The 229,190-nt window shown below is 39.5% G+C and overlaps 1 protein-coding gene across 9 annotated transcripts; it reads right to left on the reverse strand.

Annotated features, from left to right (window-relative positions):
* Nucleotides 1-2,914: 2,914 nt before the first annotated feature.
* LOC150086730 (endothelial transcription factor GATA-2-like) lies at nt 2,915-133,225 on the reverse strand. Of its 9 annotated transcripts, none has more exons than XM_090372722.1 (8): nt 133,128-133,200; nt 112,361-112,455; nt 89,224-89,602; nt 61,805-61,873; nt 57,863-58,543; nt 46,987-47,192; nt 24,951-25,076; nt 2,915-3,631 (listed from the first exon to the last, which is right to left on the reverse strand). In XM_090372722.1, the coding sequence occupies exons 3-8, from the start codon at nt 89,459-89,461 to the stop codon at nt 3,257-3,259; spliced, it is 1,695 nt and encodes a 564-aa protein (XP_090228848.1). In that variant the 5' UTR covers nt 89,462-89,602; nt 112,361-112,455; nt 133,128-133,200; the 3' UTR covers nt 2,915-3,256. The 9 variants fall into 9 exon arrangements, with proteins under 9 accessions (XP_090228848.1, XP_090228849.1, XP_090228850.1 ...); XM_090372723.1 differs by lacking the exon at nt 133,128-133,200 and adding an exon at nt 132,269-132,343; XM_090372724.1 differs by lacking the exon at nt 112,361-112,455 and having other exon boundaries at nt 133,128-133,225.
* Between the last annotated feature and the right edge of the window lie 95,965 nt (nt 133,226-229,190).

The raw sequence follows: 229,190 nt of genomic DNA on the forward strand, positions 1-229,190 counted from the left end.
TATTTAGAAATTCAAGATGGTTTTATTTTGTGGTTTTTACACGAAGAAGTATTTTGCCAGTAATGGCGTCGTGGGGTCAGTTGTAACTCATATTGAAGTTGAATTCAACATCTGTGCTTATACAGGCAGATGTGTTCATAGATTTTTAATCTTAATTTGAATCGTGAAGATTTGCACGAAAACTTCAAAAGATTTTAGAAACATGTTCTTTTAAAATCAAAGGGACATTGAATTGAGACCAGATTGTTCCTCGCTGTCAGAAGATGATTAATAGCTTTGCAGAACTTCATATCATCAGAGTACAGTTGCTACTCAACGTTGGTGGATTTAAACAGGGACTGTAGATCGTTTAGATGTAGTGTAGACAGTTGAAGGTCTAAAGGAACTGATGGATCCCTCCCCTTTTTTTGTAAGATGGAATTAGCCTGCTTTTAGAAGTGGAAGAATTACAACCACTACGAAGCCAGCAGTTGACCAAAATTGTTAGAATAGCAACGAGAGAGATTCTTTCCCACTTTACTGTTACAATTAACTCTGGTTGATGTAACAATTGACCCACACAAGGGACAGCAATGAACAGAAACAAGAGAGAGACTATCTCCCCTCAGTTTGCGCCTGTTACAATTGACCCTGGCAGATGTTACAACTTACCTCCACGCAAGGGGAGAAATGAATAGGAAAAAGAGAGAGATCCTTTCCATATAAAAGGATCTCTTTCTTTCCCTCAAAGGTAAATGAAATTATTCTGATCTCAACTATTCTGCGAATATAATTGAATACCTCATTATTACTTCTGAATATATGAACTACCCTCCAAAAAGTATTCGGACACATCAGTTTCTCAATGACACTACCACTCACTTCAACAGTATAGTGGTCTGTTTGGCCGCTGTGTTTCACTCCATCTTCTTGTGTATAGTCCACCAGAACAGTGACCAGTGAGCCACCGAAGTGGAATGTGTTGGTCTGGCCCTCACTGACGCTCCAATCCATCCCATAGGTGTTCTATAGAGCTCAAATCGGAATTCTGCGCTAGCAGTTCCAACCTTTGTACATTCATGGCAACAAATATCATTCAGGCATCTTCCACACCATCCCGTCTCATCAGAAGAGGGTGTAGCAAGATCCACCACACCCCATGCAAAGCAAGACCACTGATTGCGGATGGTGATATCTTAAACTTCCGGTTGATAGTTTTCAGGGATCTGTGACGAGATTGTTGGGTCCTAACCTTCCGAATATCCACTGCTTGAGTGTTGTGTGTTTACATTTAATGTTGACATCACCGATGGTCGATTTTTGGATGGGGTAGGATGTAAGCAACAGCACGAATCGACAAGCCAGCAATGTAATATCGCAATAACATCCACTTTGAAATCAGTCAGCTTAGCCCTAAGTACCATGACCTATCAATGGACTATGAAAACATTTGTGTCCGTAAACTTTTTGAAGGATAGTGTAGAAGCTCTATTAGAGTTTGCTATTGCTGGTTTACGAGTATAAAGAGAAAATCGATGCCTCTCCATCTGTGTCTGTTTGATTTTGTCACACAACCACACGTTAGATTTATGGCGTCTTAGGGAGGGTGATAAGAATCTTAAGACGTAAATGTCTTTATTAGTGAAGGTCTTTATTAAAAGAATTAGTGTGTAGAACTGTGTTCATCATCTGCTCGATATCCAGCCAAGTTCTTCTTGGATTTGATTTACCACTAATCTCAGTATTCTCCTTCACTCCAGCGAATCAGAGAAATTGTGTTGACCTGAAATTTTCAAAAATGTTCACGTGACAAACGTGAGCCTGCGTGCGCTACAAACATGAAACAGGTAACACATGAAAACTTACTCACTAAAGAAATCGCCATAGTAACAATTTCTGATAGATAAATAATGTAAAATAAATTATCTCATTTTGTAATAATTCTTTATTTTTAAATATATTTTAATAAACAAATTCCCAGTGTATGCAGGAAATAATAAGGAAATTTATGCAATGGCAAATATCGGGAATAAATGTATATACAGAATATTGGCAGGTATTTACAGCTTTGTATCCCAAAATGAGATAATTTCATGTATTTTCAAGAATGATTTTTTTTATTTTTTAACATCCACCACTGGGGATCAAAAATATTGTCCATCATCCCCTTAAACTTATTCCCCTCCCCCCAAATGTCAATTACATTTTATAGTTTTTAAAATGGAAGCATTTTTAATTGGACAATATTTTTTTTCTCGCCAGACTTACAAAATTCATGTGATGAGATGTAGGGGGTAGGAGTCGTGTTAAAAGAGAGGGTGCACACTTGAGAAAGGACAAAAACCACGATATCACCATTTATTGGTGCAATGTGAGTGATTATTTACATGTCATGTTGATCAAGAAAGGAACTTTCTCTATATATATTAATGAACACACACAAAATACGAAACGTTAAAACATGCATTGATTCTAATGAAGGAGTTCTATACCAACGCACATCTTGTCTACTTGAATGGGGGCGGCTTGAGTTGGAGGTGAAGGAGGGGGGGTTGGGAAAGGTAGGTGGGGTTTTGGAAAGATGGAGCGAGCAAGAGTACGAAGAGAGAATGAACGGCTACGTGCAAAGTTGGCCGAAGTGACGGATGAAACACAGACTATGTACACAGGACCTCCGATCTAACAGGACACTGGATCATCACCAATAGTTCGTGTTGCGGATGCGCAATGCGCCCAGCCAGTAACAGTACATTGTACTGTTTTTACTTGATTTTTTTTTTCATTATTATACCAGTAGGGTGTGATGTAGCGTCTCTTCACTCCTTTAGGAGATTGGCACGTGGAAGGTGGCAGTCCTCATTTGAACGCCATGACACAGAAAAAAAAAAAAAAAAAAAAAAGCATTATTGCTACAAGGTAAACTCGAGTCCACCCACTTTGGCAATATATATATATTTCTTTTTTGTATTCCCCTTTTCCCTTCCCTTAGAGGCACGGCCTCAGAGGATAAAATATTGCATCGTATCCCTCCACAATTAGTGCAAAATAGGAGTCAGTCCATCAACTGATGTCACTATGTTTTTCGTACATTTATCCACAGGTAGTATGCGGCGAATTTCCCACATACTTGTGTCGAATCAGGAACAAAGGCCACACGCAAATAGCGGGCCAAGGAGGGACTCTCGGTGTATCGGAGGATAGCCCGGAGCTCCTAGCTGTTAAGCAGGGCCCGCGAGAACCACATGCAGGACATTGGGGAGCCTGCAGCAGCTTTTGGTCAAGCCATAGCGCCAACCATACTGTTAGATGTGGCGAGCCCAAGACCCCCGGTACCGAGGGGAAGAGGAGCACTAGAAGGCAAATTCAAACTGGGCAACCCAGGAGTTGTGTTCATATGCATTGGTGGGGTGGTTACGAATGAACCTGCCATGGATATGGGCATGTTTCCTTGATGCATATAGTGGTTCATAGTCACAGACATTGACGTCATTGATCCCAACTGTCCAGCGGGACCGAAACTAGAAAATGGCTTATCCAGGGGCTTCAGACACTCGGGGATAGCGATACAACCTTTCTTTTTCTTGCTTTTGGACGACAGCTTCCTGTTTCTTGTCTGAATGCCTTCTTTTTTCATTGTTAGTGGACGATTCACCTGAAATAGATAGAAAGAAATAATCACTTAAAATGATTAAGATCGGATCAAATTATTAATTTCTAAAATCAAATTATAACTTTTAACCCTCCCCACTAACCCACCACCAAATGCCAGCCTTATATAAATTGAAGAAATCCTAAGTTAAGATAAAAATTTTCTTAACATTTATGCAAATTAAGTGAAAACTACGTAATATCAAAATTTATTTAAAATTTTACAAAAAAACCCCACAGTAATCCACCTTATAAATGATTAACCCCTTTAAATACCACTCAGAAAGTCTCAAGTTAAGTAACTGCACCAAAACGATAGAAACAAATAATAAATAGATGAAATTATGTTTAAGCGCGTAAGAACACATTGGCGGATGGATACATAGTTTCAGTAATCCAGTGATGGAAATCGTAGAATAAATATTGCTTATTTAATAGTGAATACACAGAATTATTATTTTTAAATTCCATAAAACATATTTATAGCAGTTATAGTTAGTACAATATATTATTTATTAGTACTATAATTATTTATAGTTTTAATGGTATACATTTAACAATATATACCATTAAAAAAAAAAAAAGGAAAAAAAAAAAAGTAAATCATACACGTGGCGCCATCTCTCGACTATATATATAATCATTACTAAATAAAAAAAATACGATTTTAGGGAAAGTTCATCTCGAAGGATGAACAGATAGATAGTTATAGAGAGAGAGAGAATTCCAGCCAATAATGAGATCTTTGCCTAAGTTAATATAATGGCGTATTTATCTGCAAAAGGTGTTATAATTTCAGATCTGCGACACAATTTGCCTTTAGCGCTTCGATAATGACAATATTTGATGCGTTCTAGGGGTCAGTAATCCCTATAATTTTAGTCCCTACTTTGGCTAACGACTTTTAAGTGATTATATTCATTAAAAAGCGCTTCTCGTTATGATATTTTCGAAATGGTTTCGCAAATAGCAGATCCCAGTGTGATAATTACTACCTTCAAAGCTCTAACTATCCAATCTGATTTGGTATCGGTTTTCCTCAACTGTCAACAGGATCTATTAATGAAGTTGCGTAAGAGAACGTCTCTCAATGGGATCACACGAATAACTTGCATTTTCGCTTCAATCTCTAAGCTATATTTATCGATAAAAGATGGCGCTGAAGTTCTTTTGATATTTTAACGGCAAGAACTAAAAGCAAGGCTGCTAAGGCCGCGAGGCATCGCTGTGCTTTCCCTAGTGGTCTCTAATTGCGCCATCTAATGATATTTAAGATTTATTTCGCTTCCAGTTTAATCTATCGCTGCTCTGCACTTCATATACGCTACTGTATAAAAAGTTACGGGACACTTGTAGGCTAAGTGTTGCTTAAATGTCTCGTCTGGAAGAAGGCTCTGCTTATTAGGAAATCTGGTAAGCCCCCTATAATCTCTTTCTCTCACAGGATCTCTTTTCACCAGCTCAATATGGTTTTTCTCAGGCAGGTCCTTTGTAGACTTCGAGGGTGCGTTTGACTGCCTGTGGTGGGATAGCGCCCCTGGAACGTCATCGTTCAGCAGGCTGTTCTCTTGAATTCTGTGTTTTCCAAAGTTATTTCTCTGAGAGGTCAGTTCTTCTTAAGTCCAAATTCCATTCCATTTCAAGAACGGTTGCTCGTGGTTGCCCCCAGAGATCTGTGTTGAGTCCACTAATCTGGAATATTGTTCTCCAGGATTGGCTTAAGCGTGCTTTTCCTGGATCCAAAAGCATAGATTTTTGTCGATGATCTGACGATAATTGTTTCTGGAGGGGTCACGAGAGGCATTGGAGTTGGCTAATTCCATTTTGTCTAATCTTGTTGACTGGGCTTCAAATAATAAGCTCTCTATTAGTCCAATATGATGCTATTTAGGTCCAAACTAGATTACTATAGATCTCCTACTGTTCGGCTCAATGGAGCACAAATCTCTTATGGTTAATGAACGAAAATATCTTGGCGTTCTCATTGATTCCAGGCTCAGTTTCTTTCCACTAAAGTAAGATTTTCTTCTTCCATCATCGGGATTATAAATATATAGTGTACAGTTCTCATGGGCGATGAATCATCGCTATGTACATAGTCAGAACCAACTTCGGATCTCCCCCTCCTTCTGAAGTGGGCTCCCCCAGAGGAATCTGGAAACATCTGGTGAGTCAGAGTCTCGAAATTGAGACAGTACGAGCTCTGCTGGAACTGACCAATCCTCCCGTGGTGTGGAGGAGTACCCAGAATCATCTCATCCCTTACAAAAACACGTGTCCAGATAATTGTGTCCGATACGTGGTGCTTGAGTAGGACTTGACAGACGATAAACGGAGGGAAGTCCTAATACTGATGGTAGGGCAGTGTATATATTTTACTTTGCCTTGTAGAATATTGTACAAAACCAAAGAGTCATCCCAACATTGTTCCAGCAAATCTACACCAGTAGCGTGAAGTTTAACCCAAAAGAGAAAGATCCAGACTGTAGGAAGTACGTTTTAGCACCTCCCAACGAAGGTGTAACCTTTCTAACTCTCACTATAGGGGGCAGAACATATTGTTGCGCAGTGCATACGAGGTTTGACAATAAAACAACCGAAAACAGTTCTGTAGAAAATAATTTTCTATCACGTCTGGACATGTCAGAACAAGTCCAAACGATTCAAATAATGTTTTCTATTCATCGATTAACCACTCCACTCGATACAGGAAGTCCATTTAAATTACTTCGCGACGATTCCGTCTACTAGTTCCAAGTATAATTAAGAGATTTAATTAAGGGAAGGATTATGATTACAGCAGCGCCATCTGTTGCGCCTTAAATCAGAACGTGCCATCTTTCTTTCCAACGCTCAACTTCATTATGAAAGCAAGATGGCAAAGTCACCCGTTAGCCAGTTAATAGCCGAAATTTCGCAAATGCTGTTTACGGTTATGGAGATCTACACCCTCTGTTGATACGGGGGACTAGAAAAGTAGAGGGATCGAGAGAGAGACGCTCGCCCATAAAAAAAAACAACCTTTTCCGCTCTGCCGCAGTTTTACCGCATACATAATTTGTTTCTATGAAATTAGCGAAGGAAATTGCGAACTTCTAAGCCGACTCGGCGACGCAGTAGACTGTTACGGGATCGTCTGCCCTACAAAAGTCATCTCCGACACGTACGGAGAGAGAGAGAGAGAGAGAGAGAAGGTGTTATCTTTAAGGGACGGGGGTGCTCCACTTTATGTATACACGTTAGTCCTTTGCTGCAGCAGAATTAAGATAATGTGGATACCGAGAAGGTGATACGTTGGATATATCTACACGTAGGGCTATTTATTGGCACGCGCTGACAGTGAAACCCGATAGTGGCTTCACTTATGAGCAGTACTTTTCGTAGAAAAGGCAAATTTCACAAAGGGGGGAAGTTGGTGGGCTGGGGGGGAAGAGAGAACAGCGTGTTTTCACGTTGGTATTTAGTAGAACTTAGTACAAGAAAATTTTTAATTTTCTTGATGGTGGTTTTGAACTATACAGTGGCAAACGTTGTCCATGATTTTTTTTTTTTTTTTTTGTGGGGGGTGGGGAAGAGGAAGGAGTGTGTTTTCCCTAAAATTTAATCGATTCCGTCAGGATCGAATTGCTTTTGAACTGGCGTCAAGGCAACTCAGGCCACGAGGCTTCGGTACGTCGTGTCCATACAACTCCTCTATGCTTGCCTGCTTTTCCAGCTAAAAAAACTAACTCCAACAAAGTTCTTCTACTCTAGATGGCATTCGATTTACCATAATTTTCATCCCAGTTAATGCCTTCGAACCGTAGCCGAGTGGTCAAACGCAAGGGTAGATAAGTACACGTGCTTTTGAGTGACCGCGGTTCAAACCCGTGACTGCTAAATGCGGTGCTGTTTCTTGTATTTTTTCGATCTTATGAACTTCTCTGACCGTGTGGTCGTCCCGGAGTATAAAGAGAAAATTTATTTGAAATTTTTCCAAGCTCTCCTCCTCGGCCACACTTGCAGGCAACTTATTACAACGTTCAACAACACGTTACCAGAAGGCAAACTTCGCAAAATCAGTTCTAAATAAATTTTCTGTTTATACTTCGGGACGTCCACACGGTCAGGTCAGAGGAGTTCACAAGATCGAAGAATACAAGAAACAGCACCGTATTTAGCAGTCACGGGCTTGAACCGCGGTCACTCAAAGCACTCGTACTTATGCACCTTTTCGTTTGACCACTCGGCCACAGTTGCTCCAAAGATTTCACATTTGTGTTCTCCGGTTCTAGTTTCACTTACTAGCGAGGGTATTCCAATGCGGTTTCTCAACATGGATATAAAGTTCCGAGTGCGGTGTCAGTATCGTTTTATAGAGAGTAATAATGACCTCTTCTCTATTTGCAAAGTTTCAATAATAATAAAAAAAGCGAAATTTTGGCATTTTGTATCATAATCTCAAAGTCTTTCTCATCTTAGGCGTCCCTTAATTCATCTCCACCTCCTCCAGAGCACTTGAACTGTATCAGGGGCTATTAATCAAATTGGTCAACCAGGCCGATATTCATCCTCTATACTTTATCCCGAAATAGTCTATATAACACAATTAAAAAAATAGATATTCAATAGCTGCGATAATAATACAACTATTTTTGAAATAAAAACATCTTTGATAGCACATACTAAATTTTTTGGACTGAAGAAAAACCGGTTGGTAACGAAAATGCGACACGGAAATGACGCAGATGACGTCACTTCAAAAATAACGACAATGCAGTGAAAACATCTTTGCGGTGGCACCTACTACATTTTCGGACTGAAACAAAACCAATCGGTAACGGATATGTCAGACGGAAATGACGCAAATGACGTCACATCCTAAATGATGCTAATGCAGTCACAAACGTTGATTTCGCTGAGTAAGTAGTGGGCTCACGCCCGATACTTACTGGCTACTTACTCTACTGAATTTATCACGAAAATATGAAACGGAAATGACTCTAATTACGCCACTTCCTAAATAACGCTAATGCAGTCACTAACGTTGATTGGGAAGAGTAAGTAGTGGGCGTGAGCCCTCTACTTACTCATTTCCGTCATTTTCGTTTCACATTTTCTTGAAAGATTCTGTATAAATTCGTGACTGATTAGTGACAAATTCGTTACAGATTATTGACAAATTACTTACTCTACCGAATCAACTTTAGTGATTGCATTAGCTTCATTTAGGAAGTGACGTAATTTGTGTAATTTCCGTTTCACATTTTTTGTCAAAAATGTGAAACGGAAATTACACAAATTACGTCACTTCCTCTATCAAAGACGTTTTCACATAAAACATCTTTCGTGCGTACAAGGGTACACACGCCCTTTTTTTCGCCTTAATTTGCCTTAAAACATTGTTTTCAAATCATTCAAAGCATCTCTCGGAAATATTTCTCCTCCTAAGGTCCACAAATCCTAGATTGCCAAATATAAAATAAAACTTGAGTAAAAACAAAATAATATAAAAAAAAAAAAAAAAAGTTATCTCAAAAGTTTTGTTTAATCTTAGACTGTGCCTTAATATGACAAGGTAATGTGTTATCGGGGGACTGATGCCCGCTTTTGTAGCCTTTAGAAAACCGAGAAAGACAAGATCGTGAAGAGCAAATATATATACGTTTTAAAGTAGATTATAGGACAACAGAGATAGCCTGGAGAAACTGTAAAATAAAAAGGTGGATATCATTGCGCCATGTATTTTGTTCAGCAGAGAGAAGCCAAAGATGATTTACAATTCTCTATTAGATTACACGGCCAGAGAAAGTCACAAACATTCGCTACAAAACGACCTTATAAAATTGTTCTTTACAACTGCTGAAGAAAACAGTTATAGCCCAAAACTGTATGCCATACTTTCACGGATCAGAGACCGGATGTTATAAATGGAGTGCTAAATGCGATAAGAAATGATAGAACGCAGGTGTGTTCCAAGAAGTTTTTATTTGATTCTTTCCTGACCATCAGAGTAAAAGGACTCTATAAACTTAGCGATACATTCTCGGCAAAAGATCCTCGTGTATGTATAAATCTCCCATCACCCCAAATTTGATTCTGTCTTGGAAAATAAAACGAAAAAAAAAAAAAAATTTATTTTTTTTTTCTTCTCTTTAAAGAACTTTGCGAATAAATCGCATTGTACTAACACAGCGTCTTCGAAGAGATGTTTTATGCGCATACTAGCGATAAGTGAGATCTTAAAAAGTTTCTTCCTCTTTCGTAATCTTAAACATCTGGACCAGCAGCAGCAGCGGTAGGTGGTCTCTCGAGGATGGATGATGTAAGTTGTAAGTTTACGGTACACTTGGGATGCTATTTGTGAAGTTCTTTCCCCCCACCACCCCTAGTTCTGTTATTTTACCGTTTCGCCAGTTTTGGAGCTCATCAGGAGGTGATAATAGACTCTAGGCGGTAATATATATTCTGGTAGTTTTAAGATGGCGAAGATATGAAGAAAATAAACCTTTTCGTATAGTTTGCGAAGTTCCCTCTCCCTCAGTTGCTCATCAGGACTCTGTTGATGGACCACCAGTCCATTATCAGAGTCAGAGTCCAGATAATGCGACTGCTGCTATAGTTTTAAGATGGCGAATATACTGTAAAAGACAAAACTTTTTGTATAGGTTCGATCGTTACTGTTTCGCACAGTTTGAAGCCCATCAGAAGAACGATGATGAACTATACGCGCAATTGGTGGATAATGTGTATTAAGATGGCCAAGAAGTGAAAAAAAAAAATAATAATAAATAAACCTTTTTTTGATGCTATTTGGGATTTTTCCTCCCCACAGTTCTGTTATTTTGCACTTTCACTAGTTTAAAGCTCATCAGGAAAGTGATAATGGACTAATGGCTCAATATTGGCGGATGATATACGGTATATTTCGATAGTTTTAATATGGCGAATTAAATCTTTTTGTCTAGTTTCAGTTTACGGTACAGTTGGGATTCTATTTGGGAAGTCCCCACCCCCAGTTTCGTTACTTTACTGTTTCGCCGGTTTGGAGCTCATCAGGATTCTGATAATGGACTATATGCATATTCTGGTAGTTTTGAGATGACGAAGACAGTGAAAAAGTTAAAGCTTTTTTGTACGGTTTCGATCGTTACTGTTTCGCAAAGTTTGGAGCTCATCAGGCAAGTGATAATGGACTATAGGCTTAATTGATGGATAATATATATTCCGGTCATTTTAAGATGACGAAGAAGCTATAGTTTCAGTTTGGGACGCTATTTGTGAAGTTCCCTCCCCCACAGTTCTGTTACTTTACGGTTTCGCCATTTCTGAGCTCATCAGGTGAGTGATAGTGGACTGTAGGCGTAATTGGCGGATAATATGTATTCTGGTGTTTTAAGATACTCAAAAAAGATAAACTTTTTTGTATAGTTTCGATCGTTACTATTTCGCAAAGTTTGGAGCTCATCAGAAGAATGTTTTTGACGTAAATTGGTGGATATTGTACATTTCGGTAGTTTGGAGATAATGAAAAAGAGTTTTTTTTTTTTTTTTTTTTTTCTCTTCGAGATAAGTTCGCTTCGTTATCCGGATCTGCGGTGACAGACGCTGGAACTTTCCCAGTTTTTCCGATGGATCGTGTGACGTGTGACATTCCAGCGTTGCAGATATACGCGCAAAAACGCCACCCTTTAGTGGAAGCGCGAGAAGAATTAGTCCGAGGGAGAAATAACAAGCAGACACGAAGCACTATCGGGTTCCGAGAGTAAAAAGAGCGAAGAGAAAAAGAAAACTTATAATCGGGGTGGATGCGACGTCTCTGTTCGTGGTAACGTCTGGCTGCGGGCCAAAATGCGATGTCATTTGGGGTATAATTGAGCGACAGCACTGCGCGGATTCAGTTTCTTCTTCTGCTGCTCGCTCTCAATAGTCGCTCTGTACATTTCGCTAAATGGTGCACAAAGATATTCCTTTGTCGTCCTTTGTAGTCACGCCGCCAGGGGACGTTTCGTCCGAGACAACACACGCGCAACAATACTGCCGCATAACTACCAGAGAAGGGCCCTTTTGTGGCCACAAAAGTTGTCCATTGTGGCTCGTGGAGTATCACGTTTGCACCACGTTTGTTCTTGGGTAGTCTGAATAATGAACGGGGGGGGCACGAGACAGGTTACCTGAGAGAGAAAGAAAGTGGGAGTCAAAGAGAGACTGAGAGAGTAAAGATGGGAAGGAAAGAAAATGGTGAGAGAGAGAGAGAGAGAGAGAGAGAAAAGAAAAGACAGAGAGAGAGGTAGAAAGAGAGAGAAATAGTGAGAGTCAAAGAAGAGAGATAGAGAGTTGAAACAATGGAAATAACGAAGGATTCAAAATGGAGAAAGAAAGAGAGAAAGAGAAGACAGAGAGAGAGAGAAGTAAAGACAGAAAGAAAGAGAAAAGTGAAGACAGAGAAAGAGAGAGAAAACAGAAGGCAGAGCGTGTGTGTGTGAGAGAGAGAGAGAGAGAGAGAAGTAAAGACAGAAAGAAAGAGAAAAGTGAAGACAGAGAAAGAGAGAGAAAACAGAAGGCAGAGCGTGTGTGTGTGTGAGAGAGAGAGAGAGAGAGAAAAAGAGAGAGAGAGAAAGAGAGAGAGAGTGAAAAAGAGAAAAGTGAAAAGAGAGTGAGAGAGAGAGAGAGAGAGTGAGAAAGAGAAAAGTGAAGACAGAGAAAGAGAGAGAAAACAGAAGGCAGAGCGTGTGTGTGTGTGAGAGAGAGAGAGAAAAAGAGAGAGAGAGTGAAAAAGAGAAAAGTGAAAAGAGAGAGAGAGAGAGAGAGAGTGAGAAAGAGAAAAGTGAAGAGAGAGAGAGAGAGAGAGAGAGAGAGGGAAAAGAGAAGATATAGAGAGTTGACAAAGAGAAAAAGCGATATTGAAAGAGAGAATGAGAAAGTAAAAATTCAAGTAAGAAGGAAAGAAAATATGGAAAGAGAGAGAGACAAAAAGAAAAGATGGAAAGAGAGAGAGAGAGAGACAGAAAGAAAAGATGGAAAGAGAGAAAGACTGAAAGAAAAGAGTAGGCAGAGTGAGTACGTGAGACACATGAAGACAGAGTAAAGAGAGAGAGAGAGAGAGAGAGAGAGAGAGAGAGAGAGAGAGAGAGAGAGAGAGAGAGAGAGAGATAGAATGCAGTCAGAAGGAAAGAAGAAAGGAATGAAAATAGACAGAGAGAGAAAAAGTGACAGTGAAAGAGAGATAGAGAACAGAAAATATGGAAAGAAAGCAGTATGGAAATGTAAAGAGAGAGAGAGAGAGACAGAAGAGAAGACAGAAAGAAAGGGAAGAGAGAACAGAGAGATAAGAGAAGAGAAGGGAAAACAGGGAGAGAAGAAAAGAAAGAAAGAAAAAGAGAGACAGATAGAGAAAAAAAGAGTGATGACAATCAAAGAAAGACTGAGATGGAAACAGAGAGGGGCAGAGTGTGTGTGTGCGTGGGAGAGATAAAATATGTCAAAAACGGAGGTGTAGTAGGGAGGGAGAGAAAAGAGAAGACAGAAGAGGTACAAAAAGAGAAAAAGTGACAGTTAAAAAAAGATAGAAAGTGAAAAAGGAAAGGGAGAGAGAGAAAAGAGAACACAGAAAGAGAGAGAAGAACGGCTTCCGTAGCCTTTCTTTTCAGGCGCCAGAGTACATAAGTGCACGTGCTTTGAGTGACAGGGGTGCAAGCCTGTGATGCTAAATACGGTGCTGTTCCTCGTATTCTTTCGATCTTGTGAACTCCTCTGATCATGTGGTCGTCCCAGAGTATAAACAGAAAATTAATTTATTTTTTTAAAAGAGAAGACACAGAGAAGAGATATAAAGAGATAAAGAGAGAGAGAGAGAGAAAGTGAAAGAAAGACTGAAAGCAAAAATCGAAAGAAAGAAGAAACGAAATGGAGAGAGAGAGAGAGAGAATCTTTAATATAACTCTCCTAACAATTAACGTAAAATCTGTCACCGTTAATCACTTTCAAGTGGAACTTAGCGAGCGATAGTCGTGACAATAAACAGTTCCAGCGAATCCCAGTCACTGTGGCCTATTCCCACAAATCTGAACCGAATTTGTTATTTCTACATAAAAGCTGTTTACGGGCCACCCCCTCGTCGGCTGTTTACCCCTTCGTCTAGCATCACGCCCGCAAATAAGTGACGCCGAATTTATCAAAATCAATTGCCGTTGATTTAATCACCCCTAACTAACCACGACCCCCCTGAACAAACTTGGCAACAAAAACAGCCGCAGAACACGTTGTACGAAGAGGACTTCTCAGACGCTGTTTATTTGCGAAACGTCACGCTGTCGTGTCATCGGCGTTTGCTTACACTGTCGCCCGCCGCCGACCAAGTGGGCAGTAAGTAAGGGCGCTTGTCCGCGCTTACAAGAACGGCTCATTCAGGTCTTTTGCATCCACATGACACATGCGACGATTTGCGCCGTAAGATGACTCGGCGTCATAACAGTGATTAGAGCGAGGGGGGGGGGCGGCAATGTCGAGCATTACGGCGCCCGTCATTCCTCGCTGACCCCTTCCGATTCTCGGTCTCCCCCCACCCACAAAGAAAGAAAAACTCGGCCCAAATATTCTGTCTGTTTTCATCGGGATCCGAGTCCCAAATAAGCGTCGTTATAAATCACTTCTTATATTTTAAGAAAACAGGGTGGATGATTATAGGAGGCGCTGTTGCTCTTTTCATCGCAACTCTAAATTTGACTACGGGGTGATGTTACATTCTGTCATTCGTGTCTTCAAAAGTGCCCGATAAGGTTTCAGCTCTTTTTTGCGTGCTAAGGTCATTTGTTTTTAAGTGCTACATTCGAAGAAAAATACGTTTAAGATGTTGTTTGGCTTATTGGGCGCCGGGTGATTGCGATGCGGGTATTGCCATCTGGTGGCCATCGTGTGATGATCCTAAAACTATCCTAAGGGCGACGAATTCCTCGTTCCTCACGTAGCTATAACCACAAACAGAAGTTTTCGCACAAAAGTATACGAATTGTAAAATAGATCAAAACGAATTGCCTCACTCTTAAATTTCGAATAAACAGCACTTTCATTTTTGATATTTATTCTTAGCTGCACGACCTATTCGGGGTCGTTATAAAGGGGATTGTAATACCCATTTCATCCTCAGTGACTCTTGGGATTATTGCGCAGTAAGAAAACCGGATTCAACTCTTAGGGAAAGGCTGGACATTCCTTGACTGTCTAGCCTTTCCCTAAAGAAATTGAAGAATCCCTCAGAAAGGAAGGATTCTTCAATTCTCCCACCCCTGTCTCATCATCGCTGTCGAACTGAGTTGAGTTTTTCCCCATTTAACCACCAAATTGTTGATACATCGCCGGGAAGCCAAAACATCTCCAGTTTATGATCTGTTAACTGTCGATTTACAGCCAAATTTATGGGCTGAAGAAAGGCGACCTCTTGTGAAAGGTCAGAGCACCGGGCTTATCCAAACTGCTACCCCGATTACTCCTAATACAGGTGACGCCTTGGCTGAAGGAATTCTGAAGGCGCCAAATATGCAACACATCTTGGAATAAACGAATTCATATGAACTTTGGATGGCTCCCTTAAGGTACCAAGATGATTTCCAACATCTGCTCTGGAGGCCTAAGTCTTCAGATCTGAATCAAATTGGGAACGTCTGGGATATGTTGGAAAGGATAGTTCGCATGCACATCTATACGAATAAATTACTACCATACAGTGAGTTCTGACCTCCATATCTCTACAAAAAAAGTTCCATAAAGAATATTACACTCACTAACCAAAAATTAGAAACCTTTACTCAATATCTAGTAGGGCCACATTTTGTCTGAATTAACTTTTTAGTGCTAGGAATGCATCCCACACTGTGCCATGGATTCCACTAGGTGCAGGACTAAGTCTTATCTCCAGATTTGCCTTCTTCTATCAGGATATTTGTTAGCTACTGTATTGTGATCAGATCTGAAGATGTAGGCTGCCAGAGTAGATGTTGGAAATCATCTTGGGAATGATTCTAAGAACCATTGAGTTACAATTTTGGCATGGTGGTTAGTTGCGTGGACCACTCCTATCTCAGGATACGACATTCCTGTCCGATACGACAGAAATATATCAACAGATCATATTGCATACCACGATACCACTTCCAGCCGCTTGAGTGGTGGGCACGAGACAGTTTTGATGCATGCATGACTTCATGAGGTTCACATAAAACTTTCGCTTTACCACTGGTGCAAAAAGGTGTAAATAGAGATTCGTCAGACTTTAACTTTTTCCACTGTCCCACAGTTCAGTTTTGGCGTTGGCGGCACCACTCCAGTCGAATCTTTTGATTTTTTTGAAGAAAGAAGTGGCTCCTGTATAAGCACACGACCAAAAAATCCCAGCTTTTTCAACTCCGGCCTCATAGTTCGATTGGAAACTGGTCTTTCTTTGCCTAAGTTGAATTTTTCAGTCATTTGATGCACACTGGGATCTTCCTTCTGTTTTGAAGCACAATTCGTTTTAAATTTCGGTGATCTCGTTCATCGAGTGTCATTTTCTGTCGCATTTCTTCATTTTATAGTTGCATATTCCTTTCTTCTTCCACTCACTGTATACTTTTGAGATGGTTTCTTTCCATACATTAATGAGTTCTGTTGTTTTCTCAATTATGGCTCTTGCTTAAACGTGCTCCAACAATAACACCTTTCTGAAAACAGAAAAGATCACCAGTCTTCCCTATGCCCGCATAGAATAAGAAGTCCCAGGACAGCGTACAATTTTCATTGCCCTACTGTACTGCAGTCATCCTATAATCCATTGCGATCTTACCTGTTACAGCTTATACTTTGGCGCTTAATTACACCAAAAACGTTCAATATCGAACTAGAACTTAGCAGGGATCCTCTTTCTTTCTTTTATCAGAAATAGAACTTGCATAGTTCATATCTTGAAATTCAACTGGACTAGTTGACGATTTTTAGGAAATTTACAATAGTTGCTTTCCATACAAACATTGCTCCAACTGTTTCCTGGTGAGATGTTTAATTTTGTCCATAACGGGATCTTAGCTGATAATTCTTATCGTCTGTGTTCCCAATCCAGGAAACAATGACATCAACATGCATTCCAGTAGATTGTCTTATGATCCAATATTCGCACTTACAAGATTTTACGCATTGATTCATTACGTGCCAAATATAATCAATCAACATAAAGTCTTCTCCAAAGGAAATTTGGTTGTAAATTGAAAAGATGAAAGAGGATTGTAGTGGACTGTGGTATTTCCTAGCCCTTGTCAACTGCAGAAATGCAGCTGGATACATAATCAATCATGCACGGCCGATTGATATAGGTGGATGGCTGTCACCATTGTCGAGTTCCTTCAGCTTTCATCGCAAAAGCTCTGTCTGTAACTAGGATTTAAATCACGCTCAAGATCGGTTAATTCGCTTTGACTTATAAGACGAGACTTCTTTGGGTCTGAGTATTTCTATTCTGGTTCAAAACTCGTGCCCTGGTGGGTAGCGCAGTTGGTAGAATCGCTGTCCTCCCCCACAGGGTGAAAAAGACCTGAGTTCTAGTTTCGTCGAAGACGCGAGGAATTTTTATGGGCCTTTTTCAAACGTGGCAGTGTTAGTTGGTCTGAGGTGAAGGTAGCATGGTTTTTCCTCCCGAAACCCGGGATTTTCGTCCAACAAACAGAAAATCGACTAAAACCTTACTGTTTTCCTCTTCTGGAGGAACAGGAGCAAGTAGTTCGTCATTGTGGCTGACTGATCCAATGACGATCCAAAAATTCCTCGCGTCTTCGACGAAACTAGAACTCAGGTCTTTTTCACCCGGTCGGGGAGGACAGCTATTCTACCTACTGTGCTACCCACCAGGGCGCAGTCTAGAGACATAATATATGCATCGCAGTATGGTGTACATCGCTGATGCGTCTAAAACGCTAAAACAAAAACAACAAATCTGGCAAATTAACGAACTCACGTGATCTTTTAAAAGCATGCCCAACTGCAGTTGAAACAAGTTTACTAATATGTAACAACCCATATAACTCCGACTGATTGACCTGCCCTGGCAGTTTCCCTTATACATCCTTATAACAGCAGATAGTAGGTGGAGATAGAATAGACAAGAAACATCTGGAAACTGACCATTGCAACAAGATCTAAACCTTTCGTTCCAGAACTTCTCAATCAGCAAATCAACTGTTATTCAATGAAAGTTTCTGAACAGCATCATAGACAATGTGTTTGAATTTTGTGGTGGACATGGACGTATATTCGGTTGTCACACTGATGGGCCATCTGGATAAGACTGAAATCCTAAAGAGATAGCATCATGGGTCATTCAAGGGTGGTGTTGGGTTTTAGGTTCATCAGCGACTTAGACCATATGCGTTATACATAGATATATACTGTCTATAAATTGGTGTGTTCTGTTGTGGAGTTAGCTGTTTGCAGGATAAAAAAAATCATGCTTCTAGGATAGAAACCATTCTACTCCGCCTGAGACCGACTAACTCGGCCACGTTGTGAAAAGCCCCATAATAATTCCTCACGTCATCGACGGGACTCGAACGCGGTCTTGTCCACTCGGTATGAGGAGGACGATGATTGTACGAACTGCCCTACCCACGAGGGTTTTTCAAGTGGAGATCTTGACTGACCCAATATGGTTAACTACTTTAACATTAAACGTTAGTAAAGTTTTTGGCAATGCGATTTCATATTAGAGATTATTGTATAAACATTTCAAGGGACAGAGGATAGTTATGAATGGACATACTTCAAAGAACATCAGTATAGTAAGTAGTTATGGTGGTCTACGCTAAAGGAGCCCTCTTGTTTCTAATCTTCCTTAATGGTTGGCAAGGATATACATGTACAGGCAGAGACTGTAAGTCTGCTGATGAACTGAAGACTGAAAGGGTAGCTAATGACCAGAAGTAGGCTATATTCTTCAAAATGCCTTGATCACTTGCAGATATGGTCTGAAAGGGTGCAGGTCAATTCGTTGCAAGACAATTCGTTGTGTTGTTATTGTTATTGTTATTGTAGTAGAGTTTTAGGAGCATCAGCGACTAAGGCCATAAGGCCATATTGCTCCGTGTATATTGGCTGTAAATTGCGTGTGTTCTTGATGGATTTTGTGTTTGCTGGATGAAAAACCCAAGTTTTCGGGAGAAAAAAAACCATGGTACCATCGCGTGAGATCGCATAAGTCAGCCACATTATGAAAAAGGCCCCTAAAAATTCCTCAGTTCACCGACCGGATTCAAACTTAGGTCTTTCTACCTGGTGTGAGGAGGATGGCGATTCCACCAACTGTGCTGCCCACGAGGGCAATATATCGATTCTTCTCATAGGCAGGTTGGAAAGCGAGTCCATGCCTATTTCATCCGTATTGTAAAGCCTTTTAGTGTAAAATCCAGATAAGATTCTTTATTAATTTTTTGAACGAACCTTTCCATTTTGGTCTCTGGACAACAACTCCATTCGCCCCCCACCCATGCGTATTTATTTAAAAATAATTCAACTTACAGAAGTGAAAGTAAAGCGCGAATTAGGTTCTCGCCTTCGTGGGTTGAACAGTTGGTAGAATCGCCTACCCACATCGAATTGAAAAGACCTGATTCGAATCCTGTCGATGACTTGAAGAATTTTTACGTGGCTCAGTTAGTCGGCCTCAGGGTATGGAAGCATGGTTTTTACTCCCGGAAACTCAGTTCATCCAGAAAAACAGCAAATCGACTACAGAACACATGCAATTTACAGACAACATACGCCGCAATATGGCCTAAGTTGTTGATGTCCCTGGAACTCTACAACATAAACACTGTGCTGCCACTTTATTACATACACCTACCTAGTAGCGTGTTGAGCCTTTAAAACAGCCTGAATTCGTCTAGGAATGGATTGAACGAGATGCTCAAAACGTTGTGCAGGAATGGAGTACCTTGCAGACATGAGTGTGTCACGCAGTTCCTTGAGATTCGACGGAGGTGTAGGCCTGCAGTGAACAGCCGTTTCCAGCTCATCCCAAAGATGTTCAATAGGATCGAGATCCAGGAACTGAGCGGGCCACTGCAGCAAAGAAAAGTCATTGTCATGTTCCTGTAACCATTCTGTAGTAATTCGGGCTTTGTGCACCGGCGCATTATCCTGCTGGAAGTAACCATCTGACTGAGGATAAACTGTCAACATGAACGGATGCACTTGGTCAGCAACAATGTTTAGGTACGATGTGGCATTCAGACGTGAATCTATGGACCCAACGTGTACCAAGAAAACATTCCCCACTCCATAACACTTCCCCCAGCACCTTGCACAGTAGTCGTCAGACATGACGGGTCCATGGATTCATGTTGTTTTCGCCAAATTCTGGGCCTTCCATCAACATGATGCACCAGGAACTTCGACTCGTCAGACCAAGCAACTGTTTTCCAATCCTCGATAGTCCAGTGCTGGTGTTGCTGTGCCCACAGAAGGAGTGCTCTCTTGTTCTTCATTGATAACAAAGGTACGCGATGTGGCCGTCATCTGTTGTAGCCCATTGGCGACAAAGTGCGACTAGTGGTCCTTTGCGATATTTTGTTCTGCGTTCCCAGGTTGCATTCTGACGTGATGTGCGACATTGTGGCCCGCCTGTTTGCTTGCATTATTCTAGCCATCCTCCTCTGATCTCTCTCATCAACAAGCGATTTTCTTCCACAGGAGTGCCGTTGAGAGGATGTTTTCTGTTCGTTGCACCATTCTCGATACACCCTTGAAACTGTGGTGCGTGAAAAGTTCAGGAGAACTGCCGTTTCAGAGATGCTTTGTCCAGCACGTCTTGCACCTACAACCATGCCACTGATACTAGAAAGGTTGTTCTGTTGCATTTATATCCACAACTGTGGTCATGTGACTTGCAACGTTGTGGGACAAATCATATGTGCACAGCAAGGGTGTACCTAATAAAGTGGCATCACCCTGGCCAAAAATGATCTCATCCAGACTATCAACGGTCTCCACAACAAAGTTACTATGGGCGTCGACGTCCTCCCCTATTATTGTCAAAATGTGCAGCCCTAATGATTGGTGTATTTCTTCAAGCATATAACGACATCCTGCAAACCGCCAATGTACCTCTAACGTGGATACTTTTCTTGAGAAGTATTTCGGTATCCACTGCATGTCATCGTTCTGCAAACCCCCATTCAATACTGAAGGAGATATCTACCACCATCAACTTTCTTGATATCTTTGACCGACGTGCTGAACAGTGGAGATCAAATTGATGAAATTTTATTGGATACTGCATTCGACCTTCGAAATGGCCGAGGCGGAGAGTTTGGTAAAGTTCAAAGCGCAATTGGATAGATGGTCACTTTTTAGCGACGGGGAAATTTTAAATTTTTATTTTTCTGGATGATGCAATGTTCGCTTTCTGCCATCCTGACAGTGCTCTTTGGTGTTTCCCATATTGTGGAAAGTTATTGCAATTGGGTGATGAGCTCTTACACTGAGGGTAATGAAGGGACAATAATCCCTGAAATGGTACGTCTGGATAATGGCGCTCACTGAGAATAAACAGCGCTATGTTTCTTATTGCGAGGAAGTGTTGTTTTAAACGCGAGGTGTGAGTTTGGGTTTGTCTTTGCAATATCAGATGCTGTTACGCACTGGTTTAAGGGTGCTGATGTACAGAATGATGAATTTAGATAAGGTATGGTACAAGAATTTTTTTATTCTAGTGTATAAAAGTAAATGGCATACACAGTTTATGTAGTCTTATGCGCTTGGATTTTATTCCAAAGAATTTTGTTCGTTTAGTGGAAATGGTGGAGAAAGAATGCACTGGGAATTATTATGGAAAGCACATTTCATTATGCACAAATTGACAAGATTGGGGGAAAGACAGAGAATGATTTTCAGAATCAGAGAGATCGACGAGATGGAAAGAGAGTAAGAGAGAGAGAGAGAGAGAGAGAGAGAGAGAGAGAGAAATAAAAAACGAGAAAGAGGTAAAAAGAAAGAGAAAAGAAAGATAGAATGAGAGATAGAGAGGGAGGACATTATAGCGAGAGAGAGAAATAGAAAAGGAGAGAGAGAAAACAGTGAGAGAGATAAAAAAAAGGAAAGAAAGACAAAATGAGAGATATAAAGCGAGATGGAGAGAAATATAAAGAGAATAAGAGAGAGAGAGAAAAACAGAAACGGAATGAAAGAAAGAAGAGACAGATAGAGACGGAATAAGAGAAGGAAAAAGAAAGACAGATAAAAAGAAAGAAGAATGAGATAGAGAGAGAGATGGAATGAGACAAAGAGAAAAATATAGAGAAGGAATCGGAGAAAGAATAAGACAGAGAGGTAGCGGACTGAAAGAGAGAGAAAGATAGAAACAGGATGAGGAAGTGAGAGAGAGAAACAGAATGACAGAGAGAAAGACAGAAACAGAATGAGAGAGGGGGAGAGAGAGAAAGACAGAAACAGAGAGAAACAGAATGAGAGAGAGAAGCAGAATGACAGAGAGAAAGACAGAAACAGAATGAGTGAGCGAGAGACAAAGAAACAGAATGAGGGAGTGAGAGAGAGAAACAGAATGAGAGACGGGGAGAGAGAGAGAAAGACAAAAACAGAATGAGAGAGAGAGAGAGAGAGAGAGAGAGAGAGAGAGAGAGAGAAAGACAGAAACAGAATGTGTGTGAGAGAGAGAGAGAGAGAGAGAGAGAGAGAGAGAGAGAGAGAAGCAGAATGACAGAAAGACAGAAACAGAATGAGTGAGTGGGAGAGAGAGAAACAGAATGAGAGAGAGAGAAAAACAGAATGACAGAGAGAGAGAAAGACAGAAACAGAATGAGAGAAAGATAGAAACAGAATGAGAGAGAGAGAGAGAGAGAGAGAGAGAGAGAGAGAGAGAGAGATATGGGACGAAAGAAAGAGAGAGAAAGAGATGTATCGACAAAAAGAGAGAAAGCAGCGGCGGTTCGTGAGAAAATGAGCCTTGCTGTGGGTGCCCCACGTGACACGCCATTTGATGACTTCAAAAGAGCTGTTAACTTAATTGGCGGGAGGACATTATCGTAGCGAGGCCTCCCCCAACATGTTTCTACAAATAGCCCCCCACATCTCTGCAGGGCTGCCTGCATTTCGGACTGCTGCTTCGTATGTCCGCCGCGGGTGTCTTGCGCTCTTTTGGCACGGGTGACCAAACCTGCAGTGGCCCATTGACAGAGGTTAACGGCACGGTTTGCTTACGGATGACCTTCCCCCCATTTCTGTCTCGCGGACCCCTCATCTAATTGATTCCGTGGCGCCTAACTACTGTAACCTGACCCAGGTACGAGATGGCCAAGGACAAAATGCCTCTTTCTCGGACTGCTCAAGAAAAACATTAAAAGAATCGCGCGCGGCCCCAGCACACTTTAATACCCGCAAATATCGGAGAGATGGAAACGGCACCGCCAGATGTTGCAAAACAGAACGCAGAAAAAAGCAACAAAAGACGGGTTACGTCGCGTTAGGCTTAGCAACACCATTAAGCCTAATTTGGAAACGCTCCGATTTAAAATGTCGTTTGAAAAGAGCAAAAACACCGGCAAAGGGGCCCGTTCGAAACATCCTCGCTCGCTACGGATATGCTAATTACTCAGAGCGTCTGCGTCTGTCGTCTGCCGCGTCGCCAGAACGGCATCTATAGATGTTAATTTTTCTAGGTACGGCAGCGAGCAATCCCGGAACCGTATCTCTTCCCGCTAACGCCTAGTGAACAGTGACGGACACAGCGATCGTCTGACGTTCGAGAAGTCGGCAACGAGAGAGAGAGAGAGTTGTACGGTGGTGGTAGGGTCTTAAATTACAGGCATTAAGGCGCCAGTCTTTCTTAAAGGCTACTCTGCAGACGATTTCAAATAAACGGACTTTTCAGTTGGTGTTTCGAGAAATGCGGCAAAGGAGTGGTAAAACAAGATGGCCGCGATGTGTGGCGCAAGAAGAGACTTCGTGATGGTGACCTTTCGAAGTCAATAGCATTAACGGAATGTTGCAGAAGAAACAAACAATGTGCAACAGACAAACAAGTGCTCGCATTGTCTTCCTGTTTTTTCCAGAGAGGTGGGAGGCAAACGGACAAGAATGAACGTGTTAATCCTCCCCAGCATTACTGCCATCTATTTGTAGTAAGATACGCGTACTATGGGTAAACGCAAAAACCTGTATAAATTGTCACGTGATTTTAAGAATTTCGAAATTACTTTTATCGCGGTAGTTGTGCGTTGGGAATGGGGAGACCAGGCGCGCGTGATATGCCAGGAACGCGGGGAAGTCTGCCAGCTAGAAGGGCGATTTTGGCTTAATCGAGAGAGAGAGATTGCGCCGAAGGATACATTGTAAATAGCGTGTTATTAAATCCGTTAATGGCAAGGCAAATGTAGCAGGCAATGACTTCGGGAGGATTTAACAGGTTTCTAAAATGGGTGGTTAAATCCCTTTAATGGGGTAACAGTGCCGATTGCAGCAGACGAGGGATGTAGTTGAACTGAAAACTGAACATCGGTTGGAGCAGTGAAGTCTGCAAATAGAATGATCGATGTGGGGTCTGGATTCGCATTGCTAGTGGCGTGTTTACATGCACGTAAAGGTTAAGAACCAACGAAACATCCGGTTGAATACACATAATCACCAGGAATGTGCACTGCAGTCCAAAAGCTCCTTCTAAGATCTTAAAATAAATTCGTCATATTTAGTAGATACGATTTAACATCTGTACCTCTTCCGAGAGCATCCTAGGCATACTCATTTGAGCAATGACTTCTTTCTAAAATCCCCCTTTAAGCACTTTAGATTCGAAAAATACCTCTGTGAAGTACATTGCAAAGTTCCCGTGCAGAATGACCTTTATGACGTACAACTATGGCCGTCCTATGATGAAGTTACCTTAGAACGGCTTTCAATAAGTCATTGACTTATTCTGTTTAGAATTTGCCTGCGCATACGTTTTTCTGTATGTGCTCTGAATTTTATTTCCTGTTCATACACTGCGAGGTAAAAATATTAGGACGTCAAGAGAGCTGACCACGTTGATTTATTCCATGATTTATTACTAGTGTTGCGCACTCTCAATGCAAATTGGGCAGAGGTTCTAATACTTTGGCTGGGTAGTGTAAGAATCATAATGAAACGATTTCTTGCTAAGATTCGGCATCGGTGAAATCCCTTCGGTTGTGATTGATCGATATTAAAGAGATTTTGCTAATCCCCTAATTAAAGCTAATTAATTTCGATTGAAGCGCCATCTGCCAACGATTATACTTTATATTCGGAAATAATGTTTTACAATACATACACGAAAGAAAAGAAAAGTAACTTACATTATGCAGTTTGAAGTACAGGCCGCAGGCATTACATACGGGTTCTCCGTTCTGATTCCGTCTCCACAAGGTAGTGGTAGTTGTTTTACAGTTTGCACAACTTGTGCCCGCACGGCGAGCGGCAGACTGTGGAAGATAAAAACATTGCAACCTTTAGAAATCGAAATATCGGCTGTTTCAAGCATTAACCTAAAAACAAAAATTTAATAATCGATTTTGTTCGTTAAAATTTATTACAATTCTCTAAACTTTAACTACAATACCAAAAGATTAATCAGATATTCTTAAAATTAAAAAAAAACCTGCAATAAATATTCAATATTTATGAAATCTGCACATTGCGCGTAACGTATGACGCAACAATGACAACAAGCTGTTTGCGCGCGCACACTTGTATTGGTATTTCATAAAAATCTAATTGTTTAGAAATATGCAACAGCAAAAGACGTCATCGGTTTCTCTAATATGTTGCAAAAATGACAAGCAGTTGGCGAACGCACACTTGGATTTGCCATTTCATAAAGATCTAATTGTTTAGAAATATATAACCGAAAAAGACATCAGTTTCTCTGATATGACGCAACAATGACAACTAGCTGTTGGCGCGCGCGCAAAAATCTAATCATAAAAATCTAATCGTTTAGAAATAGGCAACAGAAAAAGACAATTTTCTCTCTAACGTAGACGCAACAATGGCAACAAACAGTTGGCGCGTGCACACTTGGTTTTGCCATTTCATAAAAATCTAATTGTTTAGAAATAAACAGAAAAAGACATGTTTCTCTGATATGACGCAACAATGACAACAAACAGTTGGCGCGCGCGCGCACACTTGGATTTGAATTAAAAATCTAATTGTTTAGAAATTACAACAGAAAAAGACATCTTTCTCTAACGTATGACGCAATGACAACAAGCAGTTGGCGCGCGCACATTTGGATTTGCCATTTCATAAAAATCTGTTTAGAAATATACATCAGAAAAAGACATCGGTTGCTCTAATATGACGCAACAATGACAACAAACAGTTGGCGCGCGCGCAAAATTTGATTTGAATTAAAAATCTAATTGTTTAGAAATTACAACAGAAAAAGACATCTTTCTCTAACATATGACGCAATGACAATAAGCAGTTGGCGCGCGCACATTTGGATTTGCCATTTCATAAAAATCTGTTTAGAAATATACATCAGAAAAAGACATCGGTTGCTCTAATATGACGCAACAATGACAACAAACAGTTGGCGCGCGCGCAAAATTTGATTTGAATTAAAAATCTAATTGTTTAGAAATTACAACAGAAAAAGACATCTTTCTCTAACATATGACGCAATGACAATAAGCAGTTGGCGCGCGCACATTTGGACTTGGCATTTCATAAAAATCTAATTGTTCAGAAAAAGACATCGGTTTCTCTAATATGACGCAACAATGACAACAAACAGTTGGCGCGCGCGCAAACTTGGATTTGAATTAAAAATCTAATTGTTTAGAAATTACGACAGAAAAAGACATATTTCTCTAAGATATGACGCAATGACAATAAGCAGTTGGCGCGCGCACATTTGGACTTGGCATTTCATAAAAATCTAATTGTTCAGAAAAAGACATCGGTTTCTCTAATATGACGCAACAATGACAACAAGCTGTTTGCGCGCGCACGCTTCTATTTCCATTATCATAAAAATCTAATTGTTTGCAAATATACAACAGAAAAATTCATCAGTTTGTCTAATATGACGCAACAATGACAACAAACAGTTGGCTCGCGCACACTTGGATTTGGCATTTGATAAAAATCTAATTGCTTGGAAATATACAACAGAAAGAGACAATTTTCTCTAACGTACGACGCAACAATTACAACAAGCAGTTGGCGCGCGCACACTTGGATTTGCATTAAAAATCTAATTGTTTAGAAATATACAACTGAAGACATCAGTTTCTCTAACGCACGACGCAACAATGACAATAAGTAGTTGGCGCGTGCACACTTGGATTTGCCATTTCATAGAAATTGTTTAGAAATATACAACACTAAAAGACATCAGTTTCTCTATTATGACGCAACAATGACAACGAGCAGTTGGCGCGCGCACACTTAGATTTGCCATTTCATAAAAATCTAATTGTTTAGAAATATACAACAGAAAAAGACGTCATCAGTTGTTTCTCTAACGTAGTAAAAAAAAGCTTTTTATTCGCTAAAAAATTACGTATAAAATGCAATTTTTTTTTATCCTCGTCTAACGTCCATTGTTAAAATGTTAAAAATATATTTCCACTGCCTTCTGCTAACCTAACACCTCCATATTTTAAAACGCACTTTATTGTGTGAAAATACAATTGCTTTAATTCTCCAGAGGAGAGAAAAAGAAACAACAAAATAAGGTTAGTTGCAAAGTATTCGCCAGATAAAGCCTGCCTTCTCGCGAAATCTGGAGAATATCAAAACTTCATGATGACCCGACAACAATGCTACTAATGTGAAAGGGAGGGGCATAGAAGGAAGTCATTACATTATTGAAACTCCATAGAGCGGTTTTCCATTTCGAAGGATCTACCTCGCTGCCAAAACGCAACAAGATCGCATTAGCACGAGAACCGATGAGCGTTACCGCGCAAGTATGGAGGTCAGGATCTAAATAAACTTAAAATTAAGTCGACGAGGGAGGAAGAGATTATATAAAGTAAATAATAGACGCTCCAGCTCGCCGTCTGCTCTGCCGAAGAGGTGTGGTTCTATTCTTTAATACTCTCCGAACGAAAGTAATTTCTAAGACGACTTGCTTAAGGTATTTAAAAGCTAGTGTAGGAAACACAGATGTACGTTCGTTAGCAGGGATTTAGATTTACGATAAAGTGTGAAGCAGAAGACAATGCTTATCTGTTCTTACTGATTTATAATACATCGTTCGCGCGCGAATTATTGTTTAGATGTAGTTGCCCGGATATTTCCGTGTGTCTGTTATTAACAATCTTGTCTGCTGCCGGTTTTGCTGCTGAATCTGCAAGTCTGCATTAACTTTTGATATTTGCAACAATGCCTGTTTATCCGAAGTTAGGTCCATTGTTCGAATTGTAATTGTTGAAGCTATGACGTAACTTCGATTGTTGGTTTTTAGTAATGGTGGAGATTTGAAGTGTCAAAGAGATATCCTAATCCTATTGAGGCATTGAGGTTAATTATGACGGCATCATTGGACTCGGGAGACGTTCCTTTGGATTGGAGAAGTGCCAACTTATCGCTAACGCATAAAGGCGGTTCCAAGAGCGAAATCGGTAACTATAGACCGGTTAGTCTGACTTCGGTAATAGGGAAAATCTTTGATTAACATTACCAGCGCAATTCAGAGATGTTGAGATAGGAATGGCATTCTGAAGGACACAACATGATTTTGTAAGGCAAATATCATGTTTAACCAAACTGGGAAGCCATTTTGACGGAGTCATTCATGAGCTGAATATAGGGAACAATTTTGTCATCGTTTACATGGATTTCAGCAAAGTATTGGACTCAGTTTTACATGAGGTTACTGTATAAGCCGGAACATGTTGGAACCACAGGAAAAATCCTTACATGGATTGTAGGATGGCTGTATGACAGGCAAAGGGTTGTGATTAATGGTTATTCTTCAGATTAAGCCAATATAAGATTGGGGTCCCAAAAAGATCGGTAGTCGGACCACTGCTATTCTTGAGTTTCCTAAATGACATTGGTGAAGAGACATAAGGTGTGATGCCCAAATTTGCAATGATGTGAAGACTGTGAGTGCTGATATTCTTGTTTCCAATAAACGATGGCGTGTTCCAAGATGATAATGCTCAAATACATACAGCCAGATGTGTTCAATCCTGGTTTGGCTAAGGCATCTCCTATGGCCTGCACAATAACCGGACTTAAACGTTGTTGAGCCACTGTTTGTATTATTTGGAGAGGAGAATGAGAGGCAGATTTCCTTCACCTTCACCACTGAAGAGCTTGAAACGTTCCTCCATGAAGAATGGTACCATATGCCTCTTAAGGCAGTTCAAGATTTATTTGAATCTATTCCACGTCGAATGCAAGCTGTTTTAAAAGCAAAGGGTGGCCTAACACCATATTAGTGCATACCTTTATCTCTCATCTAGAGGAAGAAAGGTATACGGGTAGATACGAAATTTCCATGTTCCAATGACACTGGTACTGAAATCAGTTTCGGGATATCCAAATATCCATGAATCTTTGAGAGCCTTGATTCATTATTCATCGTGGTATCGATTCTACAAGGAGTATAAGGAATTCTAGCTGTAGATTTGACCATTCTTCCATCAGGATCTTTGTCAGCTGCTGCACTGGTCGGGAACTGAGGAACCAAACCGCCCTTCCCAACTTATCCCAGACATTCTAAATGGGATTCAGATCTGAAGAATAAGGCAGCCAATGAAGAGGTTGAAAATCTTGGGAATGTTTCTCGAACCATTAGGATACTTTTTATACGGTACATATAATTATCTGTTTGCGCCAATTTTCAAAGGTTTCTAATTTTTTGGCCTGTGAGTGTACATGTGGTGAAATTTTATTCATTTGTTTGCTATTTTTTTTTTTTTTTTTAAGTGAATATTGTAGTCCGGGTTCAAGATTATAGCTGGCATCGCCAACAATGATCCCGAGATAAAAAAAAAAAAAAAAAAAAAAACAGGGCCGGACTAGATCTGCCGTATCATTAAGAAACTTATTGAATATCTCGATCATATAATTAGAAATAGAAAATGGAAAGCGAAAGAAAAAAAAAGACGTCGAAAAACACGTGCCTAATGAAGTTGTCGGTTGGAAATAGTAAGAAGAAAAAAAAAAAAAAAGAGGCGAATATTGAAGGATCCCAGTACTTCGAAGTAAAAGCCCCCCCCTCCTCTCTGCGCGCCCCTGAGCTTTGGTTTTGACATTCTTCATTGTTGACGACAGAGGCAGAGCCTAATAGAAATCGCTCGTCTGTCCCTGCATCCAGCGAGAGCAAAGCTTTGTGGACACCTAACTAGTTTGCACAGAATACATCTGCTTAACCAATCACCTCTGTGACAGGACAATGGCTGCCGTCCTGACACCATCCATGTTTTACAAATGCGCTTCTTCTAATCTGGCACAGAATGGGAGTACCGAGAGATCTAGCTTCTGACATGGCTGGCTGGGGGGTTGGCGAGGGGGGGAGGGGGGAAATACACTCAGACCGATCGGCGGCAGACCTAGCAGCGGGGAGTAGTTAAAGCATTGTAAAGACGCTGCGCATTTCCTGCGGAAAAATCCTTACAAATCCCACAGTGGACGAGGAGTCAAAATCATTATGACTCCGGATTACAGCTGGGCCGTCTCAGACTTTAACGGGTGCTGTGGGAAGGAACGAAGGGGAAAGGGAAAAAGTCCGCGATTATACGAGAGATGCTTTCGCTTTTTAAGAGACCGCGGCGCCGAGATAGTACGATTACGATCCGGGAGTTTTGTTTCTCGTCTTAGCGGACTTCTTGTCCGCATGGTTTGCATTACGGCTATGACGACGACCTCAGACGAAACCGTATCTGTATCAGTCCGATCGGGGTGTTTACGGCACTACAAAGGGGGGCTTCGCCACTGGAAATTCGTTCGAGGTGAATATTTAGCGCGTTTCTCTTTTATATACGCCACCCCGAGGTCTGCAGAACTGTTTCTGAGTGGGATTTTCAAAGGTTGGTAAGAAGCATACCTTCAAAAAGGGCCCGAAAATACAGGTGGAAGCACGAGTGAGGTCATTTTAATAATATATTTGATGCAAACCATCAGATAACTAAATTTCAGCACCTGCTATCTTCATTAAGTCTGTCCGTCCGCATGTGACAACTCGCGACTCCCCATCGGTGGTAACTACTTCTTGAATATAATACAATATAATTTAAACTGCTTAGTTATTAGTGAAGTGGAAGCATAATTGTCACAGCACTGTACTATTTCAAAAATAAGACATCCCCCGAAGGAGGACATTACCAAAAGGTGACTGTCCCAATTTCTCCAACTTTGACGAAACAAATGTTTGAAAGTAGTACAATACCATGGTAACTCGTTGTGAAGGCAGAGTTGGGTCTTATTAGTATTAACATTATTTCATTAACTACGATGGTTAAATGCAGCTGATCGCAAAAAAGATATTGTAGGATGGGATAGTCCTACTAGCTCCATCTAGTTTCAGTAAAGCCAAATAGCATTAACTATTTTATTATCATACGATCATGCCCATCACAACAAAAAAAGAAGAAACAGCTCTGAAAGCTGTTTCAGTGACTTTGTTAATTCCATCAGATAGCGGACTACACTGATTTTTCATCAAAATATCCTCCACGAGATTTTATCACTGCCTTTGACTTCATGGACTTGACGGTCTAGATGATTCCATAAAAGTCTCTCCATAGCTTTGAGTTGTGCTTCGGGTCATTGTTGAAATTTAAAATTTCTTCCACAAAGTCCAAGTCAAGAGGATATTGTATTATGTTTTTTGGCCTTCTTTTCTTAAAATTCCTTCAATTCTGAAGATGTCATAAACTCCAGAAAAACAGAAGCAACCCCAGATCGTGATGGAACTACAACCGTGCTTGACTCGCACTAAACAATGTGGCACCATTTTTGATTCAGTTGATCTTCTCAGATAAACTCCACGCTTGGATACAAAAATTTCGAATTTGGATTCACCCGTCCACAGTACGTTTTTCCACCCTTCAATAGTCCCATGTTGTTGGCTCTTATCCCAAGCAGACCGATATCCCGGTTTTAATAAGGGTTTTCGGACTGATACACGACCATGAAGTCCCACTTCTTTAAGACGAAGTTTCACAGCGGATGCACACATGAGTTTCTCCGTTCCTATTGAACTCACCTCGCATTTCAGGTTCAGTAAGTCGTCGACTGCGTCTAGAAATCAGTGATACGGTCTCATCTTTTGCTTCTGTTGTTATGCGCGGTCGTCCTGGTCTTGGTTTGTCCTTCAAACTGCCGATCTCCTTGAATCGTCGAATGGTAGTTTGTACTCCTTTAAAGCATCCAATATTAGCATCTAAGGCTATAATCCTTTAAAGCATCCAATATTAGCATCTAAGGCTATAATGCGCCAAGTCAACTCAATTATTATTATTATTATTTATTATTATTATTTATTCATTTTATTACATATGCTTCACCCCTGAACAGACTTCAGCTAGGAGGGTGCCTATATACATTTATACATTATAAGTTAGAGAGCAAACATAGAAATCGTACATCTAAAGTGAGCAAATAAAGCAGATATAAATATATACAATGACACAAGCAAAAGATAGAGACATATAAAAACATACGCGTCCTAATATATGCATTTACAGCTAATACATATACATACAAAACACATAATGATTTAAAACAAATTAATTCATCAGTAAAGTAGAGTTCATGGGAGATTCCATCCTGAAGGAGATAATAAGGAAACTTCTACAGTTGTATGTGGTGGTACATGCCTGTATCTTCTCAGATCTGTACGCTTTCTCATCACAGAACTTGTGGGGATCAATCTTCAGGGTGTTGTACGTTTCGAGGATGTTTGACGGAAAACATCGTCTAAGCATAGTTAAATTCTGTAATGAGCTTCTTAGGGGATTCCAAGCACTATTGCAAAGGGCGCGGGAAAGCCTAGGGCCTGCAACAAGATTATGGACATTTGGACCATCAAAGCGATCGGTGAGGAGTTGGCAGAGATTACGCAGATTTCCTGTGATGAGAAACTGATTCCAAGGGGTGCAACCAGGTTAGCATACATGACTGATCTCGAGATGGTGAAAGGGTGGCCATTAACACGGTTCAACCACCTTAAAATCCAGTACTCGATACCCATGAATTTTTTGATGTTAGTGAGGGAAGCAGAGGACCAATTGATGTTGCAGCATATTTGTGCCAATTTGGGCTAGGTCTCAATCCAGCCAAATCAGCCCAAATGACTTTCTCTCGCAAACCACTGTTCGTGATTCCATTGCTACACAGTGCCACTAAGATCCCTAATGTGCCCACACACACTGATCTTGGAGTATATTCACTGGAGGATCCCACTCTGTACTCTTCGGGCGAATCCTACCCTAACCAACAGTAGAAACTAGTTGCTCATGGCTGATAGAATCCTCCCTGGCCAAATTCTTAAGTTGCACAGCCACTAGATGTGAACCTTTTTAAATTCGCTACCAACAGGTTATAAATTACAGCTCTTACTCCTCAATTTATATTATTTCCAAACACTCTGGGGCCATCTACAATCTTCTATAATATTGAAACAACAATTCCACTTTCTAGAAGATTCTAGAACCATCTACAACGTTCTACCACAATGTTCTGTCACATTCAGGAGTCTTCTATACCTTTTTGGTATATTCTCGAGTAGTCTAGAAATTTCTTAAGTATTATTTAAGTTTCTTTTTATTTCATACATAATAGAAAATATTTTAATAAAAATTGGTAAAAAAAGTTGGTCCTAAAAATAATGGGACACTGAATATGAAGGTAGTATACAGGGCGTGTATACTACTCCCAAAAAGTATCGGGGACACCCTTCATAGTCCCTTGGACTTTTTTGGCCTGTTCATTCATCGTACACCATCAAAGTCGACTGTCGGTGATGCCAACATAAAATGGAATCGTGACGGCACACCACCAGCGTTTATCGAGGCACAAGAAGATCATGGAAGCTAACTTCACATGACCAGAGGGTACTCGGAAGGGTAATAAGGCAATTCTCGTCAGATATCCTGCAAAACTAGGGTTTCCAGACGTTCCCGGATTTCATCGCCTTCCCCCGGAAATTATTTGTACTCGGAATGGAGATGGAAATCATCACATGTTCTTGAGGCTGCTTTTTTTCAGGTCAATATTCTACACATCTGTTATTAACTATTAATATTGTTACTTAATGATTTATATCCCTGGAAATATATATTCTTTAGATGGAGGCCATTTTGTTCCTGGATTTGATGAGAGAAAATGGCAAGGAATTAAACAGGAGTATAAGACATCAACGGGAGTGTGGTCTGTACGAGTGCAATACGTATGGAACACCACAACCTTGAACTTCATTAGAGAACGGCGGCGCATAAGCTGAAAATTACCGACCACAATTAGCGGTCTCCTTTTGCATGGTGCAAAAATCACCGAAATTGGACCAGAAAGAAATGGAAATCAGTTGTACGGAGTAATGAAACTCACTACACCATATACCGATGAGTGTGCCACCAATGACGATCGGAAGAAGTAGGGGTTGCTTCTCATGAATGTGCGGGCAACGATGAAGGGTCAACGGTTCTTTTACCTTTTTGGATAATGCTGTGGTCCCGACGATGGAACAGTTCTTTGGTTGAGTAGGATAATGCATTTATTGAAAGAAATGAAGACCGTCTGGGGCATCTTTGGCCATAATGACTGTTTAAAATGTTATGGAAGGTCCTATTTTCTGGTAGAAAAGAGGAGAAAGTCTTCCATACTGTGCCTCCCCATTAAAAAAGATTCTTAAGCTCCATCAAGGAAGAAAAAAGTCTTGGCCGTGCCTAATTCTCCATTCCAATTCATCTGGAAGATCTTCAACTGGGTTCATTTCGTTATCTGTGCTGGCCACGGCAATGCTCCGATGGTATTCGCTTAAAACTACAAGTTCCTAATACTTGTTGTGTAACATGGAGGGTGTGAAGATTGCTTCCATAAAACTCCCACATCATACAGCACTTAAAATTATCTAGAACATCAGTGTCGGGTCTAAAATTTATGATTTTATGTACTACGACCAGTGAACTTTGTCGATGCTGTAGAAACACCCAGACCATGATCCCCACCCCAAATATTTGCATACTTCACAGCCATACACAATTTCCTTCAGAGGAGTAGTCCATTACTTTTGGCAATACAGTGCATGTCTAAAGCTGAAAGAAGCATAAGATGCCTGAAAGACAATTTTATCACGATTTGAAGTTAGGAGTTGAATCCTCCGGATTCAACTCCTAACTAGAACAACCATTCTTTTAATCCATGTTCCGTCACGATATTGGTTGCTTGTAAACCTAAATCATGCCAGCCCACGCACTTCCCCATTATATCCACCGCAGGCAGAAAGGTATACGTGACTTGCCACACCCATTCAAATTCCATCTGGAATCTCTTTTTCTCTTCTTTCAATTCCGATCATCCATATAATTTGTTCTATCTGGGCAAGCCATAATCCCCATTAATTCAGTAGGTATTCCTTTTAGTGAGCATACTCCAGATTTTCTTCAATACTACCAAATTTGCTGGCAGCTTTTCCGCTACTACTTGTAGTGCTCATTGGATACGATCTGCCATGGGGAAGGAACGTCAATCTTTCATCTAAAATAACTCCGAGATACTTTATAGAGGGGGAGTATATCCGAAGGACACAGCGAGAGAACGCACTACTTGAACTCACATTACCTTTGAAAATTACTATATATGATTTGGCAGTCGACAACTGTAATTTGTTCTCTTATGCCCACTGACATATTCTAACTATCACTCTCCACCTGTTGTTCTACTTCCTTCCTTCAGTCGCCTTTCACCAAACTGCCAAATTATCCGCATATGCGTGAAGCTCTGGACCTCCTCAATCCTCATTAAAGAGCTCATCCATAGTATAGTTCCCATATAAAAGCACCATAATGGATTCCTGTGGTGATCCTATCCATACTTCCTCTCCTATTTGTTCATACTGAGTTCCCACCTTCACTCTACGCTCATCTACGTAGCTTCTCATCATCTCATAGCGTTCCTGTGACAATTTAGCCACTCAATATACGCTCCGACCAGATCTTATCAAAAGCTCCATTGAAATCTGAGAAAAATGTCCATAACATACTTCTGCAAGGAGTACCAAGTATCCTCTACCAAGGCTTTCATGGTATCCTCAGCCGACTTGCCCCTCCTAAAAGCCAAACTACCTGCTTGAGAAGAGTCCTTTCTGCTGATACCAATACTGCTGACTCGTGGGTTCATCACCGTACATTCTCCTTAACATCTCCAACATTTCTGCACCATTTTTACCCAGTTTCACTAAAAATTTAATAATTCTTTGCTTTAAATTACGAACCCCCCTCCCCCCTCTTCCGACGAAGGGTTAAAACACTGATTCACTTAAAGATGCACAGTTCAATCAAAACTTAACCGATTGCATCGAAACAACAACTGATCTGTAGAAGAAAAAAACAAGCTACAGCAGGATATGAATGTTGTTGACATGCGCAGATGAGCAACGATTCCGGTTTCATTTTAACCACACTTTGCATATACCTCCAATATCAGATTCTGCCACTTCTTGGCAAAATGCTTTACCATACCTGCTTCTATTAGATCTATCCCAGGAGCCTTCTCACTCTTTATACTCTTGGTTGCCTCTTGCAGCTCATCCATCGTGAAAGGACATTTATCCGATCCTCAAATGTATTCTTCATTTAAGTGGTGTACGCATGACGTGTTCATGAGTACATTTTACAATTATTGAAATTATCAACTTTCAAAAAGGACTGATTCTTATGAAAGATTTTTCAGAACTGAATGACTACAAAATATCGTCCATTTTGACGTATATTGAAAATTCAGAACTTTTTTATGTTCAATTTTATTTCTGTTGTTTTTGCATTGTGATATATCCTCATTCAGAAATCTGCTTGGTTGCACGTCCTAACTACTGCTTTTTATACGTCCTAACTAATGCTGTCCGCACGCCTAAGTCGTTCTTTACATACGTCATAACTTCTATTCAAAACGTCATGATAAATACAGCACGTCATGATTTAGCGAAAAATTTTGTTTATATTTAACTGTTTCTTATAAGTATTTTTTGCCGAATCCAACGGTGCCATTGGTTTTTCTAGAAGATGTGGACGCCTCATTTCTACTGGGGTAGTTGCAGGCAACATTGGAAGGATGGTTTCGTGGTAATCATAAGTGTGTGCCTTCTGCTATATCTCGAATATGGAGAGAGTTCACAAACTATAATGACGAATGTTACTTGAAAAAGTCGACGGATTGAAAAGCTGAAGTGTGTCCCAACGTACCATTCTTCAAATGTACGTTAAGGATTAATACTTACGTTGTTAATACTTGAATCTGGGCAACTATCGACGCTACCCGAAAACTAAGGTCAGGTTCGAAATGAGCATGCGCAAATCCACGAAGACGCACTAAGAAATACAAATAAACGGAACAGTTTTGAAATATTTGTTACGCAGTTTAATTTAATAGGGCCAGGTGATAATGCGTCATAACTATTTCTTTCTACACGTCATAACTACTGTTTACCACACATGTCATAACTGACCTTTTATGTACTTGGGTGATAACGCGTTATGACTATTCTTTTCCATACACGTCATAACTACTCTTTTCCACCCACGTCATAACTAACCTTTTACGTACTTCAAAAGTTGCATGCAAATTGGCGTATTTCAATTGTTGTTTCCTGATAACGTGGCCTTTCACACACGTCATAACTACTCTTTTCCATACACGTCATAACTAACCTTTTGCGTATTTCAAAGGTGATAAGTTGCATGTATATTGGCGTATTTGATTTGTTGTTTTCTGACAATAAGTTATTGTGGCCTACGATTCGAGATTGCAATTGCACGGAGTAAAAAAAAGATTTCTGGGCTCGTCTCTAAGGCAAATTTCCCAGACAGTTGGAGAAATGCGTCTGAAGACAAACAGAAGGTTGCAGTGAATATAGAAAGAGGACATCACGTGGAACAAAAAATCTGTCAATAGAAAATAAACGATGTTGAAGAGACCCACACACCTTTCACACGATGGGCTGTCAAGTTTCCCAACTGTGCACTGCGCATCGCACGACCCTCCAAGAAAAATGAGGCGGTGTGAAAGCAGTACCTTGGAACCATATTTATTGTGCTATTGGTAGTTAGCAGGGAACTGGGTAAGTCAAGATAAGGCGCACATAATAGCGGTGGAAAAACATAAGTTGCCTCAAGGGCCCCTTTTATTTCTTTAATCTCTCCGTCTACTCTCCCTACCTAATTACCATACGGAGGTCGTGAGCTTTCTACTCTAGGGCACGGCCCACATCTCGCGCACCAGGTGAGTCTTCCAACTTCGGGGGATGTAATTAGAGGAGTCTACCACCGAGAAAAATTAAGAAAATTAAATGTTTTTTACTTAAAACAAAACTACACGCTCGGATAACGTTTCTCCATCTTTCTTTTCATTCTGATCTACTCTTACAGCCTCGCACCGCTTATTTTGGGAAGAGTTGAGAAAAATGAACGAAGGGGGGGGAGGGTTGCACTACGGTTGGAGATGCTGGTGGGCAAGGAAACAGACGAGATCACAGATAGATAGAAAGATATAGGAAGCGGGTGGGCAGAAAGATAGATATATAGATAGGGCGAGAGAGAGAGAAGATTGGAGAGAAAGAAGACACAAAAAGAGAAAGATAAGTTGGAGAAAGAGAGAGAGAGAGATGAACAATTATAGGAAGAGAATAACAATGACAAGAAGAAAAAGACGAGTGGAGAGAGAGAGAAAGAGAAAGAGGAACAGAGCGAAAGAAGAGCGACGGGAAGAGATAGACAGATAGAGGGAGAGAGGAACAGAGAGAAAAGGAAGGGTGATTGGAAGAGACAGACAGATAGATGGAGAGAGAGACAATAAGAGGGACTGGAACAAATAGATAGTTGGAGAGAGAGAGAGAGAGAGAGAGAGAGAGAGAGAGAGAGAGAGAGAGAGAGAGAGAGAGAGAGAGAGAAACAAAGAGAAAGAAGAGCGATTGCAGAAGAAAATGACAAATACAGAGAAAGAGAAAAAACAGTTGGTGAGTGAGAGAGAGAGAGAGAGCGAGAGAAACAAAGAGAAAGAAGAGCGATTGCAGAAGAAAATGACAAATACAGAGAAAGAGAAAAAACAGTTGGTGAGTGAGAGAGAGAGAGAAAAGCAATTGGAAGAGAAGAGTAAAGATAATGAAAATTAGAAAGACAAAGAGAGAAAGAAGAGCAACTGGAAGAGAGAGGGAAGAGCAATTGGAAGACAGAAAGAGAGGAAGACAAAGAGAGAGAGACAGACAGACAGAGGAATAGAGAAAATATGAGCAATTGAAAGAGAAAGGGAAAGAGAAAAAAGAAATCGAGAGACTGAAAGAGAGAAGGAAAGAGAAAAAAAGGAGGAATGAGAGAGAAAAAAGGGAAGGAAAAAGATGAAGATAAAAGAGAAGGAAAGAGATGAGGAGAAAATAGAAGTAATGATAATGAGAATTGTGTGAAAGAGAAATAGTAAAAGAGACGGAAAGGGGAAGAGAAAAGCGAGAAAGAGAGAGAGAGAAAGACAAAGACAGAGAGAGACAGAGAGAAAGAAAGAAAGAGAAAGACGAAGACAGAGAGAATGAGAAAGATAAAAAGAAGACAAAGAAAAAGTAGAAAAAGAGACAAAGAGAAAGAAAATGGATAGAGATAGAGAGAAAAAAAGGTTGTCGAACGAAGGTATGAGAGAAAGAGATTTGGTCTGTGAGAGAGAGAGAGAGAGAGAGAGAGAGAGAGAGAGAGAGAGAGAGAGAGAGAGAGAGATAGTTATTGTGTGTAGTAGACAGGGGAAGAGAAGAAGAGTAAGTTAAATGGACAGAAAAGGAGATTATAATTGATGAATTAATGTGAGAATGTAAAGGGAATTTTACACTACCACTTTCACTGTTTTGTCTCGTAATTTCCTGCTGTTGCTGGAAGGGAACAGGTCCGAGCTCACACACCCACACGAATCCTTTTATTCGCTGCGACCGAGTTCTGCGAAAGAATGCCGTGTGACAATTTACACCAGTTACGGTTTCATCCCCAACTGCGAGTGTGCACACCCTCCCTCGCAGACCACCTATCAGGCTTCAACCTGTTATTCCGCATCCACGTGACACAAGGAGGTGATACAGCTCGTGCTACCGACAGGTGATAAGTAACTCATCAGCCCGAAAAAAAAAAAAAAAAAAAAAAGAAAAATGAGCGCCAGTAATCTGTATATCATAAATTACGCGCCAGTTAAAAGTTGTATGTAATCAGGCGTCAGACGTGATGCGAACCATCCCATCATTCCTCGGGGTTAGCGTGGATTTACGAGTAAGCCCTTAATTTATGTACACACTTCGGTTCGTTGCCAACCGCAACAACAAAACAACCTAATAAAACGCTATTCTTTAACCTCGCACACACGCACAACTGCCTTCTGTGTAGACCCACGTGCCAATTCCACAACCTATAATTCACACTTTTCCTCCAAAGCCATTTCGGCTGCCTCGCTAAATTTCTTTTATTCCTAATAATTTTGTAAACCCGGTAATAATGCACCAGCATCCTAAAACATTGTTACAGTGACTCTCGCATAGTGACGTCACAATGAGACGGTTATGTATTGTTGGAGAATTTCTTTCCGTCGTTGCTTTATTACATCAGCTTTTCATTAACCAATAGAACAACGTTTTGCATTCATTTGCACGTAACGTAGAAACCATAAAGAAGATTTTTATTGGCTGATCCAAACCACGTGACTGAGATATTGAATATCGCGTAGTAGACAAGCGATAAGCCGAGCTCCATAAAAGTTTAAGTATGTACAAGTTGTAGGCGTCAGGAAAATGTGGAAGTGTGTGTGTGCAGACGCCAGGGTTGCAGGACACCGGAAGTGTATATGGGGTCGTTTAAAATATCCCTCTTTTACCCAGCCGGAAGTGACTTCCGCAAGCCAAGTTGATAACCAACTGTTAGACACTTTCAGTTTGTAACTTTGTTATCTGCTTGCGTAATTAGGAGAGTTAACATAATGAAGGTTTAGTGGGGGTGTGCACGTCGACGGAAGGCGTTTAAACCCCTTAAAAGATGCACACCGAGTGGGGAAGGAACACGCTATCGATTTAAGATTACTCGTTTCCTTCTGCATTAACCACAATCCACTCGTACATATAGTTTCTTAAACAGTTGGCAAAGATTTACATTTTTGCGCTAGTTTACTAAATTCCCGCATGGGGCGCCACAGTCGCGATTACAATATTATTTATATAAGGATTATTTCTGGAGCTGAAATCGATCGAAAGGACTGTAAAAGAGAATCTGCGCATGGTCCTGTTGTGTAGAATAATTTTTTCGAAAGTGTAGAATGAGAAATGTACACTGGGTGTCCAAAAGTTTTGTTACACCAATTTTTGTTTGGAGTTGTTTGGTCCGATTGAAGCCAGGTGTTGTTTAAGTTGAAATTGAAAGAATACTTGCGGATACTTGATGAAACTGAGCTCATGAAGGAAATTACGATTTAACCTTCAAGACCCGTTGTATGTTTATGGCTAAACTTTTATAACTTATCAATCAGACTGCTCATCTACAAGATATCCCGAAATCCATTGGGCATTTGCGAGATATTCCTCTTCAAATATGAAACTGTTGTTGTCTTTTAAGATAAAGGCAGGTTTCACATATTATTGTTTGAATAAATGCACATATTCACAATTGTACACTGCTCGACAAAATTAAAAGAACACGTAGAAAACGTGGTGTAATTCGTGCAGCTTGCGATGAAGAGGGACAAGGTTTGGTATGGTGGTGTACCCTACAACGATGAAACGAGGAGACAGCGAGAAACTTCGGACAGGTATAAGGGACATTTATAGGGATTCTATAAGAATTACCAAAAAAAGGTCACAGAAGTCGATGCTCAAAATATGGTCATATGACATAAGTAAGGCATATGATCCTCTCCAACGGCTAAACAGGCCTAGCAGCGGCGAACCATGCTGGATATATGGGTGTCTATAAGATTCTGTGGCAACAAATCCCATTCTTCCACCAGCGCAGCCGTTTGCTCACCAAGTGACCCAGGAGTTGGCTGTCGGCGTGCAATGCAATGTCCAAGGGCGTCATATACATGTTCGATCGGATTTAAGTTAAGTGAAGACTGGCCACAGCAGTCGTTTGGTATCTTCAGTTTCAAGATATTCCTCCACCACTTAAGCTCTATGTGCAGTGGCCTTGTCGTGCATGAAAAGAAAATCTGGACCAATGCACCCCTAAAATGTCGCACATAGGGTTCCATGATCCTCGGCACCTCTGAGCAGTTACGGTACCCCTATCAAAACATGAAAGGGGGTGTTGCCGTTGATCATCATTCCGCCACACACAAGAACACAGCCTCCACCGTAAGTGTCCTTTTCTCTGATGTTGGAGGGATGGTACTGCATTCCACGTTGTCTCCAGATGAAATGACATCTAGAATCAGTTTGTAGGCTAAAACGGGACTCATCAGAGAACAGAACTGTGCCCCATTTGCCAGGGCTCGAAATTCATGGCACCAGTTTCGATGAGCTCTGTGGTAGTTTGGGGTTATTGGGATAGAAATCAGTGGCTTGACTGCGTAGAGTCCATCTGAATTGAGCCTTCTTAACACAGTTCGGTTGAAAATATTTTCACCTGTGGTCGCAGCAACCTCAAGAGACAATTGATGATAGGACATTTTAGGGTTCCATCTTGCTGTTAGAGCCAGCTAGCGGTTTTTTCTGGTTGATATATCCCTCGGGCGACATTGGCCAGATCTTCTTTTAATGGTTTCTGTCTCCTGAAACTGCTTCCATAGTGCCGAGACAACACTGCCTGACACATTAAGCCAACGTGACCGCCTGCGACTGTCCATATTCAAGTCGTCCAACGGCCTGCCATCGGAAAGAATCATCTAAACAACGATGATTACCATCCCGAGTACTGGACATGTGGATGTCCCACTGAGCAAGCCAAAAATCGGGAATGAAGTGATGTCGCAACTCGTGTTTTTATAGGCATGAATAATTTGCATAATGTGCGGCTCTGTAAGGTGGTAGATCGATTTCTATTGGACACTTGGAATTTGTATTCCAAGATGTTTTGTCCAGCAGTGTATTAGTAAAGGCAAAGGTTCAAAAACCTGCAACGTTGCATTCTTTAAGCGGTGGATTGAAATCCCTTTTAATATGAAAATTAAATACCATTTCATTCAATCTGAATAAAGAGATTTTTCTAATACTCCTCAGAGCCATCCGGTATGTTGACATCCCTCAACTATTATTTTCCATTCACTGCAAATCCTTTCACACCATACTGACTCAATAAATGTATTGATATGATTCAGGGAACGTTCTTTCTATTTACTGTGCTACCCACGTAGACTCCATCTTCAGGATAGAATGAAAGTTTCAATGATCATTCCAGAATGGTATTAGTATCAGCAGTGGCAAACTTCAGCCACCTTTTTTTTTTATGTCCATCATCTTCAACAATTTCTCTTCTACTTTCTTCTCAGTTATCACAAAATTATTCAGCTCCCTGCTAGAATTTGCCACACTTCTGGCATCTCCATCCCTAAAGATTCCTCACGTGTGAATGTAGATACAAAATACCCATTCAGTTTGTCCACAACCTGAGCAGGACCATCAACAGTTAATTCATTCATATCTCGTGGACCAATATGATTCCATCCTTCATTCTACAATAATAAAGATGTCGTTCTGCTCTTCTTGCATTCTTAGCGAAAGACTTCTTGTAATTTCCCTTAACCAGCTTAACACCCTCAGTGGCTTGGTTGCGGACTACTTTATGAACGTTTATGTGAGAGCTTTTTCCAAAAATCTGGAAGACGGCTCTTCTAAAGTCAATTAGAAAACTTGATAAACCAACTCGTGGTTTATCAAGATGAACTGAACCCAGTTCGTGTTGATCTATTGCTTTCTTAGCAAATCTTGGGAAAATTGTTGAAACAGTTAATGCAAATACAGTCCTTGTAGATCCTTCTGAGTGGTCCTCATCAGGTCAGGATAAACAATACTCGACTTCCGTTGGTTACTGAATATAAGTGTTATGGTAGCTAGCCAACCAAGACGTGTGCAATGTCAGAGTGGGGTCTCGCCTGAAATACTATGCTTATTACAACGCCGTCCTTCTCCCTATGGGGGCCTGTTGCCCTGGCGTTTGGTTCCATAAGGCAGGCACTGCATAATTTCGTACCAGATTTGTTACCATCCAACGGACCATTCTTACACAAGCGCATTCTATCGCTGTAGAAACACCCCCTGCTGCAAACAAGTACAGGCCACGCTGAGAAAAATTCTACCTCATGAGCCTTGCGCAGTCTCAACCTGTACTCCCTCCAATCGTGTTTGTAGTAACTTAGCGTAAAATGTGGTAACTTTCCGATGCTCAAGCTGCTTTCCTCAGCCAGACTCTCAGAAGTATTTCAAGAGGAAAGAAAATGAAAGCTAGTTTAGAATGAATCCTAATACCTTCATTTCTTTTAATATTTTTAACTTGTCTATTTTATTATACGTATATGTATGGCTTCTAACCACCGCCGATGTTTATTTATTTATTAGGCAAGTGTGCCTAATAAATTGGCCACTCAGTGTATAAATCGCTCCCATAGTGATTTATGTAGAGTGCAGATGGTTGTATAACGTGGGTGAAATGGAGAGTAAGGAAGGTAAACGCTTTTTAAGATGAAATACCTCCGGAAAATGAACAGAACAGAATGACAGGAAAGAAAGCCGGATGAAAAACGAAGATAAGAACGCTATATAGGATGGTGGATAAAATCAGCTATAGACAATGACAAGAGTATGGACAGGGATGAGACTGAATTGCGAAATACTTCATGACTAGGGTAAAAAGGCGAAGAGGAAAAAAACGAAGATTTTACTATTTTATTAGGGATAAGAGCTAAAGGTGGAAATTGGCACAAATTTTAAATTAATTAATTTGTACAAAGCAAAGGGGAAGTCGGTTGATTCGTTTTGCGGGATGAAAAACATTCGCTGGAAAACTGTGCGCGAAAATTACTCAATTATAAAATATTTGACACACCCAGAGCTCGTTGCAACAACAAACAAACCTATTGCAACAAGCGAACTGTCACGTGATCAAATGATTTTCAATTCCAGAAGTGAGAAACCCGGATGTTTCCAGTTCGTTAATAAAATGGGCATTTAAAACAAAGGGAAATTTGTGGTTTCCTCCTTCTAGGAATCCAGGAAACTGCATTCTTAGGGAACAGGAAACACCGGATGTAGAAATGCCACGTTCTACTGGCCGCTCTCTATTCTCCATCTTGTCATTCCTAAAATTTATCCACTTTTTTTTTTTTTTTAGTTCTTATTACGCGACTAGTTATTAACTTCGTGAAAAGCGTGCCTATCACGCGCACAAAATGAAGCACTTCCTCAACAAACCCGGTGCCAAAAAGACGTATGGCTGCTCTAAAAGAACCTTCGCTCTCCACCCAATTCTTCAGCTAGATTTATTACCTTCAGACACCTTTTCGACTGATTAAAAACCCTTTTCTTGCAGCTTCGAAAAACAAGCTAATCAGATGCGGATTACGTGACCAAATCACCCCCCTTTTTTCCACTGCTGGATCTTCTGGGACATGCGTGCGTTCTCAACTCGCTCTTGGGGGGGTGTAAGGCAAGTGGGGGGAGTCGGCCTGTAACCTCTAGTTACCCCTGCTTGTTTACCCCAAGTAACTTAACTGTAAAATTAATCTAACGATACGTAAAGGTGCGAAATCAACTCTTTCTCCACCCCCCTCTTCCTATGGCCACCTATTTACGTCACTCTTCTGAAATGCACTTCCTGTAAAGACGCAGAGTCTGCTTCCTGACTTACTTCCGGTGTATATGACAGTATAAATGCACAAGCTTTTAGTTTTGTCGCGTACAAACCAATACTCGAGGCCTGAACTGCAATCACGTGACATCAGTAGCATCCCGAGCAAGAATATTGCGAGCTACTCGTAGAAACGCAAGCGCATGCGCGTTGATTTATAAAGTAAAGTACGCAGAAACGTTAAAAGGCTAATTAGCGTAATTATTATACAATTTTGCTAACGATTATACCTTGTTTGAAGTCTTATCGTTTTATGTTGGTATTCGGCTATTTAAAGTGGTAACTTTGAGTAGCTGAAATAAAAAATGGGGTAATTTTCTTGGGGTGGTTATTACTGTGATTAATTTTGACAATCACTCTTTGCATGTTGATCCTAAAATAGCTGCAGCCGATTATCCGAGTCGCAGCACCCCCCCAAGTCCACAACACCACTTCAAAAATCGACAAACTTGCCAAAGACTTATCCATCATCGTCAAAAGGTGATACATCAAAACATCTCGTGCAGTCGGACGGGGTTTCTCGGCTGCTACGGATGTCACAGCGCCTCCAGTGACCTCTGCGCACATCCAATAATTAAGTTTAAGTAATTTAATTTTTTGTCTTACCATCCCCTCTCAGCAAGCAGCATTTGGGCAACCCTCACTACCCACTTAGTATTTTTAACGTCCGGACGACGTCGAGAGCGTCCCTTTTTTACACCCAGGCCACGAGGTACCCATTACAGGTCAAACAGCTCGCCATTACTGATGTATTTGTTCCCTCCCTAATTTTCGCTTCCCCCCCTCCTTCTCTTAGTATGCGTCGCCAGAGGCATTTCACCACCTAACTTCTTTCCTCAACTAGTAATTAGGATGCAAGATTGTTCCTTAACAGGGTCTCTAACAGCTCGCGAGAACGAAGTCTCCATGATAGCGTGAGATCAGGGCTGGGTGGATGCCGAGAGAAAAAAAAAAAAAGAAAAAAAGAAAGAAAAAAAAAGAAAAACCCGGATCGGATATTCAGAAAAATGGGCGTATGTAAACATAAAATGGAGAAAGATAGATAGACAGGGGGAGAATGAAAGAGAGAGAATAAACTACAAAATTGTCTGGAGAAATTGGTGACTACACGCGCTTGAGAACATAAATTTTTCCCATAGTTCATTTCGGGTATCAAATTCCTCACTTTTTCTTTATCTCTCTTTTTTTTGAAGGAGTTCATCTTCCACGCGCATCTTGCATACACTTTAAACTGGCCACATCGATTAATTGGCCAGTTAATTATAATAAAAAAAGAAATTTCATCCCAATACAATATTTATGACCAAAAAAAACACTGTAAACAATTGATAAAGATGAATAAAAAGAGAAATTAACTTACCAGTCGTCGCTTAGGCTTAATGAGGGGCCTGTTCTGACCGTTCATCTTATGGTACAACCCACAGGCGTTGCACAGGTAATGACCTGTCCCATCTCTGCGCCATAGCGGCGTTGATGTTGCTCCGCAGTTGACACACTCTCGACCCTCTGTTGGACAGTAAGAAACAGGAATCCATGAGCCAGAACAGTTAGGCAAGCATCCATAACCTTAAAAGTCAAACAGGGGGGATATAAATACCGCGACAGAGGAGTTTACTTTACTTTAGCACTTTTTTTTGGTTAAACTTCATCAGTAAGAAATCATGTACTTAGTATACGTAAATAATCAACGTCCAGGATCGTCTGATGCACTAGCAGTAGTTCGTCCTAACCTCATAACGCGCTACCCCTTTTGAACACCGAAATGGAAAAGGTACAACGTTCCCAGAACTCCACCACATTCGTTTTCAAGTACGTCCTTCCCTAAAACCGCTGATAACACCTAAACAAGGACTTGTGATCGATTAAGCCTAATAGTTGGATCGTTAGCGATCTTGTAGCGTGTGATTATCTTAGGGTGGGGGGAGGACAGGGTCTCTTAGATGAATATTGAGTAATATACCTCCTTCTGCGACACATATAAGCTCGATTAAAAGAAATTGTAAAATTTTCGAAAATTTGCTCTTTGTTAATTTCCGATCTATCGTTCCCCGGTTGTACGATTTCCTCTAAAATCATTGAAAACAAAAACTACTTTATCCGGATTTTCCGTCCTCTTGAAATCTCATCTGGGTTCGCTCCGTTAAGGTTATATTTACCAATCAACAGTGGCGTAGTCAGAAACTGCGAAAGCGATCATGTGATCAAACAACAGCTGTTTACATTCTCTTCTATGACAGCTGAGCTCTTCCCAGACACCAAATACTCAAGTAATGCAAATAGCAAAACCACTCCCATGGCGGTCGACACCCGGCAATAAAACGGATAGAGAAAAGAAGGGGTTAAAAGAGCTGGCAGCACGCCAGCGGAGGTCTTAACAAAAGCCATTTAACGGATGACCTTAATGAAGGTCATTTGAAGAGGTAATATGCTTTTCGCTTTCCTCAAAAAGATTTCATAGTTTCAAAGCGTGTATTTTGTTCTAACAACGCCAGCTATTTAGAACCGGAATGTATCCCATCTCTCGCATTTTATCACTGTGAGTAATCCCAGCTCTTAAAAAAAAGAAAGAAAAAAAAAAAAAAGAAAAAATCTATTTCGTTAGACTGATGTTAGTGGTCAAAGCTACTGTGAACACACTGGGCCAGTAGCTGCTGCGTAATTAGCAATGTTTAGCATTTTATATGTCTTGTAAATTTCTTTTTTTTTTTTTTTTCTGATAATTAGGAATATTGTTCATTGGCTAAAGGTTGCCATGGTTACCTCGAGCAGACGACAATGTTTTATTCTTCAAAACAAACGTAAAAGTCAAAAAAAAAAAAAAAAAAAGCGCGAACAATTTGTTCATTGTTGAGGTCTCTGAGTGGAGTCTGCTAGGCTCGAGTGACGTAACAAAATCCATTATTCGTATGCGTACAGAATTGCTTGTTATTAATGTGAAGTACTTTTTGCCCCCATAGATGTAGGGTCCCATCCTAAGTGATTTTTTGTATATACGGTTTAGAAACAAATATTTTGAGGAGCCAGTAATTTCCCCTCCCCATCACCAAAAGAATAGAAGGTTTGTTATAAGGCAATGTCCAGTTTCTGAAGAGATGTTTTGCAGATTTTTATTTTTATACCTAATTAGGTTAACTTTAGGCGGCGAAATATTGATCACGGATAAAGTCTGCTTAACCTACATTTAATCACAAAACTGCCTAGTAACAGTTTCTAAGGAAAAAAAAACGGACAACAATAAAAAGAGAAGTTTAGCAATACTAGTTTGTAAAAAAAAACAAAAAAAGAAACCGCGTTGTTAATTTCCAGCAAATTCTATGGTTAGTCGTCTGCTTGCTAATGTTCATTTCGCTCAAACGCTGAATTGAACAGTATAAAACAATAGTAATTTATTAAAAACAAAGTATTAAAAAAAAAAGAAACCTGATTGTTTACTTTCAGCAGTTTATACAACTAGTCGTCTGCTCGCTAATGTTCATTTCACAAACAATGAACTGGACAACAATGAAAACAAAACTAGTTTATGAAAAACAAGAAAGAAATCTCATTGTTAACTTCCAGCAGTTTCTATGGCTAGTCGTCTGCTCATTAATGTTCATTTCACTCAGTGAACTGGACAACAATAGAAGCAATATCAGTTTATTAAAAAAAAAACGGGGAGAAACCTCATTAACTTCCAGCAGTTTCTACGGCTTGTCGTCTGCTGGCTGTTTCATTTCACTCAAACAATGAAATGGACAACAATAAAAACAATTCTGGTTTATTAAAAAAAAGAAACTTCATTGTTAACTTCCAGAAGCTAGTCATCTGCTCTCTAATGTTCATTTCACTCAAACAATGAACTGAACAACAATAGAAACAATACTAATTTGTTAAAAAATAATCTCGTTAACTTCGAGCAGTTTCTATGACTAGTCGTCTGCTCACTAAAGTTCATTTCACTGAAACAATGAAGTGGACAACAATAAAAAAAATACTAGTTTATTAAAAAAAAGAAGAAACCTCATTGTTAACTTCCAGTGGTTTCTACGGCTTGTCGTCTGCTCACTAATGTTTTATTTCACTCAAGCAATGAACTGAACAACAACAGAAACAATACTTATTAAAACAACAATAGCTTATTAAAAAAAAGAAGAAAAACCTCGTTAACTTCCAGCAGTTTCTATGGCTACTCGTCTGCTCGCTAATGTTCATTTCACTCAAATAATGAACTGGACAACAATAAAAGGATTACTAGTTTAAGCTTTGCTTTAATTATTTTATCAATGATTACTAGTTTATTAAAAAAAAAAAAAAAAGAAAGAAACCGCGTTGTTAACTTCGAGCAGTTTCTACCGCTAGTTGTCTGCTCACTAATGTTCATTTCACTAAAACAAGGAACTGGACAACAATAAAAAGAATAGTAGCTTATTAAAAAAGGGAAGAAACTTCATTGTTAACTTCCAGCAGTTTCTATGGCTTGTCGTCTACTGGCTAATGTCCATTTCGCTCAAACAATGAACTGGACAACAGTAAAAAAAGGAAGAAAGAAACCTCATTGTTAACTTCCAGCGGTTTATACAGCTAGTCGTCTGCTCGCTAATGTTCATTTCACTGAAACAATGAACTAAACAACAATCAGTCTTTTGAGATTTTTAATTATTGCGATACTAAGAATCACGGAAAAGCCATTTTAGAGCAAACAGGGAATTAAAAACAATAATTAATTTTTATTTTTCATTCCCCATTTTCGTTCTTATTATACAACGTAATACGAACTCGAAACTGCGATCAAATACCTGTCGTCGACTTCGATCACCTGCGGAAACATCCATTAGGAAGAGCGCGTCGGTAATCGTAAACACGGAGCGGCCAGAATTCCATCCGTATATTCTTCCCTCTTCAAACTTAAGCTCTTATAACTATATTCTTTCCGTATCCCGGACGTCACTCTCGTCTGTCAATTTGTCCGTCAGCGGACCTCGGACTAGCGGAGCGATGCCAACGTCGGAAGCCACTCTCGGAGCGCGGGACCGTATAACAAGGAGGCAGTGCCTAACATCTCCGGCTACCAGCTAAGGTGAGACATTAAAATGGCCCTCAGGTATACTTCTCTCTCTCTCTCTCTCTTTTTCTTCGGAAGCATTTCCTCATCAGACGAACTACCCAGTTTGACGGTGGTCCCTCAGCGGGAGGTGCGACAGGGCACGTAAGGACCACGAAGCCCACCCACCGACGCCGGCGATGGTGATAGTTGCTATTTCCGCTTTTTCTATTATGCATCTAAAGAGAGAAGTTTTCTGGCGTCACTGATTCTTTTAAATAGGGGCCCCCAGTTGGCCGAATGCGTAGTCACAGAGCGTGGCAAGAAACGGAAGGCAAAAAAAAAGAAAAATAACTTTTATGGTCGAGTTTAGAATAACTTGCAGGCAGAGAGTATGAGCGCATTCCTACAGCTGCTCTAGGTTACAACTAAATTAGTCCGCAGCAGTCCGGGCGCCCCGGTCGTAATTTGTACGTACAGTTTCTTGTTTTGTACATTTCAGTTCGATTTCTTTTTTTTTTTTTTTTTTTTATTACCAGTCGTTTGGTATAGTGTAGCATCGAACAAAAGAAAATATTTAGCGTCACGCGTTCTTTATTGTTTGAAAACAGAACGTGTTTTAGAGCAGACGATAGCTTCCATTGTTGAATTTTTATTGTTGTGAGTAGGGCTGTGTTCATTTCGGGCGTGTCAAAATAGACAGTACGTTAGATGCATGTCAAACAGAATGGAATGCCTAAGCAACTGCGGTGTATACGCGACTGGGTGGGAAGCGTGTCTTCCGAAGTAGGCGGTCGCGAAAAACTCTTTTTTTTTTTTTTTCTCCCTCCAAATTCTAAAAAAAAAATATAAGAGATCAGATAGATGGTACCAGCAATTCCGATAGTTGCATTGGCAACTCGCTCTTTCTGTTTTTGTCATGAACAATCACACCATTTCCTAGGATGCTGAGGTCACTTCCTGTTTAATGATGTCCGGGTAGACATAAGCGATTTCCGTTTGGTTTTTAGCAGCGAATTCAACATGATTAGAGCACAATGATTGATACAAACTCTAAATCTTAAATATTTGAAATTCCAGGCACGTTCTTCTTCTTTTTTTTTCTATAAACGATCTTCTAACCTTGCTATTTTTTCCCCTATTCATTGTCCACCCCCTCTCTTGTGCTACAGGCTTTAACAATCGTTTAACGGACCCGACTTTTCCCCTTCCTACATGACCCTAGTCGGGAGGTAGCAGCTATTCCAAGAATGTGGAAGGAGCAGCTTGCTGTCTGAGCTGGTCTTAACAGGAACCACAGGATGAGAGACTGTTCTCGCTAAACGCCAAATTAAAATGTAGATTCATTGAAAGCTTTCCCTTACTGTTTATTGTAGTGTAGACTAAGACAATTCCCCCATAGTGGTTCGTCTGTTACTAATAACCCCCTCGGATAAATGATCATTCCCCTAAAAGGTGGACAAATCTATCATCTGACATTAGGACTCTTCATTACCCCTATCAATTGTCCATTTCGTTTTATTTTTGTTATAGAAACATCGTTTGCAGCTGACGTCATTCGTTGATTGTGACGTCACAATACAAATATTAAAACATAGGGGGGAAAAGCTAAACAATACTTATATAATAAATAATAATCCAGACAGTGATATCTGTTAAAATACGTGGTGTAAAATTAGTAATCTTACATTTTAGTATATAAGGGCATTAAAGGGGAGGGCAATCTGAATTCGTCGCCCCTATCCTACTGTGCACAACTGGTTTCGAATGTCAGGAATAAACAATGCATTAGAAATGATTGAAATGCAATCAAAAGTGGGATAAAACATCTGCGGGAGTACTGCTTGCAGCTGGCCTCGATATCCGAGTGATTTGTTGCGATTTAAATTTTCCTGCCAATTAAGAGCACGTGAAAGAGAGATTGAAAAAGCGAGGTGAGCCTTAGCACACCTTAGAAGTCGGGCTAGAACTAGGTCTGTGTGTATCAAATTATAGGTTGTCAATAGCCGAATGGTTGGTGTGCCGGGAGAGAAATCCGTACATCGCCTGTTCGATCCTACACGGCGTTACTAAATATCGGTACTATTCTTTGCAGTGATCGCTATAGTTGTAAACTTCTCTGGCCTTATATGACCCACAAGATATAAATAGAAAAAAAAAAATCTAAATTTGTGTATAAAAAAATATTCTTTCCTTTGCTTGTATAGCAATTCATGATTATACTTACACTATCCTACCAAAAGTTATGGGACTCTCGAGCATATGAACAAACGCGTATTTGTTCAAAGAAATTAGCTTTTTGGACAAACTTTGGTCGCAATGAGTACTTTGGGATGTTGTTGAAATTTTTCTACTAATTTATGGACCAATAACGAAGAGGGAAATCTTGTCCTCCCCCTGATTTTGTGTTCTGGTTAATTCTAAAGGTGATCAGCTGTCTATAAGAAAGACAGACAGCATAGAACCAGATTACGACTACCGGGTGCAAAATCTGACAATGCGAATCTATGTTTGAGGGATTGGAGTAGGGGCATGCAAAATTCATGGCATGCAGCTCTCAATGAGCTCTGGAAATACTATGAGGTTGGCCTGGAACCCTTCACGTCTACCAGCTTATATTCTCTACGAGCGGATGAGGAGATGGGGTAATCAGGCCGTCCTAAGACTCCTGCCACTCAGTATTTTACCCTTCATGAACGCTTCTCGGGGGTGGGAGTATTTCCCACCCTTGGATTCCTATTTCTTCATCACATTGCCAGTATCGACTCGGATTTGTTTAATTCCTAAGAAATAGTGCGCAACTGTATTTTCTCTAATGACAATCCACCGGTCTTCAGAGATTTTGGTGTTTCCAAAATGATTGGTGGTTCTGGGTCTACTTTTAGCTCTAATTCCAAAGAATTGATACACATTCCATGTATACGTGATTGCTTACTAGTTCCTTTGTAGTTGACAAGCATAGTCGTGTCCGTACATGTTTAGACATGTAGATATCTGCAAGTCATGTCGAGCCATTCCAATAGTATGGAGGGAACCTCGATATTTTGGTTAATGGCCGCTACTTTTGCTCCATAAATGTGGTGGTTTATGATGCGAAGAATAAGCAAGGCATTTTAACGACATTGCAAAGCGAACTCGACAATCTCGTGAGAGATTTAAATCTAACCAAAGGATCTGCAGAGCTGTTAGGGTGAAGACTAAAATCCAAGAACCTACTGGCCGCAGGGACGGTCTTTTCGGGTATAGACTCCGTTAAAAATAATTGGTTCTCCATATTTCTGAAGAAGACTGAATGGTACACACACACGGTCCACAAAACTATGAATCTTTATTCAGTATCGAATCCTGCCTCCTTTGTTTCGAATAACAGCAAGTGTGCTGCTCGGCATGGATTCTATAAGGTGTTTAGTGCGTTTTGGTCTAATTGTGACCATTCTTCCAGCTAAATATCGAGTGGCTGTGACAAAGTTGAAGGAAGAGGACTTCGTTGCCAAATAGCACTCTCCATCATATCCTACACGCTCTCAATAGGACTGAAATCGGGTGAATGTGGGAGCCAAGGAAGATGGTGGGAATCCGGGCCGCATTCTCCGAACCATTTGCACGATTCTGGCACGATGAGCTGTTGTATTAAGATCCATAAAGTGACCATCACCTTCGGGGTAAAAGTGTAACATTGCAAGGTGCAGTAGATCTGATACAAAATTCAGATAATTCCTGGATGACATTCGACTTTCCACCGGTATTAACAGACACAGTCCAAGCCAACAAAACAATCCTCATACGATGATACCAACTCCAAGTTCTTGGGTTGTCTTAACAAGGCAAACAGAGTCCATCGCTTCCTGAGGTTCTGGCCACACTCTCTGCCTACCATCAGTGCGAAACAAAGTGGATCATGATTCGTCTGACCACACGACTTTCTTCTCTCTTTCATTGTCCAATCACGACGTACTACAAGCGAATTTTTCCGTTTTTCCTCTGAAATAAGTGGCTTCTGAACTTCAGGCTGCTGCCAATATTCCATTTCTTCAATTCCCTGCGCATGGTACGTGTTGAAAAAGGAGTTCTGGATGTTCTATTTTTCTGAACAGTCCCCCTGAGAGTACCATGGCTTTGCGCTTGACGTATTGTTTTTCTGCCTTTGCGATGTGGAAGAACCGCTTGCTTTCCACTCATTAAAAACCTTTGAGATGGATGCCTTTGAGAGGCGAGTTATGTCTTTCGTTTCTTGAATCGTGGCTCCTACTAAACGTACACCCACGATAAGACCTTTCCAAAGTCTGATGGACAACGAGTTTCATTTCTTCTATCTTAATACAAAGATTCATATATTTTTGGCCACTGCGCTTGTGTATTTGGAACAGCATTCCTGAAGTCATGAACTGTTTTGAAAATTTCCACCAACCAATAGAGTGGAGGCTGTTTATTGGCTCATCAAAGCAAGGCCTCAAAGGAGTTCTCCTTCGCAATGGAAACAAGAATTCGTTCCTTTCTGTAACCCATTCAGCGCATAAAACAAAACCACGATTAAGTTCATTTTGGAATGGCTTCAGTTCAAGATTCATGGTTGGCTAACGTGCATTCGAAATGTAAAATTATGAATAAAAATGGCGTGTTGGTCACAGTTTAAAATACTTGTTGAAACCTGATTAGGATGACACGTAGAAAAGGCTGCGATGTATGGGGAACGTACTGCCAGTGAAGCAGCTCTGGTCTTGATATTTGACATATTCTAAGTGATAATTAAATGAACATTTTTAACAGGATACGAGTAAAGTTAATAAAACAATCAAAAGTTTTCATTTTTTTTTTTTTTCTTTTAAACTAATATTAACATCCTCATTTTATCTTAACTGGGCTTAAAACAAGGTCAATATTTCGCAACAAATATTCTATAAAATTTCATTTATTGCTAACTGAAGGAAGTTTTACTCGAAGATTTGTCTATTAAGAGGAGGGAGGTTTCGTTTCAGTGAGCAATAGGAAAACAAGCAAACATTTAATTAGAAAAATAACAGTGGCAGATAAATTGGAGAACATGAGAGACAACTCAGTCAATTAGAAAGCACAGTTTATGATCTGATTTTGTTTCATTTCGAATTTATCGCTATCTAGAGTTGATCTGTTGCTTACAATCTGTTGTTAACGCTGATACTTCTTCCCTGACTATTGTTCGCGATCTATTTTATACACTGCTGTATCTGCCACTCGCGATTTATTGTTGTATACTGCTGTCTACTCCATGACTATTGTTCAAGGTCTATTGTTGTATACTGGTGTCTGCTCTAAGACTATTGTTTGCGATCTATTGCTGGGTACTAGTGTCTATTCCATGAGTATTGTTCGCGATCTGTCGTTATATATCGCTATATCGTTGTATATTGGTTTCTATTCCATGACTGCTGTTGGTGATTTATTGTTGTACATTGCTCAGTCTTCTCTGAATGTTGATGTCTATTTCATGACTATTGTTCGCAGTCTGTTGCGAATAATAGAATACTTTTCATGATCTATTGTTGTACATTGCTGTATCATTCCTGACTATTGTTATTTATAGCGGTCTTGTTGTACGTTAGTGTCTATTTCATTACTGTTATTCGCCATCTATTGTTATATATTGTTGCCTTGTATATTGGTGTCTATTTCTCGACTACTGTTCGCGATCTGTTGTTGTATATTGCTGTATCTTCCCTGAATATTGTTCGAGGTCTTTTGTTGTGCATTGGTGTCTCTTCTCTGACTGTTGTCTGCTATCTAATATTGTCATATACTGGTGTCAATTCCATGACTATTGATCTGTTATATATCGCTGTCTTGTTGTAAATTAGTGTCTACTCCATGACTATTGTTCGTGATTTCTTGTTGTGCATTGCTCTATCTTCTCTGACTGTTGTTCGCGACCTGCTGTCATGTAATATTTTGCAGTCTATTTCATGACTATTGTTCGCGATCTGTTGCGAATAATAGACTACTTTTCATGACTACTGTTCGCATCTATTGTTATATATTGTTGTCTAGTTTTATATCGGTTTTCTTCCGCGACTATTTTTCGTGATTTATTGTTGTGTATTGGGTCACTTCCCTGACTGTTGTCTGCTCTCTATTTTTGTATATTTGTGCCTATTCCATGACTATTGTTCTCGATCTACTATGATATATCGCTGTCTTGTTTTGTATTATTATCTATTACATGACTATTGTTCGCGATCTCTTGTTGTATAGTTGCGTCGCTCTATTGTTCGAGATACATTGTGATATTTCGCTGTATTGTTGTATGCTGGTGTCTATTCCATGACTATTGTTCGCAATTTGTTGTACATTGTTGTATATTCTCTCACTATTGTTCGGGATCTGTTATGTATTGGTGTCTCTTCCATGACTGTCGTCTGTTACGATTGTTATCTATTTTCTGATTGTTGTTCGCGATTTATTGTTGTATACTGCTGTATTGTCACTAACTATTGTTTGCTATATATTGTTATATGGTCGGCTGGTGCCTTTCTTCTCTGATTATTGTTAGCTATCTATAGTTATAGATGGTGTTTCTTAACAAGTATCATCCATTGCTGGTGTCATCATCCAGTGAAGACACCAGCAATGGATGAGTCTTAATGTCTGGGCAAGGATTCTGCCTAATGGATCCTTTCATTTTGGCTAGAAAATTAATCGTAGAATCATATTCTGATTTTTAAAGGAATGATGTACCAGATGAAGTTCCTCTCGCTGAGGATCTTGAGATTCGTTATTGTCAACTTAAGCGCGAACCCTATTTCAGTTGTTGTTTTTAAGGGACGTCGCTTTCTAAGGATTGAGTTGTCCTCGTTCAAGTTCAATAAAACATTCACTCATACACAAATCAGCTGGAAAAAAAAAAGTAAAGATCCTTTTAAATCCTAGGGATGAGAGTGCATTAGTGATGTTAGTATGGCTGAATGATCACACACACGCACACAAAATATACAAACGACCAGTGTCAGTCTGAAAGGCACAGACGCCCGACTTGTACCAAGCGACGGGAGATGGCAGCAGACGGACACTGGACGCCAAATATAAAATTTCAAATATTTTAAAAATAAAAGCATGAAACAGAGGGTAGGTAGGAGGTATTAGGGGTTGTCAGAGGGAGGAGGGAGAAACAAAGGAAAGGACTCGCACGGCAAGTGCTGGCGTTTTTCCCCCTTTCTTTCGTGGCAGGGGGAAATGGCCGTCTTACCAGCGCTGGACCGGCCCTTGCTTCTTGGCTTCGAGGTAGCGGATGCCGAGCTCTGCGTCTTTGCACTTAGCAGCGAACTAGCGGCATGGTAAGAGTAAGAGGCCCCCGACAGGTCAGCCGACGGTGGTGGAGCGGCCGTAGGAGGTCCAGAGACATAAGGGGAGTAGGTGGACATGGGATGAGGGGTGTGGTGATGATGGTGGTGGTGATGATGGTGGACGGGACTCAGGGAGGAGGAGAAGGTACCTTCTCGTGGCTTGCTACTGGAACAGTTTGTTAGTGCCGAGCCGAGGGTGGTTATCATGCTGGGAGTCGGTCCCTTGTCGTCCCCGGTTGAAACCAGACTGGATCCAACGCCGTAGTCGGCGCCGCTGCTGGAGCTTGCGCCGGTGACGGTGTCCGGGGTCGCATCCTTGGGAGGCGTGGGAGGAAAGCTGAACAGATGGGGACTAGAGTGAGGGGGCAGGGTGCTGGCGATGGAACTGGGTGCCGGGTGAGGTGGCGGATGGACCCCTAGAGGTCCCCCTGGAGGGCTAGGATGGTGGGGAGGTTTGCTGGAGAAAGGAGAGCACCAAGCGGACCCATGGGCGGGGTGGGGCACCATTGGTTTGGTGTCCGAGATCCAGGGGTGAAGAGGCGTGTGGAAGTGAGGACGACACATCTGACTGCTTGACATCCGTGCTGCAAGAGAAGAAAAAAGAAAACGACACGTAAAGGTCAGGCAGAGGTCACATGGTAATTCTGATAAACTACAATGTTATACATTACACAGTTAGGCTTAATGCGATATCCAACATAAAACTAAACTAAATAATCGCCGAAGTGACCAATTATATTATATTAGACCCACAGTAATACGACTCTTCTATAATCATTGATTGCTCGCGCACTCATTTGCATACAGGAGGAAACCATCCTGAGAGCCAACGCACATGGATTCGCATCTCGTACATACTGTTAGTTGCTTCCCAAATTCGAAACATGTGTCATACACTAGAATTAGATAAGTATATTTCTTGATGTAATGCACACTTTTTAACAAGTAGTTCGTTCGGTTAGCATTTTTTTTTTTTTTTAACGTGTTTGAAACATAACATCAGAACTTCGAAATCAGATCCTTATGAAGAGTTTTGATTATCTTTTTGATTTAGCGTGCGTTCGGGGATTTGTAAGGTTAGAAAACAGGTGGGGAAAAAAAGTTCAAATTCCACAACTAATGCACACACCTCGTACTTGATCTAAAGAATCGATTTTTCGTTCATAAAATGTGTTGTTTACTAGGAATGGACCCTAAAGTTTCCCACGTACATCTTGAATAATAATAAACGATAAAAATATCAATAGATAGTCTTATTTTTTTTCTCTCTCTCTCTAATTAGACCGTCCCTTTTAAGTGCAATACTTTGAGGCGCTGCTGAGGAGTCTTCAGGACTTAGCAATTACGAAGACTGGCTGATTAGCGAAGATGGAGATAAGGAGATGTTATCTGTGGTGAAAGGCGGGAGGCTGCGCGAGGAATTTCAGAGCCATGTCGCTGGCGATAATGTTCCCGCTCGTGTGACGGACAGGGCACCTCTACTGCGAATGAAAAATCGCAAAATAAATGCCATAAACGAACTAATATTGAGTGAACACTCAAAAAAACTATTAATATTGGCCAAAAAAACAATCAACACCGATTAACAGCCGATAAAGAAGTCAGTGTTGATTGCACAATAGTGTACGCGAAAACGCCCGTTAATACTATTGTTTGCTGTTGAAACAATCAACAGCACTGAAGGAAGAAAACAATCATCCAGTATTATTGATCGCTACATATTGAACAATAGTACAGAGGAAAGCAGCGCACAATCAATATTTCTCATAGAAAAGTGTACATCAATCAATAGTGTTATTTGAAACACACGAAGAAATCAACAGTACTGGTTGAAACACAATCTGAACGGGTACTTTTAACGTTGTGTTTCAACCAGCCATTAGAAAACAATCATCCACTATAATGCTGGATGATTGCAATGCATTAAACAACAGCGCACAATAAACATTTCTAACAGAAAATGTACATCGATCAATAGTATTACTTGAAACACATGAAACAATCAGCAGTATTGGTTGAAACACAATCTGAACTTTCACATTATGTGTTTCAGCCAGACATTAGGGTACATAAATGTACCCGAATGTTTCAACTAGGCAAGGACCTGCAACAATTGTTGAAGGGTCCTTCCCTAGTTGAAACAGCATTGGTTGAAACACGTGATGGAATCAACAATATTGACAGAAATCCGAAAAAAAAAAAAATAAAATAAAAAAACCTATGAATGTGAATTGAAACCACCTGGTTAATCCTTATCCCTCCCCCCCTCCCGCAATGACCCCTGAATGTCATCTAAAAACATATTAGATAAATAGATGTGCGCATGCGTGCAAGTGGAACGTATTTGCAGTCTAATTTTAAAGTCGGTAGCGAGAGAGGCAATCGGGGCAGATAGAGGGAATCAATGTTGCATGTTCATCGACCCCCCCCCTGGGTTTTCTTCTCAGTGTGATGCCCACAGACAGGAAGAAAAGCATGGAGCGCGATACTATCTAAATTTTAATTACTAAATACCAACTGCAGATATAACAAGGCCTATTTAGTCAGCAAAATTGACAGCCATCTGCCAAAACTGTCCCGTGACAATCCATATTTTTGATGAAGTACGGATTACAGACGTCATTACCGTGTACGGCTTTTGTTGGCCGGTGTCATCATGCTTAACAACAGATATGCTTGACTGATACGTTTTGTTTCCTGTGCTTCTCCTCAACCCAGTTCCTGTCTGCTGCGTGTTATTTAATTAAGCAGGAAAGAACCCAGTGTGGCCCGTCTTCTAGTGTCATCCTCAATTAAACTGCTGGGTGGGATCTGGAGTCCTCCAATCGGGCGAGTTTCCAAGTCCGATTTTTCTACCTGTAACAAGAAATGCAAAACATGTCGTCTGCCAATAGCTCGACTTATAAAAGAAGGCGTTTGGTTGTTAAGGTAGACCCCCCCCATCTCGCGTCTATTGGACGAAGCGCCTTCACGTGACCACTTTTAAGGGACGCAATTTTTGTATCGAGATGTGTGCCCCTGTCCGAAAACATTCACATCAAAAGATTGTTTCCACCAGAGGGAGCCCACATCAACCAGATTCTACTTTACAACTTAAATATCTCTATTAATTTTCCTGTGTCTCTCCCAATTTGGTAAAATTATTGAAATTATCCAGGATTTTATTCCTTCGCTGAAAGAAGGACAATTTTTTCCCCCTCTTCGTTCGATATTATGGATTCAATTTTCAATAAACTGAATACGAAAGAGTCCATTGAGCTGAGAAGTTATTATGATTGTTTGGGGACCATTGAAAAGCGCTGAACTGCCACACGCTCCTTTCCTTTATTTTTAGATTATTTTTTCTTTAAGTTGAGCTAATCGTAATCACAGACAGAAACATATCCATCTTTAGCGAAGTTCCATTAGAGAATTGGCCCTTGAAGAAAAGTGTGTTTATATCATCAAGTACAAAACTTTGTATGATCCAGCTCTTCATCTCTATGTACAGTAGGTACCAAAAATGATATTCATGATCAAATGCTCTCGACATACGATCAAGATAACTCACTGTACGTCTGCATCTTCGCTGCAGACGTACAATGAGTTGTCTTGATCATGCGCAATTCGTTTATTTTTCAATCGGTGTATATAAAAGTTGAATACATGGCTATAATTAATGTTAGACTTTCCTAAATTAAAATCAGAGCTGTAAATAGGTTATTTAAGCACACAAGGGGGAATTTCACACTCAGTTAGATAATTTCTATAGACTATTTCTGTAGTGGTTAATTAGATCCCTTTTTTTTTTTTTGGTTATAACTACATTACAGGGGATGGGATAAAAACTACAGAAATGTTCTTACTTGGGCTATAGCTATAATTTCTCTCCTGAATTCTCGCAAAATGCCTTCGATTTAGAAGATAATGAGGATCTAGAGCGAAAAGAACAAGAAAAAATAAAGGAAAACAGTCAAAGCTCTGAAAGCAAAACAGCTTAATAAATTCAATTCTTTTAAAAACAAACCTCTAAGCCAGTGCTTCTCAAAATGTGGGTGGAATTTCCTCCTAATGCACTCCACCCTGAGGACAAAGTATTTTCCGTGTGCGGGGAGTGGATAGAACCCAGGAGACATTGGAGTAGAATGATGATCCCTTTTATTAGCCTGGTAGGTATCTAGCATTTCTCTTGGTGTGATCAGATCGAATATGGCGGCATGAAATAGTTTGAGAAGCACTGGTCTATACTAAAGAACCTCATGCAAAAAGAGGCATAATTTTTGGAGGAATTAAGGGGTAAATCAACTCTTTGAGAAATGTCCTATTAGCTGGAATGTGTCGTACAATTCGAAGAACAGATCAACACATACAGAAGTAAGAAATCTATAGACATTCTATGGTTGTAAACCTGAGAGAAGCTACAGTTTTCGATGCAAATCTTACTGATGTCTCGTGTAAATGGATACTTCTATGTGTCCAATTCCTAACCCACGAATTAAATGATAAACCAATATATATCAGTATAAAGTCATCTCTTTCTAACCCTAAGTACATGTCTTTAATTCAAGATTAGGATTTTATCGTCTGCGTTCAAGCCGGCCCTAATTCAGGCAGGGTGCGTCAAAGGTCGGCTTATACGCTGGAATATACTATGACCTTTTTCTTCCGTTCTTCGTTGACCAATGTATTCACTGCCAATTGATAAAAACTTGCCTTTAAGTATCATTGGCATGTCGATCACAAAACCCTCCTTTCTACAAGCCACCCCGACTTCATCCAGACAGGTCTAATTCTATTCGTTACACATCCATTAGTTCTACCACCCGGTTGCACAACTTGACCTAAGTATCCGAATTTCTCATCTCATTTCATTTAAATGGTATTCAAAAAACTAATACTTCCCTTTCTGATTCACCCATCTCAATGTCCAGTACTCCATGGGAACGATCTTTGTTATACATATCTTGACGCTGGTAACCATATCCTTGGCAAATTATCTTTCTAACCTTAATGCCCGTATTTCCTGAAGAAGCCTACTCCACCCTGTGGCAAGTCGCTTTCAACAACGGGAGATATTGAATCTTAGGTTGGTAGAAGGTCAGCATCTTAAAAACTGAAGAATTTTTGAAATTATATAATTGGGGACTCATGATATCATTGAAGTAGATTTCTTACCATAAAAAATAACATTAATTGCACTGTCGTGGCATTACAAGATACGAAATGTTATGATCCGCGACATGACTGGATTACTGTTTGATACCAATAACGCAGGGTTTGAGCATACATTTGAGATCAAAATTCCATTGAATGCTCAGACCCTGCGTCATTGATGATGTCTCCAGCGTGCAGGACAAGAAGACTGAGAATCATTTTTGTGTCTAAATGGCAGATAGATTGGACCTCTGCTAATGCCGGTGGGTGGTGTGACTCGTGAGTTTCTCCTCACATTTAAGGAGATTGTTAAAAAGGATTTACTCTGGTTTTCCTGAGCCTTCAAGCTACCGTTCTTTTAACCGGACATGGTAGTCTCAACAGTAAACTGTTTAACTTGGGCCTTTCAACAACAACCTTGTGTCTTTGTGGTTCTCACTTCTCTCTTCCTATAGTTCGATGAGAACTTTAGGAAGACATTGAAAATTCTCTGCAAGCCGACGCTACGGTCTCTGCTGCCCTCCCTGCTATGAGGACCAACTGGAACGGAATTAGTTATAAGTCTCGATTCCATCCAAGGTATCTTATTAGTTATATACATCTGCAAGTGGATTTGTTGTCTTGTGCTCTTGGAACATCTCCTCTTCCTCTTGACGAACTTTCATCCTGGAAGACGTTAGAAGAAACTTATTACTTGTGCACATATTTTCGGCGAGTTCTAAATCTGAGTGATTCCTTCACATTGGAAGATATTCGCAGATGCCTCTTCCTTTTAAATGAACTTTCACAGTCTTGAAGACGTTTGAAGTGTACTCAGTGTCATCTCGGCGTGATGGTTTGCTGATGGAATCTTCAGAATAGTTTTTTATATATTCTGTGTTGAAATGTGATTGTGTTAATAGTCTCTTCAGAGCGTAAATATCTGTTAGCAGTAAAGATGCTGCATTGTTCACCTTGGATCTAAATTGTCCTTCTGGATGAAATCTTCATCGAGGAACTTTTCTTAATGGATCCTAACGATTTAGGACATTATTATAAAGCTATATGTTGGAGAAGCAAGAAGCACTATCCTCTTCTTTCCTTTGGTCTTGCTTTAGCTCTTTTCTCTTCATTTTTACTGTCGCATCCTTTCACCTGATCCTCCTCATTTTCAATCTCTTTCCATCCCACTTCCAGTTCCCATACTCTTCCTTCTACTCTAAATAATTTCAATATTCACCTTTAATCGCGCTCTTCTGGGACTTTGTCCTAGGTTGGCCCAGAATGACGATGGTAGATCCTAGTTGCCTCCTCGTGGTGGGGATGGGGAGTGGGTGGGACATGGTGATCAGGTGTTGCGCTTCCCGCCTGCTGAGAGCCAGGTACCGGTCGACAACACTACAACGGAACGTATCATTACATTTATACACCCAACATACAAATGGTCAGTTCTGGCATAAGCTTCAGCACAAGATGTACAATAGCGGCTAATGGGGAAAACCCTGGGGTCTGCAACAATGAACCCATGAATACATGAACGCGCAGACCTCGTCAGTAAAACTATCCTTATAAGATTTGTATTCCAATTAATGTGTTAAGACTCTTTAAGGTTAAAATATAGCATATTGCGGTTCAGCCAATTGCGATATGTGACATTCTAAGCTTGATCTCCAGATCCAAATATCCAAGTTCATTTTCTGCCTGCACTAAAATGCTCAGCAATTGAAAAACAAACTCGATTAGAGTTTTGCTTTTCTTCTAACTCTTGGATCAGTGTTCATAGTAATCCAAATCCTGACATTTGCAATACATTCCTCTCAATTATCCTGTGGTCTTGCGACAGAAGGACATTAGAAGAAGTGTGAACGATTTTTATGTCAAAAAAAGGACAGGCAGTCTTGATGGCATTCCTTAACTTGTTCTGAAAACCTATGCTCTTGAACTCTGCTCCTTTCTATGTCGCCTTTTTACACTTTCCTGTTCCACAGACGTTTTCCTTCTGCTTAGAAATTTGCTGAAATCCAGCCAGTTCCTAAAAAGGGTGACAAATCCCTCCCACCCAATTGCCGTTCCATTTCTCTTACTTCTACTCTTTCCAATGTAATGGAGAAATCCATCAATCGGCAACTTTTAAACTACATAGAAACCTTCCATTTGATTAAGAATCGCCAGTATGGATTCCATCAGTGTCTATCCACTGGCGTTACTGCTCTTTGAACAAATTGGACGGGAGGGTTTAGTGAAGCTTAAGCAGTTGCTTTTGACATTTCTAAGGCATATATATTCTTAATTTACTACAGTGGTGTGCAAAATTTAATTTAAGGACCAGTCAGGTTTCACCTATAGCTTCTCATAGGAGTGGCCTGGATATGGTAAAAGCATACCAAAGGAACCTCGTGAGGTACAGAAGTGATGAAGGAAACAAAACGGTACAGAGGGACTTTATTCAAAAATGGCAACACAGCACTGGTTGCCATGATACAGATGCATCACTGCCAAAGATGGAACAAAGGGAAGAGGTGGTCTTCAGTAGGAGATATGGCCACCCCTAATGTCGATGCAGGCTCTGCACCGCCTGTCCATACTTAGAACAATGTTGTTGACAAAAAAAAAAAAAAAAAAGTTCTTGCGGTAACATCGTCCATTCCTCTGTCAGCGCCATCTTCAGCTGGTGAACATTTTCTGGTGGGTGCGGACGTGCCGATAGGCGTCTCCCAAGAGCGTCCCATATGTGTTCGATGGGATTTAAAACGGCAGGGGAACGGGCAGGCCAATCCATACGAACAATGTCCTCACTTTCCAAAAGCATATCAACAGCTGCGATGGGGTTTGGCGTTATCATCCTTAAACACGAACTCGGAGTCTATGGCACCTCGGAACAGACGCATTGGTTTGGGATTACCTCAGTAGAAGAAGAAGAACTCTTTATTGCATACAGAACGCACATGCCGTACACAATACCCTTCACGGCTACAAGCCAGGGGTTTAGTACAGTAGCGTGCACCGGTTACAGTACCGCCTTCCAGTATCTGAAGTTATGTACGTCCATCCAAGATAACGCCACCCCAGACGAGACCACCTGGACCGCCATATCGATCCCTTTCAGTGATGTTAGGCGGGTGATACCGTGTGCCAACCTCTCGCCATATTAACTGACGTTCAGAATCGCTGCCGAAACTGAATTTACTCTCATCAGTAAAGAGTACCTTAAGTGAAGATTTTTTGGTTGTAACCTTTAGAAATAATGTTGGTCCTTAAGTTTTGCACACCAGTGTATTTTTTTTATTTTTTATTTTACGGCCACCCGAAAACCAACTCATCTGTCCATCAACTGTAGGTGTTCTACAGCCGATTTTCCTGTTTTGCTAGTCGTAAAACTGAAGTCTTCTGGGGGTGCGGGATAGAAACCTTGCTATCGACGCCTGAGACCGGCTAACTCAGCAATGGAGCGAGAAAAGTTCCTCCTGTCATCGACGGGACTCGAAGCTGGGCCTTTATCGAATTCTTTCCTCCTTATGGATTTATTTTTTTTGTAATTGAGTATCCAGTTTTCTCTCTTATCCCTCACTGTGGATGATAGTAGACGAGTCTCTCGTTTTACTTCTCCACAAATGCTGATGTTTTTCTCCTACTTTTTTCCTCTTGTATATTAATGACCTTCTTCCATTGACTGGAAATCCTATCCATAGTTTTGCCGATGATAGCACATTGCATTCAACTTTCCATTTTGAGAAACCTTGTCCTGCTCAATCAGCTTCAACTTCTCGAAAATCTGCTACCAATTCCTTAAATGCCGATCTTCAGGTAATTCTCCAGTGGGGCAAAGACAACCTAGTTGATTTCAACCCTTCTAAAACTCAATCTTTTCTTATATCTCGCAAAAAGGATTCTTCTGCTCCTATGCTTATCTTTAGTGACACTTCGATTTCCAAGCAAGTTGATATATCTCTTTTGGGGATTACTCTGACTTCTAATCTCTCTTGGCTCAAGCACATTACAAATATTGCTTCCTCTGCATCTAAAAAACTTGGTTTTCTCTTTCGCTCTTGGCGTTACTTTTCTTCCAAACAGCTGCTCACTCTGTATAAATCCGCCCTGCCATGGAATATTGTTCCCACATCTGGGGTGGTGCCCCCAAAACCTCTCTCAGGCTTCTTGATTCCATTCAGAAGAGGGCAGTTAGGTTAATTAATGATTCGTCTCTCCACTCGCTCTTATAGACATTCTGTTTCTGCTGCATGCCTCTTCTACAGATACTTCCATGGGCACTGTTCTTCTGAATTGGCTTCCTCTCGCCCTTCCAAACCAGTCTGAACACGTGCCGCAACCACAGTATCCTTTTTTTGTCCAACTTTTCTTCTTCCTAAACTATTCCTTCAACTTCCGTTTTTTGGAACCACCCACCTTCACACGTAAATTCCAAACTGCAGAAATTGAAGTGTTATGTCCCAAGTATCTTCTGACTTTTCTACCTTTAATCCGTGCATGGAGTATTCAAAAACAAAAATTCGTTTTCCTTTTAACGTTTGGTGTCGTATGTTCTTGGGGATAATTTTATTTGGTTCTTATTATTTTTTTTTAACCAACAAAACTTTCAGAAAGGACACGCTTATAATTTTTGAGGGATCTATTGGAAGACAAACCTCTTGAAAATAAGCGCAAAACATGCTCTTTATTCATGTGGGTGCACGAACCCGTCTTTCCCATGATGTTTCTGACTTCGGTTTCGAATTCTGAATGGATAGAATAATTTTTATGGCTTTTCCACATCATGGAAGACAGAATATACACCAAAGCTTCATGGGCTTACCATCCTTGTCGATTATTCTAAATAATCACGCGTATCTGCTGAGAGGCTTTGACTCAATTTTATTTTCTGGTTAACCGCGAGGAATTTGTTTCAACTTTTATGTTTACCCACAAACCCGCACCCACCAGGAGAAGGGGGGGAAAAAAACTCCAATGATTTTTAACTTTCCCAGAATTCCCGAGTGCTGGAATAGCAGAAATGGAGAAATTATATCCCAAGAGTACACTTTAGTAGGTTTGATAAAGCCACTGAGGGATGGGTGGGTGTAGAGGAGGGGGGATGGCTTGGCCGCTTGCGTTGTGAGCGTTAGTAAGCTCCGTGCATGCTTAAATTGAATCAACCTGCTTATTGATTGAATGACACTTACACTCCCAAAGGTACTTAGTCAAAGGCAGGAGAGTAGCGGACTACTGGCGCTTTTGGTAACAGGATTACGGGCTCCAGCTATTGTTATCTCTCTCTCCCCCTACATGTCGGCCATAAATTATGGATCGTTGAATAAGAGAGCGGCAGCAACCCCACCTGCAGTAACCCCACTACTTTCACACTCTTTAACAGGCTATTACAGCTTCAAGTTAATCCAGAAGCCATCTAATGGAAAACACACCACTTCGATGTGATCCACAGACGCTATTAAAAAATGGATTTCTTTCTCTTTTTTTTGTTCGCGTATTCTTTTAGAGGCATCGGATAACCCTGGCAGCGATTGTTAGAGGATCTGTTTGTGTTGCCACAGCAACCAGGTAGCCGAGAACATTTGTTATCCAGGTGGTCCATTAATTTTGCCGGCATTTTGATGTGTCAGAAGAGAGGAATGTAAGGAAAGATGACACGAATTACTTACGATGAATGTGGCACGTCTACAGTTGTTCGGGTTGAGGGGTTGAAACGAGGAAGGGAAATCTCCACATTCGTGTGGAGGAATTAGAGTTAATGGACGTTGCGTCAGCGATCTTCGTCTGATATCATTTGAGGAAAGATAGAATGGAAAAGAATTTGGTACGAGGTCGTATCAGACTCTAAGAAGACAGCCTTGGATTTCTCTTCTCAAAATTGCCTCTATGGCTTCGGTGCCTTCTTTGGTTTCGAAGCGACGTCCACGTAGTATTGTCTTCATTGTTGGAAACAAAAAGAAGTCACACAGAGCAACGTTAGAACTTTATAGAGATGAATCTTCAAGAGAATCCAATTTATCATTCAAATAATAATCCTTAGGTCTTGGTTGAACAGTTTGTTGCTAAAGTAATCCTAATATTAGGACTGATAGTAAAGCAACAATAATGATTGGGAAGCAATAGTAATGGAAGCAGACTCTTTCTGTGATAGGCTATCAGTCTCAAAAGTCACATCCAAATAACGCACAACACTACGATTAAAAAAACAGTTGTTTTTTTATGTAAACCCCAAACACGAGAGGTATTAGAACCTCCAGTACTTAGAACCGTGCTTGGGTTGGAGGTTGAGAAGACGAAAGAAGATATTTGTTGATATTGGACTTGAACTTCTGTAGATTGTAATTTTCAGGAAATACGTATGAAGGAAGGTTGTTCCAGAAAACGGCAGTTGAATGAATAAATGAGGAAGATGAAAAGTTGGTTCTGTGGGTTTGAGGTTGGACAGTAAATGGATGTTGGCTGGTGGCGGCACGTGTTCGGACTGTTTTGAAAGAGAGAGAGGGAATTATAGAAGCCAATTCAGAAGAACAGTGCCCGTGGAAGTATCTGTTGAAGAGGCATGCAGCAGAAACAGTGCGTCTATGAGAAAGCGAGTGGGGAGACTGTGTGAAAGATGAGTCATTAATTAACCTAACTGCCCTCTTCTGAATGGAATCAAGAAGGCTGAGAGAGGTTTTAGGGGCACCACCACCACAGATGTGGGAACAATATTCCATGGCAGGGCGGATTTGCGATTTATACAGAGTGAGCAGCTGTTTGGAAGAAAAGTAATGTCCAAAACAGAAAGAGAAACCCAAGTTTTTTAGATGCAGAGAAAGCAATATTTGTAATGTGTTTGTGCCAAGAGAGATTAGAAGTCAGGGTAATCCCCAAAAGAGATATATCATTTTGCCTAGAAATCGGAGTGTCACTAAAGATAAGCATAGGAGCAGAAGAATCCTTTTTGCGAGATATAAGACAAGACTGAGTTTTAGAAGGGTTCAAATCAACTAAGTTGTCTTTTTCCCACTGGAGAATTACCTGAAGATCGGCATTTAAGAAATTATTAGCAGATTTTCGAGAAGTTGAAGCTGATTGAGCAGGACAAGGTTTCTCAAAATGGAAAGTGGAATGCAATGTGCTATCATCGGCAAAACTATGGATAGGATTTCCAGTCAATGGAAGAAGGTCATTAATATACAAGAGGAAAAGAGTGGGGGAAAGAACTGAACCTTGGGAGACATCGGCATTAGTGGAGAAGTTAGAAGACAGAGAGCCATCTACCATCACCCTCAGTGAGCGATCAGAGAGAAAACTGGATAACCAATTACTAAAAACAGTTGGCAAACCATAAGATGGAAGCTTGTTTAGAAGACCTTTATGCCAAACACGATCAAAAGCCTTTGAGATGTCAAGAGCAACTGCTTGTGTTTCACCGAACATTTCCATTGAAGTAGTCCGTAAATGGGTAACATAAGCAAGAATATCACCAGTGGATCGACACTAACAGAATCCATCAGACGGAAGGTTTCTAGGTAGTTTAAGAGTTGGCGGTTAATTGATTTCTCCATTACTTTAGAAAGAGTAGAAGTAATTTCAATGGGACGATAATTGGATGGGAGGGATTTGTCACCGTTTTTAAGAACTGGTTGGATATGAGCAAATTTCCAAGCAGAAGGAAAAACACCTTTGGAATAAGAAAGTGAAAAAAGGCGGCAAAGAATAGGAGTAAGTTCAGGAGCACAGGTTTTGAGAACAACTGGAGAAATACCATCGGGACCTGGAGCTTTCTTAGCATCAAGATTCTTCAAAATCCTTCTGATATCCTTTTGACGGAAGACCACAGGAGGCATTGAATGGAGCGTGTTGGGAATGGTGGGAGGCGTTTTGCCAAGATCATTAATACATGAGTTGGAAGAAAAATAGGATGCTAGCAGGTCAGCTTTATCCTTGGCTGAAGTGACAATAGAACCATCTGGTTTGGACAGAGATGGGAGCAGAGATGGGCAAAAGTTGCGGCCAATAGCTTTGGCAAGAGACCAGAATGCTCGTCTACCATTGGGGCAAGAAGCAAGTTTTCTACTCTTAGCCTGTTCAAACTCTAGTTTGGACTGATTAATAACTGCTTTACAATTGTTGCGAGCTTTGGTGTAGGCAGAAAATGAAACTGAAGAATTAGAAACAAGCCAATTACGATATACAACATTCTTCTCTTGGACAGCCTTAGCACATTTATTGGGAAACCAAGGTTTAGATAAAGGACGAGATTTTAAAGTGGAGTGTGGGATAATGGATTCTATTCTTACAAGAATAATTTCACTGACACGATCTGAGCAAACATTAATCCGACCAAGGAAAAGAAGAAAAGAAATCTCGCAGGTCATCCCATTTTGCATTTTTGTAATGCCAAACAACACGAGGTTGGGAATAGCCATGAGATAAAGGCTCCATTGGAGAAGAGACAATCACCAAGTTGTGATCTGAGGTGCCTAAGTAATGATAATAATAGGCTAATAGTAACGATAATCAGGCAATAGACAGGGTATCAGTTTTTAAAGATCCTTTTAGAGTTTCAGAAGACATCAACAGTCGTAGGAGAGTGTGACGTCACATCCGGGTGAGGTATAACGCCACGATTAAAACTGAATATCTGCAGTCATCCGAATGTACTGATTTATTATGAAGAAGAAGAACGAAGGAGATCTCAGCCGATTACGAGTACTATTGAAGGAGCACGTAGGATATAATTCTAACAAAAAGAAGAGAAAATTCTCAACCCGGGAACTTAATATGGGGTCAGTCATCCTGGTAGCGCGCAGCTGTTATAATCGCCTATAAACCATCCTTTCAGTTTAGAGCGATAAGGGGGTCTCTCACACGGAAAACATTGGTGTATCTTCGAAAATATCTCAAGACATTCCGCACTCTTAAAGATCGTGTTCATGAACTAATGCGCTGTTCCCTAAAAGGGTATAAGGGCCGGTTTGAAAAGTAACACGTGAATAAAAAAAAAGAAGGAAAAAAAAAAAGAGGATATCTATATGTGCCCCCTCATAAATTCCGTTGTTGAAGGTGACCACTGAGGGTCCGAAAACTTCAGCCACTAAAGAACCAGTTCTGCAGTCCTCTGGTTTGAAAGCCATCAAGATGACTGATGATAAAAGTTAGAAACTTACTTCCCTGATTTAACCACAGTCTACGCTTTAGTCCCACAAAAAAAAAAAAAAGAGTAAACTCGTTTAGCCTGGATTACACCTTATTAAATCCGGGTATTTGACCATTTTGTTTTTATGTATCGTTTTGTGGATTATAAACGTGGTACACCCCTGTCCTTTACAGAAAACAATAGTTGCTTAAGAAATAAACAAAATGGGATGGGGGGAGTCTGTTTTTTTTTTTGTAGTATCTGGGGGTATTTCGCACTCCCGAAATGCCCGTCATTAGGGTGAGACCTGTTGCAAATAGTCGACATCTTTTGGGGAAAACCCAGACGTGTTTTTCACTTGATGGTACGTTAAAGAGGGATAATGGCTGTTTAGAACCATTACTGCGTATTATAAGGGTAAACAGAGCTTCATTAAGGCAATTCCAAGAGCTTTATTAATAGTTAATATCTCCCTCGGCATGCGAAGGCCAGTAGTAATAATATCGGACTACTACTAATCGTGGAATTAAACCTTGACACACTCTTTAAGGTTTTAAAGCACACTTTCATAAAAATGTGTTTTTTAAATAGTTTCCCCTTTGTTAAACATATTTTATGTTCTTTTCTATAGCTCAGGGATATTTTTATTATCTTCTGTTGTTTGCGTATAATATAAAACAATAGAACGATTATTATTTTTTTATTATCCTCTGTTGTTTTATGTATAATACAAAACAACAGAATGGAAGGTCTTCCCATTGTCCCTTGTTGTTTTCTGTATATATAAAACAACAGAATGGAAGGTCTTCCCATTGTCCCTTGTTTTTTTCTGTGTAATATAAGACAATAGAACGCAATTACCTTCTGTTGTTTTATGTATAATATAAAACAATAGAACGCAATGTCTATTCTTTACCCCTGTTGTTTTGTGTATAACATAAATAACAGAACGCAATGTCCTTTCATGGCCCTCCTGTTGTTTTGTGTATAACATAAATAACAGAACGCAATGTCCTTTCATGACCCTCCTGTTGTTTTGTGTATAATGAAAAACAATAGAACGCAACGACATTTCAATTCCTCTGTTGTTTTGTGTATAACGTAAACCAATAGTACGCAACGACTTTCATTTCATCTATTGTTTCTTGTATAATATAGAACAATAGAACGCAATGATTTTATTGGCTCCTGTTGTTTTATGTACGCTATAAAACGACAGAACTGAATATGTTTTCATTATCCCCTGTTGTGTTATGTATAACATAAAACAATAGGATGCAATTTTTTTATTACTTCCTGTTGTTTTGTTTATAGCATAAATCAACAGAACGCGATGTTTATTCTTTACCCCCTGTTGTTTTGTGTTTAACATAAATAGCAGAACGCAATGTATTTTCATGACCTCCTGTTGATTTGTGTATAATAAAAAACAATGGAACGCAAAGACATTTCAATTCCTCTGTTCTTTTGTGTATAACATAAACCAATAGTACGCAACGACTTTCATTTCCTCTGTTGTTTTGTGTATAATGTAGAACAATAGAACGCAATGATTTTATTGGATCCTGTTGTTTTGTGTATGCTATAAATCAACAGAACTCAATATGGTTTCATTACCTCCTGTTGTTTTATGCATAATATTAAACAACAGAACCCAATGTTCATTCTTTACCTCCTGTTGTTTTGTATGAAAAAAAAAAAAAGCAATAGAACGCAATGTGTATTCATTGCGTCCTGTTGTGTTGTTTATAATATAAAACCTTATTCGGGGATTGCGATAAAATCAGTTTTGTCCCAATCCCCAAGTACGTAGGTTTCAGGGTTTTTATGGAATAACTGTAGCGCAAAGCATTGAGAATATTCACGTATAGAAGTAAGGGCCTTCTACCCATGCTTAAAACAATACGCAATACCGACACACGATCCTACGGATAGATCAACTACAACAAACCTTCTAGATATCCTCCTTCGAGTTCGAAAAATCTCAACTCAGAACTCAGTTGGATATTGTATTCCAATATTGGACACAGTTTTTTATCATCATCAAGTTAAATATTTTTCCTGTATTTGACTGGAAGAATCTTCTTAGGCTACCAAGATTGCTGAGGATTGGACTAAGTGGGAGATTTACTCCTCCACAATGTCTAGCAGTGGCACGCGGTTTGGCTAGAATGTTATCCAGGACTGGCGCGTCCAATCTGCCTGTGAGCATTTGTGCGAGAGTGTGTACAGTCCTGTTGACTGTCCGCTGCATCCAGGGTGTGATGTTAAGGTTTGAATAGAGAATGGCCCTTGAGATAGTAAAAGGATGACCAGAAACTCTGTTAAGCCATCTCAAGAGCCATTACTCGATCCCAAGACGGACTTATAACGCGAATCAGGAGCTGAGGACCAAAATTGAGAGGCATTTATTTGAATCGGAAGGACACGTTTTAAAATATGCTTTGTTGCTAGATGAGAGTCCCTAATTCCTACAAGTTCCTGTCTAGTAGCCCATAAAGCAGCGTATATTTTTGTCTTCTTGCGAGCAAATGTGAGTCTGTCATCCCAGTTAAGACTGAGGTCCAGGTGAGATGGCACTTTTGCCACTTTAGACCGATTCTCAAAGATCGAGATGCCATTTTTCTTCTGCTTGTAGTTATGGTCATTTGGGCAGATTTCTGTGCCTTAATACCGAGCCGAATGCAATCCAGATAGCTCTCGAATTCTCGGATTGTGCTATTCGCCATCTGGCGAATCCTTCTGTCGATTCGTGGTCTTTGGACATGATGAAGAATTTCATATCGTCAGCATACATTATAAAGTTGCAGTTCCGAGCAAGAAACGGCTCAAGGGCGGCCGAAAAAAGGGTAGGCGAAAGAACTCTTCCCTTTGGCACTCCTCGAGAGATGATAAAGCACACGAAAAAGGGTTTCCAGTAAGTTTATTATTGTCGATCTCCTTGAAATGGCTAAGTGCAGATGTGGCGGTCTAATGCTGAAGCGGTGTTGGTTGATGGTAGGAAGCAATGCTTTTTCAAATATCTCTTGAAGGGTACAACTAACAGAAATTGGTCTGTAGTCCTTAGATAATTTTGGGTTTTTAATCTTTGGTATTCGGGTTACAACGCAATTTTTCCAAGCTTGCGGGAATTTCTAGATATGGAGTCTGCTGCACCTACACAGCTTGTTTGAACAGTTTAGTAAATTGTTACAGGATGAGACACAGTTTCATTACTTTTATGGTTTCTCTGAATTTACTATTCTGGTACAGTTGGTCTGTTTCTCTTTGGCCGAAAAAGAAGACAACGCATACAAATTTGAAATTTATGTCGTTTATAAACAATGGAAAACATGCATCCACCTCTTTTGTGTAATATAAAACAACAGAAAGCAATAATATGTTCGAACACAATCGTATGGTGCTTGAGGCTGTCACAAACACTCTCAGATATGACAACCTGGAGTTGTTACCTAGGTGGCTAAAACGCTGATGGAAGTGATATTCAGGTGACACTCAAATCAAGTGGACCGAATTCCGCTCCTCTATGTTACTGGGCAATACTAGGTGCTAGATGACTCTCATCAACTGGTGCAATTCCACCACTTTGCTTATTGGAGGCTTGAAGTGATGGAACCCATGTTTAGTCTCCAAAGAAAAGCGCCGGCAAATCCCCCATTCTCTTCCATCCTGAAGTATGATTGAAGCCTTTTGAGGTTATGATGAACATCATGGCGAGATCCAGTATTCCTTACATTTCGAGGGTACAGATCTAAAACGGTGTTCGCAGGCCGGCCTCTAGTTACTTCACCAGACCGAACCTATTGGTAACTCTCTAGGAGGCTTCCGAATCAGCTAGTGTATAATCTTGCTACCTCTACTCTGCCAGATAGTGACTGGAGGGAGTCCGAGTAATGTGTATGTGGGGGGGGGGCATTGTCGACGCCACGTTATGTCAAGGATCTGGTTATATCTTACCAAGTGAACGCCATATCCAAAAATTTCATTACTTCATACAGCATGTCCCACCCACTTTTTCTTACTATTGAATACACCATGAATTGTCAAACTAATAGAGCAAGCTTATCTGCGAAAAGATCTAAACCTCCCAAGGACTTCCTAATGCATTTCACAAATATACGTGGTCTCAATTCTAATCTCAACGATGTCCATTTCCCCTTGCAGTCTGTCAAACCCCATGTACTTTTTCTGACAGAATCTCAGTTATCGGCCGATTCAACTACTGCTCATCTCAGATGTCCAAATTATTCGCTGTATGATTCCTTTCGCCTCAAAGGTGGTACTTGTGCATATGTCCATTCTGATATCCCCTGTCAGAGACTTGGCAATTTGGAATCTCCTCTCTTTGATCTTCTCTGGCTTAAAATCTCTCTACCTCATTGTGTAAAATTCATCTGTTGGCTCTACTGTTCTCCCAATTCTACTAATCACTTGGGGCTCTTCGACTTCCTCTCTTTGCAACTTGACTTTCTCCAGCTGGCTTCCGTTTTAACTTTAATGGACCGAGATGCTGAGGCCTTTGCAATTACTAATGACCTTGCACAGATTGTTCATTTACCTACAAGAATACCGGACAATCCTAACCATGCAGCCAACACGCTTGATCTTTTTCTCACAAACAACCCTTCTAAGTACACGGTCGAAGTGAGAGCTCCTTTAGGCACTTCAGATCACAACTTGGTGATTGTCTCTTCTCCAATGGAACCTTTATCTCATGGTATTCCAACCTCGTATTGTTTGGCATTACAAGAATGCAAAATGGGATGACCTGCGAGACTTCTTTTCTTCTTTTCCTTGGTCGGATTACTGTTTCAAAACTTCTGATGTCAACGTTTGCTCAGATCGTGTCAATGAAATTATTCTTGTCGGATGGAATCCTTTATCCCACACTACTTTAAAATCTCGTCCTTTATCTAAACCTTGGTTTTCCAATAAATGTGCTAAGGCTGTTCAAGAGAAGAATGTTGCATATTACCTTTTGTTATATTTTTCCATCTTTCTTTCCAACTCGCACATGCACTGTGTTAAAAGGATTGACCCTCCTGCTGAATACGGCCTGCCACTCTTTTTCATCACTCAAAAAGGCGTTTTCCCAAAAAGATATCCCTTCATATGTCTACAGGAGCCAAGTCCAGTTTATATATGCAGGATGAGGCGAAACTCTCCACCCTAGGCCTGCAATTTTCATCAGAGCCATATGGGCAGTGTGTGTGATTTGGTGTCTTGTTGGAGCCTTCCTTTTTTCTTTTTATAGCCCTATTACGTTTGTCAAATGCTTGTCAATATCTTTCCTTATTCATAGTCCCACCTTCCTGTAAAAATCAATCAATAAAAATCGGGCCTTATCTGTCCCAAAACACCTTGGACACAATTTTTTGTGATGATCTGGAATTCGAGGGTTTTTTCGGAGATAACAGATTTGTCCACTCCACAGATTGGCTTTTAGAATAAGGGTTATAATGAAAGATACGGGTCTCACCACCTGTTATCAGCCCTAAAGAATCTTCTTGAAAGTTATTGGACTCCTGTAAGATACCTTGGCGTGTATTCTGCCTGGAGAATTTCATTTATCTTGTTACCAGCTTTGGTACCCATTTGCAGAATATTTTAAAATGGTTAATACACTTCTCTTTGAACATTCCAATGCTCGTATTATTGGTAATGTGGTTATTGCCCAATCTTTTTGAATTATTTCATCCAAAATCTTAGGGTTTCTTCAACGCACTTTGATCTTCACAATCTATCAACGGTGTGTTGTTGATACTGTTTCCTTCCATGGTAAATATTGGAGCTAGATTGATTGTGGATACAAAATGAGACCTCCAGAGGGACACACCCCACGGAGTTTCCCTCAGAAACTCCTTAGCCTTTCCACCGACACCTGGGTGGAAACGGAGCAAAGTTTCTCCCTTCTACAGAGGATTATAATTTTCATAATTGGCCGGGCTGGCAGTTCCGAGGTTCGGATCGACCCCTCAGCTGCGATTCTGATTCAAACCATTACCAAAAGCCAATTAGCTGGAGGAAGTTTAACAACCTCCAGCGGGGTCTTTTTTTTTTTTTTTTTTCCTTTTCAAAGACAGGCAGGAAAAGTGGGTTAAAACGAATTATTATTTATCGCACAGACGAGAAAAGTACAAGGGGGTCCTCCCTTACCATCTCCCCTCGTGATGCGAATAGAGCGAATATTTTAACACACGTGGGAAACATCTACGTTCACTCAGAGTGAAATTTTGTGCCTGATACTAAGCAGAAGACATTTTTTTAAAAATAATTTATGTAGATTAAACCGAATCTGTCGTCTGCGAAAGGCAATAATGGAAACTTGTTTGTTTCGATCTGTTGTAGATAAATGACATCATAAACGCGTGATAAGCTTCTGTTGTTACGCAATAATAGTCGAGCCAGTAATTTATAAATAGAAATTCGATTGTCTGAGAACAAGGAAAGGCTAACTGTCTTATTGCAAAGGGTCACTGAGTGCAGGCTCATTACAAGTGTTAAAAATAAAAATAAAAAAACACGGATGAGTTTTGCGAAAGTCAAAACAGGAAATATTAGCTATATGTTGTCTTCTTTGCTACTTAAAAAAAAAGTGCCCTTCTGCCCAAACGATAAATATCCCTGCGCAACAGTCACATGATCTATGAGTAAACAAGCGCGGATAAATAAAAAAGAGATAGTTTGCTCTGACGTCATAAAAAACCAGAAAAAAATGATAGGAGATAACTGACCTCAAGCCAGTTATTTAGGATGCACAAGACAGAGAGGATACTAAAACATCATCACACAAGCTATCTTGTGCCCTCCCTTTAAAATCACTATTACTTATAGCTATTTTCACTTTTGTTTATGCGTCTGCCACTGTATATACGTCTGCCATTTCATATTCTTTATACGTCTGCCATTCCATATTCTTTATACGTCTGCCATTTCATATTGTTTATGGTTATATTGTTTCTCTATGCTTTCTATTGTTTATAACTGTAGCTCGTGATCACACAAATCTTCCTGAAAGAAAAGTATCCTCCTTACAAGTCAAGCGATTCACGTTTCTGTCATGTCGAGTGTGGCCTACATATGGCAGAATAGTCTTCGCTAGCTGCTCGTGAGCATGTGTATATCACTTACCTCTCTCTCTCTCTCTCGTGCATTATGAATAGCCTCGCTGTTAATTAGAGATATTTCAAGTTCGTAACGTTTCTGGCAGGCTCCTGGAAGAGTCCTTAAAATGCTTTTGCACCACCGAGGCGTAACTGAGAGAGTGTCATTTTCCACCTTGCTGAATACACAGCAGACGTTGTACCACACGGTCTCTCATCCCAGTCCATCAATGACGCATAACAGATTTACGTAATTGGAGCTTGGAGACGAGACACCATGGATATGACTCGCCACCATCCAAACCTGAGAATTAGCAACTTAATTACAAACGCTATACATTTGTCAGACTAACTACAGTCTGTTTATAGTGACCGGCCCTTCGACAGTCGCTGTACTCGCTACGATTGGTGATTCGACCCGAGCTGGTGTTTCAACTTAGCCAGGAGATCCTTCTTTCCCTGAATGACACAACTGAGGGTGTTGGCAGTACCCTAAAGATAAAAACGAGCTTAGACTGTCCCCAATTAGCCGCTCTGGGTCTTCATCTAATTAGTCTGTCGCACGTAACTGCTAAATACGGCGATGTTCCTGTATTCTCCCTGTATATCTCGCACACTCCCGTTGATCCTATTAATAAGACTTATGGTAGACGATTAATATTATAAACTTACAGGTTCAGATTCTGTTAAATGAGGTTTTTGGACAGATTATTCAAAAGAAACGCTAGTTTTTATTTCTTCTGATACGGTATGCGCATGTGGGGAATTCGCCAACGGGTCTCGACAAGGTCAGAGGACATCACTTGTCTGAGAGACTTATGAGCGGTATTTTCTCAAGGCAAACATACCACGCAAAAGAAAGTTGTCTTCGGTGCCAATTGGATGCACGTAATAGAGAATACTAAATATACTTTGGACAAAAGCCTCGTTTGTACTGTAAAAAAAAAAAAAAAAAAAAGGAAGTCATATTAAGGCGACCGGAGAGTGATTCCATCTGCCCATGTGTATTATATTTGTTGCTGTGATTTAAGAGCATCAAGCCCTTGTTGCGTCATATATGTCTTCAGAGGTCGATTCGCTGGATGAAAAACCCGAAATTCCAGGAGAAAAAACGTCTGAAACCAACTAACTGAGGCCCCTAGTTTTAATATTCTTTATAACAATGAAAATTCAGCCTTCTTTCATTTTACTGTCCTCTTAAAGGTCCTTATAAACCTCAAAAAGGTCCTCTCTAAGGCGCTTGGTTGCCAAGCTCTGCAGCGCATATAATCAAAGTCTTACCTCGTATGTTTATTGTTTTTCATTCTCAGCATGTAATTTGCCCCTCTTTGGACCCTTGAAAGGGTCCAAAGAGGGGCAACCCTTAGATTACTCTAAAGAATCACTTGAAATCCATTTGTTCAACGCGTTTTGCCACGCAAGAGGAACAAAATGGAGTTCGCTTTGAAGAGCTACTTCAATCAACGACTGGCTAAAGGACAGGAGACTTCTTAACAGGTCCATAATGGACCTGTTAAGAAGTAGATGAATTTGCTGGTGTTTCAGATGGATCATTAATAAGATTAGGGAATGGTGTGAGTCAAAATCAACCAGAAATCAGCCTCAGAACTATGGTTGAAAGTCGGTATTAAGTAATCGGGGTAGGGGACGAAGACCGCGTCTAGTGAAGGGAAAATGGTTTGAAACAAGGCAAGAACTGCTGCAAACAGTTAACCAAAGAACTCACCAGCCGATTTCTGAGAGAATACTATGAAAAGAATTGTATGTCTGGAGTTTGATTTGATTTGATTGATTTGGTAGTTGTTGGCGCATCGGCTTCTGTGGCCATATTGCACCTCCCAAGGTTTTTGCAGTACTTTGATCCAAGCCCGAGGCGGGAATCGAACCCGCGACCTTTGGGTTGCCGGGCAGGTACTTTACCCACTCGGCGTCTGGAGTAGGATCCAACAGTTGGCCATAAACATCGTCGCTAATATGGGATGAGAAGCTTAAAATCTGGACTGTTCATCGGAAAGCTGGAATGTGGACCGAGGAATCCGAACATTGCTCATAATTGAAGGATTCCACGGACCAAGTTCGGAGGAAAATCTGAGGTTTTTCACCCAGATTGCGTGCAAGTGGATCAGTGATGCTCCGGGGATGTCTTAACTATTAGGAGCTGTCTCCTACTTGATATACCAACCAGGGTCAATCAGGCTGTCCATACAGATATTTTGGATGGCAAGGTTGCGCATTTTGCTGAATATTTGAGGAACATTTCGATATTTCTGTATTCCAGGATGATACTCGTCCGGTTTGTAGGCCCTCTACTGTTTTTAACTGACACGAGGAGCACGAGAAAATGGTAGGGCAATTAAATTGGTCAGCCAACTCATTAGATTTAAGTCCTGTAGATAACTGGGCTATCTGCAAGATAAAAACAAACCAGCGTCCACGAAACCGGGCTCCATTGTTTTCCGAACGAATGACCTGAGAGTGAAATAAACAATTTCAGGGGTCGAAGTGAATCCCTACCAACCAGAATTCATGAAGTGTTTAGTGTAAAGTAGGGATATTATTAAGTGAGAAATGGCACGGGTGACTATTTTTTTTTCCCAGTGTGTATATTATTTTCCCTGGAAGAAGAGAGAAAAATCAGAGGACAGAAATACAAATTTTGGGCAATAACTGAAGGCTCATGAAGTTGGGCAGCGTGTTGAGGAGGTTCGGACAAACTGAGAGCAACGGTAGAGGCAGAGAGTTTGGTAAAGATCAATGAGGAATTTGACGACGGAGACAGGTTTGTGTCATAGAAAATTCTTATATTTTTATTTTTTTTTTGGCAGGGGCAGAAAAATTTTGCTTCTTTGCATCATTAACCACTATATTATATGATTACGTTGTCGCAAATGGAGACACTCCAGTCTGTCTCTTTCAACCATTAAATATTTTTGCCTTCCTTTGTCACAAGGTGGCTGTGCATTATACAAAGAATGGCATATTTTTGTATATTTGGCGCCATAGGTGCCAGAATTCGTTACGCGTCTGGCAACTGCATACCATTGTTATGCTGACATTCATTTAATTTACTAGAATTCATTGTTAGACTGCTGCTAGTATATGATTTGTCGGTTGATTTCATTGTTTCCACATTGTTGATAGAATAGCGATCTTGTTTATTTCAGTTATTACATTTCATTGTTATACTGGTGCTCATAATTCTTCTGTTGATTTCATTGTTAAAATGGTGCTCGTAATTCTTCTGTTGATTTCATTGTTAAAATGGTGCTCGTAATTCTTCTGTTGATTTCATTGTTTCGCAATTGTTGGCATAAGCTCGCGATCATGATTATTTAATTTATTACATTTCATTGTTAAACTGGCGCTGATAATTTCATTGTTTACAAGACCGCCGTAGCTGGGTGGTCAGGCGAGAGGGTACATAAGACCCGTGTTTTGAGTGCCCGGTGTTCAAACCCGTGACTGCTAAATACAGTGCTATTTATTGTATTCTTTCCATTTTGTGGACTGCTGTGGCCGTCCCCGATATGAACAGAGAATTTATTTAATTGTTGACATAGGTTCGCGATCGTGTTTATTTCAGTTATTATATTTCATTGTTAGAGTGGTGAAAACTTTTTCTGTTGATTTCATTATCTCCCCATTGTTGGTAGACTCTCGATCATGTTTATTTCAGTTATTACATTTCATTCTTACAGTGGTTCTCAATTATTTTCTGTTGATTTCATTGTTTCCCCATTGTTGGAAGACTCTCGATCGTGTTTATTTTAGTTATCACATTTCATTGTTAGAGTGGGCGAGTGGTTAAGGCGCCAGACCCTGCCAAGATAGATGATGGCCTTAAGGGATAATAATCATACGAACGCTATATGATAATATAAAGTTGACAGAGTTAAAATGTTTAATGACAGAGTGGTGCTCATAATTTTTCTGTTGATATCATTGTTTCTCAATTGTTGGCATAGCCTCATGATCATGTTTTAGTTATTACATTTCATTGTTAAACTGGTGCTCATAATTTTTCTGTTGATTTCATTGTTCCTCAATTGTTGGCATATGCTCACGATGTTTATTTCAGTTGTTAGATTTCACTGCTAGACTGGTGATCATAATTTTTTCTGTTGATTTATCATCCCATTGTTGATAGACTATCGATTATATTTATTTCAGTTGTTAGATTTCATTCTTAGAGTTGTGCTCATAATTTCTGTTGATTTAATTGTTTCCCGATTGTATAGGGTCGCGATCATCTTTATTTCAGTTATTACATTCCATTGTTAAACTGGTGCTCAGTTTTTTCTGTTGATTTCATTGTTTCTCAATTGTTGGCATACGCTCGCGATTATGTTTATTTCAGTTGTTAGATTTCATTGTTAGATTGGTGATCATAAATTCATATTTTTTTCTGTTGATTTCATTCTTTCCCAATTGTTGGCATAGGCTCGCGATCATATTTTAGTTATTACATATCATTGTTAGAGTGGTGCTTATAATTTTTCTGTTGATATCATTGTTTCCCAATTGTTGGCATACGCTCACGATCATGTCTATTTCAGTTATTACATTTCATTGTTAAACTGGGGCTCATAAGTTTTTCTGTTGATTTCATTGTTTCTCAATTGTTGACATTCGATTGCTCGCGATTATGTTTATTTCAGTTGTTAGGTTTTATTGTTAGACTGGTGATCATAATTTCATAATTTTTTCTGTTGATTTCATTCTTTCCCAATTGTTGACATAGACTCGCGATTATATTTCATTGCTAGCCTGGTATTCATAATTTTTTCTGTTGTTTTTTTTCTCCCCATTGTTGATAGACTATCGATCATGTTTATTTCAGTTATTTGATTTCGTTGTTAGAATGGTGCTTATAATTTTCTGTTGATTTCATTGTTGGCATACGCTCACGATCATGTCTATTTCAGTTATTACATTTCATTGTTAGAGTGGCGCTCATAAATTTTTCTGTTGATTTCATTGTTGGCATACGCTCACGATCATGTCTATTTCAGTTATTACATTTCATTGTTAGAGTGGCGCTCATAAATTTTTCTGTTGATTTCATTGTTTCCCCATTGTTGGAAGGTTTACGATCATGTTTATTTCATTGACATCAACGCAGAAGTTCATTCTCAATTTTTCAAAGTCCTTCTAAGGAGTTTACGCAACAAGAGTGGGAAGGAAGAATGGCATTTATTTTTGTACTTATTATTCCAAACATTCTCAAAGCTAACTGCAGCCTATTAAGTTAAGTATCGCTGATTTATCATGCTGTTATTATTTTCCGTTAGATCAAGCAGGTAACACGACACTGTCAATCGACTGCCGAATGGGGGGGGGGGGGAACATCTGAAGGTCACGAAGACTCGAAAATACGCCTTGTTTGTGCAGAGTACACCGATGTATCATTCGCTTATTGTGTGCGCGCGTCTTAATGGGCCTGACAATCGCCAGTGTTTGCGTATCACCTGTTATGATAAACAAGACGGATGTCACGTGTTCGGCAAAAAAATCCCGCCCTGCGATTAAAACCCATTCATTGACCATTAACAACGCCGGCCCTAATGGGGGTAGTCCAAACACACAACGGAAACGATAAATCTAACAGAAAACACAATACGGTAGTCGCAAAGGGTTTTGAGAACTCTACCCCCCCTTCTCCCCCCAAGAAAGCCACTCCTATTCACCACAAAACGCAGATCATGAATACAGCAGCAGCGACAGATACGGGTCTATTAACGAGGTTAGGCCTATCGCTAGGCAACCGGCAGAAGCGACTATAAATTATGTCGCGCATCATGACCGCCCCTTAATGGCAAGACATTAGAACTCAAGCAACGGGCTATGATTATCTACAACACACAAACGAACAGATTTAATAGAGACGACGATGGGTTCCGATAATCACCCGTCTTCTCCCCAGCCAGCCGACGGACGGACCGGACCGACCGAGTACGGAGCCGGGGCTCCCAAGCAGTATTATCGGTCACCCGACCGATAATACCCACTTAACATCTGTTATGATTACCTTCCCCCCTCACTTTGGCCGGCCCTTTCCTTCTGTGTGGTGGAGGATAGCCGCAGATTTAATTGTGAGCACATGGAAACTTTGTAACCCCCGAGCGGTGGTGGGGGACGCAATAGGGGAGGCGAAAAAGGTGGAGGGGGTTTTGGATGTACAAATAAATGAGCAGTAACCGTCCGATTTTGCTCGCCTCCGCCTCTTCGGCGTAGACGCCTAGCTTTCGCACCAGGCAGCGGAGTTTGCTGCCGCCCCGGGGACAGGCTGTCAGGTCAAACGTGGCCTGTAATGGGCCTCTGAAATGTAATAGGTTTTGGCAGATTGGAAATAAACCATTCTTGCAGACATGTTTAATTAGCCCCGCAATATTTTAGACACGTGAATCGAAAATTTCTCTGTGTGTGTGGCTTCTGCACCAATCGCCAAATGGACTTTGTTAATTAGGAGACGCAGCAATGGTTTTCGTTTGGCTCCACTTGAATTTTAAAACGGACTCAGACGACAAATAATCCAAAAGAAAAGCTAAATCATAGAAATTGCTAACCAAAAGTCTTTTAATTCGCTGTTAGCTTTCCATTCCATTGTTATTTCATTGTTAGTTTTCTAATGTCGTCTGCTTTAGTTAATTTTTAGTTTTTTTTATGTCGTCTGCTTCAGTTCATTGTTGTTTTTTTATATCGTCTGCTTCAGTTCATTGTTGGGTTTTTTATGTCGTCTGCTTCAGTTCATTGTCAGTTTCATCCATTGGGACTGAAATTCTAATTGTTATTGTTGGTAGCAGCGTTTCTCTGGCGCGCATTTTGTTGTCAATTTCATCTGACTGTTAATCATATCCGGGACTTTTATTTTGATTTCAACATCATGTTTTACATCTGTTTCAGGAATTTTCGCAAGTTTTTGGTTCAGTTTTCATTTTCTGTTTCTGTTTTGGCATTCATTGCCTTTATTTTAAGATTGGTGCTTGCTGTACATCTTTAAGTCCTTGACAAAAAAAAAAAAAAAGAAAAGAAAACAACTCATAATGACTCATGAGTTATTCAAGCACCAGACACTGAAGTCTATAAGCAGCCGAGTGTTTATTAAATACCAGCAATAGTTATTATTTAAAGCTGAAGCAAAATACAATATTTTTCAAAATAAAAAATAATTGAAAATAAAATAAAAAAAGGGGGAAAAAAGCGCGAAGATATCCCAACCTTAATTAAACCATATATTCGAAGAAGAATATAATTTTGAATTTCAAATATCCCTTTTTGAATTGATTTGGACAGTTAAGTTTTAACAGATTCCAGTCAAAATCTTCAAAAATAAATAGTTGCGGATAAAACCTCCCACAAGTAAATCACAAGCGACGTGTAGGGAACCAGTAGTAGAAGACACAAACCCGGAACTCCCTTCCCCCCAATGGTACCTCCAGGATTGTTATACAGTTAAGCAAATATTGAAAATAAGATTCCTAACAAACAAACGATTGTACACTTCTATTCCTAAGCACTCAACCTCGGGTATCAACCTGGAGTCAGTCTGCATTCATCTATCACTAAGGGGCTATTTACTTAAGGTGATAGAAGGGGGAGGGAACCCCCTAAACGAACGCATTTGTTGTACAAACAATCTGCGAAAAAATTCATAACTTCTTCGGGCTATCAACAATAGTAATTCTTCGAAGTCTCCATAATTCAGTTGACCCGCGCGCAATTGGCTTCTCGGAGCGTTCGTACGGACGGCGCGCGGGCTCCCTCTTTCCGTGGTGGTGGCCTTGCTGTACGTTTAAGGGACTGTTGTTTATATAGCATTAGTTACGGACATCAAGACGGCTCTTGCCACTTTGATGAAAGGTTTCCAAGGGGGGGGGGGTCAAATGCCGTCCGCCGCGCTAAATAGATGTGCTTTCGGAAGGCGCGCAAGCAAATCCCACCGCTCGAAGACTCGCCACACCGACTGTGAATGGATTCCAGACAATTACCGACTTCATCTCGGTTAATATCGAGATTGTAAACATACCTGGGCTGCCTAAGCACGAAAAATCGCGTTTAGCAACGCTTCTGCTTTTTCTGAGCACCCTCGTTAGCGCCGTTTGAGACCTAGAAGGGGTTGTGTAAACAGAGATTGTGGATGGGTGGGTTAAAAACAGAGGAGAGTTTGCAATTCGATGATGAAGTGAAGGAACTGTATATTTCTGGTTTTATCCAATTGGATTCTTTATATTTTGGCTGTCATCTTCACCCGTATCAAGCAGCTAGGGCTCTTCTACTCTGCTTCCTAAGAAAATGGTATTTGGAAGACTTTGAAGACGTACTTGGAAGTTTTGCGAAATATTCTTACAAATAAAGGTTTTATTCTTCAACTACTGAACCAGTAAATGATTTTTATAGCGCAATATCAAGGCAACTCGTCGATGAGTTGTCTTTTGATGTTGCACTATATCACAGTGTGTTCTTAAGGTACTAATTAACCATTAACTTAATTCATCGAATTAAATTCTAGCACTAACTTAGTTTGGTGCTAAGATAATCTGGAGTTGAGTAGTATCTCTTTCTTCCATCTGTATTGTATCCAACCACATAAATCTTACTTTATGCTTTGATATTGGAAGGATAAAAGGGACTGGGTTGACCCACAATTTGAATTTCTTTTTATTATAACTTCCCTCAGTTAAAAATTACTCTAATGTGACAAAAACTCGATAATTAGCTTAAAAACAAGTAGTTAGGCTTACATTTTTCGTTTCAAACTTTAGGTATTGAATACTGTTTTGAAAACAACATTTTAAGAACGCGCTCATTGTTGAAATTTTTTGATTGTCGACTTTCTATTAGAATAGCTTAACAATTGACATTGTTGAACAATGTAATCATTATTGAAAGTCAACTATTCGGAATTGTTTTCAATTGTTTACTCCAATTTGGAATCATCAAAGGAATGTCATTGTTGAAAGTCATCAGAATATGATCATTATTAAAAGTCAAGAGAATGTAATCATTATTGAAAGTCAACAATTTGGAATTGTTTTCAATTGTTTACTCCCATTTGGAATCACCAAACGATTGCCATTGTTGGAATTTTATGATTGTTGACTTTCTATTAGAGTAGCTTATATGACATTGTTGCAGAATGCAATCATTGTTAAAAGTTAACAGAACGTAATCGTTATTGAAAGTCGACAATTGTTTACTTCCATTTGGAATCATCAAACGATTGCCATTGTTGGAATTTTCTGATTGTTGACTTTCTATTAGAATAGCTTAACTGACATTGTTGCAGAATGCCATCATTGTTAAAAGTTAACAGAACGTAATCGTTATTGAAAATCAACAAATTGTTTACTTCCATTTGGAATCAATCAACGATTGCCATTGTTGGAATTTTCTGATTGTTGACTTCCATTTGGAATCACCAAACGATTTCCATTGTTGGACGTTTCTGATTGTTTCTATTAGAATAGCTTAATTGACATTGTTGCATAATACAATCATTGTTGTAAGTTAACAGAATGTAATCGTTATTGAAAGTCAACAATTCGGCATTGTTTTCAATTGTTTACTTCTATTTGGAATTACCAAATGACTGTCATTGTTACAGAACGTAATACTTGTTGAAATTTCAAATTGTTGCCATAGTAACACCAATACAATTATAGAGATGGAAATATACAACTACTATAACTGCTATCGTCCAGTTAAAAATAATCAGCAGATTTATAACTGGTAAAATTCTAGTGTTTTTTCTGCTTGGAAAAAATGGCCCCCAAAAAAAGCGCGGGAGCACTGAGAACTCTAGAATTATAAAGATTAAATTACAGGGGGGGGGGGATGAGAAGGGTATACTTTAGACAGCCGAAAGTAAGAGGGTTAAAAAAAAAAAAAAAAGAAAGAAAGAGAAACATGCCAATTGACCAGACAAGCAAATTCCACTTACCATGTGCGGGTCGGTAACTGTGAACGGCCCTGGCTGCCGCCGGGCTGGCGTAGTAGCTGGCGGGGTTGACGGGATTGCCATTACTGTCTAGGGAGTGGAAAAAGACGTCGACATCATCGGAGGCTAGTAGATTACCGGAGCTGTCCAGTCCTGACCCCATGCGGGGGCTGTCGTAAGGCCAACGATGGGAGGCATGCGCTCCGGCTGTTTGGTTTTGGTCTGCCGAGGTAACGTCCATGGTTCCAAATAAACCACCACCTGCTTGAAGCGAACGATTGGTTACATATAAGCGCGTGAACTCCGAGGCCGTCGTCGACGATGCGAAGCGGGAACGAGGGCGTGCAGGGGATGGATCGAGTTAGTTCTTCGTCGTGTAGGTCTGCAAAAATGAGACTCGGAGTTAAAAAACAACAGAATATGGTTTGTTTTTTTTTTTCAAAATTTTTGCTCAGGTCAAGGGTCATAGGACAACAAAAGGGTCAAAGGTCATTTTTTTTTTTTTTTTTTAATGATTAAAAGTCACGTAGGGTTAATATGATAAGCAATAGGGGTTATCTGTCGGCCGGGCTTCTCTTGGCTCGATCTAATCTCGAACCGCGATCTGCGGCTGACAAAGTTAATCTCAAACAGATGCGACACTAAACCAATTAAGCAAACGCTAACATCGCTAAAGAATATTGGCAATTCGCACGCAAGTTTCTCTCTAAGAAAAAGATTAAGAAAAAAAAAAAAGGAAACACCCACCATTTCTGTTTCCGACGACGGAGTAGACCACGATCCTTGGACAGGCACGAGCGACGTTGGGGTGCACTCGATTATAACACTATAAGAATCCCAGGGGTTGTTCACGGGAGCACATGTCATGGCTTCTACACAGCGTCTCATAGCCCGTGCTGGTTCCTCGGTGTCCGAACTAAATCCATATCTTCGGCCGTCTCTTCGTTTTCTTCGTAAGCGGCGGCGGCGACGGTTGGGGGGCGGAGGGGGGTTAACAAAGTGGGAGTTGTTGCGATTTTCTTTTTTTTTTCTCGTTTGTTTAGCAATTAATATTTCCCTGCCGGCCGCTGTGTTTTTTTTATTAACCCCGTCGTCGATACGTTAAAAAAGCGGATGTCGGTCGCTCCGAACTGTGGCCGTGCACACTTTCGCTCACTGTCTGAGTTGGGGTTAGTTTGGCTTCGCTTCGGGCTGTCTCTGCCTGCGTCACACTCGGAGGGAGGGGACAAGCGCTAACCGCCCTCGCTTATCGGCTTGAACTGGTCCGTGGGATCGTGGCGCCATTGTGTCAAGTCGCACGGGAGACCCACTGAGCGCGTCACGTTAATGGCCAATCAGGAACCTCGGAGCTGTTGACATTGACGGAGAGATGCGAACGCGGCTCGCGATTGGACGATCGCTGGTCTGTGCGTGTTGCCTTAGTCTACTCCGCGGGGATGTCGAGTGTGCCGCCGAAGGGTAGCGAGACATATCGGAACCGAGGATTAGTAAGGAGATGAAGGTCTTTGGATTGAGCGAGTCTAACAGGTCAAATAAGCGTGGCGGGACAAATCTCGCGCGGGAAGACAACCCTACACTCGAATAATCGGGGTTTTTATATGCGTCGATTACCATATCAACTGCAGTCCGGTTATCTGGGGGTTAGCGAGGGGGGTTGCGGGTAATGCAGTAGGCGGAGTTAACCAATCGCAGACATAACTACCCAATCTTAATACGCTTTTTTCCTTTTCTTTCTTTTCAATTCGGGACGCCCTCTTGTTTCAGCCTCTTCTCGACACGGTGCGCTCGGACGGGGGATTTGCAGTCGCATTATCTTAATGACCCCCAGGAACGTGATGAGAATGGGGTGCATTTCGTCGAAGGACATCAATCCAGTGTCGGAGTGGTGGTTCCAGGGGAGGCAGCATTCCGGTGGTGATTTGTATCGTGGGGTTCTTCATCCGGGCCTGCTGTGGTGGCCTGTCGAGTGGTTCGTACCATCCAACTTTCATTGCTCTTCTCGCACAGGGACAGAGAAGCGCCCTCTCTTCCACCCCCTTCATTCTCTCATATTCATTCCCATCTCTTTCCGTTTCTTCTCTTCTTTTTCTCTTTAACTCATGTCCGTCCACTCTTTTTCATTTTCTGATTTTCTTACTCATTTCCTTTCACTCGTGCTCCTTTTTCTCTCTCTCTCGCTCTTTCCTTTTCTCTTTCTGTATCTTGCTCTGTACTTTTCTCATTCTCTCTCTTCCTTGCTGTCTTCCCCTATTTTTATTTTCGCCTCTGTATATCTTTATCTCTTTCTCTCTCTGTCTTTTTCTCTTTTCTCATCCTCTCTGTCATTCATTCCCATCTGTTTTCGTTTCCATTTTAAATTTTTCTCTTTATAACTCATGCTCTTCGACGCTTTCTTTCTTTTTCATTTTCTTATTTTCTTCTCTCCCTCTTTCTCCTCCTCATGCTACCTTTTCTCTTTCTGTCTCTCATTCTCTTTTTATGCATTACTTTTTATCTCTCTTTCTCCCCTCTCTGTGTTTTTCATAATTTCTTCCTTCTCCTCTCTCTTCTTCGTCTTTTCCCTCTCTTTCTCTCTCTCTCTTCGCGCTTCTTCTCTTCTTAATTCTCTCTCTCTCTCTCTCTCTCTCTCTCTCTCTCTCTCTCTCTTCGCGCTTCTTCTCTTCTTAATTCGCTGTTTCTCTCCCTTTCCTCTTTCTTTCTGTTTCTCATTGCTTTTATCTCTCTTTCTCCCCTCTGCGTTTTTTTTTTCATTTCCTTTCTCCTCTCCCCTATTTTGTCTTCCTCTTTTTAAATTTCCCTCTCTGCTTTTCTTCTCAATCCGCTCTCTCTTCACACTGCTCTTCTTCATAATTCTTTATTTCTCTCTCTCTTTCCTCCTCACGCTACTTTTTTCTTTCTATTTCTCTTTGCTTTTGTCTCTCTTTCTTCCCTCTGTTTTTTTTCATTCTTGCTTTCTCCTCTTCCCTATTCTGTATTCCTCTTTTCTCTCTCTCTCTCTCTCTGTCTTTCACCCTCATTCTGCTTCTTTCTTTCTATTTCTCATCACTTTTATCTCTCTTTCTCCCCTCTAGTTTTTTCATTCTTTCTTTCTCCTCTTCTTTCTTCCTTTTTCCCCTTTCCCTCTCTTTCACTCTCTGCTTTTCTTCTCAATCCTCTCTTCACACTGCTTTTCATCTTAATTCTTTCTTTCTCTCTCTTTCCTCCCATGCTACTTTTGTTTTTTCATTGTTTTTATCTCTCTCTCTTTTCTCTCCCTCTCTGCTCTTCTGATTCTTAGAAAAATATTCATTATTAAATAAATAATTGCAATTTTGCCCTTTAAACCACTCGAATTAAGCTGGATTAACCGATTTCCATAATTCGGCGCTTGGCTGTGACGTAACAATGAGGTTAGCGCTCATTGTCAGTATCGGTACAAAGGCCAATAATTGATTTTGAAACAATACTGGAATCGGTTGTCATGGCAACCGCGACCTTCTGAAATGGACACTGAAATATTGCGTTTCTCGGGTATTCCATCATCGCAATTGGTGTCAGTTATCTTACCCAATGACGTAACAATAGACTTGAGATTTCTTTCCAGATACAAACGCTACTTTTTTTTCCTTTTGATAAAAGGCAAGTGCTCTATATGAGAGAGAGAAAGAAAAAAAACTTTTAAACTTTCCATTCTTTTAGATACACCTGCAAGGTAACAAATTCACCCTTTAAAATATGGTTTCGTGTTTTGTTTTTTTATTTCTTCCTTCTCCCTTCCAAGCGATGTTATTCCAACAGATCGATAAAAGTGTTGGAGCTTGTAGAAACAGAATCGGTTTCTACCCCCCCTCCCCCCAAAAAAAAGGCAGTAGTAACGAAAATTTTATTGTTTTGGTCAGTTTTCTAACACAGGAGACAAAAGAGAGAGATCTGGAGCAAAGTGCTTTGCTCAAGTAATGGGAAAAGTGGCCGAGAAATCTAAGGAAACTTATAGGTGCAACTTGTTTTTACTTGTGCGCCAACAATGAGTGACACTGACATCAGTTTTATCTGTTGACTAGTAAAGCACGCGCCCATTGTTGCGAATTACAATCGAAAAATCAAACGATTGTTCTTTTGTTCAAAATGCAAAAAATAAAAAAATAATAAAAAAGCGCCTGTTTATTTTAACCGAAATTTAATGTTAAATAAAATTCTGTATTAAATGTTGACCCAATTAAAATTACTTCACAGTTAACTGCTTTAAACTTTCAATGTAATCGATAATCAAAACACGTTTGGCGAATATAAAATATCCCAGTTGTTTACACTAACGCCAAAAAAGTGTAATTACAGCCTTCATCAAACAAGGCTTAGCGTTCCATACACTGATACCTAAATCAACAGAAGTTATCGGACATTTATCAACACATCCACTAACACCTGCCAGTGTGTAGTTAGCGATCAACAATTCTCCCTCCACCTGGACCATGAAGGTGATCACTACAGCAACCGTTTTATACGAAAACATACCAAACAGCGCCTGCTCGCGCTACTTAAGTCACCCTGGTGTTAATTGGCCGTACCTGAGATACTTATCGCCACTTCGCTCGCCACAAGGTGCCTTTAACCACCCCTCCCATTCTATGGACAACATCTGTTAGTAGGAGGGTTGGTCCCGCATCGCCAGGAAAGGAGATTATGAAAACGTACCCCCTCCCCCCTTTTTGCTTTTGTTCTTTATTTTCGTACGTAGACACTCCCCATGTTTTACGGAATACAAATCATCCGGACACGCCTTTTTGATGGCGATTGCTTATTACAAGTACGACTTCTGACAACTGCCTGTTCCGGCCCTTAGCCCCAAACGTAATTATGTTGATTTTTAAAATCAGGTTTTTGCTGACTTTTTTTAATTTTTTTTTATGGATTTCATTTTAATATTATAATTATCTGGAGTGACGCAAAGTAGGCATTCATTGCTAAGCATTTGATGGAGAATTGCATTGTCGTCTGCTCGTTCAATAACGAGTATTGTGACGTCATTCTGCAATGTATAAATAAAAAAATATATATATATTAGTGGCGTTAACTCATTTCAACAAACAAAACTGCGTTTTGTATACCTTTCGCTAATCCGGAGACTCGTTAATCCGAACATTATTTTATATCGAATCCGAGTTTGAAAGCATTCTTTGCGGTTATTGCGTGTATGGTGGTATTAAGTTTTTACAAGAGGTCTGTTTATTATTTAATGGATTATTATTTTACTTTCAGCAGTTCTTTATTCATTTATAGTCTTGTCCCCTTCCACCCTAAAAACTTATCGCATAAATAACAGCCATTTAGCGAAAATTTAAGTACAAAGATAACGCCGATGAATTATTCATTTTTGAAAGGTTTAATGTTAAGGAAAGGGTTGTAGGTGTGACCAAGGGGGCAGACAACGAGGTCGTGAACTGCATTGGGTTCGTATCTCAATAATACACACAATTAGGGCTAACAGCCTATTGTTTTCTCGGCAATTTTCTTTAATATACACTTCACACTGCGCGTTATCGTAAACGTTATCCTCGTCACCGGCCAACAGTTGAGTCCAGCACTCCTGTACCAAGCCTTGATTCGTGTTTATCTCCTCCAGGAGCACCTTGTGGGAGCTGACCTCCAGTAGAGCTACTGACGTCTTCCAGTAGCGCCTTCTTTTGAACGAGCAGTGGACAGAACACGATACTTTCCCCGTCTTGTTCTGTTTGTTTATCTCTGTCATGTCAGGTGACCTCAAGGGTGGAGACGCTATCTCTGGTGAACAGCAACGCTGAGCTTGGCGGGTGACTGGCTGTTTGTTTTAGGCATAACAATCTGATTACCGCGTTTAACAGGTTCTGGAAGTGCGAGATAGAAACCGAAGAAGTGTCATCTTATCTCGGGTCTCAGCCATTGTCCAAGATGTTGGCTGCGTTTCTGGTGTCCTGTCTTTCCTTGATTACAAAAGGAATCCGGGATGTCTTGTCTTTTCTTGTGCATAAGAAGTTAACTGCGTCATTAGAATTTTGAATGTCGAAGGTTCTGTGGTTGGCGCGTATAAAGATGTATCGGTTCCCCCGTGAAGATTGCTTCCCCGCGAGAAAATAAATTTCGTTTATGCTCGACAGAGCATTTTCAGTGGAAGGGTTTACTCGGACATCAGCATTATCTTTGACGATATTATGTAGGTTAATTGGTGTTTGGTAGGAAGAGGAAGGGACGTTGGTGAACTGATAATCCCGCACTTCGACACAAAAAGGTCAACATGAGACAGCGGTGGCAGGACACGCGTTCCAGCTCCGTATTCTTTGGAGTTACTCTTAGGACACCGTTCGGAGCGCCAGGTTTACCTCGTTAAAGATGTGTAATGGGCTAATATCCAATGGGGTTCATTTGGTGCAGGGTAACAGATATGTAGTCACGTGATCTTTCATTAGATAGTTCGCAAACGACTTCACCGACAGCATCGTTCTCCAACCTTAATTTCCGGTCTGTGAAAGTTTACAGTGAGAAAGAGGGAGAGAGAGACCATCGCCAGTCGCCAGCCAGAGGGGATTTCTCTTGTTAGTAATTTATTATCCCTCTCTCTTTCTCTCTCTCTTTCTCTTGCTTTCTTTTCTTTCGCTCATTCTCCCTTTCTTTTTTCCTTTTCTCGTTCATTCTCTCTATCTCTCTCTCTCTCTATTTTTCTTTGTCTTTCTTTCTCTCTCTAGCCTGTTCTTTCATTTTCTCTCTCGCTCTCTCCTTCGGTTATTTTCTCTTTCTTTCGCTTATTCTTCTTTTCTTTCGCTCATTGTCTCTTTCTTTTTCTCACTCATTTTCTCTCTCTCTCTTTCTTTCTCTCCGGTTATTTTCCCTTTCTTCTCACTCATTCTCTCTCGCTTTCTTTTCCTTTCTCTCTTTCTTTCGCTGTTTCTTTCTTTTTCTCACTATTTTTCTGTTTCTTTTTCTCTGCTCATTTTCTCTTTTTTCTTACTAATTTTCTCTCTCTCTCTCTCTCTCTCTCTCTCTCTCTCTCCCATCCTCTTTTGCTACTTGTTTCTTTCTCTCTCTCTATCTACAACTTTACTGATCTTTCTGTTCCCCTGTGATTGCATTTGTCTAATCATTTCAGCCATCTCATTTACATCGACTTTCTTTCATCTTTCTCTCATTCACTCACTCTTTCTTTCTTCAGTGCCCTGCAATTGTTTGATTCGAAGCTACAAACGCTCCCTGATTTACATAATGTAACTGAAAGAGGCAATTTTTCTCTCATCGATGGAAATTGGGTCTTAATCGAAAATCGCGGAGAAATCTGTATCGGATCCAGAACCACCAAGACTGAATAGCGTTGCTTCTGGGTCTGAACCGGGCTTTAAACTATGGCTGGGTTGAACAAGCTGTTTCCATCCACGAAGGCTGAATGAGTGTGGTGGCCACGATTAATGAAATCGAAAATACATCGGGCAAATACGTCATGGGGTTCCCAGGGGCATGAACCGGCGTGTGACAACTGCGGTGACCTGGGGTTATTCGTCGTCTTACGACTGCCGAAAGTTCGCTATACATTTTTAATACGTTGTTTTTCCGATAATTGTTGCGAAACAGAATGAGTGCGACCGAGGGATGTCTGCAGGGTTCATTACTGGACTTTGACAAATTCCGCGATCAGGAAATTGAAAGTTGTAAGTTATTGCGCATGTGCAGATGGCTTATTTCTTCTCGTCAATGCTGTTCTGGCCAGGTTGCGCGAGGCCGAATAGTTCATCTTCTAAATCTAACGTTGGGTTGTTGAGTAATAGCAGAAATCCAGAGGGTGGGGAGGGGGAGGGTGGAAACCCTCCGAAATAATCGGAACTAAACGTCAATATTATCATAAGATATTGGTTTTGTTTTTAGCTTGAATTCCTATAAAAATTCTAAATTATTTGGTTTTGTTTTCGAATGTAAAATGATTTTTAAAAATAGTATTCTGCATCTCGTTCCCACGAGATGTTGAATACTATTCATCATTCTCTCTTTCTTTTGCCTTTTCCCTCTATCTATCTTCTATTTCTTCCCCTCTCTTTCCTTTGTCTCTTTCTCTTTCTTTTATCTCTTTGTCTGTCGCTTTTTCTTCTTCCATCTCTCTTCCACTCTTCTAGTTGTCTCTCTCTCTTCATCTCTCTCCTTGTCTCTCTCTTTCTTTTATTTTATCTCTTAGTCGCTCTCTTTCTCTTCTTCCATCTCTCTTTCACTTTCCTAGTTCTCTTTCTCTTTCTTCGTCTCTTTATTTCCTTTCTACCTCTCTCTGTCTCTTTAATTTTTCTTATATTTTCGCTGTCTGTCTACCTCTCTTCTCTTTCTCCACCTTTCCCTCCTTTTCTTTTATTATATCTGTTTTTCTCTCTCTCTGTTCTTCCATTTCTCTATCCATCTCTTTCCCTTTCTTTTCTTCTGTCTTTTTCTCGCTTTTTTCATCGCCCACTGTTTTACTCTTTCGCTTTCTTTCTCTTCTTTTTTGTCTGCTATTTCTTTTACCATTTCTAGAAGAGGGTACATAACTCTTCAACCTCCTCGATGCCTTTCCAAACCTAATTACCTCATCAGTTAAAATACTCACAACTTCTGTAAGAATACAAGAATCTGCACCAATGAACCGTGCAATGGATACAAAACACGATGCACCAAACAAACAACCCACGCTGCAAAACAACAAAACTATCGTGATCACAGCAATCCATTGTTTATTAACAATCACATAACATCCATTGTTGCAAATGTCTCACTGTTTAACAGTCACATCACATTCACTGTTGCAAATGTCTCACTGCTTAACAATCATATAACATTCATTGTTGCAAATGCCTCTCTAACAATTATATAACATTCATTGTTGCAAATGTCTCTCTAACAATCACATAACATTCATTGTTACAAATGCCTCTCTGTTTAGCAATTACATAACATTCATTATTGCAAATGACTAACAATCACATAACATTCACAGTTGCAAATGACTCTCTAACAATCACATAATATTCATTGTTGCAAATTCCTCACTGTTTATTAAAAGAATCGTTCGTAACACTTAAAAACCTACATAAAAATCCTATTTCCATCACCTATAAGGAACCAGAGGTCCAAAATCACTTCAGAAATCAATCCAAAGAGGTGCTGTCAACAGTTATCTTCAAGAAAGCATATCGATTGGCATAACTGTAGTCTCTAGCTATCGGCAGACGAAACAGACAGCATCAGATAGATACGAACTTGCCGATGCTATCTCATTGGACTCGTTGGAAGTAACTTGTAATTAGAATAGAATTCTCCCAATGGTTTAACACTGTTCGTGCATCCCGGGAAGGAGGGGGAGGACAGATGAGGGCTTCGAAGAAAACCAGACAGGATTGGTTCATCGGGGAGAGTGGAAGGGTAAGAAACAAATAAACATTTGCATATTGCCACCTTAAAACCCCCCTCCCCTCGAAGCCCCCCTTGTTGCAAATTACTTTATCGCCCTCGTCTTGTTCTCACAATGGCCGTGTGCTCGAGCGAATTTGTTGCCTGTCAAGAACCCATTGCAGACGCCTGTTCGGCCGAACATTTTCGCACAAACTCTTACCTGAAGTGGTTCTTTACGAGGACCCCCTGAACAATCTTTGTTCCCGCAGCTCCGAATGTCAGATTGCATGCAGGTTGGCTACCCTTGGTCTCGGCACCATCTATTGTTCCCGGCACGTTCGGCGACAGTCGATAGCGGGCGACGGAAGTGCTGATGATGCACATAAGAGCCCAAAGAGGGAACGCCTGGCGCTCGCCCGTGTACATACAAACGCACGCACAACGCGCGCGCACACACACACACACGCGTACATATAAGCACTCGTTTTGTATTGGGCTCTTTTGCTAGCCAGTTTTCTGCCCGCGCCTTTTACAAGAAGAGAAGATTTTGCGATCCGCCATTATTGTGGAAACGCGCCCGTAGTTCGAGGCTGTTTCCATTTTAAAAAAATGATAATAATAAAAGGGGGCAGCTACTGACTCGCTGATTGGACTTTTCAAAAATCTTCTTCAGCGCTGTTGCTGCTGCTTCCATCTCTCTTTTTTTTTTAACTTTGTGAACGACGCCATCCAGATGATCTGTCGATATTCGGTCTTTGTGAACGACGTCATCTACGTGATTTGTCGATATCCATTCTCGTACTTTGTGATCGACGCCACCTAGTTAGTTTGTCAACATTCGCTGTTTTATTTTGTGATCGGCGCCAGCTCGTCGTTATATTTTTCGTTTCGTTTGGCTGTTTTATTCTGAGAGGAGTTATGAGAAATAACAGTTTCCTTTTCCCCGTTGATGTTAGGCTGTCGAACCTGTGATCTAGAAGATTGTAACTGTTATTCGAGAATAAATCGATTTTGAGTGATCGCTTTTCTGAGAATGGAACTGTGAAAGTTGGCTTGGTGTGTGTGGCAAAGAGTCCTTCGATTAATGGAAGAATCCGATGAGTGGCAACCAGGAAACCATCTCACCGCTAAGCTTATTTATCACGGCGCCGTGTAATCCGGTGTACAACACCCATTCTATAGTCAAAGACGGGGGTGGACTGGGTGGGGGACGCGTGTTTACTTCACTCCCACTGAACCCAATCCCACAAAAGAACGAGCAGTGTCTAAAAGTGTCCAGCACGTTCACTACGACATTACTGCTCACTAAAGTCTTACATCGAGCAAGACAAACAGCGCCACGGAGGTCGGCTAGCACTCAGCGGTCCGCCATTGTACGCTCCCCAAACGGAGAGCAGAAAGTTAAGCCCGTAACAAGGGGCCGGAGTTAGTTCTCAGCTGGATGTAATTGTGGCCGCGAATTGGGCAGGAGGGGCTTGGTCCGCCCGCCGTCACCGGCGACACGAGACATACGGACTGGCGACGCGAATACCCTTTCCCATTGTAGGGGGATTCACCCCCGCCACCCCCCTGATCCCTCCCGCGGCTCCCTTTTTGTCCTCTCCAGAAAAACTGTCGCCTTTCCAATTCCTTCTTCTTCACACCCACTAAGACGTCTTATCGGGGGGCATCTCGGCAGATAGGGCAGGCCCGGTCATGCACTATCTGCACCTCATCTTAAGACCTTTTGCCGAGAGGGTAATGCTCGGTCCGCAGCGGGGCCCTTGCCCGACAGCCTGCCGCAGCAGCAGCACCCACGGCACCAGGATGGCGGTAAACTGACACGATGTGTTCGCCGGCCGTATTCTGACCCAAGCTGACGACCCCTTTCTTCGGAAGCAGCCAAGTGGCGAGCGTCCGACTGCCGTCGTCGCCGTGTCTCGAAGCGGCAAATGCGACGACACAATTCCTATCTTTGTGAGGTGAAAGTGCGGGGAGGGAGAGGGCGGAATGGCATTTTCGCACAGGGGGAGGGGGACTCCGCCTACGGGCAAAAGTGACCACAAGAAAGTGGTTTGTTGGTCGCTTCCCGTGTGGGTGAAGGAGTTCTTGAAAACCAGCGGTCTTTATGGCTGTCGTGTGACGTCATATCTATTCGGGGAGCCTTACTGGCAAGTAGACCCTCCCCCCCCTTACGTTTTCCGCGAAAATTAAAACTTGTGGAAAGAAAGTAATAATGTGTTTGGGCAACAAATCCCAGTTGAATATAAAAATATAAATATTTTCTTGGTTGGTGGACGAGCCTGTTTTTTTGTTGACCTAGTGTACACAACACTAGAATGTTAATGATGCGTTTTCACAGAGGCGACAAAAGTTTCTTATCAGACAGTTGTGGACACGAATTCTCGTTGGGCGACTATTTCAAAACGTTGGAGGGGGGGGCAAAATTTCGTGCGCGCGCGTGTGCTTCTCTATAGAATCCTCTCGGTTTCCATAGAAACCGCACCAACTCATCTATTCAGTATTTATGGAGTGCGCAGGCCGGCGAGTGCTCCTCTATCTTCCAGCAATTAGAGGAAGAAGATGGAAGAGATTTTCGATCGTCTGGCACAGAAATGGACGTGTTTTAAATCAAACTTTTCAATTGTTAATTTCAACGGTGAAGACCCGGATGGGGTAGAAGTAGGGGGAAAGTATTAGGGGGAATAGCTACTGGTAGGTAGACCCTCACGACAGCTCAGAGAATTTCGTTTGAATCAGTTAGCGGATAGTTCATAGAAGTGCCTCTAGAGGGCGCTGAGATACAGGGGAGCCAAGTGGCAATCGTTGATAAACATGCATTGCTTCTGAGGTTCATTATTGGGTCACAACTTAGGCTGTAAGCGATTAGTTGGTGTAATTAAGTTCACCATCTCACCGCTAAAACGTTTTGGCGCTGATGGCAATCTGTTCCATGAATATTACCTAATTTTAGACATTTTTTTATTAATAGACTATTTAATGAATAAAATATCTAAAAGTAGGTGAAGGTTCCTTATCAGGGGCTCAAAGAACCACAATAATTCATTTGTCCAATAAAAATACGATCTTTAATTTACCAAAAGTTAAAACTTAATAAAAACTACTTAGAAATCCGCCTGGGGACAAGGGTAGATGCCCGTATTAAGAAATATATATTTTTTTTCCCTTAATACCAAGTTAAAGTGCGAAGACACGCCTTCCGTGTATCTTCTCTGTCTTCGGTCGAAACAGGCTCCATTAAGTAGCTTCCCCCCACACCACCATCATCTCCCCCCCCCAAAAAAGCCATTTTTTTTTTATTTGTATTAACGCGAAATCTTCAGCCAACAATAAATTTTCCTAACACATGTTGACTCAGCTAACTACCTCTAGCTTTGTTCCCAAGTCATTTCTGACTTGATATATGGTCCCTCAGCCCGGAGCGCAATTGGAGGTCGATCTCCCCCCGTGGGTTCAGTGTGCGAATTAACAAGTGTTGCGAATACTTCGTCACATGTAAAACAATCTTTGCGTTCTTTCTTTTGTGAGTCTAAGGAGATTCGTCGAAGGGGCAGCCTCGCCAAAATCAACCTACTCACCAGAGGGCGACACAACCCTGACCTTCTGTCATTCATCACGTCACTAATCACCACCAAACCCCAGGCGTGAGTCCGGTTAATTGCAAACGTGTTGGAGTGCATGAGCTAGAGGTGTGAGCTGTATGTATAACCTCGGTGTTCCCGCCAGGGGTCGTCACGAAGGCCGAAGTACCAGGGATGTCCACTATCTACGGCGCTTCTCCGGGAGAGAAACGCCAGCGTACACTCTTGACTGCCAACCCCGCCCAACCATGATAGATTTCACAGGATAGCCGATCCATCTTTCGCTCTTTACCTGAGCTTCACACCCCTCACGGATCTACGACATGACGACGCGTACTTGATGAGGGCCGGTACGCCTTCGCCATTTCTTCGAGGGTAAACGCTCCGGCTCTTATTTTCTCGCTACCAAAGCTGTGAAACAGTTAATTAATGGTGGAGTATTACCACCTGATGTGTGCAAAATGAAAGGTTTAACAGTTAAAAAGTCTCGCAACAATGAGTGATGAAAGCTGCAACAATCGCCGCGGACAACAATGTTAGTATTCTGTTCACATCTCCGTGGCGCCATCTATCGGCCACGCTGGGAGACTGCATAACAAAAGAGTATTTGAATTTTGAGAACGATAGCAAAATATCGTTAGCGATAAATCAACTTTATATATCCCCTGTAATGATCCTTTTCCCGCGCGAGAATTTACTCTCCATTTATCTCAAATTGTTAATACACCTAATAAGATCTTCAGTTTCTTAAGTATTATTTTTATTGGAAATTTTAGAAATAAAATTCTACCTTTTTTAGATTTAAAGAATGTCTTGCAAACTTTTTTTTGGTTTTAATCGAAAATTATTGCAAATTTGTTTTCAAATAACAATATTTCTACGAAATTCAGTTGTTGCCTGCTCAATTATATAAAATTCAGATGCAATTTCATTTAACTGTTACGTTTCCAACAATACACATAACTGTTATGTTTGCAATAATGCACTTAACTGTAACGTTTACAATAATGCACTTAACTGTAACGTTTACAATAATGCACTTAACTGCTACGTTTGCAACAATACATTGTCACTTTTGCAACAATACATTGTCACTTTTGCAACAAAAATTTAACTATTAGGTTTGCAACAATACATTTCGCTGTTAGGTTTGCAACAATACATTGTTACTTTTGCAACAATACACTTGACTATTTGGTTGCAACAATACATTTGACTATTTGGTTTGCAACGATACACTAAATGTAACGTTTGCAACAATACACTTAACTGTTAGGTTTCCAACAATACACATAACTGTTATGTTTGCAATAATGCACTTAACTGTAACGTTTACAATAATGCACTTAACTGCTACGTTTGCAACAATACATTTAACTGTTACGTTTGCAACAATACATTTAACTATTTGGTTTGCAACAATACACTAAATGTAACGTTTGCAACAATACACTTATCTGTCACGTTTGGAATAATACCCTTAATTGTTATGTTTATTTACAACAATACACATAATTGTTACATTTGCAGCAATACACTTAACTGTAATGTTTGTAACAATATACTTAACTGTTACGTTTGCAGATTTACACTTAACTGTAACGTATGTAACAATACCCTTAACGTTTGCAATAATACACTTAACTGCTACGTTTGCAATAATACACTTAACTGCTACGTTTGTAATAATACTCTTAACTGCTACGTTTGTAATAATACACTTAACTGCTACGTTTGTAATAATACACTTAACTGCTACCTTCGCAACAATACATTTAACCGTTACGTTTGCAACAATACACTTAACCGCTAAGTTTGCAACAATACACTGTCACTTTTGAAACAGTACACTTAAATGTAACGTTTGTAACAATACACTTAACTGTTACGTTTATTTACAACAATACATGCAATTGTTATGTTTACAGAAATACACTTAACTGTAACATTTGTAATAATACACTTAACTGTTACGTTTGCAACAATACACTTAAATGTAACGTTCAATAATACACTTAAATGTTACGTTTATTTACAACAATACACTTAATTGTAACGTTTGCAATAATACACTTAACTGTTACGTTTGCAACAATAGATTTAACTTTTACAACAATATACTTCAGATTTTCATTTACTCTTACAAGTATTGTTGCAAAATTATAAACAAAAAGAATAAAGAATGTTGATTTCAATCTGTATTAGATTTTTAACTTTAGCTGTTACATTGTTACGAAAGCGCAAACTAAAGATAATAAATGTCGATTTCAACTTAAAAGTGGCACGCGACTTACTCTAATTCTGTTACGTAACAATAGTCGAAAAGGAGGAAGAAAACATCTATTTCTATAGCGTATTACGTGCTATTTGCACAGATAAAAATTGTTTTAATGTATAGAATAAACTTCCTCGATTTTACCACCATCAGTATTATTTGCAGAGCCTTAATAGGAGCTTAAGGGAGCTTATTTAAAAGATTAGTCAATGTCAAAGCTTTGGAGGAGAAAAAAAATCACTTTATTGCGCACAAAAGACGAATATTCGCTTAAAGGCGTAGAAAAATGCGACATATTGTTATTTTCCATAAAAGGATCAGCGTATATCTGAACACACACACTCTTTAAGATAAGAAACGAAGAACCATCTTTCTAATTTCATATTCAGTGATTCTTTTTAACGACACTCTCTTAAAGCAGTCGTTTCTGTAGGAGCAAGGCTATAGTGAGCACGGATTGGCAATGTTTATCTTTTCCATTGCATCCTGGTGAGCTTTTTTTCCTTCTTTGTACGAAACAGGCGAGGACAATGAATCCAATAAACACAACCAGACATTAAAAGTCAATAAATTTTCCATTGAGTCCGCAATTGAGGGGCAAAGAGAGGTGAAATAGCCCCATTAAAAAGATATTGGTTATTCTTTACTGATCGGAAATGCTAAACCTGTGAGTAATGACAAGCCCAGTTGAAACTTCGTGCCCCGATTCGAAATATCTGCAAAGAATGACTGATGATCGCGAAACATTCAATTCTGTAATCAAAATCGAAGAGCTTAACAGTAACACGAGCGGTGGGATTACTCTGGAGAAATATACGCAATTCAAAACACCAATTGGATACAAATAACTCGTTTTTACTTCTACAATAACATCGGGAGGACCTTTATCGTCCAAAAACCCCCTAATGGAAACGGTGAATAATCTCATAGAACCTTTGAAAGGTAGAGCTAAGTGAATCCGTTAATAAGGTTGTGTAAATTCCATTTTTTTTTGGTTGGCACTTTATTTTGCCAACGACTGTACTTTTAAAAAATATTTCGTAGTAATTAGCGTATTGTTACAGCTCCTTTTTCAGGCGTTGAAATGTCGAAGTATTAATCACGATACCCTTTCATATACACCTTTAGGGATCGCGTCTACTACTGTGGCGTATATCAGGATAAATTACTTCCACCATTCATCTAAGACGTTGTAATTACTCGAGCTAAACCTCGACAACCCTATAAATGTCTTATAAATTTGTCACGGGTGAAAGATGCCGCCAGCGAGAAACTGAAGACGCCAAAACCAGCAGTTGGCGTGATAGCACGAGACCTCCGTCCCTCACCACCACCATCGACGCGAGCTACCCTCAGGATAGTCGAGTTTGATGTATATTAAGATGGCAACGTTGGGATTTGTTAGGTTGTCACAGTCTTATAATGGCGATCGCGTGGAGTTTAAAATTAAGGGTAGCGATTTTTAGGGGGGGTGGGATGAGCGATGGAGAATTTAAAAGAGAACTTCGGTCCAACGGAAATGTTCTTGTAATTGTGTACCATCTTCCCATCCATTTCTTTGTTCATCAAGAGAATCGCGTCCCAATGATGGACCATCCATTACAAAAGGATTTTCATTTCGTTTGGTAATCTGAAACCGGGCTTCCGGCTTCCAACACACGTGATCCACAGTTATTTTCATTACGTGTCGGCTTATGCTGGGTGAGGTTATGAATTTTATTTGTTTTGATTCGCTATCTGCTAGCGAACAATGGATTGGATAAAAACCGAACCCAAGTTTTCTCTCCTCCCCTCCCCCCCGCGAAAAAGGAAATCGAGTTCGCTTTCATTTTTACTTTTGCAAGCGTAGCAAGGCCCCGTTTGTGTGCAACCATTTATCATTTCCGTATCTCGATGTTCTCTGTGAAAGATTAACACCTACATCCGCTTCCGCTCTGAATTAACCATCGGGGGAAAGAGAGAAAGAGAGAGAGAGAGAGAGAAAGAGAGAGAGCTTTTGCTTTGGAGAGTTTAAAACCGCTGCCAGCACTCTACCGAATGGATATTGTACGCGTGACAAAGAAACCCCAAATTACATTTTCTTTGCTTTTTCCATTTGTTTATGCTACTCAGCCTGCGTAGATGACCGCTAGACGGCGTTGATTTATTTAGATCACTCGTGACAAAGGTGTTGCTGATGGCGATAGGGTCAGGCGAGAATATATATGGTAGGAGATAGCAGCTAAGCCTAATTGGTGTTGTGAGTTAATGGGATTTTTGAGGGGAGGTTTAAAAGTTTTTTTTTTGGGGGGGGGGGCGGTAATTGGAGTTGAAATTTCACCAGATGTATCCCTAATACCTATTGATGATATAAAGGTTGATTCGTAGGTGGGGGGAGGTTTAAAATTTCTTGTGGTTGGTATCTTTGGACTCTTATTTGCTCATTGCGCCCTCTGTCGCGATTTTTTGGAAACTCTTAATTGCTCTTTGCGCCCTCTGTCGCGATTTTTTGGAAACTGTGCAGTTGAAGGTGGAAATATTAAAGGGTGATCGTGATAAAATCAAATATTCCGTGTTTAGATGCAAAATAAATTGGTGTACTCAGTTAATGGGGTTTTTGAGGGGGTTCAAGTTTTTTTTTGGGGGGAGGGGCCGGTAATGGAGTTTAATTTTCACCAGACGTATCCCCATTGATGGTATAATCTTAGAATTGGGATGGGGAAATTTAAAAATCTCTTGTAGTTGGTATCGTCACTCTTTTTTGCTGTTTGCGCCCTCTGTTGGGATTTTTTGGAACTTTGCCGTTGAAGGTGGAAAAATTAAAGGGTGAAAGGGGGTTTTATTTACCACGTGTCTTGTTTTGATAGCGATTCAATCAAATATTCTATTTTTAGATGGAAAAATAAATATAGAAAACCATTTAGGGATGTTCCGCAGTATATTTTAGCGTCTTTCAGCTACGGGGGGGTACCCTGAACTCCGCTCAGGTTACGCAATAGTCGAACAAGCTCTCTTGTCGAGATTCTGAGCGGAAAACTTAAACATGGCGGAGCAGCCTCCTCGCGAACAACGCTATCAATACAACCGTCGCAAAACTTGACGGCATTCCTGTCGCCTTCCGCCAGCCGTCACTAGAGGTTGTCACCGATATCTCCTCCTCCCCCCCCTCTTAGGAATGGGAAAACATCGTAACCAACTCCCCCTCCTCCGCACATTCATTCCCTCGAACCTTATCGTGACATTTCTCTCACACTAAGCTAACTGTTAGCCTCCATAGACATTCCTCCAATAGAAATGGAGCTTTCGCTGCATCAGCCACGTATTCAGATAACAGCGTCTGCTAGAAAGACCAGACCGTAGAAGCATCTTTAAGTAGCCGCAGAGGTCTGCAGTTCAGTTTTAAAAGGTTATTTTCAGTTGGAAGGTTTCGACGTTTCGGCTGTAGTTGTAATTGATCGTCATCAGGGGATAATTAGTAACAAGAGTTGTTCGAGCGCTTTCGTTTTATATGTTGGGGTATTAAGTTACTTAGAGGAGTGGTGTTGGGATGGTTTCGGGGTAGGGATAGACGAATAAGATGTTAAATTCTCCCTCCCTCCCCCGATATTCACGTATTTTGGCAGCAACACCCTGGCTTTTTGGAGTTTTATATTAGCGCCGATAAGTGGACAGCAGCAGCAGACGATAACTTTCACACTACTCGAGTCACGTGTCAAGAAATATAGACCTTTAACGAAGAACTTTAGAAGTGTCACGCCAGCTGTTAAATGCTCCGACATATATCCTATTTCCCCTCGAGATGCAACCGAAGTTCACAGATACGACACAGTTTAATGTTCGCTCCGTAGATTGAAAGAACGAATAAAACTCCACCTTAACGACTTTTTTCCCTTCCACTATCAACAACAGAGAACGACTTCCTACAGTCTGACTGAGGTTAACTGCACCTTCTCCATTTGTGAACACGTTTGCCCCTATAGGCGAGCTTCACTGTGAAGCAGTAATGCACTCCAGTAAAGTGTGACTTATACGTTGTCATTGCGTTGAATGATTGTTGCCGTGTTTATCCCCCCCCACCGTTTTCGTGCCCCACCCCCCTCCCTCCTGGCTGGCTGGCGTGCAGTTTCACAATAAGGATCTTATGTGACATTATAAACAACGCCGGAGAGACACGAGCCAGCCTTTTTCTTCGTTGGGGGCGTGTTGATAGGCGCTAGGGAGTGGGTGGAGAGTTTTGAATAAAACATGAGAAGCGTTGTCCCGCCCATCCCCAGTGGAATGGAGGTCGTTAACATAATGTGGCTCGTTCAATAACAAGCCTGCCAAGAGAGAGAGAGAGAGAGAGAGAGAGAGAGAGAGAGAGTGTGCTTCACGGTTTCGGTCTTTGATATCTGATCTGATTTTTAGAGAGCTCGCGCTTTTGGCTGGCTGGCTGGCGTATGGACTTGGAAGGAGTCAGTGATGGTTAGCCGAGTTTATGGTTCCAGGAAAGACTGCGAGAGATATTAAGTCGATTCCAGTGGGGGTTGTAGAAGACGTCACTTTGTGGGCCACATCCGGCGTGTCTATTTATAATGCACCGCCGAAAGAGTCGTTTGGAGAGAGAGAGAGAGAGAGAGAGAGAGAGGGTGCTTAAAATTCTTGGCCTCAAACGCGTCGATTATACGCGAATTCCAATGTTTCCTCTCACTCAAAACAACAAGATTTTTTCTGCGATTTTTCCAAACATCAGACACAATCTTACATCCGGAAAGAGACAGATATAGATAGATAGATAGAAAGGTAGAGGCAGAGAGGGAGAGAGAGAGGGAGAGAGAGAGGGAGAGGGGGAGACAGAAAGAGATATAAACGATGTGATAGGGAGAAAGAGTGAAAGGAAAACACGGAGAAAAAGAGAGACAAACAGCGAGAGAAGAAAGAAAGAGAAAGAGAGAGAGAAATAGTGGGAGAGATGGGAGAAAAAGAGACAAACAGTGGGGGAGAGAGGGAAAGAAACAGGGAGAGACAGAAAAAGAACCGGTGTGTGCGTGAGAGAGAGAGAGAAAGAGAGAGACAGAAAAACAGAAAGAGTGAAAGAAAGACATGAAGATGGAGAGAGAGAGAGAGAGAGAGAGAGAGAGAGAGAGAGACAGAAAAACAGAAAGAGTGAAAGAAAGACATGAAGATGGAGAGAGAGAGAGAGAGAGAGAGAGAGAGAGAGAGAGAGAGAAAGATAAACGATGTGATAGGGAGGAGTGAAAGGAAGACACGAAGAAAAAAAGAGACAAACAGCGAGAGAGTAAAGAAACAGAGAGAGAGAGAGAATGAAGGGGTAAGAGACAGAGAGAAGAGAAAAACAAAGCGAATACCAGAGAGAGAGAAATAGTGGGAGAGATGGGAGAAAAAGAGACAAACAGAGAGAGACAGAAAAAGAACCGGTGTGTGCGTGAGAGAGAGAGAAAGAGAGAGACAGAAAAACAGAAAGAGTGAAAGATTGTTTGTTTGTGTTTTATTGGCGCATCAGCAACTGAGGCTATAATGCGCAAGAGTGAAAGAAAGACATGAAGATGGAGAGAGAGAGAGAGAGAGAGAGAGAGAAAGATAAACGATGTGATAGGGAGGAGTGAAAGGAAGACACGAAGAAAAAAAGAGACAAACAGCGAGAGAGGAAAGAAACAGAGAGAGAGAGAGAGAGAGAGAGAGAGAGAGAGAGAGAATGAAGGGGTAAGAGACAGAGAGAAGAGAAAAACAAAGCGAATACCAGAGAGAGAGAAATAGTGGGAGAGATTGGAGAAAAAGAGACAAACAGTGGGAGAGAGAGGGAAAGAAAGAGGGAGAGACAGAAAAAGAACCAGTGTGTGTGAGAGAGAGACAGTAAAACAGAAAGAGTGAAAGAAAGACATGAATATGGAGAGAGAGAGCGCGCGAAACAGTGAAAGAAAAACACGGAGATAGAGAGAGAGAGAGACAAACAGTGAGAGAGAGAGGAAAGAAAGACAGAGAAACAGTGAGAGAGATAGGGGAGAAAGATAGAAACAATAGGAGAGAGAAAGAGACACAGAAAAACAGTGAAAGAGAGAGAGAGAGAGAAGGAAAGAATCAATCAGGGAGAGACAAAAAGTGAGAGAAACGGTGTGAGAAAGAGAAGGAGCGAAGAGAACGACAGAAAAAGGGAAAGAATGAAAGAAAGACATGGAGAGAGAAAGAGAGAGAAAGAGTGGGGAAAAAAGACGCGGAGAGAAAGAGTGAGAGAGATAGGAGAGGAAGAGATTCACAGAAAAACAGTGAGAGAGAGAGAGAGAGAGCGAGAAAAAAGAGGAGAGAAAGAGAACGACAGAAACACAGAAAGACACGGAGATAGAAAGAGAGTGAAAAACATTGAAAGAAAGACACGGAGAGAAACAGAGAGAGAGAGAGAGAGAAAGAGAGAGAGAGAGAGAGAAACAATGAGAGGGCGATTGAAGAAAAAGAGAGGGACTCAGAGAGAGAAAGAGACACATATACACAAACAGTGTGTCTGTGTGGGAGAGAGAGAGAGAGAGAGAGAGAGAAAGAGAGAGAGAAAAAACGAGAAAAGAAAAAAAAAAAGGATAAGACAGCGAGAGATTGAAACGGAGACCATGAGAGAAAGATAGAGAGACAATTAGAAAGAGGTATCAAGTGAGAGATCGGAAAGGAGCCAGCTGTAGAGATTGAAATGGAGATCACGTGACAGAGAGAGAAACAGGGGAAGATAGACACAGAGAGAAAGAGAGAAGGCAGAGGAGCGAGAGGGAGAGAGAGAGGAAGAAAGAATGAAGAGTAGGAGAAAGAGAGAGAGATAGAATAGGAAAGGAGATCACGAGAGAGAGAGAAAGAAAGAAAGATAGAAAGAAGGATAGTAAGAAAGAAGGAAAAAGAGCGAGAGGGAGAAAGATAGAAAGAGTGAGCAATTGCCACATAGAAAACGAGACAAAAATAGAGAGAGAGAGAGAGAGAGAAAATGAGGAAAGGGAAAATACAGTGAGAGATTGAAAAAGAGCCCACGAGACGTATAGATCCGAGACTGAGGGATGAAATAGAAAGAGAGAGAGGAAAAGAGACCATGAGAAAAAGATGGATAGAAAGAAAATTAGAAAGAAAGACGGAAAGAAGTAGCTAGTGCGAGACAGAAAAGGAGAGGGCATCAGAGATTGAAAAGAAGACCCCGTGAAAAAGAGAGAGAGGGAAGACACACGTCTACCACCTCAAACGACCAGGATTCGGTTCCAAGGTCGAAAACAGAAACTGATCCTCATATAATTCCTGCCATGTCTTCTTCAGTTACGTGCAAAGCTCAAGTAAGAGTACAACGCAACGCAACACTTCCCCCTTCTTCTCTTCCAAACACACTGAGATAAGAAGAGGGCAATGAATCGCGTTACCCTTTCACCGCATAATTTTCCATAGTTTTTAAATTGAAATTAGTTCACTAGGTGGCGCTCATCTCCTATTTTTTCCCACACTCTTTTGTGCAGAATTAAAACGTGTTCGCGAATATTTTTCTGCATGCTGCAGATGCCATAACACAAACTAGGACATTTTTTTTGGAAACTACTGTACATATTACATTTCTATTCGTCAATCAACATACAACTGCCATTGAACACGAACATATTTGACATTTGTTGTTACAAATTAAAAAAAAAAAAAAAAACTTAGTGCGTGGTAGTGTACGTGTGCGTAGGTTTTGGCACTACATTTGCGCTCGGAAGGAAAAAAAGCGGTAAGTGGGCGAAGTACACTTACAGTTGACAAAGGACTTTTTATGTCACGCGAAGAAAACAAGGGAAGTATTATCGTGGTCCAAACAACATTCCTATTAACAAGAACTTAATCCGAACACAATAAAACTATAGACTTAATAATATGTACACGGCTTGCCAAAAAAAAAAAGACAACAAAACCCTTACGAAAAGGAATTTTACTTTACGATAGACACGTTTGAACTTTGACCTACCGTTCGGGTGCAGTGGCAGTCCTTTCGCCGATGTCCTCTCTTCACCACATCGTCCCACACACTGGGAGAGACCCCTCGCAGACGAACCGCTACTGCTGAAAGAGAGAAGAGGGGATACGTTCTGTAAATGACGTAACCATGGTAATTGACACAGAAAGTACCCATCTCATAAAAGAGGAATAGCTAATAGACCCCCGATGTTGTCTGTCTCATAACAACCCACCCACACCACTTCTGTCCTATCTTTGAGTAATAAATACACTGCGTTGCTAAAAGTATCGGGGAAGTAGATTTCAGTCTGAGTTCGATTTTTATAGTGATATAAGTCGAAAATAATCCAGTTCCCCCCCCCCCCCAGTCTGGAAGGGAACGTTTATTTCCCCCCTCTGGTCGAGCTTATCAAAAGAAGTAAACCATCTCTTCCCCCCCTCCCCCATTACTTCGGGTTTTTCATCCCGAAACTGGCAAATCCAACACAGACATTAAAATCTTCGAAAATACATTTTGTAAATAAGTGTAGGATTATCGTGTGATGGATGGATAGAAAATGAGATATTTATCCCAAAAGGGTGGTTACAAGAAAATTATACCGTTAAGACGTCTTCTGTTTCTACGAGAAGCGTTGTCTGCAAGCAAACACAGATCCAAATTTCGTTTTGGCTTAATATAGAACGTCTCCGGTGCACTTCAAAAACCCCTCTATCTCAATCTTGATCGGCATCTATTTTCTACCCGGAGTCGTTGCTCGATAAGAGATTTGGCAAACATCCCACACTTTCTAAATGGTGGTGGAGTAATCAGGAGAGATTCCAGCAGTCTGACAATAAACGCGTTGCCTCTGCACATTTACGATCATTGGGGATTAAGCGGAAACTCTTTGCCCTATCTGTTGGCTTATTTCACTTAACAAATCCGTTCTTTTGATCGAGTACAATTTTCAGGTTCAGTCGCTCGCTCACACACCCACGAAGTCCCTCTCTCTTTCTTTCTTTCTTTCTCTCTCTCTCTCTCCACACATGAATATTTTATGTACTTTTAATATATTTTAACCGATGTATAGTTAGTTAATAATTAAATAAATGCAACTGGATGCTAATTATCTGAACATCGGTCATCCGAAACGTCGATTATCCGATCCCAAGAGGTACTGGTAGTGTACCTCTTGGGATCGGATGTAATAATCTGTATTTCCAAAGAATCTCCATTTTGGCAATTTCTTCAATTTTAGAACAGCATTTCATGGAAACGTCCAAAGAATCCTTAAAGCCATCCATCCTTCAACAGCGGTGCATTTTTATTCCAATATCGAAATTAGGTGAAATATGAAAAGAATGATCCGACGTGTAGGCATGCTCTCTTGTCTGCTCTTGACAGCCGCATAGTTATCCAGTAATACTAAGTTTCATATATAATGGAATGTTCAAGAACTGTTTATGGGTGTAATAAACATGAAACCCATGGTCCCTACTCGTTTTGCATGCATCTACCACACGCTTGTTCTACTGTTCTACTAAAAAAAGTTATTTTCAATAGATTATTCGGTCATCAGATGGATTAACAATGATTCTTAGGCAATAGTTCGAGTTCCTTTCAAAAAAATCCATAAAAGTAGACGGAAGGAACTTTTATGGGCTTCTTTGAATACCATGGTAAAATTCTCAGTGTATGACAATGGTTGTATAATTATTAATCAGAGGAAACTCTGGATTTTTATCCAGCAAACGAAGCCAAAGAATGCACGCAATTTATTAACCAATATATTGAATCCTCGTGGTCTAAGTTCCCTTGGCGTAAAATCGAACGGCAAAAGCATCATGCTTGCTTGTTTCCTGAAAACTTGGAAATATTTTTGTTTCTTTCTCTCCCTTAGGTTCTTTCTACCTCCTGAAACTTCATAATTCCTGCTCGTGACTGCTTGTACACGGCAATATTTCCACTACTTTTTGAACAACCCTCGTATATTAATTCACAGAACAGGCTTAACCAAGGAGAGTTGTGAAAGGCGACCAACGTCTGATTTTGCTGTCAAAACAACATGGTTTACCAACATGGAATTCTTCCACAAACACCCTACGATTGTAATACTCAATCTCAATTGTTTATTATTAAGTACACTACCCTACCTAAGTATCAGGACAAAGTTAGGTTAAGGCATTGTTAAAGATTACAATCGGATGATTTTATCAGCAAATTGTCAGATTTTATGGAGGATAAAAAGAGGATTATTATTCATGTGAGGACTAACGCTATTGAACGAACACGATCTGACCATTTGTTGGATAAATAGAGGACCATGATGAAAAAAAATCTCGAGAGTTGGATCAGAATGTGTATGTGCTGCAAGTCTGCCCAGACACGATAGGTGGAATTAAATTCTGAAAGCCTTTTGGATTAACTCAAGATGTGAAGGACTCGGCAAGGCTTTTGGGAGGAAATTTTGGCTCTCACTTTGAGATAGAAAGAATCTTTTTTAGAAGAGACGGTATTCATTGGAACAAAGGTGGAGCCAGGGTTTTTGTCAGTATCATTGGGGATACCTTAATGGTTCAAGGGAAGAAGAGTAATATAGATCGTGGTTATCTGATTACATGGGTCAAAGTAATGCTTGCGTACATCTCAAGAATTCTTGTTGGTTTCCGGAACAGTAGAATTTGGAAGGATGTTCTGGAAGGATGTTTGGAAGGTTAGCAACTTTTCAATTGAGCGGAAGATAAAGGTAGGGAAACAAGCCTAAATCACTTCAAGGTAGCTGTTGTAGTCCGGAAAACTACAAGCTGATCTGTAATGGTACCACAGATAAGGTTTGGGAGGCCAAGGCTGAATATGAGAAGGCACTGGATAAGAGAGCAAAGAGTGAGGAACACAGTTTTTCACTGATGTCTAACGTCAGAAGTGGAGTCTACCAAAGATCGGTTCTTGGACCACTGTTGATTCTCATTTTCATAAACGACATCGATGAAGGGATAAACAGCGTGATGTCATAATTTGCAGATGACGTAAAGATTGGAAGAGTCATTAATGACTGGTACCACCAAGCAGCGCTTCTTCATTATGACTTGAACAGGCTTTAAGAATGGAGAGAAAAGTGGCAGCTATATTTTAATGCAGCAAAATACAAGGTCTTACACTTGGGGAACAGCAACCCCAAAATAAGTCATAGATTTGGTAGGGTGGAATTAAAAGAACAGAGGAAGAAAGGGATCTGGGAGTTACGATACGGAAGAAAGGGATCTGGGAGTTAGATATCAAGTTTTCTAAACAGCGTAAAGGAGAGCTGGAAAGACGAAAAAACCTTGTTATCTTCGTCTGAGACCGACTAACTCAGCCACGAATTGAAAAGAGCCCATTAAAGTTCCCCGCGTTATCGACGGGATTCGAACTAGGGCCTTCTCCATCCGGTGTGGGGAGGACTATGACGATACCACCGTGCTATCCGCGTAAACTAAGAAACTCCTAGAATCCAGGACCCTATGCATCAGAAATCAGAACCATCATCACCAAATTCTCAGCTCTAAAGGGCTGCCCCAAGGGGTTGTTCTCTATAATACCAAAATCTATTCTGGTCACCAATCTTAATAATCCTCTTTGGAGGTATCACGTCATCTCTAGGAACCTTGTTACCTTCTCTCAGCTTCTATCCGGAAAACTGAACTCACCTGATATCTGGGATATCATCGCCAGACCGTCAGATCGAAATAGATGCCAGACCAACGCACCCCCCATAGAGATCTAAGCTGCGTAGCATGTCTTCCCTGTACAACATGTTTCCACTTAACTCCATCGAAATATTGAATAGATTATCCATAGAGGTTGAGAAGCTGTGCAAGGGCATCCACTCTTCCAGATGTGTATGCCCTCTTCAAGCTGTAGATGGGTCTCCTGAAGATGCTGCTCTATCCACGCTTTTTTGTATCTTTATCTTTATGTACCAGAGGCTCTTAAGGCCATGTATTGTATCTGGACCCTGTGCACAAACTGCATTTGTCTGCTATTATTTATCCAATTTCTTTATGTAACTCGTGTCCTCTAGCTGCATAGTTGTAAAGGAACATAAGGAGAAGACTGTAAGACACCATTTGGGCCTGTGTCCAAGTATGGAGACTTCACCTAAAAAAAAAAGACATCGAGCTTCTTGAAAGGGCCTACAAATCGCTTGATGAGATTGGCAGAGGAGTGCCCGTATCCGGAACGACTTCGATTATGTGGGATACAGCTTCAGAAAGGATGTCTAAGGTGCTGAGGCTCTGAGGGGGTCTGTAAAATAAATGATAGCGGATTTATGTGAGGGGTTAAGCCCTTTTTGGCCAGTGCAGCAAAAGCTCATGGCTTCCTCGCTAAAGAGATTATGTTCCATATATGGGGATTATAGAACCGATGAGCGATTTTATTCAATTAGGATGGAATCCTTTCTATCAAGCAAAGATTGCATTCCCTTAATAAGGGATCCTGCCTCAATAGTAAGTCCATTTCAGGGATTCTTTCTCAAGAAGGAATTTCTTCTGTTTTGCCAGAACAAGGATTCTGTTGCTAGGATATTAAAGCAGAGGAGGGACTAGGGGGGTGGGGGAAAGGAGTAATAAAGGGACAAGTCACAAGGACTACAAGAGGAAAACAAAGGCTGATTCCGTGTCCTCTCTATTTGCCCGGCTTCAGAGTGCGGCTGGATCATCCAGCCCTCCACCACCCTCTCATCGAGATGACGATTTGATAACAACCCCCCTGCGACAGCCCCTGACGACAACTGTAAACAGGTGGCCCGGCCTTCAATAGAGGGATATTTTTCAGCTCCGTGTCAGCACCCCTTAACCTCCACCGCAATCTGTGCTCGTGTAACCTCCCCGTTTATTGCCGAAAATCGCCGTCAGACAGAGACCTCACGTGGCGTCGGCCCATCCCGAACGTTCGTCACCTCGGTCGGCGGACCTGCCGCCCCGCTCTCATCCCCGGCACTTAGTATGCAAACATCGCCATAAGTCACCCGACACTTGCTACCGCCTGTCACGGAACCGCTGAAGCGAGGTGATTGTCAGTTCGGGAGTTAACATCTGGGACGTCATTTCGCAGACGGGTCAAGCCTGCCGGACGCATCTCTGTCACACGCTCCGTAAAACTCCATAATTCACGTGCCATCCCTGGTCCACCGCCATCTGTATACGATACGCTGCTCGCTGCTAAAATCCTGCGCGAATGAACAAAAGCAGTTAAGAAATAGACAGATAAATAGATAGAGATAGAGGAGGGGGGTATTTTTTAACCCCCCAAACGGAAACGGATGATTTTTACAGAGACGAAAGTGTTGATACCTCACGACCTGAGTTTCCTTGGCCTTGATGCAAATTGAAAGTGATTTTTAAATTATGGGTGAAATTTATAGATGGAATTTTGTATTTTAATGCGGCTGCGCATTCAAGCGCCTAAAAGGACAAAATTAATTTTACACAAAGTCACGTTATTGATTACCAATAGCGTTTTGTCGATAAGTAGAACGTGCAAATGAATTAGCAGAACTTTCATCAGCTGTTAATTAATGTATTCGTTAAGATAAATCGCGTCAGAGATCAATTCGAGCATTAACAACAAGAAATGGGAATACCCGGATCAAAATAAGCCGTCTTTAGCTTTCTCATTATTTCTGACCGAATGTATGTTTCTCAGCGAATCCTTTTTTTATAACGATCTGAGGGTTGAATAATTTCATTTATTCAGGATTGTATTTCGTAGCATGCACTCGTAGGTAGCTAAGGCGACGAGGTGTTACTATTTTCGATTATAAATTTGACCCTACGCAAGGTCAAAGTACAAACCGTACGTTATCATTTAATGAACTCTTAAGGTTGGTGGATATCGCTTTGATTTCGAAACACAATTTTAATGGTGACCTTGCGTGATACAAAAAAAAAACTAGTGCTGCCACCTACATATATTGCAAGTTCATATCCGGCTTATTTAAGATAATAGTTGCGTTCGTGACGAATGTTGAGGTCTTTAAGGATGTTTATCAGTATTTGCATCTTAGATAGAAATTAAACCATGAAATGTGGGAGTGGGTGTATGCAAGGTCAAAGTACACCCCCCTAAAAGTGTGATAAATAGGATACGGTACATTTTAAAAACGAAGGCCAACTTTGTAAAGGCGTTTTTCTACTTGCGCCTGTAAAGGCCCTTTAGATATCACATTAATTAAAAAATATATCAACAAGAAGGAATCTATTTGAGCTCTGTCAGCCATTTTGGTATTATCATCAGTTATACTTTTCCTGCTTCCAAACATCCATAGGCGCTCTTTCGATCTCCTAAGCCACTCCTCCTAGATGCTTCTAGAGGCTATTCTCAGCCTTAAAATCGATTTCTACATCCCTCCTTCTCTCGATTGTAGCCTGTCACACTCCATGGAGACTCAGCCCTCTACATTATGTCAAGGGGGATGTTATTCCCCACAGAATCATCTCTTTAAAATGGAATTTTCTGATCAGTTGGCATCAGACAGTGATGGAGGTGAAGTTTAATAAAGATCTTAAAATTGGATTCGGCCTATTAGGGGGGAGGAGGAGGGAAGGTTACTATTCCCCCCTCTACAAATCCGTAGAGCCCTTCTGCATCAAATATCATAAAGAAAACAAATCAAGATTTAACACCAGATGGTAGCAAAGGTGAACCATAAAACGTCCAGGAGTGCAAAGCTCCTTCATTTGACTACACGTACTCCCTGATGAGATCCGAGCCGAGTTCTCTGGCCCTTATTATCTCCACGGATCAGTCCCGTTCCCTTGTTAAACCCCCTAAACAGCCCTTTGGTGTACCGCTAATGTACACAACATGCTCATACAACTAGTGACTCACTTAAATGAGTTTATTTAACTTTCTAACTTTCTTTCCATCCTATTAAGGGTATTCCTCGACAGAACGACTTTCGCCCTCCCCCTCCCCTCCAACGCAACCCCCCACACTTGCAGCTGATGGAGGAAATTGTATCTTCACACATAAAAGCTTATCAGCAAAAGTTTGATGATCGCTGGCTGATTCGACTTGTGGGGCGACTATTTTAATACCTGGTTAGGTGGCGAGAGTTTTATCATAATTTAGGATGACGTCGTCTTCTGCACGCGCTAATAAAGTTTATATCTTCTTTTGGTATCTCAAGGAAGTAGCGAATTTAACAACTCGTCATTACGGTGGGAAAGCGGACGCCATATCATCTCTTTACAGCAAACTGTAAACATTGGACCAAGTTTTACGTTGTGGAAATGCGCGCAGAAATATTCCACCCACCCTCCTCCATTCATCCCACCCTCTTTCTCTCTGTTCCTCCTTCCCTTTGGTACGTCTTAGATATTTTCTCAACACGCTATAAAACGCCAGTTGTCTTAGAGAGTTGTTAAGTTTAGTAAAATGGGTGAATGCCATTTTGATTTAAAATATAAAATCCAGTTGGAAGCTTTGGTACGAAAAACAAACAAACCGAGAATGTTTTTTTGTGATTTGCCCCTAATAAGAAAGTCTAAATTGGCCACTAAGGTCATCTCGTCTTGGAAGGATATAGATGTCTTCTTAATTAAAGTATTAATTACATGTTGCTTCATCATATTCGCAAAATTAATAAGGCAAAAGGAAGCTGCTCTCGTTGGTACGACCGCGTTCCTCCGCACAGTGGATGAAAAAGCCTTGAGTTCGAGTTCCGTCCAAAATAGGAAGAAATTTCATGGGCCTTTTCATAATGCGGTTGAGTTAGTCGGTCTCAGGCGCCGGTAACTTGGTTTTACTCCCGGAAAGTTGGGTTTTTCATCCAGCAAGCAGAAAATCTACCTCAGGACTCAAGCAATTTAGAGCCAAACACAGAGCACTATGGCCTTAGTCGCTGACGCTCCTAAGGCCTTACTACAACAACAAAAGAAGCATTTCGATGTAGTGTACCTGGTTGCCAACCCAAGGATAGCCCCCCTTTCTTTGGAGCAACAATTTCTTTGGATAACGTCTCCTGAATCTCTCTGTCTATGTTATTGTTGTTGAAAATAGTTGATCATAATTATTCTCTACCACTTAACATCTATAAATATTACCATTTTACACCCACCCAAAAAATTAGAAACCTTTTGCAATTGGCGTTGTTGTAGCAGGATTTTATGACCATCAGCGACTTAGGCCTTATTGCGCCGTATATATGTCTGTAATTTGTATGTCTTATGAGGTCGATTTGCTGTTTGCTTGATCAAAAAACAATGCTGCCCTCGCCTGAGACCGACTAACTCGGACACGTTTTGAAAACGGTCCATTAAAATTCCTCACGTCATCGACGCGACTCGAACTCAAGTCTTTTCCACCCCGAGAATGGAGATTCTACCCACGAGGGCGCAATTGGTGTCAACAGATGATTAAACGTATGGTATGCAAATATGTTGTCACATAGTATGATCACGAATTCCATGGTATCAAATAAATACTGTAAGCTTTCGTGGGTAGAACCGGTTATGGAAAAGAAAAGTGATTTTTCCGATTTTCAGAAAGGTGTTATTGGTTATAAGAAAGATGGAACAGGTTTAGCAAGAACCATAAACGGAACCGTCTCAAAAGTAAACGATGAGTGGAAGACAAAAGGAAAAGGAACGAGACCATAGGAAGTTAAAGCGAATGTGTGTCAGCATAGCAGGTCCAGTTGCAGCAAATGGAAATTTCAGCTTAGGCAAAGAAAGACCCATTTCCAACCGAATGGAAATTGAAGAACCAGGGACTTGATAGTCATGTGCCTTTTCGAAAGCAACTTCTTTGTTTAAAAAATCGAAAGATTCGACTGGAGTGGTGCTGCCAACGCAAAGACTGGAAAAAGATAATGTGGTCTGACGAATTTCGAATGAAGCAAGCATCCAGACTGTCTCATCTCCACTACTCGAGCTGCTGGAGGTAGTATTACGATATGGGGACTGTTCTGTTGGCACGGACTGGTTCTGCTCATACCGTTAGAAGATCGTTTTACCTCCAATGAATACCATTCTGTCGTATCAGACTAACTTCACTCTGCAATCCTTCATTATTACCAGGATTGCGATGGATTCTTTCAATTCGACAACGCAACTATCAACCGTGCAAAAATTGTGTCTGAATGGTTCGAGCAACATTCCCAAGATTTGCAATATCTACCCTGGCCGTCTAATTCTCCAGGTCTGAATCCATTCGACAATTCCTAGGATATAGCAAATGTCCTGATGTAAAAACAGTTAAATCTGGATCTAGACTCCCTCGGGCGTCTAATTGAATCCATACTATAACGTGTATGGGCTGTTACTCGGGGAAAAGGCGTCCCTATTGAATAAAAGTTTCTAATTTTTTGGCCAATGAGTGTATAAAAGAGAAAATGTGCTGGAAAGTTTATATTATCAAGATTGTTTTGTTAACATCAGAATTTTCATAAAGATTTTCATCTAAAGGCAAACAGGTTATCAGCAGTTGACATACAACCTTTGGGCTTTTCATGATTGTTTGTAATGACAGGTGTTAGTAAAGGATGCACGTATGAAAGCAAAATTACAAGCTTTTCTACTTAGCCATGAGACTGGTTATCTCGCTAGAAACGACCTATTTTCCACTGAAGTCTTCCCTGAGGTGGAAGGCTAATGTATTCGAGGCTAATATAGTCATTCAGTCAACTAAGGTCAACATGCCCTTTAAATGATTAGCAAATTACATCTGTTTCCTGACAATTTTCTAAACACTCAGCAGATGTTTGAATACAAAATAAGCTGAGGGCTAGTACAGCATGGGCAAGTTCACGTCACTCTTATCTCGCGCAACAAAAAAGGATCTACTGCGTTTATCTAATCTTCATTAAAATCTAAATTTCTAGACATGAACAAGTTCGTTTACTTGGATTAGCCTTAACTCCTAATCTTTATTGAGACGAATATACACCAATATAAATTTTCCTTCATCCACAAATGATTATATCCACTGCGCTAGCCGCGAGGACCGTGATGTTAACGTAAATGCTGAAAAATGCTGAAAAGTGTATTGTGCAACTTCTTCGCTAGTTTAACTGTAGAAGAGCAGCGTACAGGTCATCTCCTGATCCAGATTTACAGTTCATCCTATTTAAGGCGTTCGGTTGAATTCGGGTTTTTACTGAGGGCCTTCGCATGAGTACTGTGGATATAATCACGGTCCTTCCCATACTGAGTAGAAAAGGTCCAAGTTCCATCTCTGTGAATGACATGAAAAATTCATATGTGCTTTTTTCACAAGGTGGCCAAGTTAATCGGTCTCAGGAGTTGGTCGAATTTTATTTTCCCTAAATCTGAATTTTCATCCAGAAAACAGCAAACCTGCCGAATAATACATGGAATTACAGACATAATACACCTGCTCCTCTTAGCTTAGTTGCTTTGACCCTTAATACATGCCTAACTAAACCTAATATGGAATATGGATCGTCCAGGCCAGTTGCGGGACTTTGATTTCCTCAAATAAAGTATTGACACTCTGTTATGATGAGGCATTATCGTTCTGGAATATAGCAGACCATTTCCATAGAAAGACCATTGTGTAGGTCACTATGGAATTGTCCAAGATATCAGGGTACGATTCGGCATTGTTCGTTTTTCGGCATTACACCCAATAGTCTGAGTTCGAACCAAAAGAAGATACTGTGGTTTGGAACTCGAACCTATACTACCATCCCTCCTCTTCTGTACTTCATTTTGCCCGCAATATATTGCGGTACGTATTGGGTAAAAAAGAACCGAGTTCGAATCCCGTCGATGATGTGAGAAAGTTTTATGGGTCATTTTCGCAACGTGGTTCAGTTAGTCGGTTTCAGGCGAGTGTAGCATGGTTTTCTCCCCCAAAAACTCGGGTTGCTCGTCCAGAAAACAGGCAAATAATCCATGGAACACGCAATTTACAGACATGATATACGGCACAATATGACCTAAGTAGCTAAAGCGCATGAAACCCTACAACAAACAAACAATTCTGTGGTCCAAGAACTAACTGAAAACGACTGAAAACATTTCCAAGGACTTCTGTCTGCTCATTTTCATTGGGAGGTGTGTCCGAATACTTTTTGGTAGGATAGCGTATTCTCAAGAGTACGAAAAGTTATGTGACAGTTGTATTTCAAAGGAACGCAGCCAAAAAATCACAGACTTTGAAAAAGACAGAGAATTTTGCGATGAAACTAAAAGGCCAAGGCAAGTCATGGTCCTCTTAAGATATTAACTAAAAGCAAGAGAGTATCCAGTTTGAGAGCGTGATGAACCATTCTATTTCAGGACTCAAAATGAACGATGTACCTAATAAAATGGCCACTCAATGTATATTTAAGACGTGATGACAGTTTTTTGATGAGGCTGGACCAGAAGGATTATTGTTAGTGACTGTCAATGATAAATAAACAAATTATGTGGGATTCTGTAAGACGATTTTCATCCCACAAAACTGTGAATGACGAGTAAAAGAACGTTGCGTGATACACAAAATTATTCCAGGAAATTTGCACGATATCAGCAAAGCCTTAAATTTTGGGGAACAGCTAGATGTTGGTGGGCGTTTGTAAACTCCCTCCTCCAAGCCCGTTAATTCCCATTCTAATCCACCCCACCCGCAAACTGAGATCAAAATCGGTAATGATTATGATAATCAAGCTTAACAGTATGATAAGGGTCAATAATCGTAATCGGTCTATAGCTTCCGATTAAGGTGGGCAACGTAATACGAAACGGGCACGTGCCACATGACCGGAACTATGTGATCAGGGAGGACTCGTCCTCTGTTCATCGTCACATAGGAAGAGGGCGTTGATATTCATTACCTTTATCGGCACTGAGGATAAAAGTGCTCTTCAATTTTTTTTTAAAAGCCTTTCTCTATCCTACGATGAACGTAAAATGGTCTAAAAATAGGGGGCCAATCAGGGAAAATGACGTTGCCACGCCCACTTCGATTAGCGCCTGTCATGGACTGATTTAATTTTCTTTCGATAGGACTTTAATTCGGGAAGTGCGAACATCTAATGCCAAAGGCTGGTACTTTAAGCATAGTGCAAGGCCAAGGCCCCCATTATTAACAAGAACTGGTTCAATTCGAAACCTGAAGGATAGAGATGCCCCTTCAAGGCGAAGGGAATGTTCAACTTTTATTATTATAATTTTAAAAACGTATAAGATAAGAAATTAAAGATGCTGTTGTTTATCTCTCTGGATTACGTCAAGGTTTTAAATTTAATGCATAAAGTCAACTTACAAATGGCAAATTGAATCCTTTCAGATCCTAGGTGACGTAACGAATCATTCCACGAGGATAATACCAATTGCTAAAACATAGGGGAACTGTTCCTGGTCGTCAAAACAATAGAGTGCGTTTAAGAACAGAATGGCAGAATGCACCAAGTCTATTTCAAAGGTCATGCGGTATTACCCAGTTGGTGGAAGGAACTCTGTCCTTCTAGCCTATGAACTGATATTGTGGAGACTGCTGATACGCTCCTTCTACTGTTTTTGTCAGTTTAGGGGGTGCGGAAGGCGAAGTTAATAAAACAAAGAATTAGGACACTAAGGTCGAAGTAAGCTGACGCTAGCTTAAAGAAGAAGAAATTTTAGCTTTGTTTTTACATTTAGTGTCCCAATAAATGTTGGAGAATGGTGTATATATTTGCTATAATCGGTCATTGATTGTGGTTGCTTTTTATTTCCTACTTTTAATGGTACTGCCATCTATTCTACACTGTAAAATCGAAAATAAGTTTTCGGGGGTGGGGAGAGACCGATTAATTCAGCCATTTTATGAACAAAAGTGCATAACCATATTATTCATTCTCAGCATAGTCCCTATCAGTCATTTGGCTGACTTATGAGTTACTAGTTTTGGATATAAGAATATTTTCTGACGGAGTCCCTAGGGTCTCCCTCTTAGGACCATTTTAATATTTTATTTAATCAACAATCTTCTGCGCTTTTTTCCAGAAAATGTCTCATTCCTCATTATTAGTAGTGTGTTTAATAACCCTGGTTTCCTTTGAAAATCTTCTTCAAGGAACTATAAAAGCTTCATGTGGAAAGAAAGTGTTTATAACTACTTTGATATCCCCGAAGGTAAATGGAAAAAGTTGTGTAAGGTCATTGATAATACTGGGTCACTTATAATGATGGTCATTGTTAATGCAAATAGAAAATGGAAGCTACCTGGACTGGGAATATTCAAATTAATCGCTCTTAGGGAAGTTAAACTGGAAAATGTCGAGTTTGAAAGAGAGAAAGAGAAAAATTCATTGAGAGGTCTGTCGAGAAGGGTGCCTGATAGAAACTGCAAATGAATTTGAAAGCATGAATTGGCAATTTCGAACTTAAGAAATCAAAAAGGAGATTGGGGATTAGGAAGTCTTTGGCATGGAGTATCAGAGCCACATATGCATAAATACCACCTTTAAGAGGAAGGGAAAATAGGGCGGTTGAGATAAAGAGACTATATTTAACTGAGATCTGTCAGAAAAAGTAAGGGCTTGGCAGATTGAAGACAGAAATGGACATCGTTGAGATTAGAATCTAGGGATAAGATCCCGTATTTCTTAAGAGGGCTGAGACTGGACAAGTGCCAACGTCTTCTTAATCCACAAGGAAGAGGCTAAAGCAGTGGTGGGCATTTCTGTGGTTGGTAAGATTATGGAGTGAACAGTTAAAAACGAATACAGTTATGAGGCGGTCAGATGGTGGAAACAAATTTGACATTATATATGTGGATTTTATCAAAGCTTTTTATACAGTTGGATATGAGAGATTATGGTATAAATTAGAGCAAATCGGGATATCAGGGAAGATCCGGCAGTGGATTAGTGGTTGGTTGAAGGCACGAGGTCATGGTCCCTATCGATCGGTATTCGGATTTCCCTTTTGTCTTATCTTCCTAAATGATATTGCCTAGGAGATACAGGGCTCTTAAAGGTTGGGAGAGTGATTAATAATCATATCCAGGCTGCGTTGCTTTTAAAGGATTTGGACCCATGCAAATATGGTGTGAAAATGGGCAGTTAAAAGTTTAACATTACCAAATTCAAGGTATTGAACTTGGGAACAGGAACCCAAGAGTAATTTATAGATTAGGGGGAGAGGAATTAAAGGGTGTACTGGATGAGGAAGACTTACAACACAAAAGGACATTACGTTCAACATGAAGTCCAAGGAAGCAGCAAAATATGCATGGTGTTCTATGATTTGCTGGAATTTTGCAAGTAGAAAGAAGGAAATCATTATCCCTTTGTAAAATGATGGTGAGACCACACTTGGAATGTTTTATTCGGGTCTGTAGACTGCATCTGAAGACAGATATGGAAATTCTGAAGAAGATTCAAAGAAAGGCGAATAGATTGGTGAAGAATACTCAGCAGTGTTCCTCTATGGAGCTGGCGGCTTGGAAGGTGTGGTATGCAAAGTTTAGCAATGAACAAATAATTATCTTCGGGCAGCGTGTTATGGAGTGTTGGAATAAGTTGTCTGCAATGTGGCCAAGACGGAGAGTTTGGCAGAGTTTTTTTCACGATGAGAATAATATGAAAGAAGTTTTTATTTCATTTATTTATTTGGCAGACTCAGAATAAGTTTGCTTCATTCCATCATCATGCTATTTTAATACTAATAGTAATGCTAACTGAATAATTTTGGAGAGTGCAGACACAGCTCTGGGTTCCTATATGACCCTCTCCAGTCCTTAAATTTCATATAATCCTAGAAAGGAAGGAGTGTGTGGCGCTCCTTCGGGCTCACAACTTGAAGACATAAGAACTGAGGGTACCGAGTTTCCTACACCAAAGTACCATGGATTCTTTTGATTTACAAGTGCCTGCTGCCTTCTGAGTTCTCAATTGTGCACGGTTGAAGGCTGAGAAGGCAGAAGATACTTGTTGACACTTGACTTGAATTTCTATAGATTGTGGTTGTTGTTGTAGTAGGGTTCAAGCGTACCGGCAACTTAAGCCATATTCTATGATTGGTTTTTTTGTTTGTTGGATGAAAAACCCAAGTTTTTTGTGGAAAAAAGCCATACCACCCTCGTCTGAGATCGACTAACTCGGCCACATTGCGAAAGAGATCCATAAAAGTTCCTTGCGTCATTGTCGGGATTCAAACTCAGGTCTTTTCCACCCGGTGCTTGGAAGAGGATGATTATATCAACTCTGCTACCCACGAGAGCAACGTGTTCGAACCAGTTTGGAAGAGAGTGGGAGAATTACAGATGACAGTGCCCATGGAAGTATCTAGAGAAAAGGCACGCACAGAAACTGAACGTCTATGAGACAGGAGTGGAGAGACTTGTAAGAGACGTGTCATTAATTAACTTGACCATCCTCTTTTGAACGGAGTCCAGAAACCTGAAAGAGGGTATGGGGGCATCACCCGAAATGTGGGAACAATATTCAATGGTAGGGCAGATTTGAGATTTGTACAGAGTGTGTAGCTGTTTAGAAGAAAGGTAACGCTGAGGGCGAGAGAGAAATTTTCAGTTTTTAGATGCAGAGGAAACAATATTTGAATTTGTTCATAAATGGGTAACATAAGAACATCACCAGTCAATCGGCATTAACTGATATTGGGGATCATTGAAGAGATGGAAGATTTCGAGTTAGTGTAAGGGTTGGCGGTTGGTGGATTCTTCTCATTTCTTTATAAAGAGTAAAGATAAGTTCAATGGGGCGATAATTGTAGGGGAGTGGTTTATCGCTCTTTTGAGGATGATGGAATATGAGAAACTTTCCAAACAGAAGGAAAAATACCAGGGGAATAAACAATATAAATAGGAGACACAGAACAAGAGCATAGGTTTTGAGAGGAAATGGAGAAATGCCGCCAGAACCAGGAGCTTTCTTGGCATCTTGATTGTTCAGAAATTTTCTAAAGTCCTTCTGTCGGAAGACCACAGGAGGCATTGAATTGAGTGTACTAGGAACGGCAGGAATCAGTTTACCGAAATCATCAATAGAAAAGTTAGAAGAAAAATATGATGCTAGTAGGCTGGATTTATCTTTATCTGAGGATGCAATAGAACTATTAGGTTGAAATAGAGTTGTAAATACAGATGGACAGAAGCCGCGGCCAATAAGTATAGAAAGAGATCGGATTTTTTCGAGTGCCATTTGGACGAGAAACAAGTTTTTCACTCTTTGCCTGTTCAAAATGTTTGGATGGATTAATTTGCAACTGTGGTGAGCAGATAAGTGGGACTGTACATTTGGTGACACACGACGAATACCACAGAAATATACAAAGCTGTTCAAAAGCCCTTGTCCTCAAATATTTTTAAAATTGATTCATGGAACATGGATATAGCTGAATGATTTGTATAATTCCTATTCATTTTGAATCTAGAAACTTTTATCCAGGAAATTGACAATTGCAATGTTAATGAATTCACAGAACTGGAGTTATCTGTGTTGTATGCTTGTAATTAAAAGAAGAAATCTCTTAAAATCATTAACATTAATAATCAATACTATAAGAAGATACTAGATCCTGTCAGACTGAGATTAAATTCGTGTCGTGTCGGCACGAGTCAGATTAATATTCGAATCGAATGAATCTCATTTCAAGGTCCTATCAGTTCACGTTTTCATCAGTTTGTTTTTATTCGAAGAGTGAGGCACAAATTGAGACTTGATCAGAAGACAAGAGTCTTGGTTGGGTGTTTTGAGAAGCGCCAAAGCAAAACCAAAGTGGAAAAGCAGATCTGGGTGGAAAAACCATGCTACCTTCCGCTGAGATCGACTAACCCAGCCACGTTATGAAAAAGCCCATTATTACGTGCATCATTCCATCCTACCCATGAGGGAATGGGATGAAAAGCTTACGTTTCCTTCATTATTAACAAATTCTCTCGCAACCTTTCAGACCAGCCAAAATTTCTTGATCTAAGTAGAATCTGATTTCCACGAACTTGGGTAACAAAAACACAATAACATGCGCTGAATTTCCCACCAGTAATTAATAATAAACTAATCCAATGCATGAATATTGCTCATGTATGATGAAACATGTACGAGCATGCTTCGCAGTCAACATGGTAAATTATTCTGCAGAAATCATATATAGACTTGGGTACGCTTCCTGCAAAGATAATGGATAAAACTTCACAAAAGGTCATGCCATGTTTATCCCTAAACCCAACAAGAAAAGTGGAAGCGAGAAACCAAGAGATAACTCAAATAAACCTCGATGTATTAGGTGATATCAACCAGCATGTGACACGAAAAACAAATACTAATAGTGAGGATTTTCAACTGGATCTTAACGCTGTAAACAACCACCAAAATCTGTTTGAGTCTACAGATTATTAATCAGCTTTCAATCCTGGTTTCTTAACTGTAGACCAAAAATTTGTCATGGTTCAAAGGGCAGTTGATGACTTGGGCGCAGATAGAAACAATCAAATGCATGTCCAGGAACGAAGTGGTTTTGAGATGGTAATAAACGGAAAGCAATTTCAAAATCTCCAGTTTTTTTGTTTTCAAAACGTTTACTTACTCCTAAAATTTCGAATACAATTTTATATATATATGAATATAATACCAGACTATATTTAAATAAAATTCCACCAATATGATTTAGAAATTACTCAATGAAAATATTTTCCATCTTAAGACTAAAATTTACCGATTGAAAATCAGAATAATCAATTTCTGGATCCTGGAGGGAAGCCTGGATCCAGAAATATTCCAAAAATAGGTGTATCCAGTCTCAAACAACCGTTCTGCTCACCAATAATTTCTCTCTTTTCCTGATGATCCATCGCTTTTAGTTCTAAATACAAACAAGGACAATCCTCCTAAATATGCGACTACTTTGATGAGCTTAACTTTAAAAACCGACAGTACATTTATATCCCAAATGAGGAACTGCTAACTTTACCTCCAAAAACCTTGTTAAGAAATACGGAGAAGCAATATGGAACGCATTTATCTCTGACATCGTGAAGGATGATAAGGATCCTGGATCCTTGCCGAAGTGGATTCCAAATTTAATATCAAATCTGCTGCCAAATCCGAGCAGATAATAATGACTTTGGAAATTTAGATTTACAGATGCGTATCGGACTCGTTAGCTGATTAAGGTTAGCCGATTTAAGTCTAATGAACGCCTTTAAGAAGAAGAAAAAAATTCTTGCTCAAGTATCGCTTACTGAAATAAGGATTTTAACCTTTTATAGATAAAAAAAAAAACACGTTGATTGCTGCTGAGTTGTGTGTTCAGAAAGATCGCTTTATTTTAATATCGCATTTCTCAAGAGAACGCGGATTCGCCACTTGCTAGACCCGATTGCCATCATCTGTTACTAAGATCAGTTTATTCACCCCTAAATTTTAAAATAAACACACAAAAAATAAGGCTCCGTCTTGGTACAACCCGATCGCCTGGTGTCGCCAGTACGGAAAAGAGCGGATCATTATTTAGAAATGTGAAAAAACAGCCCGCATTGTCCGCATCAAGTTAATAGAACTCATTCAACAGGTATGGAGCATCATACAAAGAACAATGTTCCCCTGATATAATATACTTAACACTTTGCTCAGAGGTGTAATTTATGGCACAAGCGACTACACACAGGACACATTCTCATTTCATCGTTTGGCAAGCTTCCTGATTGTCCGTCTGTCTGCTTTTTTGCATCTCTATCGTGGTGTATCTGCTGCTTCAGCAATGATGATAGTCTGGATGGTATCCCGATATCTCAGGAGATAAAAACAGTTTCTTTTTAAAACACAGAAATGGTTGTGCAGTGCAGAAGAAGCTAAAATTCCCCCCTTTTTTTATTTATTTAGATAACACTCCACAGAAACGGTAGCTTGTTATTTAACGTCGTTTTATTTGAATTAGAAAACATCTGAGGTATGTGAAACTTCCTACAAATGGTATTGATAGAGAGAAGATTGTTTCTCTCTAGTTGGGTAAGCGCTGTGGGTGTTTAGACAACTGTGTTTGCGATTCTCTGATTATCTATAGATTTATCAATGAGCTATTAGGTTTCCTTGTCAACGAACTTTGACCAGGATTAGAATTTTCCTCTATAAAAGTAAATAATTGATATAAAAATAATAGGAATAGCTAACGCGGTATTTGAAATGCGGTATTTGAACCTATTTTCTGTTCTATTTTAATTACCTATAAATTAGAATATTGGGAGATCAGTTGCTTAGAGACATGTTAGTGTATTATTAATTTTCTATCCAAACTAATACCAAAATAGATAATGAGTATTATTTAAATATATTCTGTCTCCTTTTAAACAATCGCTTATCCATTTTGTATTAGTTTGTAGTGTACATTGGATTTGTTCTAACTGATGTGTCCAAGTGATCGACTTTCTATTATTTTGGAAGGTACATTAGTTTTTTCTAACTGATCTGTTAGTTTTAAACATAGATTAGTTTTTCCCTCTCTAACCGATCTATTCTACTTTGAAATGTACAGCTTTTTCTATCTGATGTCGCGATATGTTGTCTGTCACGTGCATCATTCAATTGTTACTTTATATTAGTCTGAAATGTACACTTTTTATAGCTGAACTCGCGCTATCACGTGCATCATTTCATTGTTACTTTTTATTAGTGTGAAATGTACATTTTCTTTTTCTAGCTGAACTCGCGCTATCACGTGCATCATTCCATTGTTTCTTTTTATTAGTCTGAAATGTACATTTTTTTAAACTGAACTCGCGATATCACATGCATCATTCTATTGTTGCGTTGCAGTTCGCGCGAAATTGTACATTTCTCGTTATTTAACAATAAAAATCGCGTTTTATTTGATTTCAGCGCGCGAATTTAAAATTATCAAAGCGAGATTTTTATAACTAGAATCATACAAATGTTGCGATATGATTTGACTAGCTGATTAAGAAACTGAACTAAGAAAAGAGAAAGGAAGAAGGTAGAGCTCTTACCTTAAGTGATTGGGAGGATAGTAAACCCATCTTTTTTCCTTTGATAGTCGGTATACATCCCTGATCAAGATTACCAAGTTGGACTGCGGTTAAGCGTGTCTGATTCGAACCGTTTTCTTCCACACACTTCTTTTTTTTCTCCACTAAGTATCCCTTACGCCAAAGTGAACCAATAAATGCCACCTTCTCACCGAGAAGCGATAATGGTGCACCACTATCCCCGTAGGAAACCGACACCGACTACTTGTAGCAGCAAGTGCACATCCGTGGATACTACTGCGAGCTTCGGAAAGTGCAGTAGAGGTCATGGTACGAGGGAAGGAGGTAATGCAATCCGGCTGCCGAGAGTGCCGGTCAAAAGGTGCTTGCTTGCTTGTCGCCCGTTTGTCAGGTTAGTAAAGTTGCAATGAAGGAGGAGGAGGGGGGGAACAAGATGTCGGCAGCGACTGCGTCTCCGGATTCTCGGCGCGCACACACACTTACGGCCAAATAAGAATGGAGTATTGAAATAAAAAAAAAGAAATAAAAAAAAAAGAAAAAAAAAACAGTCGGTTAAATAAACGCTGTTTAATTCGACGGATTGTGACGGTCCGTATGTGTCAAGCGAACGCGTCGGCTCACGCACTGGTGAATGTGTGGACAAGTTGCTGATAAGGTGTTTATTTGTTGGGCGAGCAATTTCTAATGAGTACTTTCTAATCAATGGTTCTGAAGAACGCGCCGCTGCCGCGAGTCGATGGCGGGCCCTAATCAGTTCTTGACACCAGTCTACCAAAGCGCTCGCGACCGCGTGCAGTAAGATAGATAGCAAAAGAGCCATTCGTAATAAATCTAGCGCGATACGGCAGGCTAATCTTACCTTGATATTGGAGAAGGCCTTCTTCGGGGTTCCTTATCAGTGAGCTGGCGGGCGGCAGCCTCGGTGAGCAGTAAATCTTGGCTAGAGAATGGGCGGCGAGATACGACCAGTACGTTTTATACGCCACTGGCAAATATAATATGTTTATCACAATATTTTAATGGGATGATCGATTGGAAAGGCTCATATCACTGATGCACATCTTGAGAATAATGCCATTCCTGACGCACAGTTTCTCCGCCGAATACATGGCCATGACGACGACACCACGACACATCAGTGCTGGGGATAGGGCGGTGCTATGAGCGCCCCCGTCCAATAGCGCGGACTATTATCTGACGTCATTGTCTCCACTTTCCCTCCTCTCGAATGGTAAAATAAAGCGAATGCATACAACAGAATCGGAGAAAGGGCCGGCGAAAAAACACTCCGACGATGGGGTTATGGCTGGTTGTTGCTTAATCTGGCCTTAACATCTGACATCCGTGTGTCGGATGACTCGGACAGCGTTTCTACAAACGCTAACCATAGGGGGTTATCGTTTGTACGTTTTAATCGCCGCGATCGTGTTATTATCTGACTCGCCCGGGTCTTTTGTTGACAAGGGTAGTACTGGACGTGTTCGGTTATCTGGAGTATCAAGACCACCTGTGATTCTGGGAAGGGGAAGATGATTTTCTTGGTTAATTGAGGGCGTCTTTACGAGTGGGAGGTACTCGAAAGACCGAAAAATACGCAAAATAAAATAAAACAAAATATCTGGCAGAGATTGCCCTTATCAGGGCTCACCATCTGCCACGAGCGATACTCTGTATTCTCCAAGAAATGGGCGAAATGGCAAATAGTCTTGCACACTACTGACCAAAGCTACCATTTCATCTACTGGTTAACCTTTCTTTCTATTTTTGGCATATTCTAACTTGCGCGTAATGATTTTATACTTGAGCAGACTGCAACTGGTGTTCTACTTTATTTGGGATCGAAATAGTAATTGCGCAACCGGAAGGTTGTTTAAGAACTTTTGTTTTATACTTCTGTCCGGTCAAAAGTACCAAGCATGTTTCTTCTTTTTTATTTCTTCTTTCTTTCTCTTCATTCTTAATTCTTGATCGTTTCATTATTACATTTTTTTAGTTATCTTTTGATATGTTATAGTAATGTCATTTCAGCCCACTCCCTCTCTGTCTCTCTTTCTTAATTTTTCTTTCTCTCTCTCTCTCTCTCTCTCTCTCTCTCTCTAGCTTTTCATTCTTTCTCTGGCCTTTCCCTCCTGATTTTATCTCTCTCTTGACCTTATCTTTGCCTCTTCTTTTTTTACTTTTCTCTGTCTTTATCTCTCTATCTGTCTGTTTTTTTTTTTTTTGTCATTGACGCAGACACATATCCATCTTTTTTATCTGTCTTTCTGTTCTTTCTCTAACGCCCTCTAATTCTCGCTATTTATTTTGTGTCTTCTCGCCTTTCTTTCTCTGTCTTTCTCTTTCCCTCTTTCTATTTATTCTTTGTTTGCTCGCTTTCTTTGTCTTTCTATTGCTCTCTGTCACTCTTCTGTCTCTCATTCTCTCTTTTCATTCTACGTTCCTGATACATGTCTTCTCTCTCTCTTTCACATACAAATCTCTTTTTTTCTTCTTCTATTTTTATGTCTATTATCTCTTTCTCTTTCTCTCTCTCTCTCTTTGCTTTGTTTCTTTCTTATTGGTTATCTTTTTCAAGGTTGTTATTGTTTCGTGTTTCGCTTTTGTGTTAAGGTAATTGAGGTCATGGGGCGTCTGTGTATTCTGTCTGAAGGTTGCATATATTCTACGATCAGTTTGTGGGATGAAAAACTGCATTTTCGTAAGAAAAAAGTCGTTTGGCCTCGCCCATGACCGACTAATTTGGCCACAGTGGAGAAAATAATTCCTAAAAGGATGCTTTCATCTTTATGGGATTTGAATGCAAGCTTTTTCTGCAGACTGCAATGGAGATCATGACGATTGCATTAGCCACGAGAATATTTTACAGAGTTGTTTGTATTGTACATGACCCGGACCTCCTAATAACACCCAGTGGTTCCAGCCCACTTTTCCAACTGAAAGCTTCATCCTGCTTTACAAAAGATTCTCATGGAATGCCCCAAAAGATCATCGTTTTAAGTAAATGCCCATTGCTGAAAAATGTGTTTTAAAGATCCTCACTGTGTGCAAATGTTTCAAAAAATAACTTATAAATGCCACATAAAAAGGGAAAAAAAATAAGGAAAGAACATAATGAAAAGAATGAGAGAACTGAATCATAAAGAAAAATAAATGAAAATCCTTTTGATACGAAAATGAACTACAACTATGATTCATCCGTTGTCTCTGTTCATTCGTTCTCTCTCCTTCTCTTCCTCTCTTCTCCCGTTCTCATTCTTTCTCTTTCTTTACCTTTAGCTTTTTCTCATTCTCTCCTTCTCCTGTTCCATTTCATTCTCTTTCTCTCTTCTCCTATTCTATTTCTTTCTCTTTCTCTCTTCTATTTATTTTTTATTCTCTTTCTCTCTCTCTCTCCCCCTCTCTCTCTCTCTCTCTGCCTTCCTCTGTCTATCCATCTACCTGTCCATCTATTCTACCCACAGTTTTTAGCCTTTGTCTTTCACTTCCTATTCTTAATTTTCTCTTTATTTTTACTTCTCATTCTATTCGTTCTCTTCTCTTTTCCACTTACGTCCCCTTTCCCTCTATCTGGCCCCCATCATTGCTCTTTCGCTCTATTTCTACACTCAATGAGCAATGTTTTCGTTCTTGATATGGGAATGATGTCACTGCAAAACCCTTTTAAAATTCTAATCCCTTAAAGAATCGTTCTGAAGTGATGGAGTTGGGGGCAGGAGTATGTTTATATTTCGTAAATAAAAAAGGGTAGGATTTCCCCAACAGTAATCCTACCACGGTCGTCCCTGGGAACCAGTTTCCTCCCCCTCCCCCCTTTGTTTTGTATCGGTGCACTGCAGAAGGGGGTGAGTGAAATAGAACGAAAGGGCCTCAAAGTGTTAGTTCTTTTTTCAACAGTATACTATACCAGCAAGTGGCACGTGACCACGCAGGTGGATCACGTTTTCTGAATGCGTTTCACTGCGATTGAAACTGTTCAAAGGTAATGTAAACATCAAATTCAATGATCCTGTAGGTTATCGTATGCCTCTGCCTGGAAGAAGAGGATGTTAATGTGAAATTTAAGGGCCTTTGTCGGGGGATAAATCAATACTGGCTGAGTAAACATACACGCACGTATTCATTACAAGATTTACTAGATAAGAATACGCTCTTTTAAAATAAGAAATATTCTCATTATTACTGCGAACAGAAACCTACGAGGGTGGAGGAGATATTAAACCTGCTCTTGAGGGAAATCGTTTATTTAATCCGTTTTAAACGCGCACTTGTAGATCTGTTAATATAGGTTTTGTGCAAGAAATGGTGGAATACAAAATAGGCTTTTAAACATGTCTAGTTTTTGTTTTATTCAAATAAAACAGAATTTTTAATATTTAATTTTACATTCATATTCGGAATACCCAATCGAAATCGAGCTAGTTGTATTCATACTTTGGCAATGCTCTTCAGTAATGAGTCTCAGCTCCATTCCTGACATCCTCTGATATGGAGAAGAAGGTACCGATATCAAGAAAAGCTGCCTTCTCTTTCTCCGATATTGGATAATTATGTGGCAAAAACCATCAACGGTGATACGCAGAATGGAGTGGCCAGAGTGGTTACCGGACCTAAATGCCATCGAATGTATAGAGATGATATTCTAGAGAGGCGATCTCAAGCCGCTAACTGCCTTCAAAGACTCAATTAAGATTAATTCTCTGATTGGGACTTTTTTTTTTACTTTTCTAATTGATGAAAATCTCAGAGCGAACATAGTTTACTTCCATGATGACTTCCTTTAACCATTTCTTTTGATATGCGCAATTTTTCGTTTCATGAATAAACATAAATCGTTTATTGCAGGTAAAACTTCGTCATTCTCTACAAATTTCCATTCATATACCATTTTTATTTATAAAGAATAAAATACATAGGCCTATTTATATAAAATAGTCCCATGTAAGCTAAAAGATATAGGCCTATTGTCTGCAATAGCCAATATTATATACACCTACTTCAGTCAAAACAGACTTATATAATTGTAAAGTACACGTATGTTAAATATAAAAATATAGGCCTATTTGTATAAAACAGGCCTATTTGTGTAAAACAGGTCTACTTTTAAACCTTAATATATATGTGCCTATTCGCATAACCTGTGTAGCCTATAAAATGTATTGGATTATTCCCATAACCTCTGTAAACTACAGAATTCATTGACCTATTCGCCTAACCTTTGTAAACTATAAAATACATAGGCCTATTTATATAAAATAGGCCCATGTAAGCTATAACATAGACCTCAATAATTGTAAAATGTACATGTAGGTATAAAAATATAGGCCTGTTTCCATAAAATAGGTCTAAATAAACTATAACACATATAGGGTTATTCACATAAAATAGCTTCTGTAAACTACAGAAGGCATAGGCCTATCTATAGAAAATAGACACGTGTAAGCTATAAAAATGTCCCTATAATAGCAAAATATACATATAATAACTATACAAATACAAGCCTTTTCCATAAACATAAGGCTAGGGCTATGTATAAAACAAGCTTATTCAAACAATAAAATATATAGGCCTATTCATGTAAAATAGGCCTCATAAAATATAGGCCTATTTCAAAATAGGCTTATTATTTTTACGAGTATGTAGATCTATCAGTGGCATTTTTCTCTTCCTACCAATACGATCTGACCACATTTAATCCTGAAGAATTTCTTCCTAAATCCTAGTTGTTTTTGACTAAGACCGGACCTTGGACCTCGGGTAAACACAGCTACACTTGAATGTTTTATAAGCAAACTATTATGAACTCAACTTGTCAATAGAGAAAACATTCAAGGATAGAGGTATGATGACCAAGTTTGGCTCGTGTGTATAACGAATTCAAGTCTGCAACTCTACTAATCAATTTTATAAATCCGCAAAGTCAGCTATAAATAAGCAGACGCGTGCGATTTTTTTAAAGCGCAGTAAACACACACAACGGAAGGGTTCGGCTCTGTTTAGGTCAATTTAATACGGCTTGCTTTCACACATCCATCAAGCTTGATATCTGCGCAGTGGGTGGTGGGCTAATAATTTATGATTTTCCCTCGCTCACTGACCCGCTATGAATTATTTAGTGTGCGGACAGTATCTGGTACTCTTTCTTCGGCCAAGTTGCCACTCGTTGTTCTTCTGGCAACAAGATTAAATGGAACTATATTTTATCGGCTGACAACAAAGATATACCGAGTTTAGAATAGTCGGTTCTTAACGCGTCTGGCTGTAGCAATCAGACGAATCCTATACAGGTGATCATTGATCTTGACTATTGAGGAGTTTCAATTGTGTTCACACACTCTGTCAAGTGTCGTCTGCTGCCATGTCATCAATAACTTTTCTCCGCTGTTTCTTTTCTTTGATAATGTTTCGGCGAAAATCTTCTGTTTTAGTAGTCAATAGAAGTTGTCAATTTCGGCGCTTTTAGTGTCGCGATATTTAATTGTGACGTCAGCTGAATTTTCGCAACAATGCGAACTATTATATTGTTAGAAGAGAAGATTTTAGAGAAAGTGATATTTTTTTGGGTCTTCTGCTGCGTCTACTTTTATGCTATTTCGAATCTCTCAAAGTGGTAGGGTTTTTTCCTTTAAAAAGGCGCTCCCTCTGCCAGAAGTTTCGTACTCAGATGTAGTTCTGAGGCCTTCAGCGCCATCATATTCCACGAGTGCGACTCCTAGCGTGTTACATTAAACATCAGTCTCTCTCTCTCTCCATCACACCCTATCTGCTCCCAAGCGATGTGTTGTATAAGTGCGGATTTATCAACTTCACAGCGGAATAGTGAGGGGTAAGTAGTTTAGTTGCGTGGCCACTTTGATCGAATTGCGAGCGTTTAGGACAGCCTAATTTGGAAAATACGTCGCGTGTAGTTTAGAAATTCCTTCAAATCGCATCTCTGTCCAGATTTTACTTGCATAGTTCCTTCCTATTCTCAATCTGTTATTTTTTCATGCAACCCCCTCATCATTCACATTTGGTTCTTTATCTATCTTCTTTATCTCTCTCTCTCTCTCTCTCTCTCTCTCTCTCTCTCTCTCTCTCTCTCTCACCGTCTTTTCATATCTCTGTCTCACTTTTCTTAAACATCTCTTTTTCTAAAAATCTCCTTCCCTCTCTCTCTACATATATATCTCTTTTTCCCCCCTGTCTTTCGTTCCCTCTCTGTCCCTCTCTCTCTCTCTCTCTCTGTCTCCTATCTCTCCATCTATTTTTTCATGTATGTTTCTCTCTTGTCTCTCTTTTTCTCTCTGTCGCTATTTCTCTTTTCCCTTTTCCTCTGTGTGCCTCTCTCTCTGTCGCTATTTCTCTTTTCCCTTTTCCTCTGTGTGCCTCTCTCTCTGTCTATTTCTCTTTTCATGTCTCTTTCTCCCTCTGTCTCTCTTTCCCTCTGCCTCTTTCTCTCTCTTCTCTTTTCAATCTCCATCCTTTTTCTATATTTCTTTCTGTCGCCCTGTTTGTCTGAATTTTATTTAACACAAGAGTTATTCCTTCATCTCTCTCTCTCTCTCTCTCTCTCTCTCTTCATTTGTTCATTTTATATTGTGAACTCGATTACTCAGTCACAGTCGTTCAGTTTTTCTCTCTTTCTCGCTTTATTCTGTATTTTATATGCAATTACTCAATCTCTTTCTCTCTTTCCTGCATATCTTCCTCTTTCTTTTGTTCATTCTGTTTCTCTCTTTTTCTCTCTCTTTTTTCCCTATCTTCCTCTTTCTTTCGTTCATTCGCTCTGTCTCACTCGTACCTTTTTCTTTAGTTCGTTCATTCTCCCTCTTTTATCTCTCTCTTTCCTCCTTATATTACACTTTCTTTCATTCATTTTCTCTCTTTTCTCCTTATATTCTTCTTTCTTTCATGCATTCTCTCTTTCGTTCATTCTATGCTTCCTCCATATCTTCTTCTTTCGTCTATTCTCTCTCACTTTTTCCTCCGTATCTTCCTCTTTCTTTCTTTCGTTCATTCTTCCTTAGCGATTATATATATATATATATATATATATATATATATATATATATATATATATATACATAATCGATTATATATATATACATATAATCGCTAAGTCTCTCTTTCTCTCAGTCGTTCTTTTCCTTAGCATATATCCTTTATTTTTCTTCATCCATCTTTCCCCTTTCTTTTGGTCTTGTCTTAATTTTCAACCTCTCTCTCTCATTCATTCTGCTATGTTTCTGTATTCGAACCCACATCAGAACCCAGTTCGGTTCGGATACATTCCTTCTGTCTCTCACGTTAGACTTTGTACAGCGAGTCTCGGACCAACGCTAGAATTGCGCAGCGGTGACTCAAGAAGACCCTAATTGACCTTCTGGGCGGGAAGTGGAGGGGACAGAAACACAAGATGGAGTATCACACGCAGATCTACTCCTTCCATCTATTTCTCAAGAACTGTCATTAATTAAGCGAATGTTTTTGTGTTTCCATAACAACACAAGCTCTGTACGACTGTTTTAATTGTAGGCTTATGTGAAGGAATCTCGGTTTTCAGGGACCCTTCACTCCACAACACTTCTTTATGCCATTGGATGAAGGGTGTAGGCGTTTTTCTGTGCGTTCCGTAGACAGTTGTTGTATCATCCATTCCCGTTGCTTGGGGAAATGAGAAGTTGGGGAAGGAGGGGGGGTTGGTCACGGGGACTGAGGTATACGAGCGCTCATGCCGTGTATTTTCAGAGCCGTAACAACATTCCGTCGCCCTAATCTTATCACAGAAGCAGGAGATGCTTATGTAAGTTTCTTCTAATCCCACAAAGACATCAGCAAACTGAACCAAATGCAGAAAAAAAAAAAAGCAAGCTTAGAGCGTTTCCAAATAAGAAAAAAAAAAAAAAATCGTAGATTGACATTACCGCCTGTGATGTCTCCTCTTCCACGGAAACTAGCCGACGCGCCGAAAATCTTTGCGGCGCCTTCCTCGCAGGAAAACCGGCGTCCGCCGTCGCCAGCGGCAGGGTCCTGTCCGTCGCGGATGGTTGCTCTTTCCACCCGATGCGTTTGGTTGATAGTCGCTCGCTCAACTCGCTAGGCCTTCGACCGTCCGAGAGAAGATCCCGTCCGCACAAAGAAAGCCGGCAACCCCCCTCTCATTTGCGGTTGACAGTGGTCATCGAAGCAAAGGAAGTGGAGACCCATCTAGTTCACACAGACCTTCGCCTCCTTGATCCGCCACATCAACAGATATCTTCCGCTAATAGCCAATGACAGTTAATGTTTATTCAGCTTCGGTTAGTCGTTTGGTGATAGTAGCCTGCGATTCTTATTCGCAGTGTGCTAAATATCCTAACGAACGCTTCTTGCGTTCTTTTAATAGAGTAGCGTTCTTAAAATCCGTTTGGAGTTGCTGCAGCATCCTCTAGTTAGGTTGTATTAATCTCAAACTGCGTGGTTATGTGGTATAAAGAGTCTAAATTATATGCATATCCCAGAAAGTATAAGCACACTACGCCGATGCTAGCGCCATTTTTTATCTTTAAAGCCATTTCTACGCCATTTTTATCTTTAAAGAAAATAACTAACATAGTTAACGCGCGAAATTACAACTTTAGTTCAAATTCATCATCACAATTCATTGTTATCAAAAGTTCAATTCAGAAATGAACATTCACGAGACATCATTTCGACTGTTAATAGAAGTTTGAAATCAGAAATTAACATTCACGAGACTTCAAGTCTATTGTTAGCAGAAGTTCAATCAGAAATTAACATTCACGAGACTTCATGTCTATTCTTAACAGAAGTTCAAATCAGAAATTAACATTCACGAGACTGCATGTCTATTATTAGCAGAAGTTCAATCAGAAATTAACATTCACGAGACTTCATGTCTATTCTTAACAGAAGTTCAAACAGAAATTAACATTCACAAGACATCATTTCTATTGTTAACAGAAATTGAGATGAGCATTCGCGAGGCATCATGTATATTGTTAAAAATGAAATAAACAATTCCCTGTCTATCATTTCTATTGCTAAAGGAAGCTGATATGAAACTTAACTTTTTATGATTGAATATAAATAATGTAAAAGTTCATAAAGTTCACTTTGTACGTACATTTTATTGATCAATATCATTTGGCTTTGCAATATGGAATTTGAATAGAAAAAAAGGCAGAAATTAACATTCACGAGACAACATTTCTATTGTGAACAGAAGTTGAAATAAACATTCGCGAGACATCACTCCTATTGTTAATCGAAACTGAATTGAACATTCACGAGACATCATGTCTATTGTTAACAGAAATTCAAATCAGAAATTAACATTCACCAGACAACATTTCTATTGTTAACAGAAGTTGAAATGAATATTCGCGAGACATCATTTCTATTGTTAAAGGAAGCTGATATGAAAATAACTTTTTATGATTGAATATAAATAATGTAAAAGTTCACTTTCTACGTATATTTTATTGTTTAAAGAAAGTTTTATTATCTTTAAAGAAAATAACTAAAGTTCTTTCATAGTTAACGCGCGAAATTACAACTTTAGTTCAAATTCATCATCATAACTCATTGTTATCAAAAAGTTCAATTCAGAAATGAACATTCACGAGACGTCAAGTCTATTGTTAATCGAAGCTGAAATGAACATTCGCGAGACATCATATCTATTGTTAAAATTGAAATAAACAATTTCAAGGCATCATTTATTATATTGTTAAAGGAAGTTGATATGAAAATAACTTTTTTATGATTGAATATAAATAATGTAAAAGTTCATAAAGTTCACATTCTACAATGTGCAATTTGAATAGATAAAAAGGCCTCATTGCCTAAAATTATACATTTTTAAGGTTCTAAATTATTGCAAAAAACACTAGATTTAAAAGCACAAATAATTATTAGTTCTAATAGTTTATTTTCCAACTGCACTTTTGCCATTAAGCCACATTATAATCCAACTAAGCGCCTGCAACATACGAGCATGGTCTAGCATGATTTTGGCCATATATTTATTGGAAAAAAAGACATTTAAGATTAAAGAAACAAAACATATAATCATGAAATGCATGATTCAGTATAAAATCCACCAAAGAGCACTAATTACAAGAAATCGCTGTTATAAACAGTCGGATATTTACACCAGTCATTCTCAAAATGCTGAGATCTTTGGAGAGGAACAGAAAAGTGTTTTACAGAAGGAGGTCACAGAGGTCGACTAGAAAGTATTCTACGTAGGTCTTAAATGATGCTCTCTCTCTCTTAAAATGCTGTTAAATAATAAATTCTACAATTAAGTAATTTGAAATAATTATAAAGATAATATTATTTATTACTGGGGATAGGAGATTATGTTGGTGTGGTTAACGCGAGATTTGACCAAAGCGGATATCCTATTCTGAGAAATACTGGTTTGCAAAACAATCAACAACATTTCATCAACTTCCTTTTCCCCGTTTTAAATTATAAATACAATTTCAATGTAAAATACGTTCAAACGAGAAGCATCCTTTACAGGGGTTGCAAGATTTGGTATTGAAAATTAACTGGACCGTATTCATTTACATAATTCGGTTTCCACTATCGAATAATGCAAACTACACCGCGCGCTTAATCAAATATTATTCTAGAGCAATCAATTCATCCGAAATACTAACTCAGTTCCTATCCGCCTTTAAACTTTCCAAAGCAACCAATGACACACAAGTACACCGACATTAGTGGCTGAACAGGAAAACTATACTTACTGCGAAGTCCACCAGGTGAACTGATGGTCAATTTAACACATCATCTGTCTTTCCCTGGTTTCTCCAGAGCCTGTACACGCCTGTAAGGTGTAGCCTACTAGTATGGTGCGCACGAAGCCCCAGATACTGCTTGTTCCGCTGACTGGAGGAGAAGAGGGGGGCCTTGCATGAAGAGGGGGTGGGGAGGTTTGACTACAGTCATTTCCGTCAGTGCAGAAATCGATCAACACCCGCCAGCATCTGAAAATCTCCAAATGAGTGTAACAGCTTTCATGATACCTGGGGTGTAGCCGTGTCTCCGTAGGAGAAGCGGTTGCTGCTAGCGGAAGGCATTTTCGAAACACACACACTGGATTTGTGGGCCGCTACAGCGTTTCATGAAAAGGACGAATACTCGCACACTTAAATTGTAATAAGAACTTCGTCCGTGTCTGGCTGGCTTTCTCTGAGCGTAGCTACCTCTTTTGTACCATAATTGGAGATTCGAATCTATTCATAAGGGAATTCCAATTGGGCACACATTTAGCAAACTTACTCGGCAGTTATGCAATGAATAATAAAATCTGCTATTACCGATTTCTTCTGTTAAGTGAGTTAAAAAGAATTGAATCGTTCAGAATATTGCATCTAATTTGAGTTACGATTGAAACCGTTAAGACTAAATTTGAGTTTATGGGGTCTGTTGAAGCAAAGACGAGTGGAACTTGGTCAAAGTATGGAGAGGTATCTAGAAATTGCAATAATCATACTTTTTGATTTATTTCAAGAATGTGGTGGATACAAAATGGATTCATCTTACTTTGTATTCAATAGCAATTATTGTTATTAGGTTGTCTTATTCCTGGAAAGTAATTCTACAAGTTACCACGTAGGGTGGCAGTACCAGTTAAGAGTAGAATATAAAAAGCGCGCGCAAACAGTTGGATGAGAAGATGGCACTCTCATCTAGAACAACAAAAGGAGGTGGATCCTCCTAACTAGAGGCGTGATGGTGGATTATCATAATAGGATATGGGAATATCTCAAACCAAAGGAATATCAGGAGAAACATCACAAACCAAAGTTTGGTTTTGACTCAGTTGTGACGACGCATGAATGCTGGGTACATCACCATGACCCAAAAACAAAATAGATGAGCAAAAAATGGAAGCATGCATCTTCATCAACTCCCAAAAAAACTCACTTGTTCAAAAGCACAACTAAAAAGTTCAGTTGGACTCTAAAACGCCTTCTTGGACTCTAAAACGTGTCGCCCTTCCAGAATCATCCTGGGAAAGTTAAAAGAGGCTATCAAGTTAAAGAGACGTGGGAAGCTATCCAAAGCTGCCTGGCCCCTAGCCGACAATGGACAATGCTCCTGCTCACAAGACTGCTTTCACAGTGGAATTTACAATCAACTGTGGCTTTGAAAATGTGTAGTACCCACCTTATTCTCCCGATCTCTTACCTTCAGACTTCTTCCACCTCTCTAAAATGAAGAAACCATTACGGGTCGCACATTTAAGACTGATGAGGGAGTAATTAATGAAGTGGAAAGCCGGTTTTCTGTTCAAAGTGAGGAATTCTATTCAAGAGACCTAAATGAATCCACTGATGGGAAAAATGTGTAGCTCTAGAATGTAGTTATATAGAAAAGGATAAAATTGCCAGCCAAGTTTCAAATTTCTAACTCAAATATTTTTAGGTGAGGGTGGTGTCGATCCTTGACCATCTTGAAATAATTAAAGATATACATAAAAATCTCAATAATTCGAACTTTCCCAATAATCCGAATCTTCTTAATAATCGGAGTCTGTTTAATAATCTAAAATTTCTTAACGTTTAGTATTTCCTGAATAATTTTAAGGTTCTTTTCGAAGTGTTTTATTCGACATCATTGAAGGATCGATATCGCATTTAAATTCACAAGCGCCTCTAGTTTTCAATTTATTTCATTAAAGAGAAGATAATTTATGCAAAAGTTGTTAAAGTCTTCCTACGAATTACAGACTACGTTGATCAAAATAAATCACTTTCCATCTTCCAGTTAGTAATGGAAAAAGACATTTTTTTTTTAACTTCTAATTTTAATAAAAATTCTCCATCCTCTCTGCGCACCCCGATGCAAATGTACTTGTGTGAAAATGAAAATTAAATCATACCTTGAGGTTTAATAATTACTCCAAGAAGTAGAAAAAAAAAAGGAAAAAAAAAAGTCCAAGAAAGAAACTGGTGGAGGTGAACGCTAGCAATTACCTAAGTATAACAAGAGATGTGCTAACCCTTTTTGCATGATAGAACGCCTCACTTATTCTAAAAGAAAGAAGCCAAGGTATTAACGGAGTTTGCAATCATTCTGCACCAAATAGTGTGATGTGTAATTAACGATTAATCTTTCTCTTCTGATCTTAGTCTTAAATGACTAGTAATCTGAAAGAGCGAAGAAAAAAGAACGCGTATAAAAAAAAAAATGAAAAATTCTACCCTGTCATTAAGAGTAAAATCTGCTCAGTGAAGTGAGAGGGAAAGCTAAAGTCATTGACACTACACTGGTGAAGGATGGTTTGTTCTTTGGGCGAGAAAGAAGAGAGAGAGAGGGAAAAAAAGAACAGAAAATGTACTTATTTTGAAATAGAAGTTAATATGTTCTGCCTGGAAACAAAAGAAATGGGTTTCCATTGCTGTCATTTAGTTAATCAATACTCCATCTATCTTTTTACTCCCCATTAATGAAGATGAAAGATTATGGCAATAAATATTTGCCGATAGCTACACATACAAGGTATTTGGTGATTGATTCTTAATGTTTCGGTTGGCAAAACAGAGTTTTGCCATTTCCGGTGTAAATATTAGAGCGGAAATAGAATTAGTAAAAATTATGTGGCGCCTTCTGCACTTGGGTGGTGTTTCTAAAGATTAAAATGTTGATATTTTTGATGGTTTTGGCGATTTGTTGTTATTGGTGTACTCTAGTTCTAGCAAAGTTATTTTTGGAGTGAGATAGATTATTATTTATTAGATTGGGTTGCTTAGAATGTTCGTAGAAACAACAAAGGCCATAGTAAATATACTTGTTTTTATCGGATAAAAAATACGCAACCTTTGTCTGAGACCGACTAAGATGGCCAAGACAAGATTTCAACAGCAGGGAATCTGGTTTTGTACGAGAATTGAACGAAAGAGGTGCTACCTGTCGTACATGTGATAATGGTGAGATGAATGTGCTCATAAAAGATAAAGAATTATTATTTTTTGCTCGATTTGGCAACATACCAAATCATGATAAAATATCCACAACTATAATGGGAATGATTATTTATTATAGAACTTCAATTAACTTATATTGGTCTTCTTTACAAAATGTAATCTTCTATAGTTTTAAGGACATGTAGTTCCCACTACGATTATTGAAGGGCGTTGCTGGTTGCGTGCCACCGAGGTCTCAAAGTTTCGTCATTCCAACATACAAAAGGGGAAATCAGAGTTTGGTGTAACTGGCTTTTACTAAAAATTATTTTATCTAACTTTATAGATCTATGAGTCTAAGTTAATCCACATTTTAACCTATTAACCCATTACCCATATTTTTAAGATGTCAACAACTATTTCGATTTCCGATATTTCCATTAATTGATATAGTCTTAGCGCCTTGCGAGGGCTGCTGATGTTTCAAAACGAATGCTGACATTACCCTTTGGTATCTCCTTTACCACACTTTGATACTCGACCAAAAAGATTATTACTGCAGTATATATTAAAGCAGCACACCCTTTCATGTAGTAGACACCGTTGTTATTTTCAGAACGTGCCGTTTTTAGGATAAGAAACTCGAGTTGCTAGAAAAATCGGGTTTTTCATCCCGAAAAGAGACTCCACTGGGGAATTTCGACTTTTTCTTAGACAATGCGCAATAGATGGAAAGATATATTTATTCTATTGTATAAAGCAATGGTTGGAGACCAAAATATGAATTTTGTATACATATCCGTTGAATATATTTCAGGAAAGATGCGAAAGGGTACTCCAACTTAACTTTGTGAAGGAAATTTTTGTTAATATAAAAGACTGAACGAATATTTTGATAACATAAATAACAGAAGACTGGTACATGATGTACCATTATGTAGGTATAAAAATAATGTATCAAGAGGGTGATTCTATAAAAGATTTTGTACTCTTGCTTTATTTTGCAATAAAAGTAATTGGACTTCGTAAATATAGACAAAAATGAAATATCAGTCCATATTTTGGCCAAGATCGATTTAATAAATAAATAGTTAAAGAGAAAGAGAGAGAGAGAGAGCAATCAGTCAACGTCCGACACACATTACAGAGATAATCCGAGAAAGATAAAGACAGTCTGTATCAATCATCAAATATCTAGCAAGAAAGATTTGTGTGGATGTGTTAAGATGCCGCCGCCTATAACGACATCTGGAGAAGCGCCAACTAGCAGCTGTTCCGTATAATATGGGACTAAGATGTACAGCTATTAATAGTCACAAAATCGTGCAGACGGATCTGACACGCAACATCAGATAGTCGATAAATGTGAAAGGGAATATTTAGTGTGTTGATAACTGATGGCAGCGAGGCGTTCTTGCAGAAGGTTCAACATCTGGAGCGAGGGTGTAAGTTTTCAAAGCTTACCCTTTGAAAACGTGTACCGACGTGTGCTGGATTGGATGTTTGTTCAATTACCTGCTTCATATACTCGCTTATATTATTATCTTTGGAGATCACTTCCGGTATTTCTTTTCGACACTTGAAGAGCGCTCAAAGTCCCTGTTATGAACCAGATTACAAAACACGACAGGGGATTTGTGTATCTTACACGAGGTTTAGTTTACCATTGAGGGCGCTGAGATAAAAAGCAGTGATCGTTAAAGATAAAACACTTCCTGATTATCCGTTATACGATATTGTATATTTTTAAAACTGGACTTCTCTGGTACTTATTGGTGTTGAGGGGTGACCGATTCTACCGTGGATAAATAGAATGTTCTAAAATTCTAATTGTTCCAGTAATTCATTCAGCAGTAAAACGACTAAGTGACTTACTCACGCGGGTAGCAGATCGGGTAAGCGCATTCACGCTGTGTGTAAAAGGATTCGAATCCATTTCAAAAGAGAGCGAAATTTTATCGAGTCTTTCTTCACCATTAACGAATTAGTCAATCTTTGAAGAGAGTAGGCAAACAGACCATACACCGAGTGTGAATTTATTAGGTGCTCCTACATTCTTTGGTTGTTTTTCATGTTTGCACATTGAGATGTCCGTATATCGTGACTGTAAACTCATTGGATTCTACATTCGATGGCCGTTTTATTATGCTCACCTACCTAGCAGCGAGTAGTTCCGATTTAGTTCTCTGAAGATCGTGGATTCGCCATAGCAGGGGACTAAAACATGTTGGAAGCGTGCAACTGGGAACACTGGTCCATGTTGCCTCAATTGTTTGCCACTGTTGTTTCAAACTGGATGTTTGTGGAACTCTACTCCGAAGAACTTGTGCCACCTCATTCCACAGGTGCTGAATCCGATTAAGATCTAGTGACTGAAAAGGCCACCAAAGCAGGCTGAAATCACTGTCGTGTTCCATGGCACATTATCCTGTTGAAAAAACCCATTAGCGGATGGACACATTGCAGGTATGAATGGATACCCTGGTCCGATATAATTTCCAGATAGCCTGTGGCGTCCAAATGTCGCTCCACTGGTATAAAGTGGCACAATGTGCATCACAAAAATACTGCCCATACCATTACGTTACTACCACCAACATGTAGGTAGTACGTCAATGGACTCATGCTGTATTAGCTATATTCCGATTCTCCTATCAGTGTGAAACATTAAGAACCGAGACTTGTCACACTGACCAACATATTTCTAATACTTTTCACTCTTCTGTCCAATGTTGGTGTTTCTGACCCCACTGTAATGGTACCTTTTTTGTTTTTTGCGGCTGCTACAACCCATTGGGTAATGAATGACGGGTACTTGGTTCGAACATATGCACAAATTTCACCTACCTTCTTTGGCCTTTTCATCAACCAGCTGTTTCCGATCACAGGATTCTCATTAACTGGACATTACTATTATTAGTAGTATTAGTAGAGACAAATGATGGAAAAAAAGCAAGCTTATACAAAATCAGATAAAGAAAAAAAGAAAATTAGCCATATTATTGCCCATTCCCTTTAATAATTTATCTAATACTTCCTTAAATTATCACATTTATCCCGCAACCGTCCTTCCTCGATGTCAATTTATGTCCCCTCACGTGCGTAGTACGGGCAAGAGGAAAAATTCCACCAGCATTGAGCTTACTTAGTCCATTCAAATCTTAAACACCTCGATCAGATTTTCTCGCAGGTGCCTACTCTCCAGATGTTGCAATTTGCAGAAATGAATCCTTTCCTGTTAAGACTACTTTTTTCGCTTGTCAATCTCGTTGTCCTCAGCTGCACCGGTTAAAACAAATCCATGTCCTTCCTGAAATGAAGCTTCCAGACCTGTATGCAGTACTCAAGATGCTGCCTAACCATTGCCACATAAACAGGCTTCCATAGCTGAGTGGTCAGGAGCGGATTGCTATATACAATGGGATAATCATCTCCTTGTCCATGTTCCAAAATTCCAGTATATCATTGAAAGAACTCCATAAGCTATTCTGGCAACTCGTCTGCACTTCTCAGGAAACTTCATATCGGAACAGTTACCCCTTCACTACCCCTCAGTGTTGACCACGCAGTTAGCTTGTTATTCTGGGATTGCTACTACCCATACGCGGTATCTTGCATTTATCAATATTCAGCCCCAATTGCCACTTCTCAGTGCATCTACTTAATCTGTCTAGATCTTGTCGAAGTAGCTTACCTTAATTACCGTCATTAACCACCCTGCCGACCTTTGCATCATTTGTAAACTTAGGCATTAAACCTGATGGTAGTTACATCTTTAAGTAAATCCCACTTCAGCACACTGTGATCACTGCCACCTAGTGGTTCCTTTATCTGCAAATTCTTGATGCAAGAATAATCACTGCTGATAATAAGATCGAGAGTATTACTTTCTCTGGTTTCCTGTCGAACCTGGTGCATGGTTCTCTTATTATTAAGAGCAAATACTGCCCATAATTTTGCATGTTCCATAACGAATCTCAGTAGGCCTTGTAATCTGTAAATTCCCACTCTGTCCCACACAGAATGGGAATGGTTAACCGTTACTATGTTTATCCCCCTCCCCCACAAATGTTATTTGGCTATTGGACCAGCACACCCACGACATAGTCGCAAGTGAAACCTCAGCAGGGTTCCATTTTCTGAGATTCTCATACTGGCGCTTCTGGTGCCGGTTGTCACCACATTCAAGGTCATGAAATGGGAGCTCGAATTAAAACTGAAACTACACACGTACACTTGAACAGGTGTATTTTTCAAGCAAATCAGAATGTCTTGCTGTGGAGGACTTTAATTTTCAAGACATTGATGGAATTTTGTGGTTTCTTACTCACCCGGTGGCCGGAAAATTCCAGATTTGCTACACGACTGGTGTCTACAATGACCTGACAGAGATGACACAACGGAAAGAAATATTCTCGATCTTGTTATCGGTAAGGATTCACGAGATATTAACAACCTCTGAATAAAGGAACCACTAGTAAACGGTGATGACAATGGAATCTGTTAATGTTAGCATTAGTAGAGGCATATGATGCAAAAAAGTAGGATTATACAGCATCAGCCAAAAAATAAAAAAACCCATTTCACACATCCATTTGCCCTAAAAGTTTATCCAGTTCTTCCTTGAATTTATTTAAGCTCTCAACTTCCACAACGACAGAAGGAAGTTTGTTCTGGCAATCAACTACCCGCTGGCTAAAGGCAAATTCCCGTACATCTATTCTAAACTGCCTTTCCTGAATTTGAAACTATGCCCCATCAGGTACGTAATCTGAGCAACAAGAAGAATCCCATCACCATGGAGCTTACTCGAACCATCTTATACACCTCAATCAGATCAACTCGCAGGTGCCTAGTCTCCAGATGCTGCAATTTGCAGAACTTAAGCCTCTATTGGTAAGAGGATCCCTTCGTTCCCTTCACCAATCTTGTTGCCCTTCTGTGTACTCGTTCTAACAATTCTACATAGTTCCTGAAATGAGGACTCGAGACCTGTACGCAGTACTCAAGGCGTGGCCTGACCCTTGCCTTATACAAAGCGATAATCACCTTCTTTTCCCTACTAGAAAAATTCATTCCTGTATATCATTGACAAGACACCATGAGCTACCCTTGCAGCCTGTCTGCACTGGTCACAAAACTTCATATCTGACTGCACAATTACCCACAGGCCCTTTTCATTTTCTACCACCCTAATTGTAGTACCACACAGTTGGTACATTTGTCTGGAATTACAAATCCCTGCATCCAGTTCCTTTGTGACTACATCATAGTATCCAATCAAATTGGTCAGACAAGACTTCCCCTTAACAAACCCATGCTGTATCTGAACTATAACTAGAGTCTTGAGATTAATTCCTTGAATGCTTCCAATTCAAATTTTGCTACTAAATTTTAAATCCATTTAAAGAAATAACCACTCTCAAAAGAAAGGGGAAGGGTTTTAATTTTCCCAGGAGAACAGTACAGTGCTCTTAAATATCTTTTAAAGTTCTTTTCAGTAATAATAAATGGGATTTTTAGCAGATTCAAATTCAAAATGGCAAATGTTCAAGAAAGATACTCCAGAAGATTTAATAAATCTGTGAGGCATATTTGAGTTCTCAATTGAGAGTGCAGAAAGTAGTAGTAAGGAATTGTTTGATAATATGTTAGATATAAAAGTGAAATAATCGACCATAGTTGTTCTCTTGATATCTATGACAACATTGGTAGTTGGCGATCACATTCCTGGTGACTTTCAATTAGAATCTATAGCAAACAGGAGTAAGGTCAAATCCCTGGCAGTCGAAACACAGTAACTAAATAGAAGTTTCGAAATCTGTCGACCATTCACTCGACAAAAAGACGCTGAACTTCTAAGGCTATGAGGCGTCAGTATATTATGTCTATAAATTGTACATAATCTGTAGTCCATTTGACTGTAGGACGAAAAACCCGAGTTCCAAGAGAAATACGCATGCATTGTGAAAAATGCCAATAAACATCCCTCCCGTTATTGACGGAATTCGAACCAGGACTCTTTCTACTCAGCGTAGGGAGAACGGTGATTATACCAGCAGTGCTATCCGCGAGGGTTCATTTCGATGGTTTAAAGAACAGAAATCGCAATCCCATTTTTGTATTAAATTCTTTCTGCGATAAGTCCAATTTAATAATATTTTTATTGTAGATATCGTTATTTAACCCTTCACATTGTAGATGACTATTTTCTCTCAACGAGGTTGGGCGTATCCATTTTTAGTTCCCAATATCTGTTCTCTTCCCTACAATTTCCTGGTCTGCAAGACTTTTAAACCCAATGATTTCACTTTTCTGGGAATCTCCAGCAAGCTTTATATTTTCAATGTTTCGCGGACCTAGGTAGCTTCTCAACCAAAGCATTCTTCACATTTATACTATCCTCCATAATCCTTCCTTGCCTGTCCAGATATCATACAAAGATTCCTTGTATATTCGCTCCTTAGCAACTCATGTAAATGGAATGCACTGACAGCAGAAGGGCTCTCATCCTTTGTGGTCTGGCCCTATTTGGAACATGAACAAGGTTATGATTAATTTTGAATGCTGATGTCATGATGAATTGGAAGATCAAGAGAAAGGTCATCAGTAGGAAACAGTGAATCAAGTGAACAGGGAATAATCCCACTGACCGTGTTAAGGAGTATGTTTGGAGGATTTTAATTTACTAGCTTGCTGAACATAAGTAGCCATGATCAATAGCTTGCTGTTGAACATAAGTAGTCATGATCAGTCATGCTATTCAAGAAGTTGAACCGAAAAATCACAATTAATAGCCCTTTGAAAGTTTTGACAATTTACGAGAAAAATTCATTAAAGTCGTATGAGGGGAAATTATAAGTTTAAAGTTCAAATCTTTTTAATTTGTATGATGACCATTCATATTCGAAAGAGCAAGGATGCAATTAAATAAAAAATTTTAGTTCGGTTTTGTGCTGAATTTTAAAGAAGCTTCCTTTATCAAGTTCCTCTCTGGAGACATTGAGATCCTTCGAATTTTTGTAATACAGATCATCTAAAAGTTTCTTCTTAGTCTCCTTGTCCAGGTCAAAAATTAATACGTTAAGGTCAAACATTTCAGGAGATTCAAACAGTATTTCCTCGTTAGAAAGGGCAGTAGAAGAGACAGTTTTTACAATATCTCCACGAGAACCAGTTTCAAGAAGACCTTTGTTTTCAGTTGACCTAACCGATTTAATTTTATCCTCTTTGAAAATAATTTTTGGGACTTAATGTCTTCCAAAGTAATTTTCATTAAAGTTGGAAATGTCAGAACTTGCTTTCTGTTAAAGTCGGAATTCCAGCTGTTCTTAAAATAATCAAAATGTGTATGCATTGAGGACTTGTCTAGAAAATCTTTTAATTGGACAATCGATATTTAATCTCCATTGATGAGCCATCGTACATCTTTCCAGTTCATCCCATTGTGATTATTTTGGACTCAGATCGAGGATCGAGCCCAAAAGATGGACTGGTGCACTCAGATCGAGAATCTAAGCGCGTCAGTCCATCTACATCATATTTATTCTCTTCAAAACCAAACCATCATATTACAACGTTGTGAAGACTTAAAAAGAAATAAAAGGCTTCTTTCTTTTACTCCAGGTTGGCTGATAACGCCACAGGAGTTTACAAGATTGGAATTACAAGAATACAACGGTATATTGAGGCTCAACGTGGTATCTAAAACAGTACAGATTTACAGTTTCCATTTGTTTAAGTTTCCATTCGTATTTATTTTTTATTTTGTTGAATGTGCGGGTGGAAGAAGGAAAATATTAACCACATAAGCAACACCGATCTCGAAATGCAAATGAGCGCGCACAAAAGTTGGACCTAGCATCATCCATAGTGAGCAGAGACGGGTGCGAGGCTCCTTGATAATTATCACATTACAGCCCCCTCCCATTCTTGAAACTCAGTATCAGTGAGATTCACCTGAACTCATTCTTCCTTCAACGACATCTTTTGTTTACTGGTCGATAAAGATGTTTATCTACAAGCAGAAGGCTACCTCATATATCTTATAGTGACATAACAGCTTCCATAAGTCTCTGTCACCAGTCTTGCGAGGAAGATTAATTGAACTAAAATGGGCGGTTTTTCTTTTATTAACAATCCGTGTTTGTTTTGGTAGAAATAAGCCAGCAATACGCACTCCTCATTTCTTCACACATGATCCTGATACAGTGCACCTTCATAGTCGATAATCATGCTTCCTTGCCTCCCCCGCTAACGGGAGTGCGAATTAATGCACCGTCGACTTCTTAATGGTCCCTGGTGGTTATGAATGTAATGTCGAGAATAGAAGGATCTCGTTCTTTTTCTTAACCATTAAAGTTTTCCATTGCTGTTTCAGACTGTTTTGTTCCTTGTTTTAAGAGTCCATTTGTAAATGGAATTGCGCATTTCATTTGTATTTTCATCACTATGGACTTAGATCTCATATTTCATTATTAAAAGTTTAAATTTCTTTTGGTTCTGTTGTTTAAATCTCTATTGTAGCTCGACCGTTCTCAGTAGATGAGATTTTTTTTAATTGTTGTAGGTTTGTGAGTGTTTTTCAATTGTTGTAAGTTTGTCAGTGTTTTTTAATTATTGTAAGTTTGTGAGTGTTTTTAATTGTTGTAAGTTTGTCAGTGTTTTTCAATTGTTGTAAGTTTGTCAGTGTTTTTTAATTGTTGTAAGTTTGTCAGTGTTTTTCAATTGTTGTAAGTTTGTCAGTGTTTTTTAATTATTGTAAGTTTGTCAGTGTTTTTAATTGTTGTAAGTTTGTGAGCGTTTTTTATTGTTGTAATTTTCTGCCGGTTTTTTAATCTTTGTAAGTTTGGGAGTGTTTTTAATTGTAAGTTTTTGAGTGTTTCTCTTAACTGTTGTGAGTTTGTATTTGTAGATTTCAACAATGCTTTTAATTTGGCTTATATTTGATATTTCATTATTAAAAGTTTAAGTTTATTTTGGTTCTATTGTTTAAATCTCTATTATACAGTATAAAGAAGACGAGAGATTTTTTAACTGTTGAAAGTTTCATTTTTTTCGTAATTGTAAGTTTGGTTTTTTTTTAATTGTGATAGATTGGTGCGTTTCAATTGTTGTACATCTGTGAGAGTTTTTTTTGCAAGCTTGTGTTTTTTAATTGTTGTAAGTTTGTGTTTTTTAATTGTAAGTTTGTGAGTGATTTTTATTTTTGTAAGTTTGTGAGTGTTCTTTCAATTGTAATAAGATTGTGAGTGTTTTTTTAATTGTAATAAGTTTGTGAGTGTGTTAAAATTGGTGTTTGTGAGTGGTTGTTATTGTAAGTTATTGTTATTGTGAGTGTTCTTAATTCTTGTAAGTTTGTGAGCGTTTATCATTGTTGTTTTTGTTGTAAGTTTGTCAGTGGTTTTTCGTTGTTTGTTATAAGTCTGTGAGTGTTTTTTTATTGTTGTAAGTTTGTGTTTTTTTTAAGTATGTTTGTAAGTTTGTGTTTACCAGTGTTTTTTAATTGTAAGTTTGTGAGTGTTTTTAATTGTTGTAAATTTGTGAGTGTTTCTTTCAACTGTTGAGGGTTCCTGTTTGTTTTTCAGTTGTAGATTTCAACATTTAATTCGAACTTATCTTTGATATTTCATTATTAAAAGTTTAAACTTCTTTTGGTTCTGTTGCTTAAATCTCTATTGTACTTCTACAGTATGCAGTAGAGGAGAGTTTTAATTGTTGCAGGTTTGAGTATTTTTTGTATTTGGTTTGTGAGTGTTTTTTAATTGTTGAAAGTTTGAACATGTTTCAATTGAAAGTTTGTGAGCGTTTTTTTTAATTGTGTCTGTCAGTGTTTTTTTAATTGTATATCTATGAGTGTTTTTTTAATCGTTATAATTTTGTGTTTTTTTTTTAATTGTAAGTTTGTGAGTGTTCTTAATTCTTGTACGTTTGTGAGCGTTTCTCATTGTTGTTTGTTGTAAGTTTGTAGGTTTTTCGTTGTTGTTTGTTGTAAGTTTGTAGGTTTTTCGTTGTTGTTTGTTATAAGTCTGTGAGTGTTTTTTATTGTTGTAAGTCTGTGTTTTTTAATCGTTGTAAGTTTCTGAGTGTAAGTCTGTGATTGTTTTTAATTGTTGTGAGTTTCTGAGTGTAAGTCTGTGATTGTTTTTAATTGTTGTAAGTTTCTGAGTGTAAGTCTGTGATTGTTTTTAATTGTCGTAAGTTTCTGAGTGTGTCTGTGTTTTTAATCGTTGTATTGTGAGTGCTTTTTAATCGTTGTATGTGAGTTCTTTTTAATCGTTGTAAATTTGTGTTTTTTAAATTGTAAATTTTTGAGTGTTTTTAATTGTAAGTTTGCGAGTGTTATTTTTATTGGAAGTTGTGAGTGTTTGTTGTTTCTATTTGTTTTTCAGTTGCAGATTTCAACGATGCTTTTTAATTTGAGCTTCATTTGATAGTGTGTTGTTATAAATTAAAGCCTCTGTTCGTTTCTATTTTTGGTTATTCCGGAGTCTAGAGTTACTTCCAGTGTTATTTTTTCTTTTTGTCGTGAGTGTGCAATGATTTTTTCTGTTTCTGTGAGTTTCATTTGCGATTTCATAGTTTGAATATTGCTTTTGATGTTATAAATTCTTATTCGCTTTGATGATATTGTAAAAACTTGCTGTTCCGCGAAGCAGAAAGTTCACTCCTTACAACCAAACAAGAACAGTTTACAATTTTTATTTTATTATGGTCAATTCTCTTTTTATTTAGCGGTAAAAAATAGGCTTTTAAAGAAGCTAAAACAATTTATAAAAGATAATCGGATACTTTTCGGTAGGATATCCCACGCCATCTTTAAAATGACAAAAGTAATATTTCAACTGGAATTAACTTTAAAAAATATATTTTAAGTTGCTTCCCAATAAAATTTTTGCTTTTGTCTTCTGAGAAGGTAAGTAAAAATGATGTTGCGTCTTTTGATGTTTTTACTTGCCTTTTCAGTAGTTATTTTTACTTATTTTCAAAACACTAAGTTTATAGCGAAATAAATGAAAGCGTGAGAGGATAGCTGAAGCCAGTGCTGTCCTTACTGTAAATGCGAAACACGAAAAGCATGATCATTGGCAAGTGCATGATGTTTTCACATTTCCACTGGATTTAATGCAGCATCATTCACTAACTTGTGGGTCATTATCTCGTGGCGATGTTTGTAACTGTGAATATTGATTTTATGGTTTCCGTGATATGTTTCCATAATTATCATGCCTCAGGTTTAAATGGGAAGCCCCTTTTCTTTTATAATCACCACACTTGAGGTTTATCTCGCCCTATCTATTTGACACTCGAACTACATCAGAGAGTAAATACGCATCATCGCTCCACCTGTCTCTTTCAACTGCCTGACAGCCATGCTCCTTTCTCTCCCTCTCTCTCTCTCTCTCTCTCTCTCTCCTATCTTCAACACAGTTATGTTTACATCAAGATGCCGCAAGGATTATAATAAAATTTATTCCACTTCAGGAGAAAGAAAAGAACTGATTATCACAGGAATTTGTCGGAATTATAAAAAAAATAAATGTCGAATTTAAACACTCAATGGAGTAAAACATCAGAGAAATTGCTGGCCAAATTTCAGTTCGAACCATGAAGTTTAATTTACTAATAATTGATGATCCAATTGTTTATTTTCATTGTTAGTCAACATATAATCATACGGTGATTTAATTCTTGATTCCACGGCTCAATTGTTGACATTTCATTGTTAGCCATTATGATTTTTACTTTAATTGTTGATTTCATTGTTAGCCATCATGATTTTTATTTTAATTGTTGATTTCATTGTTAGCCATCATGATTTTTTACTTTAATTGTTGATTTCATTGTTAGCCATCATGATTTTTACTTTAATTTTATGTTTCCCTAATAGATTTTAGCTACACAATATTATATGCTGGTTTTATATAAAAGGATTACTTATATAGGATAATACTGCAACTTATAGAATTTAAATTAATTATGTAGCATAATAGGCTATCATATATTATGGAATTTTTATGTGGGGTTATTAGACTACTAATAGAATACAGGACTAATTGTATACAGTTATTAAGCTATTCGCAGAATATATTACTTATGGCTATTATCGATATTAATGGGATGTTGGATTATTAGGATATTTTTACAGAATATTGACAAGATGCTCAATTTTTTTGTTAAATGGGGTCTGCTGAATTTCCAATCAATAACATTTATTGAACTTTAGCCACCATGTTTCAAATATATGCACACTGATATCATCGGATGTATCTTTTGTTGAGTTTAAATCCTGTAAGAAAGATCGATGCGTTTCTTTTTCGTTCATTGTTTTGCTTTTGCTTTCTGTACTTTTATTTTCGTCAGCCTCAACATTCTGCGCTTTTTCTTCTCAGTTTACCGAGTTCCTGATACATCCTGCAGAACTTGTTATCCCAGTTCTTGTTTGTCGCAAGCTTAGCTAGAGATGAAATGTTCATTAGTCTGTGGTGTATTGTGATGCTCAATTCCTAGCTATTGTTTCTTCTTAATATTCACCAGGAATGAACTGATTCAAGGATGCATCAACATGTTGTTCATTCTTCATTTAGACTTCCCACAAATGTAACTTCTGGAATGCAGTCTGAGTTGAGGCGTATATGGAAATATTCCGTTGGTTTGGAAAGCAGACGTTGCATTATCCTCCAAATTGCCTGGTAATTTTACTTCCTTTGCTAGCCAAAAAGTTTAAGAAATACAAAGAGATGGGCATCTTTGCCCATTTAGGATTTTTAATCCTATAGGATTATTACAATGTTCATAGAATAGAGGATCAAGGGAATATAGGATTTTTTGGATATTGGTATAATTCTAAAGAGTCTTCTCAGGTGGTGTTTCTCGGTTATAATTAATTCTACAGGATTAGTCACATAGGATTATCAGACAGTTCACAGAATATAGGATTGATTACAATGGATTTATTAGAATACCGGTATAATTCGAAGGATCTTCTCATTAGGGGCTTCTGTTCATAGAGTATAGGATTATTAGAATATCGCATAATTCTAAGGACTTTTTCAGGAGGTGTTTTCCCATGTAATTAATTTCAAAGGACTATTAGGCAGTTCATAGAATATAGGATTGATTATATCGGTTATCAGAATATCTGTATAATTCTAAGGAGCCTTCTCAAGAGACTTTTATATCATATAATTAATTCTATAACATTATACCATACATTTATATGCTTTTATACCATATACTATTAACCATATAGGATTAATCATGTAGGATGTTTATGTAGGATTATCAGACAGTTCATAGAACACTGATTACAAAGAATTATTAGAATACCGGTATAATTATAAGGATCTTCTCATCAGGGGCTTCTAATGCTGTAGGATTCGACCGTTCATAATGTATAGGATTATTAAAATATCGTATAATTCTAAGGAGCCTTTTATATCATATAATTAATCCTCTAGAATTATACAGATATCCTAACAATTGATCAATTATGTAGGATTATCAGGCAGTTCATAGAATACATGATTGATTATAAAGATATAAATCTAATGAGTCTTCCCATCAGGGGCTTCTAATTCTATAGGATTATTCTACTGTTCACAGATATAGGATTATTGGGATTTTGGAATAATCCTACATGATTAATCCTATAGAATTAATCATGGAGGATTAGCAGACAGTTAGTATAATCTAGGACTGCTTATACAGGATTATTAGGATATCGGAATAATTCCAAGGAGTCTTTTCAGGAGGTGTTTCTCCCATGAAATTAATCCTATGGGATTACCAGACAGTTCATGGAATATAGGATATCTAAATAATTCTAAGGAGTATTCGCGGGAGGCTTTCATCCCACGTCATTAATCCTATAGGATTAGACAGTTCGTAGGATAAGGGGTTGATTACATAGGATGATCAGGATATTGGCATATTCTAAGGAGCCTTCTCGGGAGGTTTTTTTGTAAACCTTTCAGGAGTCTCCTATGGAGAACTTGATTAAGTGTATTCCTATTCTATAGAGCGCGGACAATTACAAAACGCGCCCTCCCTCCGTCCCTTCCCCATCGCGAGATGATACGAGGCAATGTTGGCAAAATGTAGCAGCTCACTAAAAGAAATCAGACCACCAGTCAAAGTGTGCTTATATTTCAGTGCCAGATAGTGGGGAGATACCGCGTACAAATGTTCTATTCTGAGAAATATATATTGTGAGGTCTTTTCTTACATTTTCTCGGCGCTATCCAGCGAAATGAATTTCAGTGACCCTGCAGGAGGCTATTTCCTGACAGAACAGTGTTTATGTCCTCGCAGAATGTATTTCTGCTTGCCGCTGAATGCTATTTACTCCTCCCTGGTGTTGTGCCTTATCAAACACGAACACTTGCTATAACCTTTCCTATTTCTACCATCAACCGTCCTGGCGCTGATAGCCCGAGCATGGAGATCACGCTGATTGTCAACTGGTATCGTCCTCTGCCTCCTATCTCCGGGTAATGAACGGAAGGAATGATCTTCGCTGGCGAGCTCCAGAGAGGGGAAGTATTTCTGAACGTCAGAGATAGGGCCGATATCATAGAGGGACTGCATGAGACCGCCTCTATCACCCGCTATCATAAAATCGTGATAGGGAGACGTATAACTCGCATCTAGCGACGGTTCATATTTCCCTGTCTTCCACAGGAAGTCAGTGCTGGACGCTGTTGTGTGTTGCCCCTCCACTATCGTGCGGCACGCGCCACGCGTTTCCAAGGCGTCGACACAACGACTAGACAACTAGACAGTGGAACTCTGGCCGGGTGCGATAAGGGAAAGTTTCCCCGACGCGGTCCTTGAATAGAGGCGATTTCCCTCCCTCCCTTAGCCTCCCCCTATCCATCGTAGACCCCCCTCCTCTTTCTCCTCTCGCTCTCCCCCCCCCCCTTAAGCCTCCGTTTGACGGTGGAGCTGATCACATTAAACAAGTGATTATTTATAGGCCGATGAACAGTGTAAACCTCAGTGCACTGCCAGCAGGAGTAACAAATGGAAAGTGTCAACTGTAGGATACACGGATGTCGGCTGCCACGAGAAAAGTGCTGCCATATTGGCCGACGTATGAATGTAATACGATATTTAATAAATATATAGCCCGGTGTTTATGCACCCCTTTTTACTGAGGAGAAACTGGAGATTGGTGGGGAAATGCTGAGGGTGATAAACTGTCTTTTCCACGAAAGAAAATGGATCCTTAGGCAGAGGCAGCAGCTTTGGAGTATTTTGTTGATAAAAACTAAAATCTTGGACGAGTTTTTCTTGTTTTTAAGTCCCTATTAGGTTTCCCAGGTAACGTGGATGGATTGGAAATATATAGTGAAGTCTGTGACTTAGATAAATGAAGTATGCTTGGTCCAGTGACACCTGTTGGAGGAATACGTTGTGATCCGATGATGAAATATTTCAGGGAATAAGTCTGGAAGTTCGTCCCCTCTTCCCCTAAAGAGAAGAGTGCAGATTCAAAAATCTTCGGTTTATATTTAACTCACAAGTTCACGCTCATATATTTTAAAAATATATAAGTTGGAAAGTTAATTATCAATTCCTTAAAAGATGCTTAAATGATTGGACCAATTTAAAAGAATGTTGTGTACCAAAGAGGGAGTTTTATCTCTCCATCAGCGAGATAGATCCCACATCCCCAAAAAAATGCCAGTTTTCTGTTGGTTAATATTCCTCAAACTTAATTATAGATAAATAGTTATTAAATAGTTAATCATTTTCTATTGATTAGACTTATGACGCTGTGGTAGGATGATTGTTTGTAGACTAACCAGGAATATAAGCCTCAATAATCCGCTTTATAGATAAACAAATGGAACTGGTAAACTATTAGGATGCACGGATGTGTATTCTACCATTAAATCTTTTCCTATTTATATTTTTAAAATTCTCTCATTCAAAGTTGTAATTAACTGATTGCTAAAGAGAAATTGGACGACTCCATAATAGATTATTTATCGATAATAAATAGGTGGAAATGACTAACTAATAATAAGGGGGGCCGACAGCAAATTCTAGTTCCATCTAAGCCTAGTTGCATATGTGTGCACGCTCCTAGAAACTGAGTATACGTATATACTTGCTGGTATATTAACCCTGACTTTAACCATGAGTTGTGGACAATAGCATCAAGGATTTAGTAAACGTCCACGTGTTAGACTGCTTAATTGTCCCAAAACAGCTGTCATTAGCGAGCCAGATACAGCGTTTCATATTCATAACAGCACCACAGTCTCCCATCATGGTCGGTTAGCCACCAGCGCTTCTGCTCAGCTAGGCACTAACAAAAGAGGTGGTTAGTGGTAGCCTAGTAGAGAAAAGACAGAAGATGACAGTCCGGCCAACATTATCAACGAGCTATTCATTGTCTGAGTGACATTGTAGCTGTCTCGTGTCTCATATTGGACTCCCTGACGTAACTAAATATGCTTGCCCACACCAACGAACCAAGAGAAACAGCTTACCCGGAAGTGGCAGCTTTGAGAAGCAACTGGATGCCCGCCAGGTCACGTGCATACAGTCATACCAAGTGTGGTGTGATTCTCATAAACCGCTGTGAAATGGCGAATGTCACTGTGGGCGTCATCCTATAACAACTGAGGTATCAGTAGGGGATCGTGTACACCCCGGGTAGCACAGTTTCCTATGATCATCTTTCAAGTGAGTGATAATTGACAAAGCGACTGTCATGCCAATCTCCAATACGCAGAGCTAAACTCTGATACCTATCCTGCTTCTGCATGCTCTATAGTTGGTGTGAAAATAACGTTTAATGTTTTCTCTTCAATGGAGAATGATGATTGCATCCCCTGTATAGGATGCTTTCCCGTAATACACAACTATTGTCTTGTCCATCAGTTAGAATAGATTTTAGAATTTTAAATGCTCATCTAGTGCAAGGATTTCTGTAATAATCAGCATCCGCTATAATCATTTGATTTACTTTACATGATCTCTTCAATGGAGAATTCATCCCCTGTATAGGATGCTCTCCCGTAGTACACAATTATCATGCTGTGTCCATCAGTTAGAAGAGAGTTTAGAATTTTAAGTGCTCATCCACTGCACAGATTTCTGTAATAATCAGCATCCGCTATAATCATTTGATTTACTTTACATGATCTCTTCAATGGAGAATGCATCCCCTGTATAGGATGCTTTCCCGTAATACACAACTATTGTCTTGTCCATCAGTTAGAATAGATTTTAGAATTTTAAATGCTCATCCAGTTCAAGGATTTCTGTTATAATCAGCATCCGCTATAATCATTTGATTTACTTTACATGATCTCTTCAATGGAGAATGCATCCCCTGTATAGGATGCTCTCCCGTAGTACACAATTATTATGCTGTGTCCATCAGTTAGAAGAGAGTTTAGAATTTTAAGTGCTCATCCACTGCACAGATTTCTGTAATAATCAGCATCCGCTATAATCATTTGATTTACTCATGATTTACTTTCATTTTGCATGATCTCTTCAATGGAGAATGCATCCCTGTATAGGATGCTATCACGGAGTACACAACTATTGTGCTGTGTACATCATTTAGAACAGGGTTTAGAATTTTAAGTGCTCATCCACTGCACAGATTTCTGTAATAATCAGCATCCGCTATAATCATTTGATTCACTCATGATTTACTTTCATTTCGCATGATCTCTTCAATGGAGAATGCATCCCCTGTATAGGATGCTATCCTGCAGTACATAACTATTGTGCTATGTCCATCAGTTAAAATAGATTTTAGAATTTTCAATACTCATCCAGTGGATGGTGTTCGAATCAGCATTCACTATAATAATTTTATCTACGCATGATTTATTTAAATTTTAAATGATTTGCTAATTTGATTTATGAATACACAGGGGGATATTAGAAACACAAATATGCTTGAAATAGCTAACGTTCTAAATGCTGAAGAAGATTGTCACTTAAAGGAAAATGGTTTATTAAAATTGTGCGCGTACTACATAATATGTACACTTAGACTATATTATAGTATTGGTTTATAAATTATTACCATTATTTTAAAATTTAAAAAATCAATTAAAATTTTAAACACTGTTAAACATTTTTAAAGATAAAATTAATTTTTTTTATAATACTATATTTGAATTTGAACCCTTCTAATTAAAAATATTGTTAATTACCTACGAGAGAAAATCCTACAAAGCATACCGTATTTACTGGCACAATTCTCAAACTTTCATATACAATTTTGTTCCTACAAACACAAATGAAAAAAAATATATAAGGACGTGTGGATACATTAGCTTGCGCAAGAAAATGCAGAAATTGTGAAAAATTGCTATTAAATATTGGATTAAAAAAACAAAAATGGGTAGCTACTTGTATAAAACTTTTCCTGCGCGGGTGTGCTGTTAAAAACAAACTAAAGGAGAAAGAAAATATTCCTCTTTGTACTTAGATATCCTGATTTCATAAGATTTCAATTGTTGGTATAGGAGCACGCAGATTAATCCAATGGGAAAATTTCGCGAGCCAATACGGTAAAATGAAAATAGCCAATCTTTGATTTAGCAATTTGTCTCCTTTGCGTTACCAGAACCATTTACATTTCTCCATCCCTTTAAATGCTTCTGTCAGAATTCCAGCAGCCAAGTGAGCAGATAAACACAATAGTTTTCCGTGCTTGTTAATCACGATTCTGTACAGACACTTCGAAATAATTATTGTTTTTCCCTTTAGAAGGTCACTAGATTAGGAAGAAGCGAACGTTAGTCTTGTCTTTAATGTCTCGTGCAACGATTGATTCGCCTGATGAGCGTGCTTAGGCATACGTATCATGGAGTAATTATCCAGAGAAACGACATTAGGAGTTCTTATAGCGAAGGAACTCGCTTTTTGTGTTTACTGGCAAACAGCTAGAAATTAGAACACTGTAATATCATCATTGGGGTAATATTCTCCTCTGCTCTCCTGCACGCGAGCTCCTGGTCTTTACAGACTTATCGCAGTGTGCGTTTTTTTTATTTGTTTTTTTTTTTTGGAGTCCACGCTCTCTCTCTCCAGCTACTTAACTAAAGAAAAAGTTTTTTTTTGTTTTTTTTTGTTTAATAAAAAAAAAAACAAAAACTGAAATTTGTTTAAAGAGGATTTTTGGAATGAGTTTCTACGTTGATTCAACTAAGATGATACCTTCTTTCTATTTAGTAGTACCGTGTTTTGAGGAAGATATATGAAACATGGCTGATGTTTTTTTTTTTTTTTTTTTTTTAATTAAAAGGTGGTGTGAGGAAATGTATATCGGTTGTACTAAACATAGGGAAGTGAAGCAAACATGACACTAGAGGGCGCTTCTGAACGTTTTGTATATTGTCTGTAAATTGCGTGTTCTGTGGTCGATTTTCTGTTTGCTGGATGAAAAACCCGAATTTCCAGGAGAAAATAATCATGTAATGCTCGCCTGAGACCGATTAACTTGGCCACGTTATGAAAAAGCCTCGTTAAAATTAGTCACGTCATCGACGAGACTCGAACTCAGGTCTTTTCCACTCGGTGTGCGGGGGGGGGGTACGACGATTATACCCACGCGGGTATGTAGGGAGGAGTAATCCTAGATAACATACCAAATGGGTGGTACGGCACTCAGGACTGGAGAATGAAAAACATCTGGGGGAATTGTGCAATTAGGCATGAAGTTCTCTGAGCAGTGCAGACAGGCTGCCGGGATAGCTCATGGGTATTTGTCAATGATATGCAGGAATTTTGCTAGTAGAGACAACGGAGGGATTAGCCCGTTGTATAAAGCAATGTGAAAACTGCATAGAGGTCTGGAGGCTGCATCTTAGGATGGATGTGGATCTGCTGGAAAGGGTGTAGCGAAGTGCAACAAGATTAATGTGGAGCAAAAGAGTATTCTTACAAACAGAGACTTCATTAAACAATCTTAATAGGAGAGATTGATTCTACAGGGACGGGATACACTTAAATAGAAAGGGTGGAAGAATATTTGCTGATGCTATCGAGGAAATGTTAGGTGGGTCGGAAAACTGCTAGCTTGGGGGGGATTCACAGACTAAAAGATTAACAGTAGCCACTGGCAGAGGTGGAAATGACTCTTGCACTGCTTCTGTTGTAATGCAATAGAGCAGCAGCTTGGAAAGCAAGGCAATGGGAAATTCCAGGAATGCTGGGAGTCATAGTGGAACAAGAAAATACATGGGCTGAGTTAGGGTAACGAAGAGTAGAAACAGGAGTAGAGTTAATAAATTCGATGAACTTGAAGTGCTAGTCAAGACATCAAAGGCAAATATTGTTGGGATATCAGAGACGTGGTGTCACACAGACATAAGCAGAGCAGAATTGCAATTTCGGGAGTACAATGTGTACAGAAAGGGTACACAGGATAGGAAAGGAGGAGGGGTTATGCTGTTAGTTAAGAAACACATAAAATTTAAGGAAGTACATCCAATTGCTGTGTTGGTGAACAATGCAATGTTGAGTCTGTTTGGTGTGACATAAGCACTGGGACAAGGGCAGCCTCCGTAGCCGAGTGGTCAGGAGCGGGAGTGCAGTGGCAAACGCTCCTTGAGTAGACCTGGGTTCAAGCCCCTGACTGCTGAATACGGTCGATCTGCCAACCCGCACTGGGCCAGCGTGGCAGATTATGGTCCATTTTCCCTCAGCATGAATTGTTGAGGAAGCTTCCATCCTGCTGTGGGTTGATAATGGCTGCAATTTACTTTTTTTTTTTTTTACTTTAAGCACTGGGAAAGGAAAAATGAGAGTCGGTGTGTGTTATAGGCCCAATGAAGGGTTAACATAGATGGGTTGACTGTTGATGATCATGCTCAGGTAGCTGATAAACTGAATGAGTATTTTGAATCTACATTCACACATGAGGAGTTATTCAATGAGGGGAGTGCCAGAAGTTTGTCAAACTCTGACAGGGAGCTAAGTGATTTTGTAATAACTGAGAACAAAGTGGAGGAGAAATTGTTGAAGTTAAACATAAGAAAAGCACCTGGGGTGGATGGGATCTATCCAGTTATATTAAAGGAGGCAGCAAAGGAAGTAAGCAAACCCTTAGCCATAATTATGAGAGCTGCTTTGGACTCAGGGTAGGTACCCATGGACTGGAGATGTGTAAATGTGACCCCAATTCACAAAGGAGGATCAAAGGCTGACGCAAGTAATTATAGACCTGTTAGTTTAACTTCTGTTCCTGGTAAAACAATGGAGTCACCGGTTAAAGATGCGCAGGATCATCTAGACAAGACTTCAGTAATAGTCAAGACACAGCATGGGTTTGTTAAAGGGAGGGCTTGTCTGACCAATTTGATTGGATACTATGATATGGTCACAATGGAACTGGATGCAGGGAATAACTTTGATATCATATACTTGGATTTTAGGAAAGCTTTTGATTCAGTTGCAAATTGAAGACTGCTGAACAAATTGGAGCAGTGTGGCATTGGAGGCAAATTGCTGCTATGGATAAAGGGGTGGTTGAGGGGGAGAAGACAGAGAGTGGTAATCAATGGACACTGCTCTTCGTGGACTAATGTTATTAGTAGAGTCCACCAAGGTTCACTGTTAGGTTCATTGTTGTTTTCTCTGTTTATTAATGATATTGATGATGGTATATCAAGCTTAATGTCCAAGTTTGCAGACGAAACGAAGGACGACAGGTTTGTTAAGGACACTAATGACAGTACGCTGCTGCAACAGGATCTAGAAAAGTTGAACAGATAGGCTGAGAGGTGGCAACTGAAGTTTAACATTGACAATTGCAAAATACTGCCTATGGGTATTTTGCATTTGTGTGTGGAACTCTGTGGTACTAAACTGACAGTGGTAGAGAACGAAAAGGACCTGGGGGTAATTGTGCAGGCAGATATGAAATTTTCTGAGCAGTGCAGACGGTCTGCAAGAGTAGCTCATGGTGTCTTGTCAATGATATACAGGAATTTTTCTAGCAGGGATAAGGAGGTGATTATTCCCTTGTATAAGGCAATAGTCAGGCCACACCTTGAGTACTGTATACAGGTCTGGAGGCCTAATTTCAATAAGGATGTAGAGCTGCTGGAACGAGTACAGAGAAGGGCAACAAGATTAGTGAATGGAACAAAGGATTGCTCTTACGAAGAAAGGCTTAAGTTTTGCAAATTACAGTGTCTGGAGACTAGGCACCAGCGAGGTGATCTAATTGAGGTGTATAAAGCCTTGTATGGTTTGAGCATGCTCAATGCTGATGGGATTCTTCCTGTTGCTCAGAATAATCGCCCGAGAGGGCATAAATTCAAATTGAGGAAAGACGGTTGTAGGATAGATGTGCGGAAATTTGCCTTTAGCCAGCGGGTGGTTGGTTGGTGGAACAGACTTCCATCTGTTGTTGTAGAAGTTGACAGCTTAAATAGATTCAAGGCAGAACTAGACAAACATTTGGAGCGAGTGGATGGGTGAAATGAGAAGGGTTTTTTTTTGGGTGATGCTATATGAGCTTTCTTTCTTGCATCACGTGCCCTTGCTAATGCTAATGCTATTTTTTTTAAAATTAAACTAAACACATTCATGGAGATTTGACAGAGGTGTTTAAGACTTTGAATGGATTGTGTAGGCTCAATGCTAATGGAATCCTACCTCTTGCTCAGACTACACACGCATGAAGGCAAATAAACTTAAATTGAGGAAGGATGGTTGCATGGTCCTTGCGCATCCATTTGCCTTCAGCCAACGGGTAGTTGATGTTGAAAGAGACTTCCATTGGTGAAGGGTAGTTCAGAGATATTCAAGGAAGAATTAGACAAATTATTAGAGGGATCAAACAGATGTGTGGGAAGGGATGGGAAGGGAAACATCATCAAACAGATGATGTTTTTTTGGGTGATGCTAGAAGTTTGCTTCCTTGCGTTTTTTTGCCACTTATTAATACTAACATTAATACTTCAAGAAAAGTTTTAGCTTAGGAACTTTCAATAATTTCTGCCTTCGTGAGACCTTACTCCCGGTGACTTCTACTCGTTCAAACTAAGGGGTACCTTAGTGGACGAATATTATCTGGTGATCAAGGAGTAATGTTGTTGGGTTTTAGGAACATCAGCGACTAATGCCATATTGCTATGCGTATATTGTTTGTAAATTGCGTGTGTTCTCTGGTCGAATTTATGTGCTGGATGAAAAACCCGAGTTTCCGGGAGAAGAAACCATATAACTCAGAATAACTGAGAAAGGTTGTGAAAAGAGCCCATAAAAATTCCTCACGTCATCAACAGGACTCGAACTCAGGTTTTTTCCACCCTGTGTGGGGAGGATAGCAATCCTACCAACCGTACTACCCAAGAGGGTGACCAAGGAGTCATCCACTGGATTATTAATATACATCTCACTGGATTATCAATATACATCTCAGGATTCATGTAATGTTCATTACCCTAATTATCACTTAGAGAGCATTAATGATCTTTATTATATGTACTGCTGATCAACTTTCGCAGCCGACTTAAGAGTTTGGGAGAGTGGTTATCTCAGTTGACAAAATAATGGGTCAATTTTCTCTATTGCTGAAGACGTCATGACTCGTTGATTCTAATTTTCCCAAAGATAACTAAGGTTATGAGGCGTAAGTATATCCATTGTGTATGTTTTCCCGATGTTTTGATCGGTTTGCCTGTTTGGCTGGATGAAAAACTTGTTTTTGCCTAGTAGGGAAAGATCATTCAACTCTTTCCCTACTTCATATTAGTTGATCTCGTCCGAGATCAACTAATATGAAGAAATTACGAATTATAACTCCTGGACAATATTATTAACAATAATATTCCAATGGTAGTTTGGATACAGAGCAATGGTAGATCTCTCTCTCTCATAATAAAGTCCGTTTAAATACTTATCCCTCAGAAGCTGTATGGAACTGATATCTGGACAAGTTGCTAAGCCAAGAGAGAGAGAGAGAGAGAGAAGGACAGAGTCTATTTTGCACGATATATCTGTAAACACCTGGTTTGGAAGTGGAACAGGAACATTGAACATTATAGTGGATTTTCAACGATGTTCAGATTTCGTGATTCAAATGGAACGTCAGCCCAGCACAATTATTTCCAGTTATCAATTGTCCAATCGCCATGTTCTGGTTCTAGAGTTTCTGGAAGAAAACACGCTACCCGCGCCTGAGACCGAGTAATTCACCCACGTTGTGAAAAAGACCCATGAAAATTCCTCGTGTCATTGACCGAATTCAAACTCAGGTCTTTTCCACCCAGTGTGGGTAGGACAGTGATTATACCAACTGTGCTGCTCACGAGGGCAATTTTGAAAAGAATAGATGTGTCGAATAAAGTGGTAACTCAATACCGAGAGCATAATCAGTTCCAAAGGTCAGATAAAACTTTTCGTTGATCGTTCTGGTTTTCCCACAGAAATAACAAGATCAATTACAATAGGTTAAGGAAACATATACACCTGAATCTTTAAAGTTTAATAAACTTCTCATTATATGAAATTTAATTTCGTATCTCTTTGTGCTAAGTAATATACACACTTTTAATTGTGTTGCCGTTGACAAATAGTAGCCAAATACGCGACCGGATATTTTTTTCTCAAGTAGTTCGTTCGGTTAGCTTCCCCTTTTGTAATTATATAATCAAAATTTGCAGTATTACCAACTAGATGTTCCCCCAAAATGTACTTACAATAGCATTACCTGCTACTGGCAAAGTTCATACATATCACTGACAAAATACCATACACAGGCCCTCGTGGGAGGAACAGTTGGTAGAATCCGAGTTGGTAAAAAAAAAATGAAGAAATTTCCGTATGCATTTTTTCCAGCACTGAACCCTGGAGAACTCCACTAAGAAGATTAGCCCAAGAAGACTAGTGACCGTTGATAACCACTCCATCTTCTCCCACTCAACCATCCTTTTATCCATTGTAGCAACTTGCCCATAATGCCACATTCCTCCAATTTTACAGTAGTCTTCCATGTGCAACAGTATCAACATCCCTCCTGAAATCCCAGTACTGTATATATCAAAACTATTTTTTTGCAACCATTTCCTTTGGGACACGAAGGAAATGGATACAATGGATTTTCAGCATCTGAAACTGCCATCTCACACAGATTTGCCCGAATCTACCAACTTAGAGAGTCATCTGAAGACTGGTGACAGGACAGTTACAGCGACAACTTGAGACAAGACTTGGTGTACCACGAAATCTATCTAGCTACTTTGCAACAGCGGTGGAGAGGCATGGATGTCAAACAAGCCCTTCTGAGATCACAAGACAAGAAGATATGTTCTTCACAGACGAGTCCAAGCCTGAAGTCAAATTCTTGTCGAATCCTAGTGTGAAGTGAAGGAGCAACTTGAAACAACCCTGTGTAGTTCGTCCTGATGGACAACACTCATCCCCATAAGGCACAACTTGCCAACAATACTGGAAGATGATGGTATCATCTGTATAGATTGGCCTGCCTGATCTTCGGACCTAATCCCTTTGAGCAAGTCTGGGACGTTGTAAGAAGACGTATATCATTTCGTCCGGACTCTTCACTGACTCTTGATCAACTGGAAATAGCACTTACATGTCTGTCGGTTGTTGGGGGCTATACACCCAGCTAAAGTCGTTGGTCGTGCGCATGCGTCCACAATTTCCTCAAAAGCGATTCCTACAAACTTACAGTGCTTTGCTTCTGATGTGTTATGTTCCAACAAAGACGCACTCACTCTGGACATTTATTACCAGAGAAGAAGTCAGATTTTTGCTTCTGCACCCCTTGCAGTGTCCCTCCGAAACTGAAACATAGCTATAACGATAGAACGGCAATTCTGATCTTTTCAAATTTCATGACTTATTTAGAACATGGAATACCGTATCCAGAAGTAACTTTTATGGAGGCTTTCACACGGTGGCTAAGTTAGTCAGTCTCAGTTGTGGTTTTTATTGTTTTTCCTTTTTAAAAGTCGGGATTTTCACCCTGCAAAACAGACAAAATACGACTTGTAGAGCGCACGCTATTTATAGACACGACACGCAGGCGCCTCGCGTCCTAATTTGCCTTGACGCAAAATAGAAAATGAACAATTAAAATAAAGAGATAAAGGTTTGTCTGTATTTCGAAGGATACTCTCTTTTTGATTTCCCCTTTCATAGGGGTGGGGGGAGTCAGCCTATCAACAAACTGATTATTACTGCAGCTATTCTCTCCTGTAAATCACGAAGATTATTTTTCCCATGGTGCAGCTCATAAGTGTTTTCCATTAACCGTGTTTCGCATCAATCATCAGCCATATTTTAGCAGTCCGTCTTCTGCGTCGGCTTCCAAATACACACATACGGGAGAGGAACCAAAAGATCTCATTGACAGCCTCACCCGCTTATATGCATACGATAAAACCTATAGAAAACCCGCCAAACGTTAAGGTCGGCAGAGGAGGGGGGGCACAACAAACGGCACGCGTCCTTGCGGCGAATGCGTGACCAAAAGCGGGAAACGCGCGCCCCGCGTTCTCACGGCCTCAGTCGTTTCGCCACCCCCTTTACAAGTGGAACGCGCAACGCCTATCCCTTTTTTAAACTAGCCAAATGTCGTTTGTTACAGCGAATTATCTTTCTATATGGCTGTCAATGCTTAGTTTACGTTTCTATCCTGGGGCGTCTGCAGCAAGTCACATTTGTGATGCTTAGCCGCGTGCGACTTGCCACTGTACGGCGATACGGACTTGTGCCACACACGTGTCGGCAGTGGTCTTGGGTGCCTGGAGGCAGTTGGTCATTGTTCCGACCCCCCTAAACTCGTCACAAGTCTTGTGCCCTAAGATTTACAGTTGAATATGAAATGACAGCCGAGCGCTGCTACCAAAAGACTAGTTCTGGCCGACTTTTCCATTGTTTAACCGCTGCTGTAGGCTTAGATTGTCTTTTGGCTACTTTGATCGACAATTCAAATATTTGACGATCAGCTTTTGAAGGCGTAGTCATGGAAAATTCAGTGGGATCTCACAAAAAAAAAAAAAAAAAAAAGGGCGGATATTAGGGAGGAGAAAGGGAAGTCGTTGGTACCGATGAACACCCCGTGAGAACGCACCTAATAATTTAACGTAAATATTTTTTAATTAATTCTGAATTACTTTAGCATTCAGATAGATTTTTATTGTCAACGTTAAGCCTAATATGATTACTAGGTAGAAAGGGCTTGCAATTTTTTATTCCTTTTATTTTTGTCTATCAATTTCTTGTGGGAATTTCGAGCGCTGTACTTCTCCCCCCCCACCCCACCCCTTCCTTACCGTATGCCCTTGATGGCAATAATATCTTTATGTGTTGATAATTCTATCGGACACTTGCGCTGGTTTTGAAACGTATACGTTTCGAAAGTACAAATACTTTTCTTTTTCAGGGTATAAACTTTAAAACTACAAATACGTTTCTTTTTCATCTACGGGACCCTGAGCTGTAAATTTCAGTGTTTAGACTGTTTTAGATTATATCCCCGAGGCAGCCAAGGCCACGAGGTATGTTCGTTTATGCAAATCGGATCTCTTCTACAGTCAATTAGCCTGATCTGGGATTAAAAATCCCGAGTTTCTAGAAGAAAACCCATGTGGCCCTCATCGAAGACCGACTAACTTGGCCATGATGAGAAAAAAAACCGATAAAAGTTAAGGTCTAAATAAACTACAAATCATTGTATGATTTGAAAATATTAAAATTCAAATACTTGGTATACTGTTCCCGTTTTTTTTTTTTTGTTTTTTTTTCAGCACCGATGTATCATTTTTGAAATAGACAATTTTTCCGAACTTTATTCGTGTTGCCATGGTTACTTCTGAAATAGACAACTTTGCGTATTCGAGTTTCCATGGATACTTCTGAAATAGAGAACTTTGCGTATTCGAGTTTCCATGGATACTTCTGAAATAGACAACTTTGCGTATTCGAGTTTCCATGGATACTTCTGAAATAGACGATTTTGCGTATGCCTGTTTCCATGGTTACTTCCGAAATAGACGATTTTGCGTATTCTTGTTTCCATGGTTACTTCTGAAATAGACCATTTTCTATATTCGTGTTTCCATGGTTACTTCCTTATTGGAATGCAAAAATTTCTGTTAGTATGGAGGAACAGCCATAACAGAGCAAGAGTCCAACACTGGAATAATCTCGAGGGGAAATGATTGATTTAAACAATGAAAGCGATTAAACAATCATTTTTTTTTTTTTTTCCCGCAACAATAGTAGAGGTACAAGGTGACAGAAATGCAACAATGGTAACGGTATGGTGTTACGTCAATTGGTCTTTTGGAATGAGAAAATCTGAGTATATGATTGTATTTCGGGTTAATTTATTCAATTTTTTTAACAATTTTTTTTGATTTTACGCTATTTTTACGGATTTTTCAGACCGTAATCGTACATTAAAAGCTTAGATTTGTCTTTAAATACGTATCATCGAACATCAATAGCGATTTGTCGCGTAGAGCAATTCTCAACATTACCGTATCTGCTCCGAGGTTCATTCATGTTTACGCGGTTAACGGTCTTATTCAGGTCCCGATTCGCATCTGTGCACAGGAAACCGAACCTATTCACACAAAAATCTGATTCAGCTAAGCTTTGAAACAGAGATTAGCCACGTATTTCGTGTCGCGGTACTTCAACCTTATCGGCAGCTCCCTTTCGCTAAGTTATGATAGTGGTATCGTAGCAACGCCCCATCCGTGTACGCGAACCTTTCATTGGCCGCCGCAAAGAAAGCCCAACGAGGTGGGCGGTCTTACGGCTCTCTCCCACCCAACTTTATAGATGGCGGTGTCACTTGTCGGGGTGTGAGAAGAAAGGATGTTCGCGAGTAAGATATTAAAATTATAATATCATTAATCTGCGCGCTGCTAATGAAAATCTAAGCGAAATTAAAGGAACCCGTGGAAATTAGAAAGGAAATCTTAGACGTTAATGAACGTTAAAGCATCTCGCGGCAATCTTAAGATTGTGCGTGTGTGTGTATGTGTGTGCGTGCGTGTGTGCGCGCGCGCGCGATGGAACGACCACCGAGGTACACGGAATGCTGGGTTTGGGAAACACAATGGCTTAAGGCAGTGGGTCTGCTGCTTCTGAATGGTACAAGTTAAGAAATTCTGTTATTTCAGATTTCTAAGACGTCGGCGTCTGTTTCCTCCCCCCCCTCCCTTTTCTTTCAATCTTCGCTCTTTCCATTTTCCACTTTGCTCGTACATTTTGTTCTTTCGATGAAACTCTTTTCTTCTACGTCTCTCTCTCTCTCTCTCTCTCTCTCTCTCTCTCTCTCTCTATTTGCGTCCTTCTTTCTTTCAAACGCCTCTTTGATGATGCAATTCCAATGCGTAGCCTTTTATGCATTGGAATGGCGACAGGGATTTGTAAAGTGATATTTTTGAAGTTTAGAGTTGCGCTTGTAATGGGAATTGCCCAATGTGGGGTCAGTTTTTGAATTTATGGGACCGGGTGCAAAATAATTAAGCGAGGCTGGTGAATAATATTTGGGAAGCGTTAGGTCATCGAAATATAAAAGAAAAAGTGCGCCTCAGGCAGGCAGTCCTAGAGTAGGTCCTCACCTAATGGGTACATTGAAAGGTTTGAGTTACCCAAATATGGTTTTCATCGGCTTCAGTGAACAGAAGAGTTCTGTGTGAAATGCTTACAGGTTTCAGGATGCGTTTGGACTATTTAACGAATAATATTGATTGGTACGTTTTATATTTCTTAGTGCAGTTTAGTTTTGGAAATTAGCAAAGTTAATTTCCTTCTTTCTTTCATTCTTTGTCTCTGTCTCTTTTCGGTCTCCTCCCTTTCGCTCTCTTTTTACTCTCTCTCTCTCTCTCTCTTTTTCATTCTTTCTTTTTTAGTATCCTCTCTTTCTCTCTGTCTGTCTCTCTTCGCTCTCTCTCATTCTTTCTTTCTCTCCGTCTGTTTTCGCTCTATTCCGTCTCTCTCTTTTCGGTCTCTTTCTATTTTTCGATTATTCTTTCTCTGTGTCTCTTTTCGCCTTTCTCTCTGTCTCTCTCTTTCTTTCTCCCTTTCTCGTTTTCCTCATTATTTCTCTCTCTTTCGCTTTGGTCTCTCTCCCTCCATCTTTCTTTTTCTTCTCTTTCCCTTTTCCTTTATACTTTTCTCGTTCCTTCCCTCTCTTGCTATCATTCTTTCTGCCTGTCGATTTTTGCTCTTTTCTCTCTCTCTGTCTATTTCATTCTTCGTTCCTGTCTCTTTTCGGTCGCCTCTCTCTCTCTCTTTCTCCGTCTCTGTTTTCGCTTTCTCTTTCTTTCTACCATTCTTGCTCTTTGTCGCTTTTCTCTCTCTCTCTCTCTCTCTTCCTCCCAACCTCCCTTTCTTTCTCTCTATCTCTTTTCGCTCTCTTGTCTTCTTTTAATTTCGTTCATTCTTTCTTTCTGCCTCTTTCACTCTCTTCTCCCCGTTTTGTTTCTTTATCTTTTTCTCATTCTCTCTGTCTCTTTTGCTCTCGTCTCTCTTTCTCTCACTCCTTCTCTCTGTCGCTCTTTCTGTCTTTTTTCAGTCGCCTCTCTGTCTCTCTATGTGTTTTCGCTATCTCTTTCTTTCTATCATCATTGCTCTCTCTTTTTGCTCTTCTGTCTCCCTCCCTCATTATCCTTCTTTTTTTTATCCCTTATCTGTCTTTTTTTACTCTCCTCTCTATTTCTTTATCTCATTATTTCTCTGCCTCTTACGCTCTCTTCTCCCTTTCTATCATTCTTTCTTCCTATCTCTTTTCGGTCGTTCCTCTCTGTCTGTCTGTCTATCTTCCCCCTCTTTCTTTCTATTATTCTTGCTCTCAGTGCTTTTTCTCTCCCTCCTTCCCTTTCTTTCTGTCTTTCCATCAGTCAAACTTCTCAGACATTCAGCAAACATTCCGTTTTAAAAAATCCCCTTTCGAAGGAATTTATTCTTTTAATTTCCAAGTTTATCAGAAAAATAAAAATAAAATAAAAATAAACGAGGCCGTGGTCAGGAAGATCCCATATCGGAGGTCATTCCTTTTTTTTTTTTCTTTCTTTCTTTCTTTTTCTCAAATAGCCGATTTATTAAAGACTCGAAGGGCGTGTGTCAGACCACATTTATAAGCTGTTAGCGTGACTTCATAACTTTTCGAGACGGTGTCACGAACGAAACCACCCCCACCCCCTTCCCCTTTCAGCGAACGGTCGCGATTCAGATCTCTCTCTCCATCTTATTGTTCTATTCTGTGTCTCTTGGATCGAGGAATATGAGTGTTCCACATTCATGTTAAACACGCGCGTACACACCATCCCGGCGCTTTGGAGAGTTGTGAAGTACGGGTCATTTGCATAGCCAATCTACTTTAATCCACGCAACACGGCAGCGCTGCAGCTCTTTATCGACAACCACATCGCCAGGATGAGGAGGTTCAGGACGACGTCATCCGAAGCTAGTTGCTTTCAGTTCGCCACCGATCTGATAGTAGTCTTCCTGCCCCCTTCGGGGATCGCGATTTATGGCTCTTTGTATAAAACAGCGGGTTTAAACGCTGCCGATAACACCAGTCGGTTGCTTCCCCAACCGAGCTTACAGTCGGTTACAGTCACAGGCGGGTGCGTCCTCCCTGTTACGAGTCATTGGATTAAAAATGCATGCTTCCATGTAAAGAAATGCAAAGTTCTGTCGGTGATCTCTCTTTGACACTGTTTTAGCTACAAGGACAAGTAGGTGGTGAGGGAATAAGATTTTTTTTATAACGCCCAGACAGCCCTTAACGTTAACCAAAGTCTCGAATTTATGTCTGACTCGTAAATCACAGTTCCGAGGAATTTTTCAGAGTTTAAAAGCTTCGAGAGATTCGTCTGGTAGTTCGAATAAAAAGGGTTTATCTCCCCCTTTATCCCTACGCGGCTTCTTACTCTTCCAAAAGTATCTTAGACAGAACGAAAGAAAGTTGGTGTGCCGAGTAAGATTAATGTGGTAGAATTTTGTTTTCTTTAAATTAAATTAAAAGAAAATTTTAAAGTAGTCTGCAGAGAGGGAGATTTTGTTATCCGAGAATCTTTCGTAAAGTCTTCCAATTAATTTGAACCACTTTCTTGAAGTTTTAACTTTTAGAAATGTGAAAGAAAGAAAGAAAATGTAAAACAGCGTCCTTTAACTCCAAATGTGATTCGAATGATAAAGGTTTCTATCCACTGCCTTTGCAACACTATGTTCAATCTTTAAGAGGAAGATCGAGGTTTAAGTGAATAGGTTACCTCGATGGCATCATTTGTCCCAACATAAGAGGCACACTGACACCATCTTGGATTTACCCATACTCCTCTGCAGTACAGTGATGTCTATAAGTAAATCAAATTATGATTTTCTGCGTATATTTGCGTACCAACCCTGTTTAGGGGAATCCGTGTCTATTGATGAGGTCCGTGTACAAAATGGGTACCCAAAAAGGGTACATGCAAAGTGTGGAATGACAGATTAAATAATTGGTTGTTATTTTCAAGATAAATTCGATATTGTACCGTCTAGCGAGCAGCCAAAATGAAGAGGATATTGATTGATCATTTTAATAATTAATAGCCAGGATGGTTTGATAACCCGTGTTTGTCTCCTCTTGTTTTCTGTTGACAGGAAGCGAAAAATCCAATACCTAAAGTACGAAATTATGTGAGAATATTTCCATGTCAACTTTTCTTTGAGGGCCAACCGCGTTATTAATGATTTCGGCAACTCAACTATCGAAAACTGTCACATCCGTCGCGCAATCCAAACAAAATAATATTGCAAATGCCAATTTTGTTCGGTGTCACCACTCCGTTTTAACTTATCTTATTTGCCATGGGCTGCTCAAGTTGTTTTGCCAACGCGGGAACTTCTATCGACACCCCTCAGTCCATCGAACAACAAATCCTTCTGGGCATTTAAAAGTCTATGTATGCGAAGTGGAATTCTTAACTTTTTTTTTTGGAGAAAGTTGATGATAAAAGGAAAGGTCTTATTGGCTAACGATTGTGCAAATTTGGCCTGACCTTCCTTACCGGTTCAGACATTTGCTGCCTACAATAGATTTATCAAATTGCCTGGACACATTTTAAAGTGACCCGGATACCTCTTTGTGGTCAATCACCATATCTTCGCTTAGGAAAAAGAGATGGAGTTTTTTTTTTGTGTGTGTGTTAGAAGTTTTGCGTCATGAATTGAGGAAGAAACTTAGATTTTTTTTATATAAAGTTGGAGTAACTCAAAGTTAGGATTCTTTACAGAAACCCTGAAAGTTTACAGACTGATATAACAAATGCTTACGATATTAAAAGGACAGAAAGAAACTTTATTTCTCCTTTTATAAACTCTAGATGCAGGTTCGACACCTTATCGTTTCTTGGTGTGAAACCGGTTCATTCTCTTTATCTCTGAATTCCATCTGTTTAAGATAATTTAAATCTCTACCTTAGTTTGACTTCCATAAATAAATATTCAGTTAGCTTTAACGTTATGTTCGGCACGTGTATTCACTACTGATATACTCAGGAGTGGCGTTTCCCTCCCTAAGGGCTTTCCAGGGTTCCTTTAATGTACGGTGTAGGGCAGTGTTTCTAGTACTGTTGTCTGTGGATCCCTATGGGTCCATGGAGATGATTCGCGGGTTCAAAATATAATGTCCGATATTTATTATCAATATTAAATTAGAGTGAAGAAAGAATATTGTCAGCAATGGGGTCCGCGAAGAGATTTTCAAGCTAAAAGGGGATCCACGAAGTAATTTTCAAGCTAAAAGGGATGCACAAACAGATTTTGAAGCTAAAAGGGATCGTGAACAGTTTTTCGAGCTAAAACGTAGTCCTCAAATAGTTTTTCAAGCTAAAAGGGGTTCACGAAGTCTTTTTCAAGTTAAAAAGGGATCTTCGAACAGTTCTTTTTTAGGTAAAGGGGATCCTTGAACAGATTTTCAAGCTAAAAGGGGCCTAAAACAGTTTTCAAGCTAAAACGTAGTCCTCAAATAGTTTTTCAAGCTAAAAGGGAGTCTGCGAAGACATTTCAAGCTAAAAAAGGAATCTCGAGTGGTTTTCATTCAAGTTTCCTTTTCAAAAAGGAAATTTTTTGAAAACTTTTCAAAAAAGGTTTTCAAAAAGGGATCCTGGAACAGATATTCAAGCTAAAAGGGGATCTGGAACAGTTTTTTAAAGCTAAATACGTAGTCCTCAAATGATTTTTCAAGCTAAAGGGTTCCTTAAAACATTTTCGAGCTAAAAGGGGTTCCCTAAAACATTTTCAAACTAAAACGTAGTCCTCAAACAGCTATTTTCAAGCTTAAACGGGATCCTCGGACAGTTTTTCAAGCTAAAAGGGGTCTTCAATGGTTTTGCAAGCTAAAACGTGGTCCTCAAATATTTTTTTTCAAGCTAAGGAGAATCTTCAAACAGATTTTTTAAGATAGAAGGGATCCTCGAAGATATTCAAGCTAAAAGGGGTATGAAATAGTTTTTCAAATTGAAACGTGGTCCTCAGTTTTTAAAGCTAAAACCGGGATCTTCTAACAGTTTTTTTTTAATATAAAAGGAATTATTTAAAACATTTCCAGCTAAGAAGGGTCCTCAAACAGTTTTTTAAGTTAAAAGGGTCTTGAACAGTTTTTCAAGCTAATTCGTAATCCGCAAATAGTTTTTCAAGATAAAAGAGGTCCTCTAAAACATTTTTAAGCTAAGAAGGGTCCTTATGTCATTAAATTATGACAACCGCCGGTGTATGGTGAAGGCCCAGAGATGCCAATAATTATTGATTTAATAAATAGATTCCAATATAGACAAAGGATAATTCTCAATATATATATATATATTGAGAATGAGGGACCGAGCTCAAGCCCGTGACTGCTAAATACTGCGCTGTTTCTTGTATTATTTCAATCTTGTGATCTCCTCTGACCGTTTGGTCGTCCTTTATACACTTCAGATTGATTGAACAGAAAAAATAAACAATAAATTTCGCTTTCAATCACCCCCGGCCACCAAACTCCTCCAAGAACGAAAGGCAATCAACAGCAAATTAAGTCGAATAAATTCTTCTAAGTACGGAGGTTAAGAAGGTCATTGGTTTAAATAAATTCCTCCGAACACGGAGGTTGAAGGTCACCATTTGAATATAAACGAGGGCGTTAAAGATCAGCAGGCCAAAGGTCATCACTTCCTGTTGGTGACCTTTAACCTCCCCTCTTGGACCAAACATTAATTCGAGCATCGTGTACGAGGACAGTACCTCCTTTTTTTAACTCACGAGCTTTCTTCGACCCATATGCAGCCGCTCGCGCACAGACAGCGTCTCACTGGCGGGAGATGTCTCACGATGGCTGCGGGTTCTATCTTCCCCTGACGGCTGTCTCGTTGACTGACGGCATAACGGTCTCCCATACCTGATATTTATGCTCTTCTTGCCGTTATCTGTTTCCTTCATTTATGCATTCGTTGTTTAACAAGCCTCCTGGCTGTGTAAAGTAGGGCGTAGTTATTTCGTTTCTTCTTTTCTTCGCTAGAAAAAAGAGATGTTTCAACTTCTTCATGCATCTATATAGAAGGTAACAGTAGCGAACAATAAAGCGCCCTCTGGTAACAAGCAAAGTGGTGTATGATACAAACAGTGAAAGAACCCCGATAGCATCTCGGTGCATCAAATATGAACACACCGACACTGTTAGCCACGACTGATGGAATTTGGAGAAATGCAACACACTCTTTTCCATTATGGACACCTCCAAGAAGTAGAAGTTCAAAACCCAGGAAACCGAAATGGTAAATGTTAAATGTTACCTAGTGTTGGTATATTTCGACATCGTGAAGGAAGATGTAAAGGATCATAAAAACCAAAAAGACAAATAGATGTCTTATAGCCGGGAGAAGACCAAGGAAAATTTCTCTAAAATATCTTACGAATATATTATGACGTTACTTGACTACTCTTTTGAGAAATCCTTTTCCTCCAATGGAAGTTTGATCCTCCATGATGGAAGTTAAGAATATACCCTCCATCATGACAGTTCATATAAAACGAAAATCTCAAATCCGTTTTGTTTTTCGTGAAAATTAATTATGCATCTTTTCCTAGAAGAACGAAAAGGTGTTTTATTAATTTATATTTATTGTTTTTTTAACAATAAGAAAATAGCATTCTATTTAATTAGTTATAATTAACTTAAATATTTAAAGCTTTTTTTAAATAAAAAATTATTAGAATACCAAAAAATCAAAGGCTTTCTCTAATTAAACAAAGCTATGCGCATTACTTAATTATTCTTACAATTAATTATAAACACTATTCTTAAAATGTCTATAAATTAAAAATTTTAGTTTTAAGTATTTAATTAAATGCTTCTCACCATGTAACTATCGAGCAAAATTCTGTTTAGAAGTACAGTAATTATTACAAAATTATGCGCAGTTAAGTCAATTAACTCAACAGACCTGCGCAGTTTTCAAGTTTCGAGTTTTGGGATTCGTTTTCAAGTCTATAAAGATGAAAACGTGTTTTAGGGATTTTCAAATCCCTAAAACGGATAGGAAACGTCATGATTGTGAAAGATTATTCGATTAATTGCATCTCTTTTTATGATTATTACAGAGAATCAATATTTTTTTGACGTTGTAAAAGTAACTAATTTTTATAGTAAATTCTTGCGCATGCGCACGAATTAATTGCATGCGATAAAATATTTTAAAAATGTCTGCTGTACGAGCTTGTTATGAATCGTAATCGAAAACCTTTCCCACTGCGAAAGTTCTATGTTTAGAAGTAATTATTACAAAATAAGTCAATTAACTGAAAAATCCTGCGCAGCTTTCACAACGTTTCGAGCTTTGGTATTCGTTTTCAAGTCAGGTGAAAACGGATTGGAAACTTCATGATTTGAAAGATTTTTTCGGTTAATTGCACCTCTTTTCGTAATTATTACATAGAATCAATAATTTTTTTACGTTCTAAAAGTAACTAATTTTTATAGCAAATTCCTGCGCATGCGTAAGAATTTGCGACATGCGATAAAATATATACAGTGTATATATAAAAAAAAATTGTCTGCTGAATCAGTTTGTTATGAATTGTATTCGAAAATCTTTCCCATTACGATAATTCTGTGTTTAGAAGTAATTATTACAACATAAGTCAATTAACTCAACGCTGAATCCTGCGCAGTTTTCACAACGTTTCGAGCTTTGGGATTCTTTTTTACTTCAGGTGAAAACGGAACCCAAAACGGATTAGAAAAGGCATTAATGTAAAAGATTGTTCGGTTAATTGCGCCCTCTTTTGAGTATTTTTTTTTAATAGGTTGTAAAAATTAATTTTATAGTGAATTCCTGCGCATGCCTAATTAATTTTACAGTGAATTACTACGCATAAGAAGCTCAAAAACGATTTTATGAATCTATCAAACGAATTCAAAATCACTTTCAATACAAAAAGTTATTAGCATTATTTTAAAAGAAAGAAAAGGTGTATAAATAAATCTGATTTTATTAACTAATAAACAAAAGAAAAAAACAATAATATTCAGTAATTAAAAATAACTTAAATAACTAAAATATTTTTTATATAAATCATTTACATTTTTAAAGAAAACAGCAAAATATCTTAATAAACGTGTCTCGATGTAAAATCACTCTTCAAATATGAACAACTTTCATGATTTTGAGTATACTAAAAATCATTTATAAATATTGCGTGTATGCGTTTGTCGATAAAAATACGATTGCGTACGAAACCGGCGAAAACTTTCCGTCGAAAGATATACCATTAGCGTTCGTCAGCAACACCCAGATTCAATATAATTGCTTTCCTCCACGTCTTCTGCCACTAACAACATTTCAAAATGGCGTAAATCTAAAGAGTCTAAAGTAGCGTTCGCTATCCACCACCACCACCACACCCAAACGATAGTTTCCATGCAAGATTTGTGACTCATGTTATTCGGAGAGGCTCTTCAAAAAACCCAGAAAGGATGAGGAGACTTCCGCGTTTATTTCGGCGCGTTAATTTCAGCTTACATTTGTCATTTGGCGCGTTCGGCAGCATCAAGTTTACGTCAACATCGCCGAGATGAAGTACATTAGACTGATCTCAGCCCACGAGAGAGTATCCTTAGTTTTTGCCGTCTCCACCCGTCTGCAACGATCGGCCGTAATCGGCGGAGGATAGGAGAGCAGAGATAAGGGAGATGAATGGCCGGTTGCGGGGAGATGAGCGGGAAAAGGCAAAAGGCTCCGTGTGCCTTCGCTACGGACCCTGCGTCGTTAACGGGCGTTCGTGACGGCTGCCCAAAGCCGTCCGTGATCGATGGCTATCCTACGCTCCGATGATTTTTGACGTTTGCAGCCTATAGAGCAGCCAGATCGACGTGGATGAATAGTTGCGCAGAGAAAGAAGCTTTACTTATCTCTTTGTTAACCTGTGATAGGACGGAACGCCAGAACCGGCCCCAGCGCGAGCCTTGGCGAAGTTTGCACAACTCATCAGTGGGTTCGGTCCCTGTTGACGTTAGGGTTAAGACGTGACTGCGATAGCCCGTAAAGAGACAGTAATCATTCTCTGGCAGTCGCTTTTTCGCCAAAAGATCGTTGATAAATGGACTGTAGTTTGGAGAGAAGGATTCGAAAAATACAAGGGCAACCGAGTCTGGGTTTTACTGCAGCGAAGTTCGGAGGTAATTTGGCGTATTAGGCCTACCTTCTTCGCTACCTTTGCGTACAGAGACGCACTCTTTTTGGGCTTCATTAGGTAATGGCATCGCTGAAGTTGGGGACACGCCCTCATCACTCATGTCAACTTGCGAAGATAACGGACTGTAGTCCCCACCTTGATCTGTACGAGATCCCGAACTGCATATGGCGGGTCCGTCACTAACACCTGGATTGTGAAAACTGCCGTCATTCGCCTGGAGATTTGATGTTTCAGAAACATCCTTTTATCCCCTCCCCTCCTTTGTGGAGATGCCCTTCACCAGCCTTCATAGAGGCTCTTCTATACAGATCCCTTTCACTTTTATATATAAAGAACTTGGAACGTTTAATTTTCATTTCCACCCATGTCATTTGAAATGGTGCTTTTTTTTATGTGGGTTTAAGATTGGCATGTACCCGGAGAAAAATCTTACACTTCGAGGCTTAATCGAGACTATTTAGAAATTATTCTTAATAAAGGAACCATTAAAAGATTGGATGAAGCTATTTTAAAATGACTCCACGTTATTTATTATGATACAGTTATTCAAACATTCTCCCTACAACCTGGATCTTCCTATTTTTTTTTTAATGGAGAGGGTGCTTTCAAATCTAGCGCCCCCTTTTGACCCAATCCCTATTAATCAAAACAATTTAAAAATATACGAACCCGTGACTATTTTTTTGGAGTACTCGGTGAAAATCTCCACCACCAACGCTAGCTAACTCTATAATTGTGTTATTCTAAGTACTGTTATTTGGCAGACTGATAAAGAAAAGGTAGATGACCCTTATCTATCTCAAACAAGATCTTAGATGTTACGATGAACTACTATCCTGCAAAAGTTATTAGACGCCTATTAACTTGTAAATTTTAAAAACATTCATTACCCTATAACAAAATAGAGGGAAACATTCCTTCAAATAAACACAATCTTCTATGGTTATACAGCGTCTGTTTATCAGATTTTGGTGCGTTCATTATCCTTGGACCTTATGGAACAACAAGTGAAGGAGATTAGTCGGTAGTGTGGCGCCACAACTTCCTCAGTAAAGGGATCGTTCAGTCTGATCTGTGGCTGTAGCAGAAGATTTTCTACTCTTCTTGAGGGAGTTTCCTATTCCCTTCTAACTACTACGAGAGAACAGAAAATGCTCATTTTGTCAGTTTATGGATTTCCGCGTTAAACTTGATGAACGAACAAAGTGTAGCCGGGTAAGATTTTCCAATGATATACAAGATATGAGGCTGCACGTGATGGTGTTTCTTAAGACGACAAGGCACTAGGGTAAACATTAATTAATCTTCCAAACTGAGACGCCAACGTAAATTATGTGATGTGGGGTTTAATCTTTAGTGAAGTGTTTAATATCTGTCAAAGTAGAAACTCCAGCGATGGAGAAAATAAACCGCCAGACTCTCTTCTTAGTGGCTATAAATGTAAAGGCTGTTCAAATAAACATCGAACAGTTCTCAGAACCATACCGAAACCGATATGTACCAAAGATACGTAATACTACAGGTCAAGAGTAGCCTTAACCCACCCCCCGACACAACAAGGATTAAAACCATACAGGATAAATTTCTTTAAGAGGTGCTCAAACATTCTCCCTACATCCCGGATCGTTAATTTTCTATATTTTGCAGCGCAAAGATAAATATACTTTGCGTATCTATAACTTGATGCTATGGGGTTTAGAATTAGCAAATGGGCCCATGAAGACTGGGAGCTCACGTGTCTGTCCCGATATTTTTCTTTTTTTTATAAATATTACACTAAAGAAACTATATCAAATTTTTATACAATAATTACATAATAAAAGAAAGACAGTGGATATAGACAATTGCGCACAACTTTTTTTTTAAAAGATCTTTATGGATAGACAGATAGGAATTTCATGATTTCGTTAATTAATACGACTTTAAGCACTGCCCATATTGGGTTTGATGCAACAGAAATCATTTATTTATGAAAGATAACTTAACGCTTTTGCCAAATTGAAAATGCCAACTTTAGTTGGACAACAGTGACAAACTTTACGTGTACTACATTTTCTTATTACCTCACTGCCTTGTTAACTTTTACTTCTCATTACTTTAGTTCTGCTCTCCCCTCCTCCCCTCCCCCTTTTTTTTTTCGCATCCGTCGATTAACTGTACCGAACTTGCAATACATCCCAACTAAACTGACAACATTCAGCAGAGACGGTCACTTGCTATCCTCATTTCCGTGTTGCTTGATGATCAATGCTCTAGAATGTTCATTTCCGTTGGAAGCGGAGGCCGCTATCAGCCACCGCTCTTGTAATGGTGTATGTGTGTGAGCGGGGATGTCTTCGCAGGCAACGTCAGAGAGCGTAATTTCTGTCAGAGTACGAACGGAGTACCGTCATGCTGCCACACTGATGTGTCAACCAATGGAGATCTTCGCTTTGATATGGCTGATCAGAAAGGTTTGGCGTCTTCTCTTCTCTGTCCCTTCCCCCATTACCCACCTCTCTCTTTCTCTCTTGTTCTGTACAACGATATACACATTTCGACAGCCCTTGCAAAGAGAAAGTGAACGATAGTTAAAGCTACCCTTGCCTACAGTGACCTCTGTACAATCTATAGGGACCGCACGGGTACACTCGTGAGAGATAGAGGTCGCTTGGTCACCGCCTGCTATCCACTGATAAGGTCGAGTCTCCTGCTTGGGCCACACTCTGTGAATTAACATTCAGAAGACATTTATAGACTGCAATGAGTCACGCATGCACAAACACAGAGGCCGTAACGTTTGGTCCGCAAATAAATCTCAAACTACTGAGGGGGTAAACAGCTTTCCCCTTCCAGCTAACCCCCCTACTCAGAAATCGGGAGCTGAGTGACATTGCGAAACCTTCAAAGTTGTTAGCAAATAGATGGATCTTGGAAGAATGTAATGAACATTTTAAGATGTTAGAAAGGTGAAGAACCCTCTTGTTGACGTTGGATGCTTTAGTGTCAGAGTTTTTACGGGGAATAGGATGATGGATGTAACACCTTAAGGCAGTATTCTACCTTTTTTTTTTTGCTTCCATCCTGCTATATTATGTGAAGTTAGAGCGATGTATACTTCAGATGACAGGATATATTTTTGCGTTTACCACCTCAGTCTAGGATACAATCTTAAACATACCCGTTAGATCTTTACACATACACTAGAAAAATATTACTGACTAGTAGAATTTCTCAAGGCTCAATCAATGAAATATCAATCCTGTAAGTTTTCTTAAGGTAGGCTTAAAATTTCCAAAAATAAATTAGTAATCAGCAATTGGTAATTCTTCTCCTATTTCCATTTTAAAGCATTATTTGCCATTCAACCGCTTGATCCTTTAGATGCAAATATGCATGAATTAAAGGATTTTCCTATAAAAACCATTTTAAAAGTCAATCAGGCTAAGTATATTTGTTTTTGTGAAAGCCCTTCCACTTTTCAAGATGGTACCATTAGAAATAACTTTGAATTCATACTCCGGGAGAATCTTCTTATCTTAATGAATTTTGTTTTGTTCCCTAATTAGCGCCTGGTTGCCAATATTTTCCAATTTGAACCTCGTAGTCCAATTTTCCAATTCGAACTTCGTTCATAGTTGAGTTTAGGCTTTTTGAAATCGTAGTACATATAATTATCGTTCTTTCCACAGCAGATGGGGACAACTGGCGTTCGAATCCAATCTATTTATTTAATATTTAATGATGGTAGCAATTATTGTGGATTTTTTTTCATAAGTGGCTGAGTTGGAAGGTCTCAGGAGAGGTTTTTCATCCAGCAAACATACAAATCGTCCACAAAACACATATTAAGAAATAAATTAATGAAAAGAAATGTATTTAAAGGTGATCTGATTGGCCTTGTGTTGTATACTTCTGTCAGAAATATTTTCAAAATTAAAAATATTAAATTTTAAAGTATTAACGAAATCCAAATCATTCTTGTTATTTAATGGCGACAATGAATAACTCATGACCCACTGTTTGCATCATATAAGCTGCTTCTTTCAAATTTAAATCATCCACAGATTAATAATTTGAACAAAAAATAGTTTTCTATCTATTTTTTGTTTTAAATAGAGATATAACGAAAGCCTGAGCGTTAAAAATATAGAACGAAAGAATGAAAAATGCATTGCCATAAGTACTGTACTCACCAAGACCTTGAGGGGCTGTCAGTAGCATCAACTTTTGTTGGATGGATAATGATACAGTATAGGAAACGTATACATGTACTCTACACGTGTACGTGTACTCTATATACATAACGACTTACAAGTACATTGTACATTGTCTGAATTTGAATCTGAAAAATAAATTTTCAGCGTATATAATTTCACAGAAAGTTTTAAAAAAAAAACATTTTTTAAACATACTCATTTGAGGCAAAATATATTTAAATTTTAGCTTTTAATATCTTCTTAAAAATATAAAATTTGAATAATATTATCAGTATTACGTATTGTGTGATTGATTATTTTAATAGTCACAAAATAATAAGCTAAAAATATTTATTAGCATATCGATTAAACATAATATATCGTTTGGCGCCATCTACCGACAAACTATCTAACTACAGTCTCTAACCCTGTTTGTTTTGGTGAATGTAGCTGATAATTTATTATAGCTCATGGGCGAAAAGGTAAGATGGAATCTTTGGAAGAAGCGAAAGGAAAAAAATAGAATCTGAAATAAATAGAATGAAAACAAAGTAGTAATGACAAAATATACAAAGAACAAAAAAAAAACAGAGAGAAACATTAATGTCCATTTGTTTTTCCACATCTGTTAGATCATAAACGCATCTTCATCTAAGATTTTTGATTTCTAAGATTTCTGGTTGATTATTTTCTCTATTTACAAGTTATGGATACTAAAACGGTAAGTAATACTCTAATATTCTGTGGGATTTATTTTAAGAAGTGATTACTATCGAGAGTAAGAAGAAAGGATTTTATTTCTGCAATTTGATTACAATGATCTTAAACAGTTTAAATTTTTTTTCCAAGTGGAATCAAGTGATGTTTTTAACAAATAAAAATGCCAAAATGGGTGTTGAGGGAAGTTTACATTAATGTTAACTGTAAATTCCGTGTATCTTGGATATGTGAGAAATAATAGAATCTCTTGATTAGGAATGCGATTATAAGTCAATCACCGCAAGGATTTGTTAAGAGGAAATCGTGCCTTACCAATCTCATTCAAATGAACTGGATGCAAAAATAATCTTGACATCAATTATCTTAGATTTTATTGTATCTTTCTATACAGTCCCACGTGAAGATTGTTGTGTAAATTGGAGTAATGTGGCACTAAGGGGCAAGTTGCTATTATGGATAAATGTATGGTTAAGTGACAGGGTTGTTATTTTGTTGTTGTTATTTGGTTTTTAGGAGCATTAGCAACTAAGGCCATATTGCTCCGGGATATGCGGTGGTCATTTCCTGACCTTTCCGCATCCTCCGTATTTGGTGGTGACGGGCTCGAACCCCGGTCTAATCAAGAAACATGTGCTACGCACTGCTGCTCCTTCCCACCTGGCTACGGAGGCGCCTTTAAGTGACAGGGGACAGAGATATAATTATAAATGGCTACTGCTCTTCGTGGACTAATGCGATGCGTGGAGGTCCTCAGTTAATATTTATTAATGATGTTCGTGTAAGTATTCCTGGTTTAATGAACTGATATTAAATTCTCTGAGCAGTTCACACAGGTTTCAAGGACAGCTCATTGATTCTGTAAATGTTATACAGGAATTTTCCAGCAGGGATAAGAAGGTGATTATTCCGTTGTATAAGGTAATGGTCAATCCACCTCTTGAATATTGCAGATCTTATGGAAAGAGTGCAGAGAAGAACAAGATTTGTTTGGGGCACAAAACGTTATATCTATCAAGAACGAATTGAGTTTTGTAATTGCAGTGTTTTGCATTCCTCATATAGGTGCTGCTCCAGCTGACTTAATTTTTTCCAAGCGTCATTCGTCCTTGAAAATTTTCAAAAAACTCGATGTCTTTTTTAGGCGTGGCCTCCATACTTGACACAAAATTCCAAGTGTGGTCTCACTTTTGTTTTAAACATTGGGATTTTGACCACCTTATTCATAAAGCAAATGTCCTATAAATCATAGGCAGAACACTATGGGCTCTCCTAGTAACCTGTCTACACTGCTTGGACCATAAGTCCCTCCCCCCTAAATCTCTTCTACTCTCTTTAACTCCTCGTAATGCATGAATTATTTTTGGGACATCACTTTCCAAGAGTAAAAACCTTGCATTCTTCAGCATTAATCACCGTCCTTCCAACACTGGGTTCGAAAAGGACAGGGTTCGAACCCAGTCAGTGATGTGAGGAATATTTATGGGCTTTTCTTCACATGACTGAATTCGTCGGTTTCAGGAGAGGGTTACATGATTTTTTCTCTCTGAACGTCTTGTTTTTTTTCCAACAAGCATGCAAGTAGACACGTAATTTACGGGCACAGTACACTGACGCCTCAGAGCCTTAGTTGCATTGGCACTTATCACTAAAAAAACATACGTTTCGGTGTCGATTTTCTGTTTACTGGACGAAAAACCATGGTTTTAAACACTGCGCTACTGGTGATGATCTTATTAAGGTAATGCTAATTTTTTCAAATAACCTTCCTCCTTATGTATCTATTTCTTAATTTTTTTTTATTATTATTAATCACAACAAAAGCATAAAGCCTTACATTTGTGATTTTAACTCTGCTTTACAACCATCAGTTATAAATACAAAACATATACAATCTCCAGTAAATAAAATATTTATAAGGAATTTAAACACAGATATAATAATTTGTATTAATTAATTAATACAAATTAATTAATAAAAGTTATATTAATTAATTAAAAAGAATGATATAATACAACGATTAAACGAATTAAAATTTGGATAATATAAGATCATTATCAATCAGATAATTGTATTTTTATTGTTTTAAATAATACATAAAACCTAATAAAATAAAATAAATTATTATAAACTATAAAACAGATTATAAAATTCGTTTTTAATATTGATTTTGCTAAAAAAGATATCAATATTGTTTTAATTTAAAAATCCTGCGGTTCTATTAAAATATTCAAATCTAAGATAATTTGTTCTAAATCTCTTTCGATCCTCGTGTGAGACGGACTAATTCAGATATGAAGAGAAAAAACCCATAAAAGTTCCTCGCATCATTTAGGGGTTCAAACCGGAGCCTCTTCCACCGAAATGAGGGAGGAGGACGATGATTACAACTACTGTGCTATTCGCCAACACAAAACATTTAGACAGTTAAGGTTTGTTAGGATAAAAGAAGAATATACTGACTGGATTGGCCTTTATTACTGGCCTCAGATCTGTGATGATTTTATGATTTTGGTCACTGCGCGACCATCCCAGTACTCCTTCAGGAGTTTTACTAGAATATATAGGTTTCTAGCCAGTATGCATTGTTCAAAAGTGAGATTTTCATGTTGGCTTGCAAAATATACCTAGAGATAATGAACAGAAGACCACTATCCTGTTCAGCCTATGAACAATACTGCATTCTACACTCATGAACCTGTTTCATATAACATTCTGGAGTGGAGATAAAATCCTGGAGGAGTATAGTGGATTGAAAAAAGACACTTCTTGATGTTCTGGTTAATTAACTCCAGGATCCAGCTCAACAACTCTAAATTGGTTAATTTGGAGTTGTTGAGCTGTAGTCTTGATAGGTAGTTTTCCAGTAGAGTCAACTATAGTGCGACCCCTTGGTCAATTACCCTGTCTGTTGAACATCTTTGGGCACTACAGAATATTTCAAATCATTGGCGTATGGAGGAAGTTTGGGTAAGACGCCTGGTAAGATTAAAGTTTAGTCGCGTGAAAGGTCGCAGATAAATTCCAATGCTGGAGCATACTCATCTTGAGTTGTATCTTTGCTCTTTGGCACCATGAGAAATCAATCGCTGTCTTGGCTGAAGGATTGAGTTAATGATGCCAGGGATGCATTTAGATAGTTAAAATTAACCACCTAAATACATAACTTTTATCACCTGTAAATGACAAATTGCAAATCACCCAAAGATCAAATTCCGATTAAACAGGCGCGAAAATTTTTAACAAGTTGAACCAAATTTAAAACAAAATATAATAAATGGCCATATTTGCATTTATTTCCAATAATACATGCATACATTGCCACAGAATACACTCTTACTTGTGAGCTTGAAATGAACTGTTCTCTGATCATGTCCAGAATATGCAACTTAAAGACACAGTATGGCCTAAATCGCTCGATGTACCTCAAAGTCTACAACAGTAACGATAACTATTGTGTCCAGATTCGTAATAAATTCTATTGCTTCAACATTTTGACATCACAATATTGTTGACTCAATGCTGGGACATTAGAATTTAACTCAGCGCCTAATTATTAAATAAGTCAACAATTATTTATATTGTATAGGCTGCATCCATTTTAATTCTGTAATGAGTTCAAAATTTATCGTGATGATTGTTGCGAAAACCTCATAAGAGGTGAGATAATTTTTACAAGAAATGTTGATAAATATGCATATGCTGAATGTTTGAACGATACAATGGGACGTAAAGGATAATCATGTTTATGCAATTTGACAATACCGAAAATGTGAGGAAGAACATCGTTGCGTATGCCTATCTGTTGAAGGGTGTTTAAACAAATTTACTTGTCGTTTCTAAGTCTCCTTAATGTCACATCTAATTTATTCTTAAGTTTGTTAATATTAAACGTGTCATTTATTCTATATGTCGTTGCATCAAAGAATATGCATCATTTTATCTATATACACCGATGAGCCAAAACATTATGACCAGCCAGTCGTTATGCAAATCGACACGGTATAAAAAACAGCTGATAGTGAGATCCGTTAATCAGTGTTACTCTTGTTCTTCAGATGGGAAAGGCAGCGGATTTAAGCGAGTTAGACAAAGGCCAAATTGTAATGGCCAAACGATTGTAATGGTCGTTTCCTGTTGCACCATGTGAAGGCCTGGTACGTGTGCGTCGTTTACCTAGGGAAGTGATGGCGCTTGGATGCACCGTGGGACGAAAACAAGCCGGTGGCGGCGGTGTCATGCTTTGGGCAATGTTCTCCTGGGATACACTAGGTCCAGTCATCCATATGCCGGGCACTCTGACATCTGCCACCTAGCTAAACATTATTGCTGACCAAGTGCACCCTCTCATGGCAACAGTCTTCCCCTCTGACGGTGCGGTTTTTTCAGCAGGATAATGAGCCATACTACACCGCCCGGATTGTTCGAGACTGGTTCGCTGAACATGAGGAAGACTTCCAGGTATTGTCCTGGCTTCCAAATTTCCCAGACATCAATCCCATAGAGCATTTGTGGTTTGTGTTGGAACAGCAACTCCGATCTGCGACGTCCCAACCACGAAACTTTCAGGAGTTAAAAGGATCTGCTGGTTACGTGTTGGTACCAGATACCACAAGACACATTTAGAAATCTTGTAGCGTCCATGCCTCGCAGGGTACGAGCTGTTTTGGCTGCACGTGGAGGACCAACATCATATTAGGTAGGTGGTCATGATGTTTTGGCTCATTGGTGTGTGTGCTTTTATCAATAATTACAATGGTGTCCACTTTATCTGCTTTTTGTATTATGATGTTGGGAGTCTTCATTAACGTCCGTATATCGACTAGTCGTTGTTGGTTAATTATTAGTTTAAATTAATTATTTCAAATCCTTAATAAATTCCAAATTGTAATCGCCTTTATAGCTATGATTATGTATGTATAAATAAGGTTCTTATTCACATTAACTATGTATCTTTTATAATCACATTACATCCGAGCGGGTCATTCAAGAGGTAAGTGCTGAAAATTAAGCTAAGCTATCTTAATACATTCGCCGTTGTAATTAACAGCTCTTAGGCGGAGGGAAAATGATATTAATCCACGTTTTTCATCCCAACAACATGCAATTTGGCTTGGGAAAGCACAATTGTACAAAAAAATAATAATAAATAAAATAAAAAATAAATAACCCTCTCATATTACGGTTACCCTAAACAAACTCATCCATCCATTTGCTTGTTTTCCGGGATGAAAATATCAGGAATTTCGAGAGACAAAATTTGCTCTCCTCTCTTGAGACTCACTAACGCAGCCACGGAGTGAAAAACTGCGATTAAAATTTCCTTGCGTCATTGACGATTGAGATTCGAACCCGGGCCCTTCTTCTGCCAGTGTGGGGTGGGTGGTGATTATAACCACTGTGCTAGTGTCACATTTTGGAACTTAGTTTTATTTTTCTCCTTTTCCTTTTCGTATTGTCTAGAAGCGTCATGGCTGATGAACCGGCCTGCGTGCTAAAAAGAAGCTTAAAATATATATATATAACGGTTTTCGCATTCCACTGTAAAAAAACTCACTAAAATCAGTAAATAATCTTGGTGGTGGAAAATTCACATATACCAATATATTTTCATATTATTAAGTGAGGTGAGAAAAGCTGAAACTGAATTATTAGAATGTTCTTCAAAAAACCCAATAACTTTAAATAAAGTTATTATTATTAATTTTATTATTATTCTCAATTCTCTGTATATTGTTAAAGAAATAAATTAATGAATTGATTAAAAACTATAATATAGGTCACAAATTAAACAAAAAAATTATAAAAATTATTATAATGGCAATAATACAAATAATATAACAGAAACCATTATTCTTGAAAGTTCTTTGAAAATCACTGTTGTAGTTTGCTATATGTTGTAGTATGTTTTTAAAATGAAATTTCATATAATTTTAGATAGAAAATTTAATATTATCTTATTAAGTAGGTAATAATTATTATAAAAAAAATAGTATATATTATTATGAATTATTATCTCATTATTATCTTTTTATTATCATTATATTAATAATAATATTATTACATTTTTAATTAATGTTCTGTTGTTAGCATTCATTGCTTAAAGCGAAAGTGGAGACATTCTCATGTGCTGCCATCTATTGGCGTTACTGAAAAGTATATAAATTCTAAGTTCATTTTCTAAATGAAAGATACTAGCAATTTTCTTCCTTCTCTTTAATTCAGCCATGTTTAAATTCCATACTATTCTTGAGCTTTAAATTACTGAACAAATATCAACATTTTAAGAACTAGCATTCTTGACAGTGAGAAATTCCCTTGCAATATATTCACATTTTAAAATTAATTAATTAATTTAAATAACTTATAAAATAAAGGGAAGACGAATAGGTCTTTTCGTCTTCCTTTTTATTTTTCCTTTAACCTTTTCGTTAAGTAAAATCTTTAAGTAGGTTGAGGCTATAGCCCTACCAAACTATTTCAATAAAAGAAAGATTATTCCATGTAAAAGTTTAGCAATTATTAATATTTAATATTAAATTATTTAAAAGTTAATTTTTTAACGCTTTTCAATTATATATTACTACAATCATCTAGTACTATAACTTACTAAAGTAATTATTGTGGGCAACGTTTCTGGACCAACTTTACGACCTCATCATCAGGCCACATGCATTTATATGTCTACAGTACATCAACCTTCTTTTCTCTCTCTTAATACTTTCAGTATCTCAGTTAGAGACTAACTAGTTTGTGTATTATTACTACACATCATTTCTGTGATTTTTTAAAAATTTCAAGTACTTCTTTTAGTTTTAAATCCATTAATGCCTTCCCAGCATTAAAACTTTAAAACATAAAACTTTGGTTTGTGGATCATACTGAAAGACTCAGAGTTCATCTCCTCTTATAATATCAACTGAGAGTTGAGTTAGTACATGCGGACGGACGGACGCAATCAGTTCTTTATACATATTTCATAACGTCTAAAAATCTTGTAGCTTCTCTAAGTTTTTCACAAATACATTTCTATTCTTATAGCTTACTAAATTTTATCCAATGCAATTCTTTCTGGTTTTATTTGAATGCATTACCATAGCCCATTATCAAAGTTACGTACTAAAAATTACCATTTTAAACAATAAACTGAATTCATTATGAATATTATTATTCGAGGTCCTTCCCTTTTGCACGTAACTTATAGCAGCAATGCGTTACCCTTCACCGTCTTGGTAATTTGCTGAACAAAGCATGAATGAAATAACCAGGTGATAACTTTTGTTAAAATTCTCCTTAGGACAGATAAGCAGTGTTAACTAGATATATAGGTAGCTGGTTGTTTTAAGTGCTCACGACTCAACCAAACATGTAATCAGCCTTTAAAATTCTGTCATTTTATATCATAGCATTAATCTAAAGATCTACAATCTTTAATTTAACTTAAGACATCCCGAGTTCTTCGCTTCATTACCCACTCGTTAATTTCAAAGCTAATTAGATGACCTACATGATACTGAGATACCATTCTTCAGTCATTTTATCTCTGCTTAAATTTCTCGCAAATTTCTAAGCATTAAGTATCCACTAGCGCACATTTTGTTTGCTATTTCTTTAATTAGTATGCTTTGTAAGTCTTAGAAGACTATCATACACAGGTCTTGATACGAAGAAGTATCCTTAATTTCCTTGGTCTTTGTATTCTTGGAGTACACATCGATAGTTTAAGACAGAAGGTTTCGGACTTTGTTATGATTTGTTGCTGACTTAAGATATCTGATTTGTATAAGAAGCGTGCATAGGTTTTTTATGTCTAACTTTGTTAAAGTTTCATTTTAGACCATCGGAATTTTCGCAGTTCCATCATAGACAAACTCTTATAAGGAAAGCTCTGTGAGAGGTTGGTATGGGAGCTAGTAACCCATCAGTCACACTCCCTAAGAGCTCAAACATATCAGAAATTAATTAAAAACTATTTGGTAATGCAATAAATCCTTAAATTAATTTATTTAACTATCCAATAAGTACTGGAGTTCATCAAATTAATTCCATTAAATGTAACATTAAGAAAGGACTAGACGTAAGAGGGAATCTGACATTTTCAGCAACAATACAGTTCCCTGAGGATAAATCAACCACATGATGTCCAGTCGTTGTTGTAATATGGTTTTAGGAACATCGGCAACTAAGGCCATATTGCTCCGTATATACTGTTTGTAAATTGCGTGTGTTCTGCAGTCAATTTTCTGGACGAAAAACCAGAGTATCCGGGAGAAAAAACCATGCTACCCTTGCCTGAAACCAATTAATACAGCCACGTTGGGAAAAAGGTTCATAAAAATTCCTTTTATCCTCAGCAGGTCTCGAACTGAAGTCTTTATCACCCGAGGTGCGGGAAGACGACGATCCTACTATGCTAACCGATGGCTGATATCAAGCGTTGTTCATAACGTTTATAAGCCTTTTTTGGAAAATTTTCCACTTCCTTCCTAAAATAGATCAGTTGTCTTTCTGGATAGCAATGATGCACTATTATTACAATAAATGGATTGGTTGTTGTAGTGTTTTAGGCGCATCAACAACTTCGGTCATGTTGAGCCGCATGTAGTATGTCTGTAAATTGGTGTTCTGTGGTCGTTTTTCTGTATGCTGGACGAAAACACAATAAAGGTAGTGATGGTTCTCTTATGTTTTTGTGTATAAAATGATCAACAGCCGCTTGGGGGTCAGAATTTAGTGTGTCCCTTAGAATTACTATATCTAAGCACTGTATAAAGAGCTAACACCCTTGGCAATGAGACTTTCGCTTGAAATTTATTTCAAAGTTAATTACAGTCTGTCTGTAAAATTGCGTGTGTTCTGTGGCCGATTTTAGTTTGCTGGAAGAAAAACCAGGGCTTCCGGGTGAAAAGCATGCTACCTTCGACAGAGACTGGCTTATTTAGCCACGTTGTGCTGAAAGCCCATAAAAATTCCTCACGTCATAGACCGAACACGAACTCAGGTCTTTTCCACCGGGTGTAGAGAGGACTCCGATTCTACCAACTGTGAACCCGCCACTGAATTGTGACTACTCCATCTGTAATCGACTCTGATGCAGAGCTCGCAGTATAAAAAGCCGAATAGCCTCGTACGCTAGAGCAGCGGTAATTTGCATCTGGTCGTGCAAGTCAAAGCGATAAAGTATCAGTTATGGCACATTGTAAAGATATAACGGAGTTTCAAAAGAGCATGATTGTGAGAGCTCGTGCGTGGGGTGCTTTTATGGGACATGATCCATCTTGTAAGTTGTTCACGTTCCACGGTGATTAAGGTGTACAGAGAATGGTGTCGAAACAGGTGAAAACTCCTCCCGCTTACAGAATTTTAAAGGGTTTCGCAAGGTGAATGTTCCTAGTGAGCGAAGTATGTAGGGCGTTGTACAAGCTCAATGGCAGGTCACTGTGCAACCGTCGACTTCGTAACGCAATATGGGGAACACAAGATGATCATCATCATCAGCCATTTTCAATCCACTGCAGGATGCAGGCCTCTCCACCAACTTTCCAGTTCTTTCTGTTTTGTGCAATGGATATCCATTTACTACCCACGAACTCGTGAATTTCATCTGTCCATCCCCGCCGTTGTCTTCCAGGTTTTCTTCTAGCTCCTCTTGGGTACCATTCTGTTATTTTCTTAGTCCATCTGTCATCATGTCTTCGAGCTATTTGTCCTGCCCAAAACCATTTTAATTCTTTAGTTTTGATAAGAATGTCCTTTATTTGAGTTTGCTGCCTAATCCATGTGTTTCTCTTCTTATCTAACAGACTGGTTCCTAATATAATTCATTCCATTCTTCGCTGTGTAGTTTTCAGCTTCTCGTCCATTCTTTTGGTGAGTGCTCAAGTTTCACTTCAATAAGTCATGTTGGGTATACATTGGTTCATTATTTTACGTTTCAGACAAATTGGGATATTGTTCCTCAGTATGTGACTATATTTCCTGAATACTATCCATCCAAAATTTATTCTTCTCTTGACTTCCAGCCATTTATCATTATTACAGCTAATGACTTGTCCCAGATAAGTATATGACTCCACCTTTTCAATTACTGCTCCTTCAATCATTATTTCCTTTTCTGTGGCATACTTTTTCATCATTACTTTTGTTTCAGCCATATTCATCTTTAGTCCGAAATCCTTATTAACTCTACATTACTGATTAAGATATTCCTGTAATTCTTTGGGATCATGACTTATGATCACAATGTCATCTGCAAATCGTAAATGGTTTAGGTACTCTCCGTTCACATTGACTCCTTTCTGCGACCAGTCTAATCTTCTGGAAGCTTCTCAAGGGCAGCAGTAAACAACTTCGGAGATATTGCTTCTCCTTGTCCAAATATTTTCTCAATTTTAAATTTGCTACTGTCTTTGTCTAAACGCATGTCTAGTCTAATAAATGAGGTAGCACTCTCATATTTGTATTTTCTTCAAAATCATAATATATGGGGTATCTATGCCTTGTCTTTCCGGTGTCCGAAACATTGCCTTATGCGGTATGGAGTCAAATGCCTTTTCATAATCCACAAATGCCAGGTATAATGGTGTTGTATATTCATTTGCTTTCTCCATTAGCTGTGATATTACATGAAGATGGTCCATAGTTGAGAATCCTGTCCTAAAGCCAGTTTGCTCTTTCGGTTAATTCTCATCAAGTATTCTTTCTAATCTGTTAGTAATGACCCTTGTGAACAACTTGTAGATGTGGGGGTAACAAGCTAATTGGTCTATAATTTCCAATTTCTGATTTATCTCCTTTCCATTGAACAAAACTATGATTGCATTATTTCACTCCTTAGACATCACATCTTTTCTAATGCAATTTGTGAAGAGTCGTGCCAGTTTTTGTGTCATGTCTTTTCCCCCTAATTTTAACAATTCTACAGTAACTTCATCTTCCCCCGGGGCTTTCTGATTCTTCATTTTCTTCAACGCATGTTCTACCTCATCAGGAAGGATATAGGGTATGTCGTACGTGTTACTAATTTGCGATCCATCTTCCCCACTGCTAGCATCATTCCTTCGCTCCTTGTATAATTCTCTATAGTAGTCTTCTTCTATTTGAATTATACCTTCTCTGCTATTTATAAGTACATCATCGCTATTCTTCAGTTTCAGTATCATTTGTCTTTCTGTATTACTGCTCATTGCTGCTGATTTAAGTCCTTTGTTTTCCCTTAATGCTTGTTCTACTTTTCTTGTGTTAAATCTTCCTATGTCCTCACTGCGTCTCTTTCTAATGCCTTTGCATAACTCAGTATACTCAATTTTGTCCTTGCCAGTGTTTATCTTGTTCTTCATTTGTCGTCTTCGGTTCATCATGACAAGAAGCGTTTCTTACTTAATAATTTTCTTCTTTGGATTTCTTTTTACCTATAGGTTTTTTGGACTTTATCACTTTCAGAAAGTTATGGTGTTTCTTGTCGATATCTTGGTCCTGAACAGTCTATAGAAGCTCAAACTTGTTCTTAAATTCCAGTACATACTGCTTTTTCTCCTCTTCAGGCTCAATGGCAGGTCACTGTGCAACTTTCGGCATCGTAACACAATATGGGACAATATCCCAAATGACAATGTCACTTGGGATATTGTCTGCGCTCGTGCAAGAATGGGATTTGTTGCCACAGACTCTTATAGACACCCTTATGTCGAGCATGGTTCACTGCTGTCAGGCCTGTTTAGCCGTTGGAGGGGATCATACGCCGTACTGATGTTATGTGACCATTTTTTCAAGCATCTTGTATCGAATTCCGTAATATCACCTTCTTGATAATTCTTAACAACCCCTATAAATGTCCCTTATACCTGTTCGGAGTTTGTCGCAATCTCCTCAATTCATCGTTATTCTGTTCTACACCATTATACCAAATTTTGTTCTGCTTCATCGCAAGCTGCACGAGGTACACGACGTTTCTTACCCATTCTGTTAATTTTGTCGAGAAGTGTGGCTCAGAATCTAACAGGTTTACATAAATCCTTTTTATTTTTTTTAAGTCCTCAATCGATCCTGAATATACGGCCCAAATCTTAATAAACATCCTATATATATATGACAAGAGGTGAAAAGCAGGTCAGGATGCTACTCAAAAAATATTCATATCTTGAGGAAATATAGCGATGGATTTGTACAACTAGAATATAGTTCGGCCACAAAATCCTAACATTATAAAACAAATCTTGCTACCTCCGACCAAACTTAAGGAATAAGAACTTTATTTAAAATATAAAAACTATACAATAAAAATATACACTTAAAGCACAGAGATCAAAAGCATAAGAAGGGCCCTCGTGGGTAGCGCATTTGGCAGAATCGCCGTTCTTCCTACACCGGGTGGGAAAGACCTGAGTTCGAGTCCCGTCCATGAAGTGGTGATTTTTTATGGGTATGTTCACAACAAAGCTGAGTTAGTTGGTCTCAGGCGATGGTAGCATTGTTTTATTCTCCCGGAAATTTGGGGTTTTTCATCCATCAAACAGAAAATCAACCAATTTCTAATCAATTATAACAGAAAATCAACCAAACAATTTACAGACAATATACACGGAGCAATATGGCCTTAGTCGCTAATGGTCCTAAAACCCTTCTACAATAACAACAGCATAAAAAAGGACCAAAGATAAAGGTAGAAGATAAAATAAAAACAGATAAAAGACAGTATGGAAATACTGTTTTTATCTTTAACTGTAGTTTCCGATCAAATCTATCATATGTGACATTTGCGGAAATTTATTTATATTTTCCAGGTAGTCCTCCAAGTAGTTAGTGAGAGACAGCGAGAACGACCGAGACAGACAAACAAATATCGTTTGAAAAGTCAAGGTCCAGTAACAGTTAAAACTCACTTCAGTACCTGTTTTTCCTTCCGCTAGTTTCCTGGTCGCATAACAATGTTTGAGTCAAAATAAAGTAGGAGAGAGCATTAAACCTCCCTAACAGTTAGCACAGTTGGTATAATCACCATCCTCACCACACAGGGTGGAAAAGACCTGAATTCGTGAGTTCGAACACCGTAAATGACACGAGGATTTATATGGGCCTTTTTCACAATGTGGCTAAGTCAGCCTCAGGGCGGTAACATGGTTTTGTTTTGTTTTGTTTTTTTTTGTTTCTCCTGGAAACTAAGGATTTTTCGTCGGGCATACAGACAAATCGACAAGTGTGGACATGTGTTTTTGTAAAGGGTGGCTCCAGGAATATCAGTTCAAATTTGCTTCGTCTCTCTGTGAAGAACAGTGCTACTGTAAATGGGCCAGATATGTGATTAGTGCAGGCTGGTACGTATTATGCGTGTTGAGTTGTTCTGGCCACGCGGCTACCCAGAAGCATCAGTCACCTGGAGCGATGATTCTGGGTACTCGTCCACATCATGGGAAGGTGGGCCAGTCCCAGTAGAGGACGTAGTATCTGAATTTGTGGCTCTGTCCCACCAGATATTGCCAAAAGTTGAGGAAATTCCTCTCGGCATCCACTTCAGTGAAGTAAAAAAAGAAAATCCGGTGGTGTTGGGTAAAAAAAACCTGCCCCAGGAAAAAAAAATCCATAGTGTTGGGTTAAAAAAAAAAAAAAACATGAGAGCTATCCCAAGTGAGAAAAAAAAAAAAAAAAAAAATATATATATATATATATATATATATATATATATATAATGAGATAGGGGGTACAGCAACTTCACCTACACCAAGCAACCACAGCATAAAATGTAACACTGTACAGGGTGATCCAAAAGTCAGTAAACAATTAAAGAATCGGTATTTCAGTGAATTTTTGCCCTATGGTAACGAGATTAGCGCAAAAATGCATAGAATTGCGTGGGGTTTATACGAAAGAATGTCAAAATTAGTTCAAATTCGTCCACCAGGTGGCACTGTACCACGAATGACGTCGCGCAAGTGTCTGCTATAAAGGCACTACAAGAACAACAGCTAAGCAGTTTAGTGAACGTTTGGGAAAGAAAAAGAAAAGAAGCTAATCATCATTACATGGAGAAGCAAGCTTTCGTGAAGTTTCACGTCGAACTGGTGTCCCATATGGGAGTGTGAAGGGCACTAAGAGTAGTCCTCCATAGATATCCGGAAACTTCACTTACACGGAAACTCCATTTCATCAGTGAAAAGTAACGGTGTGATGTGGATTCACCTCTTCTTTTGTTATAGGACCAATTTTCTTTCAGGAAATCAGCGGTTCTGGTTTTTAAACTATCATTGTCACAGGTCAGCATTATGCTGACCTATTTCGAAACTGCGTTATCCCTAGCCTGGGGGAAAGGCAAGCTTTGGATGTTGTGACATTTATGCAGGATGGAGCACCACTCCATAATGCTTCGCCTGTGAGACAATTGTTACTCTCAGCTTTTGGAGAGAATCGAGTGATAAGCTATCACTTTCAGCATGAATGGCCACCAAGGTCTCCAGACCTGACGTCCTGCGATTTTTGGTTATGGTGCTACCTGAAGTCACGGGTTTACAGAGATCACCCAACGTCATTGGCAATGCTAAAAGACTCTATACGACGGCAGGTATCAATGATACCTCCAGAAATGCTGTTTCGCGCTGTCCATAACGTCGTTACTCGTCTTCAGGCAGCGCTCGACAACGAAGGCCGCCACAGTGAACATTTACTATAACTGTGGTGTTACAGATCAAGCGCCACCCGGTAGACATATTTGGAAATTTTGACATTCTTTCGGAAAAAATCCCACGTAATTCTATGCATTTCTGCCCTAATCTCGATTCCATACGTCAAAAATTCACTGAAATACCGATTCTTTGATTGTTTAGTGACTTTTGGATCACCCTGTACATTGAAGGGTAATTTTTATCCTGAATCCATGGAAGGGCAATTTTCATCCTGAATCCATTGAGGGGCAATTTTTATCCTGAGTTCTTCCAGCGAACCTCCAAGGTTCTTTTAAGAAAAAATTCCCCAAGTTCTGATCAGAAATCAATATTAGCCACAATTCTATAATGTTACTTTGACAAAACGTTCAAATGGGGAAAAACCATTAAATATTTTACCAATGTTTTAAAATTCCCCTGTTATAAAGCATCAGTCACTGCAATGAACTGTTTAACAAAACTTAAATTCTCATCGCAGTTGTCCATAAAGCAAAGTTAGAATGTTAAAAAGTGATAATTAAGACAAATAATGGCTTCTATTAAAGACTTCATGAGCAAAATCCTAGAATGCATCCAAATTACAACGATCGAATAGAGATAGACACCTGACTACCAAGGTCTGAACTTCCACTATTTGAGCAAAAGAACCTTTAAAATACAAACGACATTCAAATAGTGAATGTTGCCCGTTTTCTTCACTTCCACAAGCACACAAACCAGTACTTGAAAGTTTAACTTGAAAGGTTTCTCATTAAAGGATTCATGCCCTGTTAAAAAAGAAGGACAAGTAAAGACTCAGAAAAAACAATTACAGGGTGATTTTTGAGTTAAAAAAATTGGGGTGGGTTGTGTACAGAGACGTAACCGCAATTGTTTAAGGCGTGAATCCGTCTTTGTGTTATTAGAGGAAGGGTAAGATGTAAATGAATAAAGTCTTGGTGGTTATAAGTGAAGTATAATTTTATTTATCAAAGGCCGATGATAGGAGAAGTAAGATACATCTGGCATAGTATTTACATCGATGTTTCTTACAATGGTTAAAGCTATACAAGTGTTGCCCAGAGTAGTAGGCGATGTAGAAATGTACTTCAAGTTGAACTCACGTTGAACTTTTGAATTTATCTTTCCAATGATATACGTTTCTTACATTTCTGTTCATATTTCCTTTGCAATTTTTTCTACATTATGAAAATTTTCTTCGACTCAGCACACTTATCGGCTTATAACTTTACAAATTTTATTTTATCGGTTATTATTGCTAAATAATATTGTAGATCATGTTATTCTCTACAAATCGACACCAATTTCAACGTCCTATCTCTTCGCAATCCAAAGTTACACTGCCCAAACGCTGCGCAGCGTCGCTATTTTCAGTGTTCACGCGAAAGTGCTACCCCTTCTCCCCTCACTACTGCACACTCCCACTACCCACCATTTTAGATACGGACATAAACTCTCTGTATACCGGACCGAATTTAAAGACGTATTCACGTCAAAACGTAACATCAGGAAAAATGCCTGGTTGTTGAACCAACAGAAGCAATATCTTATGTGCTTACATTGGTTACTGATTCATTATAACATCTTTTTGCGTGTAGGTATTAATCCCTAAAATATCAGTAGGAATCTGTTTCTTAACTCTGTATATCAAACCACGAAAATTCACGTAAAGATCTAGTGCTATGGTTTCCACCAAGACCAAAAATGTCAGAGATGATACATTAGAATTAGCATTCCACCAGGCTTATGTTGCAAGAAAGGAAGTCTGTATAGCATCAGCCAAAAAAAAAAAAAAAAAAAAAACCACCACTCTTCCCATTTCACCTATCCATTCACTCCAAAAGTTTGTCCAGTTCTTCAGTGAATTTATCTAAACTCTGAACTTCCACAACGACAGATGGAAATTTGTTCTTACAATCAACCACTCGCTGGCTAAAGCAAAATTAACGCACATTTATTCTACAACTGACTTTCCTCAAATTGAATTTATGTCTCCTCAGGTGGATAATGTGAGCAAGAGGAGGAATCCCATCAGCATTGAGCTTGTTCAAATCACTCAAGGCCTTATACACCTCAGTCAGATCACCGAGGAGGTGCCTAGTCTCCAGACGCCGCAATTTCCACAATTTAAGTCTATCTTGGTAAAAGCAACCATCGGTTCCGCTCACCAATCTCGTGGCCCTTAAAAGCAACCATCGGTTCCGCTCACCAATCTTGTGGCCCTTAAAAGCAACCATCGGTTCCGCTCACCAGTCTCGTGGCCCTTCTCCATACTCGTTCCAGCAACTCTACATCCTTCATAAAATGAGGCCTTCAGACCTGTATGCCGCACTCAAGGTGTGGCCTGACCATTGTTTTATACAAAGGGATAATCACCTCGTTATCCCTAATAGCAAAATTCCTGTATATCATTGACAATACCCCATGACCTGCTCTGGCAGTCTGGCTGCACTGCTCAGAGAACTTCATATCTAACTGCACAATTACCCCCAGGTGTTAATTTTCATTCTCCACAAACCTCAGCGTTGTACCGCACATTTGTTACCTCATTCTGGGGATTACTGTTACCCATATGGAGTACTTTGTATTTGTCAATGTTAAACTTCAATTGCGACTTAGCCCATCTGCCCAACCTTTCTTGTTCCTGTTGCAGTATCGTACGATCATTACTGTCATTAACAACCCTGCCAACAATCGTATCTTCTGCAAACTTGGACATTAAGCCTGATATATGGTCATCAATATCATTTATAAATACAGAAAACAACAATAAGCCCAACACCGAACCCTCGGGAACTCCACTAATAACATTAGTCCACAAAGAGCAGTGTCCATTGATTCTTCCACTCAACCGTCCCTTTATCCACAGCAATAATTTGCTGTTAATGCCAGGCTGCTCCAATTTTTACAGTAGTCTTCCATGAGCAACAGCATCAAAAGCTTTCCTGAAATCTAAGTACTTACTGTATATGATATCAAAATAATTTTTTGCATCCAGTTCATTTGTGACCACGTCATAGGATCCAATCAAATTGGTCTGACAAGACGTCACCTTAACAAACCCATGCTGTATCTGATAACTATAACTGCAATCTAGATAATATGATCCTGCAATGTTTCTTTAACCAGTGACTCCATTATTTTCCTTGGAACAGAAGTTAAGTTACAGGGTCGTAATTACTCGCGTTACCCTTTAACCCACTTTGTGAATTGGGGTATATTTGAACATCTCCAGTCTGTGGAGACCTCCCCTGACTTCAAGGATGCTCTCATAATTATGGTCAAGGGTTTGCTTACTTCCTTTGCTGCCTCCCTTAACATAACTGGATAGATCCCATCCACCCCAGGTGCCTTTCTTATATTCAAGTTCAACAATTTCTCTTCCACCTTGCTCTCAGTTATTGCAAAATAATTTAGCTCCCTGTTTGAGTTTGATAAGCCTGTCGCATTCACTTCCCTACAGAATTTCTCATGTGTGAATGTATATGCAAAATACTCATTCAGTTTGTCAGCTACCTGAGCAGAATCATCAACAATCGAACCGTCAGTATCAAGTCGACCAATTAGATTCATCCCCTCCTTCTAGAGTTTACATAATTAAAGAAATCTTTACTGTTTTTCTTTGCATCCTTTGCCAAAGATTTCTCGTAATCTTCCTTTGCTTGTCTAATCTCCTTTGTGACTTGATTACAGACTATTTTATATCTACCACAGTCATCTATGTCTCTTGATAATTTACATGCATCCCATGCATTTTTTCTTCTCTGCCACGAGTTTCATCAGTTCATCTAAATCCATTTAAGCCTAAATCTTGAACACTATTTCTTGATTGGTATGAAAAGCCTAGTAGCTTCTAAGATTAATTCCTTGAATGCTACCCATTAGAATTTGCTGTTGGTAATATCATCAGTTGGTACCTCCGTATAGAATTTAAAAACTGTCTGGGACCACTGTAGTCACCTTTGGAAAGCAAAAACTCTCTCTTTCCCCTTGTTGGCAGTTACATCTTTAAGTAAATCCCATTCCGTACACTGTGATCACTGTCATCTAGTGGTTCCTTTATGTGTAGATTCTTAATTCATGAATAATCTCTGCTAATAATCAGATCAAGAATATTACTCCCTCTGGTTGCCTCTCAAACATGCTGCTGTAAAAAACAATCATCCCATAAATCCACAATAGGCTTGGTAGTGTGCGAGTGACCAACCCATCAGTTCTAGTCAATATCTGGAAGTTAAATTCCACCACTACAAGACATTTTGACTTACTGGCTCACTATTTCTCTGCACAATTGTTCATTGTACTCATGAGAGTCATTACGCCTATAATACACTCCAACACTTACTTTCCCTTTCCCAGTACCTATGTCACCCCAAACTAACTGAACATTTCACTGTCTACCCATGTCAACTGAATGCAGTTCCTTAGATCTTATGTGTTTCTTAACTAACGGCATAACCCCTCCTCCCTTCCTACCCTGCCTGTCCTTTCTGTACACATTGTACTCCCCAAATTCCAATTCTGCACTGCTTATATCTCTGTGACACCACGTCTCTGATATCCCAACAATATCTGCCTTTGATGCCTTGATCAGCACTTCAAATTCATCAAATATATTTACTATACTGCAGCATTGGTGTAAATGGAAGTATACTTGCACTTGTTCTTACTGTTAGTTACTTTAATACAACTCATGTATTTACTTATTCCATTATGACTCCCACCAGTTCTTGAAATCCCCAGCACTTTGCTTTCCAGGCTGCTGCTCATTCTAATAGGAGCAGTGCAAGAATCTCTTTCACCTATTCATGCCGCTACTGTTAATCTTTTATTTTCTGAATAAAAGATTAACATTTTGAACAATAGATTCCAGCTAGAAACTTAAGAGATGCACAACGGCATGAATACGCCATTCTACTGTGGCTTCCAAGGTAAAAAGAATTAATTGAAAGGTGCTTTACTAAGTGAACAATTTGTCATCGATTATCTCCTGATATTTTCAGCAGGGAGAAAACGGTTGTTGTTGAAAAGAGATTGTGGTAAAAATAATTCTTCTGAGTGCAGACTGAAATGAATTCATTCATTGGAATGGATCTTGGAGGCAACTACGCTTTTAGACCCAATTAAGAAATACTATTCAAGATTTAGTCCTAAATGGATGTCAGATGAATTAATGAGGCTCGTGGCAGTGAAGGAAAATGAATGGGATGCATATAAATCAGGCGACACAGAAGGATGGGATGCATATATCAGGCGACACAGAAGCCTATGGCAGATATAAGCTAGTCTGTAATCAAATCACAAAGGGGATTAGGCAGAATTATGAGAAATCTATGGCAAAGGAAGCAAACAAAAACAGCAAATAGTTCTTTACTTATGTAAACTCTAGATGGAGCGGGATGAATCAGCTTGGTCCATTTAACATAGATGGTTCGTCTACTCATGATCCTGATCAGATAGCTGATAAACTGAAGGAATATTTTGTATCTACATTCACGCATGAGAAATTATTCAAAGAGGGCAATGCCAGAAGTTTATGAAACTCTAACAGGGAGCTAAATAATTTTGTAATAATTGAGAGCAAAGTGGAGGTGAAATTGTTGAAGTTAATTATAAGGAAGGCACCTGGGGTGGATGGGATCTATCCAGTTATATTAAAGGAGGCAGAAAAGGAAGTAAGCAAACCCTTAGCCATCATTATAAGAGCTTCCTTGGACACAGGGGAGGTTCATATGGATTGGAGGTGTGCAAATGTGTCCTCAATTCACAAAAGGGATTCAAAAGGTGATACAAGTAACTATCGACTAATGGCGTCACTGGTTAAAGAAGCATTGCAGGATCATCTAGACAAGACTGCAGTAATAGTTAAGACAGACCATGGGTTTCTTAAAGGGAGGTCTTGTCTGACCAATTTGATTGGATACTGCAATTTGGTCACAAAGGCACTGGATGCAAAAAATAATTTTGATATTATATACTTGGATTTCCGGAAAGCTTTTGATACTGTTGCAAACGGAAGACCGATGCACAAATTTCAGCGGTATAGCATTAAGGGCAAATTGCTACATTGATAAAGGGATGGTTGAGTGGAGACCATAGAGAGTGGAAATCAATGTACACTGCTCTTTGTGGACTAATGTTATTAGTGGAGTTCATGAAGGTATATCAGGTTTAATATCCAAGTATTGTCAGATGATACAAAAGTTGTTGTTAAAGACAGTAAAGGCAGTATGCTACTGCAGCAGGATCTAGATAAGTTGGGCAAATGGGATGAGACGTTTAACATTGACAAATGCAAAGTACTGCATATGGGTAGCAGTAACCCCAGAATAACATACCAACGGTGTGGTACTACACTCAGGGAAGTAGGGAATGAAAAAGACCTGGGGTAATTGTGCAGTCAGATATGAAGTTCGCTGAGCAGTTCAGTCATGCTGCCATAGCAGGTAATGGGGTCTTGTCGATTATATACAGGAATTTTGCTAGCATGGATAAGGAGGTGATTTACCCGTAGTACAAGGCAAAGCTCAGCCACACCTTGAGCACTGCGTGCAGGTCTGGAGGCCTCACTTTAGGAAGGATGTAGAGATGCTGGAAGGAGTACAGAGTAGAGTAACAAGATTGGTGGGGAGAATAAAGGGTAGCTCTTTTCAAGAAAGGCTTAAGTTCTGCAAATTGCAGTGCCTAGAGACTAAGCACCTGCGAGGTGATCTGATTGAGCTTTATAAGGCCTTGAACGGGTTCCGCAAACTCAGTGCTGATGGGATTCTTCCTCTTTCCCAAATTACGAACCTAAGGGGGCATAGATTCAAATTTAGGAAAGACAGTTGTAGAATGGATATGCGGAAATTTGCCTTTAGCCAGCAGTAGCTGATTGCTGACACAGACTTCCATCTCTTGTTGTGGAAGTTGACAGCTTAAATAAATTTAAGGCTGATCTAGACAGGCATGAGTGGATGAGTGAAATGAGAGGGTTTTTTTTTTTTTTTTTTTTGGCTGATGCTCTTTAAGCTTGCTTTCTTGCTTCGTATGCCTCAACTAATGCTAATGATAGCTCGGGTTTTTATCCAGCAAGCAAATAATTTACCACAGAACCCGCCTAATTTTCAGATACACAATATTTGTATATGGTGCAATGTACACTGCCCTGCCATTAATATCCCTACACCGGGCTTTAGACAAAAAAGAGCTTTTACTGTGTTATTTAGTGTTTGGGCTGAAACCTTTTGCTTTTATAACGCCCTTCAATCTTCGCGGCATACTCTAAACCTGCTTTTTGTAAATATCAGCTGATATGTTCCTCCACTCGGCCTTTAACGCAGCTACCAGTTCGGCCTTGTTCTTTGTGCGATCTTGACGTGTATGTACCCGACGATCCAATACATCCGAAAGGTGCTCAATAGGGTTCAGATCAGTACTCTGGGCTGGCCAATCTAACTTTTCCACACCCATGTCATCAAACCACTCTATTACGACCCCAGCAGTATGGCATGGCGCGTTGTCTTGCTGATACATGTATGGGTCTTCCCCGAAGTATTGCCATAGTGTTGGAAGTGCATCATTGTCCAGGTATTGCACAGCATTCATGGTTTTGTCAATAACGACTAATGAGCCCAAGCTAAACCATGAAAAAGAGCCCCAACCATGACACTGCCTCCATCAAACTTCATTGTTGGGAGGATACAATCAGGAAGGAACTGTTTCCCTAGCATTCGCCACACCCAGGAACGGCCATCATATTGGTAGAGTGCGAACCTCTACTCGTCTGTCCAATGGACTGTTTTCCATTGGACAGACGGTTCCGAATTTCCACTACTCTACAGTCAAGGATTCGCGCTCCTTAAAAAAGTAAATTGCAGCCATTATCAACCCACTGCAGGATGGACGTGTGCTCAACAATTCATGCTGAGGGAAATGGACCATAATCTGCCACGCTGGTCCAGTGCGGGTTGGCAGATCGATCGTATTCAGCAGTCAGGGGCTTGAACCCCGGTCTACTCAAAGAGCGTGTGCTACTGCACCCCCGCTTCTGACCACTCGGCTACGGAAAACCTCGCGCTCCTTACACCTTGTTAATCGGCGTCTAGCATTTGTTGAGGTGATCAATTCTGTTTAACGTGTCAGCTTGCATGCCCACTTTTGAAATTGTCTGTTCGAAGCCCATTGTGCATATTTATAGCAGGTTCTGTGACTTGTTGCTTACATAGGACTTGTTTCCCCATCCATGTTCGGTTATTAATGGTAGGGGGGAGTGTAGTCAAAGTTGCTGATGCGTCTAAAACACTATAACAATCAAATTTCGGTTCGAAACCTGTCTCAAGCTAAAAAAAAGTCACACTTGGGTCATCCGGAATGTTAATTCAATTACTCAAATGTATTATGTACGTGAATTGCGTGTTTTCCCTATTCGATTTGGTTGTTTTGCTGGATGAAAAAACGAGGGCTAACGTTGCTATTAGGTTAACACCGGCAAACCTAGCCACGAAGCGAAAAAAAGCCCATAAAATATCATCTGTGATTGACGGAATTCAAACTTGAGCCTCTCCCCCCCCACGGTGTGGAAAGGACGATAACGATGAAACTGTGCTACGCATGCAGTCATGTGGTCAAGCAAGTTGGTCTCGGTCATTCGCATGCTTTATTTCCTGAAAACAAAGGTTTTTCATTCAACAAACAGACATTCCTAGGATCTTAAGATCCTTAGATCCATTTTATTATTGAATGAGGATGGCCTTAGGAGTCGTTTAGAATAAATCGAGTGTCAAAGAGTTTCATGTATATGTAATGGTCTCTTTAAGAAATTGCGAAGTCTGAAAAGAGAATGTCAAGCAAAGGGAGATTTCTGGTGTGTTTCAACTCTGTCTTGAATCTGATTCTGCTGTTGCTGTTGTAGTTGTGGGGTTTTAATTTCATCAGTGACTTAGACCATATTGCGACATATTGTGTCTGTAAGTTGCACGTGTTCTGTGGTCGAATTGCCTGTTTGCTAGTTGGTGAACCTGAGTTTTCAGTAGAGAAAAAGCATGAAACCATCTCACGAGATCGACTAACTCAGCAACATTGTGCAAAAACCCATAAATGTTCTTCGCATCATTAACGGGATTCGAATCGGGAAATTTTCAAACCGGTGTGGAGAGGACGGCAGTTATATCCACTTCGATCGTTACCTGCGAAGACCTGATTTCGCTGTGTACATAGTTAAGAGCCTTAAGAGCTGATTTCCTTGTTCCCACCATGACTTAATAATATGAGTTTATATGGTTACATCAACAGAACCCTAAAATTTAGGTTTCAGTGTTGTTGTTCCAGTAATCTGTTTTCAAAGGCGGATATGACGATCTGAGCCAGCGAACCGAAGAGAGTGATGTCCATGGTGGGTTCCGAATTCTACGTGCAAATAAAATCGCTCTTGCAACCGGTACAGTGGCTATAATCTCTGTTTTTCTATAATGAGAGAAAAAAAACTTAAGTTCGAATCTCATCTTGACCAAAGAAACGAGTTAGTCTGCATCGAGCAATAGCTGCATGGTGTATTTTCCCTAAAACGTTGGATTTTAATTCATTCAAATAGACAAATCGATCATAGAATATATACAGTTTAGAGACGTTATATACCCGCTCCTCAAGGCAGTAGTTGTCATGCCATAATACAAAGCAATTTGAGAACAAAAATGATTATTCTACTGCAAAGTCAAAAAGTTCAACACTTCCTACAAAAAGATGGGCTACCAGTGTTCTAGATGTATTTGTTGATCAATGAGATTTTTCAGATATATTTTTTCAAGTAGCATTATGGTAAACACAGCCCCGATATCATACAAATTTGTACGATTTACTGCATTCGATTTTCCGTCACGGGTATAATTCCAAACCCATGAAGGTCGAGGTTATGTACTCTGCGCTCGTTTTGGGCCTGTGTTCAACTTAGATATAAATATCATAATTTACAGTTCTTAAATCGCTAATACATTTTTAAACCGTATAGCATCACCTGAATAGGTGAACCCATTACACTTAAAAATTTTAGAAATCGCCAGGACAGCTGTTTCGAAGATTCTGGAATTTCTCCAGGTGGAGTGTGATCTGTATTACTGTACACAAGCCGATATGTTAAAATGTATTTGGTTTTAGCGAACAGCCAGTTGATTTACAGCACAAGTCTTTGCGATGAGAATGTGGCCTCCATCCTCAGTGGGAGAGAAGAATGATCCCACTAAACAAAAATCGAATGCAGTAAAGCGTACGACTTTGTTAGACTTCAATGGCTGCATTGAACTATTATTCATGAAACCCTATAGTACCCTATATCGACTTTTAACCAACACTCATAATGGAAAATTTTACTAATTTAAAGTGCTCGTCAGCATAATAGAAAAGGCTGTTAGCGCGTATATATTATATTACTGAGGAATAATATTATTATTATTATGAATCAGAACAGTGTTCTGTCGTCCTGCTGTCCACGACGAGTCCCAACCGAGACTCTAGGTGCAGAACGATGGGAGAATATTAGGGAAAATTTGCCTCAGGGAAGCATATGACACATAATTTAGGGGCATAAATGCATTTCACTGCTGCATGTCGCCATACAACCTCGCTATTCTTTGAGATACAAACACACTGACCATCGTTTGCTGTATGTATTCTCCTTCTACCATTATAACATCGTCTGTTCTCCGTTTTTCCAAATGAAAATAGACAAACCTCATGTTTTTTAATAGCATTTTTTGCTACTACACTGGTGTGCAAAATTTAAGGACCAGTCAGGTTTTCACCTGTAGCTTTTCATAGGAGTTGCCTGGATATGGAAAAAGCATACGAAAGGAACCTCGTGAGGTACAAAAATGATGAAGGAAACAACACCGACACAACAACGGAAACAAAACGGTACAGAGGGACTTTATTCAAAAATGGCAACACAGCACTGGCTGCCATGTGCTGTGTTGTTCCATCACTGCCAAAGATGGAACAAAGGGAAGAGGTGGTCCTCAGTAGGAGATATGGCCACCCCTAATATCGATGCAGGCTTTGCACCACCTGTCCATACTTAGAACAATGCTGTTGATAAGTTCTTGCGGTAACATCGTCCATTCCTCTGTCAGCGCCATCTTCAGCTGGTGAACATTTTCTGGTAGGTGTGGACGTGCCGCTAGGCGTCTTCCCAGAGCGTCCCATATGTGTTCGATGGGATTTAGATCGGCAGGGGAATGGGCAGGTCAATACATACGAACAATGTCCTCACTTTCCAAAAGCATATCAACAGCTGCAGTGCGATAGGGTGTAGTAAGTGTAAGTGTAAGTGTGTGTTGTTGTCTTACGGCACCAGGGGTTTCCCCCATCTCCGCGTTGCTTTCATTGTGGTGAACCAGTTCACTGGGAAATGCCAGAGATTTAAAAGTGTGTGGGAATTGTTCATGTGTTGTGTTCTGTACCGTTGTTCATCTGGTCATTTAGCCGTTGGACCCCTACTGAGGCCCAACGTTGTCCCACTTACGCCCCGTGGAGGCAGACCAGGAACCCAGTAGCTGTAGATTCACTCTGGCAGGTCCTGCCGCTTAATTTCCTGGGATTTCGGCGGCTAGGACCTTAAAAAAAAAAAAAAATAAATAAATAAATAAATAAAATAAAATAAAATAAAAAAATAATAATAATAATAAAAAACAAATAAAAAAAATATATATATATATAAGTAAATAAAAAATCTGCCCTGGGGTAATGTCGCTTTGGTTTGCTAGGCCGAGTTTTGGGCGTAAGGTAATTTTATCATATTAAGTTTTTGACGTGTGGGGCTTTCGCTATGATGAAGGTAGAGAGGGGAGGGAGACCGAAGATTGAGGGGAAAAGACAGAAATATGGGGCCAATAGAGTAGATAGCCCCAGTTTTCAGTGGGGCATGCCCATGCCCCACCAGAGTAGAAGTTTGGGGGTGGAGGAGAAGGAACAAAAAATGTCCCCTCCCCCCAAGGAAGTGGGAATAATAGGTGAAGAGGGCGAGGGTGTCCTCTTCAGATCGCCATCAAGCTGTTTGCAACTGTGCTGCGTTTAGTCTGTTCTCTACTGTCTGTGCTGCATTCCCCCGTCCTTGCTTTTCTCTTCCGTGTGATCAGCACTCTTCTTGTCCAAGTACTGGTCCTCTGCAGGGTTTCAGTTTTTTTTGTCACATTTGGCGCCGATTTTTGTCAATCTCGATAGGGTGTAGTATGAGGTATGAGGTATGAGGTATATTGAGGGTCTAGCGGCTCCTGGGATTTCTCCCATCTCCGCGAATGTTCTATGTATCGGTGACAGTACCCTGTCAAAGCCAGAGATTTAGAAGTGTGTGGGTCATGAGTAGTGTTATATGTTGTGCCCATTGTTTATCCGGCTTATTGGCCGCCAGGCCCCTAATGGGACCAGACGTTGTCCATACCTCGCCACGTGGAGGCTAGCCGGGTGTTACCATTGAGTCAATTGTACTCTGGCTAGTCCTGCCACTTACTTTCCTGGGATTTTAGTGGCTAGGACCTAAAATAAAATTGGAACGACCGCGGTTGATTTTAAATCACTTACATTAAAGCACTAATATGTGGTTGACGCTGAAAGCCTGTTTCTGAAGTGCCTAAAAGGTTGGGCGAAATTTTTTGGTGTATTTAAATTTGGACGTGTAGGGCTATACGCTGTGCAAGAAAAAGTGCTGGGAGGGGAGAATGAAGGCTGGTGGGTGAAATAGGAAGAAGAGGGTCGATAGGGTAGGTGACCCCCAATTTTTCAGTGAGGCATGCCCATGCCCCACCAGAGGGAAGAAATGGTGTGGCAGGGAAGAGAGGCGACAGCAAGCCGTCACCTCCCACCCCTGCCGGGTGTGGGAGTAAAAGAATTGCACTGCACAAGAGAGTGCAGACCATACAGCCAATATGGCTCCGTTGAGGCAGCAACTTGGAGTTCTCTATCTTCGTTGGTCTTCTCTGTCATTGGTAGCCATATTTTTCCTCAGCTATGAACACTGGTCAGGTCCATTGTTGGTCTGTTAGCTATGGCTGTGGTTCTCTTCATCATGGGAAGATCCGCAGCTCCATGGGGTTATTCTTGCGATCGCTGGTTTTAGATGATTAGTAGTAAGCAGGTTCCTGGGCGAGGTTCTCCTTGAGTCCTCTCCACGCATGTTCTGTGTTTTTTTTTTTTTTTTTTTTTTTACCTTCTATAGATGGCTATCAATGTTTTACGCCTACCAAATAGTTTTTGGGCATATTCCTTTAGCTCCCTGTATTCCTCAAGTGAGTCCAATAGATGTGATCATCCATAAACACGATCTCGGGGCTAATGGCACCTCAACAGACGCACATGGGGAAGGATTACCTCAGTACAGTAGTGTGCGCCGGTTACAGTACCGCCTTCCAGTATCTGGAGTTGTGTACGTCCATCCGAGATAACGCCTCCCAGACGAGTACGCCTCGACAGCTATATCGATCCCTTTCAGTGATGTTTGCAGGGTGATACCGTGTGCTAAACACTCGCCAGATTAGGTGACGTCCAGAATCGCTGCTGAGGCTGAATCTACTCTCATCAGTAAAAAGTACCTTAAGTAAAGATTTTGTGGTTGTAACCTTTAGAAAAAGTGTTGGTCCTTAAGTTTTGCACACCATCGTATAACAGCAACATCATCCACAAATAGCAGTTAAAACCATTTATTTTTGTTCTACTGAGTGTATCAGTAATAAATGATGAATAAGAGGAATATCTTGGCATAAGAGGATTTATATTGCTCATTGCATATCTTTTCCTAATTCCAAGAAAATTAAAAAAAAGTCCGAATGAATTTTACAATAATGATATGTATCTTACAATACGTGTAATTGCTTGCTTGAACAGTACGAATACCCGAACGTACTTTATGCTGTTCAGAATACAAAAAGGAGGTTTCAGTTCCAATTCAGAAGTTTAAATTTCACTATCTTTAGTTTACAGCCATCAAACAGAAGAAAAAAAAGAATACGCCAGTAGCATATTTTTCATAGCAAATAAGCTACCATTAGATCAAATAGTGTGGTTGACTGATTAGTATTAGCATTAGCATTAGTAGAGGCATATGATGCAAAAAAGCAAGCTTATGGAGCATCAGCCAAAAAAAACCGCTCTCATTTCACCCTTCCGTTCGTTCCAAATACCTGTCCAGCTCAGTCTTAAATTTATTTAGGCTATCAACTTCCACAACAAAGAATGGAAGTCTGTTCCACCAACCAACTACCAGCTGGCTAAAGGAAAACTTCTGCACATTTTTCCTACATCTGTCTTTCCTCAGTTTGAATTTATGCCTTCTCAGGTGATTATTCTTAGCAAGAGGAAGAATCCCATGCTCAAACCATTCAAGGCTTTATACAACTCAATCAGATCACCTCGCAGGTGCCTAGTCTCCAGACATTGTAATTTGCAAAATTTAAGCCTTTCTTCGTAAGAGCAACCCTTTGTTCCATTCACTAATCTTGTTGCCCTTCTTGTACTCGTTCCAGCAGCTCTACATCCTTCTTGAAATGAGACCTCCAGACCTGTATAGAGTACTCAATGTGTGGCCTAACCTTTGCCTTATACAAGGGAATAATCACCTCCTTCTCCCTGCTAGAAAAATTCCTGTATATCATTGACAAGACACCATGAGCTACTCTTGCAGACCGTCTGCACTGCTCAGAGAACTTCATATCTGCCTGCACAATTACCCTCAGGTCCTTTTCGTTCTCTACTACTGTCAGTGTAGTACCACAGAGTTGATACGTTACTCTCAGATTACTGCTTCCCATATGTAGTACTTGACATTTGTCAATGTTGAACTTCATTTGCCACCTCTCAGCCCATCTGCTCAACTTTTCTAGATCCTGTTGTAGCAGAGTACTGTCATTAGTGTCCTTAACAACCCTGCCAATCTTCATATCGTCTAAAAACTTGGACATTAAGCTTGATATACCATCATCAATATCATTTATAAATACAGAAAACAACAATGGACCCAACACTGAACCCTGAGGGACTCCACTAATAACATTAGTCCACGTTGAGCAGTGTCCATTGAGTACCACTCTCTGTCTTCTCCCACTCAACCATCCCTTTATCCATAGCAGCAATTTGCCTCCAATGCCACACTACTCCAATTTGCGCAGCAGTCTTCCATGTGCAACAGTATCAAAAGCCTTTCTAAGATCCAAATATATGATATCAAAGTTTTCCCCTGCATTCAGTTCCTTTATGACCACATCATAGTATCCAATGAAACTGGTCAGGCAAGACTTTCCCTTAAAAAAAAAACTATGCTGTGTCCGAGCTATAACTGAAGTCTTGTCTAGATGATACTGCAGTGCTTCTTTAACCAGTGCCCCCATTAATATCCCTGGAACAGAAGATAAACTAACAGTCTATAATTTCTTGTGTCGCACTTTGATCCTCCTTTCTGAATTGGGGTCACATTTGCACATCTCCAGTCCATGGGTACCTCCATTATCCTTATAACAGGTGCACAAACTCAAACACTAACTGAGTACCTGTGGTGCAGACTGCAGCCTGCTACGTGTGCAAAGCGCCATAGGTAATTGTTATCTTAGGGAAAAGACTGCCCTAGCACAATGGTTATAATATGCTACCCTGTGCTATCATAACAGGTAGTACAGGTGGCGCAGGACGTCTACCAGGGACAAAGGTTGATGACGTTGTAGAGCATATGTCATCTTTATAGGGCAGAAAACGTGATTTTGTTGTACACGTTAGCACTAATGATATTAACAGTAGGAGACCGGTAGAATTACTTAACAAGGACAGGTCAAGTTGAAAAAAGCCATGAGCTAGGGTTGAATTTGAAAGTGTCTGCAATTCTGCCTTGACATTATAGGAAGGGGTATATGATGAGAGCCTTGTCGATCAATTCGGCGCTGGAGAACATGTGCAAGGCTCAAGGGGTATAATTTTTCTCATTTTCCTCAGCCTGATCTGTGCTTGTTAACAGGAGAGACTGCTTCTACAGGGATGGGATACACTTAAATAGAAAGGGTGCAAGAATATTTGCTGATGCTATTGAGGCAGTGTTCGGTGGGTCGGAAAACTGCTAGCTTGGGGGTATACAAGGACTAATATATTAACAGTAGCCGCTGGCAGAGGTGAAAGTGATTCTTACACTGCTTCTATTGGAATGAGCAGCAGTCTGGAAAACAAAGTACAGGGGATTTCAGAGATTGTTGGGGGTCATTGGGAACAAGTAAATACATGGGCTGTATTAAGGTATTCAGAACAGGAGCAGGTGCACGTATACTTGCGTGTACACCAATGCTAGGAGTTTAGTAAATAAATTTGATGAATTTAAGGTGTTGGTCCAAACATCAAAGGCAGGTATTGTTGGGATATCAGAGACGTGGTGTCACACAGGTATAAGGAAGGCAGAAATGGAATTTGGGGAATACAATGTGTACAGGAAGGACAGACAGGATAGGAAGGGAGGAGGGGTTATGCTATTAGTTAAGAAACACATAAAATCGAAGAAAGTACAGCCAGTCGCCATGGCTGGACAAAGCAATTTCGAGTCAATTTGGCGTGACATAAGCACTGGGAGATCAAAATTGTGAGTACGCGTGTGTCAGAGGCCTAATGACTTTGATGAGTATAATAAACAACTGTACAGAAAATTGAGTGGGCCAGTAAATCAGAGTGGCTTATAATGGGGGATTTTAATTTCCCAGATATTGACTGAAATTTGTGGGTTGGTCACTTACACATTAGCAAGGATTTTTTGGATTTATTGGATGATTATTTTCTACATCAGCATGTTGGGGAGGCAACTAGAGGGAGTAATACTGTTGATTGATTATTAGTAGTGATTCTTCATGCATTAGAATCTGCAGATAAATGAACCACTACGTGGCAGTGATCACAATGTGCTGAACTACCATCAGGGGTTAAGGGAAGAGTTTTTCCTTTCAAAAAGGCGAGTACGGTGGTCTGAGACACTAATTAAATTCTATACGGTGGTCTGAGACACTATTTAAATTCTATACGGTGGAACCAACTGATTATGTCACCAACAACAAATTCAAAATGGGAAGCATTCAAAGAATTAATCTTGGAAGCTACTAGGCTTTTCATACCAATTAAGAAATATTGTTCAAGGTTTAGGCCTAAATGGAGGTCAGATGAACTAATGAGACATGTGACAGAGAAAAAAAATGCATGGGATATATATAAATTAACAGGTGACACGGAAGCCAATGATAGATATAAGCTGGTCTGTAATCAAGTCACAAAGGAGGTTAGGCAGGCAAAGGGAGATTACGAGAAATATTTGGCAAAGGATGCAAAGAAAAACAGCAAAGAGTTCTTTACTTATGTAAACTCTAGAAGTAATCAGATTGGTCCACTTGATATCGATGGTTTAACTGTTGATGATCCTGTCAGGAAGCTAACAAACTAAATGAGTATTTTGCATCCACATTCACACGCGAGGAGTTATTTATGGTGGGGAATGCCAGAGGTGGATTAAACTCTGGCAGTGAGCTAGATGATTTTGTAATAACTGAGAGCAAAGTGGAGGAGAAATTGTTGAAGATAAACATAAGAAAGGTACCTGTAGTGGATGGAATCTATCCAATTACATTAAGGGAGTCAGCAAATGAAATAAGTATACCCTTGGACTCAGGGAAGGCAACCATGGTCTGGAGATGTGTAAATGTCACCCAAATTCCCAAAGGAGGGTCAAAGGGCGACATAAATAATTTCAGACAAACCTGTTAGTTTAACTTCTGTTCCAGGGAATTTAATGGAGGCACTGGTTAAATAAGCACTGCACGATCATCTGTAGAAGACTTCAGTTCTAGCTCAGACACAGCATGGGTTTGTTAAGGGGAAGTCTTGTCGGACCACTTTGATTGGATTCTATGACATAGTCACCAAGGAATTTGATACAAAGAATAATTTTGATAGCATATATTTGTATCTTAGAAAGGCTTTTAATATTGTTGGACAAGGAAGACTGCTGCACAAATTGGAGCAGTGTGGCATTGGAGGCAAACTGCTGCTGCCAACGATAAAGGGATGGTTGAGTGGGAGAAGAGCATTTGGTTATTAGAAAAACTAAGGTGGAGCCTAGAGTTTGTGGAGGGGTTGGGGAGGGTTGCGTAAGATTTTATTTTGAGACCACTCGGTCCTCCTTGCTGAGGCTGAAGGAATTCTTTTGTTTCTTAATGCCCGGTGATTTGTAGTTACATACCAATACCCAAAATGACCAGATGGATTGCTTTTCAGAACTGGTAGATGCATTATTTACGTTGTTCTAGGAAGATTGACCTAGCTTCCAGTAACACAGATATAGGTGGTTATAATTGTGGAACATGGCATCAGTCCCAATTCCCCCATTTCCAATCCTATATTTTGATTATATGGCACAGTTGGTACGCATCCATAAAACAATTCATGTGACCAGTAAAAGTTTTATGTATATCAACCTGTCAATAAATAATGTCAGATATTTTTCCTTTAAATTTACCGGTAGGTAAAATTTTTGTGCATGAACACATATATCAGCATACTACTGCAAATCATAGCCACACCGCGATATACACTGATTGGCGACTTTATTTGGTACACCTAACCTTTTCATGTAATGAACTGCGTCCGTTAGTAACATCATCACTTGTTGTTACCATTCATTACAACATAAGTGGACAGATATGTAGGGACGCCTACGTGTGCAATTCATTTCAAGAGTGGGCAAGACGAAAGATATTTAAGGGACTTCGAACATGGCATAGTAATTGGCGTCACACCCGCTGCAACCCTGCTGGGGTTTCCACGCACGACTATGTCCGAGATGCATTGAGATTGAGCTAATAAAAAAATAACGTCCAACCAAAGGGCAATTGTTGTCGGAAACAGCTCACTGTTGAGCGAAGCCAACCGAGGTTGATAAGACTTGTGAAGGGTAATAGGAAGACTACAGTGAGACAAAAATAGTACACACAGTAGTGGCATAGTGGCATAGCATTTAGGGTTAGGCGCCACCTGTGGTTTCCCACATCTGCGCCGTATCTACTCTGTGATGGAATGCAGAACTACTGCATAAGCCAGAAAAAAGTGTAATGTCTGGTTTATGCATAATTGTGTTATGTTCTGTTGTTGTGTCTCTGGCTACTTGACCGCAGGGCCCCTACGTTGCCCGGCACAACCACTGGGAGACGAGCCAGACTGCCTTCATACTCTGGCTGATCTTCGCCAAGGTCGACTGAGCTTTCTGGATGGAGACTAATCAAAAAAAAAAAAAAAAAAAAAACGGGAAGAGAGTGGGGAAGATAGCAGAAGTGGTGGGATCAAAGTAGGCAAAAGGAGGAGAATGAAGAAAGAATGCATCCTCCAGCGGAAAGAAGAGGTAGGAAGGGAGAAATAGGAATCACCCCTGGTCGGGCAGCCCACCGAAGGCCAGGGAAAGGAAGACAGCTTGCACAACAAGGGAGGTTTGCAAACGTGGGAAGGTGCAACGGGAGTGTCTGAGTTTGTTTTATATCATTTCAGTGCCGTCATTCCAACGTGGAAGATGTCCAGTTAGGTGTTCATCAGTTCTGATAGTGGCCGGTGATGAGGGAAGAGCAGGTACGAGGAGAAATCATAGCGATTTCAGGAACGTCTGGTGTGGATGTCTATGTGGTGGGAACAGACGTGGAGAGATGATAAAACGCCTTTTGAAGACTGTTGAGGCCTATCTGCTAAAAACTAAAAACGCTTCTTTTGATTTTAACAGGTTGCTTTCCGGGCTGAGCGTGAGTAAATTTATATCCAGTAAAAATTGATTACGTAGGTCCAAGTAGATGTTACACGGGTGCATTACGTGGTGCCAGTCCTCCAATTCTCCGCAAACACAATGGGCATCGTTTACAAGCCCAAAGTCCTGAAGTCCCTTTTTGAATGACTCATGTCCTGTCAAAAGAAAGGTAGCATGTAAATTAGGGAAGAAACAGCCAAGTCTTTGTTTGTTGAGGTAGGAGACACTAGGTAGAAATAGTTTGGTAGTACTGCCTTTGGTGGAATCATCCCAATGGATTTGTCAGAGGGAAACAAGTTCCTGCAAAGTACGCCGGAGTTCTTGTTTCGGATCTGCATCGACAATAGTTTTTATTAATTATATCCCGCTTGATGTCATGTGAAAGCGCTGTGAAGGCCGCTTTGGAGGTCAAGCGGGATACAACCTGTTAATACTTGTAGTGCTGCTGTTGAGGTCGTTCTACAAGCCCGAGTCATTTTTAATAACATCAACCGTTGTATCTGCAGTATAACGTTCCTAGTTCTGATGACGGATACACGATGGAACCATACGGCAGCGCCGTATGTTACGAACGGTACAAAAACAGCTGAATAAAGAAGGTGGAGTGCAGGTTCCTCAAGGCCCCAGTCCTTGCGGGTGAAGCGAGCAAGCATATTGATATAATTTTTGGCTTTCTCTTTCATGGACTTTAGATGTGGCATGAAAGTTCTACGATCATCTGACTGGAGTGGAACCGGTCGTAGATGATCGTAGAACTTTTATAGAATTTAAGCTCCCTTAAAATCTATAAAAATAGTAGAAAAACTCAGTACAACACTGATAACAATATAGGAATTTCAGAACAAAGAACTCGCCCCACCTTACTAGGGAATGGCTATCACAGCCGATTGACTGAACCGGGTTCCACTCCAGTCAGCAAAAAAAAAAAAAAAAAAACAAAGAACTTTTATAGTGGGATCAAAAGCACCATCACTTGGTAGAAGAGGATTGGAAGAATATTTGCGGTCCAATAAATCCTGATTCCTGATGTTTCTCGCTCATGGGAGAGTCAGAATGTAGCAAACACGACAAAAATTCATGCACCCATTCACGAAGTTGTCAACAGTACAAGCTGGTGTCGCTATTGTTGTTATAGGGTTTTAGGCACGTTAGCAACTTGGGCTATATTGCGCTGTATATAACATGTCTGTAAATTGTGCACGTTCCTGATCTATTATTTGTTGTTTGCTTAACCTGAGTTTCTAGGAGAAAAACCATGAACCCTTCTTCAGAGACCCACAAACTCAGCCACATTGTGAAAAAAAAAGTCCATGAAATTCCTCCAATCATTAACGGGATTCAAACTCAGGGGTTTTCCACTCAGTGTGAGGAGCACGGTAATTGCACCAACTGCGCTACTCACGAGAGCCTGGTAATCTTTTCCATCTAGTGTGGGGAGGTTGGCGATTATACCAACAATGCTACCCATAAGGGCCTGGTGATGGTGGTGGTGGTGGCAGCGATGTAATGGGGTGGAACTGTACTTGTGGTGCACCTTCTGCTCCTTTATACCATTTGTTTGGGACAGGTTATTTGAAATTATTTCCTTCTAGATATGCCAGGCTGTGCGGTAGCACAGTGTGGTATCGTCACAGTCCTCCCGACACCGGGGTGGAAAAGGCCCGGGCCGAATCCGGTCGATAATGAGAGCAACGTTTATGGGCTTTTTTCACTCCGTGGCTGAGTTGGTCGGTCTCAGGCGTAGATAGCAAGGTTTTTCGTCCATAAAAACAGGTAAATCGACCAAAGAGTACACGCAATTTATAGGCACAATACACATGGGTATACGTAATAACTTACTGGGCGAGCTTAATATAATTGTCTTCTAGACGTGCCAGGCCTTCGTGGGTAGCACAGTTGGTAAGATCCCCATCATCCCCACACCTGGTGGAATGGACCTGGGTTCGAATCCTGACGATGACGGGAGGAATTGTTATTGGTCTTTTTCAAAAAATGGCTGAGTTTGTCGGTCTGAGACAAGGGTAGTACGGTTTTTGTCCAGCATACAGAAAATTGACCTCAAAACACATGCAATTTTACAGACAACATACTTGGAGCAATAGGGCCTTAGTCGCTGATGATTCTAAAACTCAACAACAAGAACAAAATCCTTCTAGGTATATAGGCCACAGTAACCGAAAGGTCAGGTGTGAGGGTGCATAAACACACCCAATTTGATTGACCGTGGTTCACGCCCGCTCTCTTGACTGCAAAATATGGTGTTGTTTCTTGCATTCTCTCAAAATCTTGTAAACTCCTCTGACCGTGTTTGTCGCAGAGTATAAACAGAAAATTTTATTTATTTGTAATTTCATGGGTGCAGTGTATCAGTCTGTGGACGATTTCTACCTCCTAACTGGCTCTACAAATATGATGGTGAATTCAGACTAATGCAGTGGCCTCCCCTATCGCCACATCTCAATACATTTGTGCCTCTGTGGAATGAGGTGGAATGAGCTCTACAGAACTGAAATTCACAACCATCCAGTTTCCAAGAGATGTAGGAAGTAACTGAGTCGACATGAACTGGCGTCCCTGTGACATGCTTAAAACACCTTTTTGTTGAGTCCATGTGAAGACAAATGCAGGCTGTTCTGAGAGCTAAATGGGGACCTTAGCATTAGCATTAGTAGAGGCATATGATGCAAGAAAACAAGCTTATACCTACTCGTGTATTTCGATGTAAAGTCGACTTTTATTTTTTTGCCTTGAAAGTTCTTGCTGAATCATATATAAGGTCTATATATGATTAAGTAATAGATGAAAATATAACCACTATGCTAGCCTTAGCTGCTAGCATAGTGGTTATTTTCACTGTCCGCTTCACACCAGATGAAAAATGTTCAAGATAAAATCCCCTCAATGATGAGAAGAATTTTTATAGGGTTTCCCACTCCGTGGCTGAGTTAGGCAGTATCAGGCGAGAACAGCAAAGTTTTTTCTCTAAGAAAACAAGCAAACTAACCGAAGAACACACACGCAATAATGCATATTACACACAGAGAGATGAGATAATCCTCGGCTGGCTCTAATATCATTGTTTTTGTCTGCTAATTCTTTTAAAAGTTTACATTCTGACATATTATTACTCTGCACAGGAAATCGTAAAGAAAGCAGTGAGCATATACAGTACTGTCTTGTGTAGCAGGTCATACCAAATTTTGAAGTCATAATTGCTGATGTGACGTCACTCTATATGACGTCTTCGGATAATGCCATTTTATCCGAATGGAAAACTTTATTATTATTATTATTATTGTTATTATTATTAGCTATATGGTTTAAGGAAGCCTGAGGCTTTTGCTGCACAAGCAAATAAAACAAACAAACAAAAAAAGAAATCCCTGATTTATCCAGAGAGAGAGAGAGAGAAAAGTAGAAGGGAATCATCAAGAAAGAGAAGAATGATGATACCCATTTAGGATCCTGGGTGTGCCAAGCCCATGCTCACCAGATGTGAGCCCCTGGGGTGATGTAACCTAAGCAATCTTTAGTGTCTATTTAGCACTTCGTTGCCAATTTATTTCTCTATAAACAAAGCCTGTACATGGAACTATGTTTGCTAAAATAAACTGACAATCGCAGAGGTTTACTTTTCGAGAATTATGAAAATAAACCCGAAAATATAACTACATGCGAATTCCATGAGCTGTTTTAGTTTTTTGAAGAAAAAATCGGATCCTTAGTTTTAAAATTTCAGAAACAATATACATTTATGTTAAAATGTATACAAAATATCGATAGTAATTCATAATTTTCTAACCCCAAGTACATATCTTTAATTCACTTATTACATATCTTTAATTCACGATAGTAATTCATAGTTTTCTAACCCAAAGTACATATCTTTAATTCACTTTTAACATTTTATGCTTCTCATAGGTCGACCTTAAAATTTTATACGAAATTTTATTCCTTTAAAGGTCTACTTACACGTCTGAATATATATGAGGTATCCTCTCGGGTAAT

The sequence above is a fragment of the Mastigoproctus giganteus genome, chromosome 4 (genome assembly GCF_048544385.1).
Source record: "Mastigoproctus giganteus isolate SK-2022 chromosome 4, ASM4854438v1, whole genome shotgun sequence".
Taxonomy (NCBI): domain Eukaryota; kingdom Metazoa; phylum Arthropoda; class Arachnida; order Uropygi; family Thelyphonidae; genus Mastigoproctus; species Mastigoproctus giganteus.

Coding starts and splice junctions, on each gene's coding strand:
- LOC150086730 (XM_090372724.1), bottom strand. CDS start 89,461: ATGGACGTTACCTCGGCAGACCAAAACCAAACAGCCGGAGCGCATGCC. Junction 61,874..89,223: donor CAGTTACCGACCCGCACATG/GTAAGTGGAATT, acceptor TTTTCGCTCTAG/ATCCTCATTATCTTCTAAAT. Junction 58,544..61,804: donor AAATTATAGCTATAGCCCAA/GTAAGAACATTT, acceptor CTTCTCTTGCAG/CACGGATGTCAAGCAGTCAG.